The following is a 288,358-nucleotide window of genomic DNA, read 5'->3' on the forward strand; positions in this document are numbered from 1 at the left end:
TTTCATACATCAAAAAAGACTAAATAAAATAGATGTGCCAAAGTATCTTTTGTGTCAAAATGGTTGACTTAAAGAAACTTGTAACCTGGTGTAGTAGAGTGGTTCACCCTCAGGGGACATTTGGCACAGTCTGGAGACATTTTAGATTGTTACAGCTTGGAAGGACTTTGTTTGCTACTGGTGTCTAGTAGGTAGAGACTGGGGATGCTGTTAAACACCCTCCCATGCAGAGGAAAGATCCGTCCCCTGCCCTGTACCACAACAGAGTGTCAATAGGTGAGGAAACACAGAATTAGACTGATAAAGGTGAGAGAACTAGGAGATTGGCTGATGAGAGAGTATAAGTGTGAAAACAGAAGAGAGAACAACATAGATAGATTTTCTGCCAAAGGCTTCTTTTATACTTATTTTAGTTTTCCATACATGATAAACAATTCATCTTGCCTCAATAAGTCTCTCATTGAATTCTTGCCCACCACCTGACTCTGATCTTGACCTAGTGAGTCCACTTCTGGGAATTTATCTTATGGAAATAATCCAAAAGAAAGACATGGTCATAGGCATGTTCTTTGCAGTGTTATTTATAACCTAAAATCTAACCCTACTGAAAGATAAATTGATTTAGAGGTCATAATGTAGCATGCAAGAGAAACTGTAGATTCTGCTATCAGAACTAAAATTCAGGAGAGAGATCGAAGCAGGTAATATAAATTTGGAGAATTAATGTTGCCCTAAGATTCAACATATCTGTATCTCTAAATGAACTTTAATCTGCTCTGATTTCTTACCTATCTGGTTGGCAGAAAACTCAACCTCAGTTATTATTGAGGCTTCCCAAGCCCACGTTCAATGTGGTCATAAAAGAATCTTGAGCATGTTTGAGGCTGGAAAATGGGAGAAACTAGGCTCTTAATTTGAGAGGGTCTGTGTCTTCGGTGTTGCTTCTTTTGCTTTCTCTATTATGTGATGCTGCTCTTGAGCCTTGGTACCCAGAACACAAATGCACTCAGAGATGCTCTCTCAGCCTTCATCCTCTCTACCCATTGTGGGCCTTGGAGGGGTGCCATCTGGAATCAGGGACTGAGTCTAGACACCCCCACTTGCTTGGAGGTGCTTCAACTTCCTTCTGGTCAGTCCTGTTCCATCTGCCTTTTCTCTCAAAAAATCTCTTCTTTGTGAGCAGGAAACACCAAAGCTACTATTCCCCATTTCTCTTGAGGTCAAAGAAGATATTTAGAAGCACAATAAAGCACTTCCCTTGATTTGGAAGTGAAAAAAATGAGAATCACAATTATCAGTTTCTTTCTTGATAACTTGCTTTTTACATTACAGGACACACCTAATAACAAAAGATATGGGAAAGTAGTGGGAAACTATAAGCAAGAAAAATTAGAAAGCACACAGCAAAAAGTTGAAGATACCTTACTTCTAGTGAGTGTTTTAAATAGAAAGAGGAAGCCAATGAAAAGGTAGAAAATTTTAATTAGAGAGATGGGATAATATTCCAGGAAGCTGCAGACATTGGTTATAATCAAATCTGCCAGAAATTCCAGAAAGATGGAGGGTTACAAAATCTGACAATTTACTTGAATTTGATCTCAAAGAGAGCACCAAGACTATGAAATCTTCAAGAGTGCAATTTCAGGAGTGTAATAAAAGTTAGGAGATTGTCCATAGGAATAAGAGGGTAATAGATGCTTAAAAATGAAGGCGGTTTTAGAATCTGGCAGTGAAAAGAAGTTCAGAAACATGACCTGTCCATGAGAGACAACAAAGTATCAAAGTGAATTTGTTGGATAATGAGATCTATACATAAATTTGTAAGCAAAAATAAGGAGTTTCCTCTGGACAAGGAGAGCTTGAAGACAAGGCAGAGATGGGAAAATTGACAGAGGAGAAACTGAACAAAAGGGAAAGCAATTAAGAGCGCAAGTAGAGGGGATAACCTTTGAAAGGAGAAGGGAGAAGTCTTTGAGACTAGAGAGAGGAGGCATAGAAAGATATTTTAAAGTGAAGCAGTTGAAAAATGAGAAAGATTCCCTCTAATAACCCCCACTACATTCGTAAAGTATTAGGAGAGTTTTTGTTGAGATGGCAAGCAGCTTGGGGACCTAATTCAGAGACTGATGATTTGCAGAGATATTTTTTTCCCAAATTAAAAGTTTAATGTAGTTCATTAAATAAAATAACAGTGAAACAAGCTTAGCTTTGTGTTAGTTTTTTGTTTATATGCAAATTCATAGCTACCACCTAACCTCCTTGTAAATGCCAGGACACGCTAATATAAAATCATTCTTTTTAAAAAATGAATTATGATCCCATCCAGAAGTGCAACCCATGTATCAACTTGGACTGACACAATTGTTTTTATTTCTAATAAAGGCCTTCATTTACTTAAAATGTCGCTCCCTAGGTATTTTATTTCTCTTTTAAACATGTAAGACCATTGCTGTAAAAAAAGGAAATTACACTGAATCAAAAGCCATTGAAAGTATTAGTTGGAAACTTGATAGGGTTACATAGAATTTCAAACTTGAAAATGCAGTAAAATTTGACTCCATCATAATAACCACAAGAGGCAGATCAATATGACTGAGTTAAGGTCTGTTCTATAAATCATTGTGTGGTGAATGAATTAGGAAAAAGATAAGCTGTAACCAAAATGGTGCAGAGTGAGACAAGAACACTCCTCCCTGGAATTAGCTTCTAGTAAAGTTCAGCTTGGGTCTGCAGTAATGGAGAATTATATGTTGTGGACTGTGGGGTGTGACACATCTACTGACAAGGCTGACCTACGCATCTTGGATCCTGGGTTTCTAAGGCAAAGTTCTTACTCTTTATGTAAAATAACAACACAAAATGGAAAACAGATTACAAATGTAAGCCGAAGTTGTATATGTGACTATTACATGTGAAGTTTGCTGCATGGCATTATACATTTATAATGTAAGGGCTGTGTGTATGTTAATGATTTTTATTGCCTAAATTGTTCAGTTCAGTGAAACATTTGTTTAGCATTGACTACATATAAAGTTTTGCCTAAAAATTCTAAGGAAATTCAAAGATGGAAGAGACTGGTCCCTGATTTCCAAATGCTTAGAGTGTTCTGGGTGGAATAATACAAGTATCTTTTTTTTTGAAATTAATCATAGACTGAAGGCTCTGTTCAGAATTATTACGAAGGTCCAAATAAAATTTTATTGAAACATGGGAGAAGAAAAATTTATACTCCCATTAACTTTAATAAAATGTAGTGTTAATTTTTTCAATGTTTTTTATCTTTGCATTATTATAGATTAGTATAGTATCTGCCTGATGCAACTGAGGCATTAAATGATATTTGATTAAGTAAAAATTGAGGGAGGAATGCTAAACGCTTTTAGAGAGAAAATAAGATTCATGGATTTAATCACACTATTTATGGATTCCTTTCTACTGGAGATATAGCACTTGATAAGATGGTCATATAGTCACAACTCTTGTCCTCATGTAGCTTCTAGTCTGGCAAAATTTGAATGTTGAAGGCTTTAAATAAAATTTTAGTCACTGCAATACAATGAAAGTTTGAAATTTAATGTTGAATGACCCACCATGACCTTGAGTATTAAATTGAGCAAAGGAAAAAAAAATATTTAAAAAATAAGAGGCAGTTTAGGCATGGCAGAAACAGTTCCAGGAAGCATTGATTAAGATTGAGTCTTGTAATACCATAGTTAAAGAGTCAAGCTTTATGCTAGAAAGGGGACAAAAAGACATCTGAGAGAAAGAATAAAACCCCATTTGTGCTTTGTTCACATGGTTTAAATTTTAAAGTTTTCCGTGGACACTAGCCAATTTTCATTTCCTATTAAAGTAGTCTTTTTTGAGGATTTAGAGATGGAGGAGCAAAAGATGTGACTATAGGAAGCAAAGTAAGTAAGTTTGTCTGAAACGTAGAGTTAAGAGTGAAAGGGTGGAAATGCAGTAACAAGAGAAAATTCACAACAGATAGTCTTGGGTCAGATCACAAAAAGCCGTAAATGCCATGCTAAGGAGTATACACTTGATCTGATCAGATGTAGAGTTTGCAAATATTTTATCCCATTCTGTAGGTTGCCTTTTTCAGTTTTTGTTGTTCTTAGCTTTTTTAACAAGAAAATGTACTGACAAAAATAGGGTTTGGGGAATATTAGTGTGCAATTCTTGACCGGATAGACTGGAAGGAACTTTGAGAGAAGTAAGTCAGGATCATTTTGTACCATTCCAGAACCACGACAGTGCCAGGTTCCACGGGAATATTGGCTATCTGGTTTGTTTACAACTCTGTACTCTGTGGTATGCAATAAATAGTTGTTGACTTAATGAAAGGTCATGTTTCCCTTATTGGGAAAGTCTGTAGTTATCAACTTCAAGTTCAAAATAGGACTTTTCGATTAGGAGTTTTGGAATTTATGTACTAACAGTATTTTCCATTTAGAATGCCTTGGGAAATTTGAAGTCTACTTATAATCCCTGATGTCAGTGAGAAGAAAAAAACACTAATTTACAATTCATTTTTCAGCCATTATTCTACCCCATGCGTGGGACTAATAAACATTAGGTTATAGGTGGCAAGCATGTTGATAAGGGAAAGAATAGCAGATGAATTGTGGCTCAACACTGTTATTAGTCTCAATAAATAAAGTATTTTGAGATAATTCGGAATTCTGAGTTGCTATAAAACAGTAGAAAAAAATTGGATGTTCTTAAATTTTTTTTGTAGAAAAAGTAATTTTTTTAACTTTATTAAGGAATAATTGACAAATGTAATTGTATGTATTTAAATTGTATACTGTGATGATTTGATATACACATACATTGTGTAATGATTACCAGGATTAAGATAATTAACACATCCATCACCTCACATAGTTAACTATTTTTTGTTTGTGGGTGGTGAGAATGCTTAAGATCCACTTGCAGTAACTTTCAAGTATACAATACCATATTATTAACTATAGTCACCATGCTGTATGTTAGATCCCCAGAACTTATTCTTCTTGTAACTGAAAATATGTGCCCTTTCACTTATATCAACCTCATTTCCTTATCCCCCCAGCCCCTGGCATCCACCTTTCTATCCTCTGTTTCTATGAAATCTGCATTTTTTATAAAGATTCCACATGTAAGTGATACCATACGGTATTTGTCTTTGTCTGACTGATTTTGCTTAGCATAATACCCTCCAGGTTCATCCATATTGTTGCAAGTGGCAGGATTTCCTTCTTTTATATGGCTGAATAATATTCTGTTGTGATATATATACTTTTTTCCTTATCCATTCATCTGTCAAAGGACATTTAGGTTGTTTCCATATATTGGATATTGTGAATAATGCTGCAGTAAACATGGGTGTGCAGATTTCTATTCAAGATACTGATTTCAATTTCTTTGGATATATACCCAGGAATAGGATTGCTGGATCATATGAGAGTTAAATTTTTAATTTTTTGAGGAACTGCCACACTGTTTTCAATAGTGGCTGCACCAATATACATTCCTACCAACAGTGTATGAGATTCCTTTTTCTCCACATTCTCACCGATACTTGTTATCTCTTGTCTTCTTGATAGTCATTTTAACAGGTGTGAGGTGATATCTCATCATGGTTTTGTTTTGCGTTTCCTTGATATGCTAATCATGATTAGTGATATTGAGCACCTTTTTGTATACTTATTGGTCATTTGTGTGTCTTCTTTGGAAAAATGTCTATTCAGGTCCTTTGCCCATTTTTTAATTAGTTTATTTACTCTTTTGCTATTGAGTTGCATGAGTTCTTGATATTTTGGATATCAACCCCTTTTCAGATGAATAGTTTGCAAATATTTTATCCCATTCTGTAAGTTGCCTTTTCACTTTTTGTTGTTCCTTAGCTGTGCAGAGGCTCTTTAGTTTAATGTAGTCCCACTTATTTATTGTAGGTTTCATTACCTATATTTTTTGTCTTATTAATAATTTCTTAATCAGTAATTTCTCTAAGAAATTTTCACCAACATCAATGTTAAGAATATTTTTCCTATGTTTTCTTCCAGGAGGCTTACAATTTTAGGTCTTACATGTAAGTCTTTAATCCATCTCGAGTCAATCTTTGTGAGTAGTATAAGATAGGGGTCCAGTTTCATTCTTTTGCATGTGGCTATCCAGTTTTCTCAAAAGCATTTATTGAAGAGACTGTCTTTTCTCCATTGTGTGTTCTTGGCTCCTTTGTCAAAAATTAGTTGACTGTATATGAGTGGGTTTATGTTTGGTCTTTGTATTCTGTCCCACTAACCTATGTGTCTGTTTTTATACCAGTACTGTACTGTTTTGATTACTATAGCTTTGTGATATACTTTGAAATCAGAAAGTGTGATGCCTCCAGCTTTGTTCTTTCTCAGGATTTCTTTGGGTATACAGGATCTTTTGTGGTTCCATACAAATTTTAGGATAGTTTCTTCTATTTCTCTGAAAAAATGACATTGGAAGTTGGATAGTGATTGCATTGAATTTGTAGGTTGCTTTGGGTAGTATGGACATTTCATAGTCCAATTAAGTTCCAAGTTAAGAACGTAGGCTATCTTTCCATTTATTTGTGTCTTCTTCAATCTCTTTCATCAGTGTCTTATAGTTTTTAGTGTACATGTCTTTCACTTCCTTGGTTAAATTTATTTCTAACTATTTTATTGTTTTGATGCAATTGTAAGTGGCATTGCTTTCTTAATTTCTTGTTCAGATAGTTTGTTGTTAATGTATAGAAATGTAACTGATTTCTTTATTTTTTCCTTTTAATTTTTCCCAATCTCCCAATTTATCATACCACCCCCCCACCACCACTTCCCCCCCTTGGTGTCCATACGTTTGTTCCCTACATCTGTGTCTCTATTTCTGCCCTGCAAACTGGTTCATCTGTACCATTTTTCTAGGTTCCACATATATGCATTAATATACAATATTTGTTTTTCTCTTTCTGACTTACTTCACTCTGTATGACAGTCTCTAGATCCATCCACATCTCTACAAATGACCCAATTTCATTCCTTTTTATGGCTGAGTAATATTCCATTGTATATATGTACCACATCTTCTTTATCCAGTCATCTGTCGATGGGCATTTAGGTTGCTTCCATGACCTGGCTGTTGTAAATAGTGCTGCAATGAACATTGGGGTGCATGTGTCATTTTGAATTATGGTTTTCTCTGGGTATATGCCCAGTAGTGGGATTGAAGAGTCATATGGTAATTCTATTTTTAGTTTTTTAAGGAACCTCCATACTGTTCTCCATAGTGGCTGTATCAATTTACATTCCCACCAACAGTGCAAGAGGGTTCCCTTTTCTCCACACCCTCTCCAGCATTTTGTTGTTTGTAGATTTTCTGATGATGCCCATTCTAACTGGTGTGAGGTGATACTTCATTGTAGTTTTGATTTGCATTTCTCTAATAATTAGTGATGTTGAGCAGCTTTTCATGTGCTTGTTGGCCATCTGTATGTCTTCTTTGGAGAAATGTCTATTTAAGTCTTCTGCCCATTTTTTGAATGGGTTGTTTGTTTTTTAAATATCGAGCTGCATGAGCTGTTTATATATCTTGGAGATTAATCCTTTGTCCATTGATTCGTTTGCAAATATTTTCTTCCATTCTGAGGGTTGTCTTTTTGTCTTGTTTGTAGTTTCCTTGCCTTGCAAAAGCTTTTAAGTTTCATTAGGTCCCATTTGCTTATTTTTGTTTTTATTTCCATTACTCTAGGAGGTGGATCAAAAAAGATCTTGCTGTGACTTATGTCAAAGAGTGTTCTTCCTATGTTTTCCTCTAAGAGTTTTATAGTGTCCAGTCTTACATTTAGGTCTCTAATCCATTTTGAGTTTATTTTTGTGTATGGTGTTAGGGAGTGTTGTAATTTCATTCTTTTACATGTAGCTGTCCAGTTTTCCCAGCACCACTTACTGAAGAGACTGTCTTTTCTCCATTGTATATCCTTGCCTCCTTTGTCATAGATTAGTTGACCATAGGTGCATGGGTTTATCTCTGGGCTTTCTATCCTGTTCCATTGATTTATATTTCTGTTTTTGTGCCAGTACCATATTGTCTTGATTACTGTAGCTTTGTAGTATAGTCTGAGGTCATGGAGTCTGATTCCTCCAGTTCCGTTTTTTTCCCTCAAGACTGCTTTGGCTATTCGGGGTCTTTTGTGTCTCTATACAAATTTTAATATTTTTTGTTCTAGTTCTGTAAAAGATGCTATTGGTAATTTGATAGGGATTGCATTGAATCTGTAGATTGCTTTGGGTAATATAATCATTTTCACAATATTGATTCTTCCATGTAACTGATTTCTGTATGTTGATTTTATTTTTAGTCTCAATAAATGGAGTCAAGGTAATTAAATATTCTGTTGCTATTAAAGCAGTAGAAATAACTGTATGTTTTTAAAATCTTTTGATAGAGAAAGTAATCTTTTTAATATACTTCTGTTTCATGTGTTTGAACTTTGTTCCTTCAGTAGAGTAATAACTTCTGGAAGAAGTTATGGTGTCTTCCACATCCCTGTACAAAATCTGTAGTCCCAACTAAGTGTTTCTTATTAATGTATACAATACCAACACACTCCATGTGAAAAATTCAAATACTTTTGCCACCTGATTGCTTTTTTTTTTTTTTAACATCTTTATTGGAGTATAATTGCTTTACAATGGTGTGTTAGTTTCTGCTTTATAGCAAAGTGAATCAGTTATACATATACATATGTTCCCATGTCTCTTCCCTCTTGCATCTCCCTCCCTCCCACCCTCCCTATCCCACCCCTCTAGGTGATCACAAAGCACTGAGCTGATCTCCCTGTCCTATGTGGCTGCTTCCCAGTAGCTATCTATTTTACGTTTGGTAGTGTATATATGTCCATGCCACTCTCTCACTTTGTCACAGTTTACCCTTCCCCCTCCCCATATCCTCAAGTCCATTCTCTAGTAGGTCTGTGTCTTTATTCCCATCTTACCACTAGGTTCTTCATGACCTTTTTTTTTTTCCCCCTTAGATTCCATATATATGTGTTAGCATACTGTATTTGTTTTTCTCTTTCTGACTTACTTCACCCTGTATGACAGACTCTAACTCCATCCACCTCACTACAAACAACTCCATTTCGTTTCTTTTTTTGGCTAAGTAATATTCCATTGTATGTATGTGCTACATCTTCTTTATCTATTCATCTGATGATGGACACTTAGGTTGCTTCCATGTCCTGGCTATTGTAAATAGAGCTGCAATGAACATTTTGGTACATGACTCTTTTTGAATTATGGTGTTCTCAGGGTATATGCCCAGTAGTGGGATTGCTGGGTCATATGGTAGTTCTATTTTTAGTTTTTTAAGGAACCTCCATACTGTTCTCCATAGTGGCTGTTATCAATTTACATTCCCACCAACAGTGCAAGAGTGTTCCCTTTTCTCCACACCCTCTCCAGCATTTATTGTTTCTAGATTTTTTGATGATGGCCATTCTGACCAGTGACCTGATTGCTTTTTTAGGTGGAAAGATGATATTTGTTTCATTATTATGCATATTTGTACAAGTAAAATCCAATTTCAGAAAAACACAGTAAAAATAACTAACATTTATTGAATGCTTACTATGTGCCAGTTGTTTACATAGATAAATACATTTACTGTTCACATCAATATATGAAGTAGGTGCTGCCATATCCCTGTTTCATAGATGAAGGAACTGATACAAAAAGAGGTTAAGTAAATTGTCCAAGAGGACACAGTACTAAAAATGGTGAGGAGGGATTTGAACGCAGACAGTCTGATTTTAGAGTCGTACTCTAAACCAGCAGTTGGCATTTTTTTTTTTTTCTGTAAAGGGCCAGATAGTAAATATTTTAGGCTTTGCAGGCCATATGGTCTCTGTCGCAACTACTCAACTCTGCCGTTTAGTGCAAAGCAGGCATAGATAATATGTAAATGAATAAGCATGGCTGTGTTCCAATAAAACTTTATTTATGGACACTAAAATTTGAATTTCATAAATTTTTATGTGTCACAAAATAGTATATTTCTTTTGATTTTTTTCCAACCATTTAAAAATGTAAAAATCTTTCTTAGCTGTGAGCCATATAAAAATGGGAGGGGGTGACTGGTTTTGTCCCACAAGCTATAGTTTGCTGACCCCTGCTGTCAACCACAGTGCTATTTAGACTCTAGAAAAAGAATGCAGAACTACTTAAAAATCTACCTAGGCTCCATTATTCATGAAGGGATTTGGGACATTTAATTTTTCTGCTAAAGTGAAGAATAGGAGAAACTGCTAAGTGATGAGTTTGGGATAGACCTAAAAATAATTTATTGGATGTAGTAGCTACTAAACCCCAAAACAAGTTCCTGAGGATGACTGTAAGATCTTCTTATGCCTATTACTATTTTCCTCAGGAAAGACTATTTCTCAAGGAGATGGCCCTTTCTTGGGATTTAGTAAAACAAGGATTGCAGACAAGCGGTAATCTTAACCACAAGTTGACAAACCATGTGTGGGCCAAATCTAGCCTGCTGCGTGTTTTTGTCCTGCCTGTGAGCACTACCCCAGCAAGCTAGCACTAAGAGCCGTGGAGACCCAGGGCCAGGTAGGAGGCATGGAAGGATCCTTCCCCAAGCCCCTTTCGCACCCAGCGACTACCTCCCCAGTCACACCTTGCCACTACCCACGTCCTGTGCCAATTGCCACCTACATGTTGGGGACTCTGCTTTGGCAACTGGTATGCACCAAGTGGTAAAATCTCTGTCTGGTGAATGGCCTCACCTCTGAGCAGCTGTCCAAGTTGAGATGGTACACTGGATCTGGATTTCACTAGACAGTGACAGCGACCGTGGCAGCCACCTATCCCACTGCCTGCTAGGTCCTGCCCCCTTAGTCTAGTCCATCATCAACCTGAGATAGTCTTCTTCAGGCAGCAGCTGGTCACAAAGTGTCCTCATTACCTGGAATACCCACCCCGGGCAAGTGGGACAGGGGTATTCTCTCTTGTTATATAGATACCTGCATTATACTCTTGATTTTGCCTCTTGGCCTGCAAAGCCTAATATATTTAATATCTGCTCCCCCAGCCTCCAAATTGCTGACCCCTGACCTAGATCACAACAGGGACTACAGATACAAAGAGAAAGAGGGAAAGTATGGGGAAGTTGAGATTTGGCAACAATTTAGCTCATTTAGTATTTCACTCGATGAAAGGAAAACTGAAGCTTAAGTAAAATATGTAACTAGAAAGCAACGGGACTGACAGTATTTCTCCATGATCGTGTGTGACAAAATGTGATTGTCTTTCAAAATGGCGCCCTCTGGACGCTCTTCATGAAATTTAACAATGTTGCCATTGCTGTAAAACATTTTGGCACTTTTCCATTGGAATTGCTCTCTGAATTTACAAGTTGCAAAAGATTATCTCAGGGAATGTCTTGTCGAATTTTAGAGTTGAAAGGACATTTGAGATTAGCCTCATTGTCTTATAGTAGTTACACACCTTCTTCAACCAAAAAGGTTAGTTCCCAGTTGACCATCCGTCTTGTTAGTAATACTTGCCTCCGTTTGACTCTTTTCTAAATTAATTCATTATTTCAGGATGAAAGACATGTTACTGTCAAGGATAGTGAAAAGAATAAACCATATGTTGTGAAAGTCATTTTAAAAGAGGAGATAAAAATGTTCTGAGTGGAAAAAATGATCATTTCTAGCAATGGTCAGTAATTTGTTTGGCTGTATAAATTCCAGTGACTTTTCTTTAAAAAAAGTCATCTTACTCTATGATTAAGCAAAATGCCTTGAATTCCTTAATATTAGAAAGTTTTTTGAGTTTAATAACTTTCAATTACAAAATAACTAAGTCTATCTTAATTCATCTTTTCTCTGAGTATTCTGCATTGCTCAATAAAATACATGTTTTAAGATAAATACATAAATATAAATATTTGTCTGAATTATAAGTCAGATTGAATTTTAATAAAGATAGACAAAGAGGGAATGTCAGTATGATCACTGTATTATTTTAAGGACATTCCTTTTTTTCCCCCACCACAAGGATGGTAGCTAGATTTTTTTAAAAATTTCACAGAGATGTGCCACAGAGAGCAACCAAATATAACAACTCCCTTTCACAACCATGTGGAAGCAACTTGCTTCCTGCCATTTCTCTCATGATATTCCGAAGTGAAAATGAAATACAGATACTATCAAACTGTGGCTATGACAGATGAAAAAAAAAGATACTTCTGTTTTACTGAAGTGCATTTGTTTTCCTCCTTCATTCTACAGGAAGCATTACAAACCCACAGAGTCCCTGAGAGATGGATTTTACTGGGAGGCAGAATGCTAACTTTGCTCAAAGATGTGTAAATGCCACGTGCCCAGATGGTCCTTTTGCCTATTCATAGGGAGAGGCTCAGAAACACACATGCAACTTTCTGTGGTCAGTCATAACAGATTTGTTCTAAATAAGCCACACTGTTTTGCAAGATGGCAGGGAACTGTCAGGCTGTATTTTAAGCACAAATGTTTCTGCCAGACAGACACAGCGTATACCATGTGCTTCAGGAACACACACACATGTGTCATTGATCTGAGGACAGAATACAGACCTTGTGTTGTCATTTTACAGCTCAGATCAATAAGCCCAGTTGTGTAAGCCCAGTGCAGTGTATCTCCTGCACTGCACTGGCCTTCAGTTGACTCAAGGATTTCATGTCAATCATAAAAATTATAGATAGAGAAAGATAAGTAGACAGGTAGATAGATGGACAGATGATCCTTCTTACCTCTTGCATGGTAATGACCCTTTGCCAAGGCTGATTCTGCACATTGCCCCTGAAGGGGGTCATTGTGTTGGGTGAGGGGTCTAATAGTCTTTCACCTAATTTAATTTACCTCATTCCTTTTTTCCATTGAGTCACTTTCCATTGACATTTTAATAAAAGTAAAACTTAATGAGCAACTATTTACATTTGACATTTTGTGTGTTATCAGGTAGATTATCGTTCTTAGAAATTTACAATCTGAAATAGATATTCCAAGATAGAAAACTAGTTAGTTAACAGAGATTTGTTTGAAAAATAGAAGCAACAATTTGTTGCAAAACCTGCCTTTCAGAGGTTAACGGCAATTTCAGGTAGGGAACAAGAATAATTTATAACTGAGTTGGTGACCACGTGGGGAAAGAGCCCTGGGACTTCTAGTTCCAGGTATTATGGCACTGGTGACTCCCATAGGATTTGTCCTGACAGACGTACTTCAGAGGTGGGCAAGCTGCAGCCACATTAGGAGACGTGACTAGATGTGAGGAGTGAATAAAAGGAGCGTTGGACTAAGGAGGGGAAAAAAGCATGTTGCTCAATGCAGCTAATTAATTAATTAACTACTTAATTACATCCCAACTCACTCCAGACAGAATTAGCAGGAGCTGACAAAGATACATATTCTGAACTTGATGGTGAATAAGGGAGGAAGATAAATGAAGGTAGGGCAGAGGAAAACAAGTCAGATGTAAAAATGGTACTTAAAATATCTGCTCCAAGAATTTTGCCAGAGCTGGCTTGGAAATTTGACGTTATGCTTTCTAGCAGTCAGACAAGAGAAATAAGACCAGTTGCAAGTTCCATAGTGTCCAACAGGTAAAAAGATGCTAGTTTCTTAGGTTAATTCCAGCTATTTCTGATATGAAGTCTCAAAGAAGTTTTTCTCCTGGCCCTCATAAAAAGGACACTGGCGTGTAAGAAGCAGTAGTATCTAACAACATGCTTGTAGTAAAAACTTCTCTTAGATTTTCTAAAAAATAAACTTTCTCAAATTTAATACAGATATAGCCTCAAGTTCAGCAAAAACAATTCTATTCCAAACTTTAGTGGCCCATTATTTAAAGATAAAGTTGAGTGCCTAGAGGTATGGATGAACATGCAAGTTTTAGACAATTCTCATAAATACCTTTTCTGAACTTAGGTGATACCAGCTAGAACATAACACACACATACCTGAATAAAAAACCCCTCACTGTCATGGCCAAGATTGTCACTAGCAAATAACATCATAAGGACAAATGGCCATTTGGAACTTCAGTTTTGAAAATAACTTTAATTTGTTTTGACTGTTTCAAAGAAAATGTGCAGTATGACCAAAGACATCATTTCTGTTATGTCACTGCAATCAACATCGCACGATTGAGAACCAGGAATGGAAATTTGGAAATGTTGGGTACACAGAGCAGAAATTAAAATATGACATCTTAATAAATTATTTTCAAACCAATCAGGAAATCCAACAGTATATTTGCAGCCTGCAATGCTAATATCAAACCAGGCCTAAGGCATTTCCTGGGGGATTAATGACCAGAGGGAATTAATGGCCCTTGGCTTCACCTCAGGCCATCCACTTTCCCAGCCAGTCATTAATCCTAAGAAATGTCCTGAGCCTCAATCATTACAGCTTAATTGAGATGTCATGAAAAGGGTTAAAGAAGTTTTGACTACTTTACTACATGAATACCAGCAGTGAAATGCATTTAGAATCCCTGTTAAAAAGACATGTAATTGCCTCAGATTCTTTATATTATCATAACTCTTCAAAATTGATTGGTTTTAGGTTTATGGAAAAATATGCAAATTAACAGAGGATATGACACACATTTCTCATCGTGGGAATAAAAGTAGTTCACACAGAATTCATTTGATTGAGTTTGATTACTGAACAAAATCTAATTATTTTAGATACATGATCAGACTTTTCTGGAGATGCATATTGTAGGAAAGAAGTATTTGGCATGTGTGATTGTCAGTTTAAATGTGTCTTGTTAAACAATTGGTTACTTGGGGGTCCATCATTGCTAGGGAGCATGGTTATTGGTTATCAGGAACTACTTATTCAAAGTAAACAGAATGAAAGAAAGGACTCCTTTCTTACTTAGGATGAGCATACAGTTAGCCTATGTGAAATAGGGGAAAAGACCAGCAACTTCCGTCTCAGCATTTTGGAACCCTATTTCCTAAGCAAGGTCTCAAATCAACTTACAAGGATGCTTCATTTGCATAAGAATCTGAAGATACCAGACAAAACAAGGACAGGTGGAGAATGATCAAATAGTGAGAGTAGCCAATCAGAATCAAAGAACAATTGGAAAGAATCCCAATAGGGAATCATTTTTTTAATCCAAATATGCTTCCCAATGTAGAAAGGGAAAAAAATTCACTAGCAACAGATCTTAAATACACATCTGCTTGTATTCCCTATAGCTCTGACCCTGGCTGCCTGCCAACCAAAGGGGCCCCTCTTAAATTCTGATCATTAATGACCACATGTTACCGGACAAGCAGTGTCAAGAGCTCAGCAATTTGCAGACTTATATTCTAAGTCTTCTATTTCTAGGTCTTTTCTCAGGACCATGGTGTACCCATTTTTCAAGAAATAGTCATGTTCATTCTGCCATATCCTTGAACACTAATTGTCTGAGGGTGGTGATGGTGGTGGTGGTGATATGTGTACGTGTGTGTGTGAGCGTATGATCAAAGAAGGAATATTGACAGTGGCTTTCAGCGTTGCTCTCAACAAATCATCTTCTGCAGTGGCTCTGAGTCAGTTAGTTGCCCACTCGCTTTTGGAATATCTGTGTTTCAATAACACCATGTGGGAAGGTTTCAGAATTTTAATTGTGTAGTTGGATGTGAGTGGGATTTTTCTTGTTGCCGTAAATTGCTGACTTGAGCCTAAAACTGAGGAAATAGAGATGTTAGGTATCCCCTGCTCCAAGGAGAGCTGACTACGGTAGGGGCCAGCCCAACCCCTCAGGGTTTATTATTAAGAAGCCTATTGGCTAATTTTGATATCTCTGTTCAACACTCCGCACCCCAACTCCACACCCACTAGGCTATTAAAATATAACTAAAAGGCAGGGTAGAGGAAGAGGCGGGGAGTGGTCTGGGTCGTCAGGAGTGCTGTGATCCCCACAACACCAAGCCAGGGAAAGAGAGTCCAGGAGATTCACCACCCTGGGATTGAAAGTTCCTGCAAGGCTGGCATCTCATTCCCTAGTCAGACATCTGCGTGGCCAGTGGACTTGCTGATCTACCCTGAGCCTACCTGAGCAACAGAAAAGGGAACTGGAGAGAAGTGGCAGTGCAGAGAGAGAAGTGAGTGAGCTGTGGTAGGAAGGCAGGAGTGTTTCTTTAAGGGACACTTCAGGGGTGCTATGAAGGAGATCGGCTGAGCTGTCTGGGTAGTGTCCAGGCCACAGGGGAGTTTCCCTGCCACTGTGGGGAGATCTGCTGGCGACTGGCGGCACACACATCCACACACTTGCCTGGAGCCAGCTGGCAGTGGGATTAGTGAAAGCTTTGACTCAGATATGAGCTGAGAATTTTAGACTGGCCTAGACTGGACTTTGAATACGTTGAAAGGCAAGAAACTAACTGGATCTTTCCAGGATACTTAACTAGTGTGCGAGAGAAATTCAACAATATTTCATGCTTATACTTCTGAGTTACCATAGTGCAATAGATTGGTTACTCATGTAATAGATCCCAGCATGCCTCCTGATGGCCTCTCTATGTGTCCTGGACGCCTATCACTCTGTAACTCTTAAGGTCATCAGTTCTTGTATTAACAGAATATGTAGTTAGATTTTGAAATCAGAACATCAGACAGTTTATTAAAAGATTTGTCTGGTATCCTTTGTTTATAAAATTCAATTGGTGATCTTTATTAAATCCTTTGTACATTTACTAGTGTCCAGAAGATCCTGAAGTATAATTAATTTTAGCTATAACAAATGAAATGATCAAAGTCATTAATTATTAATTAATATTATTAGCTATTAATTATTAAAGCCATTAATCTTGCTCTTCAAGTTGCTCAGGCTAAAATATTAGAGTCATTTTTAATGTTTTTTCCTTCTGTCATCTTCATGTTCGATATATCAATAAATCCTTTTATTTTATATTCCAACCACTTTTTTTCTTAACTCTCTTCACTGTTGTCCTCTTGGTCTAAGGCACTGGTGATTCTCCCTTGGATTACTGCAAGAGACACTTAGCTGATTTCCCTACTTTCCACTTTTGCCTTCCTTCAGTTTATTTCCACCCAGCAGCCAGAGCAATCATGAAAAGTAAATCATGACACTTTTCATGTTACAATTCTCCAGCGTCTTTACGTTACACTCAGAGTGAAGACCAGAGTCCTTGCAATGGCCTTCAAGGTTCTACAAGATTTTTGTACTCGTCTCTTCATCTCTCTGATATGATTCCTATCACTCTCCCTCCTTGTGGTGTCCTGACCTCCCACTCAATTTCTGTGTATTCTGAAAGCAATAAGAGCTAATATTTATTTAGATCCTACTATGTGCTGGACACATTCTGAGTACTTTCCCAATATCATAGAGATAGCAAGTGGTGGAGGTAAGATTTCACCTCAGGCAGACTGAGCCCAGAGCTTGGACACGCTGAATTTTTATACCGTACTGCCACCTGGTATGTATGTATGGAGATGGTCTATGTCTAAACAGTCAGTGTTTTCCAGTAACTAAAACAGGATTTAAGAGGTAAGTAGAACCAGCTTCATATCCTGGTTCCTCCTCTTCTTAGCAATGTGACCTTAACAAATTACTTAACTTCCCTGTACTTCAATTTCCTTACCTAAGGAATGAGAATAATAACAATTCCCTCACAGGCAAGGGTTAAGTAAGAATATAAATAAATGTTCTTAGTGCAGTCCCAGACAGAGTATGTACTCAAAGCTTTGTAAATTATTATTATACTTATTTAAATATATATTTCCAAAGAAAATTAATTTTCCCATTCTCAAGGCTCTTACAATGCTTCAAATTGAGACATTTGGGAATCCATATTAAAATGGCTTCTGCTCATATTAAAGATTTGTAGACAGTTGAATGCATCTACCACATTGTTAAACTGAAGGTCAGGAAAGAGGAGTGGTTATTACTTGTAATTCTTCAAAGGATATCCAGGAATACGGACTCCTCCTTTTACTCGTTGCAGACAAGTCTTTCCCTAAAATAATAGTTTACATTAAAGCTGACAAATATACTCTAAAATTTTATCTTGATGCAAATTAAAAGTAGCAATTTATAATCTGGGATAGCAAAGTTTATAACGGAAACAGCAACTGAACCTTAAATAGGGCATTATGTACTCAAAACTGGTTTTTTTAGAGGGGGAAAAAGTGGCTATAGGGGCTACTCAAGAGGCTGGCATAAGTCTGTGCAATCTGAACATCACGATTATAACTAAACATTTGTTATATTAGAGTCAATGGGAACTAGATTATAAATGGTAAACTAGTTCTTTAAATGACCTTTACATGACCAGAATATGTTTTTTTGGTAGAGCCTCTTTAATTGTCATATTACTTCAATACTAGCGTTTCCTTTAATTCATATTTGCTGTACTAGTTAGCCAAAAATCCCACTTTCAGATTCTTCGGTGGTCCTTTGCCCATCTTGATATCTCTGTAAATTTTGAACCCATTGTGAGTGATCTGTAAATACTTGATTAATTGTTGGCTCGCTGACTAATGATATAACATTGTTCACAAATATTAGTGTCTCTGTCTCAAAATGTCTAATAATACACACACACAGACACTACTGTTTTAAGCACTCAGTGTACATTAGCATATGATAACTCATTCAACCCACACGAAATTCTTCAGAAGTAGACAGTAATATTATTTCCATTTTACAGATGAAGATATGAAGGCTGAGGGAAAGTGGGTGTCATGTCTATGTCACACAGCCAGTATATGGCTAAGTTGGGATTTGAATCTGGAGCGTCTGGAACCAGAGACCACATTTCTAACCACTATAGCATGGTGACAAAGCAGCCCAGATACACACGTGTTGTGGCCAAACGTCAGGATTAACATCCATCTTGACAATGTGTCTCCTAAGTATCTATTAGCATCGCTAATGCCTGCTCTCATAACTGTGTGGATCACTGTTCGTGATGCCTTTTAATTCTTTGCTTTGCTTTGACACAGCCCACATGTCTATTTGACCCCCTCCACTGTACTATTTTTTTATATTCCTTCCATCCTCAACATTTCCCCAAAGTCTCTTTAGCATGCAAGCTGCCTTTTCACTTTTTCACATGATTTGATGAAATCTAACTATTATAACTTTTTGTTTCCTTCACTTTTCTTTTTGAAAGCATAGTCACAAGGGATTATATCTTTATACAGTTATCAAGTTATATTTACTAAACACCAGTATTACTTATAGCTATTATTCAAATCTTTAAGGATTTGAAGGGATTATCCAACTCTCTGAAGGGCCTGAGATCCCTTTTGCTTAAAAATGTAGCAATAGGATGTAGTATTTCCATAGCACCATTCTTTGAGAGCTCTGTAACCCATGCCATTGATCCTTAAAATATCCCTGCTTGGTATAACTAGCAGTATTCACTTTTGTTTCTGTAAAATAGAAATAATGAGGCAAAGAAAGTAAAAGTCCCTTTCTTATAGTTAGTTATGTTCTTAAACTCAAACAACTCATTTTATTATGAAGCAATTAGAAAATATCATAATCAGGAATAGGAAATATTGATTAATATTTTTCAAAGTTACATAAAGAATAGTGGTATCACCTTGTAAAATATCTGCTACATACCTATCTTTGGGCAAAAGCATGGAGATGCCTAGAGACAATAGTCATGTAAACAGGGCCAACATGACTACCATGACTACAAGAATCCACCCTTTTATCTTTTAGTGACATAAGCATTTTGACTAACATCCTCAGTTTCTTTAGGGATGATGATGGTTGATTGGCTTTTGGCTGGTTGATAGAAGCTTTTTAGAGATAACTTTATATTGGCACACAGTTAGATGTCGTCTTTACTAGTGCACATTCTTCTAGATCTCTTTACTGGTTTCTACTGCATTTATTCTTAATAAGAGCTAAAATGGGTTAGATCAATAGAACTTCCCTTTGAAACTATTCCATTTAACACAGCTTCTCTTAGATGACAAAACGGCTGGTTGAAAAGTGGAAATACCCCTACTCTCAGCTGTTTTATTAGGTGATTCCAAATAACTGGTTATATTGGTTGATTAATTACTTTCTTCCTGAGATTGAGTGAAAGTATAAATAGAAAGAAGTGTTAGCTCAGTTCAGTTTGGGTTTAGAGTATGTTGATGAGGAGCATACATAGTAGTATAATTTGAAGAAGTTCTCTAAGTTATTTGGTTTAAAGTGCACAAAAAAAATAGTTGGGTTCATTTTGCTTCGTTGGAGCAACAATTTTTGCAGTGTGGTTTAGTTTCTGATTTACAGTTTTATTCTACCCCATTCATTGGAATTGACCAGACTGCTCTTGTTAGCATTTCATCTTCTTAATTTCTCTTTTTATTCACTTCTTACAATTTGGGATTTTTTCATTTGCTTAATTTTTCAGTATATACATGCAAAGTTTTAAGAGCGATATTAAGGTTTTGTCTTTTTTTTTTTTTAATGGCATTACTGTGCAAAGTTGGTATTCTTTTTTTTTCCTGTCTTTCTATTTTACTCAGTTGCAGATGAGCTGAAGAAGCAGATGTTTGGTGTCAGTGATTTTTAAAAAAAACAATTCTCACTTAAAGGATTAAAAAATTTTTTAAATACAAAATGGAACAAGATATTTAACCCTTTCTAACATTTTTCAACTATGGAGTCTATTTATGAAAGTTTTACATATCCAGATTTATTGCTTTGGATACTTTTGTTCCTTCTTATTTAACCAAGGACAGATTTAGTGGAGCAAAATATAAAACTGCTTAATTCTGACAGATAGGCATATTGTTCCTCGTCCTGTTGCTCAAGTAAAGTCTTCCTAAACGATTCTTGACTTCTATAATCCTTTAAATTCACTGAAGATATTTAAGAGCACAAGCACTTTGTGTGTGGTTTATTTTGGTTTATTATTACTTAATAAAAGTAAATAAAAGACAAATAACATAATCCAAACAAAATGTCTGTCTGATTAAGTATTTTTTGTGCCAAAATTCAAAGTTCTTTTCAAATTAGAGCAATAATCTCAACTAAATTATTTGCTAGATTGTTTAAAAGGGAAATAACCAGAAGAAGAAAAACTATATATTCATTTTTATTTTATAAAATATGTATGTATATGTATACATATATACACATATATACATTTAAAGGTACATGTTAAATCTTGCGTTTCTTCAATGACAGGGTGGTACATTATCACAATGGCCTATTCACGAGTCCTCACAATGACAACATCATAGAATTTACATCCTTCCTCCATCCAAGTAGCAAAACATACTGGCTTGAAATATTCTAGTTTAACTTAAACATCATATACCACCTATACATTAATTCAGACTTTTCCCATTACTATCAAATCTCCCAAGGCAATGGCAAAATACGATAACATTCAGTAGAAAGAATTTACAGAGGTCAACAAGCTTGAGTCCTAGATGACATTCTTACCATGTTTCTCTTTAGATGTTAAAATTAATTTTTATGGCAAAGGATTAGTGTTGGATATAATCATCACTAACTTTTTTCTACATGAACACTGGTATAATAAGCATGCTACCTATAGAGCTGTTTTGAATATTTGGAGCTATGAGGCTACCTTCTCTTTCTTTATGTAGCAGGGAGAAGCCTTTCACAATCTTATCTTCCAAACTTCGAGGGAAGTTCAAGGAGAGCTTGCATTGCCTTTTCCTCTTATAAATTATTTTATCTCAAATACAGTGACCACCGGAATGATAGCTCAAGCCAGCCAATATACTACTAAATTAGTTACACCAAAAACAAACAAAATATCCTCCACTTAAATACAAATAAGAATTTATATCTACCTACACCACTTCTAGTAGTGAGCCCACAGAAATTAACCTCTGCAGAAAATTGCTTTTTTTCTCACTCAACATACAGGTTCTTTATTTTCATAGGAAGGAGATATATATAGGTAGAAAAAAATGCAAAATCACAGGTGGCCTAAGACATGGTCATTCTTTGGTATAATGGTTCATTCAACAATAATTCCACTTAAAATTTCAATAAATGTGATTACTGAAATTTTTTGGCAACATAATGATAATATTTCTTTTCTGTTATTTAAGTTTAGGGAAAATCTACATAAAGATATAATTTCTGCTGCTGATTCTAACAAATATTAATCTGTCAAAATTATTGACACCAGAATTTTATAAAGAAGGAATAATAACTCCAATTCTATCTATTTGTTGAGTGCTTATCTGAGCATGACACTGTTCTAAAGGCTTTACAGAAGTTAGACTAAAAACATAGGACTTGCTCCCATTTTAGAGGAACCTCTTGTTTCCCAAGAGCTTAGCGAGGCTTCCTGTCTGAAAGAAATCACCTCACCCAAGTGGAGCACCTTTGATTTTTTTTCTTATATGCAGTTTCTTCTGATTGTAAAAATAGTATATGCCCTCTATGGAAAATTTATAAAATTTTACTCATAATAGTCCCTCTCAGAGGTAACTACTACTACCGTTTTAAGAGATGCTTTTTTTTTTCTTCATTCTTTTTTCATTCCTCTTTATTCTTCCCTCTTCTCCTCCCCACTCTCCCCTACTCCCTCTTTTCCTCTTCCTTCACCTCTCTATATATAATGTTCTCTTATTTTCAGTTAACTTTCTGAAACATTTCCCCAGATCTTGTTTACATGTGTGGGTTGCTTTTTCTACATATTTTTAAATTTTGCATAATAGTCCATCAAGTAATCATTGTACCTTATTCCAGGTACCAGAATCTTCTTTTCAGTAACCATGCACTTTGTAATCCTGGGGTAGCATATCAGTGACAGAGACTATTCTGGGTTAAGAACCTTCAGAGATTTTTGTGATTACATGATGATTGCTGGACCATGGGAACTAGGCTGTAGATGGCTCCTAGATCCTACTCAGCTGACGTGGATGCATAGTTATCCCTCAGAGACAAATAGAAAGACTTTTGGGACGTGGCACCTACTTGTTTTGAAATGGGTTGGAAGTGTCTTTGAACATACGAAGAATTTTGTTGAGTCAAAGAATAAAGTGGTTTCTATTATTATATTGAAGTCAAGTTGATGTAGAAAAGTGTGTACAGATGTTGGGTAGCCAACGTCTGGACCATAGTGATTATTATACTACTATCTTTTAGCGTCAAACCCGCACTTCAATATTCTGCTTTCTGATACTGAGGTTGAACTCATTTATTGTTTGCCAGTTGGTCCCCGTTATATTTTGCCAAAAAGAAGCACTGGAGACTATCTGTAAGTCTGGATGGGTAAAAAAGACTTACTCTTTCCTGTTTGCTTCTGAGTTCAGTTAGGTGATAGCTCTTCAACCTGGTAGTGACAGCTGATTCCTTGAGTAGCGGTTGATTGCAGTTTGCAATTTTTCTAAGCTATTAAAATCAGCCTCATTATACTCCTCTCAGAAAACTCAGCATCAACCAGACCATGCTTTGTCTTTAGAAGACTGAGTCTCAGTCCAGTGGGACTTCTCCTTCAAGCTCTTAAACACCAGTACTAGCTGAGAAGTGGTCTGTCCTCAAAGGTCCAAGTCATCTCCACAGGCTGTCCTCCTAGCACCTGAGCTTTAATGATTCCCTTTGGTCCCCAGCCTAGGTGTAACCACAGAAAGTGTCCCCCTTTTGTCTTTTTAGCTTTCTAAGAACCACTTAACAATTGTCTCATTTTTTTTCTATTAAAATAATTGATGTAGTTTCTGTCTCCTTAAAAAACCCTGACCTATACAATGGTAGTTGAAGATAATAAAATGTATGGCATCACTCAAGCTACCTGAATTAAAGAAGAGATGGGGGCTAAGAGACAAATCGGAGGGGACAGAGGACAATTTGCCTGTGAGGATAATCAGAGAGGTAAGAAGTGAACTAGTATAGTAACAGTTGAGAGAGAGTCAAGGAGTCATCAGTGGAGCCATGTTGCAGAATATCCAGCTAGGTTAAGAATAAAATTATTTTCTGGAACTCTGCATCCTTGATGACTCTCATTACAATGAAGGTGGGGAATTGGTTTCAGGACCCCCATGAACCAAAATCCACAGATGCTTAAGTTCCTGTATAAAATGGTATGGTATTTGCATATAACTTACACACATTCACAGAAAAAGAAAATTACAGGCCAATAGCCTTGGTAATAGATGACGCAGATGCAAAAATCCTCAACAAAATATTAGCAAACCAAATTCAATAATACATTAAAAGGATCATACACCACCATCAAGTGGAATTCATTCCAGGGCTTCAAGGATGGTTTAACATTTGCAAATCAATCAGTATAATACACTGCATTAACAAAATGAAGAATAAAACGTCATATGATCATCTCGATAGATGCAGAAAAAGCACTTGACAAAATTCAACATTTATAGTAAAAACACTCAACGAAGTGGGAATAGAAGAAACATATCCCAACATAATAAAGGCTACGTATGATAACGCACAGCTAACATAATACTCAATGATGAAAAGCTATAAAAACTTTTTCTCTGGGGCTTCCCTGGTGGCACAGTGGTTGAGAATCTGCCTGCCAATGCAGGGGACACGGGTTCGAGCCCTGGTCTGGGAAGATCCCACATGCCGCAGAGCAACTGGGCCCGTGAGCTGCAATTACTGAGCCTGCGCGTCTGGAGCCTGTGTTCTGCAACAAGAGAGCTCGCGATAGTGAGAGGTCCATGCACCATGATGAAGAGTGGCCCCCGCTTGCCACAACTAGAGAAAGCCCTTGCACAGAAACGAAGATCCAACACAGCCATAAATAAATAAATAAATAAATAAAATTAAAACAAAACAAAACAAAACTTTTTCTCTAAGATCAGGAACAAGACAGGGATGCCCACTTTTGCCACTTTTATTCAACATAGTATTGGAGTCCTAAACACAAAAATTAGGCAAGAAAAAGAAATAAAGGTCATTCAAACTAAAAAAGTAGTGAAGTGTCACTCTTTGCAAATGAGATGGTACTATATATAGAAAACACTAAAGACCTCACCAGAAAACTGTTAGAACTAATAAATGAATTTAGTATAGTTGCAGGATACAAAATCAATGTATAGAAATCAGTGACATTTCTACACACTAATAACAAGCTATCAGAGAAACGAAGAAAACAATCCCATTACAACTGCATTAAAAAGAACAAAATACCTAGGAATAAATTTAACCACAGAGGTGAAAGACCTGTACTCTGAAAACTATAGAACACTGAGGAAAGAAATTGAAGACAGCATAAATCAATGAAAATATATACAGTGCTCATAGATTGGAAGAATCAGTATTGTTAAAATGTCCATACTACTCAAAGCAATCTCTACAGATTCAATGCAGTTCCTTCAAAATACCAGTGGCATTTTTCACACAACTGGCCCAGGCCACAGAGCAACTAGAACTCTCAAACATTGCTGGTGGGAGCATAAAATGGTATAAAAACTTAAGAAAATATTTTGGTAATTTCTTATAAAGCTAAATATACGTTTATCACATGACCTAACAATTTGACTCCTAGGTATTTATCCAGAAGAAATTTAAAAAATAACAAAAAGACATGAACAAATATTCGTAACAGCTTTCTTCATAATACTAAAACCTAGGAACAACCCAAATGCCCATTGACTGGTGAGTGGATAAGCAAAATGTTATATATTCATATAGTGGAATATTATTCAGTAATAAAAATGAGCAATACTCTGATAACCACCTGAGCAAAAAAGCCAGACACAAAAAAAGTGTGTATTTATGATTTTGTTTATATCAAGTCCTCGAAGACTCAAAACTAATCTATATCAATAACTGTAAGAGTAGTGGTTGCCCAGGTGAGCGACGTGGAGTGGACTGAGTGCAAAGGGGAGTGAGGGAACTTTTTGGGTGATAGAAATGTTCTATATTGTGATAAGGTTATAAGTTACACAAGTTGTAAGGTATATACGTTTGGCAAAGTTCAACGAATTGCACTTAAATTCAGTATATTTAATTACATATACATTATTCTCAAGTTGGTAAAAAATTGAAGCTATGAAAATCAAGGCCATCTAAATACATTTAATTGTATGAATATTATTTCACAAAAAAGTTGATAAAATCATAGAGGCTATGAAATTCAAGGCCATCTTCAATTATACCTGAAATACCCGAGTCTCTGTCATCAAGGTAAATAAGATAGTCCTGAAATTCATTCAGAGAATGGAGGCACTTTGACTATATCCTTAATCTTTATTCACTGCTGTGAATAGTTCATTAGTGCTCTATTCACCAAATATTTTATGGATTGTCTACTTTATATGGGGCATTATGCTGGGTGTTGAGTTTAGTCCTCAAAGAGTTCAAATCCTAGTTGGGAAGACATAGATAGACAGATAATTTTCAATATAAATTATTACAAGAGTTAAAGAAATGGTATGGCCAAAGTTCTGGTGGAGCCTATAGGACCAAAGCAACTAACTTTACGTGAAGAAGACATACAAAGCTTCTTAAAGCTGAGATCTTGAAGATGAGTGGAAATTTTCTAGGTAAAAAGGAATGAAACAGGTTGGGACCTGTTAAGGGCTAGAGTGTGTGCAAGATATTTGACCATAGAAAGCCAAGATATGTTTCAGAAACAGAAAAGTTCCAGGGGTTGGGGCATGGGATATAAAAGGAGTTGGTGGGAAATGGGAAGAAGGAAGGTGAAACCAGCTTCAAAGGACCTTAGGGATCCCTGTTTTAAGCCAATCAAATATATAAATATACTTCACATTTTTGCTACGTAATAGACACTGTTGTGAATTAATCTTCCGTTTTTTACCTAATTATTATGTATCCCAGCTTCGTTGACTCTATTTCTACATCTTAGCAACATTGTATGAAATCTCTGCAGGAAACGATTTTATTTTTAGATGTAAAGGTAAAATAATATAAGATTGCGAGTTTTTTTTAAGACATTTAGAAAAAAGAAATACATAAAATATTACCACATATCTCTTTCCTCCTTATTCCACTAAAATATAAAGTACGTGGAAAATTATATCCAAACATAACAATACGTGATCTATATTATCATTATCATCATTTTACTATTCTGTACTTTAGTACTCCAGGTATCTCCTTTTGAAGAATCTCTAATGCCCTTACAAACGAGTAAACACTATTTCCTCTAGCTTTTTGTGTACGTAATTGAGATAACATAAAGTAGGGGAAACAGAGTTGAAGCTAGACAGGAAGGCTTTGGAATAATTCAGAAGAGACCACACAAACTCTACAGAATTTATTTGAGCCTCTTCTAACCTTTGGATCATATCCTTCCCAGAGGAGATAAAGAAATCCGTCCGCCAGTGCACACTGAAAATACTGACTACACTCTCCAATAACTGTTGTGTTAGGAATTATTTCCTGTATGCAGAATACACAGCCAGAGCATTCAAGCCAGACAGAGTGAGCAGAGGCCAGACATTTGAACTCTTAAAAGTTTTTTGGAATATTACAAATTCTAAATGACTAATATTTTCTTTTTACAGTTACTGCCTTATTGCAGAAGTGTTGCCTACGCTCTTTTTATGCCTTTATATTCCATATAAAAACCTCACAGTAAAAAAAAAAAAAAACTCCCAATAAACTGCTGTGTGATTTAAAATAGTCTTTTAAATAAAAGCTTTTTAGAAGGCCTTATTAGGAACTGAGTTGTGTATTTGAGGGAAGGTTTCCCCACCTGAAGCCGCAGACATCTGTTTACCTGCTGTGGTCGCTAGGCCGGGCATATTGACTGATTTAGTGTCACAGATAATCCAGTGCTCGGCCAGAAGCCATTTCAGTTTAAGGGCATGTGGTTTGGCATGCAGCGTTGCTTGCAATAATGTAATAAAACAGAAAGAAATCCATACCTGGTTGTGAAAGAAAAGAATCTATGTACTTTGCCAGAGGCAGGTAAAATGAGTCTGTGTGATTTAGCGGTGGGTCACAGCAGAGCCATATAAAATAATCCACCATGACTTGTATTTCTGAAAATGACCAGCATGCTTCAGAGTTCTTAAATTCTTGCAGTACTGGAAGGGATGTGGGGATGGTTACTAGTTTTATTTGTCTTCTGAGGCCATTGGTTTATGATGGTGCTATTACCATTTATGGTTTTTCTGGTCAAGGTTCTTTTGGTTACAATGATCAGAATGCCATGTAAACTCACTCAAATCAAATAAAATCAGAGGCCAGGGAAAGAAGTAGAGGTAGTCTTCTAATAAGACGGAACTGAGACACAGAAGCAGCTCCCAAGCTCTAGGGGTTGCCTGCTTGTTCCTTGCCGCTTCTCCCAGCAAGTTGACTTCATTCTCTTTCAGTACATTGGCTTCCTCTGCTTGCTCGTAACCCCAGATCGCTGCATCTCCCACTTTCTCCTTTACTGTATCACAATCTTAATGCTACAAGTCCATTGCTGACTAACTGAATAAAGGTCAAGGTCTTCACACTAGGTGATAACATAGGTCTCTTGTCAGCGTATGAATTGGTGCTTCAAGAGTAGGGACCCTCGTCACGTGGTCTACTGCTCATTCAGCCTAGACTAGAAAGAAAAGGCAATAGTAGGCATGTCTGATATAACAATGGCTTTTAATTTTGTTAAAGCTGGATATGTCTTCTTTCATTAAAAAATGTTGAGTGCCTACCATATGCCACTATACTAAGTACTATGCTAAATTCTGGAGATGCAGCTGTCAACAAAATGAAAAATCTCTGTTCTCTTTGATCTTCCCTGGTCATATCACCTTATAACTTCCCTTAGGCCCCTTCAAGCAAGTTTATTCAGTGTGTCCTTTATTTGGGCTTTATAGTATTACCTCTGAGTCTTCTTGATATTCTATATCCTAATGATCCTTGGATATAATGCACAGAGCTCTTCCCTTTCCATTATTCCAGAAGCCGTGTAAAGACTACTTCTTCCACAAAGTCTCTTCATTCACGCTCTATCAAAACCACTCCCAGTTTCCCACCAGTCTCTCACTTTACCTTTCCTGTGTCTATCACTTTAATATGTCCTTCCTTTAATGCTTATCCTCTTTGCCTGTCTTGGCTCAGGGCACGGCCATGAGCTAACTAGAAGACTTTTGTTGAAAGAGCTGAGGCCACACCATCCTATATAAGCACACGTTTGGCTTAAATTAATTTTTGTAACCTAGACTTTAGGAAGGTTTAATTATTTACAAGTTTGCTTTTATAATATAGAGGCTGTGAAAAGGCACTTTGTGTCAAGCAAGAAACTGGCTAAATAGACGTGATTCTCTTGGTGATTCACTGAGCTGGTAAAAAATCCAGGTACACTATTGTTTCTTCCTGTAGTAACTTTAGCAAACCAAGTGAATAGCCCACCAGAGAAAAGTTGTCACTTTCACTGATTCATCAACACTTTTCCCAGCAATCACAGTACCTGTGCCATCTGTGTTTAGCACTTTACAAAAAAAAAAAAAAACTCTTTGCGACTGCCATACAAATCAGGGGCACTAACAAGGTCACACAGAAGGGATTTCAGGACTCTGAGATGATGTTCTCCTGCATGGCAGTAAGCAATAACAGCATTCTACACAGGTTCTCCTGCATCCCAGGCTGCTCTGCCCCAGCCTAGAGCTGCTCCCGGTCCATTGGGAAATGTGTATTATGCCTGGGTTAATTTGCTGATTAATCTCTAGTCAGTGGTTTGTGCTTTCCCCAGATGGCCAATTAAAATTTACAACTGGCAGGAACAGTGTCCTGTTGGCAGGCTGCTGAGGGGCTAAAGCTAGAGGCAGTGACAGAAGGCCTGGGCCCAGGTTTTCCTCCTTTTTCGTCTCCCTTTTTCTTTATTTCTCTCTCTTGCTCTTTTTTAAAGCTGCTGGACTTATTCAGAGGAAAGTGTAAGCCGGGCTTACGCGCTAAGTGTGAGATGTGTGGTGTAGCTTACAACTCTGCTGCTATTTACTCTCCAGCACTCTCAGGGCCGCGCCAGAATTCTGGGCATCAACGGTTTACCCACAGCAAATATAGCTGACAAAATCAGCCAGGGGGCACAACTGATTTAACAGCTTCTGAAATGTAATAGCCTTTTTTTTTTTCCCCTGATTTGCAGTCCCCATGGATTGATGGTCTAATATCATTCACTTCCTCACAAATATATAAAACATTTACAGTTGTTTGCGTAAATCAAAGGCAAAGTGCTATGTGTGGAGCTGATAATAAGTAATGCTGTGATATATATAAAAGATAACATACTTTTACAGCAATAACTCCCCAAATTAACTGTTACTTTTTACTTAGCATTCTATACAAGTTACACTGTGTACACAGCTGGATAAAACATACAGCAAGGAACTTAATTAAAAAATGTAATTTGATATAACTCTTTATTTTATAGTGAGATATTTACCATTTGCTTCAAATATGCATGAGTCATCTGGATTGGAAATTCTGCAGGAAATTGTTAACCAAGGACCATTGATCCTTAAATAAGCCAAATGTGATAATGATATATGGTTTTATGACAGTTTGTTATTTTCAATAACTGTTGATAGCAGTTGCCAAAAATTTTTAAAAAAACATATGTGTAGTGGGAAAAATTTTAAGGTGAATATTGCATGATTGATAGTAAAAATAATTTGGGGCACTCAGCTGTAAGTCTTACTTATATTAAATAAATAAGAAGTGAGGAAGCATTATGTAAAATTACCTTTGTGTAAAATATATAGAATTTTGGATTCTGGTTTTTTTTGAACAGGATACATTATAGGACTTACACACTGGGCATTGATGTGTCTCTATTAGACTCTAAGATCAGACCTCGAGTTTACAGGTGGCCCTCTGTGAGTTATTTTTACTATACTATTTACTGAAGCAAATACATAATTGTTAATTTTTTATGAAATAAAATTTGAAAGTGATTAGACATAAAGTCTCTATGGTCAGTGACTCTGTTTGTTAAGCTTTGCCCTCAGCACCAAGAACAAAATCTGGCACATAGTAAACACTCGAGAAAGTTTTGAATATTATACTAATTTCCCCAACAAGTAGGAAAAACTCAATTTACTTCCTGTAAGGCTTTCCATGTCCACCTCCATTCAAATGAAGGATCTTGGAGAATTTTTCAGAAATGGGTTTCTCATGTGTCCTAGCCTTGAATTGGTCTTGTCCAAGAAATCATTTGACCCTTTATGGGAGGCATGATGCACCCTTCATCTTTTTTCTATCCCCCAGTACTAGTGTATCTGCTCAGTAAATATGTACTGAATTGAATTCAATGTGCTTCTTGAATTGCTCCTGTACTTTATAGAAACAACTCAATTTCATTGATAAACCTTCCATATTATGAAGCCAGATCTCAACTATGCAGCATTTCAGTTCACATATGAGGTGAGTGTAAGCCAAAAGAATTATAAATGGGATAGTTACAGACAAGATAGAATGGCAGAAATAATACTTCTTGGTTTTATACTAAGTGTTTTATATAATCACATAGACTACAGATTTTCTTTGGGGTAAATATTTTATCCATAGAACAAAGCACTTTTATGTAATATATGTGTTGCTCTGAGTTATTTGGAAGTGCTTGACTTGTATTCCTTCTCAGCTGATTGGGGAATTTGTGTCTAACTAGTAGCTGATGTACTGACTCACTGTAGAGATAGGACTCAGATGGGAGGCTATGTAGGGCCCCAACTCGGAAATACTGAACAGTGAATCATCATGTCTTGATGAAGGGGCTGCAAATAACTCCACACATATTTAAGCCCACACTTGATTTAAGGTACTGTGTTAGACATTACTGGACATTAGATATAGTTCAAATATCAGGAAGCTTTTAGCCTATGAACCATAATAATAGAAAATTAATGTGTAATATGATCACTACCAAATACAGACTAAAAAGACCTCAGTAGGATACTTACTAGAAGGTGATTGATTTTTGTCTGGAAGGAATGGGAAAGAATTCCTGGGGAAGATGAGCCTTAAGGAATAAGCTAGGATTTTGACAGGGAAGGGAGAGAAGAAGGGGGCTTTCCAGGAAGAAGAAATTGCAAGAGCAAAGGTATAAAGGTGGAAAAATAGTAATTTAGTTCAGGGAGTAGAAATTGATGGAAAGGATGATAAGGATGTATGGGTGTGTGGATGTGGGTACAAAATGAGGCTGAAAAGGTCAATTGATAACTCTGAAGTGAAGAAATTTGAAGCAAGTTTTGGATCAATGCAGAATCTTCCAATTTCTTGGGCAAGGAAGGAATCCTAGTTGTATCTGCATTTAACAATGAATAAGAAGTGGGAGTCTGGCAGTAGGAAGGGAGTCTTTACAGGGACTATTTCAATGATGGAAGCAAGAGGTATGGGAGCCTGAACAGTAGTGGTGGTAGAAATGAAGAAGAGGATGAACGACAGAGCTATTTCTGAAGCAGAATTGGTAAGAGGATGGCAATCAGGATGTTGGAGAGTGTGAAGTCAGAAATGGTCTCAAATTTCTAGGCTGGGAGCCAGAATGGGTGGCAAGGTCCTTACAGACCAAGAGAAGACAATTGACAGATTGTTTATAGAGAAAAAGAGTCCACTGAACTTCAGATTTATTGAGTGTGAAGGATTGACAATGTATCATTTTTATTCTAATTAGATCATTGAAAATACAGGTCTGCAATAGGGAATGAGTTAAAGACTTAGACTGATGGATTTGCTGGTCACCTGAGGAATGTGTTAGTTGAAATCATAGAAATGGAAAAGATGCTGGTCAGCTGACAGACCACACTGATCTATCATGATGATTATTAAAATATTGAATTACTTTCAGCATTGGGGGTAAATATAGCTGTCTCAAGCTTCCCACTATGCTCTCTGCCCTAGCTATCCTGACTTCTTTGTAGAGACCCTGGGGACCACACTGCATAATGGCAATCAGAAAGTTCACATCTAGCCAGCATAAGGTCTCCAGGACCCTGCTACAGTGCGGTGTCTCTACCTGTTCTGATTGGTTGGTGCCCTAGCCGTTACTTTCCAGTGTTAAGTTACTTTATTGTCACCCTTACCCACAGAAGGACTGTCTAGCAAGAAAAGAAGCAAGCTAAGGAGTGTGCTAGATGATATGACAGGTAGGAGGAAGTGCTCACAAGGGACATTAAGGTTCCTCTTCATTGTACCCACCACATGCTTTAAGTTAGTTGCTATGGTGGGGCATACGATGAAATAAATTCAATAGACAGTGTATAATAAGGTCTTAAAAGTATGGCGGTACAGACAATTAAATAATAAGATGGCATATACAAAGATGCTCAATGTAAACTTTTAGTTCCATTTTCTCATGTTTAAAGGGCACATAATTTGGCAATATGCATTTCTGTTAGGCAAAGGAGTTGTGAATTAGAATGTAGGTACACAAACCTACAAAGTTTTACTCTACACAATCCTGCAGAACTGAGTTTATGCAATCTTCTGAACTGAAGGAAATTGAATTTCACTGGAATTACTTTATCTGTTACTTACTACACACGTTTGTCTACATTTTCTCCTTGTAGATTGAACCTACATTTTTAAAAAACTTAAAGAACTGTAATCTAGAAAAATGCAAAACAGGAAGAGTACATTGAGTCCATACCAGACCATAGCTTTGACTATTGGATCATGAGTATATTACCTACAGGCTTCAAATATCCTTGTGACAGTTTTTGTGTAAACCACAAATTCTTGGATCTCAGGTATTTCTCTGATTTTTCTTTTTTTCAGGTAGAGTGGAAGGTAACAGATCATTCTAAGGTAAGATGGTTTGAGTTTTCCAGTTGAAAGGTCGTGTAGCAAAATCAGCGTGCTAGCTGTAATCTTATGGCTTTCTCAGCGTGAGAGAAATTTAAGTATTCATGATACTGTAATTAAACATACTGATACCATGTTTCAGTAATGACCTTAGAAGAGAGTTAGGAAAGTATGTTTTCCCTTCATCACAAGGAAAAATTTCTTATTCTAATTATTTGCTATGGAATTTATATTATATAACTTTAATAAGTATTTTAATTTGATCTATCAATTGGCCCTTCAAATGCCATTTTTTCCTTTCATGATCTACAGTCAGAGAGAACAATTTTGAAGACATGTTTCTAAGTTATTAACCAGTGAATTACATAAACCCTTTAGTAAATAATGGAAATGTAAATATTAGATCTATGCCCCAATAAGAAGTGGGTCAGAGTACTGTTAGTATCATAGGGTGCACTCAGCTCATTACCACTGCTTTCTTTTTTTTTTGTCTGCTTTTTGTTGTTTTTTTGTTTTGTTTCATTCTTTTAATTGTACATGCCTATTAATTGTACACTTAAGTCATGAGATTGGGGTAAGCCTATAGCCACTTTTTGCATAAATTTATGTATGAATATTTAACTGAAGGTCAAATCAGCCCTTGTCTATTTTCAGTGATCCACAACATCTTCTAGTAAGGAAGATGCAATCCTTTTCAAAACTGCCAGGTCAGTAGCAACATATACCTATCCCTCAGTACTTCTGGTAGTTAATACAATTTAGGTTCCTATCTAGGACTGGCACAGACCTAATAAGGCATTTGATGCATTTGATGAGATATTTAGATGGAAATATTTTTACTTTATGTAAATATTGTATAAATGTATGTATATATATGTTTTATATTTTTATTTTACCTTAATGAGAAAATCAAGATGAAACAGTAAACCCTTGGGCCAAACACAGTGGTAAGAAACCCCACAGTTGTGCTTCATTCTCTTAGTCTAAGACATTTGAAAACATAATGTAGAAACACAGATAATGTACTTATTATTAGGGGCATCAATCATTATTCAGAAATTGAAACTGTATGAAATTTAAGGTGGAGAAATGACCACTCATCAGCAGACTCAAGCCATTTGCCTAAACTCTGCATTTTGGAAAATGACACAGAGACAGGTAAGAACCTGTTTGTTGACTGTGGTGCTGAGCTTAAGCTTTGTAAGTGGAAGGGGCAGGTTGAGATAGGATCCTTTTAAATAAAAAAAAAAAACGCATTTTTATTATGATGCATTTTATTTAATACTATGTATGATTTTATTCATTTATTTATTCATTAAAGATATTTATTGAGTGTTTAATACAGGGTAGACACAGCAGTAAAGAAGACAGACACAGCCCTACTGTCATGGAGTTTACATTCTAGTGGGAGGAGACAGACAAACAAATAAATATGTAGTAAGTATGATGGTGATTAGTGCCATGGAGAAAAATAAGGCAGGAAAGTAGGTTAGGGAGTGCTCTAAAGGGGGCAATGCAATTTTAAATAGGAATTAAACAGAAAACCTCATTAAGAAGGTGACTTAGGAGCAAATACAAAAGGAAGGTGGAGAGCAGGCCTTACGGGGAGGTGGAGTATTCTAGCTGAGGTGCCAGTGTACTTACCAGTTCAAGGAAAAGGAGGAAGCCAGCATGCCTGCAGGAAAGTGAGAAAGGAGGAAAGTATAATAGAAACGTGGCTTGAGCAGTCAGAGGCAATTGTATAAGGCCTTGTAGACCATTGTAAGGTGCATTTTTTGTTGCTTTGTTTGTTTGTTTGTGGCTTTTTCGGGTTTTTTTTTTGGATTTTTGAGTTGACACAGAAATGCCATTGGAGGTTGTGAGCAGAGAAGTGACAAGGAGACAAGAGCAAAAGCAGGGTCATTGCTATTAGAAGACTATTTACAGAATCGAAGCTAGAGGCGATGGTGGCTTGATGGTAGTGGTAAAAGGAATAAAAAGTGTTTGGATGTTGATCTACTTCAAAGGTAGAGCTGGCACCACGTACTGACCAACTGCATGTGGTGTATAAGAGAAAGAAAGGTGCCAAAGCTGACTTTAAGGTTTGGATCCTGAGTAAACTATTTGCCTACATGGGGAGAGATTGCAAGAGAAGCCAAATTGGTGAAGTTCAAAAGGATTTGAACATATTTAAGTTTAAGATATTTTGAGATGTTAAGGAGGTGGTTAGATGTATGAAATTGGAATTCAGGAAAGAGAAATGTGGACTAGAGACATATATTTGGAAGTAGTGAGCCCACAACTGCAATTAAAACTAAGAGAGTAGATGGGTTCAGCCTTGAAATGAGAATGGATCAAAACCAGGTCCAAAAATAGGTCCAAGGACTGATCTATGGGGGCTTCCAATGCATAGAAGCTGCGTGGGAGATGAGAAAAAATGAGCAGAAGAAACTGAGAAGTAATGACTAGTGAGATAAGAATAAAACCAAGAGAATGGGGTGTTGAGGGAGGTTAGCAAGGCACGTGTTTTCAGGATAAATGAGTAAAGAAGCATGTCACATACTGTAAATACACCAAGCAAGGACTGAAAATTAACCATTGGACTGAGCACTTATGGATGCGTTTGGAATCATAGACTATAGCAGAAGAATCAGTTTTATCTGATGTCGTATCGGAGCAAAGGCAATTCCAACCGTGTTAAGCCAACTTTCCTTTCCATCCAGGACATAAGGATCAGGGTGACGGCTGTGAACCTGGGGAAAGTTTTCACCCGCACAGTAAAGACAAAAAGAGAGCCCTCCACACAGGGCCATGATATAAAGACAATCTGAAGGTTCACAGTTTTCTGTAAGCAATTTGACATGATACCATCTGAGGGAATGAAAAGGCCCAAAGAGGAATTGTCACATGTGTGGGAGGTACCACAGAAGCACGCTATGGTGTGGAGTATTTCAATCAGAAGAATGAGCTGTACCTTAAGATCTGCCTTTTGAGCCATGCTGTAGGGGAGGTGTGTGGTGGGAAACACATCCAGGGTTCTCTGGGGACAGAGCCCACTCTGCTGGATCTCAAGGCTATCTTCATGGGAAAACAAATTCAGGGGTGGATAGAAATGTTTGTGAGGTCTTATATTCTATTTTCATATTGCTTTACTTAAGCACAAAATAATTTACATGAAGCATAGTTTAGTGACTGGAAGCAAAAATAATTGGTAAGAATTTTAGGTTCTTCCTCAGAGAAAGCAGTGTTATTTTTCGGCGTAGTTTCAAAAACTCATTTTGATCAACAGTGCAAAATTAGTGTTTTTATGTATCAAGTGCATTACATATAACACAATACAAATTTCATAAAATTATTCCCTTGGTAAGTATTTTTATAGGAATCTACTATGTTCTAGACACTTTGCTGGCACAGAGAATATATGCTCTCAGAGGGTTTATAACCAGAGTTTTTATTAAATTTAGTCTCATAAGTCAAGGAACATTATCTGTTTAAACCAGACTGCAGCATGACATTCACAGTGCTCTCCTGTCCCTGGGACGAACTGGAATATAGGGCTGATTCCTAGAGACTGGAGCTGCAAAAGGGTTTTCACTTTTTCTCTCCTGTCTCACATGCAAAGCAGAGGACTGCCCTGATAGCAGAGGGAGAGAGTGTGCGGGTCTGGGGAACAGACTTGTCTAACTTGCCCACTTGACTGCACAAATGGAGGAAGTGGGAGAGTGAGCGTTCGTGGCAGGAAGAAGAGTGACGGCGCTGTAAGGATGCTGGCCTTTAAGGCACATTAGCGCACAAGGAACAAGTGGCCCAGTTAACGTCCTGAGCTCTGAACAATCAGATTAATAATTCTTCCTCCCTGAAGAGCTTGCTAGTAAAGAGATAAGGAAAAGTGGTCAGAGCCCCCCACCTCCCCAAAGACCTTAATTTTCTCACATATATAAAATGAAGCAGTTATTGTGAAATTTTCAGATACTTCTCAGCCTAAAATTCCATGAGTCCACGGCTGTGTTAATAAAGACAGGATTTTGAAAATAATATAAAAGTTAGAGAGGTTTTCCTGAATTTTGTAAGGATTGGCATATATTTGCTTCTTGAGATGTGGTGTTGGTGGGGTCAGTAAGATCAGCATCGTGTGGGAACTTGTTAGAAACACAGAATCTTCAGGCCTTACCCAAGGTGAAGCAGAATTTCATTTTAATAAGATCCACATGTCATATGAATATTAAAGGCCCAATAGAGACCAGTTTTTGAGTAGCAAGCTTTTAGAGATAAAAACCACAAGGTGCCTTGAATTTCAACAATAATGGGTCACACCTAAGGCAATGATAAATGGGCAGCAGCTCTCCTTGACAACTGTTGAGGATTCTCTTTACTACAGATAGCTATGATGTGACTAGTTAAAGAAAACTCTGTCTAATGAAACTTAGGATTGTTATTTCCCATTTGGTTTAAAAAAAAAAGGAAAAATGCCTTCTCAGCACTTCTACATATATGTTGAAATTTAATTTAAACTTATAATATCATTTAGTTACATATCCTTGATTCCCTCAGTTGTGCCACTCTTGAGTTTGCCACAAAGTTTGCTTGCCTGCTTCAAGTCTCTTGAAGCATCATTTTGAAAAAGACTTGCTGAAGTTATCAGAAATCTACACAGTTGCTTAAAGATCATTAAAAACCAATTGCCTAGAAATCAAATAACTGTACCTTGGCTTAGACTAAAACCTGTAAAGGAAATTTAAAAAACATAGTTAGATACGTCTATCCATGTTCTTATAGTCAAAATTGTCTTTTTCCTCATTCAGAAGTATAATTTTATTTTATTTGGCTGAAATTAAGTAAAGCTGATATCAAATTTAAATTATATATTTATTTTTGTACAATTTCAAGATCATTGTTAATCATAGGGGAATATGAAAATGATTAAAATACCATAGTATGTGTGTTATTAAATATATAAAGTATTTTATTCTGGTGATACATTGAATTCGAGGTTCAAAAAAATACCCAGAAGGAAATGGAACATGGTAGTGCAATCCAAGGAGCACTGACATGTAACAGTTATGCTGTTTTAGTTGTAAACACATGCAACTTAACTCCATGTAATCTAACAATAAAGAACATTTTATTGTCTCAAACGACTTAAAAGCCCAGAGGTAGTCTGGCTTTAGGTAAATCTCAGAGCGGTGGCTTAAGCCATTTGATTGGGACTTGATTTCTTCCTTTCCATCCATCTCCTCCTCTCCACTGGACACCATCCTCAGCAAGCTCCCTCCATGTCATCCAGATTGGCTGCCACTATCCTTCAGATCTAGGTACTTTCTTGATTTATTTCAGCAAAGAAAAATAAATGCTTTTGTCCCAGTATTTCCAGCAAAATTCTGAAATTCAGCCTGACTGAACAAACTTAGGGCCCATGGTAACTGCTAAACCAGTGATGACTTGTTCAGGAGAATGGAATACCCTGATTAACTTAGTCCTGGTTGGGTCTCCACACTGGATCTGTGGATGGAGTGAACTTAGAAACACATACATACCTTATTGGAAATAAAGTTTCTTTTTTGTTGTTGTTGTTGGGGTATAGTTGTTTTAAAATGTTGTGTTAGTTTCTACTATACAGCGAAGTGAAGTAGAGTTCCCTGTGCTATACAGCAGGTTCTCATTAATTATCTATTTTATACGTATTAGTGTATATATGTCAATCCCAATCTCCCAATTCATCCCACCACCACCCGCCTTCCCCCCTTGGTGTCCATACGTTTGTTCTCTACACCTGTGTCTCTAGGAAATTAGGTTTCTTGGTGATGCTAAAAGGAGAAATGCATGTTGGGAAAGCAACCACCAAGCTCCCCTAAGGGAGTGAGAGGAAAATAAACAGGTGAAATTTTGTCTGGTGGTGGGTGCATAAAGATATCGTAAGAGAAAAAGTAAAACCATCCTGGAGGCAAGATTTCAGCTGAGAAAGAGAGAGAGATTCTGAAATCTTTGGTGGCTCAGAAAAAAGGGAAGCACCCTGACCTATTTGGAAAAGATTTTGGGTTTTAAAAATAAATTTAATTATATAATTACTCTTTACTTATGTTTTAATCCATTGTTTTAGTCCATTCTCTATATTGTGAGTACTATTATCTTTCTGGAACAAAGAGACAATCAGATTTTTCTCTGATTAGAATATTTTGTGATGACTCATTGCTTATAAGGTAAAGTCTAAACTCTTTAGTAAAGGAGTTCTGCCAACTCTGCCACTAATATTGCAAGCTTCAGCTTCTTTCACTCTCCCCCATACCTCATGTTCTTGCCTTTGTGAACTCTGCACCTTTCTTCTTCTCAGACCTACCACACACTTTTGTAAGTCCCCCCCTCCCTTTACTCACTTACATTTTTCACCTGGAACATTGCTGTCTCTCTTTCACTCCTACTTACACTCATGTTTCTCATCCTATCAGGCTGGAGCCTCTTTTCTCCTTCTGTGCCACCATTCACAGCATTACTTATCACATTCACAGTATTATCACTGGTTGCATCTTATTTTACTGTGAACTCACTGAAGATTGTGAAAATGCTTTATTCAGCTTTGTGCAGTAAGAACTTAAGACATAAATATGTACAATGAATTAAATTTCAAGGTACTCAAATATAACTGGAAACACTACCTTAAAGAAAAGATTTTTTAAACGTCAAGGACCATAATTCAAATTACTTGCTTGGTACAAATCAGTGTAGACACACATACATTTGATTAGATTTTTAGAAGGAAACATGATTGTTTTCACATTTTACTGTTACATTAAATGTTTATTCAAAAGTCTCACATATTGGGAAGCTATTTTGTTGAGGTAAATGTTATAGGAGAAATTATTTCTAAGATTAGTGCATTATTGAATTTGTTGAACATCTAGTTGCTTACTAGTCAGGCAAAAAGAAAAAACAATTGAATAATAGAAGCACCATTTTAGTAAGCAATTTCCAGATAGTTTGGGAAATACTATTGATTTGGATTGAGGATAACATATAATCTCACTTTTGAATTGTCAGTTGCCTATCTGTGGTCTTTGCAAGTAATACAGCATACCAGTAGCAAGAGGCATAATGAGGTCACATACCAGGGAAATAGGATTTGGATAATAACTGGGATATTTGGTCTGCCCCTTGGGCCTCACTGTCCCAATGTATAAACTGAAAGCATTGAAATAAAAGCCAATCAGTTTTGTTTGAACCAACTTACTAAAACTTAGAACTTTGGGTGATTTTTTTCCCTCCAAAACTGTCATCTTACATGATTAAAGATATATTTTAATGATACTGACAGCATTAAGTGTATTTCAGAACATTTCTGTAACTTTCTTTAGAGATTAGAACATAAAATTTGAATATACTTAAAAATATTTTTTCATATATTTTTGGGTTTTGGAACCCATGAAAAATTACTCTTATTACTCTTATTCAAATTTAATAAAGTGTTTACTATGGTTTGGAGACAAAACGAAGGTGAGAATATAATTAGACTTTTTAAAGATGCTATATTTTGGAAAATGTCTCAAAGGGCATAGAATTTCAAGAGTTTGAGTATAATTTAGGCAAGCAGATAGCCTCCAAAAATTTTTGCTGCTAAGGGCAAGAAATACATGTATTATTTCTGGTTTGTAAAAAAAAGAAAAGAAATTATCTCAGTTCCTGAGATTTAGGCAGTATGAATTATGATTAAAAACAAAGGCTTTGAAGTCAGATTTGAGTTCAAATCTGAGACCTGTAAAAAAGGAAATTATAATAGTCATAGGGTTATTGTGAGGATTAAACAATGTGTATTCATTATATAACATGATGCCTAGATCATAGTTTGCCTTCAATAAATGTTTCCTATTAATTATTATTTGTATATTACTTGTAATTATCACATAAACAGATAATATAATGCTAAGTTGCTACAGTCTGTTATAGATCATAATTTACTAATTTGTCTTTAAATGTTTATAAGTGGGTTTTTGAACCAGTATAGACTGAAAGGTGAAAAATTGAAGCTGTGCAGAACTCAATGGTATGGTTGTGCCCCGGAAAGTTATAGCACTGCAACCTGATAAACTTATCCTTCATTAAAAGGGACATGCTTTGAGAACTGCAGAAAGAGCTAGCAGAGTCTAGCTAGTGTGAGGAAAATAAAAACTCAGTCAATAAGATAATATATTTAATAGTATATTGCTTCACAGGTCTCTAAAAACTTTCACATATTATGTCACATGATCCTCATAAAAACATTGTATAGTAATCAGAATAGGTTTAAAATCTACCTTTGAACGTGTGGGAAACTGATACTCACAGAGGGTGTGACCTATTTAATGTCACATGGATAGAATGAGGTGGAGCTTGGGTAATGACCTAGTCTTTGTCCCTTCAGTGGGTCCTCTGTCCACAAGCATTTCTTTTACTGAGAAGAGAAACTCAAGTATTTTATTTATTTTTTACGGAAGAAATTTTAAAATTACAGGTTACCAAACTCAGTAAAAAAAAAATCTCTAAACTATTTTGGAACATAAATCTTCTCTAAAATTAATTCCCCAGTTTAGTGTCTTGAGTTGGTTACAGTTGAGTTGGCTACAATCCAATCTTGAAATGTTATTCTTCTGAGCAGAGGCTGGGATAATCAGGCAATGAAGGTGAGCAACAGCACAGTCTACTTATGGTACTTTGTGGTGCTTGGAGATAAGAGTCACTACAACTCCCAGAGTATCATAGGCTTTGACTTCTGTAAATGCGAAGGGACCCTGCATAAGGCATTTCTAAGAGATTAACTTGATTTTCTAAGTGAGAAATGAAACCTCAGATGCAATAAAATTATGGAAGTGTTGGTGTTTGTTCTTAATCAAAATCAATGATTTAATCCCCATATAGGTTTAAGAATCAATGTTTTATTTTATTTTTAATATAAAAATCAATCTTTGGGGACAACCACAAGCTTGATATGAATATTTTTATCTCCTGAAATACTGTCAAGACTATATCTTTATAATCTTTAAAAGAAGATGTGAATTCTAGGAGAATGGCAAACTGACACTAAAATCAAAAGGCATCCAGGATGCTCAAAACATGCAAATGGAAAATGGTTATAAAGTAGAACTGGACTAGATAATCACATGATACTTTGTAAGGGTTTGCAAGGGTGACACAATTTTCCAAGGTCTATATTCATCCAGTTAAAGAAAAAGAGAATTATGCATGCTATATAGAGAGAGTAGCTAAAGATAGAAGTATAAAGTAGACATAAAGCATATATGATATTGCAAAGAATGGGTTACTGCAGTAAAACATTATAAAAGAAAAAGAAGTTAAGATGAAAATAAATAAGTGTGATAAAAGGGTTAAGCACTGAGATTCTGGAATTTGGCTGTCTAAGGTTTGAATCTTGGCTCTACCTCTTATATCTTGAGCAAATTACTCAATCTCTCTGACCTTCATTTTCTTCATCTAAAAATGAGGCAGTAATTATACTCTCTCATGGGGTTTATGAGGAACCAAAGGATAATGCATATAAAGTGTTTTGCACGGTTCCTGGTATATAGCAAATGCTCAATGAAAATTATCTATTATCATTTAAGCACAATCACATAGAATTGCAAAGATTTTGAACATCAGACCCAGAAGAGAGTGATATTCCCTAAATAGATGGTTTACCATTACTGTTGAGAACCCAGCTGGTACACTTATGCAGTGCCCTGTCTTTTAAGTTAAAAAACAAACAAACAAATCCCAAACTAGCAACAACAAAACTATAGTTTACGGATTGAGCAGAATCACCTTTTAGAGAATCCTGATAATTCATTAAAACCTAATAATGTAATTTTAATTTAGAAGTGCTTTTCCTGTGGCACTTACAAGGGAAAATTTGATTCAGAAAGTGGAGATTCAGATTTTACTCAAAGACTGTTACTTTTAAAATATGCTATTTAATTAAATTCAACATTTATTGAATATTAATTAAAGATCTACAAAATGCCTATAATCTATTTAACAGACATTATTAAATTCATGATGCTGTAAATTAAATTCATGCAAAACACTATACAAAAATAGCATTCACTAGAAATAGCATAGATATAGTGTCTATTAAATGTTAAGCATTATCCTACTCACTCTTGTTCCTCTAGAACAGATATGAAAAGTTAGAGTTTAGCTACCTCAAGAAATAAGACCAGTCAGTCCAGAAAATAAACAACACATGTCTGTTACCATCCTCGGCCTGGCACATAGCTTGGCAACAAATACTTTGCTGAAAATCAGTAAAAAGAAAAAGTGTTCCTAATTGCACCCACAGAGCAAGCGGCCAGATGACTGCTTTTCCTTGAGTCAGCTGCTCGTACTCAGATAACGCGAGCCACAGGATTGATTTCCTGCAGTCAAATGAAAAGAAAACTCTTTAACTGTCCCCCAGGCTAGTCATTGTGACACAGCAGCTCTTGCTCAGCTTAAAGAGGGCAGGTGAGCCTGAGCATTTTCTTTTGTTAAAAATGTGTGTGTGTGTGTGTGTGTGTGTGTGTGTGTATATGTATTATTAAAACAAAGGGAAATATAAAGTAGGTCACTCAAGACATTTTTTTCAAAAAAACTCTGAAGTTTAGTTTTCTTTGATATTTGGCCAGCCAGTGATTTTGGTAGTCTTTCTGAGAAGAGAGATCTTCAGAAAACAATAATCAAACTGCAATAGTTCCCTCAGTTAACTTGGAAGTTAACGTAACTATGCCCACGGCCCATTTAACTTAATGGCTCGCCTGTCTTGGAATCGTAGATGGGGCTCGCAATCATCATCTTATGCCAGTGTGTGGACCAGTTATTTATCAATTGTTTGGAAATAAGTCAGCCCCAAACTCTCAGCTCCCCATATGAAAAGACAAAATGTTGGAGAAGAGGACTGTACTCCTGAATTGCAGAATCATAAAGGGAAACCTGATTAGGTCATCTGCTGTGACACACAGAATGATAATTAAGTTGGGGACTTAACATCTTGGAAAGGGTGAGAGGTGCTTTTCAGCATTAAACAAAGCACAACTAAAGCTAAGCATGACTGCAAGATTGCTTTGTTAGTTTCATACTAAAGTCCCAATTTTCTAGGCAATATGCAGGAAAGACTACAGCCCTCTGTGTGATGTGAAAAATATTACCTACCAAGATTCGGAGGGGATGTTATAACCCAGTTTCTTTTTGTCAAAAATATAATAGAAAAGCTATACTTCCAACAATAAAAAAGGAATTACACTTTGGTGAGGGAATAGTAAAGGTTTCCAGCACTTTCACAGGCCAGCCAAATGTCTTCCTCTGCCATGTAAATGCAGTAAAAGGATATCTGCATTAAATGACAGGATTTATAGTCGGCAGAAAAAACGAAACCACGTAAAGATCATTTTTGCATTAAAATTTGGTTTTCTCTACTAGTATGTATTTTAAAAATATAGGTGCCTTTTACTAATGAAGTACATCAAAGCATATTATGTTCTGCATTTTGTGAGAACTAGGCAATTTATAAATGCTATTCACATTTAATTAGTAGTCATTTCTTCTCCGTAAGCATATTTACTCGGATCTCTTGTTCCTACGGCAACCCAGTGAGTATTACAGCTACAAGAAGAGCCTAGACTAACCTAAAAAAGGATGGAGATTAATGAGCAAGCTCAATATTAAGACTATAATGCAAAAGACCAAGCAATAAGGTTGGCTAGGGGAGCATTACAAAGAAGTTTCAAATCAGAATCTCTTATTTCAAGGAGCCTATTTATAGCAGCATAGAGTTATTTATTCAAGGCTGCCTATAGTATACAGGGAGTATGAGAGATGACTCATTTAGTGCTAAGTTCTGCTTAATTGGCTATCTACTCAGGTACGGTGTTACACATATATATACCTACATGTATATAATTATAATCTGCTTAACACACTTATCAATGGACTATATAAACAATATTACAAGCAGTTGTGCTTACGGATGTCTCCCTTAAATACTGCACTTGTTTAAAATTATGGAGTCTTTAAAATTAGCTTTGACATAAGATGTTGTCATTAAGTGTTTAGTGAAAAATGATTCTTAAATCTAAGTGCTTACGTTATTTTAAAGATAATTCTCTGATCCGCTCTTTATTCTAGTTGCAATATTCAACTCTTATGAAAGGGTTGAAAATAAATAACAAAAGCATTGCTAAGGGTACCAGATCAAAAAGAAACAGTTAACAGAAATTTTACATATTCCTCTAAATTCTGCTTAAAAGTGACAGTTCTTAATTTAAAGATTTAGGTGGGGGAGGTAGGAATAAGGAACTGAGGCCTAAATACATTTCTCTACAAAAAGTTATATAACTTTATAATGCCTATGAGAGACAAGTTCAAAATAATTAAAAATTATTTAAACTTAAAAAAAAATTAGATGTAACCAAAAAAAAAAAAAAAAAGAAAGAAAAGAAAAAAACCCAAGCTCCTGGAATCAAACTAATTTTGCATTGCACGTTGTGGATAGGTGGGAAATCATTGCCGCACATTATTTGTCGTAACATTTCTTTATGTCTCAATACAATATGTGTGAGAGAAACTGAATATAAAGAAAGGCAAATTAGAAGTTATATAACCCTCGTTATCAAATGGTGCTTCGTAAAAGCGACAGGATCTCTTCAGAGCTGGGCAGTTCGTTCTTGCTACAACACAGAGGCAATGGCATCGTTACGGAGCCTCTAAATTATCCTGCTCAGTGGCAAAAAGTAAAAATGATTCCTTCTGACCTTTCTACACTGCTTCATTAACTTTAACTCGCAAGCAACAAGTAAAAATGAGAAGCTTTCTGCAGCCCCTTCTCATATAACTGATTAAAAGAAGTAGCAGCTCCGCATCTGTTCAGGAGACTCTGGGTACTGTTCATGTGCTAAATGAGGGTAACTTGAGTGTGTGGCAAGAAATGCTTGCTATACATTCACTAATATTTATTTCCATTCGACCAGGGCATTTCAAATTTGTTTCTTCTTAGATCTGCAGAGATCATTGCAGATGTAAAACAGTTTGTTTGGCTTCTCCTGAATTATTAGTCAATAGCGAAATGATTTTTTGTGGCTCTATAAATAAAAAACAGGAAGCAATATTTTATAAGGATTAATCTGTGCAAATGTTAATGGTCCACCATTTCTGTTGACTCAACTTCAGTTCTATAATATAATATCAAATCCCTTTTAAAATTTTCATAATAGCTTCTACCTGTAATTTTCCTTTGTGAAAATGTGCTTTTACCAGCAACTATTGTCTATGCAGTGAATTAATTATACTCAACAATTAAATCACAAGGCATTTCTCTCCCAGATAATCTATGAATTTGAGTTCAGCATTTCTATAGGTACTTCTGTGCCTCTGTAGGGAGAGTATTTTAATACCAAAGAACACAGCAACTTAAATGCCATTCCTTGGGTTTTATGAAAAAGCAATATAGGAGAGTAAATAGGGCAAATATCAACAACAAAGAACCCCTACTTTGAGTCAAACAATAAATGCAAATAGAAGAGCTAAACCAGGGAAGAGGTAATAGGTGAACACTGTGGTCTGAGTATTCCTTCCTGACAATTCTGTTTGAGGCAAGAATATTCTGCTATCTTAAAAAAAAAAAAAAAAAAAAAAATCATAATAGACCATCAGTGAATCCTCTTCGCTTAGTTTCCGAGGTAGAATTAAAACGCAGGCCCAGAGGCACCAAGACATGAAAACTCATCCTTCTCGCCGCAGATACTCAGCATAGAAGAGCAGCAAACTTCCTAAATAACCACAATTAAATTTCACACACTCTCTTCTCCTTTCCTGGTTTTCAAACGCGGGGTTATTTATCAGAGAAGAAAAATTGGACGCTGCGTCTTTTGAAGGCAGCCAGGCGCTCCTAACCTCATTAGCCTTAACCACCTCTGAAAATAAATGCACTGAATCCTGCAGCTCAAAGGTCCCTCCCCGACCCCCGCGCACCTCCAAACACACCAGCACCTGGGCAGGGTTGAACAGCCTGGTAGAAAATAACCTTCCCGCCTGACCCCCAGCAAATAGCACTAAAGAGGCATTTGCCACCATTTTCCCAGGAAATCAGGTAAAACGACAGCCCGGAGGGTGATGCAAGCCATTTTCCTGAGTTGCTTTGTCTGTATTTAAACTTCATGCTCACGACACCACAAAACACGGGCCGAGAAGCTACCCGAGCCCGGAAGCCTCCGTGCTCAAACGGAAGGCTCAGAAAAGAATGGAGATTTGCAGATCTGATAATGAGCCAGTTAATGACATAAATGATACCTCAAGAACCTCACTAAACCATCCAGGTCCTACAATTTAATCTGTAATAAATACTCCTGCATCATTGCGAGATGGCTGCTCATAATGGCAAATGAAATATGCTGGTATGATAGGTACAATAAATCTGGATTTTCCTATGGTTCCCTCAGGCTAGAACAATATGTAACCACAGTGCGCGCTGTCAGGATGAGCAGATCTCAAAGCCATCATAAAATCTAAATGGGGACTAATTAGGAGGCCCTTCCCTTCCAGAGTTACTATTTCTATTGACATTTTCCATGCATGAGCCCCTCCATAACATCATAAGTCACCAAGATAAGAACTCCCTAGATTATAGGGAAAAAGCTTTAATGGAGAAGTTGAACTCAAAGGCGATGCATAAATTTTCCTTTTGATACTACAGGAAGTCCGTGTTCAGTACTTTCTTTACAAACTTTCAAGCCATGAGCAGGGTACTTTTTAATCCCTCTGCCCGCTTCCCTATGGCCTGGACAGTCCCAGTCTCCCTGCACCAGGAGCTTGAGAGTCAGGTGGTGCCCAGGGAAGATATGAAAAGAGAGTGGGGCTGCGTGTAAAACTGATGGCTGTGGGTCAGGAGAGTGTCAGGAGGTGTACTTGGCAAGTTGACTTCCGGTTCCGGGCCTTTTGGTTTGAAGATTGGGATTTGCCTAAAGGTCCCTGAAGATTAGTCTTTCCCGAGGCTCTTCCAGTCAGGAGTGGAGCAGATTTCTTCAAACAGGCCCTTTCAGTGCAGGGAAGTGAAGCCATTCCTTTGATAAGCCAGGATGCCACAGGTCCTTGGGAAGAGGTGAGGTGGGTAACTGGGGTGGGAGGTCACCTTTGTGCTTGGCGGGGCTTGGGAATGAGATTTCTAGGCACTGTGGGGTGGAAAAGCGGTGGAGAGAAACCAGGGCGATAGTGTCAGGTGGACCTCCTCTTTAGCTGTCTACCACAGGTATGACAAGTTTCTTAACTTTTCTGAGAAGAAAATCCTTAGTTAAAACAGGGAAAACAATAACTAATCTCATAGGGATGTTGTAAGGGTTGAGATATGTGTGTGGATAATTTAAAAAATAGCTGTGAATATTATTACTTATGAAATGCATTATTTCATTTCAAAGGAATAAAATTAGGAAAATACCATGAAAAGGGGATGTGCAATCCAGTATTCCTTTTGCTCAATCTTTGTTTTATGCAAGAGGAAAAGCCCAATGATGCTGGGGGTGAGTTGTCATATGCTCTTATGAAATGTAAGTTCTGTATCAAAGAGTCCTGGTCCTGCTCCTAGTTTAACTACTTGCAAATATTGTCTGACTTTTGCATTTGTTAAAGTATTTTTCATTCCTGAGTGATGAATGAAGAGCAGAGGCACCACAGCTGAACTGTCCCTCAGCAAGGTGGGCCCTACAGGGTTCTATTAGCAGTTTCTTAACAGCCAAAGTCTGGGACTCTGACCTCAAACATTTTCTTTTTTTTTTTTTTTTAATTATTAGCGCCTTTAATTATTATTTATTTATTTATTTATTTTTTGGCTGTGTTGGGTCTTCGTTTCTGTGCCAGGGCTTCCTCTAGTTGCGGCAAGCGGGGACCACTCTTCATCGCGGTGCGCGGGCCTCTCACTATCGCGGCCTCTCTTGTTGCGGAGCACAGGCTCCAGACGCGCAGGCTCAGTAGTTGTGGCTCACGGGCCCAGTTGCTCCGCGGCATGTGGGATCTTCCCAGACCAGGGCTCGAACCCGTGTTCCCTGCATTAGCAGGCAGATTCTCAACCACTGCGCCACCAGGGAAGCCCCTCAAACATTTTCTAATCCAGGGTGGCAGGAACAACCAAGGCCACTTCCCTCTGTGCATAAAAAGTGAGTAACATACAAATCTCCATCATGGGATGTAAAATTGGCTATATTACCTAATTGATTGGGATAAATACTGTTCTCTATCATTCTCTATTCTATGCGATAGATCACACCGTCTCTGATAGACATTTGGTGAATGGTTTTAGCTGCAAAGGCTTCTAGTCTGAGTTTACGATTAAACTGATAGTAAGTAACAGTTTTGTGTGTACATTTATTTATTTTAAATTTATGTATAAACTTCTACTTTGTATTGTTACCTTCCAGTGGGGCTGAGTTTGTATGAAAAATTATTTTCATCATTTGTTATTGCCAATTGGGCTTATATAAACTTTGCTGAACTCATTTTATTTGTTGGTCTTGGCTACCAAAATGCAGTTAGTATCACTTAGTATTGAAAATTGGGAGGGTGTCCTCATAATGTTTTATAGAAAGTGTGTATAATTACCTGTAAACATTATAAGGACAACAATAGAATGAAAATAAAACATTTCAAAGCCTATAGTATTCAAATTTTGTGGGTTTTATGAAGCTAAAACTATAAATTAAAAGAGTTAAGAAATAGGTTTTAATAGAGCCTAACAATAACTTTCTGAATAAGACTGTTTATCATAATTTTAGTAAAACATTCATCTTTTTGTTTCTTCTCACCTCAGTGATACTCAAATAATCCTGGTAAAAGCAGCCTGTACACTGAATTCTATGCTGAAGCCACCACTAAAAAAAAAAAAAAAAAAAAAAAAAGAAAGAAAAAGTTAATAACAAAAAGGGAAAGGTAATCACATTATTGGATTTGTCATACCACTACAGTCTTAGTTTACATAGGAAGAGAAAGCACTGTTTAACACTAATAATTTTCAAACTTCAGGTATGTTTCCTGGGCCCCAGTCAAGTTCTTAGGGTTCAAAGCCAGCTGTGGTGTCAGGAATGTTCTCTTTAAAAGTGAGATTTGTCGAAGGAGAGGGAGGCTGAAGGTTTTTGTGAACTGAGATGTCCTGTTGACTCCCATTCTCTCACATTCCTGTCTTCGTGGGGCTTCCGAAACACTGATCAGCTTAGTTCTCATTGACTCAGAATTTATCTTAAGGTTTAGGTGTTTAACATAACAGTTTATTCACTCAGTGAATATTTATTTTATGCCTATTCTGTATCAACACTATACAGCATTGTACAAAACAGGAAAAAAACCTGTCTTCATGGAGCTTATGTTCTACTTCAGGGAGAAAGACAATAAATATACAGGTAAATTCATCATAAGTTGGATGGTGATAAATGATAGGAATGCAGATTAACAGTGTCAGGGGGATAGGAACTGGGGGTTGCAGAGGAGAGCACTGACATATTACATGGGACAGTTGGGCAATGCCTCACTGAAAAATGACCTTGGAGCAAAGACCCGAAAAAGATGAGGGAGCCAGTCGGGTGGATACTTGGAAGCAGAGCATTCCAAATAGAGGAAACAGCAAGTGCACGTGTCCTGAGGTGGGGACAGGCATGGTGTCTTTAATGAAAAGCCAGAAGGTTAGTATGGCTGGGGAGAAGGGAACAAAGAAGACAGCAGTGGGAGATAAGGTCAAAAAGGTGGCAGCTGGCCAGCTGGTGTAGGGCCTGGTGAGCCTGTGTAAGGATGCTGACTTTTATTTTGAGTGAGATGGGAAGCCTCTGAACAGAAGAGTGACAGGATCTGATTTATGCTTTTAGACTATCACTCTGGCCTTTATATCAAAATTCATCTGGGGTGGAAGGAAAGGGGCGGTGGTCAGGCAGGGTAGAAGCAGGGAGACCGGTAAGGAAGCTGCTGTAGTAATCTAGGGGAGAGGAGTAGGGGGCTGGGACCAGGCTGGTACAGCTTGAGGAAATGGTCAGATTTTGGATATGTTTTGAAGGCACAGTATATAGAGTTTGCCAAAGGATTGGATGTGCATGTGAGTGAAAGGCAGGAATGAGAAAAGGAAAGATTACCCTTTAAAATGTCTATTTTATAACAAATAGTGATCGTATTCTTATACAATATAGGAGACAAAATAATTACTTTGTTATGGTATTGTACATTGTCCTTCAAAGTGTCCACAATCATTCATTCAACAAGCTCAACAGATGCTGAATGAATACCTGCTACATACCAGGTGCAGTGCAGGGGTATAACCCTGAGTGAGACAGGCAAGCTCCCTTATGTCTCTGAGCTCATATTTTAGTGGAAGAGGAGGAGAGGACAATAAAAAAAGTTAAAACAATAAAGAAAATCGTAGTATTTCTTTTGAAATAACTAGCAATATTGCCGTGTTTAATAGAAACATCCACAATCATGATTAATCTTTTAGGTTCACTTTTTCGATAATAATCTGTAAAAAGGATACTGTTTCCAAAATTTTTACCCACAGATGAACATTTTTTTTTACTGACTGTGTGACATTGGACATAATAATAAAGTCAGGATTCCAGACATACAGAAAAATGGAAGAATACCAGAGTTACAAAGTAATATGAAATAGCAATTGTATATGCAAAGAAAATACCCCGAATCTAAGAAAAGACAGAAAACAAAAACCATACCTGCACTGTACCTAGTACAAAAAGACCCATTAAATTTTGTTTTAGTCTTCATTTTTTTAACTTTCTTTTTTAATTTTATTTTTTTTATTGAAGTATAGTTGATTTACAATGCTATGTAGTCTTCATTTTAAGCTAAGGAAAAATAATATACTGCTAATTATAAAAATGGTAACTTTCAGTGAAAGCTGTTTTTTTATTAAAAGTATGTTTTGCCAAATTGGTAAATCGAATGATGAAATTGGTATTGGAGGTTTGGATGATTTGCTTAGCCTAAATTAATTAGATAATTACTTCGAAACTTCTTTGATCTTATTTATTCTCATAATTTTAACTACCATTCATGAGAACATCCAGATCTCTGTATCTAGCCCTGAGAATCCTCTGAGCTTCTGGCTCGTGTACCTAAATGTTGCCTGAACCACATTCACCAGGAACTTCAAAGTCTACGTGTTGGCACATTGCCACTTCTCTATTTTTCCAAACCAGTATGGCTGGTTTTTACCTTTGAATTTCCTCTCATTCAATAGTCTTTAAACCATCCAAACTATCAAGAAACCAGAAACATGCGAGCCATACTCATCACCTCTCCCTTCCCCACCTTCATACACAAACAATACTAAACCCTTTCTAATACTTTTATTCAGCATAGAATGGATTATGCTGTAGTAATGAATGACCCCAAAACCTCAGTGGCTTCACACTACAAAAGTTTATTTCTCATTCTTTAAAAGTCTTCTGTGTAAGCCATTCTTGTGAAAATTCAGCTTTCCACCCATTTTTCCTCTTATGAGAGCTCCATCCGTATGTGTGCTTCCACAAACACCATGGCAGACGACTAAACAGTGGCAGGTCACACAGAGGCTTTTCCACTTTTTGGCCCAGAAGTGATATATGTCTTTCCTATCCATAGCCTATGGACCAGAACTAATTACATGGCACAACACCGCAGCCCCACAGCAAGGAACCCGAAAGCTACAGATTCACATGTGCCCTAAAGGGCAGGTGAGCATATCTACCCAACCTTCTAAACATGTCTAAACCTTCGAAAAATATTATATTTTTTGGCCTGCTTACAACACCTCCCATTATCTACAGGATGCAATTTATTGTCCACAGTTCTTTGCATCATGCTCTTTTTCACCCCTCCACCGCCACCCAGTGACGTGGCTCACACAGTTGGGAATTGTTCTGGCATGCTCTTCCCCCTTCTGCACCTAACTGGCTTGCAACAATCCTCAGGATAGAGTTTGGGCCTCATCTTCTCTAGAAGGCATCGTCAAAGCTCAGATTGGACCATGCATCGTCCTCGGTATCCCAAAGCTCTTGGCACTTATCACATCATTACATCAAATTATTTTGTAATGTACAAAAAATTCTATTTTTGACGTACAGCTGTCAAACTTCAAACCCTGGATGATAAATTCCTCAAAGGCAGATACATGTGCTGTTCACCTTTGTCTCCCCAGCACTCAGTGCAGTGCTTTGCACGCAGTTGACTTTTATAAATATTTGTTGAGTTAAACTGTTATTTGGATCTTACTACCTTATTTGGAATCTGAATATTGTATCTAATATTTGGAGATGCTAAAAACAATAACAGGCACAATAGAATTTGTACGGTTTAGGTTAGAGAGTTGACTTTCCCACTAATTTATGCATAATAGATGACTGTTAGCTAATTTGATTCTTCTTTCTTTGTAGTTAATCGAAATCTAGTCTTGGGAGAGGTACAGCATAAGAATATGAGTTCAGCTCTTCCGTTTGAAAGTATATGGGCTGCGTAGTGTCTTCATTGTAGCGTGCTTTAAAAAAGAATTTCTGAGCTCTTCACTACAGGCAAATTGCTGGTTCAAAAAGTACTTTATGAACTACAGTTGACCCTTGAACAACATGGGTTTGAACTGCACGTGTCCACTTATATGCAGATTATTTTTAATAAATAGATGCACTACTAAACGATCCATGGTTGGTTGAATCTGTCAATGCAGAACCACAGATACAGAGGGCCAACTACAGGACTTAAGCATCTGCAGATTTTGGTACACACGGGGGCTCATAGAAAGAATTCTCTGTGGATTTTGAGAGACGACTGTACTGAATCATACATTTAGTCTAGACATAGAAATCTAGAAACAATATGAAAAAAAAGCAAGTGAACCCATAGTAAAACCTACCTAAGAATATGCCACAGATACATGCTCATGCAAAATAAGTTATTAAAATAAAAAATCAACCAAATAAAGACTCCTGGCCTCTTAGGTTAAAGTCATCTTCTTTGTGTTAATAGAATATTGGTACATATGATTGATCCAAGTATTGTAAAACAAATATATATTTGTTAAGCAATTACATGTATGATAGAGATATTCAAATACATTAATAATTTGTAAAGCAAATATAGATGGATAAATTTATTTTGAGGGGCCCCACTTTTCTTATTGCTATAATGAGGTGGTTGGAATAGATGATATACATGAGTTAATAGTATCTTAGGAATTTATGAATAAGGGTACATAGGCATGGGGGTATACTATATGAAATTGGCCAAGTTGAAGATTTGGAAAAATCAGTAAAAAATTTTCATAGAATTTAAAAATATATATTCTTAAAGGAGTGGAAGAACTAGATTCAAAATGCTAATAGTGATAACTAATTTTTGTGGACATGAAATAAGACTACATACTAGTCATCCGTCTAAGCACTTTAGATGCATTATTTTATTGAACCTGTACAACAACACTGTCAAGTGAATATGTGGTATCTCCATTTTAGAGATGAGGAAACTGAGTCTCAGAGAAGTTAAATAATGTATCCAGGGTCACAGAGTCAGCAAGTGGAAGTGCCTAATTTGAAAGTAGGCAGTCTGCCACCAGAGCCCATGCTAGTAACCAACATGCTATTCTGTCTCCTATTGAGTGTAAGGCTTCTTTTCCTTCTGATTGCCAAAAAATGCTTACTGATTTTTCTCTCAAGTCATTTCATACTGCTGAATTACAAATGTTTAAGAATTTATTTCAATTTCATGATGAAATATCTATTTGATGTACTGTATTTATTTTTAAAAAAAAACATTGGCCACATCAAATGTGAGTAGAAATTAGCATTCAACCCTAAATTACCTTTGCTGTAGGGTCTTTTTTTCCGGGTATGAAGTTTTTGTTCCCCATTTGGGTCAAATTTACGTTATTTCAATTTGCAGGATTTTTTTTTCCTTAGATGACCTGCAGTATCTTATCCTAATGACAGCCATCAGGCCCTCTGAATATGGCCTTCTTATGATTAACCTCTGGGATGCCTAGGGTCATCCTGATAGAAGGTTTAATACTTTAAAATGCAAATCTGGTCATCTGGGATGTCCAAGTGGATAATCATCACTTCTCAAAATTAATGATTCACACTTTTTTTAATAGAAAGTACTACTTTTTTCCTCTCTTCAGATTTGTGGTTGGGATTGATTGTCTTTTGACTACATGTATAAGAACAAACTTTCAAAATCTGCCACTTATAAGAATCAGCCAGAGTGATCACTGAGAAGAAAAATGAGGGTTGGTATATTAGCCAAGAAAAGTTAGGTTATGTTCTGTAAAAAACAACCTCAATTTTTTAGTGGCTTAACACAACAATGGTTTATTTCTCAGTCACACCATATGTCTAACAGAGCTTTGTGTGTATAACACACACACAGTGTATGGGGGACAGTGGTGGGGGGGTGATTCTGCTCAATGACTGAGACAGATACACTCTTCATCTCAATCTATGCTTCAACAAAGACCATGTAAAGGAAAAGTGCGTGGTGAATGGTGCACTGATCTTAAAGCCTCTGCCTGGAAATGATACCCATCGCTTCCTCGTTCAATTCATTTGTAACATGGATAAGTAAGCAAGTAACAGATAAGCCTAAATTGCAAAGAAGCAGTTTAAAGAAAGTACAATAGCACTGTGGTACTGGAAAGAAGGAAGCTGAAAATACTTGGTGAGCAGTTGTCATGACTACTACAGTATAGAAGTCAGTTTGGAAATAGAGGAAGGCTCTAACAAACTTCAAAAAATTTCCAACTGATATAGTTTAAAATGAAGAAAGAGACTTATGCGTGAAACAAAACTTCCCTTCAGGACGAGACAGAGGATTCTTACAGGAACCAACCAAGTTCCCCTAATTTCAAGGGACTAGAGCTGGAGCTGTGGGAATGTCATAAAAGAGACAAAGGCTGCACGAGTTTAGTTGGCAAATGAATTCCAATCCAAGAATATATAGGCAAGACTAAAAGAGAAAGTATGTATGGGTTTATCTCCCTCCCATTCCTCTTCTAGCTTCTTAATTGCATTGCAGTTTTTCTCCAAAGTAGAGAAAATTCCCCTAATTTGGAGTGGCAAGTGAGAACCATGGATAGATGGCCACTATTCTACTTGGCCCCATTTTTACAGCTGTGGGTCAGTAGTAGCAAATAAAGGTACACAGAGGTAAATCATTGCACTTTCATCAAATAGGAAAACACATTGGGTTTTCTGTAATCTGTTTTCTCAACAACATGGCTCATCCCAAAGAGAGGAATTATATCCAGAACTGGAAGGAAAACCACCTATTCAGGACAAAATACTTTTCAAATTTAGCAAATTGTAAATAAAAGGCAGAAAAGAAGTCAGAATAACTTGAAAATTAGATATAGACACTTCTTCATCTAATCATATAATTGGTAACAGACTAACCTTCCCAGTGTAAACAGCTATAAAACTTGGCAAATATATATGAAATAACCATTTTTAGATGTTGGAAACAAAATGCAGGACTGTAATTCATGAGGAAAGGGAAATAAGCAAGATGAATACCATGACTGCTCACATTTTCTGCCTGGGGGCATTTTCTAGCTTGCAATGCAGGGAAGAAGAACTCAATTAGAACACGGCAGTCTCACTGAATTGAGTGGAAAGAGATCATTGTTCAGGGCTATTGAAGCAGCTACAACTGTGGGGCAGAATACCAGAGAGAAAAAAGCTGTGCAGAAAAGGAATCCCAAAAAACTCGTACAGCAGTTGATTGAGTCTTTGGCATAATACTATGATGATCATACACAGGGCCAGACTCCGTAAGATTGGTCAAAGAACAACTGCCAGGCAAAGAACAACTGCCAGGAAGATAACTAACAAAACTGAGCTGAGCAATGTTTAAGTTTCGTAGCCAGAGAGCAGAGATGTTCTTGAACACCTGAGGCATTCAGTAGAGAGCCCAGAATGGCTACTCGTTAGTAACAGGGCTACGCCAGATCTAGAGAAAAAGCTATTCTAGACCTACCCTAACAAATCTTACAAACATTCATTGAAAGAATTAAGCTGATCTAGAAGTAAATTAACTGCTCAACAGTGTACTGTTCATAATATTCATCACTCAATAAAATAGTACTAGACATGGGAAGAAGTAGGAAAATGTGACCCATAAGCCATAAAAACACACTAGAAAAATAGAGATGATGAAGATAGCAGTCAAATACTTAAAAGAGCTAGTATTAATGTGGTCAAAATTTCAAAGAAAACATACAAATATAATGAGGATATAAATAGGGAAATCTCAACAGAAAAATGGAAACTATTGAAACAAAACAATGGGAAATTCTAGAAATGGATAATGCAAAGTTAAACATGAAAATTTCTATTGCTGTGTATTCAGTTTGATCCTGTCTTTATTCTAGAATTTCCATTTTTTTGTTTTTAAAATATCTTGCTTTTCTATCATGATTTGTCTTAATCTTTTTCTTTAAATCTTTTTGCATCTTTCAAAATTTTTTTGCTAATTTCATTAGATTTCTAATTTTTGTCTTGTTCTATTTTCTGATTTTTTTTCTTCCTCTTTATAGATCACATTTTTCTGCTTCTTCCTCTTTTTAGAAATTTCTGGTTGTCAGTGTTAAAATGTTGAGTGTCTGGATTTTGTTGTTTCTCTTTAAATAATGTTGAAGTATTTTTGGCAGGCAGTTAAATCTTGCAGAAAACAAAACAAAAACTAGATATTTTTAAGTTAATTCAGCTTACTGTGATTTGCTAGGTCACCGACTGGCCTGGTCGAGTTTTACCCGAGGCATGTACAGCTTAGTGTTTAGCAATAGAAGCAGTGGAACTCTGAAGAATATTTGGAACTGTTTCTATGAATAACTACCTATGTCTGATACTTGCTCTGTGTAAAGGTCAATGGCCAAAAATTAGTTGTATTTTCATATACTTATAATTACAATTGAAAAGGATATTTTAAAAATACTATTTACAGTAGCATCAAAAACTGCATGATATACTTAGGGATAAATTTAACAAATATATGTAAGACCCATACACTGAAAATAAAACATTGCTAAGAGAAATTAAAGTTTTTAAATAAATATAGACATATATCATGATTGTGGATTGTAATAATGTTAGAAATATTTTTTAAAATTGATCTATAAGTTCAGTGCAATACCAATCAAAATCTAGGAAGATTTTTGGTAGAAATTGACATGCTGATTTTAAAAATCTATACAGACTTTCAAAGAACCTGGAATAGTCAAACAGTGTTGGAAAAGAAGAACTAAGTTTGAGCATTTAAACTGCCTAATTTCAAGACTTATTGTAATCAAGCAATAGTTATCAAGATAAAGAATGAAAGAAAATCAATCATAAGAATAGAGGGTCCTGAAAAGTACCCCGCTCTTCTGTGGTCAATTAATTTTGACCAAGGAATCTGAACAATTTAATGGAGAAAGGCTTGAAAAACTGACCATCTATGTGGAACAAAATGAACCTCCACTCATGTCTCATACCTTATAGAAAAATTAATTCAAAATAAATCATAGACCTAAACATAAGACGTAAAATATACTGCTTCTGGTAGAAGACGTAGGAGAAAATCTTCATGACCACATGGCAAACAGACTACTAAGAATTAGATATAGAAATCCTGAGAAATAGATAAAGTAGATAAAATGAATGTAAACAAAGTTAAAAGTGCCCATTAAAAGACACTATTGAGGAAATGAATAACAGACATCAAACTGGAGGAAAATATTCATAATACTTGTATCTGAAAAAGGACTTCTATCCAAAACATATAGAAGTCCTACAACACAATACTGAAATAGCAGAGAACCCAATAAAATAATGGACCAAAGACTTGAACTGGAAATTTACAAAGGAAGACATAAGAATGGCCAATAGAAACACTTAAAAGTGTTCAACCTTATTAGTCAGGGAAATGAAAATAAACACCATAAAGTGTTACCAGTACAGACTCAGTAGGATGAAAAAAAGTTTTTTAAAGATTGGCACAATGGGAAAAAGACAGTCTTTCCACAAGTAGTGCCAGGTAAACTGGATATTTACATGAAAAGAGTGAAGTTGGGCCTTCACCTTACACCATATATAAATATTCACTAAAAATGGATCAAAGACCCCATGTAAGAGCTAAAACTAAAATACTTAGAAGAAAACTAGGGGAAAATCTTTATGACATTGTATTTGGCAATGATTTCTTAGCTGTGACACCAAAAGCACAGGCAATGGAAGAAAAAAAAAATAAGATAACTTGGACTTCATCAAAATTAAAAACTTTTGTGTATCAAAGAACACTATAAACTAAGTCAAAAAACAACCCACAGAATGGAATTAAATATTTGCCAATCATATATGTGATAAGGGATTAATATCCAGAATATATAAAGAGCTCTTATCACTCAACAACATTAAAACAAAGAACCCAATTCAAAAATGGGCAAAGGACTTGAATAAACATTTATCCGAAGAAGATATATAAATAGCCAATAAGCACATGAAAAGATATGAATCTTTATCCACTGTTTATGGTATAATTTTAAAAATCTTAATACACAGATGCCAAGATAAATGTGATCTAAGCAAAAATTCTGTGAAAGAAACAAAGGAGAAAAAACGATGAACAAAAAACCAGGAAAAATTAGAAAGCAAAAATAAGATATCAGAAATAAATTCAAACATACTAGCTTACACAACAATTTTAAATTGGCTTATTTTTTAGCTAAAAGAAGAGATTATCATCAGATTGGATTTAATTGTCTATAATAAAATTATATATAAAAAACATATATGTTATTATAAATTACAAACTGAAAGAAGGAATATAGAGTTCATAGAAATAGCTAGAAAAGGATACAACACAAAAATATTAACAAATAACATAAGCTACTAATGTTGTAGTTGTATCAGACAAATTAAAATTTAAAGCAGAAAATATTACCAGAGATAAATAACATCACTCTGTAATGATAAACACTTTATTAACTCATTGGAAAGAAATTACTTATACGCATTTAATAATAGTCTCAAACTATATCCAGCAAATAAATGATGAACTCTAAGAAAAAGTGACATAATGCAAGATTTTGATTCTTCTCTGAGTTGTTGATAGATTAGGCAGACAGCAATGAGTGAGGATGGAGAAAATTTGAACAACATAGTAAACAGCCTCAATCTGTATAGAACACGAAGTCTCAGTAATTGGAGCACGCACATGCTTTTCAAGCTCACCCTGAACAGTAGTGGTGACTGACCATCTACTCTGCCATAAAGCAAGTCTCAGTAAATTAAAAAACACTACTATCATGCAAGGTTCATGACCACAGGGCAAGTAAGTTATGAATAATGACAAAACTAACATATAAAAGCTAAATATTTGAAAATTTTAACACCCACTACTAAATAATTTATGGTCAAAAAAGAAACCATAAAGGGAATTAGAAAATACTTAGAACTGAATGATGAAAGACAACCTTTGTATTATCATTTCTCTTGTGCAGTTAAGGAGGATTAAGGGGCCTTATATTGATTTAAATGCTTATATAAGGACAAAAAAAAAAAGGTTGAAAATCAAGGAGTTTAACTGTCTAATTTTAGTAACTAGTTAAAGGAAACTTAAAAAAAAAGAAGTAAAAGAAGGAAATAATAGCAATAATTGGATACACTGGAACAGATAAAATAGAGAGGTTCAGTACAGTCAAAACTAAATTTTTGGAAAAAATTATAAAATTGATAAACACTGATCAAGATTAAAGAAAGAAGTCACATCAAAAACATTAAGGAAGAATGTTGACAAAGTCACAGATGTGGCAGACATTAAAATATAATGATAATATTATCAATTTTATGCAAATAATTTTAAAATTTAGGTGAAATGGGCAAGTTCCCAAAAAGTATAAACAAAACTCATACAATATACAATAAGAGTTCTACAACTGTAAATAATTAAAATCAATAGTCAGTCATCTGTCCCCAAAAGAATAAGAAAAATCCCAGACAGTTTATAACTGAGGTTCTACACATACTCAGGAAACAGGTTTCAGTCTAACAAACATCTTCCAGAGAATAGATAAAGTGGGAGAACCACTCTGAATACTAGCCTTTTATGAGGCTAGTATAACATTGACACAAAAACCAGACAAGAAAAATAAAAATTGTTGACCAATATAATTTATGAACATAGATTAAATTATGTTAACAAAATATTAGTAAAACAAATTCAGCAGTCCATGAAAAACATAATACATTATGGCCAAATGGGTTTTCTCAGGAATGCTTGACTTGTTTAATGTTAGAAAAACTATTAATGTAATTAACCAGATTATATAAGTAAATAAAAGAGAAAAATTATTATCTCAGATGCAGAAACAGTATTTAATAAAATTCAATACTGATTCTTCTTTTTTTCACTTTTTTAAAAAAACTTTTATTGGAGTATATTTGTTTTACAATGTTGTGTTAGTTTCTACTGTGCAGCAAAGTGAATCAGTTATATGTATACATGTATCCACTATTTTTTTTAGATTTTCTTCCCACTTAGGTCACCACAGAGCTTGCTCACTTTTTACTTTTGTCCTGAACACCCAATATGTGGTAGTCTAATCCATAAAAATCTTTAAAAAAAGATTGCTAAAAAGTCACTACATGATTCAAAGACCTTTTATAACTCTTATTTTTATCAGTAGATTAATTTTTTTATATTCCACTAATTATTTAATTTGTACTAAATATTGTTGAGTTTTATTAAAGGTTGAATGGCATCCTAAAAGTCTTCTCAAGTCAGTTAGATTTAAAAATATCCCACTTGTGCTTTCATACCCAGAAAGACGCACCTAGGTATGTATGTGCATTTCTACTTAAAAGACGGCAATCTGACATCCTTCATATATGGATCTGGTAAAATCTTTTTTTTTTTTAATTTTTCAATTTTATTTTATTTATTTTTTTATACAGCAGGTTCTTATGTTATCCATTTTATACATATTAGTGTATATATGTCAATCCCAATCTCCCAATTCATCCAACTACCACCACCCCCCCGCCACTTCCCCCCCCTTGGTGTTCATACGTCTGTGCTCTACATCTGTGTCTCTATTTCTGCCCTGCAAACCGGTTCATCTATACCATTTTTCTAGGTTCCATGTATATGCATTAATATCCAATATTTGTTTTTCTCTTTCTGACTTCACTCTGTATGACAGTCTCTAGATCCATCCACATCTCTACAAATGACCCAATTTCGTTCTTTTTTATGGCTAAGTAATATTCCATCGTATATATGTACTACATCTTCTTTATCCATTCATCTCTCAATGGGCATTTAGGTGGCTTCCATGACCTGGCTATTGTAAATAGTGCTGCAATGAACATTGAGGTGCATGTGTGTTTTTGAATTATGGTTTTCTCTGGGTATATGCCCAGTAGTGGAATTGCTGGGTCATATGGTAATTCTATTTTTAGTTTTTTAAGGAACCTCCATACTGTTCTCCATAGTGGCTGTATCAATTTACATTCCCACCAACAGTGCAAGAGGGTTCCCTTTTCTCCACACCCTCTCCAGCATTTGTTCTTTGTAGATTTTCTGATGCCCATTCTAACTGGTGTGAGGTGATACCTCACTGTAGTTTTGATTTGCATTTCTCTAATAATTAGTGATGTTGAGCAGCTTTTCATGTGCTTCTTGGCCATCTGTATGTCTTCTTCGTAGAAATGTCTATTTAAATCTTCTGCCCATTTTTTGATTGGGTTGTTTGTTTTTTAATATTGAGCTGCATGAGCTGTTTATATATTTTGGAGATTAATCCTTTGTCCGTTCATTTGTTTGCAAATATTTTCTCCCATTCTGAGGGTTGTCTTTTTGTGTTTGTAGTTTCCTTTTCTTTGCAAAAAGCTTTTAAGATTCATTAGGTCCCATTTGTTTATTTTTGTTTTTATTTCCATTACTCTAGGAGGTGGATCAAAAAAGATCTTGCTGTGATTTATGTCAAAGAGTGTTCTTCCTATGTTTTCCTCTAAGAGTTTTATAGTGTCCAGTCTTACATTAAGGTCTCTAATCCATTTTGAGTTTATTTTTGTGTATGGTGTTAGGGAGTGTTCTAATTTCATTCTTTTACATGTAGCTGTCCAGTTCTCCCAGCACCACTTATTGAAGAGGCTGTCTTTTCTCCACTGTAGATCCTCGCCTCCTTTGTCATAGATTAGTTGACCATAGGTGCATGGGTTTATCTCTGGTCTTTCTCTCCTGTTCCATTGATCTATATTTTGTTTTTGTGCCAGTACCATATTGCCTTGATTACTGTAACTTTGTAGTATAGTCTGAAGTCAAGAGTCTGATTCCGCCAGCTCTGTTTTTTTTCCCCTCATGACTGTTTTGGCTATTGGGGGTCTTTTTTGTCTCCATACAAATTTTAAGGTTATTTTGTTCTAGTTCTGTAAAAAATGCCATTGGTAATTTGATAGCAGTTGCATTGAATCTGTAGATTGCTTTGGGTAGTATAGTTATTTTCACAATGTTGATTCTTCCATCCAACAACATGGTATATATCTCTCCATCTGTTTGTATCATCTTTAATTTCTTTCATCAGTCTTATAACTTTCTGCATACAGGTCTTTTGTCTCCTTAGGTAGGTTTATTCCTAGGTATTTTATTCTTTTTGTTGCAGTGGTAAATGGGAGTGTTCCTTAATTTCTCTTTCAGATTTTTTATCATTAATGTATAGGAATGCAAGAGATTTCTGTGCATTAATTTTGTATCCTGCAACTTTACCACATTCATTGATTAGCTCTAGTAGTTTTCTGGTGGCATCTTTAGGATTCTCTATGTACACTGTCATGTCTTCTGCAAACAGTGACAGTTTTACTTCTTATTTTCCAATTTGTATTCCTTTTATTTCTTTTTCTTCTCTGATTGCCATGGCTAGGACTTCCAAAACTATGTTGAATAATAGTGGCTAGAGCGTACATCCTTGTCTTGTTCCTGATCTTAGAGGAAATGCTTTCAGTTTTTCACCATTGAGAATGATGTTTGCTGTGGGTTTGTCATATATGGCTTTTATTATGTTGAGGTAGTTTCCCTCTATGCCCACTTTCTGGAGAGTTTTTACCATAAATAGGTGTCGAATTTTGTCAAAAGCTTTTTCTGCATCTATTGAGATGATCATATGGTTTTTATTCTTCAATTTGTTAATATGGTGTATCACATTGATTGATTTGCATATATTGAAGAATCCTTGCATCCCTGGGATAAATCCCACTTGATCATGGTGTATGATCCTTTTAATTTGTAGTTGGATTCTGTTTCCTAGTATTTTGTTGAGGATTTTTGCATCTATATTCATCAGCGATATTGGTCTGTAATTTTCTTTTTTTGTAGTATCTTCGTGTGGTTTTGGTATCAGGGTGATGGTGGCCTCATAGAATGAGTTTGGGAGTGATCCTTCCTTTGCAATTTTTGGAAGAGTTTGAGAAGAATGGATGTTAGCTCTTCTCTAAATGTTTGATAGAATTCATCTGTGAAGCCATCTGGTTCTGGACTTCTGTTTGTTGGAAGATTTTTAATCACAGTTTCAATTTCATTACTTGTGATTGATCTCTTCATATTTTCTATTTCTTCCTGGTTCAGTCTTGGAAGGTTATACCTTTCTAAGAATTTGTCCATTTCTTCCAGGTTGTCCATTTTATTGGCATAGAGTTGCTTGTAGTAATTTCTTAGGATGCTTTGTATTTCTGCAGTGTCTGTTGTAACTTCTCCTTTTTCATTTCTAATTTTAGTCATTTGAGTCCTCTCCCTCTTTTTCTTGATGAGTCTGGCTAATGGTTTATCAATTTTGTTTATCTTCTCAAAGAACCAGCTTTTAGGTTTATTGATCTTTGTTATTGTTTTCTTTGTTTCTATTTCATTTATTTCTGCTCTGATCTTTATGATTTCTTTCCTCCTGCTAACTTTGGGTTTTCTTTGTTCTTCTTTCTCTGGTTCCTTTAGGTATAAGGTTAGATTATTTATTTGAGAGTTTTCTTGTTTCTTGAGGTAGGCTTTTATTGCTATAAACTTCCCTCTTAGAAATGCTTTTGCTGCATCCCAAAGGTTTTGGATCATCATGTTTTCGTTGTCATTTGTCCCTAGGTATTTTTTGATTTCCTCTTTGATTTCTTCAGTGATTTCTTGGTTATTTAGTAACATATTGTTTAGCCTCCATGTGTTTGTGTTTTTTACGTTTTTTTCCCTGTAATTGATTTCTAAACTCATAGTGTTGTGGTCAGAAAACATGCTTGATATGATTTCAATTTTGTTAAATTTACTGAGGCTTGATTTGTGACCCAAGATGTGATCTATCCTGGAGAATGTTCCATGTGTACTTGAGAAGAAAGTGTAATCTGCTGATTTGGGATGGAATGTCCTATAAATATCAATTAAATCTTTCTGGTCTATTGTGTCATTTAAAGTTGGCGTTTCCTTATTAATTTTCTGTTTGGATAATCTGTCCATTGGTGTAAATGTGGTGTTAAATTCCCCCACTATTATTGTGTTACTGTCGATTTCCTGTTTTATAGCTGTTAGCAGTTGCCTTATGTATTGAGGTGCTCCTATGTTGGGTGCATAAATATTTACAATTGTTATATCTTCTTCTTGGATTCATCTCTTGATCATTATGTAGTGTCCTTCCTTGTATCTTGTAACATTCTTTATTTTAAAGTCTATTTTATCTGATATGAGTATTGCTACTCCAGCTTTCTTTTGATTTCCATTTGCATAGAATATCTTTTTCCATCCCCTCACTTTCAGTCTGTATGTGTCCCTAAGTCTGAAGTGGGTCTCTTGTAGACAGCATATATATGGGTCTTGTTTTTGTATCCATTCAACAAGCCTGTGTCTTTTGGTTGTAGCATTTAATCCATTCACGTTTAAGGTAATTATCCATATGTATGTTCCTATTACCATTTTCTTAATTGTTATGGGCTTGCTTTTGTAGGTCCCTTTCTTCTCTTGTGTTTCCCTCTTAGAGAAGTCCCTTTAGCATTTGTGTAGAGGTGTTTTGGTGGTGCTGAATTCTCTTAGCTCTTGCTTGTCTATAAAGCTTTTGATTTCTCCATCGAACCTGAATGATATCCCTGCCGGGTAGAGTATTATTGGTTGTAGGTTCTTCCCTTTCATCACTTTAAATATATCATGCCACTCCTTTCTGGCTTGTAGAGTTTCTGCCAAGAAATCAGCTATTAACCTTATGGGAGTTCCTGTGTATGTTATTTGTCATTTTTCCCTTGTTGCTTTCAATAATTTTTCTTTGTATTTAATTTTTGTCAGTTTGATTACTATGTGTCTTCATGTGTTTCTCCTTGGGTTTCTCCTGCCTGGGACTCTCTGTGCTTCCTGGACTTGGGTGGATATTTCCTTCCCCATGTTAGAGAAGTTTTCGACTATAATCTCTTCAAATATTTTCTCAGGTCCTTTCTCTCTCTCTTCTCCTTCTGGAACCCCTATAATGCGAATGTTGTTGCGTTTAATGTTGTCCCAGAGGTCTCTTAGGCTGTCTTCATTTCTTTTCATTCTTTTTTCTTTATTCTGTTCCGTGGCAGTGAATTCCTCCATTCTGTCTTCCAGGTCACTTATCCATTCTTCTGCCTCAGTAATTCTGCTGTTGATTCCTTCTAGTGTATTTTCATTTCAGTTATTGTATTGTTCATCTCTGTTTGTTTGTTCTTTAATTCTCCTACGTGTTTGTTTGTTAATTCTTCTAGTTCTTTGTTAAACATTTCTTGCGTCTTCTCGATCTTTGCCTCCATTCTTTTTCCAAAGTCCTGGATCATCTTCAGTATCATTATTCTGAATTATTTTTCTGGAAGGTTGCCTATCTCCACTTCATTTAGTTGATTTTCTGGGGTTTTCTTTTGTTCCTTCATCTGGTACATAGCCCTCTGCCTTTTCATCTTGTCTCTTTCTGTGAATGTGGTTTTTGTTCCACAGGCTTCAGGATTGTAGTTCTTCTTGCTTCTGCTGTCTGCCCTCTGGTGGATGAGGCTATCTAAGAGGCTTGTGCAAGTTTCCTGATGGGAGGGACTGGTGGTGGGTAGAGCTGGGTGTTGGCCTGGTGAGCAGAGCTCAGTAACACTTTAATCTGTCTGTCTGCTGATGGGTGGGGCTGGGTTCCCTCCTTGTTGGTTGTTTGGCCTGAGGTGACCCAACACTGGAGCCTACCCAGGCTCTTTGGTGGGACTAATGGTGGACTCTGGGAGGGCTCATGCCAAGGAGTACTTCTCAGAACTTCTGATGCCAGTGTCCTTGTCCTCACGGTAAGACACCGCCATGCCCCGCCTCTGCAGGAGACCCTCCAACACTAGCAGGTAGGTCTGGTTCAGTGTCCTATGAGATCACTGCTCCTTCCCCTGGGTCCTGATGCACACACTACTTTGTGTGTGCCCTCCAAATGTGGAGTCTCTGTTTCCCCCAATCCTGTCAAAGTCCTGCAATCAAATCCCGCTAGCGTTCAAAGTCTGATTCTCTAGGAATTCCTCCTCCCGTTGCCAGACCCCCAGGTTGGGAAGCCTGACATGGGGCTCAGTACCTTCACTCCAGTGGGTGGACTTCTGTGGTGTAAGTGTTTTCCAGTCTGAGTCACCCACCCAGCAGTTATGGGATTTGATTTTATTGTGATTGCGCCCTTCCTACCATCTCACTGTGGCTTCTCCTTTGTCTTTGGATGTGGGATATCTTTTTTGATGAGTTCTAGTGTCTTCTTGTCGATGATTGTTCAGCAGTTAGTTCTGATTCCAGTGCTCTCACAAGAGGGAGTCAATACTGATTCTTGTTATTAAAATTTTCTTAGAACACTAGGAATATATGGAAATATTATAGTACTTATAAGAAATCTTACAACAAATATAATAATAAAACTTTAATATCAGTTGGAGAAAAAGAATGCATCCTCTCGCTGTTTCTTTTCAGTATTTTCCTGGAGGTCCTAGCCAGTGTAGTAACACGAAAATAAGAAATAAAATTTTAGGGAATTGTAAGTAAAAACTGTTATTGTAGATGGTACAGTTTTTGAAATAGAAAATCAAAAGGAATTTAGAGATAATTAGGATTATTAAGTGCTTAGCAAATTTGATGAATACAAGATGAAAACTCAATTGTAATTTTATACACAAGCAGCAAACTATTAATAAATGTAACATAATTAAAAACATTTATTATGTTCACAAAATAGTAGAATGTCTAGGAACAAATACAAAAGAAGATATGCAAACCATTATGGAGGCCATTATAAAAATTTAGTGAAAGAAATGGCTGGAAAAATCTACCATTTTCATGTATTGAATGGTTCAACATCTTAACGATAGATCAGTTGTCCATAAATTGATCTATAGATGCAATGCATTTCCAGCCAAAATAGCAGCAGGGTTATTTGCGTGTGTGTGTGTGTCTGTGTGTGTGTCTGTGTGTGTGTAGTTTGACAAATGGAATTTAAAGTTTATGTGGAGGAGCAAAGGGCCAGAAAAGCCGGGACATTTCCAAAGAAGAAGAAGACAGTGTGAAAAAACTTGCTAAGGCAATTGAGACAGTGTGGCATTGGTATTTGAATAGACAGAATATCAATAGGACAGAATAGAGGTCCAAAATAATGTCCACATATATATGTCAGGACTGGCACTGAAGATAAATGGGTTAATAAGTGGCATTGTGAACACTGCTTATCTGTGTATAAAAAATTTAAGCTGGATTCCTATCTCATACCATACATAAATGAATACCAGATAAATTAAAATTTTGAATGTGAAACCAAAACTTTAAGACTTTAAAAAGAAAATGTAGTTGAATATATTTGTAATATTGAGTTAGGGAAATACTTCTTAAAGATTCCAAAAGCATAATGCATAAGTGAAAAAAAATCTGCCCCAGTAAGAACTTCTGTTAACCAAAGAAAACAGATAAAATAAAAAGATAAGCTATTTGATATTTTGCAACATATACATCGGATAAAAGACTAATATCTAGAACATACCCAGACACACACACACGCACACACACACATATATATATAACCTTTTTTTATATAAATCAACATAAAAGAGATAAACAATTTGATAAATAAATAAGTGAGCAAGAAATATAGAAAAGAAAACACATTTTCTAATGAACATATGTAAAGACTCTCAATCTTAGTCACCAGAGAAATTAAAACCACACTGGAATATCATTTAGTACATATTAGATGTGTAAAATGTAAAAATCAGACAATAACAAATATTGAAGAGGAAGTAAAGCAACAGGAACTCTTACTGCTGGTGGAAATGTAAATTATTACTATCATTTTGGAAAATTATCGAACATCTATTAAGATTGAAAATGCACATACTTAATGACTCAGCAATTCCATTCTTGGGATATACCTTAGGGAAAACCTGACACATAGGCACATGGAAATATGTTAAAAATTTCATAAGAGCTTTGCTTAAAATAACAGAAAAATCTGGCAATAATCTAATTGTTCATTGACACAAATCCAACAACAGCAATAACTTATTTATTGTAACACTAAGCAGAAATGAAAAAAACTGAACCTCAGGTATATGCATTTACATAGATAAAACCCATGAGCATAATATGATTGGAAATAGCAAGTTACAGAAAAATGTATATATTACGGTAACATTTATATAAACTTTACAAACATGCAAAACTGAACAATATAAGCATCTCTCTCTTATTATCAATGACTTGAGCTGGATTTCTTTTACTTGTACCGAAAGGAACCCTAACTAATGTGTTTGGCATTTGAAGAAAGAGGAAGATGAAGAGAGATGTCTGGAGAGCTCTTATAATCTTAGACAGTGAGCCACAAGGCCGGGAGAAGCTCCAAAGGCTGTTGACATAAATTTGTAAATATTCAGAGGCTGGCAAGAGAGATGTCCCAACAAGGTCAGAGATAGGAATGGGAAGCATGAAAAAGGAAAGATGCTGAATTGAAAGGAGGTATGTCTCTGCAGCCTGACTTGCCCCTTTTCATAATTTCGCTGCTGCAGAAATGCATTTCATCTCTATGTCGTGTGAGGGCAGAGGGTGAGGGTAGCAGTGGGAATAGAAAGGTAGCCTGGGTTTTATGTGGGTCTGGCTTTTTATCTTGATTGTTCTGTTAGTGGAAGCTGAGCTGTAAGAACAGGAAGTAACCTTTCTAGTATATTTGGCAGTGATAAGGTCTTAGATCATCAAGTCCTGCTCTATCTAGTTTGAGAGAAGCACAACTGACAAGGGATACAGAAAATGGAGAGAGTCCAGAGGCAATCAACAAAAATGATGAAGTGGTTGAAAAATAGGACCTCTGAGGAAAGGTTAAAGGAACTGGGCTTTTTAACTTGGAGAAGAGGAAACCCAAGGGTGATATAATTTGGGGAATATGAATGGTTATTGTAAGGATGATGGAGACCAGCTGTTCTTCCTGATCACGAAGGATCAAACTGCAGGTGAGCTGAAACTGCAGCAAGGGGGATTTATGCTAGTTAGAGGGAAGAACTTCACAGCATGTCAGAAAGTTAAGTTCTATCTCCAGTTATTAAAATAACTTAAAACTGCCTGCTTTGTAAGACTTTCTGAACAGGATGGTTTAGGGATCTGAGGAACTCTGCAGGTACCTCTACCATTATTCTGTTTCTATTCTAAATTTCCAGGCTTTAATAAAAGTTTTGCTTCCTACTAATTCCTAATAATTTAAGGTAGTAATTGGAGATGATGTCACATTCTTAGCATATATTTAGCACAACTAAAAGAAAGAAGGGTTTGAATCTTAGGCAGTTCTTTTCTCAATGTCAAAGCAAATATTTGTGTTCATGAGATATTAAATGGTACCTGAAATTAAAGATAACTATGACTTTAATAGAAAATGGTTTGTGTAATATTGAAGAGGAAATGATAAAATTCTGCTTTTGCTTGGAACCAACATAGAATTTTCCTCGGTAAAACACAATGTAAAAATATTGTAAAAGCATTCCCATTTCCTAATTTGAGGTATGTAAGAAAAATCCCACATGGAAACATCTTATTTCAAGCAGGTAGTATCTGACATTTTAGCATTTTCCATGTCAGAAACACAGCATTTATTGCTCTTCTCTGTGGGTTAGAGAAAAGAATCTTAATCACAGCCTTACACAAAGAGTATTCCTGGAATATTATTAAAGGTGGTTTGCATATCCATCTTGGACACCAATGGGATACTCTGGATTGTTTCTGATGTCCCATATAAGAACCTGGAGGTATTGTGAAGCTCTTACATACTTGAGTTGAGACATTGCTTACAGGAAATCTCTTAGGGAAAATGAGAGACCACTATAGTCAAGGAGATACTGATGGTCTTATGTCTGTGCGCTTTGCAGGACTGGCATTTGATCTTCATTGTTCTGTTAGCAGGAGCCAATGTGTAAGAACAAGAAATAATCCTTCTAGTAAATTTGGCAACGGTAGGAACAGCCCTGGATGGAATAGCCAAGCCACTTGGCTAGGAAATCATGCTTCTTGGAGAAGTCCTCCTTTCTCTTCTCAGCATGAGTCAACCCAATGGATAAAGGGTCAGAATCCCCATGATCTCCTCAACATTTTTGAAAAAATGATGTTTATGAAACTGAAGGGGAGAAGCATAGTATCTTCTCACAGTAAAATCTATTAGGGTTTAGGATCCAAGAACTTCAAATAGTGGTTCAGGCTAACAACAGAGACTAAGCAGTTACCTATCCTTAAAATACCAAGTTAAAAAACCAGATTAAAGATAGAGGGAAACCATTGATTAACTGGTTTAATTTGATTAAAATACATTTTAATCAAAACAGGAAATTCTTATAAAATATTGGGCTGGCCAAAAAGTTCATTTGGGTTTTTCCATAAGATGTTACAGAATAACATCTTTCTACCTTGCAGTGTGATCTTGCTTTAACTGACATATTATAGTATTAGAAGGCTTGCTGCTTATATAGTCTTCACCTTATATAGACTCCAAGATGATGCTAGACTATCCCAAGTTCTTCAAGGAACTGTGGATAAAACCATAGCCACTATTTAAACCATAGCCATAGCCAGCCTCCTTGTGTGCATTATTCAATTTAATCTTTACAACACTTAGGATAGGAATTATTACCCATACAGAGGGGAAAAAATATCATGGCTCAGAAGGATGAAGTCCTTTGCTCAAGTCATTTGGCTGATAAAGGGGGGAACCAAGATTTAAATCTTTGTCAGTCTGAAACCAGGCCAGTGCTTTTTTCTTTTTGACCCACTTTCCAAGGAACTAATGTAGAAAGTTCATTTCCAGAATAAAAGCTGCAAGGGGGATTCTGGCCTTACAAAGTACGGGTAGATGTGGGTTCTCCAATGTAACAGCCCCCTAGAGATTCATAGAAGAGTTGGGTGTTCATTTATGCTCTGCTACCACACCCATAAGAGGTATAAGTGTTTCATGGTACACAGAAGAGAATCCAGATACTGATACTGAGTCAAATGCCTTCCTGAAGTTCTCATGGAGTACTTGAGATGCGCCGGAGTTAGAAGCTAGGCAAGATTCCTTTTATAATTGTAGATTCAGAAATAGCCTCATCTTTTTCTCTATTGCTATGGTGCATTTATTCTTTCCCAGGCACATTAGATTTCGCATGGAGGACAAAAGAATTGTGAAAGGGCTTTTCGCTGTCTCCACCCACAAATGACTCAGTTAACTTTTCAGAATTAGTCCCTGGTCCTGCCTAACTGCAAGGCTGCTGGGAAATACCTTGTTTCTTGTGTCCTGGGAAGAAGAATATGAAATGTGATTTGATACACATTTTCTCTGCCACACTATCCAAAATTTTAGGTGATATGATTTCTATTTGACAGGGGCATTCTGGAAGAAAAGAAACATTTTCCAAAACTCAAGGGCTTGTTTTTCTTGGTTAGTGCCAATTAGGTTCGAGTCAATTTATTGTCTGTTTTGCTGAACCACGTGGAGGTGTCACAACAGTGTATTTCAGCCCAGAAATGGGCTTTTGGGGGAAAGGAAAGTTAATAGTTTGAGAAGCATCACATTCTGGGCTCCTCACACAGATGGGTCCTTGTGTTGGCCACTGTCCCAAAGAATCATCCCCTGGAATGTTCCTAGAGACAGATTGACCCTCCCTATAGCTTATTCTAGGGGGAAAATGTTAATAAAAAGATCAGAAAGTGTTTTCTTTGTTTTCCCCTTCCTGTTTGCACCACTTCTTTTCCTTTTAGCACATCACTGACTGCTCAAATGCAGAATACCCCTCGAAGCTTCAGTCGCCCAGGACCTGCCACCCAGGACAATGCTCTCTAACAATAATACCATCAGACTTCCCATCTTCTCCCTTTCCCACATCAAACATTAGAGCTTTTTACCTATTCTGCAAGCTGCTTACTGGAAAGACTAGCAAATTTGATGTGTTAATTTTAGTTGCTGTTAATGGCTCAATGTTTTATCCCCTTGCAGATGCATGTGCATTAAAAAACTGGAATCTTAGGGAAGTAATGCCTCTTATCCAAGGTCTCCAATGGTGTTTGATCAGGAATCATGTCATGGTAGGTTCACAGAAGAACAGTCAGACAGAGTCTTTCCATGATGCCTCTCAAAATTATTCGTTTGTAAAGTTTTGGCTTATTATTTTGTCTGAATATGTTCAGTATCATTCATTTATTTATTCCAATATTTATCTTTTATTCATACAGTATTTATGTTTTACATACCATCTATGGGGCACTGTATTAGTATCTGGGAGTGGAATAAAACTTGACTACTCTTTTCAAGGAAGTTCTGGTTAGAAATGAGAGGCTGAAATATACAGATACTGCCATTAAATGCTTTACATACAATAAAATGTAACCATTGAAAATATATAATAGTTTGATGAATTTTGACAAACTTACACATTTGTGTAACTACACTACAGTCATTATATAGAATATTTCCGTCACCTCAAAAAATGTCGTGTTTACCCCCACCCAGTGCTGATTCCATGCCACCAGCAACTACTGATCTTTCTATGTTTGTAGATTAATATTGCCTGTTAAAGTATTTCATGTAAATTAATCATACAGTGGGTACTCTTTAGCGTCTTACTGTTTTGCTCAGAATAATGTTTTTGAGATTCATTTATGTTGTTGCAGGTCTCAGTAATTTATTCCATTTTATTGCTGAGTAGTGTTTTCACTGTAAGGAATGACACAGTTTGTTTATCAACTTATCTCTTGATGGGAACTTGAGTTGTTTCCAGTTTTAGACTCTAATGAATAAAGCTACTGTGCGTATTTGTTTACCAGACTTTATGTAGATGGATGTTTTAATTTCTCTTAGGTGTAAAACTGCTGCATCATGGTGAATGTATATTTAAAAGAAACTGCCAAAATGACTTCCAAAGTGATTGGACTTACCATTTTATATTCCCACCAGTAATATAAGAGAGTTTCAGTCACTGAATATTTTGCCAACACTTGAAATAGTCAATCCTTTTCATTTTAAGCATTTTAGTCAGTATGTAGTGGTACTTAATTATGATTTTAATTTGCCTTTCCCTAATGACTAGTGATGTTGAACATCTTATCATCTCTTTATTAGTCATTCATATATCTTCTCTGATAAATGACTTTAGATCTTTTGCCATTTTTGTAGGGTTCTTTTCTTACTTAATATTGAGTTGTAGAAGTTCCTATACACTTACACTATTGGTCCCAAATTCTTTGTCATATCATGTAATACAAATAATACAAATAAATTCTCCCAGTGTGTGCCTTGCTTTTTCATTTTATTAATGATGTCTTTCAAAGGTCAGAAGTTTTTAATTTTTATAAGTCAGTTGATAAAATTTTTTTATCGTTCATGTTTTTGGTGTCTATTCTAAGAAACCTTTGCCTGCCCCCAAGTCAGGAAGTTTTATGTTTTCTTCCATAAGTTTTATAGTTTTAGCATTTACATTTAGATCAATTTCAAATTAAATTTTTAGTATGGGATGAGGCAAGGAAAAGTTATTTTTGTAAAATGGATATCTAGTTTCAGCAAAACTTGTTGAAAGAAATAATTCCCCTTTGATTATCTTGACACCATTGTCAAAAGTCAGTTGATTGAAAAGAGACCACAGTGTTCATTGCAGCACTATTTACAATCACCAGGACATGGAAGCAACCTAAGTGTCCATCGACAGATGAATGGATAAAGAAGATGTGGCACATGTATACAGTTGAATATTACTCAGCCATAAAAAGAAATGAAATTGAGTTATTTGTAGTGAGGTGGATGGACCTAGAGTCTGTCATACAGAGTGAAGTAAGTCAGAAAGAGAAAAACAAATACCGTATGCTAACACATATATATGGAATCTAAAAAAAGAAAAAGAAAAATTGGTTCTGAAGAACCTAGGGGCAGGACAGGAATAAAGACGCAGACGTAGAGAATGGACTTGAGGACACGGGGAGGGGGACGGGTAAGCTGTGACGAAGTGAGAGAGTGACATGGACATATATACACTACCAAATGTAAAACAGATAGCTAGTGGGAAGCAGCTGCATAGCACAGGGAGATCAGCTCAGTGCTTTGTGACCACCTAGAGGGGTGGGATAGGGAGGGTGGGAGGGAGACGCAAGAGGGAGGAGATATGGGGATATATGTGTATGTATAGCTGATTCAGTTTGTTATACAGCAGAAACTAACCATTGTAAAGCAATTATACTCCAATAAAGATGTTAAAAAATAAATAAAATAAAATAAAATAAAATAACCTGTTAGCAAATAGCATTGACAAGAACAATGAGCCTGCTTGTAATGAGGCTGTTAATGAAGATGTTGCTATTAACACCCCCTCCCCACCACCGTGCTTCTGATGTCTGAGAATATCTGCCCAAATCAGAAGAGCCAAAGTGCAGCACTGGGCTCTTTCTCACCCTGTTAGCAAGGCTTGCTGTTTCCCCTACAACACTAGGCCAAACTTTTAGAATCATTCTAAGAGTTTGACGATGAGCACATTTCATCATGCAGTGGGATGTCCTGTGTTGGCCTATGTTGCCTTTGGTTTGTTCACACAGATGTGTCCAGTTGCTAGGAGCCATGTGAAGACTGGACAAACATTTGTGGTTGTGCAGCTTCACAGACAGCTCATTTCATCTCAGTCATCTGCTTGAGTATCCTGTAGACAGCAGGAGCCAGCAGCAAACTCAGGTACCACTTATGATCCAATTCTCTTATGTTACACATGAGGAAGCTTAGATATACCCAAGGTCTAGCACCAGGTGGTGGGAGAGCCTGAAGGAGAATCTAGCCCCCCCCAACAACAACAAAAAAAATCAGTTGATTGTATATGTGTGTGTTTATTTCTGGACTTTCCATTTTTCTCCATTGATCTATATTATTATTGTATCTCTATACCACCATTAACACATTGTCTTCCTTACTATAGTTTTATATTGTCTTGAAATTTAGTAGTGTTGCTCCTAATTTTGTTTTTCTTTTCCTAAATATTTTGGCTAGTCTAAGATTTTTACATGTCCATCTAAGTATTAGAAGAAAGTTGTCAGTTTCTAGAAATAAGGCTTTTGGGAATTTGATTTGAATTCCATTAATCTTTAGATTAATCTGGGGGATAATTTTCACTTTAACAATATTGATACTTCTAATTTATGAACATTATATATTTCTTCATTTATTTAGGTCATCTTTAATTTTTCTCAGCAATTTCATGTACATATTTAACTTTATCACCAAATACTCCATATTTATAATAATGCCATCTCTTTCATTCCTGATATAGTTATATTTTGTGTTCTCTCTTTTCTTGATCAGTCTTTATAGAGGATTATCAATCTTATTGACCTTTTTAAAAGACCAGCTTTTAGTTTAGTTCAGTTAAGCTCTGGGTCAGAATCTGAAGCTAGACTTTTAATTATCGACAAAGCATCTTGTATTGGTTCCCCATATCTGCATTTCCCCTGGGGCAAAACAATGAAGGCAGATGTCATTTTTGCACACAATGCACAAGAGAAGACTCTGTTTTGGAGCTTATATAGGGCAGATGACGTCTGTTCCTCCTCCTTCCCAGGAGAGCAAGAAAGAGAGGGAGAGGGAGGGAGAGAGAGAGAGAGAGAGAGAGAGAGGGAGACTTTAACTCTGTAAAGGAATTTTCTCTGAGGGTGGGGGGAGTAAAGGCTCTAAGATTTTATTGTTCTTTGGAATGTAAACAGACGTCTCTAGGGGAGGTATCTCTACATCTTTTAGGAAGTCTCTTTCTTTAAGGGTTGCTATTCAATCATCTTTTAACCCTGGTGTTAGTTCTCTTTGCTCAGAAAGTCCTGAATGTACATACATTTGAAAGCAGTTGTAGAGCATCATTTCCTAACACCTTCCCTCTACTTACTTTGTTTTGATTTATTTTTCTTTTTCTAGCTTAAGGCAGAAGCTTAGATAATTATTTTTAAAACTTTTTCTTTTTTTTAAACATGTGAAACTATAAATATTGCCTTAAGCACTACCCTAGATGTAAATGTTGTTGTCTTTTAATTATTATTCAGTTCAAAGTATTTTTCTAATATCTCTTGAGATTTGACACATGGGTTATTAAAAATTGTGTTGTTTAATTTTCAAATATTCAAGAATTTCCCAAATATCCTATTGTTATTCCTTTCTGGTTTAGTTCAGTTGTGGTTAAGAATATACTCTGTATAATTTCAATAGTTACAAATTTATTGAAACTTGGCTTAGAGCCCAACATATGGTTTTGTATAGTTAAAATTCAATGTACATTTGAAAGTAATGTGTATTCTTTAGTAGTTAGGTGGAATATTCTATAAATGTCATTTAGGTCAAATTGATAGTGTAGTTCAGATCTTCTATATATTTACCAATTTTCTGTGTGCTGGTTCTACGAATTACTGAGAGAGGAGTATTGAAATCTTTAACAATAATTGGGTTTTGTCTATTTCTTCTTGCAGTTTTTTTGGTTTTTTTTTTTTGTTTATTGCTTTTTTTTAGCTTTTCTCTATATATTTTTGAAGCTCTCTTTTTAAGTACATACGGATTTGGGATATTTAAGTCTTCTGTATGTATTGACTCTTTTCATCATTCTGAACTCTCTGTATCCCTGAAAATAGTCTCTTTCATCAAGTTTATTTTGTAGACTTCATAAAAAGAAATCTATATAGAGATTTTAAAAATATTATTCACAGATGTTAGTATAGACATTCCAGTTTTCTTCTGACTAATGTTAGCATAGTATATCTTTTTCTATGCTTTTACTTTTAACATATATGTATCTCTATATTTCAAGTAGCTTTTTTGTAGACAGAATATAATTGGGTCTTGCTATATTATCCAAAAGGACAATCTCTGCCTTTTAATTGGAGTGTTTTAATCACTCATGTTTAATGCAGTTATGATACTCTTGAGTTGAAATCTATCCTTTTGCTATTTATTTTTTCCATTTTTTTGTTCCCTTTGACCTTTTTTCCTTCTCCCATCCAAGTACTAACGAGCCCTGACCCTGCTTAGCTTCCAAGATCAGAAGAGGTCAGGCAAGTTCAGGGTGGTATGGCTATAGATGTTTTTTTCCTTCTTTTTTAAAATTAATTTAGTATTTTTTTTTTTAGGTTTCTTTTTTGTTTTTTTTTAAGTATTCCATTTTATTTCCATTATTTTGGCTTATTGGCTATATCTTTGTGCTTTATATTTTTAATAGATTCTCTAGAATTTTCAATATGCATTTTTAATCTATCACAATCTAGCTCAGTAGTTGATAACTTTTTTTCAGTAAAGGACCAAATAGTAAATATTTTAGCTTCATGGGCCCCATAAGTTCTCTGTCATGTATTCTCTTTTTGTTACCCTTTAAAAGTATAAAAAAGAAATGTTTAACTTGTGGGCCTTACAAAAACAGGATACAGGCCAGATTTGACCTATGGATCATTGTTTACTAACCTTTGCTCTAGCTTTAAATATTACACCACTTCACACATAAGGTAAGGAACTTACAGCAATATAGTGCTATTCACCCCTTTCATCCTTGGTGCTATTTTTTTCATATTTTTCCTCCTGCATATAAGCCCTACTCTTTGTTGTTATAAATTTAAATAGTCAATTGTCTTTTAAAGAAAATTTAAAAGCAAAAAAAGGATCTTTTATATTTATGTCTATATTTATTATTTCAGGTACTTTTTTCCAAGTATACATCTGGTATACTTTCATCTTGAAGAATTTTTTTTTAACATTTGACATTTAATATTTTTAACATTTCTTCTTGTGTTACTCTGCTGGGTTTGAATTCTCCAGGCTTTGCTTGTCTGAAAAAAATGTTTATTAACCTTCAATTTTGAAACAAATATTCACTTAATATAGAATTATTTGTTGACTTTTCTTTCTTTTAGCAGTTTAAATATGTCAGTTTATTGACTTTGTCTTGTATTTTTCATGATGAGAAGTATGTAGTCATTTTTACGTTTATTTTTTTATATATAAAATGTCATTGTTTTATTCTTGCTTTAAAAAAATTTTTTTAAATCATTGGTTGTAAACAATTTAATTATAATGGTTCCTGGTGTGGCTTTCTTTGAATCTGTGCTACTAATTTATCAAATCTGAAATATTTTAGTTGTTATTTCTTCCTGTGTTTTTTTTTTCCTGCCCTTTTAAAATTCTCCTCTCTGTCTTTGACCTCAAGTAGTACACATATATTAAATCACTTATTATTGTCCCACAGGTGACATGGGATCCAAAATATTTTTTCAGTCTTTTTACTCTTCATACTTTGGTTTGAATATATTTTACTATTATGTCAAGTTCATTGATTTTTTTTTCTGATGGGTTTAATATGTTGTTAAGCCTATTCAGTGATTTTTTTTCATTTCAAATGTATTTTTCAGCTCTAGAAATTCCATTTGTTCTTTTGAAACGTCTTCTATTTCTTTATTCATTAAGTTTATGCATTCCTTTAAATCATTGGGCATATTTGTGAAAGCTGATTTAAAGTTTTGTCTCCTTATTCCATCTTCTCTGTTATTTCTGGCTCTGTTTTATTAATTGCCTTTTCTCTTGGTTATTCTTCAAATTTTGTTACTTTTCATGTAGTGATATTTATATTATATATAGTAATATAGTTATATCTCATTGGATGCTAGATATTATGACTCATACATTGCTGATTATTTTGGATTTTATTTTTATTTAAAGTGCACTAAAGTTTTTTGGCATAGAGTCAAGTTACTTGCAAGTCATCATGCTTCCTTCAAGGTCTTTTCTGTTTTGTTTTATTTTAGGCTTTGTTAGGGCAGATCTAAAATAGCGTTTATGCTAGGGTTTGTTTAACCTTTCTTCTAATGTGTGGTCCTTATAAGATCTCTATTGAATGCCTCAGGTGTTCAACAAGATCTGTCTACTACAGCTGGTAAAAAATTGTATGTCTGCCAGCCCCTGTGAGCTTTGGAAATTGTTTGGCTTACAGCTCCCTGATAGTTGATCTTTGCCAGGCCTTATAGAGTTTTACCTGGAGCATATGCAGATTAGTGTTAACCTAGGATTCAGCCTAAGAATCTTGGGAGTCCGTGGATAAATTTCTGGAAGTCTTTATCTGAGTAGTCCCCTCTTCTCCGGTACTTGCCCTGCAAATTCTAGCTTCCTTGTTCTCCTTGGGCTCTAAAGTCTGTCCCTTTAACTCTATGAACCTGAGTGCTCTTCTACCCTGGCAGAAAGCCGAGGTGATCATAGGCTTCATCTCATTTGTTTCTCTATTAGGACCACATTCCTGTGCTTCCTGTCATCCAGTGATTGAAAACAGTTGTTTTATATATTTAGTCTAGTTTTCTAATTATCTTGCTGTTTTTGGTGGAAAGCAGGTCCATACCATTTACTCTTTCATGGGTGGAAGTATAACTCCTTTCCCTGAGTATTGAAGAATCTTATTTATACAGCAGTATGTTTCATGAACAGAAGTGCAAAAATTCAAAGGCAACTCAGCAAAAAATAAAAAATTGGAAGAAATTGAATCAGCAGGAAGCAATCATCCCATTATGATAAATCCAGGCTCAGTGGCTATGCAGGTCAGATGAGGGCATCTCTGGGGAGTGAGCTCTCTGAGTATCTCCCATTAATTGTTTTTAAAGGGGTATTTACATGGACAGTGGTGGTGTCAAGGAAGAGTAACTATTTCTATTTGGGGAGGGATTAGAGAGAGCATTATAGAGGGAGAAAAAGATGTGTGAGCAGAGTTTTGAAGGATAAAAAATACGAAGAGTTAAGTGAGGTAGTTTTCTGAGCAGAAGTACTGTGTGGAAAGACATACAGATATAAAATGGAATGGCTTGAGTCTGTGAGTTTGGGGAGTAGGATATGTAGGTGTAAGCAAGGAGAGACTTGATTTCATGATATAGTGATATGTTTAGACTTTATCCAGTAGTTGGAACAAGGGCTTTAAGGGGAGAACTTATGTGTTTAGATAGGTGGAACACAGAACTTTTTGTTGGCAGTGTGGGACAGTCATTGGTGTTGGCAGGAGTAGGGCAGTTCTTTTGCAGTTTTTCTCAAATTGAAGATAGCAACCATCAGTGAGGTTGTAAAATCAATTTTGCCTCTAAAAATGGCATAGACTAGAAAACATTAATAAGCATTACATGTTAAGAGGAATGATTTTTTTGGAAACTTTTATTTTACCTATATATTCATTTTTAATTACGTGTATATATAATGAGTCATAATGTAAATATATTTCTTCATGGTGATAGGAAAGAAAGCTTGAAAGCCACTGCTTCAGGTTACTGTAAAAATTGTCTAGGTAAAAGATTATGAGCATTTAGCCAAGGCATTAACAAATGGAAAGAGATAGGAATAATAATGAAACTGTAGAACCCTCAGAATTTAGAGTTTAGGAAGATATGTGGCCTGAGGGTAACAGAAGAGTACAGGATGACATCTGTGTCTAACTTACAACACTGGGTGTTTGATGAAACTTTGTCTAAGATGAGGTAAAAGTTTTGGTAGAAGCAACATCATTTGAGACAAAGAAAAACCAGAAAGACACAAAGGATGCTTAGAAAAGGATATAAAACATGTCTAAATTCTTATTCAACATTAAAAAGTCAATGCTATAGCTACTCTCATCTATTCTGCCCTTGGAGATGAGAAATTACAAAAAAATTACAAAAGTATAAAAGCAGAGTAATCCAAGAGCAGATACACCAAGTAGAGCAAGAACCTAAATGAAATCAAACATTTTCTTCTAAATGTATTATTTCATTTTTTTTTTTTATCTTAAAGAGAAAAAGATTTGATGATGAAGTAAAGTCCACTGGAAGATTTTGACAAAATATAGAAACATAGGAAGATAGACAGAAGAACTGTACATTATATGTGATACATGAGAGCTTAAGCCCTTGATGACATTTATCTTCACTTGTGAGAGGAGATTTAATAAAGTAATTTATTAGGTCCCTTCTCACTCATGAAAAGAAATGTCATAAAAGATCTGTTCCTTCATATATTGTCTATATATTGAATATTAATCCCTATATTCCTAGCTCAGTATGGTATGCTAAATTTTAAGTGGTCCTGCTTTAGAGCAAAACAAATGTAGATGCCAAAAAAATTTTAAATTTTGAGGACAGAAGAACTTCAAGACTGGTAGATGCTTTTGCATCCCTCAATTTTAAGTGCTTATTTATTTTCAAAGAGAACCAATCTTAGAAAATAAGCCAAATATCATTCCAGCTGGTTAAATTTTGATACTAAGTATAATGTCTCTTCAGATAATGAGACAACATTTTACATGGACCAAGTCTACTTCCCAACCACATTTCTCTCGGAGAAAAAGTGACAAGAGTGTTGGTGATGGGGTGCAAACAGCAACTTTATTTTATCATTGAATAGAAAATGCCAACTATTTAAAAGATAGGTATTTTTAAAATATATAAAGTTTAGATCAAAGATTCACAAAACGCTAGGAAAATAGAAAATCAAATGTAAGTTAATTCTAGCTGAATTTATTATTTTTGTAATGACACAAGATAGAATTCAAACATTCAAGTTTTGTGCCATTTTAGTTAGATGTTTTAGTTGCTCCTAAAACACTGACTGTTTTTCACCTTTGCCTTTCAGGCTTATCTGCACTTAGAAAGGGAACTGTCTTGTCCAATAAATTTTCAGGTACATCTTCAGTTGCTTGAGACATGAGCAAAATGATGTAATGCAAAGCAAATATGAAATGACTTCAGAAATTGACACAAATTCCTACAATTGACACAAAGTGACAGGTCTTTTCAAAGGAAAACACTCCTGGCATTGGATTGGGTTATCATCCTCAAAGCAGCTTCAGTTCCAGCAGCATAGGTAGATGGAAAGAAATTTTGGGGAAATGGACAAAAGAACATATATATTTTGATAAATGGTCATAGTAATAGATCCATATAGACCACATATTTATTAGTTAAAAACTCTAATTCAGAAACTTCATTTTTATTTAGAAAAGTCCAAAATGCATCTCATGTGGAAATACGGATTCCCAAGGTCTAACTCAGTCTAGCCTGACAAGCAGGAAGCATTGTAAGAATATGATGATCATCCTTGGGGTTGTGGACTTTTGAGCTTCTACAATTCAGAAACACTCATTTTAGGTAGGGGTGACACTGCAATTAGCAGAAACAATACAGTTAGCCTTCTTTTCTTGAATGTGTTCTGGCTTCTCTACCTATATAGCATAAGCAAAGGCTGTGTCTGATAGCTTAGGGAGTCCAATGTACTATCGTATATGTAGCAGGGGCTTAAAGTATTTTAAATTTTATGCTCATCTTTAATTATAAATTTTATTAAGAAAAATCTAAAAATGCAAACGTATATAAAGCAATAATCAGAGACTCCCCTCTTTCATTCATGTTTTTACAGGAGTCACTACTAGCAGTTCAGTTGTTAGAAATGCATTGCCTTTGGCTTTTAAGAATCTAGTTGCAACTCAGGAAAAAAACCAACCATGTCTGTTTTTTCCTTAATTTTCTTAATGTCGGCATAGAATGAATATGTACTTAATATATCTAATCTAAATAAACTGTCTTCTCTTTTCATATGCATTGCCAAGATCTTGAGATAGAAAAGAATGCATGGGTAAAAGGTGCAAAACAGAGTTATGTCAAAAGGGGAATAAAGTTGCTTATTTCTGTTTAACTATATATGATGAGGTTGGTTCTGGGATGATAGAGGTGAACTAGCAGCAACTGTTTTTCTTCTCCCAGCTTCCCATGAAATGGTCACAGATTCCTTTGCTATTAAGAGCAGAATACTCCAGCAGCATTAGAAATTAGGGATTTTCATCAATTCTGCAAAATCTTCTAAGAAATTTCTGCTTAACAATATTAGACTATATGCAGATTTCTACCAACCATTAACAATCCTATATCAGTGATATCAGATCTTCATGGACCAGAGACCAAAGACACTATGTTGACTAGGGACATTTCCTTTCCTGCCATCCCTATCATGGCCACTCTTCTATAGTCATACAGGTATATAATATGTCCCAGTAGTGCAATCTTCCTGGGTATAGATGAGTACAGGTAAGATATTGTATCCTGATGAAGCCTATAGAAGAAAGATGTATGAAAAAGTAGTGAAAGTCGTGTACTCTGAGGGATGTGTACAATGAAATATATTTGACATGAGACTTCAGAAATTTTCTTTAATATGAATAGAAAGGTGCATTTTCCTTATGATACAGAGAAAGATTAAAAGTTTACAATCAATATGAAAACAAAGTATATTTTTATAACATTTATTTTTATTTACAATACATTTTTGTTAGGGAAGAGATAAAAAATAATATTGACAGGATGAGATAAAAAGGAACTAAATTAGATGTTAGCAGAGATAAAATTCAACCTAGAAACATGGAAAGGTTGTAAAGAAACCTAGAATGCAGTAGCACAGTTAGAATCTGCTTTCAAAGCAGTTAAGAGCAAAATCCATATTACAGAAGTAGAAAGTTTATGTTGGGGACAAACATGAAAACATTTTCTAGAAAACACAGGGTCTTCTTATTAAAAATTAAAACTGTGTGAGATGATAACTGTAAAAAATATTTTTAAAAGGTCAAATATACAGATAGTTGGTAACCTTGATTAAGAGGTGAAAATAAGTGAAATAGAATCAATATACATACACAACAATACTAGAGGAGAAACCTTTCCTCAAGTGGAGAAAGACTTGAGTCTGGATATTAACAGGACTCTTCAGGAAAAGTGTCTCCAAGAAGAGGATAATGTTTAGACCATTCCTGGTGAATTTGTTTCATAATCAAACACAATAAACATTTTATAAGCATTTAGACAGAAAAGAGATTACATTAAAAGGCACAAAACCATCTTAATCTTAAATTTCTCTGGAATAGCAATCAACAGATGTCAAGGGAACAATATCAACTGATTCTTGAGAGGGAAAAATAGTGTCACAAAACCTCATGTACACAGACCATAGCAAAAGATCCTCAGTTCTTCCGGAATCTAGAATTTCTACCCTTCATGTGCTATCCAAAATTATATATACAATTTTACTTCCCATGTACTTTACCTAGAAAAAATAGTCAGGAGTGTACTTCTTATGTTCCTTTCCTAAAAAAATTAGTCAGACGTTTATCAACCGACCAGTGGTTAAATCAAATGGGAGATCTTGCGAACGGTAAATTATGGTATAATTTAACTATAGATTACAGAATTATACTTAAACAATCACGGCAAATATGCTTAAAAATCAATACATATGTAAAACAGTTCTTGAAAAAAAGAACTGTGGTATAAAATAATTATTTATTAATCATATTCTGGGTCCAAAATCTTAGATATTAGCAACAAAATAAAAACATTTTTAGAGCAGTGAGAAAGAGAATTTAAATTATGTTTGTTCTTCATTTTGCAAGTGGAGGAATCAATAAACAATTTTATTTTTGATAGTAAACAAATATATATGTATGTATACACATATACATACAGATATACAAACACAAGCATGTTAAAAACTACAAAGATACTCTCCAAATTATTCACATATGTTATCTTCTAAGTCTCCAAAGAAAAGAGGCAAATAAAGCATAATCTATTTACCAATAGATAGAAATCAAGGAAAACAACAAGGGAAAAAAAAAGCAAATTGGCAAATGAGAATATTAAGAATATAGGATATGACACTGTAAATAAGTCAGTTATACATCCTATTTAGAAACAAAGACCGATGGTTAAGGGGAACACGCAAAAGAAAATGACATATGTAGATTGAAAAATAGAGGACAAAGATGTGTCAGGAAAATGAAATAAAATAAAAATGTAAAGGCAATAAAAGAAATAGTACAGCAAATACATATTTTTAGTTAAAAACAATAAATGAGACAAGGAGATTAATCTTATTTTGTCAAAAGGTATTCTGAGAAAAAAGATATAGTGACAAAATTTGTGTGTGCGTGTAATAACACAGCAATATAATACATGTAGAAGGATTAAATTGGGACATATTAAACCAAGGTTTTTTTTCTTTGTGTGCTTTGTAAAACCCATAACCCTTCCTTGGCTGTTCATTTGGTTGTATTTATAAGAGACAGTTATATTAGAAGACAAGGTATCATGTAGAGCAATTGTATTAGAAAAAGGTATCAAATTAGCAGAAACAAGAAGATTTAAGTTAGTAAATTTAGGGAAGAGTGTATGTATATATTGGAAGAAGCTTCGGAAGAGACAAAACAGGGAGAATAAGTCAGTAGAATAGCAGATTTTGTCTTGCTTTTAATCACAGCAGTTTAAATCACATCTGAAGTTTGATCATGTAGAATGTTAGGTCATGTTGCGATTTCATATCTCTAAAAATTTCTCTGAAATGTTCTAGTTTTCCCAAAAGATTGAGAGAAATTGTTTAGATCAGCAGGCTTGAAAAGGTTTTGCAAGTTACATGCCAAGAGACATATAACTATCAAGCCAGAGATGGACATTAACAGAAGAGCCAGTGTTGACAGGAAGAACAAGCCAGGCCCAGTTGGAGGCTGCAGAGAGCGTGGGAAAGCCCAGATGCCCTGCCACTAGAACGGGAATAATATGTGAGTTCCTGGAAGCTCAGATCTCCCAGGAAGGAGAGGAGAAGGAAAAATATGGGTAGTGGAGAAAGAAATAATTTTCCTGAGTACATATTCCAGAGACCCTAAGTCTGACCTGGAGGAGGACACATTCCCTTAAATTGGCAAGTTTTCAGCATCAGGGGAAATGCAGACTTGAGAGAGAAATGAATTTCAGTGAGGGAAGAATAAAGTTACATTTCTTATACTCCTGAGTTGTAGATGTGAAAAAATCACTACACATATAAAACAGACACATTAAAAATCAAATGAAAAACTGGGAGATTTCAAAATAAATAAAGATATGGGAAATTGGAATGCTAATGATGTTGATTAAATTTGTATACTATACAAAATTCTTTTAAAGTGTTCATGAAACACTTAACATATCTTCAGTAAATCTCCCAAACATAAACAGGACTGTCTGCATTATCTGAGCAGTGTTTAACAACGGATAGAATAAGTAATCCCCCATGATGATTATAAAGTGCATAAGTTCAAAATAGTTCTTGGGTCAAGTAGAAAGAGTGTCCACAGGGGTGGGCAGATTTTCCCATCAGATTTCAAAATGCATTACAAAACAACAATAACTAACACAGCATGATGTTGGTTCAAAAATACACAGATTATCTGGAAGAGAATACAGAGTCCAGAAACTGGTTCAAGAATATGTGTGCAACATTTTATATATGATAAAGTGGTGTTTTGGTATAGTGAAGGGAGGGGAATGATTGTTGAATGAATATTCTTGCTGTAATTATTTGGATATTTGGAGAATTTAGATCGCTACCTACCTCTAAATTTCAAATACAGTAACATATTAGGAGACATATAAATGACTATTTTAATAATATGGGGATAGGGAGGCCATTTTAATTATGATATCACAGAAAAAAAGAACAGTTGAAATTAATACTTTTTCTGCTTATATTTAATTATATTTATTTTCTTATTGCATTATCTAAAACTTCTGGGAGCAATGTAGAACATTGAATTGATAATGGAAAATCTTATCTCTCTGACACATAGTAGTTCTTTGAGTCTTAACAACAGGCATGATATTCTCTGCAGTATTAGATAGTCATTATTATTCTAAAGAGAAATTCTTTCACCTAGATTTCAGAACATTTACTTGTTTTAAAATCAGATGTCTTTGTTGACTTTTATAAAATGCTTTTTCATAGTATCTAAGATGATAATAGGATAAATTATATTAGCAGATCTATTTTTATTGATCTATCTTTGCATTTATAGAATAAAAATTTATTTTGTCATGGCTTATGATTCTTTAATACACTTCTGAATTCAATTTACCATTATTTTGCTGGGATGTTTATGTCTATGTCATTATGAGACTTTGATTTGTAGTGTTTAATTGTGTTTGTGGGTGGGTACAGGCTATCTCGATCAGGTTTTGCTATTAGGGTTGAGCTACTTTCATGAAATATGATTTTACTTCTCTTCCTCCCTTCCTATCTCCCAGAAAAGACAGACTTCAGTGATATAAAATATTTAATTCTAAAAACACCTTCTCCACACTTGTCTTTCACATGAGGAAACCGAGAGACACACAAATTAAGTAGCATGACTTGTATGTTGAACTAGCACGACTGGGTGAATATAATCAAATTCGCTTTATTTTTCTTTCCCCGTCTCCATTCAAAATATGCACTATAGGGCAAATTTTCTCCTGCTGCTGCATGAAAATTCTGGGGATGCCATGACTTTGTAGTCATTTTTAGGTAATGATAGGATCTATACTTCCTCTAACTCATAAAACAGTCTCAGTTTGATATTAGAACACCCAGTTCCAAACTTGACTAAGGATGAAATCTTTTCCATTCTCTCAGTTGGGGAGGATTTCAGATAGGCAATGACACCTGGTAAGTGGGTACAGCCAGTATCTTCTCTCATTTTCTGTTCCTCCTCCCTCAGCTTGCAAAGTGGTTTCTGGGTCTTCCGAAGGCAGTATGCAGAGAGGAAGACAATGAAAAAAGGTACAGAAAGTACACTAGTATTATGTAAGATTGCTGCACATTCTCTGAGTGTTGGTACTATTTGAAGATGACTTTCTTGTCTGGGAATTTCTGTAGATTCCTCAGAGGTCCCCTTTGCTAGGCCTTCCAAACAGCAGCCATTTCTCTAGAACCTGGTCTTCCCATGAGCCTCTTCATACTGAGTTCCAGGCGGCACTCCTGGCAGAATTTGAAGTGACTCCAATCAGTTCTTAGTCATTTTTGGCCCAATGAATGAGAAACCCTCACACATTTTTGTGCTTGTTATGGATAGGGGAGTATTTCTACCCCACCCGGCCTCCATTTTCTCTCTCACCTGCCACCTCAGGTCTTTAGATTCCTCATGATGTGTCAGACACCAGGCTACTGTGTGGCAAGCTGCTGAAGTTCCCATTAAGGTCTATGAACGGTCCTATTGAAGCCCTTTTTTCTAGATTAAAAATGAGAGGCAAAAATTCTGGTCCATTTTCAATGGAATCCATAGCTTGACAGCAACTCTCACCTAAGAAATACCATCTGGAAATCCACTGTCAACCCTTTCATATTTTCCAAGTGAGTGAGGAATTTTAAAAGATCTGAAATCTTGATAGTTTTTCATAGGGTCAAGCTCTTTCTCTGAAATTTCATGCTTACCATGTCCTGGCACTTCAGATTTAATTTCACATATAAAGAACTGTCTCAGATGTAGCTCAGGTCATCTGGAATGTTAGGAAAGACCTGCACCTGGGTCCTTTGATTCCCAGATGGGGAGTCCCCACCACTTCATGTTGCCACTTCTTTGTTTAAATCATCATCAGCTATTGTTACATGAATTCAATTTCTTATATCTTACACTTTAGAGCAGGGATTAGAGACAATTGGCATTTCCATATTTACACTTGTATTCAAGTTAAAGTTAAGCTAAAAAAGGTAAACTTTTGGTAAAATCATCCTGAACTCCAATTGTTACTGTTGGAGTAACTTCGCTCCAAAAATTAACTATGATTTGATCTTTAGATATAATATACATATCTTTTAGAAATAAGAGTCTGGAAATAAAAGAACACAGTCAAAATTCTTTACTGCGTGAACTGACAACACTTATACACTAATTAGATAATGGGGTTAATCAATAACTAAGTTAATGTCATGAACTTCTTTTTATGAGCTATGAAAACCCCTACATAAAATAATAAAGATAAGGTAAATCATATTGAAGACGTGATATTTACATGAGCCACATTATACTTGTTAATAGTTATTTTCTGTGAAGACTATGAAAGTTGCCCCCCAAAAAAAGAATATGAAAGACCCTCTTGAAATACAGAACATTCTCTTGGAATGTTTGTGAAAAATACTGGAAGTGAAGCACTATGCTGAATTCATAAACACTGTTATTAATATTAATTAGTTTCTACTGATATATTCTAGTTTAAATATCCTTTTTGACTTCTATTTCAGCTTGATATTTGGAATATTTATTATGCTGTAAATTTGATACATAATTTAATTTGATTTATAGAAAACTTCTCTCAACTAATTTATCTTAAAATTAAATTATAGATATATTAAAAATTATAATATATGAATATCTGAATTTTAAAAATATATAATTTAGTAGACATTTATGCATATTACTGAAGTGACATTCACTTTAACACATGTTTCATAGCACATTTAAAAATATAATTTGATATGAAAATATATGCTCAGTATTGTCAGTTTTATGGAATAAATTTCTTGATAACTTGATATAGTTGTATCAAAGTCCTTTGCTCTGTCATTATTGCCTGATCATTCAAATATATAGTTATTGAGTAGCTATTATACTCATAATATGGCCAGGTACTATGCAGATAAATAAGGTATACCACATTTGTCTTTAAACTTTTACTTTTGTTAGCCAGAGAAAAACTTTCAATGGAAAACAGTGAATTATCATTCCAGGCAATAAATAATTAACAAATAGCTTTTCAGAAGTAGACTTCAGAGAGCTCAGTAGATAGGGGAGAGGAGTAAGACTCTGTGGACTAACTGGAGAATGAGTTCATCTTTCATGATGGCAAAGGATTAGAGATGATTGGAGGACAGATTTCTGAACACACACACACACACACACACACACACACACACCATGAACAAAATTATAAAGGTATGAACGCCCATGTTATATGTAGGGGATAGAGACTATGACATTAACAAAGAGAACAAATACCAGCATGTAAATTGGAAGGATGTTTTGGATCTGGACTGTGTCAATTCTTCAACATCAGGATAAGAGATATTAGCTTTATCCTAAGGATAGGATTGTTGAGTGGGAATGATAAGGTGAAATCAACTCTATAGAACTTTAGGAGGGGGTGAACCATTAGAAACTTGTTAGAAGATTATTGCAGTGGTGTAGTTTTGAGGAGGTCAAAAAAACCTCGAGCATGATAAGGAGTGAGGGTGAAGGAAAGTGGGTGGATTCCGGGTACACTGAGAAAGAAGCACTGATAGAATAAGGTGAATAGGTTCATCAGGGGAACAGGGAGGAGGAAAAAAAAAGAAAATGCGAAGACAGACTGGGAGAAGTTGTGATAGCAGAGCATATTGATTTCTTATCCTAATTAGCAGCTGGCTTTCTCTTGAGAGAAATACTCTGAAATATTACTTTCATTTACATGGATTTAAAATTGAACAAACTTACATTAACGTTTATAATTCAGTTAGGAGAGTTTACCACTAATTTGGAATTTTACAAGCCAGTTATTTGTCGATGGAATCAAAGTTTTAAAATTATCTTGAGGAGAGATTCCTTATTAATATTATCCTTTTAGGTAAACTGGAAGCTAATTATTTTAGAAAGTTATGTATTACACAAACTGTTATTATCTAACAAAAGTTAGATAATAGAATAATAGGTTAGCTTTATCAAGTTTACCAGAACTGTGAATTTCCTTAAAACATTACTTCTTATTTCAACTGCAAATCATAGTTACTTTCTGAAACAGTGAAAAAATTGCATTTACAGTCACTGAAAAATGTTAATACCTCCAAAAGAGTATTAGAATCAAATGACATCATCTCTGATGGACAACATCATCTCTTCCCTTAAGTTCCTTCCCTAAACTCCACACACATTGCTCCCTATCCTCCTGCCCTGTTAACCCCTGGTGATGACCAAAATGTGTTTCAAGTCAGCATTTTAGAACTGAAAGCTTTGGTAATATCTAAATAAGGAACTGAATATCAGAAACAGTTGTAGAAAAATATTTACTACAGTTTACCCACAAACTGGATACTTTTGGGTGACATGCTGCAGTATAGTCTCTAATGTCCCAGAAATCCATAATGTACTGTGAAAGATTCTGGCTGCTTAAATAGACTGTCTGTGGAATGCCATTGAGATCGGGTCCATCCTGAGTTTCAGGAGTGAATCTGGATGCTTTTGTTACCCCATAACACTTTACATAGGGTAGCAATATTTTCATGGACTGGTTTCTGGTTTTTAATTGTTTTCCCTGAAGCCATGAGTGCTTGGATTTGTAAGATCGTGCTGCTAGTATCAGTGAAGCCAGATTACCTATTAAAAACAAACAAAAACAAACCTTGAAAGGCAGTGGCTAGCTATTGTACCATTTAATCCTTTTCACTGCAATTGATATTGAGCAAAGTTCATAGGCACCACTAGTAAAAATAAGACTAAAATTGTTGTCCTTGCTCTCTCTATGGGTTAGGAATTATAGGCATAGATAGAAAAGTGTGTGTTTGTGTGTGTGTGTGTGTGTTTGTGTAGAAGTAATGATGTTAAAATGAGGAGGGGGAGAAATATGATTGCAGGAAAAAAGAAAAAGAGATTAGCCCAGGTGGGAAGGGGTGGAGGCACTTTAGTTTGCATTGCAAATATTTATTCCAAACAACAGTAAAGAAGTAAGAAAGCTAAGCTAAGAGGGTGATCTAACGGTAACGTAAGTTAGGCTATAATTTTGCCTAGAGCCAGTAAGCATTAATAAGAAAGAATGAGGAGGGACCTTCAAGATGGCAGAGGAGTAAGACGTGGAGATCACCTTCCTCCCCACAAATACATCAAAGATACATCTACATGTGGAACAACTCCTACAGAACACCTACTGAACGCTGGCAGAACACCTCAGACTTCCAAAAAGGCAAAAAACTCCTCCACATACCTGGGTAGGGCAAAAGAAAAAAGAAAAAACAGAGACAAAAGAATAGGGACAGGACCTGCATCTCTGGGATGGAGCTGAGCTGTGAAGGAGGAAAAGTTTCCACACACTAGGAAGCCCCTTCACTGGCAGAGAAGGGGTGTGGGCGAGGGGGAAGCTTTGCAGCCAAGGAGGAGAGCGCAGCAACAGGGGTGCAGAGGGCAAAGTGGAGAGATTCCTGCGCAGAGGATCAGTGCCGACCAGCACTCACCAACCTGAGAGACTTGTCTGCTCACCTGCCAGCCGGGACTGGTGGGGGATGGGAGCTGAGGCTTGGGCTTCGGAAGTTAGATGCCACGGGGAGGACTGGGGTTGGCTGGGTGAACACAGCCTGAAGGGGGCTAGTGCACCACAGCTAGCAGGAGGGAGTCCGGGAAAAAGTCTGGACCTGCCTAAGAAACAAGAGACCATTGTTTCGGGGTGCACAAGGAGAGGGGATTCCGAGCACCTCCTAAATGAGCTCCAGAGATGGGTGTGAGCCATGGCTATCAGTGCGGACACCAGAGATGGGCATGCAATGCTAAGGCTGCTGCTGCAGCCACCAAGAAGCCTGTGAGCAAGCACAGGGCACTATCCACACCTCCCCTCCCGGAAGCCCATGCAGCCCGCCACTCCCAGGGTCCCGTGATCCAGGGACAACTTCCCCGGGAGAACACAAGGCGCACCTCAGGCTGTTGCAATGTCATGCCGGCCTCTGCCACCGCCAGCTCGCCCTGCATTCCATACCCCTCCCTCCCCACGGCCTGAGTGAGCCAGAGCCCCCTAATCAGCTGCTCCTTTAACCCCCTCCTGTCTGGGCGAAGAACAGACGCCTTCAGGTGACAAACATGCAGACGCGGGGCCAAACCCAAAGCTGAACCCTGGGAGCCGTGCGAACAAAGAAGAGAAAGGGAAATCTCTCCCAGCAGCCTCAGGAGCAGTGGATTAAATATCCACAATCAACTTGATGTACTCTGCAATTGTGTTATACCTGAATAGACAACCAATCATCCCAAAATTGAGGCGGTGGACTTTGGCAGCAACTGTAGACTTCGGGTTTGCTTTCTGCATCTAATTTGTTTCTGGTTTTATGTTTATCTTAGTTTAGTATTTAGAGCTTATTATCATTGGTAGATTTGTTTATTAATTTGGTTGCTCTCTTCCTTATTTTAAATATATATATATATATTTTTTTCTTCTTCTCTTTTTGTGAGTGTGTATGTGTATGCTTTTTTGTGTGATTTTGTCTGTATAGCTTTGCTTTTACCATTTGCCCTAGGGTTCTATCTGTCCTTTTTGTTTTGTTTTGTTCTGTTTTGTTTTTTTAGTATAGTTTTTAACACTTGTTATCATTGGTGGATTTGTTTTCTGGTTTGGTTGCTCTCTCTTTTTTTTAATCACTTTTTTATTTTTAATAATTTTTTTTACTTTTTTTTTTAATAACTCTATTTTTCTTTCTTTCTTTTCTTTTTTCCTTCTCCCTTTCCTTCTGAGCCAAATGGCTGACAGTGTCTTGGTGCTCTGGTCGGGTGTCAGGCCTGAGCCTCTGAGGTGGGAGAGCCAAGCTCAGGACATTAGTCCACCAGAGACTTCCTGACCCTATGTAATATCAAGCAGCGAAAGCTCTACTAGAGATCTCCTTCTCAACACTAAGACTCAGCTCTACTCAACGACCAGTTCGGGACACCCTGTGCCAAACAGCTAGCAAGACAGGAACACAACCCCACCGATTAGCAGAGAGGCTGCCTAAAATCATAATAAGTTCACAGACACCCAAAACACACCACCAGACGCGGTCCTGCCCACCAGAAAAACAAAATCCAGCCTCATCCACCAGAACACAGGCACCAGTCACCTCCACCAGGAAGCCTACACAACCCAATGAACCAACCTTACCCACTGGGGATAGACACCAAAAACAACAGAAACTACAAACCTGCAGCCTGCAAACAGGAGACCCCAAACACAGTAAGGTGAGCAAAATGATAAGACAGAGAAATACACAGCAGATGAAGGAGCAAAGTAAAAACCCACCAGACCAAACAAATGAAGAGGAAATAGGCAGTCTACTTGAAAAAGAATTCAGAGTAATAATAGTAAAGATGATCCAAAATCTTGGAAATAGAATGGAGAAAATACAAGAAATGTTTAACAAGGACCTAGAAGAACTGAAGAGCAAACAAACACTGATAAACAACACAATAAATGAAATTAAAAATTCTCTAGAAGGAATCAATAGCAGAATAACTGTGACAGAAGAATGGATAAGTGACCTGAAAGATAAAATAGTGGAAGTAACTACCACAGAGCAGAATAAAGAAAAAAGAATTAAAAGAATTGAGGACAGTCTCAGAGAACTCTGGGACAACATTAAACACGCCAACATTCGAATTATAGGGGTCCCAGAAGTAGAAGAGAAAAAGAAAGGGTGTGAGAAAATATTTGAAGAGATTATAGTTGAAACTTCCCTAATATGGGAAAGGAAATAGTCAATTCCAGGAAGCACAGAGAGTCCCATACAGGATAAATCCAAGGAGAAACATGCCAAGACACATATTAATCAAACTATCCAAAATTAAATACAAAGAAAAAATATTAAAAGCAGCAAGGGAAAAGCAACAAATAACATACAAGGGAATCCCCATAAGGTTAACAGCTGACTTTTCACCAGAAACTCTGCAAGCCAGAAGGGAGTGGCAGGACATATTTAAAGTGATGAAAGGGAAAAACCTACAACCAAGATTACCCAGCAAGGATCTCATTCAGATTTGATGGAGAAATTAAAACCTTTTCACACAAACAGAAGCTAAGAGAATTCAGCACCACCAAACCAGCTCTACAACAAATGCTAAAGGAACTTCTCTAGGCAGGAAACACAAGAGAAGGAAAAGGCCTACAATAACAAACCCAAAACAATTAAGAAAATGGTAATAGGAACACATACCGATAGCTACCTTAAATGTAAATGGATTAAATGCTCCAACCAACAGACATAGACTGGCTGAATGGATACAAAAACAAGACCCATATATATGCTGTCTACAAGAGACCCACTTCAGACCTAGGGACACATACAGACTGAAAGTGAGGGGATGGAAAAAGATATTCCATGCAAATGGAAATCAAAAGAAAGCTGGAGTAGCAATTCTCATATCAGACAAAATAGACTTTAAAATAAAGAATGTTACAAGAGACAAGGAAGGACACTACATAATGATCAAGGGATCAATCCAGAAGAAGATATAACAACTGTAAATATTTATTCACCCAACATAGGAGCACCTCAGTACATAAAGCAAATGTTAACAGCCAAAAAGGGGAAATTGACAATAACACAATAATAGTAGGGGACTTTAAAACCCCACTTTCACCAATGGACAGATTATCCAAAATGAAAGTGAATAAGGAAACACAAGCTTTAAATGATACATTAAACAAGATGGACTTAATTGACATTTATAGGACATTCCATCCAAAAACAACAGAATACACTTTCTTCTCAAGTGCTCATGGAACATTCTCCAGGATAGATCATATCTTGGGTCACAAATCAATCCTTGGTAAATTTAAGAAAATTGAAATCATATCAAGTATCTTTTCTAACCAAAATGCTATGAGACCAGATATCAATTACAGGAATAAATCTGTAAATAATACAAACACATGGAGACTAAACAATACACTACTAAATAACCAGGAGATCACTAAAGAAATCAGAGAGGAAATCAAAAAATACATAGAAACAAATGACAATGAAAACTTGATGACCCAAAACCTATGGGATGCAGCAAAGCAGTTCTAAGAGGGAAGTTTATAGCAATACAATCCTACCTCAAGAAACAAGAAAAATCTTAGTAATATTCCATTGTATATATGTACCACATCTTCTTTTTTTTTTTTAATTTTATTTATTTATTTATTTATTTATTTATGGCTGTGTTGGGTCTTCGTCTCTGTGCGAGGGCTTTCTCTAGTTGCGGCAAGTGGGGGCCACTCTTCATTGTGGTGCGCGGGCCTCTCACTATCACGGCCTCTCTTGTTGCGGAGCACAGGCTCCAGACGCACAGGCTCAGTAGTTGTGGCTCACGGGCCCAGCTGCTCCGCGGCATGTGGGATCTTCCCAGACCAGGGCTCGAACCCATGTCCCCTGCATTGGCAGGCAGAGTCTCAACCACTGCGCCACCAGGGAAGCCCCCACATCTTCTTTATACATTTGTCTGTCGATGGGCATTTAGGTTGCTTCCATGACCTGGCTATTGTAAATAGTGCTGCAGTGAACATTGGGGTCCATGTGTCTTTTTGAATTATGGCTTTCTCAGGGTATATGCCCAGTAGTGGGACTGCTGGGTCATATGGTAATTCTATTTTTAGTATTTTAAGGAACCTCCATACTGTTCTCCATAGTGGCTTTATCAATGTACATGCTCATCAACCATGCAAGAGGGTTCCCTTTTACCCACACCCTCTACAGCATTTGTTTTTGTAGATTTTCTGATGACCTCAACAGACGAGTGGATAAAGAAGATGTGGTACATATATACAATGGGATATTACTCAGTCATAAAAAGGAACAAAACTGGGTCATTTGTAGAGACGTGGATGGATCTAGAAACTGTCATACAGAGTGAAGTAAGTCAGAAAGAGAAAAACAGATGTCGTATATTGACACATATATGTGGAACCTAGAAAAATGGTACAGATGAACTGGTATGCAGGGCAGAAATAGAGACACAGATGTAGAGAGCAAACGTATGGACACCAAGGGGGAAAATTGGCTGGGGGATGGTGGTGTGATGAGTTGGGACTTTGGGATTGACATATAAACACTAATATGTATAAATTGGATAACTAATAAGAACCTGCTCTATAAAAAGATAAATAAAATAAAATTCAAAAAAAAAAAAAGAAACAAGAAAAATCTCAAATAAACCACCTAAACTTACACCTAAAGCAATTAGACAAAGAAGAACAAAAAAACCCCAAAGTTAGCACAAGGAAAGAAACCATAAAGATCCGATCAGAAATAAATGAAAAAGAAATAAAGGAAACAATAGCAAAGATCAATAAAACTAAAAGCTTGTTCTTTGAGAAGATAAACAAAATTGATAAACAATTACCCAGACTCATGAAGAGAAAAAGGGAGAAGACTCAAATCAATAGAATTAGAAATGAAAAAGGAGAAATAACAACTGACACTGCAGAAATAAAAAGGATCATGAGAGATTACTACAAGCAGCTATATACCAATAAAATGGACAGTGTGGAAGAAATGGACAAATTCTTAGAAAAGCACAACCTTCCGAGACTGAACCAGGAAGAAATAGAAAATATAAACAGACCAATCACAAGCACTGAAATTGAAAGTGTGACTAAAAATCTTTCAACAAACAAAAGCCCAGGACCAGATGTCTTCACAGGCGAACTCTATCAAACATTTAGAGAAGAGATAACACCTATCCTTCTCAAACTTTCCAAAATATAGCAGAGGGAGGAACACTCCCAAACTCATTCTACGAGGCCATTATCACCCTGATACCAAAACCAAACAAAGATGTCACAAGAAAAGAAAACTACAGGCCAATATCACTGATGAACATAGATGCAAAAGTTCTCAACAAAATACTAGCAAACAGAATCCAACAACACATTAAAAGGACCATACACCATGATCAAGTGGGGTTTATCCCAGGAGCGCAAGGATTCTTCAATAAACGCAAATCAATCAATGTGATACACTATATTAACAAATTGAAAGAGAAAAACCATATGATCATCTCAATAGATGCAGAAAAAGCCTTTGACAAAATTCAACACCCATTTATGATAAAAACCCTCCAGAAAATAGGCATAGAAGGAACCTACCTCAACATAATAAAGGCCATATATGACAAACCCACAGCCAACATCGTTGTCAATGGTGAAAAACTGAAACCACTTCCACTAAGATCAGGAAGAAGACAAGGTTGCCCACTCTCACCAATATTATTCAACATAGTTTTGGAAGTTTTAGCCACAGCCATCAGAGAAGAAAAATAAATAAAAGGAATCCAAATCGGAAAAGAAGTAAAAGTGTCACTGTTTGCAGATGACATGATACTATACATAGAGAATCCTAAAGATGCTATCAGAAAACTACTAGAGCTAATCATTGAATTGGGTAATGTAGCAGGATACAAGATTAATGCATAGAAATCTCTTGCATTCCTATACACTAATGATGAAAAATCTGAAAGTGAAATTAAGGAAACACTCCCATTTACCATTATGACAAAAAAAATAAAATACCTAGGAATAAACCTACCTAAGGAGACAAAAACCTGTATGCAGAAAACTATAAGACACTGATGAAAGTAATTAAAGATGATACAAACAGATGGAGAGATATACCATGTTCTTGGATGGAAGAATCAACATTGTGAAAGTGACTGTACTACTGAAAGCAATTTACAGATTCAATGCAATCCCTATCAAACTACCAATGGCATTTTCCACAGAACTAGAGCAAAATATCTTAAAATTTGTATGGAGACACAAAAGACCCCGAGTAGCCAAAGCAATCTTGAGAAAGAAAAACGGAACAGGAGGAATCAGGCTGCCTGACTTCAGTGTATACTACAAAGTTACAGTGATCAAGACAGTATGGTACTGGCACAAAAACAGAAATAGAGATCAATGGAACAGGATAGAAAACCCAGAGATAAACCCACGCACATATGGTCACCTTATCTTTGGTAAAGGAGGCAAGAATATACAATGGAGAAAAGACAACCTCTTCAATAAGTGATGCTGGGAAAACTGGACTGCTACATGTAAAAGAATGAAATTAGAACAGTCACTAACACCATACACAAAAATAAACTCAAAATGGATTAAAGACCTAAATGTTAGGCCACACTATAAAACTCTTAGGGTAAAACATAGGCAGAACACTCTGTGACCACTGTATGACATAAATCACAGCAAGATCCTTTTTGACCCACCTCCTAGAAAAATGGAAATAAAAACAAAAATAAACAAATGGGACCTAATGAAACTTAAATGCTTTTGCACAGCAAAGGAAACCATAAACAAGATGAAAATACTACCCTCAGAATGGGAGAAAATATTTGCAAATGAAGCAACTGACAAAGGATTAATCTCCAAAATATACAAGCAGCTCAATATCAAAAAAACAAACAACCCAATCCAAAAATGGGCAGAAGACCTAAATAGACATTTCTCCAAAGAAGATATACAGATTGCCATCAAACCCATGAAAGTATGCTCAACGTCACTAATCATTAGAGAAATGCAAATCAAAACTACAATGAGGTATCACTTCACAGCTGTCAGAATGGCCATCATCAAAAAATCTACAAACAATAAATGCTGGAGAGGGTGTGGAGAAAAGGGAACCGTCTTGCACTGTTAGTAGGAATATAAATTGATAGAACCACTATGGAGAACAGTATGGAGGTTCCTTAAAAAACTAAAAATAGAACTACCATATGACCCAGCAATCCCACTAGTGGCACTACATGCCACTACTGGGCATGTACCCTGAGAAAACCGTAATTCAAAAAGAGTCATGTACCACAATGTTCATTGCAGCACTATTTACAATAGCCAGGACATGGAAGCAACCTAAATGTCCATCAACAGAGGAATGGATAAAGAAGATGTGGCACATGTGTACAATGAAATATTACTCAGTCATAAAAGGAAACAAAATTGAGTTATTTGTAGTGAGGTGGATGGACCTAGAGTCTGTCATACAGAGTGAAGTAAGTCAAAAAGAGAAAAACAAATACCATATGCTAACACATATATATGGAATCTAAAAAAAAAAAAAAAAAAAGGTCCTGAAGAACCTAGGGGCAGGAGAAGAATAAAGACGCAGATGTCGAGAATGGACTTGAGGACACGGGGAGGGGGGAGGATAAGCTGGGACGAAGTGAGAGAGTGGCATGGACATATGTACACTACCAAATGTAAAATAGATAGTAGTGGGAAGCCGCCGCATAACACAGGGAGATCAGCTCCGTGCTTTGTGTCCACCTGGAGGAGTGAGATAGGGAGGGTGGGAGGGAGATGCAAGAGGGAGGGTATATGGGGATATAGGTATACATATAGCTAATTCAGTTTGTTATACAGCAGAAACTAACACACCATTATAAAGCAATTATACTCCAATAAATATGTTAAAATATATTAATTCATTCTTTCAAGAAAAGAATGACCTATCACATGTTGGGACAACAGCATATCCCAAGAGATATCCTTTTATAGTAAAATGATAATAACAAGTAAGTAATACAAAATTAGTGTTGGTTTATCATCAAAATTATTTACACATCATCGTCTATGCTCTTACTTCATTCAGAAATATTTTCTTCAGAACAGTGTTTAAAAAGATCTGGACTTAGGAATAAAATTAAGCACTAATGGATACTTCTTACCCTTAATTCTTTAACAGATGAACTCAAAGTTTAGTGGCTTTCCACACTCATTACTTCAATTCTTAATAGGGTAAAAACTATGATAAAAATTTTGTAGTGCCCAGTTGTGCTCAAGGTTTCAATCTTCTTAACACGTGTTTTTTGGCATCATATCCTTTTATGATAAGAAAAATCTTGATCAGAATTGGTGTATCTTCTGTAGTATTGCAGACGTTGTAGTAACCAATATCTTGGTTTGAAAAATTTTCCCTCAAAAACCTTGGTATAACTGGTGAGGAGGCAAATGCAATTTTTTTAATTGGGTAGTGGGATTCCCTCTTGTTTCCATATTCTCTTTCTCACATTGATTGGAGAGTCTCTTAAACTTAGAAGTTTGAAAGCTATCATGTGAAGTTAAACCAAATATTTAGTTAAACGCAACAGGACTATTAGGACATTATTTTAGGCATCTATAAAACTAATCAATTATAGATAGCATCAGAGTAATTCTCTTTTCACTGGTAATGATTTCTTTCTAGAGATTTATAAAACCTTTTAGCCATTAGGACCTGCAGTATAAATGCAGTTTTTTCATTTATATTTTTTGTTTGCATTGTTTCACACATTATCTACAAGTGGCTTGCCTTCTTTTCTAATACTATTATCTATAGTCCTCTGAATATTTTTAGGTCAGGTTTATGAAGCACAAGACAAAGGCATTTCTTCTTCCATCTTGCTCTCTGTCACTGCATTTGCACATTTATGCACTGCATCAATATGCTGGGTGGTTTTTATTTTTCTGTCTAGGCAGGAGGAGGATGTCTTTTCTTTTACCTGTTGCATTCTGTTTCTGATGTGTGATGTTAACCTTGTTAGGTTTTGTTTCTTTGTTTTTATCAGCATTCCCTTCTAGAGTTTCTCTTTGCAGGTACATTTCCGTGTTACAATTCGCCATCAGCCTCCCAATTCTAAAGAAAGGTTATGTTTCCAAGGCTCTCTGAAGCATCACTACCCATAGTGTGGTCCACAGATTAGCAACATGGGCATCACCTGGGAGTTGGTTGGAAAAGTAAAATTTAAGCTGTACCACAGACTTGCTGAACCAGAATCTGTATTTTAATCAGGTCTCTGAAAGAATAGCACATACATAAGTAAGAAATCATTACTCTAAAGGATCTTCCCCAGTTCCATGCCCTCTGAGATCTCATTTCTGTGTTCTCTCTGGTTGTTTAGTTGCATAAAATATTATCCCTACTGATTACTCTAATGCCAAAGCCAGGACTGCATCCACTTGTTAACAGCTGTTTGTGTCTACATGGATGGTCAGATTCAATGACCTTTCTGATCTCTCCTCTCACCACCTTGTATTTGAGTAGTCATCCTGCCAACTTGGTTGTGAGTGTGAAGGAGGGGATTGTGTTTTGGAAACAATAGAGTAGGTGCTTATCTCTGTCATTTTCCATTTTCACCTTTCAAAATCATCATCTACTACCCACCTATGAGATGAAGAACAAATTACATGTGCTTAATAATGCCACTCTTATTTAACTATTGCTGCCCCAGCACCAGGGATTACTAAATTTTACTCTTTCCTTCTCCCGCCACAAATTGGTTATTTTTGTGTTAAGCCAGCTATTTTGACTGAGAGAAACAAGTCCCCGTTGGTAGCATTGGGCACGTTACTGGCAGAATACCCTCAGAAAAGGAGTAATCTATTCTGTGCTATTGTAGGGGATGAAAGCTATCCCTACAACCTTGTTCCTAGTCCAAGTCACAGTGATTTTTATTGTTAATTTGGTTGGAAAGTGGCTTGCTGAAGCTTTAGCATAGTGCTGAACTGAATGCTCTTGTATTTTGTAGTTTTCCATTGTGTTTTGGAATCCTTGGAATGGCTAAGTGACATGAAGTAATTTTAGAAAGAGAAAGATACACTGTACATTTCAGTATAGACCCATCATGACATGGAAATGGGCTCCTGTTCTTCAGTTGTTTCTATTTCTCTCTTGGATATGGTGGAGATCTTTCACACAGTAAAAGTACAACGGAGAAGAGAATCAAGAGGCAGATGCTGTTTTTATGTTCTTTTGTGGAGGAATGCTGCAACTGAAAGTTAAACAATTCAGAAAAGAAAAGAAATAATACAAGTAACAGTTCATTAAGTATTAGAGTAACATATATAATGAGATAGTCTCTTAAGAATTGTGTAACATGTTGCTGACGTACAGGTGGGTTGAGAGAGTTAAAAGCCTCTAAGAAAAACTGGAGGAATTCTCAGCATCCTAGTCAATTAAGGGTTCAGAAAGTGCATAATTACTGAATCTGATTGCAGTGATCATAGGCCAATATAAAGATGTAAATGTGAAGGATAGCTAACACAAGTTATACTCAAAGATGTGTTATCTTTTATTTCCAAAGGTAGTTGTACTATTTCCCTAGACTGACATAAAAATCTCTTGTAAATTCTATATTGAGTAAATAGTGTTTACTCAATTCCCACATCTACATAAAAAACAGTGTTGCTATTGCAAAAAAATTTGATGTTGTTTTTAAGTATTGGGTTATTATAAAATATAATTAAACCAATATTAAATTTAACATGAATTACATTTTAAATTAAACTATATTTTATATTAATGTTTGTTTAGGATATTTGATCTTGAAATTATGTTCTGTTACCTGTTTGCAAAGACACAATTTAAAGCCACTTTAAAATGAAATTCCTTTCTGCAGATGTATAAAGGATGTAAATTCAGGCATGTATAATGGTTAAAATTAAGAATTTATTTAAAATGATGTATTCTTCATATATGACTAACTTTTTCAAGGTTTTGATATCAGTTACCTTGATTCCTATGCTGAAGATATCCCACCTACAATATTCTATGATGATGGTTCTTCTCTGAGGCATTATGAGAGCTGTGGGGACGTTGTTGGTTGTTGCAGTTGTTAAGGAGAACTAATGTCATTTATTGGACAGGAGGTACCACATTAGACATCTTGTACTTCACAGGACAGTCCCTGCACTTAAGAACTGTCCTGAATACTGCATGATCTTTAAATGTCCATCCAGATAGCCATTCAGGAAGTTGAAAACCCTGTTGATAATGATCTGAGTCTCAATTTACATATTAAAACAAAGTCAATCTGCATAGTTTAATATGTGTAACCTTTTTTAAGAATTCAAAACCACATAGATAAGAGTTATCAAAATAATGAACTTTTAATGGTTGTAATTTGGTTTGGAATTTTACCAAGATTTGGCTCACCATCTTGGAAAATCTTGTCAATCATCAGCAACAATCTTTCATGGTATTTAAGTCACTGATGAAATACCCTACATTTTGTAGCTATATGTTTCTGACAATTCTTAAGGAGTAAACATCTAATTACTTCACTATATTACCTAGTACAGTTGTTTCCAAGTGTTTAACACAAGAAAACACATACATAGGCACACACACATACATACATATTCCATCAATTTCTACTTTCCATTCACTTACTCTTTACATTATAATTAAGGCATTGAGTTTATGTTTAAAAGTTATCTATAAGTAAGTTTTATTATCTATAGATTTTAATTCAGAATAATACTGGGGACATTACAATATATTTGTTATAAAAAGGGATATATTGGGTCTGATAGTGTTGAGAACCATTGTCCTAGGAACATTTTATCTCACGTTGATTTATATCTCCCAGTAGGACACTTGTTTTACAGCCAATTGTTCAGCAAAAGTTCACTTTGGTAGAAGGGCAAATGTACATAACACAGAAAATAGGTGGGGTAGTGTGTGTGGAGACACGCACCTTGAGTTGTTCTGGTGCATGCTTACTTGCTGTTTGATTTGGGGTGAGTCAATACATTTCTCTGGGCCTGAATTTTCTTTCTGTTAAAGCACTGGAATTGATAAACTCTAAAATCCCTAAGACACCATGTTATTATTGGTAAAAATATTTTCACTGTGTAGAATCTACACACAGAAACCTGAATATTTCATTTGCAATATTCCTATTTTTTGATTTCTCTTCCCTGGCCTTTTTTAAAGCTGAATTTGAACCTATTAAGTGATATGAAATTAACTTTTCTATAAATATATTTTCCACTAAGTAGCAAACCATTTACATTTTATTTTGAGGAATATATTAGCAGCATGATAAATATTTGTAATCATTGCAGACTCTTCCCTGGCAAAACCAATAGCATGAGTTTTCATTTTTATTACACATATAAACATACAGTGACACACGTATATGATGGTGGGTGCAAAGTTGTGTGTGTATACACGTATATAGATTTACCTCTGATATTTTGAAGGGTATGTGTAGCTGTATATTTTTGATGGTCGATTTCCTTAAAGCCCAGACAAGGTTTTCTGAGTGAAATATATATGGTAATACATGAGAAAATTACTTGTCCCCAGGTCATATAAAGAGCTGGTTAGAAAAGAGCACATTCATCTTTATCTTTGAGGTAGGCCAGCATTCTCTCCTTCAATTCCTGTTTCCTTCCTGCCTCACCCACATGCACCTTGCCACCTTTTTTCTTTAAATTATCAAGAGGAGGCCACAAGATGAGGAGTACTTCACTGTAGGTGGTGATATGAAACTGACAAGCAGTTTATAAACTAGCCCTACCCTATTGCTTGGAGAAGCTTTATAACTGATTGTTTTAATACCAAAGTGACACCAAAGGGGGTCAAGTAAATAAATATGCAAGCCTCACCAGTTCAAAATAATAAAATTCCAATGTGTGCAAGCCTGCTTGTTGAACATATGTTTGAGGTACGGCTAAGCCATCTGGCTCAGTGTCAAGCATTTATACCAACTGCAGTCTTACAGTACCTGACAGCAGAAAAGCTTTATTCCCCTGGTGTTTGGGCACAAATGGAGAAATATTATTGAAATGATTATCTGCATCAAGACTCAGATTTGCTTTGACATTTAGCTGGCTCTGTTTAATCCAAAGGGTTGTCTGAATGAATAAAGAGAAGGGTTCCTCCAGAAGATGCTGCGAGCAGCCAGGGAAAGCCAAATGATTAATGAGACTGAAAGGCAGGGTGGACCTGCCCACCTCCACCCAGACCTCAGTGCCAAGAACTGAATGTGAAATTAGTCTCCAGCTTTCTGTGGCTTGTCAGGAAGATTCTTCCACCCTCACGTAGGCTCTCATTTTGGGCCTCTGGAAACAAAAGGAGCTGATGCCTTACCCAATATGGAAGAAATAGAGAGTCTGGGAGAGAGCTTCATGTTATAATCAGAACATTTCACATTCAAACACTTTTTGCTTTCAACAGCTCTACCAGAGGCATTTAGATAGCATGTTAGGAACAGAGTCTCTTTTAGGAACCAGAAAGCTACTGTTTGTGGAATTGTTTCTGTTTCGGCAGCTGGTTTCTACACGCTATGGTCCTTATATCAAGATAATTTCATTTGGCTTAGAATGCCGTGTTCCACTGGTTATTTTGTGCTGTCATTCATTTTAAAATGCTCTGTTAACTGAGTTTTTTGAAAAACGAGGTACAGTGCTAGTTTCAGTATTCACCTATGCTAATAAATTAGCCGAAAAGAGACACATCAAGAAGAAAATATAATAATAATGATAATAATATAACAAATACCTTTATCAAAGAGTTATATGTTCACATCTGCTTTATCTGATTTTCAGGTAGACTGTACCTTTTGGAGGGAGGGTTTTAGTAATGATTGTTGATTTAGATTTGAAATTACTTTGGTGATTTGGATTTAATAAGAATGTTAGACATGATTTCCTCCTCACTCTTATTTTTAATTAACTTTTTATAGAGATATGAATGAATTCTAATGAACACAATTGGCAGGCTAATTGATTTGTTTCAGAGTACAGTGAGTGATCAGTATGCATGTGATATACTATTCAAGGATGTCAAACAGTTTTTGGGTTAATTTTCTGGCAGAGGTTAGTTGGGGAAACTGCTTAAAATATGTACTGTTTTTGATTTTTAAATAAGTGTCTTTTTTTTTTAATTCAGTGAATTAAAAGATATCTATTGCTTTGAATTTATAGTGTCTTTAAATTATCACATTGCCACTGGGGAGTTGTTTTGTGTATTCTGTGCATATTAACAGAATACTTTTACATGTGTTATGCACATGAGAATATTAAAGACCATTTTAAAAAGATAAAGTATTCTTATTGCAAAAAGAAAGCCAAAAATGCTCCCCTCTGTTTAAAATTTATTTTTAAAAGTTGCCACAAGATCAAGAGTGGTCAAGACAAATCCTAGAAGCACCCATTTAAAGAAAAATAAAGCGCAACTCCAAGAGGTTACTGTTTTGCTAGGGATCTCATTTTAAAGGTTTTGCTTAAATAAATTCCAGTGAAATGACATTCTTTTATAGTGTTAAGAACAATGAGCGGGTGAGAAAATATATTATGACATAGTTAAACACAGGGCTATAATTTCTAAACTGCATAAATTACATGTTTTCCCCTATTATGATACAGACAGCCAAACTGAACATTTTTGAAAGAAAATGACCAACATATGATTAATTGCAAGCTCACAGATTTTGCAGCTTCAAGAAATCAACTGCTAAGAAGTGCTAACTTGCTAAAATATAAACTAATTTTAGTCTCTAGATATTAAAATATAATTCATCTTCTTCCTCCATTGGGAAAGCTAATTAGAAATTGTGACTGGCAGAAGGAGAATGCAGAGAACACCAGGATTAAGTTCACATGCTTAAAACCTGAGCCCGGAAAAAGTGGCCAGATTTCTTATTCTTTACATTTCACATATTTGAGTTTCCTGAAGCCAGCTTATGGTAATGGCTGCTACCCAAATGTGCAAGTGACAGAAGAGAGAGTTTGTGAAAAGAACACGTTTAGTTAACATAGAATGCTACAAATATAATGCAGAAATATAGAGCAATCAATGGTTCATGGATTCCATTTGTACACTTCTCAAAAAACCTGACTGTTCACATATAACACATCTAAGAGCTAGGTTTTGGAAAGGCCATCAGATAAGTGATATTTGTGTTCTGAAACTTTATTTCTAGGAAACCTTCCAAACTATGAGTTAGTCTTGATTTCAAGTTGGTTTTACCTGTGCTCTGATGACTCTTCCATTGGAGGTTAAGGTGAAAATGGTGGGGGAAAAAAAAAAAGGGACTTCCCTGGTGGCCCAGTGGTTAAGAGTCCGCACTCCCAATGCAGGGGGCCCAGGTTTGATCCCTGGTCAGGGAACTAGATCCCACATGCTGCAACTAAGACCCAGTGCAGCCAAATAAGTAAATAAATATATATATTTAAAAAAAGAATTTTTATTTTGCCATATTTTTAAAAGTATAACTACACTATTAAACCATTTTGCAATATGTCTGTGAGATTTTTCGATTAAATAAATGATAGACATAGCAGAAACGCAAGAAGATTCCCTACCAATATTATGATTTAGTATGAATAAGAGAGTGAATTAGAATTGCATAATTTCAAGGAACTGCTCTCTTATAATAATAACCCATTTTCTGTATTTACTACTGAAGGAATAGATCCAGGCAAACATTTCATAATAGAACTAGGGGACTACCAAATGCAGAGCTGATATTCTGTAAGCACTTAAAAATATCAAATTATGATGAAAATTTTCCAGTGGATATTTTTATGTACATTTGGGGGTAGATATACTTACCTGGCATTGAGACTAGTTGCAGTATAGTTTTTAAAGAATAGGATGTGTTCCCCCCAAGGAATTTTAATTAAATTCAGTGTACATAACAAGACAATGAATTTCCAAAGTTTAGTTATAACAAGAACTACACGCATTTCTTTTTCTGCCCGTAATGAATGATGATTTTAACCAGCCAGGATTCCAAACTCTAAGGCAATGTTTATAGTGAATATAGTAGTAATTGTAAGAGGCATTATTACATAGTGATTAAGAATTAGACCACCAGTGTTGTTTTCCTGGCTCTACCACTTCACAGCTGTGAAATGTTGCAAAAATTATTTAGAATATCTACCTTGGTTTTCTCATCTACAAAATAAGGATAGCAACAGTACCCACCTCATAGCATTGTTATAAAGATTAAAAATATTAATACATGTAAAATAATTGCACTAGTGTCTGGCACATAGTAAGTGTTTAACAAATATTAAAGCACGTACTCATCTCAAACATTACAAATTATGCCTATTGTGTAGTATGTGAGCCTACAAAAACAACTTTTCCCTCTTTCCAATAAAGTTCTTTGTCCTAGAGTCTCCATGAGTTAATATGAGACCAAGAAGAGTTGGAAAGGAAAAGTGAAGTGAGTGCAAAGATGTGTTTGAGCACCTGCATTCCTATAGGATTGCACTCACATCTCAGGATAAGAGCTCAGAGAGATGACAAGTTTGGTCATGAAGAGAACAGATTACAGTACTCCCCCTTTTCAATTCACATTTCAGTCATTACTACAGGGTTTCAGTCAGAGGTTTATGATTCAGCACAAAGAACTGTATTATTTTTAAAGCACCTAGCACCTTTTCATCAATTATGTAAAGGATAATTTAGGTGTTCTCTAAGAACAGTTGCCATTTCAAATATCTATTTTGTACCAACCACATTTATTTCAGCTATTGCTATTCATCACCACAATCCAAAATGTTTAGTACTATTATTATTCCTTTTTAAAATATGTATAAACATTTTCAGAGAGAATATTTAATGTACCCTAGGTCATACACTTAATAGTGGACCTAGGATTCAAATGCAGATTTATTTAAATTTAAAGCCAAGTTTATTTGTACTACATTACGTACCAAAATAGATAAGAAAAAAAGACTTGAAATCTGACCATGCTCCTAAAAAAATTAACTTTTCTTTGATTTAGCAACCTGTAAGATGTGTGATAAGTGGAAACTTTTAACTCTGGATTCTCAGCCATTTGCCCACATCAAGAATCTGAGAATACTGGGTAAAAGTAGCTACAGATGTCATCTCATTTTTCTAAGGTCCTATTTTTTTCATATTAGTTTCTCTGATTTCATTACCTCAGCAGCTCATCAATACTCTTAAACCAAGGATCTCTGAATTGTATCAAGTTTTCCTAATTGTCCTTTGTAGCTGCACAGTTCTGTTGCAGACTACTTTAACCCATCCAGGAGCAAATGTTCCTTCTGCAATGTTTTGACCGATGTGAAAAAATGAAAATATTTTACATGTGTGTTATTGGAGTCTCAGAAATAACAGAAAGAAAGGAGAGGCAGAAGCAATAGTTGGAGAGATAATGCTAAGAATTTTCCCAAACTGACAAAGTATATCAGTCTGCAGATTCAGAAAATTCTATAAGCCTAAAGCCTGTCAAATACAAGTGAAAACTCACCTAGAGACATAGAGTAAGATAGTTGAAAACCAAATAGAAAGAGAGAATATTAAGAGCAGCCAGAGAAGAAAAGACATATTCCCTGCAACAAAATGGGCAGCTGACTCATCAACAGAAATGATGAAAACAACAGGCAATGGAATGACATCATAAAGTGCTGAGCAAAAATAACTGCCAACCTAGAAGTGTATATCTAGCAAAAATATGAAATCGCACCAAGAAATGGAGACCAACAAAAAGGGTAAATATGTGGGTAAATATAAATGGATATTGACTGGAAATAACAATTGAAAAAACAATGTATAAACAACAATGTACAAAGATAATAATGTGCGAAACAATAATAGTATGTCTGAGAATTTTAAATATATGTAGAGTTAAAGTACGTGACAATAATAAAATTGAGAAAATTAAATGGAATTAAAGTGTTCTAAAATTTTAGCATTATTGTGAAAGTGTTAAAATCATTAATTTTTGTAAAACTAAAACTAAAAATTTTCCATTATTAATTTATATAAGGCTTCAATAAATCTAAAATATATGTTATAATTTAGGGTAACCACTAAAATAATAGTAAAAATTTAAAGTTACAGAGTAGAAATAGTATAATAAGCAATTTTATTAATACAAAAAAGTAAGAGAAGAAAGAAATAGTAGGATAAAACAAGTTCAATAGAAAGCAAATAGACAGTAAATATAAAACCAGACGTATCCTTATGTACTGTGAATGTAAATGGACTAAATATAGCAATTTAAAAGACTGCAATTGTCAGATGGAATAATATGTAGCAGGAAAAGAAAATCAGAAACAAAGAAGGGAAAATACTAGACAAAAGCAAAAATAAACACAAAAACAACAAAGAGAAATCTGCCTCAATAAGGCAGAGAGCTGTGAGTAGCAGAATTACACCATTGCTTAAGTAGTAACGGGAGTGAGAGGAAAGACTGTCACTGGGAGTGGCAAAACATAATGAGAAAGCGACATTGCTATGAAAGAAGGAGAAAAAATTAATTAAATGAAGAAAGAAATGAATTAAAACAACATCATATCCTGTGGAAAGCCCAGTAAGATTTATTAATGCCTGAATAACTGACTAGTTTTTAAGCTGATTTTTGTTTCCAAAAATTATTATTGATGTTCATAATAATAACCAACATTTATTAAGGAAAGAGTGAATTATGTTCAGTGTACCCTATTTTCAGAGATTAAGAAATGTGTGATGCATTTTGGAAATTTTGTCATCCAAATAGTTAAAGAAGCAATGCTGCCAAAAGTGATGCCTTCACATTAGCTGGAAATTCAGGACACTCTTCCTCACTACTGTAATACTAACTCCTTTCTCTGACATTGGAGAATAGAGCATGAACTTCATGGCATGGGAAACTTAGTTGGGGGCATGAGAAGCATTTAAAATCAGCTGATAAAAGTGTGGGAAAGGTCTTAATGTATATAACAAAATTTATCTAGATTAGTGCTTCTCAGAATTTGAAAGGCATATTAATTACCTGAGCTTTTTGTTAAAATGCAGATTCTTTTTTTAAAATTTTATTTTATTGAAATATAGTTGCTTTACAATGTTGTGTTAGTTTTTGGTGCACAGCAAAGTGATTCAGTTATACGTATAGGTAATAGTTTGTATTTGTTAATCCCAAACTCCCAATTCATTCCTACCTTCCCACCCCCTCACTGGCAACCACAAGTCTGTTCTCTATGTCTGTGAGTCTCTTTCTGATTCATAGATAAATTCATTTGTGTCATATTTTAGATTCTACATATATGCGATATCATATGGCATTTGTCTTTCTCTTTCTGACTCACGTCACTTAGTGTGGTAATCTCTAGGTCCATCCATGTTGCTGCAAATGGCATTATTTCATTCTTTTTCATGGCTGAGTAATATTCCATTGTATGTATGTACCACATCTTCTTTATCCATTCCTCTGTTGATGGACATTTACATTGCTTCTATGTCCTGGCTATTGTAAATAGTGCTGTAATGAACATTGGGGTTCATGTATCTTTTCAAAGTATTGCTTTCTCCAGATATATGCCCAGGAGTGGGATTGCTGGATCATATGGCAGCTCTAATTTTAGGAACCTCCATACTGTTTTCCATGGTGGCCGCACCCATTTACATTCCTACCAACAGGGTAGGAGGGTTCCTTTTTCTGCACACCCTCTCCAGCATTTGTTATTTGTAGACTTTTTAATGATGGCCATTCTGATTAGTGTGAGGTGGTACCTCATTGTAGTTTTGATTGAAAATGCAGATTCTTGTTCAGTAGGTCTGTGGTGGAACCTGAGATTCTGCATTTGTTACAAGTTGTCACGTGATGGGGATGCTCTGGTCCATGGACCATGCTTGAAGTAGCCAGGACCTAAAGAACATAGAACAAAAAGTTTTGAGGATGGTAATCAAAGGTGAATAATAAAAATAGTTCATTTATTTTATGACCATTGCCCCATGGCTCTAAACTCTGTTTAGTCACAAGGTATTCAATAGACACCAAAAGGAAAAAAAAACACCAAAGAGAAAGCCACTCAGGAGATTTTAGGAAACTTATAAAAATGTAACAAACAGTACCTAATTACTTCCACCAAAGTAAAGTTTAAAAGGGTTTGCAATTATTTATTTATTTCCACAAGTAGCAAAAGTGATTGCAGCCTATAAATACGTATCTTCTCATTGGGTCTCAGGACTATGAAATTCAACTTGGGGAAACTAAGCTTCCTTAGAAAAACACATACAGGGGAGCTGCAGTCATTTTTGATTATGACTTCTAAAATATACTTCCCATCAGATTTCATATAAAATTAAAATCCAAGGTTATATAAAACTGCCAATCAAAACACTGGCAAATGAGAAATGCACACAGTAAACATTTGGGAAAATAACATAGCAGTTTTCTCCTTTTATTAAATTTTGACTGAACAAATGGTAAGTGCTTTGGTGTCAGGGAAGCTGCAAGAATGAAAGGCAATGAGGTTGGAAGCAGTGTGTTATAAAGATTAAGATAACTATATTCAATTATCTTACCCACATATTCCCCTCACCCTATAAAACTCCTGTTCTCTGAAAGTACTTAATCAGTAGTCTTGAATCTGAGAATTTCTGGTAATTCTTCATGTTGTGTGTAACTTTTGAGATCTTCAGATTTTATGAAGAAATTAAGAATACCAAAATTTAAATTAGTTTTTCTAAATATTTATTATAGCAACAGAAGTAAAGTACATATACTTAGATATCTTAAAAAGAATGTGATTCTCATTGAAAACCCTATTTATCTGGGGTTTAAGCAGGTATTGTTTAAAACCAACAATCGCCTTTCCATTTAATCCCATGGCTAGAGTAATGACAGAAAAACTACATGGAAAATATTGAAGTAAGAAATATGAGAATTTAGAAGAAAGACACCTGAATTTGCTTCATCAGGAGTGGGGAAATCTGATTAGATGAAAAATAGTAGCAGAGTCTTCAAATAATTTTCTGGAGTCCTTTACATAGAGGCAAAGATGAAATAAGAAATAGTTTAGCACAATGGGGGAAAGAAAGGTTGATCAAAATCCTGAAGGAGTTCTTACAAAATAAAGCTTACATTATAAAAGAAGGAAAAGAGAAAAGTTGTTCTAGTTCAGTAATGAGAGGACCAGATGGAAAAAGTACTTTTTAATTAATAATTTTGAATATGAAATATTTGTAATAAGATGATTTTAAAGTGTATTTTTTCATTGTTTCTGCACACTTTGGTTGACTAAAATGAGAATCAAAATATCACCATTATCATCCTCCACAATTACTTGTTGAATATAACCGACCATTTTCCTAGATCCTGAGAATGAAAAATGTGGAAAGTATGGTCAAGCACTCTAAATAAGTACAATCTAGTGGGACTGAGAGTATATCATCTGATTTATTCATGAATTTTTCTCTTTATTGAATTTATATCAGTTCAGTGAGCATTAATTTGGCACAAAAGACCATTGGGGAGAAAAGGATGACTGAAATAGACCTTTTGGCTTCAAGGAGCTTATATTTCAATAGGGGAAATAAGTCATGTGCATAAATAGGTACAACGTACAAGACATCAGATGATGAGTTACACCTCTACTAGGTGCAGAGTCAAATATAGATACTGACACAGTATAGGCCCCTAAAAATTTGTTGAAAGACTATTGAAACCGTTCTCAAAGAGACAGAGAGGTGATATGTCGTTTGAAGCCAGAGCTAGAATCATTACTTTTGGCTGGTAAGAACAAGGAATGCTTTCTGGAAGAAATGACTTGAGAGTTGAGTAGGAAAAAGTTAATAGGATTTGAACAGAGTCACACAGGGAAGGACCATTTGGAAAGGTGAAGAGCAAGGGCACTGAGGCAGGAAAACAAGAAGGACATGTGGGAAATAAAGAGGGCCATGGTTAGGCTTGAATATAAAAATGAATATAAGGAGATTTCAGTGCAGGTGGCTTGTGAGCTCATACATAGAAAATATGTAAACAAACGTACTCCTCAACACACACCCCTCTAAACACCGAACAGTGATAGATAAAATATTTCAAAAAAGAAATAGTCCGATGCAAGAACAAGGTGAACACCTCTGTGACCAGAAACAGCCAGAAATGTAATCAGTAAGTGAGGACGTGGTGTGTAGAAAGGAGACTCTACGAATTCAACTCTTGTGATCTAATGCGGATGATCCCATATGAGGCAGGAGATTAGAGCAAGTATCACTGCTTGGTAGCTGAGAAAACTGGCAACAGCTTCCCAGGCCTGTGACTGATGCTGCCAGTCAGGACATTCCCTAGGACTAGAGTTCTGAGGCTCATGTTAGACTGAGTTCTGAACTGGAGCCGGTCAATAAGACATCGTAGCACCCAAGGCTGAGCAAGCCTTGTAGTATAGTTTGTCCTTACTTCAGAAAAACAGAAGTTCCTCAGTCATTGGAACAGATTCGGGAGCAATGATATAGTTCCTAGTTAGCATATCCTAGACCTCAGAACAGCAGCCCAGATACCTGCCTTGTTGAATAATTATAATATAATCTACCATAGCTAGTAATCATAAGTTAAATTCTACAGTCTTCATAAAGGATGAAATGTCCTGTTGGTCAAAACAGATAGTACTGAGGATATAGAGAGTGTATATAAATAGAAGGGAGGTTTTTAGGAAGTATTGCTTGGACAGTGGTCTGAAACTGGTAGTGGGTAGGTAGCAAAGCACATGCACACTCTTCTTTATGGTCTCCTAACTAGGGGAGCAGGAAATAGTAGCTTCTTTCAGAGAAGCTTTTAAGAGAATTTATATTGATATATATAAGGAACAGCTATTGCGTATATCCATGTGCATATCAGTGTATGGAAAATGGACCTTGGAGATTTCAAAGCTGAAAAAACTCGGCCATTCAGAAAGTTACCAGCAGTCTTCACCTTTGAATAAGAATTCTCTTTTGTCTGGGGAAGTCAAGTTGGTAGTCTCTTTAAATATGCAGTTGTGGGACAGGTGCATATTCTCAGAGCTGAGAACCTTACATCCTGCCACATGGAAGCTATAGGGAGCTGACTCAGTTAAGTGTTCTGAGATCAAATTTGGGATATCGATTATGAGCAGTCATTTCCCTCCCTCCCTGCCTTCCTCTCTCCCTCCCTTCCTTCCCTCCCTCCCTCCCTCCCTTCCTTCCTTCCCTCCCTCCCTCCCTTCCTTCCTTCCCTCCTCTCTCCTTCTTTCCCTCCTTCTCTTTCTTCCTTTCTTTCTCTGTTTCTCTTTTCCACAATCCCTCCCTCCCTCCCTCTTTCCTTTTGTTTTTCTACCTCTGTCTTTTTAAAATCTTTTATCATGAACCATTTCACACACACACAAACAGAAGAATAACATAATGAAGTTCCACTGCACCTGTCACTCAGCTTTACCATTTTCCTCACGGCCACTATTGTTTAATCTATGCCCTACCCATGCCCTCTGCCCCAAAATTAGTATAGGAGAAATCCCAGAGATAATGTTATTGCATCTTAAGTCGTTCACTAGAATTGCCATTTCTAATAGTTGTGCTTTCCCTCCGTTTTCCTCAAGCTTTTAGTAAAATCATGTCAAAGGTAAGATTGCAGTGGCTGTTGTATTAAGAAAAATTATGAAGCACCTGTCCATGTTCAGAAATAGTAGCTAGGGGGAGTTGTTTCATTTTTAAGATGGAAATGGGATTTTTAAGACAATTACATGGAACAGAAATTTGTGTGTAATAGAGAGAGAATCTCAGCAAGGCAAGCAGTGTGAAGGCATGAGGGGAAAGCCAGAATCTTGGCCCATGAGAGGCAGCCTTCTTGGACAATACTTTTCAAACTATAAGCTCCTGTGCATTCATGGAGAGTGAAATCAGTAGAATAGACTAGGTTAAAATGGACTAGACTAGATTAGAATAGAAAATATCAGTGTACATAATATGTATTAAAGCTAAGTATTGTTTTTGTAAACTTTCACATGGATTTACTGGGTCATGTTATACAGTGTATTTGTGACTGGTAGTTATGGCTACAGATGTTTGAAAAGCAGTGCTCTAGGAACTCTTAGGAGTAGCTCAGGGACACTTTGAGGGGAATTGGAGTTTAAGGCAATCAGGCCTATGGAGACCTGTATAGCTGGCTCCCTGAGTATAAAGACTTTGTCCATTTTGGTTACTAATATATGCCCAGCCTCTTGCAAAGTGTCCAACATATAGTGGATTCTCAAGAAATATTTGCTTGATAAATGAAAAGAACAAATAAATGTACTTCTGGTTAGCAGGTGACCTTCCTTCATGTGGTGATTCAGGCTCCTTCAGCCTGTGACTCCGCTATTCCCCAGAGCCTCGTCATCTGTATCTAGCTGATGGTAGGGAAGGAGACTGAGAAGGCATCCCTGCTGTTAAAGCCAAGGTAGGATCTAGTCTTGTGACCACATCAAAGTGTAAGGGAGCCTGGAAAACATGTACAGTAGAGCTGTGGGCTCAGAAAAAGAAGGGACTAGACTTGGTGGACAATGGCATGGTTATATAAAGTAATACATAATAAGGATCAAACACATAGTACAGTGGACATTTTCTGCTCTGGTGAAATTGGGAGTGGTATTTGAGAGGTTAATTGAAGAAATGAGTTAAAGAGATAGATTTCTTTAAAAGATACAGAAAAAAATTAAACACTGATTTTAACTTAAAATTGTAAATGTAAGTTTGTTTGCCCATCTTCAATGCAGTGTTCAGACTTTTCTCTTAGTATAGATCTTTGATTGGAGATTTGCATTGTCTTCTTTACAAAAGTCACACCCATAAGGATAACAATTTTCAGGGTTTTTGTTTTTTGTTTTTTTAACTGAAGTGAGAACTTGTAAGTCAGCCTGCATCCAAAATCCTTTTCAAGCTATTTTTTTCACTGACGTACAAACCAACATAATATTTTTGTAAACAACTGAGTAATTCTTTCCAATATCTTCAGAATGTTTTAATAGAACTAGCTCTCTATCTTTCTGTGCTCATATTTCATTAGTTTACCATATGAAATTATATCTTTATAACACTATGCACTGAAAATAAACACGTTTGAGAATGAACATAACATTCTTTATGGGCATTAAACTCAACTGTTGGGTTCATCCCAGCTGGTAACCTATTAGCATAAGTGTTCACTATGTTGTGAGCAAAAGTCACTGCTTCTCACAGAAGGAATGGAGAACAATGGATAATCAGGTGAGTTGACTATTATTTTTATTTTGCCCTTAGTCTCCAGGCTAAGGATCATACATGCAATAATTCTTACAGTACCTCAAAAATCCTGGAGAAAGGTATATTAGTATCCCCATTTTACAGAGGAGAAAACAGGTTTGAAACATTGACTATCTGGTTATGGTCACAGAGCTAGAAGCAAGATGAGACACTCCTGATTCCAAAACCTGTGCTCTTAATAGCTCAGATACACATTTTAGTCATAACTGTTAATTTGACTCTGACTACTTGTAAATTGATTCAATTCTCTAAATATATTTAAACTACCTAAATATAATAGGGGGCTCTATAGGTTGAAAAAATCACTTGGTTAGGTCAATTACTTACCTTTGATAGGCTTTGATTATCCCTTTGATAAGCTCTCATTTACAGCATATAAAAATATATATTCCATATATATGTGTTAGCATACGGTATTTTTTTTTCTCTTTCTGACTTACTTCACTCTGTATGACAGACTCCAGGAAAAAAAAAAAAAGGTTCTGAAGATCCTAGGGGCAGGACAGGAATAAAGACGCAGGTGTAGAGAATGGACTTGAGGACACAGGGAGGGGGAAGGGTAAACTGGGACAAAGTGAGAGAGTGGCATGGACATATATACACTACCAAATGTAAAATAGATAGCTAGTGGGAAGCAGCCACATAGCACAGGGAGATCAGCTCAGTGCTTTGTGACCACCTAGAGGGGTCGGATAGGGAGGGTGGGAGGGAGACGCAAGAGGGAGGAGATATGGGGATATATGTATATGTATAGCTGATTCACTTTGTTATAAAGCAGAAGCTAACACACCATTGTAAAGCAATTATACTTTAATAAAGATGTTAAAAATATATATATAGAACATTTGTATGTCAAAAAATTGTTCTGATGACCCTTGAAATTTCAGCACATTATATAACCTTTATACTATGTTCTATAATCTAGGAGATAAGGACTGTCTGTCTTACTTGACAGCTCTACATTCTTATGCTTAGCACAGCATTTGGCTAAAAAAATTGATTGAAGAATAAATGAATCAGTGAAACAATAAATGATTTTTTTCCAGTATGATATAAATATTTCCTGAGAGTGGTAATGGTAAGAGAAAAGTGTGAAACAGCAATAATATTTTTTTAGTATCAATTGATATCCTAATCTTTTGAAATTTGTTAAGAAGGATCCAGCCGTTAAAAGATAAAACCCTCTCAAGTATCATAAAACTTATGTTATAATGGAAGATAATATATTTTAAGGTTTATCTAGTGTTTAATAAGCACAAACAGAATGATTATGTCAGATTATGATTATGTTTTATTAATCACCTAAAATTTATTTCATAAAACTGTCCAGTTACTGTTCAGTGCCACTTTTTACCAGGAGACATAATAATTTAGGATATTAAACATTAGCAAATGCATATGTTATATGAAAATCACACATTCTTCTGAAACATAAAATCATACCTTCTATCTGAAAAACCATTGATTTAAACCACTATAAATTTGGGGTAACACCAGTTAGTGTTCTAGCAGGTAGCAAATGGCACACTCAAAGTAGGATAATTTTAAAAGTTTAATAAAGGGACCATTCAGAAAAGTGCATCTAGGACTTAGGGGAAGCACAAGAGAGAATATAGTGCCCAGTAGAGCTGCTTGTATACTTTATTACTAATAACTAGTAACAGCACTTTAAATACCACCCTGAGGGGTAAAGAGGAAGAACAGTTACAGAGAGGGTTGTGGGGTGAGGGCTGCCTTGAAGGGGACCAGTGGCCTTTAGTTGAGGGATGCAGTTATCCTTGGCAATCCCACACTACTCCACTCTCTTGTGTCCCTTTGATCAACCCACTGCGCTCCTATATGTCCAAGACAAAGGGCAAGAGTGCTCATTGACATTGTCAGCACAGGGCAGCTCTCCCTTCAGAGGACAGAGAGGATCGTGGTTGAGAGTAGACTGGTACTCACACGCAAAAGAGATTCAGCACAGGGTCTGAACAAATTTGTTTCAAATTAAAAAGTCCTCTATTAGCTGGTTTCAAAATATAATTTCTTAGCAAGTGCTTAGATTTTGTATTGTAGTAAAATAAGTGGGAAAATAAATATAGCAAACCTACTTAAGGTCTTTTTTTAAAATGATATTTTAGAAAAGTAGAGTGGAGAATCACTAATATTGATGGGGGAAATAATACTCTCCGTGACTAATCCACAAGGTTGCTGTGGGATTAAATAAACTGTCTGTGAAAATACTATGCAAATGTAAGTTGCCTTTTTTTTACGTGAAGGTAACAACCTTATAATTATGCTCTTCATTTTTCCTTCTTTCATTGACATTTCCATGAATGCACAATACTGTCTTTCTAATGATCCAGTTAAAATGCAATCAAATAATTATGATATGATGTGATAAGTGTGGGAGATTAATTCTGTATTCAGATGGGGGTTGGTAAGGCTTCAGAGAGGAGGTGACATATCAGTTGGACCTTGAAGAGTGAATAGGAATTCAGCAGAAGTGGCCAGGAAGGGGATTTGAGCAGGGGAAGGAACACAAGTAAAGGCAAGGAAATGTGTCACTCCTTGGCCTGTTTGGGGAAGAAGGAGACCAGGGTTTCTGACATGTAGGAGGTAAAGGATGTGTGAAGTGTCAAGAGAAGAAAGTGAAAGACTTGAATCAAATCTTGCAGGGTCTTTTTTTGTCATGCTATGGATATTGGAATTTTTTTTACATATACTGCTGAGTAGTAGTTTAAAATCCAGGATCCATTTTAGAATTCCTTGAGGAGCTTTTAAGAAATACTAATGCCTGGGACCAATTAAATCAGAATCTTTGGCAATGAGAACCAGGCATAGTTTTGTTATTTTTATAAAATGATCCCTTGGTGGTTTTAATATGCAGTCAGTGCTGAGAACCTGTACAGTAGAATAAGTAAGAAGACACATCAATATCTTCAGTCAAGATTTTTTCCTTAAGCAATAGGCCCATATACAGCTGCCTCCTGCATACATCCTCCTGGACATTTCTTGGGTACCAACCTCTTATTCAGAGTTGCATCATCATTTCTCCATATGTGCTGAATCTAAATTTTGCATAATATTCTATATCTTAGTGAGTTCATCAAAATGCATCCAGTCCAGAAATCTCTCAGTTATTCTTGAGTCCTTCCTACCACAATCACCCAATTCTCTTTTTTTGCCTTCTAATTATTCATCCAGGCTGCCTAACTTCTCTTCTATCACACTGTCACTGCCCTAGGCCACACTACTATTTCCTTTCACCTGGATAGTAACTGGCATCCAAGTTGCAAGTTTGTCCCAATTCAGTTGGTTTCTACATAATTGCCCCAGTGACATTTCTGAAATATAGGTCCATAAGTCATTCCAATATTGAATACCCTTTGATATTTTCTCAATTTTCTTAGAACACTTTAAAACATTTTTTTTATTTTTTTATTTTTTTTTATTTTTGGCTGTGTTGGGTCTTCATTTCTGTGCTAGGGCTTTCTCTAGTTGCGGCAAGCGGGGGCCACTCTTCATCGCGGTGCACGGGCCTCTCACTATCACAGCCTCTCTTGTTGCGGAGCACAGGCTCCAGACGCGCAGGCTCAGTAGTTGTGGCTCACGGGCCTAGTTGCTCCGCGGCATGTGGGATCTTCCCAGACCAGGGCTCGAACCCGTGTCCCCTGCATTGGCAGGCAGATTCTCAACCACTGCGCCACCAGGGAAGCCCTAAAACATTTTAACATTAATTTAAATGCCTTTACAATTGTTTCACAATCTGCTACCTGCCTTTTTCCCTTTTTTGCACTCCTCTTGGCTTTCTACACCTGCTACTCTTTACCTGGATAACTCACTTCACCCTTCAGGTCTTCTTAGGTAATCTTGTTGACTCTCTGAGACCACAGGAAACTGTACCTACCATCAAGACACTTATTAGACTGTATTTTAACTACTTATTTAATTTAATATTTTACTCAGAGTACATAAAGTTTTGTAGAAGAAGGACAATGTCTGTTTTGTTCTTCGTTTGTATTCCTGAAGTGTAAATGGTTATTGGCACAGAGCAGGGGTTGAACAAGCATATGTAAATTAAGGAAAAATGTGCCAGTCTTGGGGATGCAAATATATAATGATGAATAATTGTCAGGTTCTGTCCTCCAGAAATTTACAGTCTATTGTGGGAAGCAGACAAGTAAATGGAAAAACACAGTACAAAGTGAAATGTACAATTTTAGGTAAAAGCTAGGGGGGTGCTATGGATTCCATAGGAATAACATCGAATTCAGCTTTTATGGGGGTGGGAGTAAGGGAGATTAGTTAGGAAAGATTTGGGTGAGAATTTGATGCCTAAGCTTATTTCTGAAGGAGTAAGTGATTGGCCAAGAGGAAAAAAATAATAAAAAAGGGAAGAGCAAAATGTGTGGGACACAAAGCCCAGGAAGAAAGAGAAGCAGGAACACCCGGGAGCCACAGTGGGGAAGGGGCCCTGTGGCTGAGTTGGCATAGGGATTCACCATCCATATGGCTGACAGGGTCTTGGCGCTCCAGCCGGGTGACAGGCCTGAGCCTCTGAGGTGGGAGAGCCGACTTCAGGACACTGGATCACCAGAGACCTCCTGGCCCCACGTAATATCAATTGGCGAGAGCTCTCTCAGAGATCTCCATCTCAGCGCTAAGACCCAGTTCCACTCAACGACCAGCAAGCTCCAGTGCTGGACACCCCGTGGCAAACAACTAGCAAGACAGGAACACAACCCCGTCCATTAGCAGAGAGGCTGCCTAAAATCATAATAAGTTCTCAGAAACACCAAAACACACCACTGGGCATGGGCCTGCCCACCAGAAAGACAAGATCCAGCCTCATCCACCAGAACACACAGGCACCAATTCCCTCCACCAGGAAGCCTACACAACCCACTGAACCAACCTTACCCACTGGGAACAGACACCAAAACCAATGGGAACTACAAACGTGCAGCCTGTGAAAAAGAGACCCCAAACACAGTAAGTTAAGCAAAATGAGAAGACAGAGAAACACACAGTAGATGAAGGAGCAACGGGTAAACCCACCAGACCAAACAAATGAAGAGGAAATAGGCAGTCTACCTGACAAAGAATTCAGACTAATGATAGTAAAGATGATCCAAAATCTGGGAAATAGAATGGAGAAAATACAAGAAATGTTTAACAAGGGCCTAGAAGAACTAACGAGCAAACAAACAATGATGAACAACACAATAAATGAAATTAAAAATTCTCTAGAAGGAATCAATAGCAGAATAACTGAGACAGAAGAATAGATAAGTGACCTGGAAGATAAAATAGTGGAAATAACTACCACAGAGCAGAATAAAGAAAACAGAATGAAAAGAATTGAGGACAGTCTCAGAGAACTGTGGGACAACATTAGACATACCAACATTCAAATTATAGGGGTCCCAGAAGAAGAAGAGAAAAAGAAAGGGTCTGAGAAAATATTTCAAGAGATTATAGTTGAAAACTTCCCTAACATGGGAAAGGAAATAATCAAGTCCAGGAAGTGCAGAGTCCCATACAGGGTAAATCCAAGGAGAAACACACCAAGATGCATATTAATCAAACTATCAAAAATTAAATTCAAAGAAAAAATATTAAAAGAGCAAGGGAAAAGCAACAAATAACATACAAGGGAATCCCCATAAGGTTAACAGCTGATCTTTCAGCAGAAACTCTGCAAGCCAGAAGGGAGTGGCAAGGCATACTTAAAGTGATGAAAGGGGAAAAACTACAACCAAGATTACTCTACCCAGCAAGGATCTCATTCAGATTTGATGGAGAAATTAAAACCCCTACACACAAGCAAAAGCTAAGAGAATTCAGCACCACCAGACCAGCTTTACAACAAATGCTAAAGGAACTTCTCGGCAGGAAACACAAGAGAAGGAAAAGACCCACAATAACAAACCCAAAACAATTAAGAAAATGGTAATAGGAACATCCATATCGATAACTACCTTAAATGTAAAAAGATTAAATGCTCCAACCAAAAGATATAAACTGACTGAATGGATACAAAAACAAGACATGTATATATGCTGTCTACAAGAGACCCACTTCAGACCTAGGGACACATACAGACTGAAAGTGAGGGGATAGAAAAAGATATTCCATGCAAATGGAAATCAAAAGAAAGCTGGAGTAGCAATTCACATATCAGACAAAATAGATTTTAAAATAAAGGTTATTACAAGAGACAAAGAAGGACACTACATAATGATCAAGGGATCAATCCAAGAAGAAGATATAACAATTGTAAATATTTATGCACCCAACATAGGAGCACCTCAAAACATAAGGCAAATGCTAACAGCCCTAAAAGGGGAAATCGACAATAACAATATCATAGTAGGGGACTTTAACACCCTACTTTCACCAATGAACAGATCATCCAAAATGAAAATAAATAAGGAAACACAAGCTTTAAATGATAAATTAAACAAGATGGACTTAATTGTTATTTATAGGACATTCCATCCAAAAACAACAGAATACACTTTCTTCTCAAGGGCTCATGGAACATTCTCAAGGATAGATCATATCTTGCGTCACAAATCAAGCCTTTGTAAATTTAAGAAAATTGAAACGTATCAAGTATCTTTTCTGACCAAAACACTATGAGACTAGATATCAATTACAGGAAAAAAATCTATAAAAAATACAAATACATGGAGGCTAAACAGTGCACTACTAAATAACCAAGAGATCACTGAAGAAATCAAAGAGGAAATAAAAAAATCCCTAGAAACAAATGACAATGAAAACACGACGACCCAAAACCTATGGGCTGCAGCAAAAGCAGTTCTAAGAGGGAAGTTTAGAGCAATACAATCCTATCTCAAGAAACAAGACATATCTCAAATAAACAACCTAACCTTACACCTAAAGCAATTAAAGAAAGAAGAACAGAAAAAAACCAAAGTTAGCAGAAGGAAACAAATCATAAAGATCAGATCAGAAATAAATGCAAAAGAAATGAAGGAAACAATAGCATAGATGAATAAAACTAAAAGCTGGTTCTTTGAGAAGATAAACGAAATTGATAAACCATTAGCCAGACTCATCAAGAAAAAAAGGAAGAAGACTCAAATCAACAGAATTAGAAATGAAAAAGGAGAAGTAACAACTGACACTGCAGAAATAAAAAGGATCATGAGAGATTACTACAAGCAGCTATATGCCAATAAAATGGAGAACCTGGAAGAAATGGACAAATTCTTAGAAGAGCACAACCTTCCAGGAAGAAATAGAAAATATAAACAGACCAATCACAAGCACCGAAATTGAGACTGTGATTAAAAATCTTCCAACAAACAAAAGCCCAGGACCAGATGGCTTCACAGGCAAATTCTATCAAACATTTACAGAGGAGCTAACACCTATCCTTCTCAAACTCTTCCAAAATATTGCAGAGGGAGGAACACTCCCCAACTCATTCTACGAGGCCACCATCACCCTGATACCAAAACCAGACAAAGATGTCACAAAGAAAGAAAACTACAGGCCAATATCACTGATGAACATAGATGCAAAAATCCTCAACAAAATACTAGCAAACTGAATCCAACAGCACATTAAAAGGACCATACACCATGATCAAGTGGGGTTTATCCCAGGAATGCAAGGATTCTTCAATATACGCAAATCAATCAATGTGATTCACCATATTAACAAACTGAAGGAGAAAAACCATACGATCATTTCAATAGATGCAGAAAAAGCTTTCGACAAAATTCAACACCGATTTATGATAAAAACCCTCTAGGAAGTAAGCATAGAGGGAACTTACCTCAACATAATACAGGCCATATATGACAAACCCACAGCCATCATCATTCTCATTGGTGAAAAACTGAAACCATTGCCACTAAGATCAGGAACAAGACAAGGTTGTCCACTCTCACCACTATTATTCAAATAGCTTTGGAAGTTTTAGCCACAGCAATCAGAGAAGAAAAAGAAATAAAGGGAATAAAATTAGGACAAGAAGAAGTAAAGCTGTCACTGTTTGCAGAAGACATGATACTATACATAGAGAATCCTAAAGATGCTACCAGAAAACTACTAGAGCTAATCAGTGAATTTGGTAAAGTAGCAGGATACAAATATAATGCCCAGAAATCTCTTACATTCCTATACACTAATGATGAAAAATCTGAAAGAGAAAGTAAGGAAACACTCCCATTTACCACTGCAACAAAAAGAATAAAATACCTAGGAATAAACCTCCCTAAGGAGACAAAAGACCTGTATACAGAAAACTATAAGACACTGATGAAAGAAATTAAAGATAATACAAACAGATGGAGAGATATACCATGTTCCTGGATTGGAAGAATCAACATTGTGAAAATGACTATACTACCCGAGGCAATCTACAGATTCAGTGCAATCCCTATCAAACTACCAATGATATTTTTCACAGAACTAGAACAAAAAATTTCACAATTTGTAGGGAAACACAAAAGACCCCGAATAGCCAAAGCAATCTTGAGAAAGAAAAACGGAGTTGGAGGAATCAGGTTCCCTGACTTCAGACTATACTACAAAGCTACAGTAATCAAGACAGTATGGTACTGGCACAAAAACAGAAATATAGATCAATCGAACAGGATAGAAAGCCCAGAGATAAACCCACACACATATGGTCACCTTATTTTTGATAAAGGAGGCATGAATATACAATGGAGAAAAGACAGCCTCTTCAATAAGTGGTGCTGGGAAAACTGGACTGCTACATGTAAAAGAATGAAATTAGAACAGTCACTAACACCATACACAAAAATAAACTCAAAATGGGTTAAAGATGTAAATGTAAGGCCAGACACTATAAAACTCTTAAAGGAAAACATAGGCAAAACACTCTATGACATAAATCACAGCAAGATCCTTTTTGAACCACCTCCTAGAGAAATGGAAATAAAAACAAAAATAAACAAATGGGGCCTAATGAAACTTAAAAGCCTTTGTACAACAAAGGAAACAATAAACAAGACAAAAAGACAATCCTCAGAATGGGAGAAAATATTTGCAAATGAAGCGACTGACAAAGGATTAACTTCCAAAATATACAAGCAGCTCATGCAGCTCAATATCAAAAAAATAAACAACCCAATCCAAAAATGGGAGGAAAACCTAAATAGACATTTTTCCAAAGAAGACATACAGACAGCCAACAAACCCATGAAAGCATGCTCAACATCACTAACCATTAGAGAAATGCAAATCAAAACTACAATGAGGTATCACCTCACACCAGTCAGAATGGCCATCATCAAAAATCTACAAACAATAAATACTGGAGAGGATGTGGAGAAAAGGGAACCCTCTTGTACTGTTGGTGGGAATGTAAATTGATACAGCCACTGTGGAGAACAGTATGGAGGTTCCTTAAAAAACTAAAAATAGAACTACCATATGACCCAGCAATCCCACTACTGGGCATATACCCTGAGAAAACCATAATTCAAAAAGAGTCAAGTGCCACAGTGTTCATTGCAGCTCTATTTACAATGCCAGGACATGGAAGCAACCTAAGTGTCCATCAACAGACGAATGGATAAAGAAGATGTGGCACATATATACAATGGAATATTACTCAGCCATAAAAAGAAACAAAATTGAGTTATTTGTGATAAGGTGGATGAACCTAGAGTCTGTCATACAGAGTGAAGTAAGTCAGAAAGAGAAAAATAAATACCGTATGCTGACACATACATATGGAATCTAAAAAAAAAAAAAAAAAAAAAAAAAATGGTTCTGAAGAACCTAGGGGCAGGACAGGAATAAAAACTCAAACTTAGAGAATGGACTTGAGGACACGGGGAAGGGGAAGTGTAAGCTGTGACAAAGTGAGAGAGTGGCATGGACATATATACACTACCAAATGTAAAATAGATAGCCAGTGGGAAGCAACCACATAGCACAGGGAGATCAGCTCAGTGTTTTGTGTCCACCTAGAGGGGTGGGCTAAGGAGGGTGGGAGGGAGACGCAAGAGGGAGGAGATATGGGGATATGTGTATACATATAGCTGATTCACTTTGTTATACAGCAGAAACTAACACACCATTGTAAAGCAATTATACTCCAATAAAGATGTTTAAAAAAAAAAGTCAGTAAGTACTACAAGCAGGTCTTGACCTGATCTGGCTTGTTCTTTAGAGTGATCATTTACAGCATCCTGGAGACTATTTGGGAAGGAAAAGCTGTTTTAGCTTTGAACAGCTAGACAATCAGTTAGGAAGCTTGGGTAGTTCAGGAGAAAAATTGTCTCAGTGACACAGAGATGAGAACTAATGAAGAGAAATAAATGAGGAAGCCCCAACAGGATCTGATGATTGATAGGAACAAGGGGGCACAGAAGAAGGAGGAATTAAAGGAATGCAACTTTGTTTTCTGACATGGATAGTGAAACAGAGGGCAGTGCCACCCTCTGAGATGGCAGCAGCTGATGGGGATCTGACTGACTGTGAGTAGAAAACAAGTTCAACTTCAAGCCGTTTGCAGGTAGGAATGTTAGTTTGCACATGGGGCATTGTTATAGGTTGAATTGTGTCCCCCACAAAAGACCCCAGTACCTCAGAATGTGACCTAATGGGGAAATAAAGGTCACTGTAGGTGTAATTAAAGTTTAGTTGAAGTCATAATAGAGTAGCGTGGGCCACTCACCCAATATGACTGGTGTCCTTATAAGAAGACTGAGCTGTGAAGACAGAGACAAGGGGAGAACACCATGTGAAGATAGGATTGGAGCGATGCATCTACAAGCCAAGGAACACCAAGGATTGCAGCAAACCACCAGAAGCTGGGAAGAGGCAAGGAAGTATTCTCCCCTAGAGGCTTCCAAGGGAGCATGGCCCTGCCAACAAATTGATTTCACACTTATAGTCTCCAGAATAAGAGATAATGCATTTTTGCCGGTTTAAGCTGCCTAGTTTGTTGCACTTTGTTATGGCGGCTCTAGGAAACTAATACCGATTTTATAATAATACTACCTAATATTTTCAAGCATTTACTATGTGTTCTAAGTGATTTGTATTCTCTAATTCAATCCTCATTGCAACTTTATGATGTAGGTATGTACTATTATAAAAGAGGGAAGCCAAACAAGCTGAGTAAAATAAGGAAATTACAGGGAGGAAAAAAGGAAGGGGATTGGGTTGCTTTTGTGTCTCCTGGATAGTCTCTCCTTTTGAGACACCTGAGCATTCACCAAAAGCTGCTCCGGAATGTAAGAGGTCAGCAGGTTTCACTTAATGGAAAAATCAAAACAAAGAAAAAAGCGAAGCTACAGTGAGTAATAGCTAAACCCACCACTTGTGTTATGTAAGCGTTTGTTTCTGTGAGGACCTCTGGCTGTCCCACCAGGTGCTGATGACAGAGATTAACAGGGGAGGAAAGAGGGATTCTGCACACAGGTGTCACAGATTATATATTTTTGGATGGAACTTTTGATCTATCTTTATGGTAAGAAAGGCAAGGGGCAGCTGATGCATTCAGATGAAATGCAAATGCAAACGTTTGATTCCTTACAAAAGTTGTCAGCTGTATAATGAAGTGGCCTATTTTCCTGAAGGATAATCAAGTCCCGACAGCACAGGACAGAGGCTTCCCCCATGTCTCTTCATGGTGTTACCTGGGGCAGACATCAGATAGTCCCCACTCCCTGGGGGTGGCTGCCTGAGGACTTGATTTCCTTCCTGCCTAACTGTTAGGGAAACATATTTCCTCAGAAATAAATCCCCACCATACGTATACATGAGTTGAGCCTGTAAAGTTATGAGATGGATTTTCACTGTGGCTTGTGGAATGAGTTTCAAAAGCTGAGGAAACAACAGAGCTGATTTAGGCTGCCAAGATGGATACGTTTTAAGGGATAATTTATGTGATGCTGAGATATGTGATAGAGTGGAGATGATGTAAATGAAGAGATTTTGGAAAGTATAAAGTATATAAATATATTCCTATTCAGGGTGGTTAATAATCGCTGTGTTATTCAGCACACTGACTGAGAATTCAATTATTTTATATAAGCCATGTATTTCAGGTTAAATATTATCCAAGATGGCATTTTAGGAATTGATTTCTATTCCAACTAGAGCAGTCCTCTAGTTTTTATTATGTTTATATAATTGTCAGTGCATACCTGTGCTTAGCTGAGGAAGATGTACATAGTGTTTCATGCACCTTTTATCCAGAGATGTCACAATGTTTTACACCCAAGCATTAAATTTTGTTTATAGATGTAAAAGCCCAGCAAAGTTGATGGAGCCATCTGAAATCACATAGCAAGGCAGAAGCAGGATGAGGTTAGGACATAGCAGCCCTGACCCTCAAATATGTACTCAGATCTCTTGAACATTTTACCTCCTACTAAAATTTTTAAAACATTGTGTTTATACTTAAATAATGGCCTAATGAAGGGACTCAAGGCTCAATTTTTAGCTTATAGATTCTTCAGCATAAATCCAAGTTGAGCCAGGGAACTATCATATGAGCTAATAGATTTAACAAATGGGGACCATGCTACTGTGCTCATTCATATATGGCTGGTAATAAAAATAATCAAAGTTTGCACACTTTTAGTTATCATTTCCTCACTTAATTCTGTAATGCAGGATATCGGTGTACTCATATTTTGGGAATACATATGTTTGTGTCATTCTGGTTTTTTAGCAATGATTTTTAATGTCCAACTGCCTAGATATTTCTTTGGGATATGTGTTCAGAATCCTGAAAGGCAAGTTTCTGGGTACCTGTGAACATGGAATTAAGACAACATTGGGAGTTGATGTCTGGCGAAGGTACCTTTAGGAAAATGTCATCATCTGCTCTGGATGCTAACATGCTACTATTGCTTGTGATGTAAATGTTCTGGACAGAAGAACTCTCAGATCACATCAACAACAGAACACCTCAACTTTGGAGAATAGCAGGAGTACTGGCTTCTAACTTGCCAAGAAATTCTATTTATGGTTATTTATTTATTTAATGGACAGCTGGTATATTTTGTTATCCTGCATAGATATGGTCTGCTGATGGTCAGTGTTTGCTCTACTTTCATAAATGAGTATAAAAAATTACAGCATTCAAAATTAACGTGGCCATTTCTACTTATATCTCGTTATACATTTAGGAATAAAAATAATAAAACAGCAGTGGCATGGCCAAAAGAATAAAAACAATAAAACAGCAAAAACAATAAAATAAAATAGCAATAAAGATAACAAAAACGACCAACAATAGACTGATGTCACTGACAGCTATTTGACAGGGATGGGGGTGGGGTGAGAACGTACCCAGTTGAATGAGAGCAATATTGGATTGTTATTTTTAAATACTAAGAGAAGAGTTTGGGGGATAATTTGGTAAACACTGCAAAAAAACCCTCTGGTTTCTAGAAACAATTATCTCTTTATGTTACAGTACTTTAAACACTTTGCATTGTGTTTGTCATTGAGGAAGAGGAAGTTATTATAAACCATATGTGAGTTTAAAATAACTTCAAGCATAAATACTAATGATACTATGAAACTAAACTGAAAATAAAATTGTCTGTATATGTATACATTTATATACATATATACATTTTCTCTGTTGTATTGCATCGTATTTTTGATAATTTACCTTCTAAATCATACTGAAGAAGAACATATCTTTAGGTTGTGACTTATTCTTAACTCTGGAAAGTCACAAGTTATATTGGTTTTTAAAATGAGATATTTCCTTTTCTTCATAATCATTTCACCTCAAGTAGCTAATATATGAGTATAAATGCCCATGTTTCAGTCCTAAAAATACGATTGCCTCAAATGAACTCCGAGATATGCACACATCTATGCCATGGGTCAAAGATGGAAATGTTGGTATTGACAGGCCTGACATCAAAGTATTTGAAACTTATCACAATTACATTTTTCAAGTGTTCACATCTAACACTTGCATTACAATCAATATTCTCTTAAAAAGTGTAGATAATATTGAAATCTAGTTTGGTGCCCTGCACTTCTCTGAATTTGGGAAGCCCTAATTTGACCACCAAATGGCCAATGTGTAAGGTTACCCTTGTGAGCCATTTCAAATGCTTTTTCATTTCAAGCGCAACAAATACTTAACGTGTCTCACTTGATTAAGTGAAAGACCCAAATCAGACTTTTTCGGGTTTTCAGAAGACTGCCATCAACTTAATAGTGTGACAATCTTTCTGTTTCACTCTCAACCCTGTGCACTGGAGGATCAGAGTTTAGCTGGACATCATGAATATGATGCATGAGTATCCGATGTAATTTGCTTTATAGCAATACTTACTCTACCATGCCAAGTGTGGTTTTAAAAAAAATCAGTTGGTTTACTTATTAAACTAATTTATCCCAAATAGAATTGCACAATAAAGTAGAAAGAAAAAACTTCCTGAAAAAAGATTTGAAATATTAAACAAAAAGCTTTTAATCACAATAAAAATTGTTTATGTTCCTCTAACTTAACAGTTCAAACACGGATCTGAGTGTTATCTGTGCTGCACATAGAGGAAAATTGTGCTACTGCCGAGATCAGCTCCTGAACTGAACATGAAAACTCAGGATCTGACGTTCCTACCGTAGTAGTCAATTCTGAAAGGAAAACAAAGTCAATTGAGAGCAAAAATTAATCAAACAATGATTGGGACAAGTATTAGAAAAGAATTGTGGGGATTTTCCTGACTGAATTTTTCACACGGTTATAATGACAGGGTTCTTGATACAACCTCAATTTCTGGTCTTGCAAAATATGCTACTGAGCACCATGACTTTGTAAAAACCAGCATCTTACAGGAGGTGTAAATCCTTGGTCACCAAACGGGTTGTGGACAGTCTCAGGAGGCAGAGCTATCTAGAGCGGTGCGTTTCTAGAGGTGGCGATGGGGCGATGCTGGTTGCTGATGCATTGCTCACGCTGAGTGTGGGACCTCAAATATTAGCTGAGAAATTGTATCAAATGCTCCACCTTTAAAGGATTTTTTCCCTTTCCAAGAAGACTTTTGAGAATGACATTTTATCTTACTTTTCACAAAAGCCTGGATAGGTTTAGGAAATATCTGTTCTTGCTTATGTTAGCTTTTTGCTTTTCAGAGCAAATTCCCTATGGCAAAGATATTATCCGGATCACTATGAGTGTGTGTGTGTGTGTGTGTGTGTGTGTACTCACACACACATATGCTTTTTAAATTCCTCTTTTCCTCAAGTTTTGACTAATCAGAAGATTTAATTGTTTAATTATATATCTATTTCCCCAAATCTTATAAAATAACAACATCTATTTCATCTTTGGAAACCTCATCTCTCACATCTTAACCTATTTATAAACGTTGTCTGTTTTGACTCGACCTGATGAAGAGGACCATATTCTCACAAAGAACCCATTTCTTAAGTTGGAAGTGCTTTTTTGCATGCTAATAAATATCAGGAGATAGGAAATGAAATCAAAGTAGAGAAGTAGAAAGATGAAGTTTGGCTGGAAAGGTGTTTTGTCCTGTTTATTTTAGCTGTAAGGAATGAAAAGGTGCCACTGACTCATTTAGTGCTCCTTAATGTTTGGGCTGACTTACTGAAGGGTTTTCCCTTGTTCTCACATTACACATGGCCACACACACACACACACACACACACACACACACACACACAATAGATGCTCAGCTACTATTTATATATTATCATCTGCCAGGGTCTCTCAAATATCTGTTTTGCATTGAAGACAAAGAATTCCTGTCTCTGACTGCTCATTGAGGGTTTCCTGACACAAGAACATAATTAACTCTTTACTGGCCTAACTAATTTCTGCATTTTAAAAAGTAGCCAGATATGACAAAAGTGGAGCACTCAATCCGCAGGGTGGCCATTAACTGCACTCCGTTACTGTATGTTCTCAATTCAGACCACAATTACTGTCAGGGAATTGCACTGGAAGCTCCTTCTTGTACGCAAACAGGAATACCATTCATTAAAGAGCACTTTCAATAAAATACAATCTATATTTTTTAATGAATATTTGAGAAAGAAAATACAATCTTGGGTTCAGAAACCTGCAATATGGTTATTATTCTTTTAATAATGTCGACTTTCTCATGTACATATACTGACAGATGTAGGGAAGGAAGCAGAAATGAGATGGCGGGGCTTTAACTCAGAAGAAATGAAAAAGTCGAGCCACAGTAAACTAAGTCAATGTTAAATAAGGATTTCCTAGAATCACCTACAGCAGACACAGCTTTCTATGGCTTTTATTGATGTCCCTGAGATAGTAGATTCTACCTAAATCTTTCAAGCTTAGTTAAATATGGGAACATGGGACCCTTTGGAGACTGAAAAAAACCAAGAGGTCCATCTAAGATGGTCCCTTCCTCCAAGAATCTGCTGCTCCAAGCCTAATTCTTCTTTCTCTTAATGTATTTTTAATTTTAGTAACTGCAATTTTCATATTTTCAGGCTATTGTTTCTGATAAAACACCAACTCACAGTTTCTAGGAAGTGATATTAGTAATGTTTAATGCTCAAGAAAAATGTCTACAATTATTTCCCTCTAATGAACTTTAAATATGATTCTGGACTAAAAAACCAAAGAGAAAAGCAGGTGCCTGTATATGTGTGTGTGTGTGTAGACACACAGTATGTTCACACACACACACATCTTTGTAAAAAAACTGAGTTAGTGGATTTATTAAATGCAAGCACAGTTTGTTCTGGTAACACACTCTACAGTGGTCCAGCCACATTGCCAATTGCTTCAGGGAGCAAAAGCACAAACAAGCTTGTTGATATACTGAGAGTGTTTCTTTGACAAAAAAATTCCAGGAATTTTGCTACTCCAACAAACCTTCCATTGAAAATCTAAATTGTGCTTCCAGAAAACAACTAAATTACGCTTTTTAAAGGAATTAAAAATAGGTGGAAATAATCTATTAAAAGATAATAAGCTGCCAAGGGAAAAAATGCAACATCTTATTAAAGAAAAGGAAGATCACTAATTTAGTCTCCTGAAGAAAACAACTCTTATATAAAGGCCTGAATTCACAGTAGGTTAAGTAATTTAAAATCATAGTAGGCAAAGTCCTCTCCCCACAAAGGAAATTGAATGCCACTTATCAAGATTATTGTCAATATCCTGATGTTAATTTTGAGTCATGTTTTAACTAATAAGATGATGGATAATTCTGAAGGAGATTCATTGGAAATGAACCAGTATTTTTTTTCCCTTTTGCTTTCATTTTAGTCACTTATGAGGACCGTGATTAGATCATACACTGATGGACTATTTGAGAATAAGGACATAGTAAAAATGCCTTTCAGTATTTCCCAAAGCAGGTTGTTTCTCCTCTTGCCTATCACTGGCAAATGGAAAGGAAGAATTTAGAATTTCAGAGACAGCACTTTGCTTGTGTGTGCCAGTCATGCATGGAGTGAAATGTGTTAACCTTTAAACAATTTGGGAGTGGATGCAGTTAATAGGTAGGACAGATAGTTACAAAGTCCTGATTAACTACAGAGCTCAGAGACATGTGGAAACTTGTCTGTGCTGAAAGGAAAGAGACAGCAGCGATTATTTACCGTTCCGGAGACCAGGTCCCAGGGAGCAGAACGAGGCGATTCTGAACAGCAACATTGCCCCCTTTTGGCAAAACAGTGCACAATGTGTTTACCTCACTCGCAGGTGAAAGCATTTCTTCAGGACACAGAAATTTTCCATAGCAAGAAAAATGACAGAAAGTAAAAAAAAAAAAAAAAAAAAAAGAATCAAACACAGAGAAGGAAAGAGCTCACCTATATAACTATAAACTAGACACAATTCGACTACAGAGTAAAGAAGCTTAAGCCATATAGGCTAACAAAGAAGGCTTTAGACACGGTCCTTCTGTTGTCCAGTCTCAGTGACAAATGTTCTCTTTAACCCTTGTGTTTATCCCTGACAGCTTCAAGCCATCTGCAATGCAATCAGAATCATGTAGGACTCAGAATGCTAACAAATAGAACAGGAGCTCGCTCTTTTTGAGCCACCAATGCTTAAATATGCAGGGAATCTGCAGGAGGACTGAAATCACTGAATAGAGAGCCATATCCAGCAGAAAAGACATCCACAACCCAGCAGTTTGTGCTTTACGGTTCTAATGAGGCTTGCGATAAGTCGGGAGAGTGAAGGAAATGGGCTTGATTACATCAAAAAAAAAGGAAACGAAAACTGTCAGGAGACAAAATGTTAAACTAATTACTTTTATTCACATTGTAGGTGCCAGTGCCACTCTTTAAATAATATTAATTTCGGGCTTGTCCTTTATCTCTAATTTCCTCTTTGTTTTTCAAGTTAGAGTCCTTGTCTTGCTGGATGCTGGATCCTTGTTACCAGATTTTTAAAATGGGATACCTCTGTAATTTAGGAATATCCAGTATAAATGCAGGTGTACTGAGCCAGTTTAGAAATTTATTATAATTTTTTTTCTCTGCCTCACAATGAAATTAATCACCATGCCTGCTAGGAATGATACATATAGGAATCACCATTCCTATATGTATCACCTTTGTAGCTTCAAGGCTAAATATATTTAAAGAAAGGTACCTGTGCTATGAACACCCACAGTCCTTTGGAGACTAGGACAGAGCAAGTTCTTCATCTTGCTTTCAACAGTTTGAGATAAAATTTACTTCATGAAAGGAATGTGAGCATCATGTTCCATTCCTTTTCATTTAACTAATTCTCACTAAATAAAATACCAATAAGGAGCAATGAGTTTCTTCAGGAGCAAATCTAATTGTGAAATAAATACAGACCTGAAGTTGGCGAGGTAGCGCACATCTGTGCCTGTAAACTGATTTTTCTTCCTCTTTTCATTCTTGTGATTTGCAATACCTGGATTGTTATGTATATGTTATCTTTAATGTCGAAGCTGGATTTGAAGGGAATTCGAGTTTAATGTTTAGATCACATGCTCCTCATAGGATTCATTTGCAAAAAAAATGTTTGACTCACTCAGTATTGCTCTACATAAAAATTCTGAGAAACTATTTTGAGCTTTTTTGCAATCAATTTGGAAAATCTTAAGTCACTTAATTCTGTTAGTGCTAAAAGTTTACAGATTGCTTTCATAGAAATCATCTTATTTTATCTTTATAAAAACTCTGTGAAGTAAGTAAATATCTCTTATTACTTTTACTTGGCAGGTGAGGAATTGGGAGTCAGAAAATTAATGTGTTCATTTATGGTATGCAAACCCAGGGTTCTAATTTTTAATTTTTGTGCTCTTTTACTTTTCCTTATGTGTGAGATCACATAACTCATTTCCCTACCTTCCTTAAAAGCAAAGGGGGTGGAAAGCTACGGCCCCCAAAGCTTCCAAAAAGCATGTAGAACTTGAAACTGGATAGAAAAACATTTTTAAAATGAAACAGAACTTGAGCCTTCCTGTTCATTCATATGAAGACAAATTTAAACCAGCAACATTATCTTAGTGGAAGCACATTTCATAAGGAACCCCATTCCATGCGGCAAAACCAAAGTTTTGTACTTTCTCAACTCCTCCTACATCATCAGTATGCTTCAAATTGACAAATAAAGCGATCCACTAATGTCCTCCTTCTGTCACAGTCAAATTGACCTTTATCTCTCCCACATCCAGTGACACCTTACCACATTGTGTTTATCAGGATTCATACCTGAGGCAAAGGAAACTGATCTTCCAGTGGCAGTATTTGAGGGGCGCATAGGTGGCAAAAGCAATTGTGTTAGGACTGCCACCAAACACAAACAGCCCTACCAGGTAAGGCTGGCTAGTCAGTCTCGTTCTGTTAGACCATATTTTCACTGAATCCCCCTTTGAACCTAAGGAATTTGCTTACTACTACCTGTAGAAGAATATGTCCTTGTGCAAATTTCTCTTGGCCAAAATATGCAAGTCCTTATTAGGATAAGAGAGAGCCCGTTCCCTATAGCCATTCATGTCTTTCTGCATGAATGTGTTCATTGACCTTTGAGGCCAGCAACATAATTTTATGTGTGTATGGGGGTTGGGGGACGATGTCATTTCTAACAGGATAAAACAAGAAAAAAATCAGTAAGGTTGCTGCTTTTTACATATGGAAAGAGAAAGAAACACATTTTTCCTGTCTCTGAGTGCTAACACAGACACACACCATAGATTTAGAGTAACTTGTGTGGCCGTTTCATTTTCACATAGGAAGTAGAATTCAAGCAAAATTCAAGTGACATTTTCCAACATGATGCTCAAGTTATAAATAATAATGGTTCCCAGTTTTTTTTTTTCTTATATCAAAATGAGCCCAAAATGATTCAAGTAGGTATCGCTACTGTAATTTAATCAATTGGTCAAAAAGGAATGCTTATACTAGTGGCAAAAATCTGAAAAACGTATTTTTCATCTTTTCAAAAAATTTCCTTGTACATCTGGTCCTGGCTGGAAAAGCAAGAGGTATTAATAGATCATTAATGGTTACTGTCCCAGGTTTCCTTCAAGAAACCTTTATTAATATGACAAAATATCTTATTAATACTCTAAATTTTTCCCTAATTCCTTAGCACTTCTTTCATTTCCTGATTTTTAAAATGTCTTCAGACATTTTTTTAGTCAAATGTTTTATATATCTGTTTATTTTTTGTCATAGCCCTTCCTAAAGTGGGCTGTTTTCACATTTTCTGTGTGGCTTCTCACTATTTTTGTTAGTATTAATTTGATCCTCTGGTTTAAGTGACCAGTTTGAACAATTTACACCAGGTGAAGGACCATAAATGAACTTCCAAAAGTGAGCAGATACTTGCTGCAAAATTGTTGAGGTTGGAGAATAATTTATTTGCACGCGAAGCTGCAGACTTTTTGATGCTTGACAGAATGGAGCTACAGTGGTTTTCAAACAATGTACGTAGACAGTCCCCTCACCCAGCATGGGTTATATTCTGAGAGTTCATTTGTAACTCACTTGTGTGGAACTCAGAATGCATTTTCATGCAGCAACAATATCCTAACGGTGATTAGGAGCTCAGGCCAACTTCCCTCCTCCCCCCCCATACACAATGTTGTTGAAACATTGTTTTACATTCAGAGACAACCTATAAAAATTATGGGTGTTTTCATACTAGCAATCAAACAACACAGGAAAATAACAAAACTGAAAAGGAATATTTTGGAAATGCTGGTGCTTGAGGAAAGCAGGTTTAATTAGAAGAGGATGAGGATGTAGGTGGAGATGGGTGGAAATTCTGAAGGACACTCCTGGGCCCACTCAAAGGCCCTAGCAGTGCCGGGTGCTGGCTTGTGATTATGTCTCATTTTACTTCACAATTGGAGACTCTCCCTCCCTCTTTATTACAGGTGTATCATGAATGCTTATGAGCCATAATTGAGGCCATTGTTTCTCTCTGTAGTTACAAATGGAAGAAATTGCTCAGGGTGCAAAGGATGATTCCGAGGTGACCTTGCAGGAGGTAGAAGAGGGAGAATGGGAGTATTGTGTTTGGGAGAGAAAAGCAACATCAAAGGCAGTGACCACAGCAACCACCAAAGTTTTCCTGAGGGGAAATTAACGGGTTATAAATGGCCCCTGGGAGGGAAAGATGAGCAGGCAGCCCAGCCAGGACCCTGAAAGGAAGAGGTGTGTAGTTCGGATACATTCCCACCCTGCACAGGGACTTTCTCTAGAAAAAACTAGGGAAAGGGAAAGTTAGGGTAGCTGGGTGTGTATAGTATGAGGGAGGGATTCTTTCTTTGTCAGTACTTACAAGTTGAGAAATGTCTACTTTTAACCTATTGTTTTTAGAGAGTTAGAATGAATGGAATAGCTCCCTATATTTGTTATGCTGTGTTTTAAAAATTTGTGAGCTCAGTTACATAGATGTGTATGAAACCGAGCTCACAAGTTATCTGAAAATGCATATATATGTAATAGAACTATTTGCTTTGTTGTCACTGCCCTCTGAGTCACTCTTAAACTAGACAGCAATAAATTAAGCATAACTGGATTAAGAAAATTTGTCTTTTTTTTTTCATCCTAACTACTCAGTGCAAATCAAAGAATTTGTTTCTTTGGGTTTTCAAAATGGGCTCTAGTTGCATATTCTTTCAAAATTTGCTTTTCATAAATTTTGAAAAAATAATACATAGTAAAATGTTGAAAGTCAAATTATTTTTTAAGCAGTTTATAAGCTGTGTGTGTGTGTGTTTGTGTCTATGTGTAGGTATACAAAAACAAAACTGATCCTTGGAATGATATATGCACTTGAACAGAATCCTTAGCTGTAGATATACAAAGGCAATAATCCCATTTTATTCATTGATTACTTTTGAAATATTGGAAATAATTTCCTATTAAAAATATTGAACAGTTTTGATGGCTCACTATGTGAAATGTACTGTGAATAACTCTTCCCAAGAATACTGTGAAATGGGTTTTATGTAAACCCTACGTGTCAAATGAGACAACTGAGACTCGAGGTGTTACATAATTTGTCCAAGATCACACCTACAGTAACTGGTGAAGGAATTTAAACACGAATCTGCTTTATTCAAAATCCACTGCTCCTTATGTCAAAGGTGCTTGAAAATAGACTCTAATGTAGAGAATAGTTAGCATGGAAGAAAAGCCAAGTTTCCTTACTTACTCTGGGTATGCTAAATTCAGCACTGCTTGCTTCAATAGTGAGCTCTGAGGGCAGTGATTACAACGTAAAAGGTCCCATTCCCCACAGACTGACGGATCATTCCGTTCCTTTGGTGATGAGATGGCCTCCAGCAGCGCCTCTGGTCAGAAGGAGGACAAGTGAGAGGCCTCAGGGAGAGCTTTACACAGTCATTACCACAACTGAAAAAAACATCAGATTATTCTGCAGAATAATGCAGAAAAGACTGCATTTTTGTGAGATTAGAGATTTTGTTGGTCAATAGAGTTACATAGTATTAAATAGTTACCAAGCTTGTTTTTAATGTTTGGTTTCTTTCATTCTGGGCTTTAAGTCGTATTGATAAACTCTCAGTTTACAATGACCTGCTAGACATATATGTTTTCTCTGGTCCTTCCCAGGACCCTCCTCCCATCTGAATAAATGCATAGAAGTACAGAAAGACACAATCTCCTAATGCATAAGAGATTTTGAGGGGTGAGTCAGAAATAAATAGATTTCAGCAAACTTCTGAAAGGCAGAAAACAGAGAAGCATGGTAAATGGATGAAATGGGAACACTACAGCCCAGAACACACTACAGCAGAGCTACAGAGAAGTTGGAAGCCAGTTTTCTCTCAGCGGAATTAGTGGGAACACCTGGGTGCAGAGTTAGCATCTAATGGAGAGGACTGGTCTGAGATTCAGAGATGAAAACGGGGAGAAATTTTAAAAATGTTTATAAAGGCCAAATGCAGATATGGCTCTATAGGTAGCCAACATTTACCTCCAAGTAGAAAACAGATAGGTCTTCTCTGAAGATATGGCCTAAAATGCCTGTAGAAGACTAAATCTTTGGGACAGTGAAGCTCTTCTCATTCCTGAACTCAAGAGGTTCCAAAAAGAGTCAGGTTTCTACCTGAGATAACCTGTTCTGCCTACTTCACATGGAGCTCCTGACTGGAATTCTCACCCAGACGTGAGACTGATGGAAAACAATGTTATGGACCTTATGACACAGGTAACCCACACTAGGTACCAATTTCTTCCCTCTTAGGTATAAGTCATCACTCTTTTGGTAACACCAAAGAGACAGAGGGAAGTAAGCAAACAGAAAAATGTATACAGGAAGAAAGAGATTATTCAGGCAGCAGCAAGGAGTTTAATATACACTGTGGTCCTCAGCCTGGCTGCTGGTACTTAAGTATTTGTTATCGGTCCTAGAGAGGTAAGAAGCTTGTGTCAGAATCTAAACCAGCGATGGCGTTAAGCATCACACTCTTGAGCTAGCTGCTTTTTTCTCCTTCCTTTTTTTTTTTTTTTTTTTAAACTTTCATTGCAAGACCTTCTCCATGAAGACAGAAGAGCACTCATTTACATTGTGATGCAAGATCCTTAACTTATCACAGACTGGGATTTTTAAATAACACGTGTAATATTCTCAAAGAGATTTGAGAAAATATAGTATCCATGAAACAAGTACAAAACCCAAGATATTATAAAAAGGAGATAATTAGAGAATGAGACAAGGATGTATTGATTAGCAATTATTAAAAAATTGAAATATTTGAAGATAAACTCAAAGATATTCCCAAAGAGAAATAAAAAGGTAAAGAGACCAAAATTATAGAAAATAAATAAAAAAGCCAGCAACCCAGGAAGTTAATTTCACTAATAAGTGTTTGGGAAAAAGAAATAGTGAAAGAAGACAGAGGGAAATTATCTAAGATTAAAAAAAAAGAGCATTTTCCAAAAGTGGTAAAGAATAAGTTTTCTGATTAAAAGTGTACTTGATTATTCAATGGGATGAATTTTTGAAAATCCAGTCCACATGAGAACACACTGAAATTTTAGGAAATAAATAGAAAATCTTAAAATCTTCCAGAGGGAAAAACAGAAGAATCATGAATTATCCAAGTGGATTCTAAAATACTACAATGTTCTCAATGTTCTGAATATACTGAAAAAAATATATACACATATAAACATATAGACATATACATAAATATATTCAATATACAGTTCTATAACCAATTAAACTTTTCATTACATGAGGGTAGTATAAAGACACATTCCTACATGCAAGAATTCAGGAAGTTTACTTCACTTACATCTCTTCCACATGATGTTACTTAAAGATACACTGCAGCAGAGTAAGTGTGTCTTCTAAGAATGAGGAAGAGGTGATCAATCCCAGAGTATGTAGTTTAATTCAATCGGGCAAAGAAGGGAGGTTTGAGAATACTAATTGTGCACAATCCCACTAACAACCAATGAAAACTGGAGCCAGAGGATAGAAGACTCTGAGAAGAGGTTTCGTGGAAAAGGGCAAACTCAATAAATTAGGCGGTTTTTTTAAAAGCCTGAAAAAACTGTGGCTACAAAAAATGACAAATCGTTTTTTTAAAGAAGAAAATAAACTCCAGAAGAAAATACCCTCAAAAACATCATGATCAAAGTATGAAACAACTGAAAATATGATTACTTAAATTCATAATTATAGCCTAGGAAAATAGAATCCATTTTTGTTGTTGTTGTTGCTTTTGTTGACCTTAGGAACATTTTCCGTCAAGTCTTCCAGAGGTCATAACAGTTGAACAAGAGACAAAAAATTATATTTCTAGCACACTAATTGTCTCTGCAGTGAAAAATCTTTACATAACCATAATAATATAAAGTTTTATAGTGTTTTCCAGTTTGTAGAATCAATTCATGGCCAGAGTTTGGAAGACAGCTTTTGCTTATAGAACAGAATTTAAATGTTAACAGTGTTAACAGGTAAAAATGCAAGAGTAATAGACAAAAGGTAGGCTAGGGAAAGGGAGAAGAGATAGAGGAAGAGGAGTTAATGTCTTTACCTGACAAAGTAGGGAAAAAGGTGATGTTGTTGAAAGTGATGCGTCAGACTTCACACCACAGCAGTATAAGCTCATGTTTTGAAATATCCCTTTCTATTCAAACCATATAGCAATTCTTGACAATATGATTGCATGATCTGCTTCCATAAACCCATCCGAAAAAGTCTAGTCTCCCTGGACTTCAGGGGAGGGTGGGCGTGATCTAATCATCAAGTTGCTACAATCATTCCTATCCTGAACTGTGGTAGGCAGAATAATGCACTCCTCCAAATATGCCGATGTTCTAATCCCCAGAATCTATGAATATGTTACCTTACATGACAAAATGTAATTTGCAAATGTGATTAAGTTAAGAATATTGAGATAAGAAGATTATCCTGGATTATCCCATGGTCCCAATGTAATCACAAGAGAGATTCCCTTTAAGAGGGAAGCAGGAGGGTTAGAGTCAGGGAGAGATTTGAAGATGCTACATTGCTGGCGTTTGAAAAAGGATGGAAAGGCCAAAGAATTGAGGTGGCTCTTAGAAGCTGGGAGAGTTAAGGAACAAAACTCTCCATTAGAGTCTCCAAAAGGAACACAGACATGCTGACACCTTGATTTTATCCCAGTAAGACCTATTTTGGATTTCTGACCTCCAGAACTATAACATAATAAATTTGGGTTGTTTTATGGCACTTAGTTTGTGGAATTTGTTACAGCATCAGTAGGAAGCTAATACATAAGCCAATTTACACAGCTTCTTAAGAGAATGGATTTCTACCATTTCTCTGTCCAAGGTTCCTTTCAGGTACTGTGGTCAAAATACAGTAGAGTCCAGATGATATGGATAGGCAACTATATTAAGTTTATCTACTCAATATTTCTTAGTACTGTTTCGATCCTGCCCACACATTAGAAGTATCTGAGGTGCTCTAAAAATATTAAATGCCAGGCCCTACAGTAGAACAATTAAATAAGACTCTCTGGAAAAGAGGCTTGGGCATTAATATTTTGTAAACGGTCACTAGGTGATTTTATTGTGAAGTCAAAGAGTTGAAAATTAGTAGTCTACACTGACTCAAAAAAGTCATTGGGAGACACAAGAGGTGGTGCTGTACACAAAAATCTAAAACATGTAGGACCACTGTAAGACCTTAGTAATAACCCACATTCTTCTCTTGTTCACCTCATGTTCCGTCTCTAGGTGATGTGTTTTTCCACCTATAATTGCTATATGCTTTATAGTCACACAGTTCCTTCCCTATAATATAATTATAAAAAATTGAAATCATTTTGTCAAGACATCCAAGAATGCTGAATGGACAATTCTAAAACCTTAACTCAATTAAGTCCTACTGAGATCTTATCTCTCTTTACTCCCTATGTCAGAAGAATGAACACTATTCTCATAGTTTGCTGGCTTCTCTTCTTTGTCTATTAGATCCTATTAATGCGTACTGCCTTTTCAATTTTGTTAACTCATTTTATTTCCACTAACTCAACTGCATACTACTCCTCTACTATACAACCCATTCTCCTTCTGAAAGTCTCCTCTGACTAATTATGTACAGAAAGACATCAAATGAAAAAGACATAGCCACGTTGAACAGCAGAGTAAACCTCACTATCAATCTAAATCAGAAGAGAAATGTGAAGTAGTAAGTCAGGCAGAGGCTGGGGCCTGCTGCATAGTTGATCTGTTAGTTGAGGAATGAGGTTCAAGTGTGAAGAGACTAGAAGAAAGGTCATGCTTGAAATCAGGGACTAGAATAGGATATCCTACCAAATGTAAAATAGATAGCTAGTAGGAAGCAGCCGCATAGCACAGGGAGATCAGTTTGGTGCTTTGTGACCGCCTAGAGGGGTGGGATAAGGAGGGTGGGTGGGAGACGCAAGAAGGAGGAGATATGAGGATATATGTATATGTATAGCTGACTCACTGTGTTATACAACAGAAACTAACACACCATTGTAAAGCAATTATACTCCAATACATATGTTAAAAAAAAAAAATCCCTAACCTAGAGAGTGAACTGAATAGAGCTGTAGCAGATCACTGACGAAACTAAGCTTTATGTAAATTGTACTGAATCTTTAAGAAAAAAGGAGAAGGAGACTCAATCTTGCCTCTGAGGCCTGGGTCAAGACACCCAGTAGCTCAAGTATCTGGATGTGAAATATTCATAATTATTCTGCAGCATAGGAGTAACGTGCTTCCAACACAGATCATACTTTGGCCAGACAAAAATAAATGAAAATAGATAGATAGGGCAGGAGTGAACAAATTCCCAATCAAGAAAGATCTGTAAATTTTTATTAAAAACTAATGCTAAAAAAGACAGCAAACAAAATTAAAACCAACTATTCAACTACTGGGAAATAAATAAATGCAGACAAAATAAAAATAATAAGCTAACTTGAAAAAGACTTTACAAACATATTTAGAATCTCAAAGACATAAAAGATTATATCTACTAAAATTTAAAAAACTAAGAAATTTTAAAACAAAACCAATTGTTAATTAATTAAAATAATTATTAAAAAGTTAAAAGACCAATCTTGGACATGTAAGAAAGAACCAATTAGAAATGCTGGAAATTAACAAAAATTGGGATTAAAAATCTCAAGAGAAGGAATTAATATCTAGATGGATAGACATGAAGAGAGAATTCATGATCAGAAGACTGCACCAGGGGTTTTATCCAGATTGCAACACAGAGTGATCAAAAGTAAAAAATATTAAAGAGCAATTTAAAAAAACTAACAAACGTAGGAAAAGATTGAGATATTCCAAGGTCCATCCAACAATAAAGCCAGAAGAAGAGAATAGAGCAAATACCTAGGAAGAAATACTGAGGGTAATATGGTGAGTCCTTTCAAGAAATGGAAAAAAATAATGTACACAGGTCCTGAGTAAGACAGAGATAAATATCTAGACATATTGTAATAAAACTGCGGAACATCTGTTATAAAAAGAAAATTTTATCATCTACCAGAAAGGTGACAAATTACCTATAAAAGTATGAAATAAGGGGATTTCCCTGGTGTTCCAGTGGTTAAGAATCTGCCTGCCAATGCAGGGGACGTGGGTTTTTTTTTTTTTTTTTTTCTGAGTTCTGTGTAGTCCATGTTCCAATAACATATGAGGGGACTATTTTTTTTTTTCTTAAAGTTATACAATTTTTATTTATTAATTTATTTATTTTTGGCTGTGTTGGGTCTTCGTTTCTGTGCAAGGGCTTTCTCTAGTTGTGGCAAGCGGGGGCCACTCTTCATCGCGGTGCGCGGGCCTCTCATTACCGCGGCCTCTCTTGTTGCGGAGCACAGGCTCCAGACGCGCAGCCTCAGTAGTTGTGGCTCATGGGCCTAGTTACTCCGCGGCATGTGGGATCTTCCCAGACCAGGGCTCGAACCCGTGTCCCCTGCATTGGCAGGCAGATTCTCAACCACTGCGCCACCAGGGGAGCCCCGGGGACGTGGGTTTGATCCCTGGTCGGGGAACTAAGTAAGATCCCACATGCCGCTGGGCAACTAACCCCGCGCGCCACAACTACTGAGCCCACGTGCCCTAGAGCCCCTGCACCACAACTAGAGAGGAGCCCACGTGCTGCAACGAAAGATCCCACATGACGCAACGAAGATCCCACGTGCCGCAACTAAGACCCGACACAGCCAAAAATAAAAGAAATAAATAAATAAAAGCCTTCTCACTAGCAAAAATGGTGCCAGAAAACAAAGTAATACTATTTTCAAAATGCTGTTATTCCTAGAAATCAATAATTTCTAGAAATCATTACAAGCCACACTATTATTCAAGAGTGAGGACAAAATAAGTGCATTTTCAGATACACAAAAACTAATCACTCATACACCCTCCCAGAAAGAATTACTCTGGGCCGTGTTTCACAAGGAGAATATAATCAGAGGCAAGGAATGATTACAAATAGAATGGTCACTACAGAAACTGGAAAATTTTGTCAATAAAATTTAATCATTTTTTAAATAATTATATTCTTAAAAAGGAAGATGCAGTTAAAATGTAAGAATATAATAGGGAGGAAGTGGGTAGAGGTGCAAATAAGCTTTTTTTTTTAATTTGAGCAAAAAATAAAAATAAGGACTATCTTGGAATTTTTTATAAGACTACACAGGTATTTCTGAAAGTGTATGGAACAAGAAATACATGTTAAAACATTTTAATTAAACTTAGATATTCAACCAATGTAAGATTCGAACAAATCTGAGTACCACGAAAGAGAGATTGGAGGGAGATAGTGTGTGTGAATCAAGTAGATAGTCCAAATAGATACGGATTCATTAGATTCAATGGGGTGCCTCTATGGAATGTGGGATTGCAGTTTGTAAAAGGTGGGATGGAAGGGGTTTTTTTGTATGAACTCTTCCCTACTATTTTGTTACATTTTTTGATAAAAATTAAAAAAGAATCCAAGTTAATGTACGGTGTTTGTGATAAATAGTGATCCATTTGCTAAAACCGAGCAACACTTAACTGTCATTGATGTCAAAGGCATTTGTTTATTATAAAATTTTTCCACTATTAAATTGGGCAGCACTTGCTTTCATGAGATGTAGTTTGATGTTATGAGTAACAGAATTGTTTCTATTTAGTTTAAAAGCTCCCTTTCATGAAAACAGCTGGGTTTTTCTACAACTAAATGTGGTTAAAATAACCCTTCCAGTCTAAGTAAGTCTTCCTATTCAATTTTACAGAAGGAAGCGGAAGACAAAATAAAACCACCCAGATTTAGGACTAAGATATGTGCTTGAAGATGCCAGTATTCTCTAAGGAGGTTTTCAGACAAAGAACTCTGAACTTAAAAGACTCAATGACACCTAACTGAAAAGAAAAGTATCAAGAAAATAAAAAGAAATTTTCTTAAATTTAGATTCTCTTTGGGGATTGGTCATAGAAGCTATTTGAAAATCTCTGCATTTCTTCACAGAAAAACTTTAACGCCATTTTATGTATTTCTTTTTTTCTCATGTTTATTTTAAACACTAAAATAATGTTTCTTTAAAAATTTATACGTTGCAGAAAATTTAAAGGAAAGGAAAAAAAATTACCCATGGTTTCATCATAGGATTTTAATTTCTGTGAGTTTTATTCTTGTGTGTATAGTCTTCCATTCTTTTTCTTCTTTTTAATCTCTGTGCGTGGGAGGTTTGGTTGCTTTTTAAATTTCTCTTTACATAATTGTAATCAAACTGCATATAAAATTCTGCTCTTTTTTTTTTTTAATTATTTATTTATTTGTTTATTTTTGGCTGTGTTGGGTCTTCGTTTCTGTGCGAGGGCTTTCTCCAGTTGCGGCGAACGGGGGCCACTCTTCATCGCGGTGCGCGGACCTCTCACCGTCGCAGCCTCTCTTGTTGCGGAGCACAGGCTCCAGACGCGCAGGCTCAGCAGTTGTGGCTCACGGGCCCAGTTGCTCCGCGGCATGTGGGATCCTCCCAGACCAGGGCTCGAACCCGTGTCCCCTGCATTGGCAGGCAGATTCTCAACCACTGCACCACCAGGGAAGCCCCAATTCTGCTCTTTTAAAGTAAGCATTTCAAGAAGTGGTTCATCCTCTTTAAGTCCTTTGGAGAACTACAGACTTTATTTTTTGATATGTAACAATTACATTTATTTGTTTAATGAATATTTCCTAACATAATGCCAGGTACTGTTTGTCCTGGGTGCTAGAGAGAGAAAAAAATTACCTTCTCTCCTGGAGCTTACACCCTAATTGGGGAAAAACTCACACTGAGGATAATAAATAGTAATTTATATAGCATATTAGAAAGTGGTGTATATACTATGGGAGATGTATATCTGAGTAGAGAGAGGAGGAGTGCTGGGTCAAGGTTCCAGTGCAGGTAGGGAAGGAAGGTCTCACTGGGAGATGACATTTGAGCAAAGATGTGAAATTGGCAAGAATGATGATCCATGGTGATTTCTGCAAGAAGGATGTCCAGGCAGGGCGAGCAGCCGGCACAAAGGCCTTGAGGTGGGAGCATGCCTGGCCCGTACAAGGAAGAACAAGGAAGCTAGAGGGGGTGGTCAAGATGGAGGGGAATAGAAGAGTTTAGTATATAGTTGGTGGCAGAGGGAAGGTCACGTAGGATTCAAATCATTAAGTTCTTTGACTCTTGTTCGAAGAGAAATGGGGAGCCAAATTCACAGAAATTAGTTTCTGTGGAAATTTGGGCAAAACATTTAATATATAAAAAACTAAACTGGAGAAAATACTATATGCTGTATTGTAAAGAGGAAGTTTTCAGGTCCTTTCGGGAAGGACTAAATGACCTTTCAATCTTTTACTTCTAAAATTGGACTCTGTTTAGTAACATTCTATTCAAGAATGCTTTTGGAAGAAAAATGTAGCATGATGGGTTTGTCACTGAGTTATGACACAGCAGGGTATTTAATCTGCCCTTGATTTAATCTTGAGACGCTTGGTGCCAGGGCATTCTGACTATGGTCTCTGCTATGGAATTCTCTGCTCAGGTTGTCTTTTCATTTAAAATTAATTGAAAAAGTATCTATCTGCTGCTGTTTTCAACCACCTGAAAATGCATAAACGTTGAGTAGCCTGCAAAGTGTTTTTGGACTTCTCTTGTCTTCCTGTGTATTTTGTTGATGGGAGAACAGAGCAGTAAGATCAATGGGTTTTTAGTTTTATCATTATAGAGGGAGTCATACAATTTTTACGTTGCTATGCTTTTCATTGCATGAATGATATTTGGGATAAACAAATACATGTAAAAAATCTACATGAATATGTTAAGAGTTGTAAAAAGGATACCCACAATCCATTCTGCCTTTTATCATTGATGTGATATTCACTCACTTAATATTTATTGACTTCTTATTCTGTGTCTGGAGCTGTTTTAGGTACTACAGACACAAAAATGAAGAACAGTATAGTTCCTGCCTTCATAGATTTTAAATTAACAAGTCAATGTAGTGTGTTAAATGCTATGACGGTAGAAGTAAAAGATACTATAAGAGCATATAGAGGGGGCATCGCATCCAAGATTAGATGTGCAGTGTTATTCAGGGCATGTTTCAAATACTTAAAGCACACATGCATGCACACAAAAATTCAAGCTTCGCATTTGCCTTTTTAAACACCTGAAATGGAATGTCCCTGGGGCTATTTTTCCTGGTAAGCAGGGCTTTTTAATTAGAGAACTGAGTCTGGTCCTCATTCTAAAGAGATAATCAGGGGATGTCCTTGATAAAATAAAGTGAACAGATATTTACTATTTCCACAAACTCTGAACTTTTGGATGGTCTATTCTTTCACCTCATTAGAAACTTCCTACTCCTAGCAGAGTTCTAACCTGGGCTATAATTGCAGCAGATACTACCAGATTTTCAGCTAGTTGAAGTCAAACAAATAGCTGACTTCACCATCTTGGTTACTAGCAATTGGTATAGCAATTGTATTACATGTAGATACCCAATGGAAAACAGCCAAGAGCCATTTTGAATGGAAGCCTTAAAGTTCCACAGAAAAAAAATTGACTGCCTCAAGTAAACTGGTTGGACAAACTGGATTTGGGATTGTCAACACAGGTGTCAAAACAGCAGCAGAGGACAAGCCTCTGTTTTCCCTTTCCTTGGATGTACTTTAGAGATAAGACATGAGTCCCACTGTACTATCCAATAGTGATGGAAGAAAGAGGATTCATGGTGATTTTTAGTTGTCTACTTAGCCTGCAGCTGCAACCTGATGTTTTCCAATGTATAGTGTTCCTGTTTTCACAGTCACTTTTTTCCCATGAAAAACTAACAGCTTCCCCTTGTGTTTTGTTGACGAGGAGTTGGGATTTTGTTTGAGCAAACTTGTAAAGTAGAAACATTAACTCCCATGCCCTGGAAGAGAGAGGATGCGTCAAATATCAAGATAAAGACCCAACCCTTGCCATGCTGGAAGGAGTTAGAATAGGTCCATGCTTTGAATAGAAATCCCCCTGTGTGCTGCAAACAAATGTAAAAAGTCTGCAAAAGCTTCCAGCAGGAAGTAACTTCTAAGCCCTGAATTATGGGAGGAGTTAGCCCAGGGAGGAGTGGTGGGAATGAATTTCAGGCAGACAACAGGTTGTGTTACCTGAAGCTAGAGAGAAAATGAAACCTATAAAGAAATGAAGAGGTTCATATTCAGTATGAGTTGAGTGAAGAATATGAGTACAGTATGTACCAATGCACTGAGAAGGGCTGCATGACCATTTGAAGAATCAATGACTGATAAATGTGTAGGTTTGTCCTGGAGAGTCGCAACTTATTTGAATTGTGATTATGAAAAATTTGTGATTTTCAAAAGAACTGGCAAAACCCACTACAGTCATTTTCTTGGAGAAGAGAATGAGATTCAAATTTTAATTTTTGAACAGAACTCCAAGTCCCAGGGCCTTAACTTTAATGGAATATCACTGTAAATAAAAGAATAAATCTGACTCTATAACCGTCCAAATGTATTTTGAAGACATTTTATGTAAGTGAATATACATACCAAAATGTTAAAAATATGATGCTCTAAGAAAAGTCCTCAGATATACATTATTTAAAATAAAAAGTTCTTAACTTTATAGTAAACAAAATCTATTTGTAATACAATTTTTCCTAATATTTAGATGATTTTTCTCATATGTTACATTTTCTGGAATCGGATTAATTTAGCCTTCATGTATTTTGAAATCATATACTAGGTCACCTCAAACTGATCTTTTTTTTTTTTTTTTTTTACTGAGAATATCATCTTAACATTTTCAGTGGAATACACATTCCAGACAGTTGGTATCATTTCTATTTCTCTCTCCGGTTCCCCTTGCTTGCCAGTAATATGTAAGTGTATGATATTCACTTGGAATAAAGAAGACTGCATTTGCCATTAGGCTGGACTGGTGGTGTCTCCATGATAACAACAGGTTTCTGACACATGGCTTTAGTTACCTTATATAGTGTTGTAGGCTGCAAAAAATGTGAGTTCTAGAGACTCAGATCTAAGCCTGAAACTTAGCTCTTCATTTAAGACTAAAAACTCAGGAATATTAATTGCCTCCTCCAAATCTCAGTTTTCTAATATGCAGTGGTAGTAAGGCCATTGCTCCAAGGTTGTTTTAAATATTAAAAATTTAATGAATATATACAAAGTGCCTACAACATGGTTGAGGCTTAATGAATGATAGTTGTGACTGTAATAATAATGATCACAGTATTTACATAAACCAATAATAAGTATTTATGGAGACTGAGAAAAGAAGTTAGAAATCTTAAAGAAATATCTTTTAAAGAGATATGTGATGCTTTCTTATAAATAATTTAAATGAAGAGTGAAATCATCAAGTCAAATATTATATATCATAAAATAAAAATTCAAATGCTTCTTATACATAACTAGTTGCTGGGTATATAAAGGATAGAAGTGTAATTTGAAAGATTTTAACATTTCTGTAAAACCTAAAATATAATTTTATTGCATATTTGTTTCTGGGACTTTCACCTTGTTATGCTATGTATTAAGTTCAGAAGTTTCCTATAACTACACTTTCACTTTCATTGATTAAAGATTATAAAATGACATAATCAATAAGCATAATAAAAATGAGTATACCCTATTCTTGTTATGGTGAAGCTTATTCATTTCTAGTAATATACAATGTTATTATAGTATATACATTATAAAGTAAAACTGCATAATGACTATAATGTTAGCCATCATTGATGATCATTGCTTATATCAGAGGTCAACAAACTATGGCCCATGGTTTGTTGTCATGCAGCTTATTTTTGTAAGTATAGTTTTATTGAAACAAAGACATGTATTCATTTACGTATCGTTTATAGTATCTTTCGTGCTATAACAGCAGAGTTGCAGCAGAGACCACATGAGTCTCAAAGTCTGAAATACTACCTGACCCTTTACAGAAAAAGTTTGCTGATCTCTGGCCTAAATTCATTATTTTATAAAAATGGTCATTTTAGTTATGTCTTTCCTTCTTCAATTATTAGCTGAACTATTGCAATAAAGAGAAAATTCCTCTCATCATCTACTTGGATACCTTGAAGCGCAAATTGCGTAGAAGAAGCAGAATAAGTATTTTATTTGCTAGTTTTAAAAGTAAGTTGGTTTCTTGGCATCCTCCAGAGGCCAGCGATGAGTTGTGGGGTTTTTTAAAAAGTATTATTATCACCTCATTGATTTAAATATTTTAGATGTATTGTATTTCAATTCCTTGCATGTTCCACGCTTACTGATGCTAAATTGTCCCAGTTTGTACTATTAAAAACATCAAGTAGGCTTCCAAGTCATTTTATGATTATCCTAGCAGTCTGTTTCCTTGCTTTTGTATGACAAACTGTTTCAAGCTCATAATTATATATCCTGCCCAAGGTGTGGAATCTGCCATTTCCCCCAAGGATCCTTGTATTCTTTTAGAGAAAAGTGATATTAGAGACCACTATGAGGATCTAGGGATCTTGCTAGATCATTGTTTCTAGGATTTTTTAAAGTAGACTTAGCTAAGGAATGTTTTTTTAATACATCACAATTACTTATAATTCTTCAGGACTACAGAATTTTTACTTAATCTCATCTATCTTATGTCTGTATCCTGTTTCTCCCTTACCAAACCTCCCTGGTTCTCAATGACACCATAATAATAACTTATTTGGTTTTTATCCCACTATACAAAACATACACAAAAATTTAAGAATAACGATACCAATTAACTAAAGATGCTATTTTCCCCCCTCTAGGTTATATCTCACCATATATATATTTAATATACAATTAAATATTACACATTTTAAAATTATTTGGTATATTGCTGTTCTGTATTTTGTCACAAACTCAACTACAGAGTCAAGTTTCATATGTTGAGTCATTATCTTTACTGTCTTCTCTGATCACAGATTATACTCATAACTCTGGACAGTCATCTTAAGGTTTTTATTTTTCACTTCAACTAGAACTATGAAAGAGACTGTTTGTGGTCCTTTGGTCCCCCTTGCCCTTTTCAGAAGAAACATCTTTCATGCATAAGCAATTCACCACTGAGCAGATATTAATACAATGATTGCTTGGAATGTGTATTTTTCTTATACTGGGATAGCCAGCCTTATTGGATAGTTCTGCTCTGTATGAACATAGGTTTTAAGTTAGAAATACAGCGAGAACAAGGGTATATATGGTGATAATCTTGTATGCTTTCTTATCTGAATAATTTGGCATTCTAGAGTCATGTTCTGCTTACTCTGTGCTACTATTTTTTTTTAATATAGAAATATGGGAAATAAACTACTTTAAATATCTTAGAAACAATAAAAAACCCACATGATTTAGAATAGTAACAAGGGAAACGTAATACTTGATGGACCCAATGATCTCAACTACTGCCCCAAATATTTCTCATAGTCAATACAACATTTAGGTAAGATTTTTATGTGAAAATCTTAATTCTTAGAAGTGAAATAAAATATGTCAGTGTCAAGGTAGAATAAGAAAATGTCTATTTAACAGCACTATGCATGCCAATAAATCATGGGGAATCTCTCTCTCCCTTACTCGCTCTCCCTAGTGGGATAAACATGGTTTGTCACATTCAGAGAATATTGTATACCGTAGGAATAATCAGAACATATTGTTAGCTCCAATTTTCCATCATTTATTTTTCAGTGCCAAGCAAAATAAACCTCACCACACAGCTTAGTCATGGGTAGAAAGAGAATTAGCCTTTTAATGGGAGCCGCTGTTTTAAAAAGTGGCTCTTAGAAGTAGAAGATGGAAGGAAACACTGCTCATATTAACGCACAATTGTTCATTGTGCTTACTAATGCTATATAGAAAAGCCTCTTTAAAAAGTTTTCATTACTACATATTTTGCATAATGCCCATATTAAAAATCAATGTACTATTTGCCTCTGAAAAATACTGCAGCTGATCTGGAAGTCCGTTTGAAAGAAAACTGAACTCAATAGACACAGACTGATTCTTCATCTACCTGACATGTCATGCCAACAAATGGGTTTTTTGTGCACTCTGTCAGGGTCTTAATCAGTGTCAAGACAGCCCCCAGCACCAACTCAGCTCTGAAAGCTCTTCTCACACTTAATCCTTCAACTTGTATATGTTGTAGAGACATTCAGATGAGGCATGATAATACACATGATTTACTTGGTTCTGTCAATTCTTGGATTTGTCACACATCAAAATTGCATAAAGCTCAATCTCTCCCCTATTACCACCTGAACTACTTAAAGAGTACGCTGCAAAGATAATAATTCTAATTGCCATGCAGAACTATTTATTGTAACTTGATGTTTGCATTTTTATAAAAAGAGGTTTCGATAAACCCATTAGTAAAACTCTGTAATAATTAGGTCCTCATGAATAGATGTTTGTGTATGGATGGTTTTCTTGCTTTTTGGCTACTAAATATATGAAATTAACACATGGTGTTATGTGAGTTAAGGTTGAATAAGTGTTTGCTTTATTGGAACCATGTAAAATTAAAGCTTTTTGGTGAATACATATATATGAACAAATTAATTTTTATTTAAAACTCAGCATATTGCCTATGTACTTCAGATTAAAATAATATTTTATAAGGGAAAACAGTTGCACAAAACTGAACCGTATACATTTATTAGTTTGAAGTATAGATTGACTTATGTCTCTCTAATACTGACCCAAGAACTTCATAGCTGGATTAAAATTGAGGATATATTTTTCTCTCCTTCTTCAGAGAGAAAGACAACCCTGGTGCAGAATGGACAAAGAAACCTTTCTTTGTTCAATGGAGAAGGGATGACAGAACAACTGAAAGGTTAATTCTATGGTATGAGAAGCTAAAACAATGTCTAAAATACTGCTAGAATTGATAGAAGAGTTCAATTATGTGATAGGATATGAATTAAATGTATATAAATAAAAAATTTTGATATGTTAAAATTAAGACCTTATAATTAAACTGATTATACTCAAATACTTTCTAGCTATTGCATCATGGATAAAGTTGCTTATCCTCTGTGCTTCAGTTTCCTCATCTATAAAATGGAACTAACACTAGTAATTGCTTCCCAGAATTGGGAACTATCCAACTGTGTTAATATGTTCAGGAACTTAGTATGAATGGTGGACATGTGCATAAAATGATGAAGACTATTAGGCTAGATAGACACTGTAAATAAAAGGCAAGTTAAATGCCAGAAATGAAAAGTACATTACCAGACATAATGTAAGTCTTAATCAGAGTATACAGTAAATTGCTAAACGTGATTCACAAACATCTAAACTGATGAAAATCAAAACAAATACAGCGAACATTTAATTATACTGGGATTTTAATATACCCCTTTGCATATTTCAACAAGAGAGAAATTTTACAAGGTTATTTGCTTTCTAAGAAGTGTTCCCTCTTCCAAACTTTTGATTCAAATGCCAGGTATTTAAACTCCTCTTTCCTGTGTATTGTACCCAGAGTTGCTCTGCCAACTTCTGAACATTACTTGCCTTTTGTCTTCTGAAAAGTATATAACCATAGCCAGCTTTGCAGGTCATACCGGATGGGAAGTCAAGCGAACCTTTGTTTGACATCCAGTTTGTCTGGCATCTGACATTAGCATTGCTAACTACCTAATTGCTAAGTGCTACCAATTCAGATATTGTACATCATTCATGGACTCTGGCAACCATTTTATTTTTAAAGGAAAACAAGAAGAAGTATTTTATAGAGTATCAGGTATAATGAAACATACATTTGGCTGTATAAATGAACTGATTTCAGATATATACACACAAATATGCATGTATACATATAGATATATATGTTAGCAAGTAAATGATAGGAAATAAAAGTTGTTAAATATTGAAATAGTTTAATAAAGATATTGGATTCATTTTTAGATGTTTTAAATTTAAATTTGTTGATACTTAAGCTGGATTTGTTCAAATTTGCCTGAAGAAAAGGGTTAGGTTTAGATTTATTCTCAAAGAAAGGCATCTAACACTATAATAGTGAAGAAATGCTATACACAGAGGGAAGTCACAGAGGAAAGGGAAGACTACAATCTAACATTACAGAATAAAAAATAAAAGGGAAAGATTTAAATATATGTAATATACCCAATGAGATTTATTTGTCTAAAATCCTTCTATATATATGGACCTGTGTGTTCACTAAGTAACTCTCAAGGTGTAAGTTTAAGGATAAAAGCATGTACAGTAGAGCTTGCTGAACAGGTTCTGTGGAGACTGGTGGAACATGATTGACAAGCAGTGACAGGCCATAGCTTAGGGGAAGAGACTGGTCTGCATAGACTGAGTGTGAATGTGGAGGCCTGCAAGAGGCTTTACTTGATTGGATCACACATGAGTGAGTATTTCTGAAAGATGAGGACAGTACAATCAGGAAAAGTTCAGTTTGAAGATTGGAATAAAGTCTTTGAAACTAGAAGCTTTCTGTTTTGAATTATAGAGACAAAGTATGAGATCTAAACACAGTGCCCCTTGTTTCATTAAAGAGAAAGCAAGAAAGAGGAAGGGAGGGAGGGAGGGAAGAAACGGAAGAAAGAAAGTGGTAAAAATGGTCAACTCCATGACTTGGGAGTAGACTGGGACATGTGCTCTACCATGTGTAATTTTCCTCAACCTTGGAGCACTCTTGGGGCCATATAAAGTTTAGGTTTAATCTGACCTACAGGTAAAGGGATGAACTAGATACCCTTATACGCTTTCAATATCCTTTCCAACCCTGGGTTAGCTTCTGTTTGTGCTATTCTTAAGGAAAATCATGGCTGGTGGAAGGAGGGTATAGACATTCCAATAACTACATACTTTGAGATCTTGACTTTTCCATTTTTAGTTACATTAGAACGCCTCTAAGGAATAGAATTAATTTTTCTGAAATAGCTACTCGCTCGTACAAATAACTCACGTGGCTTAGGGCACTAGTCAATTGCAACTTCATTGTCAATGTACTTCCCAGTGAATGTGTGTGTTTTCTTTTGAAAACATTGCCCTGTGTTCTCAGAGGCATATTTGGGCAAAGGCAAATGTCATAACCCAAAGGTCTCCAACAAAAGTATACACTGCTTAGAGACGCTGCCATTGAAGAAATATGGCACCGTGGACTGCCAAGAAAATATTCAGCATCCAAGTCTGAGTGAGGATTGTTTTATTTCATAGTGTATGAAACAAGCCTGTCAGAAACCTTTCAGTGCATGCATACATTTCACTATGAAACCAAATTCTCATGCCTTTCTGCTACCACTTCCTTCCGGGGGAAAAAAAACCAGAAGAAATAACTAACTAATAGAATAAGATAGTAACTCTAAATCTTGCACAAAATGAATCTTATTCATTCATTATTCAACAATTATTTATGGAGAAAATAAAAGCTGTATTAGGTTCTATGGAACTGCAAAGAATTTTAAGACCCAGAAATTAGAATATAGGTTAAGATATAAGACACACAGGGAAATTTGGAAAGCAAATGGAACCAGAAATCCCTTTATTATATAGGCTTTATTTTTTACATCATTGCTAAATTTTTACAAAGAAATGGGCAAGATTTTTACAAGTGTTTATTAGCTTATTTAATATTAGCAGATATAAGAAAGACCACCCCCCGAGACTGACCTCTCTGTGGCTCAAAAAAATAAAAGTCTACTTTTCATTGACTTCACAGTTCCATGCAGGTCAGGCAGCTCTGATTGATAGGCTTTGCTAAAATAATAGATATGGATAATAAAATACTGCATCAGCTCTCACTTAAGCATAGTCACTTGGCAAAATTCTAACCATTACTACATCTAATTCTGTGCCCCTTAATATTTCTGTGCACTCTTACTGCATTTCTTTGATCTGTTGACTTTTCCACATGATTATTTCAAACCTCCTTTTCTCTCCTCAAATCTGTACGTACTACCTTTTCACCTATCCTCATCCTCAGCTGATGACCCAGTTCTTATTTGAGCAAGGAAATTTAAGCAATCAGAAGACAATTTCTACCAACTTCCAACACCACAGTTACCCACCAATGGCATCTGTACACTTATAGGCTGTCCTCCTCCCCTTACTATGGGTGAACTGTCCATGTTCCTATCTAAGGCCAGTCCCTTAATTCTGCACTGGATCGTCTCTACTACTTAAAGATACCACCTGAGTGATTCTTCCCTTTCTCTTCTTTTTCATTTATTTTCTACCCTCTACTGGATACTGTTTATCAGAAGTATGATTTTATTCCCTTCATCTTAAAAAAGAAATTCTCCTGACTCCAATTATGTCATCTCTTACCCCATTTCTTTGCTTCCCTTAATACAGAAAGTCCTCAAATCAGTGTGCACACTCACTATCTCCAGTTCTTCTCTTCCTGTTTTTGCTTAAACCCACTCTAATCAAGTCTGGTTTACATCTCAAACCATTATTAATGGTTAATCTAATGGTCAATTCTCTGACCTCGTCTTACTCGGTCGGCAACATTGAACAGTTAGTCACACTTTCATTTTGCCTTTTTTAAAAAAATTGAAGTATATAGTTGATTTACAATATTATATTAATTTCTGCTATACAGCAAAAGTGATTCAGTTCTATATATATATATATATATATATATATATATATATATATATATATATATACATTTTTTTATATTCTTTTCCATCATGGTTTATCTCAGGATATTGAATGTAGTTCCCTGTGTTATACAGAAGGATCTTGTTGTTCATCCTTTCTATATGCAGCCACTCTCATTTCGAAATACTTTTTTTCAAACATTTTCCTGGACAGTAAGATCGTGTTGCTACTCTGCCCAAATCCTATCAGTAGATCCCATTTCCCTCAGAGTGAAAGCCGAATTCTTACAAGGCCAGTATGCTAGACAGCTCATACTAGGTCTTTTTGTTTCACCATAAAATATGCATATCATTATTTTTATTCTCCTAATGCACTTCAACACTGTTCTTCTTGACTTTCCTATTTCTATCAATTTTTTTGTCTCTAAAGTTCTTTCTACTTTGTACTCCATACACACATTTACCCAGTCTTACTGGATTTTGTTCGCAATGTCTTTTTAAGCACAAAAATATCGTTATCGTGTTTTCCCTAAAAAGTATGAGTGAGCCTTGGTAGAATTCTTCCTTACTCCAGCAGTCGTCAGCTTTTAAATTAACTATTTTATCTCCATGTGAATTATCTATATAATTTTTTTCTCTGTATTAGTGCAGACATCATGACCTCTTAAAGCAAGATAGAAATGTCCTTCTCCTTAAGGAAAAACAGCCACACAAATGAATTTGACTTGTAAACAAATGATTCCACTTTTGTTTAATAAGTGCTGAAGAAACATCAGAGGTTACTCAGGAGCATAGGGGAAAGAATGAATCCCTGGGCTGGACCGGGGAGGGAGGAGCCGAGGCGTGCTTCCCTTGGGGAGGGACGTTGAAAGCGATTCCTGAAAGATGAGGAGAAGCGTGTCAGTGATGGCTGAATCCGTAGGCGTGGTTGAGGTCTCCAAAGGATCAAATTTGTGTTAAATGAAGATCTAGAGTTAAGAACTGAATTTCTGTCGCGTGAAGCTGGTCAAAGATTCCTGGGTTTGGAAGATTCCTCTTATTTATTGAAACTGCAATGATATTTAAACAGTTTTTGTGAAAATCCTTGAAAACAACAAGGAGTAGTAAATATATTTTGGCAATTAGGATTATGAAAATATCTAGACTATGATATTATAACTGAATTTAGGTAGAGAGGTTGCAGAACTAATTTAGTCTTATCTGAACATAGCTATGAAATGTCAGAGTTTCAGGAATATCGATTTTATACCGTGTGCTATAAAAAGAGGATAACTCATGACATGATAAGGAGTAGCATCTCCTGTTGAAATCTACTATTTCCTTATGATCAGTTCAACACATATTTTAAAGTACATTATGCAATAAATTAAAAATAATGATTTTGAGACAAATTAAGCCGTAACAGTCTGAAATCAGTTTGCCCACACAGTTAGTATGTTGATTAATGTCCTGTTAGGCCTGAGACACTCATTTTTATCTCATTATTCAACCCAGTGTTTTCCCACAGCTATTGAATAAAAATGTAATTATTGCTCTAAATTATGTTATTATTAACTTTCACATGGCATTTCTTGATAAACAGCAGCACAAAATAAAGGGCCACAAGGAACAAGAAAGAATAAAAACCACATAAGTATGTGGAACCCTTTACTATTCTCAATAGTGGAAAGAAGAGAGGGTAGTGTTTTTCCCTACAGAATTACGATCTAGAGAGTATCATATTAAGGGTTTTAAATATTGATGTCGCAGAGCCTGCATTTGTCAAATAAAATGCAGTTGACAATAATGCCAAATATTGAATTTTATTCTAAAAATCTGTGAATATAGGCAAAGGCATCTGCCCATACTTATGGATTCTTGACAGAGTGATCAACACAAAGGTCATTCACCCCAATATTGCCATATTTTCTTCTAATATCTGAAGTTTCAAAAGGAACATTTTTTGGTGACCTTTACCTGAAACAAACACGACTTCGGAAACAGAGCTCTGGGATCAGATCTGCACCTGTGTACTTAAATGGAATACTTTCTTCTTATATCTTGTCAGAGACATTATACAATGCAGAATCACAAAGCATTTTGGAATTCTCTAAAGATAATGTATCAATCATCTGCTTGAGTTTTATAACTAAGATGGACCTTTTCAGAGTTACGCTTTTGACATTGTTATGCAAAATGGCATTTTCATGCATTAATCCCCACAAGAGCACTGAGTGCTACCCAGTAATGTTATCACATTCAATAAAAGAGACTGCACCAGAGTTTGATGGCTGCAGTTTCTTTAGCTTGATTATTAAAAAGGATAAAGTGTTAAAGCATCTCCATTTATATAGAAATACCTGTATTTTAAGCCATCCTAACAATATGCCAAGAAGCTGATAATCTGATAAATAAGCATCAGTGCTGAAATTCCATAGCAGGTGAGGCTCAAGGCCAGAAGGACAGCAGGGTTCAAACGAGAAAAAGACTCAATCTTTGCTGAGTCAGCGTCCAGAGGCTCAGCAAAGCACCATTGACAACAATGCCAAAGACCTACAATAAGGTCAGCAAAACTGGGGTAGAACTCGAGTCACAGAAGGGTTATTTTATATTATGTTAATTTAACACAAGGCTCAGAGAAGTTATGTAAGTTGGCCAGTTGGCCAAGATCATGCAACTAGTTGGTGGTAGAGTCTCCTCAAAAGACTGTGTGTGTAGAAAGATAGGAACATCAGGCATAGGAAGCAACATCCTGCACTAGAGGCCTGCTACAGCAATCAGAACTTAATGATAAGAAAAAGATTCAGGACTAGGTAGATAACAGAAGAAATAGTATGAGAGATCAAAATAAATATAATTCTATGGTTAGGGTAACCATAAGCCATGCCCTGGGCCTTATGTTCTGGCATAGTTACTAATAGCCATCATTTTATTCTCAAAATTTTCCTGAGTTGGACTGTGAACTGTACAGTTACCCTAGCTGTAGTGGAAATAGCATGGAAGCTGGAGTATGAGTTCTGCCTCAAGCATTAGTTATTCGATCTTGTCTAAGAAAAACAAACTCCATGCTATACAATGATAATAGGAATTGAGGTTGGGCTCCATGATCAGGGACCCCACGGCATCTAAGGTGTCCTTCCCTCCCTCAACTCTACTGAAAGAGTTCTAAAAGGAGTCCTTCATGCAGCAACAGCACTGTTGATCTGTGCCTTAATATCTGGTCTCCTCACAGGTGATCTTTTGTTTCCTAGCCATGCTTCCTCCTAAACCCTTTTGAGCCCAAGGGTCAAGGATGGTCTCTCAGATCCTAACACCAGCTTCCTTTTCCATTCCTGCTTACATATGACCACTGACTCCCTGACCCTTGGCTTGAGACCCAGCTGATCCCCACCTTTGTACCACCCATTTTAAAGTTAGAGCTCTGCCTATATGCTCTGTCAACATATCCTTCTCGACACTGTTTCTTCTTTGTAACATGAAATAAACCGCTGGTATTTTTGTTCATGTGGTGACTTTTGAAAATTAGTTTTGAGGCAACTTAAGCAGATCCCAACAAGGAAGAATAATGTGAAAGAAAGAGAGCAGTCATGAAGGAACCTGGGCTAAGGTCCTGACCCTGTCACCAAGCCAGTGCATGATGTTTCAGAGTTTACAAACCCTCTGTTCGACAAATGAGAGAGCTGAGCTAGACTATAGTTTCTTAAATATGATAAGTGTATATCGCTTTTACTTCTATAGTCACAGTGTATCACTGGGAGGTATTACCTGCTATCCCCCCAAAAATGGGACTGAACCCCACAGGAAACTTAAATGTCACAGGAGAAAAAAATACACAATTAGGGTGAAGCATATTTTCCTAAAGTAGTTCTATCTACACACTCTCATGGGATTTCACAGCAAGGAAATTAAACTTTGCTTCTCCCTGTTAGAATAAACTTACTGGATAATGAGACAGGATGTGTCATATCAATAACATGCTTTATACTTCATCATTAGATCTCACCAAGATTAAGGACATAGAAAACATCCTTGCTCTGAGGTTCTCAATGTATCTTTGGTAACTTTGTTTTATTCCATTTCTGCCCATCTGTGTTATTCGTAACATTCAACTTTCCACAACTAGATAGACTAAAGTATAAATTCTTTAAAAAATTATTTTCAAGATTTAAAGTTTGAAGAAATAAATCAACTTATATTCTTCAGCTAGGGCAAAGTAGTCTTCAGAGCCTCTTGGGTAATTTCCCCACCTCTAAAAAGTTGAAGAGAACTACAGGTATTACCCAATCAAGGAAGAAAGTCTTTCTGAAAGCATATTGTCCTGTTATCTGTCCAATCTTTGAATAAAATTAATTATACTATATGATAGGGAAAAGAAAACTGAAAATTAAGGTTTTAAAAAATGAAGTGGTATATAAAGAAATATTTTATCACTTTAATTTTAGATTACTTAAGAATTTCCCTATGCTCACATAATCAAAATAAACACAGAACTTACATTTCTTTTGATGCCTATTATGTTTGAAATTAGTCCAGCTTTAATGTTACATATCCTTAAAATTAATATACAAGCTGCTGAAACATGTGAACAGTGCTGGGATAGAACTGAATTATCTGAAGTCCATTATTGGAAGAGTAGTCTTTTGGCCTGCTCTTTTTTATTCACCTGGAGTTGTCATGTAGTTAAATACCAATCTCACTTATTACATACAATTTGACTTAATACTTGGGCTTTTTGCATGTACTAAAAAGCCTTATCTCTTGTTTGTGTCAGGACTGTGGACATAAGTGTCAAGAAAAAGAGACTCTTTCCTTTTGAAGTGTGCTTCTGATCATAAGCATCTTGATCAACTTAAGGGTAATTATCTTCACATTGATATTTGAACTCCAGTCCTAAGAGCTTCAGGAAGAGTTAGTTTTCACTTTCATTCTTCAATTGTCCAAGACCTGGAAAGAGATTCCCAAAGACCTGCTCAGTCATGCTGCAAAAAGATAATTCCAGAAGACTTCAGTCCGCTTTAAAAATATCAAGTTCATTCTCAAATGAAAATTTTCATTTGAGGAAATCTAAAGAATAAATTACAGACTTGAAAGTAGTGAAACAACAGAAATGATAATACTCATTTGACTGCTTACGTTTTTGCATTTTATTGCCAGATTGCTTTATGACCACATCTGTTTTATTTAAAGGATTTCCATACATATGGTCAAATTTCTTGCTTTCTCTCCAAATGTACATTTCCAGGTGACCTGAGCAGGAGTTTACAAACATAGCTACACATCAGAATCCATGAAAGACTTTTAAAATAGATTTTAGAGGCCCAGCCCATATTTACAGGTTCAAGCATTTGCAGACCACTCTCTAGAATATCTCTAATGGGATATTCTTATACTTGAATGCATTTTAAAACTGAATCATCTTTTTCACACCTAATTATAATTCTCTTTATATTATCCTATCTTATCAAAGATACCATTGATCCCTGATTCCAATGGTTTGGAAAATTCATTATATTGGTACCCATCTTTTTCTCATCTGTTTCTAACTGATCTCAAAATCGAAATCATTATAACTTATTGAATGTTTTATCTTTCTACAGTCATAAGTAGTCTGCTCCTGTTTCAAACAAACCAAAAACCAAACTAACCAAACAAAATATTACATAAGATCCATAGTGACAGTGAATCCCAAGAGTCTGGTCAGAAATTAGAAGAGACATGGGAAGTTCCATTGAGTAGCTATGGAGATCTAGCTCAAAGCAGCAAGGCTATCTTTAATATCTCAAATAGGTGCCTGGGAGCGAGCAGCCAGACACCTGTCACAGTTTCTTCACACATATGCGCACATGTGTGCACAATCAAAGATGGCACAAAGTTCTCCAGCCCTTGGCCTTAGCTCCGTCTTTGTGTTCCCATACTTAGATGCATCACTGAGGTAGCAACAAGCATTTAAATGTGAACTGTAAATGGTTTTCAATATTATTTAAGGAAAGAGGGAGGAGATCCAGGAGAAAGCCATTCTCCCTATTTCTGGATAAAAATCTTACTATTTGTGGCTAAATAAGTATGGATAAGTTAAAAAACAACAAGCAAACAAGAAATAGGGTTCTTCAACTGATTCTTTGCATAGTAAAAAGTGTCCATTGAATCCATAAATTGGAAGACCAAAACACTTAAAAATTATTTCTTCATGAAACAGTAAGTTTCATACCATGGCTACTTTTAAATCTCCATAAAAACAATAGAAATTAATTTCTTTGAACAAGAATTGCATGGTGAAATAACACATGGAAATGAAGAGGAAACTAGATGAGAAATATTAAACAGAAATACAGAGAGTTAAAGAGATGAGTAAGGAATATTATAAAACAAAACAGGCAGCTGCATTTTTTTTTTTTAATTTATTTAATTTTTGACTGTGTTGGGTCTTTGTTGCTGCGCACGGGCTTTCTCTAGTTGCGGCGAGCAGGGGCTACTCTTTGTTGTGGTGCACGGGCTTCTCATTGCAGTGGCTTCTCTTGTTGCAGAGCACGGGCTCTAGGCGCGTGGGCTTCAGTAGTTGTAGCATGCGGGCTCAGTAGTTGTGGCTCATGGGCTCTAGAGCCCAGGCTCAGTAGTTGTGGCACACAGGCTTAGTTTCTCTGTGGCATATGGGATCGTCCCAGACCAGGGCTCGAACCCATGTCTCCTGCATTGGCAGGCGGATTCTTAACCACTGCGCCACCAGGGAAGTCCCTAACCAAATATATTATAACTTAAAAGGAATTTAAACAAACGGTCAAAGAACTACTCCCAAGAAAGGAACTTGACTGAGAAAGCTTAAATACATTCATCATACATTCAAGAATAGGTTAATTACTAGATTTTTAAACAATTTCCTGCACATGTACTAAAAAAAGAAAGGTTTACCAAGTTATTCTATAAAGTCAGTATAATTCTGAATTTAATACAAGAAATATAACATGCAAAAATGTCAAATGCAGACCATTCTTACTTATAAATATTAGCAAAAATCTAAATATTTACAAAACAAATTCTTCAATATAATATCCATTGGATATGTAAAATTTATTCTCAGGATGATAGGATGGATCAATGTTAAAAAAATCAATACTTCCTCATATTAAGGGGTCAATATGAAAAATACTTATTGTTAACTTCACATATACCACAAATATAGTGGACAAAAATACAATCACTATTGATTAAAAAAAATAACTTTATAAAACAAGAGTAGACGAATGAAGAAAATCACAACCTATCTCTATCTAAAAGGCAGCATCATGCCTTAAAAAAAAATTTGTGGGGAAGAGATTAGCACCACTATTATTTAACATCATCCTAGAATTGTTATCTGATGCAATTAGTCAAGACCACAAAATTAGAGATATAAATATTAAAAATATTGCTATGTTATGATTTTTTACTCATATGATGGTCTATACAGAAAATCAGTTAATTAAGATGGCAAACTGTATAAAGCAAAAGCAAGCAGTAAAACATAATTACATTAAAAATATGTTCTCGGATTTCCCTGGTGTGCAGTGGTTAAGAGTCCACCTGCCAATGCAGGGGACATGGGTTCGAGCCCTGGCCAGGGAAGATCCCACATGCGGTGGAGCAACTAAGCCCGTGTGCCACAACTACTGAGCCTGTGTGCCACAACTACTGAAGCCTGAGCGCCTAGAGCCCGTACTCCGCAACAAGAGAAGCCACCGCAATGAGAAGCCTGTGCACGGCAATGAAGAGCAGCCCCCTCTCGCAGCAACTAGAGAAAGCCCGTACACAGCAACAAAGACCCAACACAGCCAAAAAATTAATTAATTAATTAATTAAAACAAATACATGTTCTCAATCAAAATACTTATGGTGCTGGTAGGGGGGGTGGGTAACGACAAAATCATTTTATAAAGGAACTATTAAAACACACTTTGAAATTTGCCAGAAAATGTATTAGCAAGAAGAGTGATGTTGGGGGACTTGCTCTGCTAGATGTGAAAAGAAATCTGACAAATATGTCAAAATGTATATACAAGAATGATTATCTCAGTCTTACTAGTAATGATTAAAAATGAAAATAATTAAGAATTCATGAAATAAATCTTGGGACTCTATCTATGGGATATTCTATGGCCACTAAAATAGTCCATAGCATTTGAATGGAAAAGATGTCTACTTTTTACTACTAGGTTTACAAAGTAAGTATATTCCAGTCTGATTACTTTTTTGTAAAGATAAAATCAGCATATACGTATTTTTACATGTCTGAAAGAGTAAGTGTGATGAGGATAATGGACATGCTTTATTTTCTTTTTTATAGTTTCAGGTACCCTTATACTAAGATCTTTTTAGTCTTATAACCTTAAAAACAATATTGGTATTGAAATGAGCGTAATGAAAAAGTAATTTATCTGTTCCTCCTTTCTCCAGCTCATTTTAAAATTCTCTTCAACATATTTCAAAAGTTCCTCTCCAGCATTTCTTTTTTTCTCCAGCTCTGTGGAGCTGTAATTGACATATAACACTGTGTAAGTTTAAGGTGTGCAAAGTGTTGATTTGATACACATTATCTTGCAACAGGATTAACATTGTAACGTTAGCTAACACCTCCATCACACCACATAATTACCATTTCTTTATTGTGGTGAGAATATTTAAGATTATCTTTTTTTTTTTTAAAAGCTGCTCCTGGAGCAATATGTCCAAGAAAGAGGAAGAAAAGATTGTCCATGTACAGTTGAAAAATGATTAAACCAAATCAGTCATAAATTTAAAAGAGTTAAAACCCTCTTAATGAGGCATAGTAATACCTGAATTACCACTGGTTCCCTAAAACCAGAACCAAATTGAAATAAAAACAAGACTCATCCCATTAACAATATATATTTCACTCCCAAAGGTTTAATTGGAATATTGTTGCAATGCTGAATTCATCTGAAAAATTAATATTCAGAATGATATGTCAACAAGCAGGCATATTTTGAAAAACCATCTAAAATATCAAAAGAAAAATTTATTAAAATCACAAGTCTAAAAGAATGTTGATTGAAATGTTCAAAGTTCTTAAAGTAGATATTGTTTATATTCTGATTATAAAAGTAATATACTGTTGAAATTTGGAAAATAGAAAAAAGTTTGAAGATGAAAAAGACTTTCATAATCTCACTGTTTTAATTGCTATTAATATAGTAAAAAATAATATAATATCTTTGTATGATGACAAAGGTGGTCAAAAGATATATACTTCCAGTTATAAGATATAAACAAGTACTAGGGATGTCATGTGCAACATGATAAATATAATTAACACTGATCTATGTTATATATGAAAGTTGATAAGAGAGTAAATCTAAGAGTTCTCATCACAAGGAAAAAATATTTTTTCTTCTTTTTCTGTTATTTTGTATCTATAAGAGATGATAAATGTTCACTAAACTTATTGTGGTCATCATTTTATGATGTATGTAAGTCAGATTGCACTGTACACCTTAAACTTATACAGTGCTGGATGTCAATTATATCTCAATAAAAGTAGAAGAAAAAATGTCAATTTTCCGCAAATGAAATTAATTACATTTTAATTGGTTTCTTATCGAATTTATTTAGAACTTTACTAAACCAATGCAGATTAAAACAAGATGCTAGTTTACATCCAGGAAATTTGAAAAATTAAAAGATTTTGTAATATGTAGTCTTGACAAAGGTGTGAGGAAATAAATACCTACTGGTAGGAGTGTAAAAAAATTGTTTTGGTGTTTTTCCTTCAGTCCTTTTTCATTTTGGAAATATTTTTCCCCCAAATTGAAATCATACTCTGCACATTGTTTGCATCTTTTTTTTTTTTTACATAATGTTATATTATAAACATATCCCCAAGTCAGAAAGAGTTCTTCAAACACGTTGTGTTTTTTGTTTCATATTATTCCATTTTATGCATGCATGTTAATACATCTAAACATTTCCATAAAGTTGGACATTTGGGCTGTTTCTACTTTTTCAGTATTAAAAGTAATACTTCAATAAACATTCAAAACATATATACATATTTTTTGTATACATTTCTAATCTTCTCCTTAGGAAAAATTCCTGGAAGTGAAATTTCACAGTAAAATAAGACATTTAATAGATTCTGGATATAACTTCTTTCCAGAAAGTTTGTACTGATATACACTCTCACTAGGTACAAGTATGCCTGACAAAAACACTGGAAATTTAGTTTCTTTTTTAAAAATAGATTTCACTTCATACCAAAAGTATAGCATCCATAAGATTTTCTGTAGGGTTGTTCATTTCACAATAAAGGGAATTTTCATAAGGGAAAGACCAAGGAATTTCTATTTCTTCCCCCCAAACAAGTAATTTCAGTTTCCCTTTGAGGTAGTCCATCCTTACTATTTCTCAGATGTCAGTTTTCCCTTTTTATTCGTTTTCTCTTGCTCTGGAAATCTCTTCCAAAGTGGTTACATGACCTCTGAACTAATTGTCATCTTTTATATATGATTCACTATTTCTTACCATCAGACACTATATCTGTACTATGTATATCTAAACCCTTGTGTTTCTTACCAAAGAAAGCATCTTGACATGATAGAAAGAACATGAATTCTGCCTTGAGAAAAGAGTCCCAGTCCCTCCTTTTGCACAATGAGGCTAAATTTTAGGAAGGTGAGCTTCCATAATTCAAGGATTGTTGTGAAGATCACAAAATGATGAGAAGGTACCTAGAAACTAATATTAATTAGCTACTGAACACTGTCTTTATGTTTATGAGTAAAAGAGCTAGAAATACTAGGTATCATTTAGAACTAAAATAATCCCCACCTATTACATAGGTAAACTGAAAATTAAAATGTGTTGTAATTTGAAGGTGACAACAGCAATAACTCAAAATTCAAAATTCCTTCACTTATGTTTTTTAAAGGAATCTCTAGGAGAACAACACAAATTAAGATACTTTAACAAGCTAGGAATTATTACTGAATCATGTACACTATTCCTGTAAAGGGGGTTGCCTGATTTCCTTTTTTTTTTTGGTGGGAGGATTGCCTGATTTTCTTTTAAGTGATATACCAACTCTTCATTGGAACTGACTTTCTTTAAAAAGAAGCCTGTGCCTATCAAACTGCTTCTGATATGACATAGGCATGTAAAAAGACACGTTTCTATATTCCTCCTAATTCTTCTTGTCGCCTCTAAAAAGTTAGGGGATATAGGGCTTACAATTTTTCTGTGGTGATTGGAAGACTGGAATGAAAGAGCTATTTTCTGAGCCACACACACTGTTAAAATCCAGTAGATTTCATCAACAATGATATTCTTAATGAATTTTAAGGGGAAAGAAAGGGATTGTGAATAATTTTGATACCATCTTGTCTTTCACCAGTTGCTGCTAATCTTTTGAAAGCTTTTCTATTTTTGACCTACATTCATACAGACCCTGCTGTTTGACAAAGACTGTTTTCAAGTCTGATTGACAAGAGCATTGCAGGGACTCCAAGACTTGGAGATATTTCTCCTAGAAATATAAAATTCCCTTTGGATAATTAACCACTGCCACAGGAAACTTGAAGTACCTAGAAATCTGACTTTCCAGGACAACATCACTCTACTGGAAGCATTGAGGAAACAAAGCCCTTCTCCCAGCATGCTCTTCACTGAAAACTGAAGTCAGTAGCCTGTGGGGAAGAATCAATGGATCGGTGGGACACCAGACAGCTAAGACAAACACTGGGAAACAAGATGCAATTACTGTATGTCTAAACTAACCTCGGGCAACAAGATACTGATGTTTGAATGAACGCTGCAAACAATTTTTCTCACAAGGTTCAATTGTAAAATGGTGGACTTATGACCCGAATATTTGGTTGCTTAAGATTCCTGCTTTATGATTCTATTTCTGACTAACTGTCCTCTAATTCCTTTCTCATCTCTCTTATGTGCAAGGTCCACCTTAAGTGTTACCTTTTTTCTCAATGACTGCCTTCTCTGAATTCTCATTTTTGAATACCATTTAAATATGAATGGGATACTTCATCCTACTCAAATATCGTCATAATTATTTGGAGACACCAATAGATTATGTTATCACCAGACAATAGACAAATGAATGTTTAGTAAATCACATACCTAGGATTCTATACCATTGAGGATAAGAATGAAACTTTGAGACTGATACTCCTTATTTCATGACCCACATTACAAATGTTCCCTGGCTTCTCTCCGTAGGTTTCCAAGGAGATGTCTTATGTGGGATGGCTCTGGTTAACAAGATTCTTCCTTTACACCAGAGAAATTCCTCTTTTATCGTTTAAAGATAGGGTTTTAAGTGAGATTTCTTTTGAAATGAATCTTCTGCTCCAAACAAAACAAAACAAAACAAAGCAAAACAAACAAAAACCTCCAGAAGCAATGGACTATACCTCTTTTAGTAGTTTCAACTGATATTTATTTCTATATTCCTATTCAATAGATGGGTAGTGCTATTTTTAAATTTTCAGTTTTAACTATTTTACCATTCAGGGTCCAATCAGGAGACAGAAATCACAACAATCGTTTCACCAAAGAAAATTAAATATAAAGAATCGTTAACCAGGTATAAAGAATTTTTAGCTAGGTAACTGCAAAGGCAAAAAGGAAAACCAAGTTATCAAAGAGGTAGCGACTAAAAGAAGCAGCTACCAGCCCTAGGTCTGTGGGAACAAAGAGAAGGGGTTGGAATTGTTAGAAGTTTGGAAGAGGGACCCCAAAGTGCTGGGACTCCAGTCTCGGAGGAAGAGGTGCCAGCCTACTAGTGGGTCCCTGCGATATGACTGGTTCTGTAAGTCAGGCTAAAACTACAAACTGGATTCAACTGGAGTGATATGCTGTTGCTGAGGTGAAGAATATTATAATATTATTTATTGTCTTCCCGCTATGTAAGAGGAAGGTTTAGTTCTCTTACATTCTCCACCCCTCCGTCCCTCTGTCTACTTCCTGACACTCCTTTCAACTCCCCCCACCCTGTACACAGCACATACACAATATAGTTGCATCATTATCTTAGTTTAATCCAGAATTGCAGTGTTTACATTACTTGATCTATGTAAATATATTCACAGCTGAGCCACCTAATGGACCATGAATTACTTATGAGTGCAAAATTTATATTCCCTGGAGTTAATAATTCCTTGGTGTTTTTTCTGTTTGTTTGCTTACTTGCTTTTCAGTGCTCCCTTCAATAATGCACCCTCTCACTCTCCGTAGACTGACTCATCAGGTGATCTAACTTTTCCTTTGATGCATCCCCATGAGTCCTCCCACTCCATCTGATCAGGTTGTTCTCTCGTCTGCAGCACTGCTGTCCTCCTAGAATCTTCTATCAGCATTGTCACCTCTCAGTGTGGTTCTGTTTTTTATGTGGACTAGTTTTATTCCTTTTGGTTGGTTGATTCCCTTAATTTTAATGGAACACATCCTCCAATATTTCCTTAGAAAAGGAACATGGCAGGTAAATTTTTGAGAACCTGAATATCTAAAATATATTTAGTTTAATTAATCCCTGAAATTCATTTTCAGCTTGGCTAGGTTTGGACTTCAATAAATCATTTTTCCTCAGAATTTTGAAAACATTTTCCATAGTTTTCCAATTTCCAGTGAGGCTGTTGAATAGTACCATTTATATTCTTGTTTTTGTGTGTGTGATCTGTTTATCTCCTCTGGGGGCTTCTGGCATCTTTGGTTGACTACCAGCATTCTGAAATTTCATGATGATGTGAGCTGAGGTGGTTTTTTTCCCCTCTCTCATACTGAGTCTTCAGTGGACCTTTCCATAGGGAAATTCATGGCCTTTAATCCTGGAAAGTTTTATTTTATTATTTCTCTGGTTACTACAGTTACCAGAGGGAAATTCCATAGGGAAATTCGTGGCCTTTAGTCCTGGAAAGTTTTATTTTATTATTTCTCTGGTAACTACAGTTCTCTTCCATTTTATTTGTCCCTATGTCCTGGAACTCCCACTATCCACATATCAAACCTCCTAAAATAATTATGTAATTTTCTCCCATATTTTACATATGTCATTTTAGTCTAGCTTTTGGGAGATCTTTTCCACTTTATCTTTCAATTTTCTATTATTTCCTTTAAAACATTTTCTTTTTTATTTTTAATTTCCAAGTGTTCTTTTGGTATTGTTTTCTGAATGTTACATTTATATGACATCTTTTTTCATGGATTTTGAAAAATCTTTCTAAAGCTCATAATCTTATGCTTTTACATATTTAAAATTTCTCTATCTACATATTTATATATTCTTTTCAGCTCCCTGTTTCCTCTGAGTTGCTTTTTTGTTTGGTTTGGTTGCTGTTTTTCGTCTTAAAAGTTTTCGTCAAGCATCTGGGCACCTTTGGAGGTTGGTTAATATTTAAGAACAAAGCACTTAAAAGCTGATCAGAAGTTCTGAAATTCCCTGGTACGCTTCCCTGGAGAGTGATTTAATGAGACACTGCCATTTTGTTGGGAGTAGGTGAACATATTTTCTCTTGGACTAGTCTCGCATAGAGGAAGACTGGCAGGGTTCTTGGAGGCAAGTTGTTGAGGGAACAGGACCTTTCCCTGGAATCCATGGAGTTCCATATGGCCTCTTCCCCAGTTTCCCAGCTCCTCATCTCCCTGCTGCCATGGTGATCTTGGTGTCTGAGGTTCATGGTACTAGTTCAGTCTTTCTTTATGCAAACCTCTTATTATACAAGAGCAGAAAGGGATCTAGATTACTAACTAATTTTATTCAGCCTTTTAGACAATCCTCATGTTTTCAGCCTCACATTTTCCCATATGTCAATGCCAAGAACCTGCTAAGACTTTCCTGGGTACTGAGGCACCAACAGGATTCCTTAATATCCTGTCAAATTAATTACCACTGATGCACTTGCTTCCAAGCTATTGACATTTTGTTGAAATCTCTTTTATGCTGTTATTGATGCTTCTATTTTCTTTGCCTCTGTGGGTTTTTATTTTGACCCTTGACTTTCATTATAGTGAAGACTTCAGAGTAGCAGGGATAAAAGTAAATGTTCAATCCACCATATGAACAGAATTCTCAGTTTGATTTATTTAATGATCATTGTTTTTATTAACTATTTCTATTTTTAAATTAAGTTTAGAAGTTTATGTTTTTTTACCAAAATTTCAAATGTGCATATCAACATGGAGATTTTTAATAGTGCTGTCCAATGAATTACTAAGTCTTTTCTATATTAACAATTATGACCACATTTGTGTAAGTTTATTTCTGAACTCTATTATGTTCCACTTATCTATAATATGTCTGTTTTTATGCCAATACCGTACTCTTTTGATTACTGCACCTTTGTAAAATGATTTGAAATCAGGAAGTTTGAGGCTTCCAGCTTTGATCTTTTTTCCCAAGATTATTTTTGCTCTTCATGGGCATTTGTGGTTCCATATAAATTTTATTATAGCTTTTCTCTTTCTGTGAAAAATTCCATTTTGGTAGGATTGCACTGAATCCATAGATCACTTTGAGTAATATGAACATTTTGACAATATTAAGTCCTCTGATCCATGAACATAGGATGACTTTCCATTTATTTATGTCTATTTAATTGCATCTCAACAATGTTTTGTAGTTTTCAGTTTAAAAGTCTTTTGCTCCCTTGGTTAAATTTATTCTAAGTATTGTTTTGTTTTTGACACTATTGTAAATGAGATTGTTTTCTTAACTTACTTTTCAGATTGTTTGTTGTTAGTGTATAGAAATGAAACTGATTTTTATGTGTAGATTTTGTATCCTACAAATTTGCTGAATTTTAAAATTAGTTCTAACAGTGGTGTGTGCATGTGTGTGTGTGTGTGATCTTTATGGTTTTCTATATATAAGATCAAGTCATCTGTGAACAAAGATAATTTTACTCTTCCTGTTCTATTTGGATGCCTTTTATTTCTTATTCTTGCCTAATTGCTTTGGCCAGTAGTTCCAGTACAATGTTCAATAAAAGTGGCAAGAGTAGGCATCATGTTGTGTTCTTGATCTTAGAGGAAAGGCTTTCCATCTTTAATTATTGAGTGTGATGGAAGCTGTGGGTTTTTCACTTATGACCTTTATTATGTTGAGGTAATTTCTTTTTATTCCTGTTTTGGGGTTTTTTTAAATCATGAAAGGGTATAATATTTTGTCAGATGATTTTTCTGCATGTATTGAGACAATGATGTGATTTTGACCATTAGTTCTGTTAATGTGGTTTATTACATTATTTGATTTTGTAATATTGAACCATTCTGCCATCCCAGGGATAAATCCTCCTTGGTCACGGTGTACAATCTGTTTAATGTGCTGTTGAATTTGTTTGCTAGTATTTTGTTGAGGATTTTGCATTGGTAATTATCAGGAATATTGGCCTGTAGTTTTCTTTTCTTAAAATGTCTTCTTGGGCTTTGGCATCAAGATAATTCTGGTTTCATAGAATCAGTTTGAAAGTGTTCCCTTCTCTACAGTTTTTTGGAAGAGTTTGAGAAGTATTGGCATTAATTCTTCTTAAATATTTGGTAGAATTCCCCAGTGAAGCCATCTTGTCCTGGATTCTTTGTTGGAGAGATTATTGATTACAGATTCAATCTTATTCATTCTAGGTATGTTTAAATTTTCTATTTATTCATGATTTAATCTTGGTAGGTTGTATATTTCTAGAAATGTATTTCTTTCTTCTAGTTTATCCAATTTATTGCCAAATAATTATTCATAGTAGTCTCTTATGATCCTTTTAACTTCTGTGGCATCAGCTATAATGTCTCCTCTTTCATTTCTGGATATATTTACTTGACTCTTCTCTCTTCTGCTCCTAGTTAATCTAACTGATGATTTCCAACAAAATCAAACTTAATTTTGTTGATTTGTTTCTATTGTTATTCTAGTCTGTATTTCATTTATTTCTGCTCTAATCTTAATTATTTCCTTCAATCTGCTAACTTTGGGCTTAGTTTGTTCTTCTTTTCTAGTTCATCAAGGTGTAAAGTTAGCTTAACTTGAGATCATTTGTCTTTTTTTAATTGAGGTAACATTGGTTTATAACATTATATATAAGTTTCATGTGTACAACATTATAATTTGACTTCTGTATACACTACAGTATGCTCTTGAGCCTCTCTAGTGAATTTTTTTAGCTCAAGTATTATATTCTTCAGCTCCAAAATGTTTGTTTGGTTCTTCTCATATTTTCTGTATCTTTGTTGATATCCTCATTTCGTTTATGCATCATCTTCTGAGCTCATGGAGCATCTATATGATGGTTATTTTGAATTCTTCATTCATATATTTCTATTTCTTTAGGATCAGTTTCTAGAAATTTGTTTTGTTTCTCTGTTTGAGCCATGTTTCCTTGTTTCTTTGTGTGTCTCATAACTTTGTGTTAAAATCCACACATTTGAAAAAATAGCCACAACTCCCAGTCTTTACAAACTTTAAAGAGGCTTTATATGGGGGAAGACCCTCACTAATCAATCTGACTAAAAGTTCTGGGAGGCTATGAAACCGTTTTGAGGGAGATGCAACTTCTCTGGTCTTGTGCATGCAATTTCTCAATCAGAGAGGATCGCTAGTTTCTTTATCAGGAGTATATGATTTCTTCCTTTGATGTTTGCCTCCAGCACTGCATGTCTCTTGCTCTATAACTACAAGTCTTCCTACTCTCCCTTGTTTTCAGTGGCCACCAGACATCCAAAATATATAGGCTCCCTGTCAGAACACTGACTTAGGCAAGACAGGTACTAGTCCCTTGGCTAGGCCTTCAAAAAGTTGGAATGCTAGACACATGCTCATCTAATCTGGAAATGTCGAGTTGTGCCCCTTTTTTTGTGTGTCAAGCTATGCCAGCCACAGCCTCTGCTCTTCCCTGTTCTCAGCATCCCCAGACACCCAAACTACATCAATTCAATCAGCACTTCCAATGAGGTAAGACAGAAACCAATCCCTCAGGCAGCCCTTCAAAAAGCTGAACACTGGATGCACATGCTACCTTTCTCTTTCCCCAAAGAAAGGAGTTTTAAGCTGGAGTATTCTCTCCTAGTGTTGAGTTATGCTAGCTTATGAGAGAGGCTGATGTGAGTAAAGTGAAATTGCTTTCATTACCTGTCACAATGTGCCTGCTCTTGGGTTTATGCTTGACCGAGGTACTACAACTTCTTAAGTGGATTCTGGAATTCCCATAAATGTATTTTGATCTGTATATATCATTGTTAAATTGCTATTTCTGTGGAGGTATGAGAGCTAGAACTTTCTATTCCACCATCTTGCTGATGTCATCCCCCTCAATCCTTTAATAGGCAAGTTTAATCGCTTTGATTGAGATCAGTGATTACTGATATATTTATATTTATTTTTAATAAATAAATATATATATATTTAGATATCTCTACTATTGCTTTTCTTTTTTTTTCTTTTTCTGCCTTCATTTGACTTGACTAATTTTGCTGTGTTATTTTTTATTGGTTTGAAAACTATACCTTGTTTTTCTATTATTTTAATTATTACACAATTTTGGAAAATACATGTATATATAACTATGTTTTTATTAATGATCTAAAGCTATGCATTATTCTATCTGCCCAAACATGACAGAAACCTTACCACATTTGAATCACCCATAGGACATCCCACTCAATGTTTTCAGTATTTAGACTTTTTATTTTTATTTTGACACAAAGTCCTAAATATTTGTTTTAATTTACTAATAATTTTAATCAAATTATGTGCTTATTATTTCTTTTTTTCCACCCCTTCCGTTTGGGATCACTTTGTTTTTTCCTAAGTAGGTAATTGTATTAGTTCTTTCAGTAATTCTCTGAATGAATATAATCATGTTTTATTCCATCTTTATTTTAATAATAATTCAGCTGTATATTGAATTTCAGGTTGACAGTAATTTTTTTCTTACCTCTTTAAAGATATTACTGCACTATCTACTGGCATCTATTTTTACTACTGAGATTTCTATTTTCATTCATTGAATATAATACATATTTTCTAATGTTTTAAAGATTTCTTTCCTTGATCTTTGACAATGCAGCATCACCCATTTGTGACTAGGTATGTACGTATGTATGTATGTATTTTAACAACTTTATTGGAGTATAATTGTTTTACAATGTTGTGCCAGTTTCTGCTGTACAACAAAATGAATCAGCTATATGTATACATATATCCCAATATCCCCTCCCTCTTGCATCTCCCTCGCACCCTCCCTATCCCACCTCTCTAAGTGGTCACAAAGCACTGAGTGGATCTCCCTGTGCAATGCAGCTGCTTCCCACTAGCTACCTATTTTACACTTGGTAGTGTATATAAGTCAATGCTACTCTCTCACTTTGTCCCACCTTACCCTTCCCCCACCCCGTATCCTCAAGTCCATTCTCTATGTCTGCATCTTTATTCATGTCCTGCCCCTAGGTTCTTCAGAATCATTTTTTTTCTTTTTTTTTAAGATTCCATATATATGTGTTAGCGTATGGTATTTGATTTTCTCTTTCTGACTTACTTCACTCTGTATGACAGACTCTAGGTCCATCCACCTCACTACAAATAACTCAATTTCGTTTCTTTTTCTTTTTATGGCTCAGTAATATTCCATTGTATATAAGTGCCACATCTTCTTTATCCATTCATCTCTCAGTGGACACTTAGGTTGCTTCCATATCCTGGCTATTGTAAATAGTGCTGCAATGAACATTGAGGTACTTGACTCTTTTTGAATTATGGTTTTCTCAGGGTATATGCCCAGTAGTGGGATTGCTGGGTCGTATGGTAGTTCTATTTTTAGTTTTTTATGGAACCTCCCTACTGTTCTCCATAGTGGCTGTATCAATTTCCATTCCCACCAACAGTGCAAGAGGGTTCCCTTTTTCTCCATAACCTCTCCAGAATTTATAGTTTGTAGATTTTTTGTTGATGGCCATTCTGACTTCTATGAGGTCATACCTCATTGTAGATTTTATTTGCATTTCTCTAATGATTAGTGATGTTGAGCATCCTTTCATGTGTTTGTTGGCAATCTGTATATCTTCTTTGGAGAAATGTCTATTTAGGTCTTCTGCCCATTTTTGGATTAGCTTGGTTGTTTTCTTGATATAGAGCTGCATGAGCTGCTTGTATATTTTGGAATGTAATCCTTTGTCAGCTGCTTCATTTGCAAATATTTTCTCCCATTCTGAGGGTTAGCTTTTTGTCTTGTTTATGGTTTCCTTTGCTGTGCAAAAGCTTTTAAGTTTCATTAGGACCCATTTATTTATTTTTGTTTTTATTTCCATTTCTCTAGGAGGTGGGTCAAAAAGGATCTTGCTGTGATTTATGTCAAAGTGTGCTCTGCCTATGTTTTCCTCTAAGAGTTTTGTAGAGTCTGGCCTTACATTTAGGTCTTTAATCCATTTTGAGTTTATTTTTGTATACAGTGCTAAGGAGTGTTCTAATGTCATTCTTTTACATGTAGCTGTCCAGTTTTCCCAGCACCACTTATTGAAGAGGCTGCCTTTTCTCCATTGTATATTCTTGCCTCCTTTATCAAAGATAAGGTGACCATATGTGTGTGGGTTTGTCTCTGGGCTTTCCTTCCTGTTCCATTGATCTATATTTCTGTTTTTGTGCCAGTATCATACTGTCCTGATTACTGTACCTTTGTAGTATAGTTTGAAGTCAGGGAACCTGATTCCTCCTGCTCCATTTTTCTATCTCAAGATTGCTTGGCTATTCGAGGTCTTTTGTGTTTTCATACAAATTGTAAATTTTTTATTCTAGTTCTGTGAAAAATGCCATTGGTAGTTTGATAGGGATTGCATTGAATCTGTAGACTGCTTTGGGTAGTATAGTCATTTTCACAATGTTGATTTTTCCAATCCAAGAACATGGTATATCTCTTCATCTGTTTGTATCATGTTTAATTTCTTTCTTTAATTGCTTTAGATGTAAGGTTAGGTTATTTATTTGAGATATTTCTCGTTTCTTAAGGTAGGATTTTATTGCTCTAAACTTCCCTCTTAGAACTGCTTTTGCGGCATCACATAGGTTTCGGGTTGTCGTGTTTTCTTTGTCATTTGTTTCTAGTTTTTTTTTGATTTCCTCTTTTGTTTCTTCAGTGATCTCTTGGTTATTTAGTACTGTATTGTTTAGCCTCCAAGTGTTTGTATTTTTTACAGTTTTTTTGCCTGTAATTGGTATGGTATCTAGTCTCACAGCGTTGTGGTTGGAAAAGATACTTGATACGATTTCAATTTTCTTAAATTTACCAAGGCTTGATTTGTGACCCAAGATATTGTCTGTCCTGGAGAATGTTCCATGAGCCCTTGAGAAGAAAGTGTATTCTGTTGTTTTTGGATGGAATGTCCTATAAATATCAATTAAGTCCATCTTGTTTAATGTGTCATTTAAAGCTTGTGTTTCCTTATTTATTTTCATTTTGGATGATCTGTCCATTGGTGAAAGTGGGGTGTTAAAGTCCCCACTGTTATTGTGTTACTGTCGATTTCCCCTTTTATGGCTCTAGCATTTGCCTTATGCATTGAGGTGCTCCTATGTTGGGTGCATAAATATTTACAATCGTTATATCTTCTTGGATTGATCCCTTGATCATCATGTAGTGTCTTTCTTTGTCTCTTGTAATAGTCTTTATTTTAAAGTCTATTTTGTCTGGTATGTGAATTGCTACTTCAGCTTTCTTTGATTTCCATTTGCATGGAATATCTTTTTCCATCCCCTCACTTTCAGTCTGAATGTGTCGCTAGGTCTGAAATGGGTCTCTAGTAGACAGCATATATACAGGTCTTTTTTTGTAACCATTTAGCCAGTCTATGTCTTTCGATTGGAGCATTTAATCCATTTACATTTAAGGTAGTTATTGATATGTATGTTCCTATTACCATTTTCTTAGTTGTTTTGGGTTTGTTTTTGTAAGTCTTTTCCTTCTCTTGTGTTTCCTGCCTAGAGAAGTTCCTTTAACATTTGTTGGAAAGCTGGTTTGGTGGTGCTGAATTCTCTTAGCTTTTGCTTGTCTGTAAAGGTTTTAATTTCTCTGTCGAATCTGAATGAGATCCTTGCTGGGTAGAGTAATCTTGGCTGTAGGTTTTTCCCTTTCATCACTTTAAGTATGTCCTGCCACTCCCTTCTGGCTTGCAGAGTTTCTGCTGAAAGGTCAGCTATTAACGTTATGGGGATTCCCTTGTATGTTATTTGTTGCTTTTCCCTTGCTGCTTTTAATATTTTTTCTTTGTATTTAATTTTTGATAGTTTGATTAATATGTGTCTTGGTGTGTTTCTCCTTGGATTTATCCTGTATGGGACTCTCTGCACTTCCTGGACTTGATTATTTCCTTTCCTATGTTAGGGAAGTTTTCAACTATAATCTCTTTAAATATTTTCTCAGACCCTTTCTTTTTCTCTTCTTTTTCTGAGACCCCTATAATTCGAATGTTGGTGTGTTTAATGTTGTTCCAGAGGTCTCTGAGACTGTCCTCAATTCTTTTCATTCTTTTTTCTTTATTCTGCTCTGCAGTAGTTATTTCCACTATTTTATCTTCCAGGTCACTTATCCATTCTTCTGCCTCAGTTATTCTGCTACTGATTCCTTCTAGAGAATTTTTAATTTCATTTATTGTGCTGTTCATCATTGTTTGTTTGCTCTTTAGTTCTTCTAGGTCCTTGTTAAACATTTCTTATATTTTCTCCATTCTGTTTCCAAGATTTTGGATCATCTTTACTATCATTACTCTGAATTCTTTTTCAGGTAGTCTGCCTATTTCCTCTTCATTTTTTTGGTCTGGTGGGTTTTTACTTTGCTCCTTCGTTGGCTGCATATTTCTCTGTCTTCTCATTTTGTTTAACTTACTGTGTTTGGTGTCTCCTTTTCGCGGGATGCAGGCTCGTAGTTCCCATTGTTTTTGGTGTCTGCCCCGAGTGGGTGAGGTTGGTTCAGTGGCTTGTGTAGGCTTCCTGGTGGAGGGGACTTGTGCCTGTGTTCTGGTTGGTGGGGCTGGATCTTGTCTTTCTGGTGGGCAGGACTGCACCTGGGGCATCTAACACTGGAGCTTGCTGTCCGTTGGGTGAAGCTGGGTCTTAGCATTGAGACAGAGATCTCTGGGAGAGCTCTTGCCAATTGATATTATGTGGGGCCAGGAGGTCTCTGGTGGACCAATGTCCTGAACTCAGCTCTCCCACCTCAGAGGCTCAGGGCTGGCACCTGGCCGGAGCACCAAGACCCTGTCATCCACACGGCCAGGTGCGTGTGGATTTTCTTGCCTTTTGGGAAGTCTGAGGTCTTCTGCCAGCATTCAATAGGTGTTCTGTAGGAGTTGTTCCACATGTAGATGTATTTTTGATGTATTTGTGGGGAGGAAGGTGATCTCCATGTCTTTTTCCTCTGCCATCTTGAAGGTCCCCCTTAGGTATGTATTTATTTTCATTCATTCTACTTACGAATTGTTAAATTTAAGATTAGTTTCTTTAATTCTGGAAAACTTTTAGCTGTTATTTATTCAAATATTTCTGTCTTAAATTTTTCAGTGTTTTATTCTGGAATATCCAACTTACACTGGAGCTTCTCAGTGTGCTTTTAAAACTGCTTTTTCATATTTTTATCTCCTTCTCTTTCTGTGCTGTGATCCAGATAAGTTTCTGAATATAATATTTCAATGCTCTTAATAAAGTCTGATTTGATAAGTTAAAATTTAATAACATCTATAATAATTCCAAGTTCTATAATTTATTCTTTTTCATGTCCACCCAGTTTTGATTCATGTACACCGTTTTTTATTTTATAATTTTTGATTTATTAAAATGAAAGTTATAACTTACCTCAATGAGAACACTCAACTCAACTTATTTATTTCAGATTATTTTTCAGACTATTACATAAAAGTTAAATTCACCTGGGATCAACTTATATTTTGATAGTAGGCTGTTTTAAAGGGAATATTTTTGGTTTATTTACCTTTCTCTCTCTCTTCACATTTCTCGTACTAGTGGTTTTTGAAGTTTTCTCGTCTGGCCTCTATGCCCCTAATACGGAACCAACACATAAGCCTCCTGTTCTATTGTGAAGTGGGAGATAGTATGTAACACCAGTCTGCTGAATTACTTTGTTCAATTTCTGGTCAAGGGATGCTCTTTGTTATCCTATCTTTCTAGGCTCAGCTTGTTACTGCAAAATCCCAGTGGAATTCAGCAAAGGCTTACTAACTTCAAAAAGTGAGTCCGACTCTTCTTCTTCGTCTTGTGAGGAACACTTTTAGTTTCATTGAACCAAAAGTGCCAAAGTCTGATTGATTTTGCTTACTTCTGTGTCTGAAGACCAAAAGTCCTGTGGCTTTATACATTTGTTCCTTTTCTTCTTTAGAGTTGTATACCCCAGGGCTACTATTTATAATCTCTAATTCTTTAGTTTACTGCTTAATATGATGAGAAGAGTAGAAATGTGCCTTAAAACATGATCTCATTGAACCTTGTGAAGGAACATTCCTACCTATCTTTTTGTGCAAACTTTCTGCAGATCCCACTGATCTACTCAGTTGTGAGTCATCTCACTTCCCTCACTTCACTTCATCTCTAAACACTGGAGCAATAGTGGTAAAAATAGATGCCAGTTTTAAGCTCATGACCTTATTTTCAGAATAATATTTGTTTCCTCTACTGAACACGAGTGTCTAAATTGCAGAGCTAAACACATTTCTGGAACTAGAAAAACTTCAGGATACAAATTAACTTAATCAATATCTAGAATAAGATTCAGTATAACTGTAATAAAACCACTTACATAGGTTTTAGTCTTTAGTAAAATCAGTGTTATAAAAATCAACTACCATTTGTTGAGTATTAACACGTCTTTTATATATAATTTATGTACAATTCATTCAGTGCTTACAACATAGTTTTTATGGACCTTTTTAAACACTGGAAGGAAATATGTCCTTAGTTCAAGCTCTTTGCCAAAGGAAATCCAGGAAGTTAATGACTGGACTGGAGTTAGAACCCAAGTTTGTATGATTTCTTAGTTCATGATCTTAACTATTGGTTTGGCCAAAAAGTTCTTTCAGGTTTTTCTGTAAGATGTTATGGAAAAACCTGAACAAACTTTTGGGCCCAATATATTACTACTACTACATTGGCCTGATGTATCATTTTGAACTCTTTTAGTCTTGACAGAAAACAGTATCTAAACTTTAAAAAGATAGATATTGGTTCATATAACTGGGAAGTCTTGGGGTAAAACTGGCTTTAGGAATGGCTATATATAGGCTCAGACAACATCATTAAGATATGGTTTCTCCCTACTCCTGGGAGCCTCTCCTCCATATGTTGGCCTTATTCTCTAGATCTGTGTAATAGCAGAATGGCTACAGCAGCCATAGCTTCACATCCTCTCAGGCTCAAGACCCAAGAAAAAGATATTCTCTTTCCAGGAGCTCTCAACTTTTCTTTAAAAATTACCCTTATTTTAGCAAGTTGGATCCTGAGCCCACCTGTTTACAAATCACTGAGGCCAGGGGAATTGACTGTGCTGATTGGTCTAAACCTAGGTCATAATGTTTGTTCCATCTCTGTAGATAGGAAATGGAATCCCACCCAAACGGGTGGATTACTTCTCCCAAATCATCAGCATTTACCAGAAATCAAGAAGTGGTTGTTAGAGGACCAAAATAAATGCATGTCCACCTTGACTGTAATTAATTAATCTTGAGAAGATTTTACTATTAAAAAGTATCATCCGTTAGCATCAAATGTCTCCTACTTCTACAAGAGGAAATTAGATTTGTAAAATATACTTTTGAGCTGGGAGAAATGATTGGTATTGAAAATATTCTTGGGATGATGTTGCTCTGGAAGCACAGTGTGAGGCAGTATTACTAGTCTAAATTGATGCTTGCCTTTTATTCACATGAAAGAAGAGACGTGGATGCGAAGCAGTTGAGAAGGAGGTGTGAGGGCTGCTTAACTTGATTGAGAAAGGTTAATTACATGTGAAATGAGGCTGGGATTCCGAGGATGTTTGCTCTAGATTTTGTGTAGTGTTATATTAACACTGGGATTCTCTTTATTCTATTAACAAAATAAACTCATTTTGTTTGGTTTCATTTTACAGTTGCTTTAATCCCACTGAACATTTATACTATTATTTAATTTTACTAAACATTTGTGGGTAGTAAAATACGTATAGAATTAAGCAACTGCAGGATATTAAAGACATCCAGTTCTTACGGAGACTTGATCTGCTAATTAGCCACACCAATTTTATGGATCATTGCATCTCACTTAAAATGTATTATCATACGTTTATAATCTTTCCATAATAAGCTTTTATTGAGTGCATGGGCCAACTTCCGTGTGATGTACAAGAGAAACTCCCCTTCCCCCGCCTAAAAAATATGTTCACAGGCCTGGTACATCACAATAACATTCCACTGAAAATGGTCTTCCTGGCTTACATGGGAACCACAATAGAACATGCAAATACCTGAGGAGCAAAGAGTCAGAGTGCTATCCAACGAGGTTCAACAAAAAGGAGGATGGAGAGGAGGAAAGCCAACAACTAATATACTGATGGACAATATAAATTTATGAAGAAAACATGTGAGGGTCAAATTTTCTTTCATTTCACAGCAACTTTATATAGTCTTTGTATTTCAGCCTGTTACTTAAATGGAATAAATTAATATTTTCTAGTTTCTCAACAGGGATATTCATTTTCAGAACTAATTAGTGACTTTTGAAATAAATTTTAAAAACTTTAGATTAGCTACTCCTTCTTGAAAAGAATGGTCAGGTTGAAATGCTACTGACTAAGTTAAACAGCGATGATCAAGAAATCACCCCCACCCTTCCTTTTGTGTCCTAGCAAATGGCTCACTGTAAAGAACCACCCTTCTTCATATGGCTTAGATAAGACTCATGAATGAGCCCCTTACTTACTTGTGACAAGGCCAGATGTAGAGCCTCCAAATTCTTCATCTCATAAATGATTAGATGAATTGTTTATTCCTACTGACCAATTTGGACAGAAAGCCCACTAACTTGACTTGACCAAACCTAGTCAGGCTGTTCTCTTTTCTTCAGGACTCTGAACTTTGGCCCACACTTGAGCACTGGAACATTGGAAAATCCCCTCCTTAATGGCCCTGCCAGAGAATTAGCTGACCACCGGGAAAGACATTCCCCAATCAGCTATTTATGCTCACCCCCCTCTCTAACACCACGTCCTTTTCTAGCCTTGTTTACTCCTCCCTACAAAAGCAAAGCCATTTGCTGCCTGACTTTTGAGACCCTCACAGATGTAATGATGGGAACATTTTCTCTATTGCAGTTTATAGTCCCACTTCCCTTATCACAATCATTCCTTTCCCTCATTGTAATAGTTCTTCTGAATAATTTCTTTCCTTACCTACTTCTGGAGTTTTTTCATTTGACGCTACAGTTACTTAAATCAACTTAGAGTATTTATCAGGAATCATTTGCAGAGAGAAAAATCTCAGTAACATTTGTTCTCTCTTTATCTTAATAGAAATTTAATAGTATGTTTTTAGCGATGCTAACAGTACAAATAAAATTATTAATAGAAAGACATATTTACTACACTTTGAAACACCAAACAATGCCTCACAACACAAACCAAACACCTTAGCCTCACCACCAGTTACCTTTCTAAATTCTTATCTCTTTTAATGAGCCATCATTCCCTATGCTGCCATGTGGGACATTCCAGGGTCATCTTTGAATCTTCCCTCAACCTGTTATCCATAATCAGTCAGTCACCAGGTCAATTAATTCTATGTCTAATTAATGTTCCTCACATTTCTCCCTCCTTTTTGATTCCGTCGTCATCATCCTAATTCGTACTCTCTGTGATACCTCATGTGAATACTATTACAGTACTTGCATGATCTCTGTTTCAGTGAGACTCCCCCTCCCTCTGGCAAGATGAGTGTGGGTTTGAAGAAAGACGGGACTCTGGCAGAACGTTTGGGGTACAAGTTGAATTTTGAGGTCAGAAGTCAAACCAGGAGTTGTTCTTAGAGCTCCTGAGAGATTTGGGAGCAAGATTATAAATGGAAAGCTCAAGGCTATGTTTTGAGAAAACCCTAATTTGAAAGTGCAATGAAGAGAAAAGAGTTGAATGGCAAATGTAGAGGAAATAAAGGAAAATTAACATCTGAAGATTAAAGTCAAGATCTGGAAGTCAAGAATTATTAGGTGAATTAAAGAAAACCAGGCTGGGATTATTTGTATGTGAGAGGAAAATACGAAGAGGTACAAGATGATTCCTGTGTAATTGTCTCCAGAGTTGGAACTTTAAACTGGTCCTGGTGGCTCAGCAGGGGATAGTGTCAGGATGGGTATTCCTGAGTTGAATAGGCTGGGTCGGTCTGCTGGAAACTAACGCTTTGCTGACTTAGCTAGAGCAGTATATCTTGAAATGTTTTGAGACGTTATTGAGGTGGGAGATTGGCTCCCATGTCTGTTCTATATGACTTTTTTAAAAAACACCCAATATTGTAGTTTTGGTGCTATGATGACCTAGTTCTTTTTTTTTTTTTTTTGACAACTTTATCTCCCCATGATGAGTGATTCAGTTGGGTGATTCAGGAGGGGAGTAGGCAATACTTTTGTGGACTGGCAAAGCTTTCCTCAGGCTGGTTCCCTGCTCATGAAGTGGCTGGCTCTGACAGAATAAAGGCACAACTTCTCAGCCTGGCAGTATTATCTGGAATTAGAAAGGTTCCAGGATCAGAGGCCAGCTTCCATGGCTATATTTTTTCCACAATGTTTGCTTCCCTGGAGTAAGTGTCATTGTGTTGAGAAGACCTACAAGTTTTGAGCTAAACCTCCAATACCATTTAAAGCACCACATTTTTCAGCCCTTATTTCTTTGATCACACTATTCCCTTTTCTTGGATAATGTTCCTCCTCAAGAATATAAAGCCTTACTGGAGTTTGAACTATTTGTGAGCATGAAATATACATTTACATAAAAGTACATTTTATTGGAACCTTCCTAACATAACAGAGTCTAGTACAGTAGTGTTGTGGTGGTAGAGAATACTTGATGTTTCCTCTTCTTTTAGAAATAGATCCATCAAGCTTCAGATGGACACATCATCGCCAAGCACAAATATTACATGTTCTAGCCTCTCTGGTTGCTAGATGTAACCATGCAACTAAGTTTTGGCCAACTGGATATAAGTGAAAATAGCATGTAAAACTTCTGGGTGGTGTTCTCAAAGGGAATGAACATGCCCTCCATTTCTTTTTTTTTTTTTTTTTTTTTTTCCCATTGCCTGGAATGCCAATAAGATAATTTGATGGCAGGATCTGAAGCAGCTATCTTGGCCATAAAATGGAAGCTGTGTGTGCAAGGAGGCAGAACCACCATATCAGTCTTGGACTGCTTAAACGTGTTTTTTTTTTAACTGTTGCAAAACTTTATTTTTTTAATTTTATTGGAGTATAGTTGATTTACCATGTTGTGTTAGTTTCAGGTGTACAGCAAAGTGGTTCAATTATACATGTACATGTATTCACTCTTTTTCAGATTCTTTTCCCATATAGGCCATTACAGAATATTGAGTAGAGTTCCCTGTGCTCTACAGTAGGTCCTTGTTGGTTATCTATTTATATATAGTAGTGTGTGTATGTTTATCCCAAGCTCTTAAGTTATCCCTCACTCCCATGTTTCACCTTTGGTAATCATAAGTTGGTTTTTGAAATCTGTGAGTCTGTTTCTGTTTTGTAAAGTTCATTTGTATCATTTTTTAAATTAGGTTCCACATATGAGTGATATCATATGATATTTGTCTTTCTCTGTCTGACTGACTTCACTTAGTGTGATAATCTCTAGGACTGCTTACGCTTAAACTGCTAGAGGACACAGAAAGGTATTTTATCTCTGAATGAAAGGATGAATAAGAAGTACTGTCATTGGAATTGACCCCCTCTATTCTACCTTGGCTTAAAAGACTTGACATTGTATGGCTGCCCCAAGTAGTTTAGTCAGAGGCCCCAACCTGGAGGCCCTTGGACTTGGTTTGTCACACAGACATATGTTGATTAGCCCATATATTGTTTTAAAATTAAAATAATTACCAACATTTATACCACAGCAGATTGCACATGAATATTCTTATACCTGGATCTCTTAAAATATCACATGATATAGCAACACTCAGCCCACATCCTGTCCTTCACCAAATGGCAGGAGTCAGTTGTGCCTTTGGATGGTACTTGTGCTCTTACACCCACCAGTTCAGACCAGCTTCACTCATTTGTGTGACTGCCTGTGTGGCCATTTGAGTTTGTGACCTTCCATGTAGTATTCTAATAAAAATAGACTTCTATTACTGATGAACACATACTGCTTCACACTCATACATACTATTGAAATGGTCACAGTAAAGCCGTTTTACTGGAATTTTCTTCTCTTATTAGCTCTTCCAGGTCAGAAGCTAATTACCCTTTGCCCTTTGTCCTTTACATCCACTCTGCTGAAAACCACACTTCTAAACTGTTTTATGGCCTGCAATCTAATTGAAGACAGAACTAGGGGCATCCTGCATGAGTTTAATCTCTCAAGCAGTTCTCAGCATGAATAACCCTTCCATAAAGAATCAGCTTCCTCCCATGGGTTCTCTTCAAGTCACTTTCCTGGGAGCCATGTTACTTGCCTCTCTGCACAATAAATAGACCTTATTAATAATTAGAATTCTAGCCCAATCTGTCATAATTGGGAGAAAATCTCATCTTCACAACCTAATAAACACCTCAGAAGATCAGCATCTTCATCTGACTTACAATTTATTTCTTTGTATGAAAAATACTGACACTTGGAGTAAAAATTACCTAATGCATTGCTGAGAATTAGTAATTTAAAACAAATTAAGATGACACTGAAGTTTCTTTAATTGGAAAGAATCACAGAAAAATTTTAAGAGCATTTACCTTTGCATAGAAGGATGGAGGAGGAATGATGACTGGAAGGGACTGCTTACACTTTATAACTTTCCAGAATTTTTACTTTATATCTATTCATATATATTATAGTTGTTTACATAAAATTAAATGTCCCAATACAGAGACATCTGGGTGATGAGATTTTGGATACTTTACATTTTTTTAAAAATTAAAAAGAAATATGCTAATAAGGAAATATAACTAAGATATATTATGAAATAAATACAGTGTTATATTATAATACATATAATACAATTCTATTTATATAACTAAAGCCTTTATCTCCATATGTACATATGCACATGTAATAACATTGAAAATGAGCTACCACTGGGAGAGAGCATGAACAGAACAAAAGGAGACCATCATGTGTACTTTAAATATGTTTATATTGCTTAATTGTTTCTGAATTTCACATATTACTTGTATAATTTTAAAAAGTAGTCAAAACTTAAATGCAAGTCATAACCTTGACCAATAATTCCATTTCTGAGACTATATTAAATATAGTAAAATGTGCATACAAGATGCCTTTGGAAAATAATTTGGTTTTGAAAAAAATTTAGATATCCAATTATAAGACACATGTTAATTATGACAAATCACAAAACTTAATGTTGTTTAGTCATTAAAAATCATTATTACCAAGCGTATGTAGAGTCATGGAAACATTTGTGATGTAATAGCAAGTGAAAAAGAGTTAAATATTCAAGTTGGTAATAAAATAAAACAAGTAGAAAAAAATGCTAGGAGAAGATACACCAAATGTTAATGTTATTGTATTTCACAAAGCATTATTTGAAAATGAAAGATTTTTATAGCTTCTCAGTCATTGGGTCCACTGTGCAGCCTGTAATATGAAGAACATAAATATCATGGAGCCAAAGTATACCAAACTGCTTTTTTTTAATATCCAGGAAATTAAAGTTTTATCAATTGGAACCAACTTCAGATTACCTCTAGATATACCTGTGAAGTTTTTATTTTATTTTATTTATTTATTTAAATTAATTTATTCATTTGTCTATTTATTTTTGGCTGCATTGCTGCGGGCTTTCTCTAGTTGTGGCGAGCGGGGGCTACTCTTCGTTGTGGTGCACAGGCCTCTCATTGTGGTGGCTTCTCTTGTTGCAGAGCATGGGCTCCAGGCGCACGAGCTCAGTAGTTGTGGCTCTCGGGCTCTAGAGCACAGGCCCAGTAGTTGTGGCACACGGGCTTAGTTGCTCCACGGCGTGTGGGATCTTCCTGGACCAGGGCTCGAACCCATGTCTCCTGCACTGGCAGGCGGATTCCTAACCACTGTGCCACCAGGGAAGCCCCACTTGTGAAGATTTTTAAAGGCACTCTAACTTAATATGTAAGGTGAACATTAGAAACAAGTGGAATTTTGAACAGCCACACCATTTTTACACACATATTTCAATGTGAATTTACCTATAAAGAAAGAATAAAGTCTCTCATGTGGACAGAGTGTGGACTCACCTCATCTCTGGGAATTTTATTTGGTAAAGGTGAAATATGCTTTCATCATAGTCACAAATATATTCTCTAGCCAACTCCTGCTAAATGACTTTTATCTTACTGAAATTAGCATCTGAATGGTCCTCTTTGCCTGTTTTTTTTCTCATTCATTTGGTTAAATGTGTTTTTGTTTTAAAGTTTTCTTCTTTCTACTACCTTTGCTGTTTTTCTAGTACAACAGTGAAAAAGGTGTGCCTTTTAGACATTAGCATTTTTCAAGAAAATTCAAGCAAGACTTTTATCTTCCAGGCTTTCTTGCATCATTCCTGCCATGGAAAGAGTCTAAGTTTTCTGATTTGCCTGTTCGTCGTATTAAGTTACTTAGCTGTGTGCCTGAGAAAACTCCTCATAGGCTCAAAAATCTCCTCTGATCACCCATGGCATGGCAAATTTCTTCTCGCATAAGTTCTTGCCTCTCTCCACACAATGTAAGCCCCCTATACTCTTGTTCTATGTTTAATGTTAGAGTAATAATGCAATGGGATTTGAATGACAATCTGGAGAACGTTCAATAAGTGATAAACTCTTTTCACCCTTCATCTTCTCTTATCCTGAAGTCTTTCCCCAGGTAAAGCCCCATAACTTTCTGCTGGTCACTTTTCTGCAGAGTTCAGCAGCCTTAGCTACTGTTAGTATATATTTCTACAAATATTTCTTCTCATTGTCCCTTTTTATTTTTATATTACCATATCTTACTTAATCTTTTGCAATATAATCTAAACTTTAAGTCACAGTCCCAAATAGTGGGATTCTACATCTTTATCAGAAAGCAGGTTTAACCTGTAGATATCTCTCTTTGTGGTCTCATGACCAAACCCTATGAACTACCAGATGAGTGAAAATTGAATAGTTCTTATTTTTGTAGGCACACCTAAGTTTCAGTTTATACCTAGATGACTAAATTGTATTCCGATTTAGAAATATAATTTTAATACAAATGTTTCCCTCAAAAATGACTGATATAATATTACTTTTTCTATGGTCCTTATAGAATTTACTACAGTAATTTCATTGCCACCTTACTTTTCTCAGCTGTCCATTTCCATGCCATTTTCAGGTGCATTAAACCATGTGTACATTAAAATTATAGAGCACCACCACTCTGGGAGCTGGGGGGCACACAGATGATTAAATAAATTAACTAAATACTTTGCTACTTGATTTCTACCACTTGATTAAGCAACAATTATTGTTCAGATCTAAATTAAACATATTCTGCAAAGGCATTCTTCAATGCTATCTTCCTTTACCACCTTAAAAATCTATATCTTCTTGATATCTATAAAATAAATGTTAAAATATAAACAATTCTTTGAAAATCAAATCATATTGCTAACCAAAGAAATATGAAGAAAAAGGAGATTTGACTCCCAATCTAGGGAACAATAGAAACTCGCTGAGATGTTCGGAGTTAATTTAGGTGTGTCAAGGTGTTGATTGCTTCTTCCGTCAGAAAATAATCGTTACCGAAAAGACCTGGCAAATAATTGTGTAGTCTGGGAAAACACTCTACATGTGTCAAGAGTGAAAAAGAAGCTCTTATGAAAAAGGGAAAGAGATACAATTTTAGTGGACACAGCTTAAAGTAAGTTGAAATGGGGAGCTGCTATTTATGCTGAGATCCTTTGTCAGAGTGTTTCATTCTGTCGGCTGGGAAAACTATATTCCATACCAAAACAAATTGTCACAGCTTCAAGTAAGCCAGAAAAGAAAAATCCAGTCCCATACGTTTTTCTTAGCACTACACTAGGAAAATAATATCCCACCTCAACAAATGCGATGTGTGTAGTGAGACGTGAAAGAATAAAAAGATATGTATATATAAGTATATAGTATTCATGCAAGATATTCAGAAAGTTCACTCTTCAAAATGGTTGACGTTAAAGCACTCTTGTATTTTTTAAACGATGGGCAATCTTAATGTTGACAATCTGATGGGGAGAAAAGAGTGTAGAAGTACAGGTGTTCTCCTTAACCTAATACTTGGTTTTCCATTGCTTTCTGAATCTTTCACATTTGCATTTCCTTGCATTTGCAAGGAAAAAAACAAATCACTCTCTTCAGTAGATGCTTTACATATCAGTATAAATTAAAAGTAAGAAACTTGGAACTTCCCTAGCTGTCCAGTGGTTAAGATTTCACCTTCCAATGCAGAGGGTGCAGATTCAATCCCTGGTCGGGGAGGTAAGATCCCACATTCCTCATGGTCAAAAAACCAAAACATAAAACAGAAGCAATATTGTAACAAATTCAATAAAGACTTTAAAAATGGTCCACATGCAAAAAGAAAATCTTAAAGAAAAAAATTTAAAAAGTAAGAGACTTCACCTGGAAGAAAAAAATGAATGGCAGGGGAACAAGACTCCCTCGGCTAGAGGCTATTCGTGTATCTCACAACTGGTTGGTTGTGCCTGTGTCTTTACATCAAGGTCAGATTAGAGAGTTGGGTTTTTTTTGTTTTTTAGGGTTTTTTTTTTGAGAAATAGAATGAAAAAAAAACGTGGAAAGTCAGCTATGGATATCTTTAAGTCTTTAATACATTAAGAGCAATATCAAGGCATAATGTTAATGTTTTGTCTTCCTCAAAACCATGCACTATTTATAAGCATAATAATAATAATAAAACCAATACTAGGTTTATGTTACTGAATTCACTACTTTGTGTAGGAAAGTATTCCATAATGCCCTACTCTTTTCAGATGCAAAGATGGAAAAGAGGCTTTTTTTTCTTTCAGTAAAAAAATCATTAATATATTCAAGGTTTAACTTTCCTTTTACAAGTGTTTCTGAGTGTACCATATGGCACCAGTTAGATTTAAAGGAATTCATTTGCTTTTTAAAAATCTGAGTGAGGTTTCCTTTCATAAGCTCATACATACTGGTTATTTTTTAATAAGCATAAAACTTCTATATAACACCAAATGCATGATTTAACAGGAAGGAATGAAAAATACATGGTAATATAATAATTGGCTCATTTAGTTAAGAGCTGATTTGAAGCTTAATAGCAAAGGATAAGCAGTCATTAGCTTATTAGCTCAAGTTGGACCCAGTACTTATTTTCTAAAGTAAGTGTTGGAATACATATCTTGACAAATTGTAAAATGCCTCTCCCCCTTTCAGTGCCCCCTCCCTACTTCTGTATTTGCAAAGAGGAGTGAGCTTGTTCCTGCCAACTGAGTCAGTTGGGATGGAAACGTTAATGTATTTGAGCAGATGTGCGTCAACATCACTGTGCAAAAAAAGGTTGTCTGTACTCTGCATTGGCACAACATCCCAAAGTAGAAGCCTCTAAGATTCTGTACTTCTATTAGAACTCTCCTATAAAATTACAGTTGAAGACTATAATATAGGAGTTTCAAAGATTTAAATGTACTTGGTGAAATCATTCTTTAACAGGCCCTGCTGACTCTTATGAAGGAAGGAGGCTTCAAACAAAGGTATTTTCAGAACACTGTTTAAGAAATGTGAGTAGGAACTAAATAGGAACTATACTAATTAATAAGCTAGTCTTTCTTAAGCCTTATTATATTTTCGATAAAGGAACTAGTACAGTAACCTACTGTTGATGCATTTAGGTAAATTGTTTCCAAGTTTGAAGGGCCTAGTTTTTTTCTCTACTAGATTTTCAATTCAGTTTATGTTAATTTCTAAAAGGAGTCGTCTTACTTACGCTTTACTCACAGAAAATTTGTCCTTTTTTCTCCTACACATTTTTTTCCAGTAGAATTAATGGAATAAGATTGTATCTAAATGTAGTAAGACCATTAGAAAATGAAGATATTGGAATGTGCAAGGCAAAACAGTGAAGTTCCTCAGAAATAGGCACAGAATTCCCTGGTGAATTACATAATTCTAAAGCTGACATTTAAACGGATAAATGACACATACAGTGTTCATCTGACTTTTACAATTTTATCTACCTGTATATTCAATAAATATTAATTGAGCACATATTATTCACTATACATCATTTGAAATTCTTATGAGTGACATGAAGGATGCAATTCATATTCTCAAGAAACTAACAGTCCATGAAGAAAGGAGACAGGTACAATTATACAAATTACAGTAGAGATAGGTACACAAAGTTATAACACTAAATACCAGGTTATTCAAAAGACATGACTTCAGGGGACTTTTGAAAGATTAGTAAGAGTTATCCTGGTAGAGATGGGAGGAAAGATGGGAGAAACTTGAAAGTGGTGAGAGTACATGTTACAAATTAGGAAAAAGTTGTAGCTGAGGTGGCCTGAATATCAATGTGGTGGATTAATGTGAAAGGAAGTTAGATGGAATTTGCAGATAATTTAAGGCTTTATATATCATCTTTATATGCCTGGTCTTTATTCACCTAACAGGGAAGCACTAGAGGATTTTAAGCATAGGAGTAGCAAAATTAGATGACAGCAGTGTAGAGGGTAGGTGAGCCGGAATATGAGAATTTAGAGGAAGCCACTGCAGTAATTCAGGTAAAAATAAAGGGACCTTGGGGTAACCAATGACAGTATAGATATAGAAAGATTTGTAAGAAGAATAAAGGAGAGACTATGGTGACAAGGTGTCCTGTAGAGAAGTTTTCTAAGTGCCTTCTGTTTTGACTTGGGAGATTGATAAGGTGGTAGCACTAATCTTCCAACTGGGGAATATAGGAAGAAGATCAGGTTTATAAGTTTATACTAAAGAGGAGCTTTACAAGTTGAGTTTAAGATACTTCTAGAACATATAGTAGGTATTTGAGTAGATGTGTCTTCAAGAAAGAAGTTAGAGCTTTGGGAGAATCTTTAGCATATAAATAAATGGTGAGGGTAATTCAAGAAAAGAAGGTATATCCAAACTCACAAGAAGTAGTGAGAAGTGTAGTGAGAAGAAAGAGGGCCAAGGGTGTGCTGCTTGGAACACCAATATTTAAAGGCAAAGTAGACAAGCTAAGAGCATCAGGCCACAAGAGACAGGAAAGCGAAGGATGTGGGAAAGACACATAGAAAAAGTGGCATTGTGGGAGTTGAGATGGGTAGAAATTCAAGACAGAAAGACCAATTAGCTGCATTAAATAGACAGAAGTATAATAAAATAAGGCCCATATCAACTATGTCATTTGGTGACTTTGGGGAGAGAGTTTTCCATGGGAGAGGAGGAACAAAAATCAACCTATAGGAAGTTTCAAGAGGTTGGAAGATCAAAATAGTGTACATTTTAAAAAATAAAGTTGGTTTATTGGACAAAAAACATAATCACAGAATTTTCCTACACTTCCTGAAAATGAGAGAAGATGCCAGACATTCTATAGGAATTCCCAGGAAGAGAAATATTCTTTTGCTCAATTGATTAAAATATTTATTTGAAAATAAGAAGAAGACAATTTATATTAATACTAATAAAATGAAATGACTTGGTGAGGAAAGGAAGAGGAAATCGGATAAAAGGGATGCAGTAAGAGTTAGAGAGGGAATTAAGATGGTTGAGTTTAAGACGGCAGAAGTAAATGTGTTCTCTCTGAGGTAAAGGTATAAGATGTGGCTATGGATACAAGGTGCTAAAATGGAACAGAAAAAATGATATTTCAGGTGGAAAGGTACAGAATTATGACACAAAAGTGACAGCCTCACTAATATTTTTGGAGTTTCCAAAAATGATGGGGAAAGCTCTAAGGTAGAAAACCTTGATTCTGATACCAAAGTCATCAAAGATTGTGGGAAGCCAACAGTAAAGTAAATAAATGACCTTGATAAGAAGTGGTCTTATGTGAAAGCAAAGGTGATAGTGAAAAAATGGGGATTTTGAAAACTGTTGGCCCTATTTCCTTGGCCAAGGATATGCATGGTGTGAAAAAAGAGCAGCTTCTGTTAAAAAGCTGAAATGGGGGCCAGAATTTAGTGTTAGAGCCACATTTTGGTAAGTGCTAGAGAAAGAAAGAAGGTCCTTTGATGTGTATAGGAGTTTGTTAAAAAGAAATGGTGATCTTAGGGGAACAATTAGTGTCAAAACAAGCAAATGGTCATGCTTCTTAAAATGAGTCTATCTGTATCCAATAAAGCTCTTTTGGTCGTTGTTGCTTATTCTCACTTCAAGGCGGCCAGTGTTTCTCCTTCATTCTAATATGTACTGAGCACTTACTAATCACTCCTGAGCGATTCTTAGGTAAATTGAATAGCCTAAAATTTAGTCTCTGCTGTTCTTGATTCAGATTTTTGACTCTCAGAGCTTGGGGGTCCAGGTGGCCTAGTTCATCCCATTATCCATTTAGAAGTCACAAACAGGCTGCTTTCCCAAGGCTTTGAGATACATTATTTTAAAAATGTTATTGCTAGCAGTAATAACCAAGTTTATTCTGAGACTTGATAGAATTCAGTTACACACTGCCATTGCGGTTAGCAAATTAAAAGAAATTCTTATTGAAATCATTATTAACCAATGAGTATAATTGGGTTTAACTTTATGTTGAGCCCCCTTATTCTGTAGATGAAATCCCTGGAAAATTTTTCCTTTATTTGAAGGCAGGCACACCAATAAGTTATTCAACTTTCAAACCATGCCTTGCCATCTGCTTAGTTCAAACGGTTGTGTGGATTCATCCCTTGTTAGGCTTTATTAAGCTGGCACCAATATAACATTTTAACTTCTAAACACAGGAAAAGCAACAAACAGGTGAAGATCAACAAACACTGCAGGAAGATTTTAAATGACTAATCAGATGGAAGAAATGTCTAAAAAGAGCAGGCAGGAAAATGGAATGCCAACTGTTGTAGCCACAAGCTTGAGAAGGTGAGAATAGATGGCTGCCTGCCAAGGAAACCTCAGGCCCTGAAAATCCAATGTGTTATTACAAATAGAAGCACTAGCTCAGGCACGCCCGGGAGTGTGTGCGTGTGTGCACACACACACATACACACATTCTCATAGGAAAGCAACAGCAAATTTTAAACAGGGACCTGTGAAAACCTTCAGGGTTTTGCTGGGGAACTTACACACCCTAGATTTAAGTTGAAGAGAAAGCTTTATAGAGGATGTTCAGTAAGGATGGATTTAAGAATCAGAAAGATTAGGGTAAAAATGCTGATTTCCTCACTAAATGATCAGTTGCCTTGCACAAGTACTTTAAACCTTTTAACATTTCTACTTCTTCAATTTTAAAACAGGAATTAAAATCAGCACCTCCTTACATCCAGGGTTGTTATGGAGAATTCATGCAAGCATGCAGGAAGGGTCTTCAAACCAAACTTTATGCAGAGCAGGCCCTTCTCACATTCTGGCAAATACCCATTAACATGATGGCTTTGTTTTCATGCTGCCAATTTCCAACCATATCGCTGTTGTCCTTTAAAGTGATGACAGTTTCCTGTGGCTTGCCCTGCCTTTCAAACACTGCTCTAGTTTCTCCTTCCTGGCAACCCAAGTCTCCATATAATTTAGATGCCTCTGTTCCCAAATAAGAAAAGTTTTATGCCTTTTCCCCCTTAAAATGTATTTCTTTCTTCTTCTAAATGCCTTCTCCCTTTCTCTTTGCTCACCTTTTTGGCCACTTTCAATTCTTAACTAAAATCCAAGTACTTTCTTTCACCAAACTCCTATGTTGGTCACTTATTTAGCCCTCTTAGTATTTTTATAACATTTTAAAAATGCATCAGAATATATTTTATTGGTCAATAAACCAATTTTTCTTTTTAAACATATACCCTCTACCATTTTATTTTTAATACTCAAGATTTAGGCATTTCCATAACTTTAGCTTTATCAGGACACAAACTCAAGACCTTTTAAATATGCTGCAAATGCTTTCTCTAGTTCATTGGTGCTTTAGTAAAATCTTGTCATTTATTGGAACTCACAAATAGTCTAAACTATATTTTCTTTCTCACAATTCAATAATTCCTATACGCTAAACAGTGGAGAAAATGGGAAATATTTTTGCAAATGACTTTCCAATGATAAATTTTCACAGAAAGGTATGTTTACAATAAATTTGTCAGTTATGCTAATAATAAGTTCTAAAGTAAATACTTAATCATTCAGCAAATATTTTTGTGCCCCTGCTATTTGGCAGGCACTGCTCTGGGCTTTGGAAATAGAACAGTGAACCAGAGTGGTAAGGTCTTATAAGTAAATTAACAAATAAATAATATATTTTAAGAGGGTGGTAAATGCAAAACAACAAGATAGATACTGTAGAATAATTGATGAGGTGGGTGCCGGGTTAGATTGAATAATCAGGGAAGTCAGTGTGGAGATGACACTTGAGCTAAACCCTGTATAAGAGAAGGGTATATTCCAGGAGGAAATATCAGTAAATGCAAGGAAGATGAGGCAAAGTTAAGCGTATATGCTCAAGAAAGGCAGCTGAGAGTATGGTATAAGGAAAATATATCAGGAGATCATGTAGGACTTTGTAAGCTTTTTTAAGCAGTAGGAAGCCATTGAAGGGTTTTAGAAAGAGAATTGATATAATCTGATTCAAATTTTTCAAAGATCTCCCTGGATACCATACGGAGAAAAATTAGAAGAGGACAAAGGTAAAAAATCAGGGAGATCATTTAATAAGGTATTGCAATAGTTCAGGTGATAGATTATAGCAGTTTGGGCTGGGATTATAGCAGTAAAGTTGCTGAAAAAATATCTGATTATTACAAATTCTGGGAGTATAATCTACAGCATTGTTGATGGATTGAATGTTGAGGATGAGGGACATGTCTTCTGAGCAACACAATAAAGGCTAATCATTAACTAAGATGGGCAGATTGGGTGGGGAAGAGGAGTTTAGGAGAAGGGGATAATCAAAAGTTAATTTTGTGATTTTATAGCCAGTTTTTGCTCCTTTCATGTCTAGTAACTTTGTATCTGTTTTCTTTAAAGTTTTTCTGAAATCTGCTTTGTCAATTTTTAAATTTTATCTTAGATAACATGAAGCTTCCCATTTGTAAGCAAAGTTGTTTTATAATCTTTTTCTGAGAAGTCCACAACCTAAAATATTTATAGTTCATTTCTGTTACCTAATATATATATATATATATATATATATATATATATATATATATATATTTATTTATTTATTTATTTTTTGGTGTTTCTTCGTCATGGTGTCTTATTTCCTGTACTCCTGGTTATCTTAAACTGTGGGGAAAAAAAATATACATTGGTAGCTATAAGAGGCTTAGAATGAATGCAGCTACCTCCAGAGGGAATTTGTGATTCATTCTGCCAAGCCCCTGGAGGTAACAGCAATCCAGGATCAACTTAAACTAAGTTAAAGACCAGAAGTTTCCCCCTGATAATCCAGTCAGCTCAGAATCATGTGGGGATTTCATGTGAGGACTTTTCTCTTATTTTATCTTCTCTTCAAGAAGTGAAGTTCTTTGGGATCTCAAACCATTGTTGAGAAATTCTCCTGTTAGACTCTTGAATTTGGGGGATCTAAGTTTTGATTACTGTTCTGCTCATCTTGCAACAACTGTCATACTCATTTACCTCTCCTGATTTCCATTTCATCTCTACACTTGACCTGATAATTCCTTATTGTCTTGTGAGATTTTTGTTGCTTTTTAGATGACTCAAAAATATATCTTCTCTACTTCTTTTAGCTATCTGGGTCGGGGGAGGGGAAAAGATTGGTCCGATTATCTAACCAATCATTATGGGAAATGAAGTAAAATGTTTCATTTTAAGCATGTAAGGGAGTAAATGCCTGTTATAAAACTAACAGATATGTTGAGTGGGAATGTGAATATATGAGTCTAAAGCTCTCAGAACAGTCCAGCGTTGGGGGTATAATTTAGGGAGACATTAACTTATGGAAGTCATTTAAAACCATGGGATCAGATGAGATCACTTAAAATGTGAATGTAAATAGAGAAGAGGGCCAAAGGTCAAGAATCAAAGCCTCTATAATACTGAGGTCAGAATGAGAAAGAGAAGCTAGCAAAGACTAGGAAGAAGTAGCCAATGGAGCATGCGGTAAATCAGGATATCGTGGTGCAACTAAAGTTAAGAGAAGAAAATATTTCAAGGAAGACAGGTAGCCAACTGTGCCAAATGTTCCTGAGAGACTGAGTGAATGAGAACAATGAAGAAACTATTAATTTTGACAATATGGAACTCACAGACAAAAACATTTTCAGGAAGTAGTGTGACTAAAACCTTCAGGGAGTATTTTGAGGAGGTACTATAACAAAAAGAGGTGGAGACATTGAATGCTGACAACTCAATAGTAATTTTCTACGAAAGAGGAGAAAAGGGAGGCAGTAGATACAGGAGAATTTATGACCAAGTTGAGGGGGGGGCGGTTACTTTTAAATAGAAAAAAAAATGACATGATTTATTTCTTATTAAACAGATCTGGTAGAAAGGGAGGAGTTGCTGATGTTGGAGAGAGGAGGAATACCTGCAAGTGTAAAGTCTGAATGGGCAAAAGGGGAGAGAATCAAGAGTGCATGAGATTTGGGACGTTTCTTCCATTGGGGTTAGGAAGGGAAGCAAAGCAAGTGGGTTGAGATCCATGTAGGTCGATACAGTTGGTGGTGGGAATTTATGTTTTTATTGGATTTGTTGGTCTTCAAGGAAGATTAGATATATTTCCCAAACGTTTCTTATCTCTGACAAGAAATTGCCTGTTGGAGAAGAACAAAGAGAAACATGTTCAGAAGAGAGTGACTGTGATTAGAAGAGGGTCTCAAATTTGTATTACTTAAAGAACGAGTACAGGAACTGGGTATACTTAGTCTCTTGAAAAAGCTTTGGGAAGATGCTTCAGATAACCCAAGTATAGTCATGAGGCAACAGCAATGGTCTTTTGTGTGTGTGGCTCCAGAACACACAACTGCGACCAGTGGGTGGAAGTTAGAGGGAGGTTGATTTCAATTCATAATAGAAATGAAGTTTGTAATAACCAGAATATCACAATGGTGAGGTTGTGAAGTTTCCTTCACAGAAAATATTCAGAGAGCTGGCTGACCTTCATGAGGACATTGTAGAGAAAATGCCTACACTGAAATGAGATATTTTGTTAGGCACCTTGAAAATGTACCAAAAGTGAGTTCCATGAATTCTGTGGCTGGTTCATCTTTTCAAATCATTTCTCAGCAATGTTTTTTCTTCCCTATATTTTGCTCTCATCTGAAGCATTGTAGCATCTCCATTGTTCTCAATGAAGATTTTGAAAAAGTTGTGGAGAGATAGGAAATATAGCTTAGATTGCTTTTATGGTCGTATTTTGCAAGCTTTACAGACAAAACATGTTGGATGATAGAATTCTTCTGACCCAGGGTTGTCAGAGAAATTGGAGGACTCACATATCCAATTTCCAGTTTCTCCTTCTCCTTTTAATGCTTTTGAACTTGAGTCTGTGCATAAGATGCTTCAATGGGGTTATTGCTTAATTAATTAGAGACAAGAGAAGGATAAAATTTTAAAGAGAGAATGGTAGATTACAGAGTCGGCTGTTCAGCAATGACATGAACTAATTTGACAATTGAAGGGTCAGTACCTGCAAAAGTAAGGACACTGTTTACAAGCATTAGCATCCAACTAGTAACAATGTGCCTGCCAGGATAATGAACTTAAAACAATAGTAATTAGCAGGCTAAGACAAAGGATTAAAATTAAAAGTGAATGGCACAGTGCTTTTTGCTTGCTTGTAAAACAGCATTAAGCCAACTTAATCCATTTTAATTCATTGTGAAACCTGCAGTGCAAATGAGATGGATTCAAGGGTCAGGTTCAGCTCCTGAGAAAGTGCGATACATTCACCTGTGACAATTCTTTCTGGAATGATAAAGTAAGGGAAGTCTCTTAAGAACTCTGAGTGACTCCATAAGGTCCCCAGAGATCAGGTGTCAAAGTTGTCTATCAGATGCCTGAAAAGAAAAAAGGGAAGCATTACTCAATGCTATTGTGAGACAGTTGTCATTGACTGATCAGGCCTTTGAAGCACGCTTTCACAGTCAATGAAACCACCTGAATAGATGAAAGCCAGACAGCTTCTGACAAACAAGAGTCTATGGAATATTCATTGTGCATCTGGGAGGGAAAGATTAATGTATTAGAAATTAAAATGGGACCAGAATGTATGATCTTGCTCTAACACTTGGCCAGACCTGTGTCACCCACTGCTAGTGCCTGAAGTCGACAGACAATTCTGCCAAGGTAACTGAGAATCATTAAGCATCCTGCTATTGTGCATGGTGAATAATAAAACTTTCCTCCTATTCTTTGCCTGGAGCTGACAATGAATAATTCTGGAGCTATTTGCAATGTTAACAGCACCTATCTTGCCCATCCATGCCTTTACGATAAGGATGGAAATATGCATTTCAACAGTCTGTACAGATACTGATTCACAGGCATTTCAAAGGACACCTGTCACTCAAGTGAAGGACCTGTCAGTCTCCAATGTATGATGGTGCCAAGAAAATGGCCAAAAAGATTATCTGTACTTTATTTCTCCCCTTTTTCAGATTAAAACACTGTTACATTTGCCATAGACTGACAAGTGATTTACACTGGCAACTGTAACGTGTTTAAGACTAGAAAAAAAGCTATTCTCTTAGGCAGGCGTATTCTTCCAACGTTTACAACTGTATCAAATATACTATCACAATTGTGATCTAGACCATACAGAATGTCATTATGCTGGATATTCGAAGCATTTAATCTGTTTGCTGACATAAAGGTGACATTGATAGAGTTGTATTTTTGACGTCAGTACCCAAGTAAATATACTTTTAGGAAATTACAAGTAGACTGGAGTCTTAGAGTGTGACCAGCTTGTATTGGACAGCTTCATTAAAGTTATATATGAGCAACCAAAGATTTTTCTTCATCAGTATGTCATTGAATGTGCTCTTTAGAAAAGAACAGCTTCCATAATCAACAGAAATTTTCATGTCACTTATTCCAAAAGTTAAAATCCAGCTACCAAAGAGAGTCTTAAAGTTTTGTCCCCCTGGACAAAAATATGAGCACTATATAAATTTTCAGAGATCTTCACAGTTTTATTCCCCTGAGCAAACACTGACTCTCATTAGGATCCCATTTTTATTAAACAAATTATTCTGCCTCTTTCAACTGCAGTTAAATTAGTAATTAAATTAAATTGTAAATTAATAAACACCAAAGAGGTCCACCTTCCTCACCCCTGCTGAAGGTCATGAGAGCTCTTCTTCTTACCAGGGTGTCATGGGTCTTTATTTCCTGAGAGTAACAAGCCTATTATGCTCCCTGTTGACCACAAGGCAATTCTTGGAAGATGTTTTAATGGCACTCGTGTACAAAAGAAGGCTTGCATTTGGTACATTGAGGAACTGAGTTGTGGATTTCTCCAGCCTCTGGCTGTTGCATGATCTCTCTCTTCCTTCTTGCAATGTAGTTCTTATAAATGGCAATCTCTTTTTTTTCCCCTTAAAATTAAGTCTTTGGTATTTTCCCCCATGGTAGTTCATAGGATATATTATAAACCAGGGAGCTGTTCTGTCAAGAAATTGTCCCAAATTTCCCTAACACCAAGGGGTGCATTGAAGCAATTTAGAACCAAATTTATTGCTTTTCAGTAGATGATAGGTGATAGATGATAGGTAGATAGATAGCTAGATGATAGATGACTTGATCTTGGAAAACTAAACATGATCTAATTTGAGGCTCTCAAAGTCATACAACTATTGTAAAGTTGCAAAAAGTTCATTAAAATCACTGAGAGTGATATAATACAGTTAAAATTATCATATCAAAACAGTCTCTCATGAAGGACTGCTATAATGAAAGTGGATGAGACAAAGAGATAAAACAAGAATTGTTTTCGGCAGAGAATACAATGATGGCCTGTAGCTAGATTCACAGTACTGTGGCCTATAAACATTTTCATGAGAGTTCTATAAACCACTAATTTTCTCCTTTCCTTACAGTGATTTTTTTTTTTTATAATCAAAGTCTAGGATCCAGTCATTACAAATAACTTTTCCAGAGTTAATTTCTGAAAAACAGGTTTTTGAAACTTCTAAACATTGACCAAGAATTGTTTTAAATGCTTTCTTCAGCATTCTGCCTGCAGTAAATTACAAAACAAAGGTTTTAGGTCTCAGTAAAATACCAAGCTTTTCAGTGGCTTTGTAGATAGAGCACTAAGATGTTAGTCACCTATACATTCTCCAGAGATACTCATTTTAAGTGGTTTCCATTTACACTGCTCTTCTAATTTACCTAAACATCTATGTTTTAATTTAAATTTCTCAGTGTTTAACACAGTGAGAGTTCCTCTTTCCCATCATACTAATATCAATTTACAGAATACTCATTTAATTTTCATAGCACTCTGTTGAGGTTCTATTATTATCCCCATTTTACAGATATGAAAACAGTCCAAGATCATGCAACAAGATTTAAACTCAGCCAGTTTGACACCAGAGTCCATGCTGTAACCTATGAATCCAGACTTATTTGTGAGAGGAACCATTTTTAGCATGAACTTACAATCAGGAAGTAACAGGCAACATGATAGATAAAAGTTATCATACTTTTGACTACTATCTCTTTGAGAAATGAACTTGTCTTACAATATTTAATTGCATAACACATATATTATCTAATTAGTGGGTATCTAAACAATAATAAAGCCAGGACAGTTTAATAATGTTCAATAAAGTGTTTATTAAAATGATATCAACAAAGGAAGAAGAAGCATTTATATTCTCAACCCTGTGTGTTACTACATTACCATTACTTATTGGGCTCTGCATTTTCCTCAGTAAAGGCTATTTCTACTAGCTCCAATGGACAACTGATCTAAAATTCAGTGCTGGCTGATGTTGTATTTACAATGTTTAATCATTACAGCACAACATAGTAATATAATCTACATCCACTGAAACACAGATCAATGAAATATCAATTCAGGTAAGGAGAGAATAGCAACAGTGCAAAGCATTATTTAAGATTTTCTAACTGATTGAAAGCGAAGTCTCTGTGTCTAGACAAAGCTACAGTGAATTTTTTCCCTACCAGTTTGCCTATTTATAAACATATCTTCAACTTCCATTTTATCAATAGACATAAATTTGCAGATTTTATCAATTGACATAAAATTTTATTTGTAAAATTATACTAAGTACTCCAGTAGCCCAGAGACTAACTAGGCTGTTACTTGCATATTATTAGGCATATATATATATATATATATATATATATATATATGTTCCTCATGAGGTGAGATATATATATATGTTCCTCATGAGGTGATAAATGGCCTGGTTTGGGAGTGAGAAAGATGACATGAAAGCGAAAGATACTTCTGAACCGTGTGATCCAGTTTATCCCTGGCAGAAATGTGGCCATAACCACTCTTCTATGGAACCCATTTGTAGGAATTTATCTTTTGACTGCAGAAGACAGAAGAGGTTTGAGTATGATGGGGGATGGGAACATGTTGCATCCATGTCACATGGGCTCTGGAAGTTGACTCTGAATCTCCCTAAAGATAAGGGTTAGCATGAAAAGCTGAAGAGTTTTCTTGAGAGACTTGGTGAGGATCTTGGAACACCCAATGTGCTTTGGGTCTAGGGTAGGGGAGAGCATCATTCTGCATCTCTCACTCTCACCTCTGGCCTTGGCAACATAATTGGCATCCAGCTCATTTGGGCCATGGATGAGACCATGAACCCTGGGAGAGCAGTGAAGCAGTTCCAAGGCGCTTTCTCTTTCAACAGATCTGGCAGCAGGCATTGCTATGGAAGCCAGAGGGTAAGAATATGAGAAAATTTGTCTACAAATACATGTGATACATGCTCTAGATAGTCCCAGAATAACTAGGGAAACTGGATCCCAGGGCATAGCTAACAAGACAACAACATAATGATACAATGTCCACTCCTCTCATTTGTAAACATAGTCTGATTAAGCTTAGGGACACTAGGTTAAATTTTAATGAAAACAATTTCCAGGATGTGGTATTTGGTGATAAGAAGTAGGGATGTGCCAAAAGTATAAAATATACACTGGATTTCAAAGACTCAGTATTAAAAAAGAAAAATATCTCATTTATAATGTTTATATTGATTATATATTTAAATGATAATATTTTGATCTATTGGGTCACATAAAATATATTACTAAAAGTAATCTTGCCTGTTTCTTTTTACTTTTGTGAATGTGGTTACTAACAATTTTAAATTGCATGTGTGGTTTCAATGTGGCTTGTAACATATTTCCATTGGATAGTGCTGTCCTGGACAGTGTTTCCCAAGTTGTGACACAATTGGAATTGGTGACAATCTAGGTGATTTTAGGTGATAAAGAGATTAATTTTAATAGTCATGCATATATTTTAATGTATTAGAAAAAAATAACCAACATATCAAACCAAAAGCTTCACACATAGTATCGCTTTAACATAAAGATAAAGTAGGGAGCATCATGATAATCCTGTTTACATAGACCCAGGAATTACCAATACCTTCCAGTACCAACTGTTCAGAAATACTGGTCATGTAGATGATTCCAATCCTGGTATCTTCAAGTTATATATTTATTCCTGCATTTTTCATTTCATACCTCCAAACTTAGAAAATAAAATCTACTTGTTATATATATGAGAAAATCTTGAGTTACTTTAGATGTGCATCAAGAGTTAGAAGTAATTGGTGAAAGGGTTTGATTTGTCAATCTTTTTAGGCTCAAGCCATTGGATTCTCAATTTTTTTTTTCTTAGTTTTCTGAGGAGAAGAAAATGAATATAAGGTTTTGCATTAAGAAATCATCACTTGACTATATGTAGTGTGGGAAGAAATTCAAGGCTTTCCAAATAAAACTTCTAACCTGAAAAATCTTATACCTGCTTAGAACGAGTATATGACTATATCTTGCACATATATATGTTTATTTAAACAATAAAAATTATTCTTGCAATGCATGCTTCTTCTATCACTAGTCCCTTAAAAGACCACATGAACCACATGGAGCTATAAGGTGTTGGATTCTCTCAATTCAGATCTGTTTAGGAATTCAGATAACAGCTCACTGAAAATGCACTCCTACATTCAACAAATATTTTCCACATACCAAAAATGGTTTTAGGGTCAGTTGATAAGGCAGTGAACACAAAATCCCCAGCCTCCAGGAACTTACTTTAGATTGAGAATAGAGGGAGGAGGATAGAGGGATAAATACCTAAGGTTCTACAGGGCTTTCTCGACCACTGTAAAGACTGTGGCTTATACTATAAGTGGGCTAGGCTTTTGGGCAAAGTGATATGACCTTATATCTTAAAAGAATAATGCAGACCACTGTATGGAAAGTAATTAGTTGGGTTCTTGGAGACAAAATTGCAAGCCAGGAGACCAGTTAGGAGACTGTGACAATAGTCCATAGAGGACCTGATGGGCACTTAGAACAGGGTATTAGTGGTGGGTCTGATGGCAGACGGTTGGATTCTGCATATATTATTTCAAAGGAAAAGCTCATACAAATTTCTGATTGATTGGGTATGAGGTATAGAGGAGAGAGAGAGAGAGAGAGAGAGATTAACATTGACTTCAAGGTTGGAAATATGGTGACTCTTAGGAGGATATGTTTGAAACAATTGTTGAAAGATGGTTACACATATTTTTCAAAACCAGATGGTAAAAGTGAGTGAATAAGAAATGCTGGTTTGCACCAGTCCATGAATAGGACATATTCAAAAGAACAAGTTTGGGATATTGCTTCATATGGTTTCTTGGAATAAGAATATATTGCAAAAGAATCTCATATCAATATGATTAGTAATTAGTTCTGAGTATCTAAACCTATCAGAGGAGTTAGATGAAATATCTTGCTCTTTCTCAGTAGATATAAGTGTGAGATGAAATTTTTATTCCTGATGAGCCTCAAAACAAAAAAAATGCAATTATCTTTCTGATATGAAACCCAATCTTTTTCTTCTATTAGGTATCATCTAATCTAGTGACACTTTATACTATTATAAAATCCACAGTTTCATTATTTTAAATGACAAACTCACCTTTTTTAGGTGAGAAGTAAGCTGATTATTATTAATTTCATTTTATATTTTAATTTTCAAATTAATCGTGTTGTTTTGTATTGTGTTTGTTTTCATGGTTACTTTGATTCATGGTGAGTGACATTGGTCATACCGTTTTTTAGGCATTTAGATAACATGATTGAATTAGTTAAGGAAAAATATTAAGTACTTCAATAGATGGTATGGGATATGGCAAAACTTACCAAGATTTGGGTCAAATGATTGAGGTCTGGAGAAATGTTAACATTTCCTGTGATGCCTGTCAGCGGGTCATTCCTGAGCAAGTAGGAACATCTAGCCTTTTTATGCATGTCTGTCATCTAGCTGATTATTATCAGCTATAAAACATGTATTTTCAGTCCTAATGTGACATTGTTCTAGGGACTATACTTAGTAAGTTGCAAGGACAATGTTCTTATCTTTGAGAAATGCATAATTTTATATAATAAATATCTAATTTATTAAAGGAAAATACCAACAAACATGAATAGACTATCAAATAAGTCACGGACTTTTCTTCTCCTGATTTCCAGAAATCCAAATCTTATACTTCAAAGCAGGGTTCAAAGCTTCAAAATCCACCTCGCTCATAAGTCTTTCCCTCTTAAGGGAAAAACCACTCTATCTTATTGTAATTTGCACATATCCCTTCAATATATATGTTCACACGGTTTATTATAGAACTTAAATACTGCTTTTTTGTGTGTTATTTTCTAATTAGTTATACATTTCTATTAAACTATAAGTTTTTCATGGATTAAATTTTTTTTCTTTCCCCAGATATTGCTGGAATAAAAATAACATCTTATTTTTTCACCTTTTATGGCATCCTCAGTTTCTTTCCTTTTTTTTTTTTTTTGATGTGGACCATTTTTTTTTTTTTTAAGATTTATTGATTGATTGATTGATTGATTGATTGCTATGTTGGGTCTTCGTTTCTGTGCTAGGGCTTTCTCTAGTTGCAGCAAGCGGGGGCCACTCTTCATCGCGGTGCGCGGGCCTCTCACTATCGTGGCCTCTCTTGTTGCGGAACACAGGCTCCAGACGCGGAAGCTCAGTAGTTGTGGCTCACGGGCCTAGTTGCTCCACGGCATGTGGGATGTTCCCAGACCAGGGCTCGAACCCGTGTCCCTTGCATTAGCAGGCAGAGTCTCAACCACTGCGCCACCAGGGAAGCCCAATGTGGACCATTTTTAAGGTCTTTATTGAATTTGTTACAATATCACTTTGTTTTATGTTTTGGTTTTTTGGCCACAAAGCATGTGGGATCTTAACTCCTCGACCAGGGATTGAACCTGCACCCCTTGTATTGGAAGGTGAACTCTTAACCACTGGACCTCCAGGGAAGTCCCAATGGCATCCTCAGTTTCAGTAACTACTCTTCTTATAACCTTGTTTAATTATCATTTACAGCTTCAAAATTTTTCTCTTTGCAGATTTACAAGTCCAACATCAAACCTTCACAGTTTATCGTTTGCCCAGCGTAGTGCATGGTGACACCATTCCCTTTCTGTATCCTCCACGTGCTATGCAGAACAGCAGAGCAGAGAAAAGGAGAGGATAACATCAGAAAACAGTATCCCACTGGCCAAATGGTTAGGCTTATACCAAGCTCCTGGTCATGTCCAGTCCCAGGAAAATGTAGCCCAATGAAATAGTATCATCTTATTAAGACAATGAAAGCTGACTTTAAATAAATAGAAAAAATAAAATAAAGTTCAAAGTTAGGATCACCTCTGATTTTTTTATTTAGGCCAAAAAGCACATTTCTCTAAAGATCAGTCTCAAAACCAGTCAGGGACTTCGAATTTTCTCAAAAGTCATGCTGATGTTCTTGTCTCATTTCCCTTGTTGTACTCTTTCGCACTGAAAATTAGCATTTAATCCTGTTTGTCTTTGATGTTTTCAGCTTTAATGATTTCCAACTCATAAAACATCCTATTCACTAGAGAATCCATCTGAAGTCCCCACCTTTTTCAATGACTGGAGAACAACAAATAGACTGACAACAAAGGCTGCTTAACTACATGCAGAATGCAGAGCAGCATGAAGGCTATCCCTTGTCAAAAGAAATTAGATCTTGCAGAAATTTACCTATTAATTTGGGTGGGGGGCGGAAATGGATAAAGTGGCATGATTTTAGCAAAAGGACTTGGGGGAATCTGCATTTTTAAGCTGCTTATCTGTGCAGGTTGTGGACTTGTCTTCAATATTTTTTGTGGGTATCAGGTTTATTGCACTCCTAAAAATAATTTCTCTGGAAATTTTCCCTTTAAAGCTTTTTTCAATTCTTAAAGGGAAATTTTTCCTTTGAGTCATTTCATTTAAAATATTACAACTTAAAATTAATTTAATGACAAAAATTTTATAAGCACAAATTATCAAGATAAAGTTTATAATCCAATTTAAGAGATTGTGGAATGATTTTCCTTCTCCAAAGAAGCTGAGTGTTTATTTGAAAACTAACTTTTTAAATGAAGGTTAGTAGTAGGTTTCAACCGAAGGTATAGATAGAAAAGATCAGTCTGGGTGAGAGATTTGCTATCTTGGCTTAGAGACTTAGAAAACTGTGTAAAAATCTGTGTAATGAATATATTGATTGTTGTGATCTAAAGGACATAAAGATAGGCAACCACTTCTATGGCCAATTTCCCCCCCAAAAATGGTGAAATAGAGTCAGAAATTGAGAAGCAACACCAACAATGCGTTCATAATCAGTATGTACAAACATATTGAGTGCCCTCTTTCTATGATTCTACGTTATGTACCCGTGTCTACCGTAGCCCATATGTGTACCAAATTGTGAGCTCTAAGCCATAGGCACTGTGACTTGTCCATGGTTATTTACGAGTGTTCAGCGATAAGCCTGGAACACACTGTAAATGTTCAAAAGGTGGGAGTGAATGAACAAGTGAATGAGTAGGTGTACTGATGAATGAAGTAGTGTAATAAATAAACAACAATTTTATGTTGCTCAGTTTCACAGTGTCAGTTTTTCCCTAAATGTTTCTGGCCACAGAAATCATTTCTTATAAATGCAAGCTCCTGGCCCAGACTTAATGAATAACAGTCTTCAGAGATTCCATATTTCAGACAGGAAACATCTATTTTCAATTAACCAGATGATTCTTATTGAGTTTCGGAATACTTCACATTTGTATGTGGCTTCTCTTTGCTAGAATTTTAAAAATCTCAAGTAATTGACTTATTATTTAATTTTCAGGAGATCTGCTTTCCTTTTCAGTTAAAATGACTGTTGGGTAAATTTGGCAGCATAACTCCAATCTTACAGTTGGCTGTTAAGAAAAATAAGGATAGTATCTAACCTGGGCCCAAAGAGATTCTGCTTATCAAGGCAACTTTGGGGGGTTGGATGTTGGTCATATTGCACTAAGGAATTTTTATACTAATAATTTTAGCTCTCTTTTGAAGCAAATAACACAAAAATCTCTAGATAGCAATACAGTATATTCCTGTCAACCTGTGCCATATGAGACTTCTCTCCACCCTTACCCCAGAGTCTAAGACTGATGAATTTTGGGGATGAGGGTTTTGTGCTTACATTACAGAACTATGTCACTTATGTGAACCCTGAATGAGTCTATCACAGGTGAACTAACACACCTATGTGAGATGTTTTAAATGAAACTTTACTGTAGAGCTTCTTAATAAATCAATTAAAAAAAAAAAAAAAAAACATTGCTTCCATGGTCAGTAAGAAAAAGGAAACATGCTTTAGAACATCTGCTCACTAACTCCGTGAAACCAAATCTTGCTCACGTTGCAAGAGGAGATACAAAACCCTACTTTCAAGAGAAAGAAGGTAGCTTATAAGCAAGAGGAAATTCCATATTGAGATGCCATACTGTCTAAAATGTATTAGAACTGGGTTGACATGTTATTGTAGAAACTCACAACATCTAACATAGCATGATGTTGATTATGCAATTGGCAGTGACACTGAGAGGATGTACTACATTCAGAAAGTATACACAAGGCTTTAAGATGTTGTAACATTTACAGTGTTGTCCATAAATGGCTCATAAATTGAGTTATTCTCCAATTGCATAATATGAATAATTGGCAAGAATGTTTCATAACATTTTTTTGTCCAACTAGCAAAATGTTGAAGTCACCAGTCTCTCTTCAAGACCTTGGTAATCATACAGTTGATGTTAATAAAAACTACAAGTGAATCTGGAGCATGGTATCACAGGAATATGGAAAACAACCCATCCACTTAGATCTTATAAAATATCTCCAAAAGCTTTCACAGTGACAAAGAAATAATAAAGTGTGACTCAAAATGATAAGGACATAATTTGGAAAAGGTATTTGATGTGGCCATCTGGAGGAAAAAAAATGCTTACCCCTACATACTTTAATTTTAAATTAAGAATTAATGAAAATAAACTAAGTAGTCTAATGAAGAACTTACAAAAAGAACAGCACAAACATCAGTCAAACAGAAGAAATATATATCCATTTATTTTATTGTTTTAAAAATGTTATTTTGTCTTTAAGAGCTACATCCATGACAAATAAACTTATAAAACAGACAAGGCTCTGAAAGTCTAATTTAAAAAATACAACTCTAAACTGAGGGATAATAAAGAGACTTTAATATGGAGGAGAGTTAGAAATCATAATGAGGATATAACAAAAAGTCACAATAAAATAGCAGGCATACAAAGAAGCAGGAAAATATAATCCACAATGGGAAGAAAAGGAAAAAACAATCAATTGAAACAGACTCATAAATTATATAGATAATAAAATTCATTGACAAGGACATTAAAACAATTTTTATAATTATATTCCATATATCTAAGAAGGTAGAGGAAAGTTTGAGCATGTTAAGTAGACACATAGAATAATGTCATATCACATTTAATAAAATACCTTAAAGCCAGTGATAAAGAAACAATCATAAATAAAGTCAGAAAAGACACAACAGAGACAGAAGCATTTGTCTGACATCAGATTTCTTATTAGAAACACTGCAAGCAAAAAGATTGTGGAGGAACATCTTTAGAGTACTGAAAGAAAAAACTGTCAATCTAGACTTCTATACATAGAATAAATATCTTTTGGATAAAAATTAAGACAAAAAAGATGAAAGTATCATCAGTGAACCTCTACTACAAAAGATGTTAAAGGAAATCCTTTAGATAAGAAGAAAAATTATATGAGATGGAGATATTGATCTACAAAGGATGAAGAGCACAGAAAACAATATATGGATAAATATATGAGATATTCCTATTATTATTTTAACTAAAAAATGACTGTTTAAAAACATAAAAACTGTATGTTCTGGAGTCTGTAACATGCAAGGAATGTATGATAACATTACCACAAAGGCTAGGAATTGAGAAATGGAAGAATACTATAGTAAGTTTCTTACAACTGCAAGTGAAGTGGTATATTATCACTTGAAGGTAGACTTTAATAAATTAAAGATCTATACTATAAACCCCAAAACAACCACTAAAATAACAAGATAGAACTATAGATAATAAAACAAAAAGGAGATATAAGGAATTGCAAAAAATAGTCCAACAGAAGGCAGAAAAAGAAAAATGATAGCATATCATATGTATGTGCTTACCAGATAACTATGCTAGGTGGTTGATTACTTATTTAATCTTCTGTGAGTTAGACTTACAGCCACAAGAACAAAAGGAAAATAAATAGCAAGATGGTAGATTTAACCCAATCATATAAGTAGTGTATATACTTCAATTAAAAGGCAGAGATTGTCATATTGGATGAAAAAGCAAGACCCCACTATATGCTGCCTAGAAGAAATCCACTTCAAAAATAAATACACAAATGAATTAAAAGGATGAAAAAAAGACAGCACAATAACACTAATCAAAAGAAAATTGGAGTGAATATATGAATATCAGATAAAGTAGAATCCAGATCAAAGGATATTGCTAAGGATAAAAAGGAGTATTTAATAGTAATAGTGTGATTAATTCTCAAGGAGAATATAGTAAGTTTATGTTTCTAGACATATTTTGTCCATCATCACAAATAAAACTTGTTTCCCTAACTAAGCTACACAAATCTTAACAGCCTCATAATGGAAACACTTGAAAGAAAATTAAAAAAACAAAATAAAACAGAATTTCCTGTAGCAGACATAATAAGGGCCTAGCCAAAGATGTTCACTCTCTAATCCCTGGAAGCTATGAATATGGTATTTTACATGGCAAATACCACTTTTGAAATGTGATTAAGGATAAGGACCTTGAGATGGGGAAATTATTCTGGATTAAATGGGTGGGTCCCATATAAAAATGTAATTCCTTAAAAAGTGGAGGATCTTTCCCAGCTGAGTCAGAGAAAGATGTGATGGCAGGTGAGTCAGATGTGGCATTGCTGGATTTGAAGATGCAAGAAGAGGATCACAAGCCAAGGGATGTGGGTGGCCTCTGGAAGCTGGAAAAGCCATGAAAACAGATTCTCCTCCAGAGTCTCCAGAAAGGAACACAGCCCTGCTGACACTGATTTTAGCCTAGTGAGACCCATGTTGGACTTCTGACCTAGAGAAATGTAAAATAACAAGTGTATTTTTGATGCCTCTAAGTTTGTGGTAATTTCCTGTGCCAGAAATATAAAATTAATACAATGCCAATTACTAAGAATAATCTGATAAGGAGTATTAGAATATATTGAACAAAACTTTATATTTTAAACCCGTTCAACTGTAATATTTCTCATTGAACAACAGTTTCTAGTTTTGTGGTTATTGTATTTCCAGTATAGTAATGTCTCAAGATTTGCTTCAGTTGTCTCTATCTAAATACATGAAATGCCTTTCAGACAATATGGATAGAATCTAGATGCTTCTTTATCCACACCAATTAGTTTACCTTATTATTTTACTCTACAATCAGAATAAATCTCTGGATGTATGGCACTGGACTGACATGGGTTCTTGCTTCTGTAATGGAAGTCATAGTGCAAATAGACTTGGAGTTGCTTCAACACAGAGATCCACTGTCCATAACTTTTAGAAAATGTTCTCTGTCTTTCTGTTTTCAACTGTCTCTTTTGAGAACTAATTGGACCGCAAAGTTAAGGAGTCAGTAATTTTTTGTACCCGGAAATTGCTTATTTCCACTCATCTTGTTTTTCCAACATGTCTTAGTCCATTCAGGCTGCTGTAATAGAAGACCATTGTAAGACTGTGTATAAGGCTGAGTAGCTTATAAACAACAGAAATTTATTGCTCACAGTCTTGGAAGTAACATCAAGTCTCTGGCAGATTTGGTGTCTGGTGAAAATCTGCTTCCTAGTTCATAGATGGCCAACTTTTCACTGTGTCTTCACATGGCAGGAGGAGCGAGGGAACTTCCTGCTGTCTTTTGTAGAAGCACTAATTCCATTCATAAGGGCTCCACACTCATGACTTAATCACTTCCCAAAGTTTTACCTCCAAATCATCACATTGGGTGTTAGAATTTAATATATGCATTTTGGGGGCATACAAACTTTCAGTCTATGGCACATAATATAACTCAGAATCATATTTGTGAAAACGTCATAATATGATTAGGTAAATTAAATAAGGACTTTTTTTTAGTTGTATTTTTAATTTTTGCTTTTTATGGATGTCAAGTGATGTTATTGTTTATTGTGAGTGTTATATTCCTTTTAGTCTTTTGTAGCCATAGACTGAATTAATTTTAGCAGGAATTTGCTCAAAAGTCTTTTTTAATACAATGAAGGATTGTTTTGCAGACCTGCTCATCTCTGGCCTGTTTTTATGTCCACTTGACATAAAGTGACAAACCACAGTGACAAAAAGGAAAAAACATAAGCTTTTTTTTTTTTCAAATGTATTTTGATATAGGATGGTCCTGGTACTCCATTTAGGGTTGTAACATCACAAACAACCCAAATGATGACTGGTACTTTAGTGACTGTGAGATATGGAATTCTTATGTAATCAGAATTAATCTCTAACTACTTTCCTAGACTTAGTTTAAGAACATAGGCATTTCAAAGAGATTGAGGGATAATTGGCAGAAATTTGAGCATGTGTATAAATATAACATTTAAAATATAATACATTTCAAGACAGTGTAGTTCAATTTATTTTCAAAAAATTCTTTTAATTTAATTCATTTAAGATTATGTGTTTCCTAATAAGTCTTAAAAAGATGTGCATAGGAAAAGCTAAATAACTGATTAAAAATAAAAATAGATTTAAAAAGAGGTATAAATAATCTAAATTTCAGTCCAATGCAGTGAAATGCAATTCAAGTAAAGAAAGGCCTACAGTTCACTGAAAGAATACTATGTAATCATCAGGTATTATTACTAAGTACTTTATTTCTTATTTAATCTTTCACCACATTTCCATGAGTCAGAGTTATAGCTATTTTAAAGATGTGTACACTGATATTGAGATTAAATAGTGTAAAATCTCTCAGCTAGTAACAAACCTTGGATTTAATAACATATATATTTAGGTTTCCAAAATCTATGTTATGTCTTAACTCACTGCCTGTCCAATATATGCAAAACAATATACTAGTTAGTGAAAGATGTTAAAATGAATAGGATTAGGTTTCTGCTATGGAATTTAGAAACCAGAAAGCAAATGCAGTGTAAGGTAAAATAGCATAAAAGCTAATGATTCCAAATTTGCAGTTAAAATTACATGATTCACATCACTCATCACCTTTCTATTAAGCTACATTCTACTCCTTTAGTAAAATTCTTTTTATTCATCATTCTCTTCTTGCTTTGCCAACATATGCTCCCAGATTACTTTACCTTCTTGCTTTTCTCACCTCCCATATCAACTGCTATTGACCTAGGCATGCGGTGGTTGAGGCTCTGCCTTCTCGGCTTCTCATCCCTACTGTCTGGCCCACACCTCCCTGCTTGTTAGCTCTCCTCATCTCTGAAAGGCCAACATGGACACAGTCCATTGCTGCATGGGACTCACCCACCCCAAATACCTTTTTTTTTTTTTTTTTTATACAAAAGCTCTTTACCTTTTCCTTGATCTTTCCATCTACACCTCAGTTTAGGAGAAATCCAGGTTTCTGTGAAAACCCTCTCCAAATGATACCTACTGGCCTGTTCTCCACTAAAAAAAGAAAAAAAACAACCTCAATTATAATCTAAATAGTAAATTCCATCAGTGAAAGATTACAAGGAATCATACGACTCCAGTATGACCTCATCTTAATTACTTACATCTGCAACGAACCTATGTCTAAAAAAGGTCACATTCTGAGGTTCTGGGGATTAGGATTTCAACACATATTTGGGGGAAACACAAGTCAACCCATAACACCAACTTTTGGCTTTGTTGTTTTTCTCTATTATATCTTTGATTTCTAATTCATTAATTTCCAAACTTACTTTTATTATTGTCTCCTGTCTGCTTTCTTTGGGCTTTATTTGCTGATCATTTTCTAACTTATTAAGATGTATATTTAGAGAATTGAGTTTCAACCTCCCTTCTTGTGTAACATATGATCAAAGGTTATTACTGTTATTCTAAACACAACCACAAGTTCTAATATATCATATATTTTTATTATCAAAATCAACATATATTCTAATTCCTATTGAAATTTATTATTTTACTTATGTATTTTTTAAAACTGAGTTTACTTTTTATTGTACTGAATTTAGTTTAATTTTTTTCTTGACTACAAATGCACACATTATCAGTCAGACTTACTCAACACATGAGCTCACTCAGCATCAGGCTTTACTAGTAATTAGCAAAGGATTCAAGATAGAGTCACAAAAACCCCCCACAGCAATAGCTCGGAGACCCCAAATCCATTAACACAGCTTCCTTGGACACCTTTTTCAAACCAGGATGTCATTTAGATTCGGAATAACAAAGACTAACATTTTGTGCTCAATGAACCAGTTGGGGATGTTTAGTTTGGGGATCTCTCAACTTTTATATCTCACCAGTCACGTAGTCAGACAGAGTATGTGACTCATTTCCATTTTTCAGGACAGTAATGGCTCATATATCCAAATATTGCAGGTTTATTTATATACCAGGTATTTTCTGCGGCAAACATTTCTCAGACAAATAATCACACGTAAGAAAATCTCTGAAAAATCCTCATTTAAAATCTAGATAGCAAATTTCACCAGTCACAAATTATAAGGAATTTGGTTAGGGTCAAAATCAGCCTCCAGTTTCCTGACAAGAGAGGAACTAGTTACAGACCCACTCTTAACCCTTTTCTACCCAATTCCACTGTGGTCAGATTACTTACTCTGAATTAAGCCAGTCCTTTGAAAGTTGATAAAAATCTGGCTTTATGGCACAATACATGGTCAGTCATGGCAAATGTTCCCTGTGCTCTTGAAATAAATATATAGTTTCCTATTGTTGGGGGCAGAGTTACACTAATATAATTAGGTTAAGTGACTTAAAGATGTTTGGCTTTTCTGTGTCTTTACTAATTTTTTGTCTGTTTGTTCTATCTGGTATTAGAAGATATGGTAAAAATTTTCCTCTGTGGTTGTGGATTTATCTATTACTTCTATTACCTCTGTCATTTTTGCTCTATCTACTTTGAAGCTTACTAAGAGTGTAAAAATATAGAATTGTTTGACCTTATTGGATGACTGTCCTTTTATCATTTTAAAAGTCCCTGCTGCTTTCTAGTGATGCTTGCTGTCTTTCTACCCTTACTCCTAAACTCTGTGTCCTCATATTTAAGGTACATAAGTTGTAAGCAGTATATAATTAGGCTTTGTTGTTTTTAATCTATCCTGTAAAACTTTCTTTTTAATATTTAGACCAGTTATGTTTGGTATAATTATTGATCTATTTGGGTTTATATTTACTGTTTTACTATTTGTTTTCTATTTGAACCATTAGCCTTTCAGTTCCTCACAAAGAACATTTGCACATGTGGTTCCTTTAGTCTGAAATGCCCTTTCTCCTTTTCTTATATTCACTTAGTTATCTCTCACTAAGACTTTAGTCATTTCCTCACCGGAGATCATCTGGCCCCCTGTCTAGGTATGGTTCCTTTTTGTAGTCATTCTTGTAGCATCTTGTTCTTTCTCTTCAGAGCACATAACTCAGTTATTTTGTGTGACTATTTGGTTATTGTGTGTTTCTTTTTCTAGACCATCACTTGATGATGGTAGGACTAATTTTTTTTTTCGAATCATAAGTAAATACTTGCAGTATTAACAAGTTAACATGTAGAGTCTAAAGCCAATGTTACCTTTCTTCACAAAGGTTAAATCAATACAAATAGAGCCTTGAAGAAATGATCGACACATTTCCTCCAGGTAAAACAATACCATCTCATTAAGGCGCTGCTGTTATATCAAGTCTAAAGTGTCCTACCGTCACTCGTGTCAGACTCCCCTTTCATGCGATGCTTTGCAGCTTCTTTTGATGGTAGGCTCATTCCTATGTAAGAAAAACAGATTTCCTGAAACAATTCTATTTCTTTCACACCCACATAGAAGGAGAATAAGACTGACCAAGTGCTGGTTTATTTCAAATATTTTCCAGATTATTTGATGCAAATTCTTTTTCTACAATATTCCATTGTCATTTTTAAGTGAACTTGGCAAAGCTAAGGGCTCTGACTCATGAATGTACACTTTCTTCCTGGATTAAGTAGGCAGTCACAGGCAAAAATGCCCGATGATTCAAAGTTTCTATGAGTGTGCTCAAGTTTTTTCCCTTTTGGAAATCACTCCGAGTACAAGTGGAAGAAATAATGGTGTGCTATGTGTACCTCCTGTCATTCCCATGCAAACAGTACACTGTTCAGGACTTTTATTCTTTCAGAAACATTCAGCTAATCAAGGTCCTCTGATCCATTCTTTTATTAAAGGAAAAAAATTATTTCTTCCCATGCATTTACTTTAAGAAAGTTTATAACAAATAACTCAAATTAAGCAGAATAACTATTATGGAAATTAGAGAATGTTAGGTGAATAACCCGTTGCAAATTACCTGGAGGCTTGAACTGTCCTTGGGTTGAGTTGCCTTGTATTTTGGACTAAATATATTCTCATGAGTTTTGATGAAAATCCAAGGAACAGCACAGCCTTATCATCAACAGATATATTACTCTGCTTAATAGAGTAAATAGAGAAAAAGAATGGATCTCCCTGGCATTAAGAGCTGAAAATCTGTCGGATAAATATTTTAAAAAACCAAAAAAATTAGTATCTAACTCCTCAAAGAAATCACTTCTGCCTCTGGTTCCTTGGAAATAATGACTACTATCTTTAAACCACATAACCTTCACAGTGATAGATTTGTTTTCACACACTCCCTGCCCCACAGATGTCCAACAATTCAAAATTGGTTGAAATTTGAACTGCATACTGGCTCAGAAGTTGTATTTCTAGCCTAGAAAGGTAGTCACCCACCATTTTAATGATATAATTACTTAGATTTTCATATGGACCTTCACATACAAAATTTAAATCATGAAATGCAGAATATATAGGTGGACCAGAAGTAAAAGAGCCAGGTATTCATTTCACCAAAGCATAACAGAAGATACTGTGAAAAAATTTAATCTATGTATTTATGGAAATGAATCACAGATAAAAACAATTGAATTTCATAAAAGAGGAAAACTACACCATAATTTTGTTTTAGCAATAATAAGGAAATCCTTCTTAAAATGTTTAAAGAAAATCCAGTCATTTTCAGACTTTTTTAGAATTCCCATTTCTATATATTCACACTTCTTGGAGAGCCATGTCCTGAAGAAACTCATTTTATTTAGTACCACTATTTTTTTTGAGAAAGTGTTGCAGATATAGCAAATGCTCTGGCCTTTGAGGGTAAATGTCCAATTGATAACCCAATAAGTACTGGCCCTTCCCTTTTTTCCCCCCAGAATGAAAGAACATCCTGTTTTACTGAGGTCTCCTCCCCTAACACACCTGGGAATTCCTGAAGAATGCTTTCGTATTCCACCAATTCAGCCTCTTTGCCTTTATATTCTCAGCCAGCCATTCTCTTCTAATCCTTATTCTATTCCTTAGAGGTGGCATACTACCACCACAAAACACCTTCTCCGGAGTACAGCTGGAATTCTGGAGCCTTTTGACTACAATCTGAGCATAGAGTCTAATCTAGCAGAAGGCAGATAAAAAGAGACTATGATATTTAAGAAAAATGTTACAGAGGCTTGGGGCATCAGAAAAGAATTAAATGCAGGGGTAAAAGGCTTCAACTGGATACTGGGTATCACAGCTTCTAGAGTCTATAGGGTTTGTCCAGACCAAAACCAGTTGCAGCCTGCTTTTCCTCTGCAGGACTGTTGTTGCCATATTTTCATACACCAGGCTTCTTCGACTTTCCAGCTTTCTCTGGGGCCCAGCAGGAGGAAAATCAATAGTTCACCCTTCACCCATTGTCTCAGCCAACATTTGATTGTACTTCTTAACTATATAATAACAATTTTGCCCCCGGGGTAACAAATTTTGACATCAACACACTGAACACTTTACTCTTCATTATGACAAATCTCTGCATTCCACCATAAACTAGGGTTTTGATTTTCACATAACACAACACATAGGCTCACTGGCCAGAGAGACTGATTTTCCCCTCCAAAGAGAATTTAATTCTTCTCCAAGATATAAACTGGGGAAACCCACTTCTGGCCATGACAGAATAACCGTGAGTAGATTTGCCTTCCATGTTAAAAAACTAGAAGAACAAAGAAAATATACCAAAAAAAATTGTTTTCAGAGATTGGACAGTGCAGTAATATGATTCTGTGATAAGGGAAACAAATAAGATGATCTCTAATGCATAATTGGAATTTGAGGCCGATGACATTTCCTCCACTGCTAATGAGGTTCACATTCTGTAAAGAACATTCAAAACTTTTTTCATAATAAGGACACAATAGAAATGATAAACTGAAGGAGATAATAGTTTCAAGTGTATTGGTCACTTTTATGAAGACAGAAATTACTCTAGAAATTTTAGGCAGAAAGGAATTTGACACAGAGAACTAGTGCCTGTGTCACAGTTGGAAGGACCGTGAAAGGGTTCAGGGAAAGCCACTGCTGGATTTTAGGAAATTAGGAAGTGAAGGAACTGCAGGAACCCACTGTTGATGACCCCAGCTACCCACAGCACCAAGATGGATGATTTTCAATAGGGGGGTCAGAAGCTTTCACATCTGTCTATTGCTCCGCAAGAGCAATGATGGCGCCTACTTCTCTTTCTCTTTTTGAGAATTGAGCAAGGACCTTTCATTGATGGGGTCTAACCAGGCCTCTGATGGTAGTAGGGATTCTTGGAAATGCATTTCAAAGTTTTCTGACCGCTGTAAGTACAGGAAAGTAGAGACAATCTGCCACAATAAGACGTGCAAATTGTAAGACATTTTATTCATACAACAAATATTTTTGAGTACCTACCTACAATACACAAGTCACTACACTAGGCTGTGAGAGGAAACATGGATAAATTGATACCTGTCCTCAAAAAAAATTAGAATTTAGAGGCAAAGATCAGACTTGTAGCAAATATTACAGCTGAGGGAAATATACGGTTAGTGCCAAATCTGTAATGTAAATAACATGATCAGAAAATAGAGAAAGCACTTATGGAGGTCCAAATTTTATGTTGCTCAATTAGTTGTCTAGTGTTGAATATTTTATATTAATAATTTTTAGTAGTATCTGCATTGCAGGAAGCATTTGCCATAAACTAAATACATTCCCATTTAATGAAGTATAATCCATTGTGAGTGACATATTTTCCCTATGAACATTGAGCCATTGCTGGCTGTTGAGTTTATAGATGAGCTGTAACTTGGTGGAGCTTCTCGACTCCAGAGTCCAGACCTCAGCTATGCACGTGGAGAAACCTCTCTCTATCAATTCACTCAGGGATTAATATGTTCCAGGGTCTGACTCACACTAAGCAACACATTAACGAACAAATGTATAAAGCAAAAGGCCAGTGTTTTAATTTACCATGAGAGACCCATCCAACCAGATCACTGAGATTGGTTGTATAAACAGTGCATAGTTTTTGATAGGAAGAGCTAGTGCCCAAGAGTCAGTCCAGGGCAGGGTTATCCAGCCTTTAGACCCAGTTATACACTTGCTGAGGCAGCAGATCTTTTTGTGGACAACATACCCTCCAAATAGACAGAGGTATCCCCCCAAGTCCTTGCTTTATAGCAGTGTATTGGACTAATGACAAATTCTTATTCAGAATGTACTTTCTACTCTTACACATAACACTACACTTGTGTTTGTGATTACCATAGGCATGGAATAATTTCTGGAGTTTTCATCTATTGTTTCTCAGTTTTATTTTTGATTGGCATCTGCCTGGTAAGTTTTTGGAGACACCCCGGACTCATTTACAAAATATCTCCTATTGTGGGTTAACTCTACAGATGGCTTATTGTATTAATTTCTGTTGATTCTTCTTAACTACAATTTCAGACGTTGATATTTCCAACTGGTCTCTAAATGCTAGGCCTGTGTCTCATTCACTATTTGGAGATACAGATACATTGAGTACAGTTAATACAGACAGTGAATATTCATATTGTACTTAAAACCATTTAAATAGCTTCTGAATATTTTGGAATTATTTTTAATACAGGTTATGAAACATTTCAAAACTACTTTTTATTATTTTACAAATGGAATACACACTGCTTTTTAACAGTCATGCAGATGTCAAAAATTGCTCTCATTACTCAGAGAAAAGTGACACCATATTGTAAAACATTATATTTATCTTGGCAAAAGTTTAAAAACAATTTCATTCTGATCCCCAGCCTCTTATTCTGCTTAAACTCCCCTTTCATATGCAGTGTTGTGGATTTCTATTTTAAGTTACTAACAGTTTGTGATTTTTGTCCCTTTCTCTATTTGCAATGATAATTGGCTAATTAGAGAGTTGATCATTCACAAAAAAAAATTCAGCACTGTTGAGAAGCTGGCTTTAGGTATGCAAATGTTCTTATGTATCAAAAGGGATTATTTTTAATATTTTTCCCCCAAAACTCAAGTGTTACTTCTTTTTCTTGTCTTCACTTCTGAAAGGTCATCGATGATATTTTTTTAAACACACCAAAAAAATAAACTGTGATTAATTTGTTTTATGGACTTTGTACTTTTATGTTTGCATACATTTTTTTTAATGTACCACTGTCATTTATTGATGCATAAAATCTTGGCTCAACCAACTATGGCATTAACATTCAGTTTCATCTTTACGTGTGGTCATTAGCACATTGAGTTTTTAAGAATCATAGAATCTCTTTTCGAAATTTTTATGGGAAAGGTATATTTACTCAGGGAATATAGATTTAGAATATACTTTTTGCAAACTTAATAGGGGACTAAACAGAAGCACGTCTTTCTCTTGGCCCCATGGTTCTGGCACTGTATAAAACGTTTTTAATAAAGCAGGAAATACAGAAAATCTGAGGTCTTTGAAACCAATTATTTTGCAAATAATTTCTTCTGTTTCTTTCTTAATTTTCTCCAAGTAACTTTTGTACCTAAGCATCTATTAATCTTAAGGCAATATAAATTTATTTTTTAAACTGGTCTATCATTTGTTAGGTGCCTACTATGTACAATTTACAGATATTATTTCACTTGACCCTTGAGTAAACTCCATTGAATATTAACAGCAATTTTACAGATGAGGAAAAATAGGCATAAAAAATCTGAATAACTTACTAAAGTCCTATGGATAACAAGCAGCCAAGAAGTGAGCCTATTGCTGGCTACCTGATCCATAGTCTGTGTTGTTCTTAATCTCTTTGCTATAATCAAGTACTACTGTGGACCAGTTACTGCAGTGGAAGACGAAAACTAATGTATGTAACAATATTTAGCTTAAGGAGTGAGTCTCATTTTGGAAAGGAGAACACTTCTCAGAGTTCAGCTTTTCTTGGAGCAGACTGTGATGAATGTTGAACTGATTTCAGTGCCTGAAACTATAATATCTCTTAGCTTTCTCTTCTTGTTTGTCTATAGCGATCCCCTTCTAAGAGATTCCTTCTATATGTAGAAGGTCAAGTCACATGACCCAACCGTCTCAGCCACAGCTTTTTTGGATCATGTTGAGTATCTGACCCATAGTATCCTACATAAAGGCTGGTTTATTATCTAGAAGAAGTCTAGCCCAAAGCTTTATTCCATAGGGATGGTGATGATGACTTGGGTTAATCACATAGTCTCTTAGTGGCCTAAGCAGGAATATCTTGATAGAGAGGCAGAACCTAAAAGGTGACTAGAGAGAGAAGCAGAAATAAAGAGTAAGTCAAACACAATTGTGAACCTATAGAAGACATCAACATATTTCTGCTGCTGAGGTGTCTTTGATTATAACCTGGTAACTAGAGCTGCCTAGAGGAATAAGGACTATACAGAAGAGAGAGGGAAAATCCAGGCAGCTAACAGGAAAGGAAGTTCATGAGCTCTTGCCCACCTCCTCCTTTAATTCTCCTGATTAATGTTCCCATCTTGTATATCCGGCATGCTGGGTTCAATCTCCAGCTGTAGTACCTACTAATTTGGTATCTTAAGCAAATCTTCTACTCCTTTGAGACAATTTATCCATCTATAAAATGGACAGGACACTATACTGTGTGATAGTTCCTGGCAAATGGTAGACCCTCTAGAAACATGACTTGAATTTATATGTAAAGAAGCAATTCTGCATTGGGGTTCCTGTTCAACATTAGGCTCTGTTCCCACTTATTTTGCCCTATTTTCTCCTCTCTCATATATTCTCTTACTTCTCCTTGTGATGAGAGTAGAGGGGACCTCAGTCAAATTTCCCTCAGTTCCATCACCTGCCAGGCTTCTATACTTATAGTCTATTGAAGACTATTCACTTTTGAACAGACTCTAAACAGAAGGATGCCAGTGGACGTAATATATCCTATATCTCCTTGTATTAAATTCCTAGTCCCTTTAAACTTATTTCCAAGAACTTTTTTTTTCTTATTACTCTCCCCAGATTTATTTACCACATACACATTGTCCCTTATACCATAGTTCTTGGTGAGACTATCTTATCACCTCATCAAGGCGGCAGTCTCTATAAGGGCAAAAGCAATATGTTACTTATTTTGCATCTCTAGAAGTAAGTAACATAGTGCCTGGCACATAGAAGTTATTCGATAAATATTTGAATTGGAATGCAATGTGCTGAGCCATGGGTCAGGCTGCTTGAACAGAAGCAATCACCAAATCAAAAGGGCAGGAAAATGCTTGAGCTGGATTCGCTGATTTCAGGCCTCCCGTCCTTCCTGGATGTGGGAGAGTCACCTTTATTGTGCACGTGTGGCTGCTTTGCCACAGCCCAGAAGTGCAGGTGCAGATATTAACATCAAGCAGATTTGCACAAGCAAAAACTCTTCAATTTGTCATGAAAAGCTAGGATTCCAAGAAGGGAGGTGATAAGTTGAAAAATTAGGGGGAAATATGTTGTAAGACGAATCTGGCACACCCCTTCCCCGCCTCCATATTAATGAAATGGAAAGGGTGGGGGAAGGAAATGTTATGCTATACGTTGGCAGGAAAATTGTGTGTGTCCTGCGAGCAGATGAACATGGGACTGCGAACAGGAAGCTGATTATTTCAACACATTATATTTCTCACTGGAAATATCATCCTGGAGGAAAAGTCCAACATCTCTACTTTTGGAGCACCTACTGCTCTAACTTTCTACATAATCTTGGGCTTCGAGATAACAAGAAGACATGTAATTACCTTAGAGGAAGGACATTTAAAAATAAGGTGGATAGATATTTATTACGTTCATGTATTCAGTTCAACACTGACCTCCACTTACCACCATCACCATTTCCTGGGAATTACCTATCTTTTTCTTTCTCTCCAAGCAGCTAGTGAGAGTGACTCATTTTTACATAATCTCTGTCCAATGCAAAACACTCCCCCTCCCCTACTGCCACCTCCTCCTCTTCCTAGTCATGTTTGATTGTCTCAGAGGTAGGAACTGAAGATTAATGTGGACTAATCAGAATCTCTTTCTAAAACTGGGATTAAAAAAGAATGAAATAATGCCATTTGCAGCAACATGGATGGACCCAGAGATTATCATATTAAGTGAAATAAGTCAGAGAGAGACAGATACCATATGATATCACTTATATGTGGAATCTAAAATATGACACAGATGAACTTATTTACAAAACAGGAATAGACTCACAGACATAGAAGAAAAACTTATGGTTACCAAAGGGGATAGAGGAGGGCAGAGAGGGGGAGAGATAAATCAGGAGTTTGGGATTAACAGATACACATTACTATATATAAAATAGATAAACAAGGACCTATTGTATAGCACAGGAAACTATACCCAATATCTTGTAATAACCTATAGTGGAAAAGAATCTGAAAAAGAATCTGAATATATATATTATATATATATACATACACACACATATATATTCTGAATCACTTTGCTGTACACTTGAAACTAACACAACATTGTAAATCAACTATACCTCAATAAAATATTGGGATTGAGATGAGAGAAGATTCAGTCTACAGTGTAAAAGTTGCAGGGTTTCTTTCAGCCACATTGTCCACCCTTTGGACCAGAGAAGTAGAGAAACCTAAAGTAGGGTTGACGTAATAATGAGTAAGAATAAAACAGCTATAAAGACAGGAGAAAGATGGAGAAAGGGAACTATTTGAATCCCTGGTTCCAAATTTTTCCTGAGGACCATTTGTTTTTCATTTCTTGACTTGTGAGACATTCCCATATCCTTAAAGATAGCTCCCTTTTCCCCCTTAAAAAGAGCTGAAATTGTCTTCTGTTAAATTCAGTTAAAAGACTCTTAAATATTTCCATTTCAAATCACATTAGTATCAGTCTAAGAATGACCCAAGCAGCCTCCTCTCATCTTTAAAACAGAACTGTTGCATGTTTACCCAAGACTAAAAACATAATCAAAGTTAACATTATATGCAAACCTGTAAAGACTTGAGCTGAGCCATTAAAAAAATAAAAGTCAAAGGTAAGAGTTGCAAAGGTTTTTGAAACAAGAAATAATGTTTAATAAATCACAGAAGCAAAAAATATCATGCAGTAAGTAAAAGCAGTCACCTTCATCAATCAATAAAACAAGTTTTGTGTGTGTGTGTGTGTGTGTGTGTGTTTATTTTGTTAAATTCCACAACAATCGCTTAAAAAAAAAAAAAGATTTGTATTTAAAGGTCTGCTGTGCGGTGGCCTCCCTAGTTCCCACATGGAGGGTGGTATTTTGAAAAAGGTAAGACACAGGTGTGCATCATTTGAAATGGAATTCATTAACAGGTTGTATTATTTTACTCAGCCTCCGTGGAACATCACAATGGACTGATAAGCTGCCACACTTCAGGCAGATGGAGGCACGTCAACAAAAGTTTCCAAATGAAACATCTGTGGGGTTAGGAACATATACAATATGCCCCACGCCAGCAGATTTATCCAGCTGGACAGGGGAAAAGATGATCTTTTCTTAATATAAGTGCGTTTTCAGTGTGATAGAGCACCGAGTCCATTTACTAACCTCACTAAATTACTTGGCAAGGGCTGGACCCTATTTTTCTTTGGGAGAAAAAAAGTACCAGCACAATAAGATAATTTGTAGTTCCGGGTTTCTAATACACAATAATTCTGACCGTTTAAAACAGTTTTTGTAGTGAATATTTTATATTTAGAGAAATAGTTTTTGACATTTTGGGGGGAAAAGAACAATGGGCCGTTTACAGGTCTACACAGCAGATTAATGAATCTAATTGAGTCTGTAGGGAAATGTTTCAGTTTAACTACTGGAACTAATTTATACATTCACTACACCGTAATAAGTCAATTTAAGTTTCTGGAAATAAAACTGGATATCCTGGGTATAGATTTGAACTATAAATTTCTGCAAGAAAGGAGTCTGTGTGTTCATTATACATTGTAAAATTACCATATGGACCTGTCAACACTTCTTAGCACAGCTTTGTAATAATGTCATTTAGTTTAACATTGTAATGTGCCAACTGAATTAATGTGTATGACACAAAGCATGCCTCCCTCCCAACCTCTGCTTCTGAGGAGCTGTGCAACTTTTAAAGATTTTTCTCAAGGCAAGAGCCTCCTGCATTTGCATCGAGAACTTCAGTACAAAGATTGAGTGTAATCGCATTTACTGGGAGCTGCTGAAAAGCAAGCAACAAGCCTCCGATGCCTAAACTTTCCAGAAATATGTGACCTGGAAATATGGGAATAAATCTTTACCTGAGAAACCTTACTTTACAACCAACACTAATTTGTATCCAGAAAGCAATAGCTTCCTTTATTAATTTTTTAACATCTTTATTGGAGTATAATTGTTTTACAATGTTGTGTTAGTTTCAGCTGTATAACAAAGTGAATCAGCTATACGTATACATATATCCCCATATTCCCTCCTTCTTGCCTCTCCCTCCCACCCTCCCTATCCCACCTCTCTAGGTGGTAACAAAGCACCGAGATGATCTCCACAACCCAATCCAGAAATGGGCAGAAGGTCTAAATAGACATTTTGCCTTCATTAATTTTTAAATTGCATCAAACTCTTAAGGAGAGTTGAGAAACTATTCTACAAACTGTAACACTTGGTGTTACTTTATTACTCAAAATGTTCTCCTCAATCTGGATATTTATAACACAAATATAAAAACATCTTCCATCCAGATATCACTAGACCATGACATAATATGATCCTGTGGAAAAACAATCAAGTAAAATGGGAAATGGGAAAAAGAATTGCTAACATTTATCATGTGTGAAATTATACCAATTATACCATGTGTTTAATATGATTTGATTCTCATAATCTGTTTTGTAGATGAGGAAACAGGAACAGAGAAATTGGGCAGTTTCTCCAAGCTCCTGGACATAGAAAAACTGAGATTTAAACACAGTTATATCTAATGCCAGAGCCAGAGTTCTTAACCAACATACTGCACTCTCTATCCAGAATAATAATAATTACTAACTCTTATATAGAACTGGTACTGTTGCAGATAATTAAATCATTGGACTCATTTATCCTCACAGCAATCTATTATTATTATACCAATTTTATGGATGAAGAAACTGAGACATAGAGTGTATGACTATCTCAAAGTCACATTGCTAGTTAAGAGGCAGAGCAAGTGTTTGAGCCATGGCAAACTGACTTTAAGATTTGATTTTCTTCATAACTACCATATAGACATAGTTTCCTCCATGGCATATCTTAGCAAAAGAGTGGGTTTCATCTCTTACATTTGATCCTAAGAGCTTCACAGGTCTTCATCTGTATAAAACTTTGGCCATAACCATTCTTTGGGTTAAGGCAATGCCTTTAAAAAATCCCTTTTCCCTTAGAAAAGCAGTACACTGTCATATAAGCATTTCTGAACACACTAGGACAAATGAGTCGATCTGGTGAGCTAGCTGCCGTTATGCAGAGAGTTAAATTTCAAACAAAGGAACCTGTTTGAAGTCTTTGATAAATGTAAAAGTTTCAGAAGGTCCTTGTGCGCCCTGAAAATGCCATGCCTGATCAGGAGTGAAACTATGGCAGGTCCTGAATAAATGGGCCGCCACTTCGTACCACGAGGAAAAAGGATCCCTAAAAGGGAATACTGTTTGTCTCAGGCTTGGACCTTTAAGCCAGCCTGACATATCCAAACACCAGAAATAGGATGACCAAAAAATTTGACTTATTCACAGAAACCTTCTTGCTTAGTTTCAGACCAAGCTTTCCCTCAGCTTGCTTATTCTCTTTCCACTCTGTTCCTACCACTTAGACTAGACATTTGAACTTCAGTTTTCTCACTTTTGATCCTTGGTTGTCTGGGATGAGCACCCAGAGTGCTTCCACTCTCCATGATCCTAATCATGCTGTAATTGATAACTAATAACTTGGAAGGGAACAGCCTGGGCCCCGTAATGAAAGTTCCGAGGCCCTGAAGTCAGATGTGTATTTCACTGCTTGGAAGTCTTAATGGCATGGTTGATTATGGCTATGATGACAGTTCCAAGAGGAAAAAGCAACCTCCACCTCCACCTCCAATGCCGTTCTCTTTATTTTTATTTGTCCCTTAAACAACTGTCCTGAAAGATCCTTTGTCAAATTTTATGGGATCCCCTACCACTCATTCAGTATTGATGGCTATTTGCTTCCTTACAGGAAGAAGATTGAATAAACATGTTGTGACTATTAAGCAAGTTGCATCAAAAATCTGGGAGTGCTTCCCAGCAGAGAACTTACCTTTACAAAAATCCTGTAGAAAGGTCTCTATTTGTCCAGAAAGTATGCTTAATTGCTGTTTCTTGTTTCCATGAAAGATTATAAAGAAATCCAACCCTCAGTGTCTACAATGAGGTAACAAAGATTGAATGACACCATTTAATCCACCTCCAGTGAAGTAGAGAGAGGTATAATTGTATACTTTCAGACACCATTATTTATGCCCCAGAGGAGGGAAAAGGGGAAATAAAATCCCCTATTTGTGAGCAGTCACTTGGTGAAGCCTACAGTGACGCCGAGTTGAGGCCAAACACCTTTAGCCAAGGGAACTCTGTGGGTCAGACCTATTCCTCAGACATTCACAAGAAAAAAACCCACACCAGCAGTAATCTGAAAACCCGGAAAATAATTCCTGGAGAGTGAAACAGCACAATAGTAATGCTTTCTGATTGGCCTCTGTTTCCACGTTCTGTGTCACTGGCTTTAAAAGGAAGAGAAGTATGGAAAATTCCAAAATAACCATCTTTAACTGAAGCAAATATAATTCCTAGGAGAGCTGAATTTCCCATATGACTCATGCTTAAAAATCGCAAGACTAAGTATGGGTCTAATAAATTATCTGAGTAATTTACTCAGGTTGAGAAATCAGGTCCGAAAGCTCACGTCAGAGCCTGGTTTCCTACATTGATCAGCGGTGGGACATTGGCCTTGATTCCTCTTTCCTTTACTTTCCCAGGTATTGATATAGTCTTGGGCTATGCAATCCATGATGAAGGAAGTGTTGATAATTATCTCACAAATGTAGGCAGTCCAATCTAGATCCTGTGGATTCCAAATTGGGTGTTTGGGCCTTGGAATTAAGTTCCAAGAATATTATAAAATAATCACCTTTATGGGGAAGTCCTGACTTCATTCTATTAACAATTTCGTAAGTATGAGAAAAATTGTAATACTATACCATTTTAATAAATTTGTATTCCCTTTTTTCAGCAGTTTTATAAGAATGCATGCATCTCTTTTGTCTTGTGATAATGATAAATGGAGAGAAATGTAAAGGATCATTCTCCTTCTTTTGATTACACTTGCACTTTTCCATCCAACTTATCCTACTTCCGCCTACCCCCTGCCTTCAGTATACGCCTAGCTTTTTCATTTAGATGAAATGTAATTTGTTCAAATTGTCCTTTCCAAACTTTAAGAAATCCTATCTAGTATATGAGGCAACACATGGCTTTAAAATACTTAGCATTTGTATGACGCTGCTCATCTTCAATGCACTTTAGAAATATTAGCTAATTAATTAATTAGTTCCTGATTACAAGGGGGTAGAAGTTCAAGGAGAAAATTGACAACATTTCTGCACCTTTATAAAGAAAATCTTGCTTATATTAGAGAACATTATTTCTCCTTTTGAGTAATCTGTATTATCATAAAAAGTGTTATACATGCCCTTTGCTGGGACTAGGTATAATATAATAATGATTAAAAATGAAGAATAGTAGTAATAATACTAGTATAAATACAGAAACATTTTGTAAGGTAGATACATATTTGTTAGACTCTGTGCTCCTTAAGAGCAGGAACTGGGTCTTGTTCTCCTTTGTGTTCGACACCTAACAGTCCCTGGCACAGAGCATATGAATACATTAATTTATAGGTAATGAAGTCGAATTTATAAGCTTTATTTCATAGTGATAAGTGAGATGAGAGTCAATGCAAAACAGAATTACTCCATGTAAAAAGAAAAGTAAGCAACTCAACAGTGTGGTTAATTTTCTTATCATGAGATTATATCTACAAGTCATTAAACCTCAGGAAGAAAACAAAAAGAAAAAAAGGAAAAAAAATCAAATATTAGCATAATCTGTGTGTAGAGGATAGATTTAGCTTTTGATGTCATTTTGTACAAAGAGCAATCTAATTCCTTCAAACAAAGGCTCAAATATATTTTCTTAGAATAGTTACCCTGATATTGTAACAGTTGATTTAGTTGAGAGTGTAATCCCTTCTCGTCCATCTGATGCCAAACAGCTAGATATTTCAAACTGACCTTTTAGTTTTACACATGAGTTCCTGATTTGAAATAGCCACAAAACTAGGCTGTCCACACACATAAACAGTGCAATTTTTGAAGGCCAAATTACATATATGGCAATAGAAATAAAATGATTGATATATTTTTTAAATGTAAAGAAAACTTCATAATTTTGTACACTGAATCATCACCTAAGATTAACACTTCCTTTTCTGGACAGAGAAGGTTCTGCTTCTTCTCTATTATTGAGCAAAACCAAGTCAACAACTGATAACTTATTCTGGTATATAATAGTGAAGATATGTGACCAAAATGATTGCAAAAGCAATCTAAAAGTGTGGATTTGTGAGCTTCTTATAACATTAATGTGTACATATACAAATAGAAAAATAGCTGTTAAATCCAGCAGTGCAGCAGTGGTTCTTAAGTTTTTTTTTGATATCTGACCTCTTTGAAACACTGATAAAATTTCTAAAAACTTTCTTCAGAAAAAGTAATATAAAAGTTATACAAACATAGTATTTTGCACTTATTTCAGGAGAGTCACACACCTTAAGAATCCTGTGCCTGGGCTTCATGGAACGAGTGTCCCTTGGAAGATGGTCTTGGCACCATTGACAGAATTTAAGACATCCTGAGGAAAAGGTCTAGGAGAGTAGATTAGTTCATATTTGGGTGTGTTGAAAGTTTCAGGTATCAGTAAACATTGAGTCAAAATGTTCAGCATGTAACTGGAAAATCAGAAGCTAGAGAAAGAGAAGTTAGGGCTAAAAGTAGAAATTTTGATCATACACAGAGGTGATAACTAAAATCATGAGAGTGAGTGAAATCAACAAGGGAGAAAATATAGGATTAGGAAAGAAAATATGGTTGAAAAGATGGTGAGATGTCTACGTGTTAGGAGTGTGGAAAGAACAATTGAGAAGAAAACGCAAAGCGAGAGACCAAAGATGTAGAAGAAAAGCCAGGAAGATCAGCTTCTTACCAAGAGAAATTCAAGCAGCAGGTAGTCAACAGTGTCCAAAGCTTAAGAAAAACAGATATTGAGAACTGAGTAGAGACCATCTAGTTTGGTGAATAGGAGATCGCAATTAAACTAGGAAGTGTCATAACTAGATTTTTATGGATTAAAAAGAGAAGGGGAGAAAGAGAAACAAGGCAGAGAAGCCACCACATTGAGAAATCTTATAGGAGAAAGCATTATAGACAACGCTTGGAGCAGCAAAATAGTGAGCAGTTTCCCGCAACCTTCCCTTTTCCTATCTGATTGTTGTCTCTCACGTATTCTGCTTTTCCTGAGGCATCAGAAGTTGCTGAACTAGGATGACTGGAGGATTTGGCAAAGCCAGTTGCTCTTGTTTTGGACAGAGAGACACGTCTTTTATATTCATTATATCGGGTCTATGAATTGCTTTAAAAAATTAACCAAAAAAGAAAAATCGTTAAAAAGGATCCTTGACTTTCTTTACCTGAAATAGAGGGATTTCCATAGTCATAGGGAAGTTTCACCTGCCTGGAGAATAAGCCTGGATGATGTGGGCTGACTGCTAATGTTTACAAGCTGAGGAAGTGCTGTGAGATTTCCCTGTGGAGACAGTCTTGAATAAAGGACTAGCTAAGTTACTACAACCCTACCTACTGCATCAGTCGAACAGGCTAATCCCCACAAATGAATAGGATTTAACATATGGTTGTGAGATTTTTATCCAATTGCATAAATCTATGTATGAATGTAGGTTCAGATTTGTAGACACTGCATGTAACAGAAAAATACACGAACATTTTTATCTAGCAACTTTTATGTACATTTTAAATCACTGTTTATTATGTATTTGTCTCAATAAAATAGCATGCTGAAATGGAGGAATTTGTTGCAATAAAATATAAAGTCAAGCTATTATGCTACCAGCTCAAGAGCAGAATGCCTTAGATATTTAAATTTGTGCGGAGGGAGATATATGTAAACTCTGGCCAAAGCCACCACATATGAAGTTGGAAAGACAACATCTGTGTATGAGTGAATAGAGAAGTTTAGAATCTTACTTTTAAAAAATAACCTGTTTATAATATATACACATGAGAATTATTAAAATTTTAAGTATTCTTTTTATTTAAATACACAATGCAAAGGTATTGCAGTGGTGAGTGTACATATATTCACATTTAAAACAGAATTTCAAATACTTACACTTTAGATAAAATCCTTTGCCTACCTATTTGATTACTCCATATAACTGAACTTTATTTTCTGTATACTATAAACTAGCTTTCATTTAAACTCCAAGAGTAATGAAATCTTAGATTACACACACGCATACACACACACACACACACACACACACACACACACACACACCCCACGCTGGATCATAGAATCAGAGCATTTAAGAGTAAAGGAATTTTGAGCATGTTTAGTCTAACTCCAGCCTCGAGTTAGCAGACATGAAACTGGGCTCACAAGTGAGTCCTTGGCCTCAGCCCACAGTGTGAAAAATCTGGTGAGTACTTTGACCTTCAGACTCAGAGTCAACCCACTTTCTCCGATATTACTCTCCTTCATCATTTCACAAATATCCTCTGTAAATGTCTCACATTTTGACTTGGTATATTATGCCAATATGCATTCCCTTCTCCTGTACCTAAAGACAGTCAGGATGATTTCCTATATTCCTTCAGACACAGCAAATAAGCTAAATACATAAGGGTCCAATGTCACGATGTTAATCTAGGCCTTTTTTTTTGAGATGATTTTCTTCCCAGATGGAGATGGCTGATTGGTTTCAAAAAATAAATATTTTAAAGATAGGAACAGATTCTTTGTATTATCTCTGTCCTGGTCCCATTTCTTTTGGATCCATAAAAGAGACAACATCACATGACTTTATATACACTGATCTTTGAGGTTTGTATAAGGTTTCTAGTCTGAAATATTACCAATAACACTGTCACGTGCACACAAAACTTCTGGCAGAATATGTATCCAGTGGGTCATTTGAGAAGTTGTGTTGTCCACTCCAGGCATCTTTTTGGAAGCCTGTGCCAGGTGTTGTTGAAGAGCTAGAATGAGGGGGGAAAAACTGTAGCTCATCATTCACACTCAGCCTAAATGAAGGGATCTTAGATAAGACTCACATCATCCTTGACTTTAATCCAGGGTAAATTTTCAAATAAACCATTCTATTTCTTCAAGTTCTTATTTGTCTTTTTCTAAGAAAGGAATAAGAATCTATTGCTGTGGAAGATGCCTGGGATCTCCCCTGAGATGAAACCATGTACTATATTAGGCTAATATAGTAGAGCCCTTTATGGTTCCAAAATACTTTAAAATACATTTAGATTAAGTGTTTGGGAATTATGAAAAGTAAGACTTAAATGGATATTTTTCAAGGTCATGAATCTAACAAATGTTCTCTGTGTTATTTTTGTTCTTAACTGTTATTTTCAGTGTTAAAGCTCCAAGTACTCTGTCATGCTGACAGTTTTTAGCCTGCATGTAGAATATGGTGTCTACAGTTAGGGACTGTTATGGCCCAATGGAAAGGACATATTAAAAAAAGGTAAGAGGGTCATAAGCTCATGTGAGTGCTTTGTCACCAGCAGGCCATTATCATGTGCTAGTGGATCTTTTTCCTAGGTATCCTCTAGGGTATTAAATATTTAACTATTTTCCCCACATACCATAATCTCAAGATCTCTCTATCAAATGACTTATAGGCCTCAATAAGAATATTCTGAGAGTCTGGGTCTTGAAAGTTGTATTTTGTCTTCCTTTTCTACTTGTGAGCCTCTTTGATTGAAACCTCCCTTACTGATGTCATCCAGATCAGTTCAAGTTAAACACTTGACAGGTCCATCCGTGTCCATAGTCACCCACAAACATGGGAAATTGCTACCCATCTGCCTCCCTATGCTTTCACTTTGTTCTCATCCTGGTTATTTGTTCTCGTATAGCCACAAAGGATATTAATACCCTCCTCCCTCCAAGAAATGTGAAGAGAATGGATTCTATGGTAGCTTGTGTTCCCAAGAGAAGGCTGTTATACACGTGGCATATCTCAGTGTGCTGTTATTTACGTGTGTTCCACAAATTCTCTAACATCCTCACATTTCAATGAATATGTTGCTTAACTTCCTGAGTTAGATTTACTATTAATGATTTCAATTTAAGTATGACTCATTAATTATTCTGCATGTTTCCCAAATGGATTTTTCTCTCAAGGACAAAAAATGTTATCAATTCAGGGACGCTTTTTAGATTCAATGACTTTCTGTTCTATTGCCTGCATTAAATGATGTCATTGACTATTAACTAATGTTACCAAGAGATGACCATTTGTGTTAGTCTTTTTTTTACTTTGGAGGAAAACAATTCACTTTACAGTAAAACAGTGCCAGGATGATTTTATAACAGAGAAAATGCAAATAAGAAACTTAAAGAAGTTTCTGAATCTGAAGCAATTCAATTTTTTTTCTTTTTCACATTCCAGGAGCGTTTCTGTATGAAATTCTGATAGTAATTAATGAGTCTAAAAATAACATTATGAATCAAACAATTCTGTAAATATAAGAATTCAGAATAGCTGTCAAAATTCAAAAGAAAATAAATATGTCAGTGAATTTAAAAAAGGGTTACTTAAATCAATTTTAATCATTCTTTAAAAGAAGTAATATTATTTGAAACAGATATCTATAGATTACAGCTGAGTGTACAGATTTGCAACCATGTCATATGAATTCAAAATCTTGTAAGATATATCCATCCACCGTTGTCATGTAGCTTTGGAATAATGCAAAGAACCAATTTACTGTTTATTTGCCATTGCCTCTCAGATTCATTTTCCTCGGTAGGTAAAAACATTCATACTGTAAGAATATGTATGAAATGCCAGATTATAACAGTGCAAAATAATTTTATTTAGGTAAAGATTTTATGTGTATTTTTAAAATCTGCAGTTTTTTCTTTAAAAAAAAAGTTTTTTTTTGTTGTGATTTATCTCTTGATGCTCCAAAAACTTTAAAGGATTTTTAAATCTCTAAATGTATTTTGGAACATACAGTCAATTTAATGTCTATGACTAATACAAAGTTCACTTTGTTCAAATGAAAGTTACTGTAAATATTATGTGAAATGACTTGATTTTTTTTCATGCTTTTATTAGGTAACTGATCTTTAGGTTAAAAAAAGCAAGTTTGTTAAATGAGATAAGCCTCGGTTAATCTTTTAGAAGACGAATTATTGTTATGGTTATTGATTCTTTCCTTGTTTTATGTGGAAACAAATTAGAGGTGCTCAAAATTCTCATTTTTTTTAATCTCAGAAAAATGTGTACATAATTAAATATATTCCTGTGTAAATGCAATAGCACCCTCTGGAGGTCTAGAACACTTTGCATAACTTCCATAAATCACTGTCTTCTTTTGTTAATCCTGCCTATTTTTGTTGACTTTGACATTTCATATTTTATATTCTGATAATCATATTTGCCTCTTAAAATGATTAAATACATTTAATCTATTATTACTCTCTATCATGCATTCATCGTGATTTGTGTGTCATCTCATTTGTAATGCTACAATGTAATAACAAAACATACAATTCTGCTGATCTTGGTGATGTCTCCATAACTTTTCTATTTTTTATCATGTGAAAATATTTTCCAAACAAGAAATGACAACGTTCATTTCTGAAATCTCTTAATATCTGGTTATATGTAGACAACAGGGAACTAATTTTACCTCCTTTGAAAATCCTCATGGAAACAGTTACTTTCATTCTTTGAGTCCCTGATCAACAAACACAGCTGTGGTTTTTCTGTGGTTTTGAAGCAAATTTATCGGAGATGGGAGAATATGGAAAGGAGAAGAGAGGTCAAAAAACATGGGAAAAAATACCATGACTCACTGGAACACATTCAAGGACCAAAGTGACTTCTTTTGTGCCGTAACAATATAAATAAATGATCCCATGATCATTGGCCTCTCTGTAACAGCTCTGTACACAAAGATCTTTTTGAAGTCCAAGAAGATGCAAACAGAGTTGTTCATCCACTATAAAAAAGGGGATGAGCCTATGACTAATATGGGGTGAGAGGAAATATTGTCATGCAATTCTGAATGAAGCCCGGGCTTGCCTCTCCCGGAAGGTTGTTGAAGAGGCCACCTCTCAGCTAGACAGGAGGGACATTGGAATGGGGCTAAAACCTCCATGAACTATGGCACTCAGTTGGGCTGGGCGCTGGGAAGGTTGGTCTTGCTTGGCTCTAGTCAGGGGATTCAGGGGATCCATCCAACACTGTTCCCCTGAAGGGAAAGGAATGATTGCAAGGACATCAGAGTCCTTGCAACTGTTACACTCAAAGATAACAAACAAACACAAAGACAAATAGGATTATAATTCTAGCCCCATGCACTTGAATACACTTGAGCATGGATACAAGAAGATGTATAAAATCATAATTTCTAAAGAAACTAAAACGCATAGGAAAATTTAATACTGAAATGATTATATATCTAGTAGGAAATAGGAAAAAAAAGATTGGAGAAGCTAGACCTGCCTCATTATCTCCTCAGTATTCTGTTTCTTCTCCCTCTCTTGCTCCTGCTCTTTCTTAATGATATCTCATCATCTAGAAGAGTCAGGTCAAAACTCTGCCAGCAACACTGGGAACTTGGACCATATTAATCATTAAAGAAGTTAAAGATGTCTATGCCATGTCATTTGGAATTTGTCACTGACTTTCTTAAGTTTATCCGGGGTAAGTTTCATAAACTCTCTGTGCTTTAATTTACATAAATTGGTGAGGACAGTTAACGGATGAGATGCTTGCAAAGCATTAGATGATGTCTAGTACATAGAAACAAAGGCTGGTTTTCATACAGTTTTAATTATTTAACAAACGTACTCAGCACCTTTACGGCCTAGTCATTGTTCAAAGTAACTATCAGCCAATTTACTCTTCCTAGCAACTCTACAAGGTAGCTAATGTACTATTATCATTACTGTTACCTTAAGAGGTAAATCTGAGACACAGGTTAAGTAATTTCCCAGACTCAGACAGCTAACAATTTCTGGAGCTAGTATTCAATCTCAGGCAATCCAGCTGCAGTGTCTATACTTTTAGCTGCAAGGTGGTTCTGCAATGGTGCCACTGCTGTCAACAGCATCATTATTGGACAAGATCATCCTATAACGTTTTGTTTCCAAATTTGTCGAATAAACCTATATCACAAGATAATAAAGACAACCCAATCTGTGCATGTAAACACAGTGGCATGATTGAAATACCAGTAAAAGAAATGAAATGTATTGGGAAATAATGATTCGTTTCTAAAATTGTCATTAACATTTATTTCTTTACATTCATTCTTCTCTTGGCCATAAATTCCTGAATGATCATCCCCCTAAACTTCAGATAGATTTAAGTAGAATCTGGGGATCAAATGATGAAAGGAAATTAAACAAGGGCTACTGACCCCTCCTGTATCCTTTGCACCCAGCTTTTTGATTCGGCTCATGCCCTGTCAGTGCCATCACAGTGCTGTGGTTTCTCCATCAGAATCATTTCCCAGTGGTTCTCATAGGTAAAGGCTGGAACTGTAGAGAGACCCATACCTTTTTGGAAAGTATTTGGCTTATATCTGGTGGTATTTGAGCTTTTTGAATCATAAAAGACCAGTGGCAAGAGCCCTGAATATACCTGGGAGTTTTGATGTCATGTTTTTGGCTCTCAATGGCTTTGACCTGGCTCCCTTTGTAAAGGACTCATTGCTTAGCCTAAGACTCTGAAAGAGTGTCTGCCCATATTCTTCCTAATTATTGGATCTCAAACTCCAGTGTGCATCAGAATTTCCCCCAGAGATTCTGATTCACTGTGTCTACAAAAGGACCCAGAAAATTTTGAATTTTCAGGTGATTCTAATGCAGCTGGTCCAAGTACTGCACTTAGAGAAACATAATAGGACCAGTAGTTCTAGGGAGTCCGGGGAGAGGGTGGTCTTCTGGGGAGCTATTTCAAATCCATGTCCCTGCGTGCTTCACTAGCCACAAAAAAAAAAAAGAAAATGGAATTTCTGGAAGAGAGAGAGCTGAGCATGTGTTTTAGGAAAAAGCAGCTGAAGTTTCCTGTGATGTCCCTTAATCTTGCTCTGTTCTAGAATTATGGTTTGAAGGCTATGTTGGGTGGAGCCCCAGAAATTGAGGAGGTGCTTCAAAGCCTTTTCTGTGGCCAAATAGGCAGGAACCTCCCTTCAGGCTTCTTACTAAAGCTCTGTTTATGTTACTTTTTTTAAAAAAAGGTTGGGATTCCATGGAGTGTACATTTTTTAGGGGAGAAAGGATCCTGGAAAAAAAAAAAAACAAGAAGAAGAATACTTCAATACCACAACTCTAGAAATAATATCGGGCATTTCACTGAGGCTGTAGAGTTATCTTGATCACTTCTTTTTCAACCAGCTTTGTCTCTAGCTGTATTCCCCCTTCTCTAACAGATAGAAGGTGTGATATTGGGAGTGTCTCAAATTGTAGAAATCTCTAAATTAAAGTGTTATTCACAAGTGATAGTAAGAACCTGTTGATTACGTTTTAAGCCTATTACCTAAAATGCAGAAAGAAATACTTTTCATTATTATCTAAAGATAATTTTATAGAAATAATCATAAAAAATCAATAAAGTGACAGCTGAATCCATAAGTTAGCTATAACCGACTTTTTGCAAGCTTTCCACTTCCACTCAGCATCAAGAAAAAGGCTGATTTATTCTCTCTAAGCTTCAGAATGAGCACATGGGCTGAATTGAATGTTCTATTTACTCCTGGTTACAAACTGACAAGGTTGCCATTGAACCAAGAAAAATGTTTCTGGTGTGATTATTAATATCTGTTAAGAACCCAGGGTCTGGATTGTGACCATAAAATTTATAATATAAAATGTATAGTCTGTCAAACACTGAAAGTCAAAAACTAAAAACAGGAAGCAAACTAAATGTAAAAATATAGGTGAACTGGAGAACAAGGCTTACCAACTTTCTTGACAAATATTATTCTTTTATTTTTAAAGATATTTTGGTTTGAATGGGATCATCTTGAGGTTCAAAATCAACTTATTATGATAATTTGAACAGGAAATGCTTATACTCACACTTTCCGATTTTGCTGGCCATTGAAATGAACAGCCATCAATGAAATGCGCTAAATAAGTTCAAAACTCATTTAGACCACTATTTACCTCCTCTGCTTATCAGCTTCATGCCCCTTTAACAGAGCCTCCAAGCAGCAAATATGAGCCATCTCTCCTCTATTCTATTCTCCCTCCCCAAGCACCAGAAAAACAGGGACAAAGCTCAAAGGTAGGCTCAAGACAGAGAAGAAATACCATAAAACGTACTATGGCTGAGAAAAAAAGTTTAAAAACATTTTTCAGAAATATTATCTTTGCTTAGTCATCCATTTAACAAATATTAATTGAGTTCCTTCCACGGTCTAGGCATTAAGGATGCAAACATAGGTAAGAGGCAGTTGTTTGTCATCTAGGGGAGAGTTTTTCAAATTGAGAGTTGTGGCCCATTATTGGGTTGTGAAATCAATATATTTTAAAGCAAATAGAATCATAGTAGAAAATATCAAAGGGCATCACCCACAGAAAGGAAGGACATTCTTTCACGGAGGCTGTGTTTCAGCCTGTCTGTGTGAGTATGTGTGTGTGTGTGTATGTTCTGGATTACAGTGCAGAAATGTATTTCTAATGGTAGTTGCATTAAAATAGTTTGAAAGCCATTGCCAAAGAGTTTACCAGAAGAGGCAGACAATTAAGTAGATAATTAAAACAAAACAGAGCAAGTGGTCTTTTTACAGGCGTGGAAAGGAACCCTGAAATCTAAAGCAAGAGAGTGGCTACCTCCGCCTGGAGAGTTGGAAATGACTATTGAAGGTGTCTTGATGTTTGAACTGGGTCCAGTATGATAAAACTGAAGGCCGAGAGGCAGACCTCAAAAGGAAATTCCTGGAAGAAGAAACCAACAGTGGGAGGAGTTCTGAAATGGAACACTGTGCTTACAGAGTGGTGAGAATGCATCTGTGGGAGAAGCTCAAGGTTTATGGGGCAAGGGCAGGGGAACGACATGTGATAAAGATGGAAAAATGCATCCGAAACAGGCAGGCCATTGAGGAAGCGAATGACAGATCCAGTTTGTTTAGCTTTGTTTGTCTGCTTGTTTGTCTGTTTTTCAGAAGTTAACACTGTCACCAGGACGGACTGGAAGGGAAAGGTAGACAAGTGAGGAGATTACTGTCATCACTCAGACCAGTGGTGATGGGGCTCCGAACACAATAAGGGTGGAGAGGAAAAGATGCCACATTTACAAAGATACTGACATCAAATCCATATGATGTCGTGACTATTTAGGCATGTGCATTGTGAGATAGATGATTCAATAATGATCCTATTATTATAGAACTGCAAAGATAAAAGCATCAGAATGTAAGAGAGACATCTATTTTTTCCCTTTAGAAATAATTTTATTTTCAATGGCAAGCAATTATCTAATGTTCTGAGCCTCCATTTTTTGGCATCTTTTGTAGGTTTATTGGTCCATTACTTTAGGTTAATTAATGTAAAGAAATCTTTTTAAATTTACAAGCTATTAGTTTATCAAGCGATACTAATTGACGCTCCATTTCTTTTTTAAATCTGCTAAATAGAGATGTATGTAATATAATTTAAAAGCCTTTAATAAGAGGTTTATAACTTTGTACTCTTTTGAACAGACTACGTTTTAAGTCAGAAAGAAAACAAACCATATTGGTCATTATCATTGAAAAGAACAGGAAAACTGTTTCCCTTCCTTACCTTGTTCACACCAAGAACACACAAGCCTCTAAGCGTTATCTTCTCATCCTACCATAATGGGAAAGAACCTTTGTGATCTTTGCATTTGCTAATAGACACAATTCAAACCTTCCATCTGGGCATTACAGAGTTACTTGCACCCCAAAGGAAGGCATCCAATTCATAGACGAATACAAAGAAAAGCAAGCCAACCCAAGCTTTGGGGATTCCTTAGACTGTAAGGCTTGTAGCCGCAATATCTGTTTAGCTGCTTTGAACAGGCTTCTGCCATTTCCCTTCAATATACGAGTATTGAAAACCACTCTCGGCAATAATTTTTTTAGAATCATAAAAGCCCACATTAAAATAAATTCTTAGTTGTTGAAAAAAAATTGATTATGGCTGAATCATGCTCCATATGTTGGGATGTATAATGCCCTGTAAATGTAATAAAGTGGGGATTCCTTGGCGCTTTGTAATAAGAGCCTTATGGTGGATCTCCAGATATTGTGGACTCAAGAAATGTGGTTTGGAGAAATCAAAGATCACGACTGAGAATTTACAGGCTCAGATTCTAGGCTCCAGCTGACAGATATCAGGTCTTCAAACTTCCTTAAAGTTTGCTTGCCCATAAAATGAGGGGTTAAGATTCGATGGATGCTAAAATCCTATTAGCCCTAATATTCTCTGATTTTATGAAAGGTTTATAAAATGAAAGAAAAGGTAAATTGCCATTCTAGTGATGGTTTGGATAAATCTGAATTGGAAATTAAACAGAAAAAAGTCATGAAGAACTTTAGTTTGGGCACCATCTCAGAGTCCCCAGGTGGAAAGGAAAGGCCATGGCTGTTATTGGACTCTCCATCTTGAAAACAATTTATTTGTAAATGCCTCTAAGAATGGTGTATTGTGCCCTTTTCTCTATAAAATGCCTTCTCTTGTTCACGATAAAGTGCAGATTTTATAGTTTCACATGACCAGCTGAAGAATTATTAATAATACTTATTTGTTCAGTATTCTGCACGTAGGTGGGAAATAAAGAGCAAATAAAGACTCACTCTCTCATATTTTCCATATCTAGGATTTCTTAAACTTTTGAAAACCATTAGTCCATGTAAAGGGACATTGTCTTTGAGGAAGTTTATGGCCTTGCCTTCATAAAAGAAATTAAAACTGCTTATCTGGTAATAAAATATGATTGTGGGTATTTACCCAGTTTCCCCCAGGGAGTAAATTCACTCTCATTGAAGTGTTAGACTAAGTTCCTCTATTGAAAAACTTTGAATCTCTGGGGAGTTGATCCTTTTCCTATATTTTCAGTTCTGGAAAAATCTATGCAAACAGAAGTTAACAGATGGATTGAGAAACCATCAGAATAATGTTTGTGTTGAAGAATTCTCACAAGTGCCCTGTGAGAGTGTTCCCATCTGAAAAGGACTGCAGCTGTCTTTCAGCATTAACTGGATGTGTAATAGTAATGGGCCCATCAATTCTTTTATAGGAAATCGCCTCTTAACATCAAGGTAAAATTAAAGAGCTATTTTTCTGGATTCCTCCAATCTGGCTTAATTTATCATGTAACACCATTTTGAGTTTAAAGTGGCCCTTGTATAGCTTATCATCCTCACTTTGCTAGAAAAAGAAGAACATTTTGCTGTTTGGTTAGAGAGGCTGGTTTGAGCGTACCTGCCAAGAGCTGAGTGTGATAAACTGCCTTGAAATGTGTGCTGTTCTCTGGTGGATTTTTGTGTCAAGGTGGTGCTTAGGATGAATGGCTTTCCAGTGGAATGTGAAAGCCTTGCAACGATACATACATATTCAATACATGCTATTACTATTTTTATGTCCAAGAGGAGAAATATCTGTTCAATAGTCAATGCTTCCACCACTGAACTAGATCACCTGGATTATAGTTCATGCTTGGAGCATGCTAACAGTTTTAGTTCCAGGGAGTTTGCTCCTGTTCAATTCTGTCTCTGCCAGCGCTGTTATGTAACCACACGTGGCTAGTGGTTATCACATTAGACAGAGTAAGTCTATACTTTGAATTTCAAAGCATCCCCAGATTTTGGTTAAGGGCCACCCAGATATCCTGAAATCCAAAAGAATTGTGCCTGACTGTCTGCCATGCTTCAGCTGCTCAAAGTACCCTTTTTGTCTTATGAAGTATAACTCAATGTCAGAGGGGTTTATGTAATATTTAGACTTGTATTACATGAAATTAATCTTAACATGAAAAATCTTTTGATTACAGAGTATGCTTTGTCAGTGATTGATTGACTAACTCATTTATTCACATAGTAATGCCACCATTTACTTCTGTGTATATTCTTGAGCTGCAACAGAAAGTTTCTACTTGTGCTGTGCTAGTAGATGGATTACGCAGTTATCAGAATCTTTCCGCCTGTTTTACTGGGCTCTCTGGAAATAACCTCTCATTTTCTTTGTTAATGATGCTCCCTCAGAATCACTTTCTTCATAGAGTAGCAAAGTTTGGGGATGATGAGGTTGTTATTTATAGGGACTTTTACTCTTTTCCCACCTTTGACCTCTGCCTCCAGCTTTTGTATAGAAAGAATAAAATATTTATGTTCATTGTTTCCTCATGAATATTTACATTTGGAAGAGAAGGGACATATGTACCTCCTTTATATAAATATGATGATAGCACCTACATAGGTGATTGACTCAATATTAGAGAAGAGTTACTGATTCATCTTAATCTATGTTGGACTTAAAAAAAAAAAGATTATACGTAGTTGCTAGTGAAAGCCCTTATCCATTGTTTTATTCATTGAAGGATAGGAAAAAATATACCCCTTCAGATTTTTGCACAAAATATTTATTCAGTGGATGAGGAGCAGGCTGATCTTCTTCAAAACCCACACTTTGACCCTGGGTTATACTGTTTTGCATTGTTCTTTGTCTTACATTCCTTGTCTCACCATGTATAAAATGGACTGAGGACAATAACATCATCTTCTAAACTGTTTTATTTTCTTACATTAACAGGATAAGTGATGGTGTGCAAAGATTCATAAAATCCCATATGTTGATTTCTTTGTTGACAAACACATCCATAGTGAAGGAAGCCAAGAACAAGCTCATTGATGAAACAATTAATCAACATTTATTTATTGTCTACTATATAGTCAGTTAATGGTTGGGACCCCAGATCTCAGAAAACTGCATGTAGTTTAGAAAGTCAAGAGGTTGAAGTGAGACTGAAACAATATGAAATTATTTCCTACATCTTTGTAGACAATCTATAAGCATTTTATACTTTAATGCTGTATGACTTCAGAAAAGAGAGGGATCAGTGAAGACAGGAGTCAACAAGGAAAGATTCACTTCAGCTGTGCCTTGATTAGCAAGTAAAATCAGATAAGACCCCAAGTAAGACAGATGACATTACAAGGCGTGAGATAACTCAGTTGGAAAGGAACTGAAAAGAGTCAATAGTGGTAGAATGGAGAGGTTGGCATGGATGAAAGAATATTGAAAGGAAAAGTGGAAAGTAAGCTCTAGCTGCGTGTGTAGCATATATGCAATGGAGGATCTTTGTCCTCTATTCAATAATATCATATTTTAACAAGAATTATTAAGTTCTAAGATTTCTTCTGATCCACAGAGCTGCAGAGAGATACCAGGTGGCAGTGGCAGCCTCTCCTCCTAACTTCTTTTTCGTATATTTTTTTTCTTTTCTCTTTTTTTTTTTTTTTTTTTTCGTGTTCTGAACACCATGAACCCACTTGATATCAGAGGACAGATTCAATTCCATTTGTATGGTCCTCTCCTCACAGAGGTGATCAAGGAACAAGTGGGTGATGAGGAAGCAGAGGCAACAGGATGTCATAAACAAGGAGAGTTTCAGAAGCTGGACTCTGGGTGCTCAGCATTTCTTTAAGCATTCTCTTGATCTCTCAAAAAAATATTTCACTGGAGTGATACAGAAGTGGCAATTGAAATATCCAGAGTACAAACATTATACAAATTATTTCCAATTTATACCTCAAGTTTCTCCTTGTGCCTTTTATGTAACTAGGGTAGTCTTTCATCATTAATATGTTAAATTAAGAAAAGCGAATCTAAAAAGAAACAATACAGATGAACTTATTTACAAGACAGAAACAGACTCACAGACTTAGAGAATGAACTTATGGTTACCGGGGGAAGTGTGGGGGGAAGGGATAATTAGGGAGTTTGGGATCGACATGTACACACTGCTATATTTAAAATGGATTAACCAACAAGGACCTACTGTATAGCACAGGGAACTCTGCTCAATATTATGTGGCAGCCTGGAGGGGAGGGGAGTCTGGGGGAGAATGGATACATGTATATGCACGGCTGAATCGTTTTGTTGTGCACCTGAAACTATCACAACATTGTTAATCGGCTATATTCCAATATAAAATAAAAAGTTAAAAAAAAAAAAAAGTGAGCCACTTTCTAGATACAATTTGCTGTTCTAAGTAATTAAATGCCATTGGAAGACTAGAGATCCTAGGGAGGAACAGTCTAAAAGTTGAGAAGCCTTTTATCTTGCTCTTCACATAAGGGAGTTGCCAATTCGATTCACTGATATTCCAGCTCTTGATATTTTGTTGATCTTGTTTCAGATTTGAAAAAAAATTAAATCTAGATCCCTTACCACAAACATAGTGTTCATATACTAAGATATATGACAAGCGTATGTAGAATATAGAATAAATATATGCCCAGAAGCCAATCCTATGCAAATTTTGCTGTAAATTGTCTATTACTGTCACCACTTGTCAGCATGTCACCACAACAGTAGTATCTTAGACCATCATTCTCTCTAATGAGTAAATTAGAGGATTGTGGAATTAGAAGAATGCATATTTTTAACAGTAACAATCATAATAAAATTATGATGAAAAAAATCACAATAATATGGAGTCCCCGCCTCCTGCTACAAGAAAAATTGCAAAAGGAAATACTGAAAAGATGGCCTAGGTTAAAAGCATCGTTACTATTAGAAATCACTTAATGTTAATCTAAAAACTTTAAGAAGATAAGTGGATTTATCCTTTGCAATGCACTTTATAGATGTCATGTTTCAAAGTATGGTGTAAGCATATAAGGGAGGCATAATCTCATACACAGAGGTAAACCACAGCATCTGGGTTTATCTTCTTTGCTAATCTTTAGATTAATTTTTCTTTTCTCTGTTTATCCCTATTGTATAATCAACCCGGACTAAAATTTACTTCACCTACGTAAGCATTTATCACAGTATCCCATGAGGAAGCTTCAAATTCCAAGAGATATGCACCCATGTAGACAATTCCAGTACATGGCAGCTTAGGTACGTTATGGGTATAAAAGCATGTCATTGTCTTCCCTTGTTATAATGAATAATGTTGTAGAAACCTATGAAGATTCATACTTCCTAACACACCATTTACAAGTTTCCTGTCAGTTTTCAAGTCAGCCTGGGGCTAAGAAATGAAAACAGGATGTATGTCAATTTAGTAAATAATTTTCAGCCCCTACATGTAGTTAAGAGACTTTGATATTAAAATTTTTAAATTGCTGCTGTCTCAATTAGTGACACTACAATTAAGATTTTTTACTATTAACTTAGTTAACTAACCTTTCTGCAAGGGAGGGTCCAGGTCAATGATGTAGATTTAGAAGCATCATTACAAAGGGTAAAAATGAAATTCAAAGAAAATCTTATTCATACATAATGCTGTGTATTGCAAAAACATTTACTGGTGCAGTTTTAATATCAGGGATTATACTATGTTATTAAAATATTAGAAATATATCAGAAAAAAACCCTGAAAAAGACAGGGGATAAAGGAAACAGGTTAATTTGAACAAGATATATTCCCGGCACCAATATTGATATGATTGAGCCCTGACCTTTGGAATATTGCATGCATTATTAATCTACTGAAGACAGTAGGTAATATGACTTTATATGCTTTTTAGGTTATAATTTGCATAACTGGGGATATAGTTTATTTTTTCAGCGCCTTGCATGCTGTGAGTGCTCAATAAATACTAAACATCAATAATATGGTATGTGGCGTATTCCTGAGCCTTCTTTTGCATGGCCATCTGGAAAACTCTTGTGTTGTAAACACTGATTTTATTTTGAGTAAGAATGGAATTACTGCAGAAGTTGTTTAGCATTCTTGGTTCAAATTGTTCCTCCTTTTCACCCTTTCATTTGGTAGAAAATGTGAAATAATCCAAAGAATCTAAAACTTTTCAATGTTAGAAGTGAAAGGTTTGGATAGATTATAATTATATGATGTCAAGTATTTTATTAGATTAGCTTTTCATAACTCTTTTAGAAATCTATATCCTTTTTATTTTTATAAATTCTTTTTAGTTTCATAAATTCTCCTCTTTACCAATTATATATATAGGAAGGTAGTTAGAAGAGGCTTAATTTTTTCTGCTCATCCATTTATCTATTTTTATAATTTTTATAATTGAGATATAATTCACATACCATAAAATTCACCCTTTTAAGGTATGTAATTCGATGGTTTTTAGTAAGTTCACAGTGTTGTGCAACCATTACCACCATCAGTTTTTAAATTCAATTCCCCAAAAACAACCATGATATCCATAGCAGTGATTCTTCATTTTGCTTCAATCTCTCCTATACCTGCCATAGACAACTGCTAATCTACTTTTTGTCTCTATAGATTTGTTTATTCTTAACATTTCATGTAAATGGAATTAAACAAATGTGGCCTTTTGTGACTGGCCTCTTTCACTTAGCATAATGTTTTCAAGGTTCATTCATGCTGTAGCGTGTATCAGTAATTTGTTTCTTTTTATGTCAAATAATATTCCATTGTATGGATGTACCATATTTTATGTATCCACTCATCAGTTGATGGAAATTTGTGATGTTTCCACTTTGGGGCTATTATGAATAATGCTGATACGAATATTTGTGTATAATTTTTTATGTGGACATAGGTTTTCATTTCTCTTGGATGTAGACATAGAGGTGGAATCACTCGGTGGGTCATATGGTAAATCTATGTTTAACCTTTTGAGGGACTGCCGACTATTTTCCAAAGTGTTTGTACCACTTTATATTCTCACTAGTAGTGGATAAGTTTCCAGTTCTCCACTTCCTTGCCAATAGTTGTTATTATCTGTCTTATTGATTATAGTTATCCCAGTGAAGTGGTATCTCACCATGATTTTGATTTGTATTTCCTTTATGGCTAATAACTATTTATTTTTAATCTGCTAAATAACCTATATAGCCTAAAAGTTGTTAGAAAGGGTGATCCGTATAAGGACCACTGAGGTCAATTGAGAGATAAAGGATAAAGGCAAATTCTTCCCCCCAGACCACTTGAATTAGATTCAAATTTATTAAAACCAGTCAGAGTGGCCCAGGAAATCCACAAAGTTCAGGAGAAATCAATAAAGTCCTGAGATAAACCCACATAAAAACATAAAGATAATGGCGGACTGGCCTTTATATTGCAGTTTTTGCTACAGTGTAAGACATTCTCAGTAATAAGTGTTTGGGCATTTATCAGTTAGGATCCTGGCAGGAAACAAATGTCATATTCAAAGGAGGTAATTAAAAAGAGTTTAAGAAAGGGACTATGTACAGAAATGTGGGCAGGGTTAGGGGAACCAGCAAGGAATGGTGCAGCACCCAGAAACTAGCAATAGTGCTAAACCATTACCACCCTTAGGCCTGAAGGATGGGGCAGAATGTTTCCAGTGCAAGGAGTATATCTGTATCTTTAAAATGTGAACAGATTTGACTGGTCCTTAATGACAAAGTGCTCTGAGAGTTTTCCTACTGTATCAGGTGAAGGGTGGTCCATACCAGAGAAAAGAAATAATGGAATTCAGGCGGTCTGGGTTGCTGGGCTCTTAAGTAGTATTTGGGATCACTGTGGTGAAGCTGCCATTTACACTCTAAACTGTAAATCATGTATCTTACATTAACTATCTCTCCTTAAAAAAAAAACCCAGAAAACAAACAAACAAAAAACATAGCCTGGATATTTGCTTATGGCAATGGCAATGATGCTTGAGTATCATGATAGTCATATCTCTCACAGTTGAATTATTAGATATATTTTCATGTTAAAAACGAGGTTCAAAGCATAAAGTCTACTGTTTCAATGCATTTTCAACCAGAATCAGAGTATCACTACAAAGATGTTCTAGAAAACTGATGAGGTAGAACAAAGAGGAGTTCTTGGGAAAGAGTTAAACAGCTTGGTGGCCTACAGGACAAGGAAGGGGCTGTTCCAGACATATGAGGCTATGCAAGAGTGACTTCAGAAACAAACTGAAGGTATGTTCAGATTTTAAAACAAAATAGAACAAAACTAGAGAACATTTTATTTCAGATATCTTTATACCATAAATACTTATTCTCAGTAGGAAGCTCCTCTTCAAGTCAGTTGATTTGAGAATCTGAATTCTTCACAGCAGAGTTAATACCAGCCATATTACCCACGTTGGAGACTTGATGTGCATTAAAAAGTGTTGCTCTTTGGATATCTCACATCTCTGTGGGTAGTTTGTTTCCTAATCTTCACCCATTCTTTCCACCTTAAGCACAGAAGATCAAATGACAGAGAGCATTTTGTAATTAGTTCCCTCACTAATCTAATATCTAATTGACTGGCATAGTACAGTGTTTCACTTCTTCAAAGGATAAATATCCCAGGAAATCAAATCATTCTAACATGGCCCCAGCTATCAACACATTTCCTAATTGTTGGCAAATGTGTACGTATTTTTACAACGTCTCACATGGTTTCATTTAGAAAAACTGTACTGTGTGGGGGTTTTTTTGCATATGTATAGGTGATCTTGTTAATCAACACTTTACATAAGCATGTGTACTGTTCCTCATTTTTATGCAAATCGTTTCTGCAACCAGACAGGTGTATTGTCTGCTTTCTATGCATCATCAAGAAATCCAATAACTTGGCTGCGTACCTACATCTGGTTAGGGTTTGACCCAATATGTACTTGAATGTGGATTTCAAATACAGGCAGGTGTTGAGCCTATCAGAACTACCAGCAATAGGAATCTCATTCACCCCTGCAAAGGCAACCAGTGATTTAAAAAAAAAAAGATTATAATTTGAACTTTGATGCTGAGGTCTTTTTTGGGGGGGAGGGCTTGTTTATTTAATTACTGAAGCACCACTGAGTACCAGGTTCTCTAGAATTCTGTTATGTAGCGAAATATAGCTGTACACAATTTTTGAAAACTGACACAGAAAATGAAAAACTTCAATTAAGTTTCAAAATCACAGAAAAACACGCGGTTTATGTTTGGTGGTGTATTTTTTAGTGTTTGCCTACGGAAGTGGCCTCCTCAGTGGAGCACAGAAGTCAGGGAAGAGCTGGACAGTGGGCACGAGACAAATCATCCATAACAAACGGTACCGCTGTCCTCTGACTCTCCTTTGCCAGCACCCCTTCCCCACCCCCAGCGCACTGGAAAGAGGACACGGATGCCAGTACGTATAGGCAGCTATTAATCAAAGAGCCCCTTTTGGATCCTCACATGTTGAGAAGATTAAAGCCTATTTTTAGTTTTCAGGGAACAGAACTGCTAACACATAAGGTCACAACTGGTTGCTCTAAAGCAGTGAAGATTTACATTCCCACAAGAGAGAGGAAGTAAAAAACGAGAAAAGCCAAGATGGCTTTGAAAACTGTCTGTCGTCTCACGGCCATGCAAACAGCTTAAAAACCCTGGGAGAAAAGAGAAAAAAGATGTGACCACCGTATCAGTGACCAATTTACAACCTTGTATATATGTGCCCTTAATTCCTAAGGCATATTCTTTTGGCAGAATAGACATTTGGTAGAAAGAAAAACCATTTAGTCCCTAAAGCAGAGAAAAGAAATAAGGGGAGGAGGGAGTTGTAGAGGGAGTGTTGACAAGGCAGGGGCTTAAAAATGACTGAAAAAAATATAATGACCTCATACTGAGCACTAGAGAGAAAGAATGAGAGAAGAGGACAAAACAGAGGGGAGAAACAGGCAGATTTAGCATCTATTTTATAAGAAGGGGGAAAAGGGAGAGAGAGAGAGGAAGAGAAGGAGGGGTGGAGGGAACGAGGGAGGGAGGGAGGAGACATGTAATTTGCCATTGTAGAGCATCCCTTCTAGTAGACTAGACAGGCAGTTGCTTCTGGAACTGACTCAGGGGCCAGCTCCTTCCCACTACGGCTGCAGACACATAGCTGACACCTCTCTGAGGCCAAAGGAACATGTCAGGCCACCATGAACCTAAGTTAGTGAAGAGCTGCCTTACTCAGATAAAGCCTTCTAGATAATGAACAAAGTTCAACTAAACTCTCAGGGTAAAAACTACCTCTCAAATAATGATCATGAATTAGAATATGGCAGACCTGGACTAAAACAAGGAACAGAATTGAGTGAGTCTGACTGCTATTCAATTTGCTTCGCTGAATGCCTTAAAGTGAGAGCTGCCGGAATACACCAACTTCAAATCCAGGAAATCTGCTTGCAAGAGACAGGCTAATCTGATCCACTGGTGTAAAGATTTTAAACCTGAGTGAAATAAGGGAAGAAGTTTAATCCACTGGCCAGGGGTGACTAATTCTACCCAGAAATACCCTGACAATGGGAATGAGACCAAGATCCCACAGGTCAATACAGCATTTGACTCACTCTGTTCTACTTTTTGTCAACAGTGGTTCTGCCCATTGTTACAAAGCCTATTTCTTCACTAGGCATTTTGTAAACTGTTCTAAAATTTTAAATGTTCTCTTAAACATTGGTGGCCTGAAAATATTAATGAGTATTTCAAAATTGTCTAAGTTGAACCTAGAGGGGCTTCTGACTTGAGTAGAGCTGATTCTACAGGTAGCATACAAAATCCTTTTGAATTATTGTATTTATTGTTCTATGCAGCATCATGGTTTGATGTGTTCATGGCATTCAACAAACATTTATGGAATGACTGTTTCAATTGTTTTCCCAGATGTTGGGATGAAGGAAATGTGAGGATGAATAAAAAGTGTATCTGTCCATGAAGAGCTTGGAACAAGGCAGAATGAAAAAGTAGTAGCTCCTACTTTAATGGTTAATAGAGTTTGAATTAAAAGAAAAAAAAAACCTCTCAGCATTATTTCCCTGACTTATCCTAAGGGTGAACTAAATGTTTAAGTGTATTATAAAAGATCACGTTCTCTTTACTATTTTTTCTTTTACCTGAGAATTCCCGTCAGCGTTGAAACTAGAAACATAGTTTGTGGTTTCTCAAAATTTCACTGACTTCAGCATGTTAAAAAGAATACCCAAAAGGCAGGTATGTTTTTCTTCTGTGCTACTTCTCAACTCTTTCTTCCCCTCCTCCTGCACAGAAAAAAAAAAAATCTTATAACTATAAACTGGTCTCCTGCTTGGATTAATTTTCTTCACCAAAACAGTGACCATTGTCAAATGCCTTCTTACGTCTCCATGGAAACTGTTTCCTTGGCCATAGACAAAGGTCTGCCTATAATACAATGCCAGGAGAGTGTCTGAGGTTGTAGACCCCTTGTTTAAAATCACAGTGCAAGGGTGTAATGTAGATTTTATATTATTTCTGCCTGTCTGTTTCAGCTGGTAGGCCTTCATTCCAAAATAATATTTTTTCAAATGAAGTAGCAGAAAACAGCTTTACATTTTTGTTATCCCTTCCAGCACAAAATAAAAAATGCCTGTGCTGCCACTACCTGATTCAATCAAGTGGAGTACATTCGATACCCACGGGCTACAAGTGCTGGAAAAGCTGACTTGTATTTTAATTAATAATGTGCTACACTTTCTCAACAGCTAGGCCTTTGGCAATCTGATTTGCTTTGTTCATTATTTGCTGTAAACAATTTTCAAACAACATGTAGGCAACTCTATTTCTGAATATCTCCTGCTAATTCATAACATTAACAAAAATATGGAGGAGAATTTTTTCTTCCTTGCCAACAAAAATCCTGATTAAACTTTAATCATAGCCAGTAGAGGTTTTGGGTTGGGAATATTGGGGTTTACAAGTCCAAAAGATATTAAATACAAAAAAACACAATAAATTATATATAATAAGTATATACTGCCAGTTAACTAAAACACATATAACCAGGATAAGGCATAAGTGTCCTTGAAAATTTGGTGACACAGTATGAATAAAATTCCATGGTCATTATTCGGTCCATTGCCATGGACCGAACTGTGTCCCCCAACAATTTGTATGTTGAAGTCCTAACCCCCCAATCGACAGTATTTGGAGATAGCATCTTTACAGAGGTATGAAAGTTAAATGAGATCATCAGGGTAGTGTCCTGATCTTGTAGGATTAGTATTCTTGTAAGAAGAGACATCAAACAGCCCACTCTCTCTGCCACATGAGAACACGGTGACTGGCTGGCTGCAAGCCAGCAAGAGATCATACCAAAACCGGGATTATCGAGCACCTTAATCTTAGACTTCTCAGCCTTTAGAACTGTGAGAAATAAATTTTTGTTGTTTAGGCCACCCAGTCTGTGGTATTTTGTCATGGCAGCCCAAGCTGACAAATATATTTGGAGAAGAGGAAATTGAAAGTATTGAATCGCTCTCTTTACGTTAAATAGAATATACACTCCTTCCCCAGATGGAGGTAAATGGTTAAACTTCACATCCACAGGACAGGAACTTCTTAGAATAGTATTAAAGTTTAGGAAAGAGGACTTGGTTTAGATATGAAGAATAACTTTAGAATTAGGGACATACATGGATGGAAGAACAATATCTTTCCTTTGCATGGCACTTTATGGATTACAAACCACTTTCCTACAGATTGGCTTTACATCATCCCTATAAAGTCTAAAAGAATTAGCATCTCCAGTTTTGAAATGAGGAGACTGATCAAGATTATACAAGTTATAAGTGGCAGCACAAGGAACAGGTAATAAGGCATATACATGGTGGAACAAAGGTTAAACTTCTGATCTTGAATGTAGCACATAATGAGAGGCATAAAAAGACCAGTTTTGAAGCCCATTTTTGAAGTATGAATGATTTAAGAGAATAATTTAAGTATTTAACTTTCTCCTCTTTCAAGTTAAACTAATGCTATCTTTCAAAAGATAGTATTCCCATCATATTAATGGAATCTACTAATTAAAACTTTCATAAGACAATAGTGACAATAACTACAGCTGAGATGAACCTGGGTTGATATCATCACATACAAAACTATTGATACATTTATTAATTTACTGATCATTCATGTAACAGATGTGTAATGAGCACCTATATTTTTTCAGATGTTGTGTTTAGTACTGAGTATACAATAGTGAAGAAAATAATCATGATCCCTGCTTTTAAGGAGCTGACATCTATTTTTTTCTTTTTTTTCTTTTTGGTGTTAAAAACTTTGAGCATATTTATTTATTTATTTGTTTTTATAATTAATTTTTATTGGAGTATAGTTGCTTTACAATATTGTGTTAGCTCCTACTGTACAACAAAGTGAATCAGCTATACATATACATGTATCCCCTCTTTTTTGGATTTCCTCCCCATTTAGGTCACCACAGAGCTCTGAGTAGAGTTCCCTGAGCTATCCAGTAGGTTCTCATTAATTATCTATTTTATACATAGTATCAATAGTGTATATATGTCAATCCCAATCTCCCAGTTCATCCCACCCCCCCTTCCCCCTTGGTATCCACACGTTTGTTCTCTACGTCTGTGTCTCTATTTCTGCTTTGCAAATAAGATCATCTATACTATTTTTCTAGATTTCACATATATGCATTAATATACGATATTTGTTTTTCTCTTTCTGACTTACTTCACTCTGTATGACAGTCTCTAGATGCATCCACATCTCTACAAATGACCCAATTTTGTTCCTTTTTATGGCTGAGTAATATTCCATTGTATATATATATATATATACTACATCTTCTTTATCCATTCGTCTGTCGATGGGCATTTAGGTTGCTTCCATGATCTGGCTATTGTAAATAGTACTGCAATGAACACTGGGGTGCATGTGTCTTTTTGAATTATGGTTTTCTCTGGGTATATGCCCAGTAGTGAGATTGCTGGGTCATATCGTAATTCTATTTTTAGTTCTTTAAGGAACCTTCATATTGTTCTCCATAGTGGCTGTATCAATTTACATTCCCACCAACAGTGCAAGAGGGTTCCCTTTTCTCCACACCCTCTCCAGCATTTATTGTTTGTAGATTTTTTAATGATGGCCATTCTGGTCGGTGTGAGGTGATACCTTATTGTAGTTTTGATTTGCATTTCTCTAATAATTAGTGACGTTGAACATCTTTTCATGTGTTTGTTGGCCATCTGTATGTCTTCTTTGGAGAAATGTCTATTTAGATCTTCTGCCCATTTTTTGATTGGGTTGTTTGTTTTTTTGATATTGAGCTGCATGAGCTGTTTGTGTATTTTGGAGATTAATCCTTTGTAAGGAGCTGACATCTATTAATGCTAATTCCATTAAGCCAAAATGTATCTAGGACTTACTAGGCAGCAACCCCTAGATAGACAAAAATTTAAATATACAAAAATAAGGTTTAATGATTATTTGTAATAAAAATATTGTGCGTTAAGAATTTTAATACAATATGATAGGTACAATCACATAGAAGTATGTGCTAGATGCAATGGTGGCATAAAGTCAGAGATTATCAACACTTCCTGAGGAGGGGAAACTCAAAGAAAACATCTCATTTGAATGAAAGGAGGAATACTAGGTACAAATGGTGAGAAAGGGGATTTCTTTCAGGTGTAATAGCTCGTATAAATATATACAAGTCAAAATTAAGTGTAGGTCCAGAGCAAAATCAGTCAGTTTCACATACTTTCATTTTTTATGTAGATGGGTAAGGTATAATTATGGATATATTATGAAGGTTAAAGAGCAATGAGGCTGGAGACAGAAGTGGAACCAAATCATAAAGAGTTTTAAATGTCACACAAATAAATTTATTTTATAGAAAGTTGGAAACCATTGAGGAGTTGTAAACAGAATAGTGAAATAATCATATTTGTGTTTTAGAGAGACATCTAACAAGAATGTGGAAGATGAGGTAGAGAAATCTGAGACTGGAAACCAGGAGATAATTGAAATAAGCTGAAGTGAATAAGGACCTGGACCAAGGCAGTGGCAGTGAAAATGAAACTCCTTTATTGCTATAGTCGGTCAAAAAGATCATCCAGCTCAGTCTCTTCTTTTATGAACAAGACCTTCAAAGTCAGTGAGAACAAGTGACTTACCCAGTGGCACATAGAAACAAGGCTTGATCTTGGATCCCCTCATTTCCATTCCAGCCCACCTGTACATGGAAAGGCCTCAATTTCATCTTTATCCTATTGCACATAATGGTAGAACTGTATTATGTGGAAAGATTATCTAGAAAGATGATCTTTCTCTTGGTCTGTTCATAGACTCCCACTCAAGCCTGATGACTTGTTGATCATGTAATCAAGTAAAACACAACTTAGGTGGAGAATTAAAGGGTGTCCATGCAGCTGAAAGCTGCTTCTTATTTCCCAGGGCTTTCAGTCTTAAAATAACTCTTCAGCTACTAAATGCAGGCTTATAAAGCTGCCCTGTAACTAGCCAGTCAAATAATGTCACACCAGTCCAGCCCCATCCAGAAGAACAGGGCCTGCAAAGGAATTTTTGCTAAGGACATCAATACCATGAAGAGTCCCTGTTCTCATGAGAGAAGCATATGGTGTAACTTGGACCTCTTTGGGGCCAAGGAGTGTACTTCTTGGCAAATCACATCAGCCTTAGAAAACAACCTACTTTGAATAGTATTAAGTTACTGCATGGGGTTACAATCTGTCCCACTATGTCTAATGTTCCCAACAAATTTCTTGGCAATTTAACCTTAGACCCATCAGCTAAATTTTTATTTTATCCTCACAGTTTATAATAGTATTTCAATTCCCCCATATTGGTATCACTAGGTTAAAAGCATTACTTTGTATTGAGTTGAGTTGTTAACACTGGATTTACTCAATTGTTCACTCTATCTGCTGAGTTTAAAGGTACTCCTTCACTTCAACTTACTGTGAGAATTGAATAGGATTTCCAAATTCCCAATAGACACTAATCTTTGGGATTTGGGAATGAAAAACTGGAATTTTTAAAAATTCTCAGTAATTCTCAAAAACACTTTCTTTATGTAATAGTAATGAGTGACCATAGTAATAAACATAACTCATTTGCTGTGACAGGGTTAAAGTTTCAGAACTTTTCTGTTAAAGACAGATATAGTATTAAATGAACGTGTCATTTTGATTTAAAACATGTCTGACAATGAGCTAACTGATTTCCTCTGTTTCTTAAGATACTTTTAATGTTTTTCAATATTCTTTAGTTGATATTATAAATATAAATTATTTAATAAATAAAAATTATTAAGTTTAGTATTATTTACAAAGAACTGTAACCTATAGAGTATATTCAAGCACTGGAAAATGCCAGTGAATATTATTGGGTGGTATTTGAACAAAGTAACATTCTGATCTCCCAGCAAGGTTAAAGGCACTACACAGAATCAAATGTCGAAATTACCAATTTAAGGACTTATTTTGCTTTCAAAACTTGTTTATTCTTGAAGCATCACTCACAGGATTTATATAAAGTATACTACGTGTATAAACGTGTTAATATTTATTTTATTTACAAGAATGATGACCACTAGCTAAAGACAGGACCACAAACACACATTTATAACCTGGCAACTATTCTATAACTAAACAAGCTGACTCATTAGGATCTTGACCACGTCTCTTTCCCCTTATCCTTCCCTGGTTCTAAGAAGCATCAGCTTTATTCCCAGACTCCACATATCAGCATTTCTTACTCTTGCCTTTGCCTTGAAGTTGTCCCAGTAATGTTTCTAGGTGGATTGTTTAGCTTTAATTCCTATGGAAATAATACTTTTTCGCATTTTCTTGATTTCTGAACTGATTTTTTTTCTCAGGATTTAGGATATAAAAACATTAATTATCCCAAGAAATACCAAGAAGAAATTCCTGCGTGGAAACACTAGACCTAATCATTCCCTTGCAATCTGAAGTTACAGTAGACACCAGCCACTAGAGCAGCCATTCCAGGATTTTGAGAATGTGGAAAGTGAGTTAATGTCCACAGAACATCTACGTGGTCAAAAGTCTATAATTTATACTCACATTAAAAAGTTCTTAATTTCAATTAAAAAATAATTTTATTTCAATAGTACCTTAGCCAAATGACTAGAGAAGCAATTACTTTTTTTTTTTATAAATTTATTTATTTATTCATTTATTCAATGTTTGGCTGCACTGGATCTTCGCTGCTGCACGCGGGCTCTCTCTCTAGTTGCTGAGAGTGGGGGCTACTCCCCACCGCGGCGCACAGGCCTCTCACTGCGGTGCCCTCTCCTGCTGCAGAACACGGGCTCCAGGCGCGTGGGCCTCAGCAGCCGTGGCACACGGGCTTCAGTAGTTGTGGCTCACAGGCTCTAGAGCACAAGCTCAGTAGTGTGGCGCACGGGCTTAGCTGCTCTGCGGCACGTGGGATCTTCCCGGACCAGGGCTCGAACCCGTGTCCCCTGCATTGGCAGGCGGACTCCCAACCACTGCGCCACCAGGGAAGCCCGAGAAGCAATTACTTTTTAAAATTTCATTCATTTTGTACTATTTATTTTGGAATCAAGGAATCAACTTGTATCATGATACTTATTTGTCCTGAGGTCTGGAAAGATAAGATGAATTTAGCAGGTTATTCACTAAATGGATCTTATTATAACAAATACAAATTGTATTTCTCAGCCTCTCGGAAATTTCATAACCTTCTGTAATAGGTGAAGTACACATATAAATAGTAATTATTAAGGGATAATTATTAAATTATGCCATTGCTCTAAAGAGAATAGCTTAATCTTTTTTAATTTATAAAACCAGAATAGGCTCTGTACTCTCAGTGATGGTCATTGTTTATATAATCCTTGCATCCTTTTTGTGGATTTCACCTGGATGCTATACACAAAAAATAGAGACCAAGGACCCAGTATAAGCCCCTGACATAGCATTGTGACATCGGGTTCACTGGAGAAAAGGGGACATCTCTGTCAGGATCTCTGCTCTCTGATTAATGAGGAGGCATTCATTACAACTCAGGAACGGACAGCACCTCCACAAACTAGGAAATTAATTTATTAGTCTATGGGCAGAGGTTAAGGAACATGAGAACGAGAAAGAAAAGGGAAAATAAAGGACAAGAAAACAGCTGAAGCAGTACAGAGATGTGAAGTCACATATGTCACAGGCTTAAGAATAGTAATAATGACTCCTGGAAATCAGCACGTATTTTAAATAAGTATAAAATTCTTTAAGTGATTAAATTAAATGAAAAGATCTAAATATTAATGATTCAGCTAACTGTGTTATTTTAAATGTCCCCACGTCACTGTCATTTATCGATATATAAAACTGATTATATTAAGTTTTGTTGAAAGATCAAAAGAAAATGAAGTCGGCTACTAAAAAATAGAATTTTTTAGAACATGTTTACCACCTACTGCCTAACTAGCTGGTGTCTCAGTAGCCAAGCCAACGGGAATATATTAGATGGGATTGCTTGCTTATAAGCATGACCATTCCGTGGGTCTGGATAGAAACCAAGGCTGTCTGGAAGCCAGAGACCCAGCATAAGGTTTACGGTGGAGCTGACTTCTGCTTCCATCACCTCTCTCCACGGTCGCAGCGATCCTCCGAGAGGGCTGGGACCTTTGCCATATCTTCTTCCAAAAGTGTATGTATCACTTCGGACAGTGCAAAATGCAGTTATTCAAAATCTTTTACTCTGAAAGAAATAAATGCCTTTCTTCTAGGGATTGTTGTATAAAGCGTCACATCCACCATGGAGTTTATTATCACTGGAACTAATAGTGATGTGATGTCATTTTAACATATCATACCTGTGCCAGATGCTGGCTAGCTCTTCATCAAACCTATTATTTCTTCTTCTTCCTCAGAACACAGCGAAACTGTATTTTCTTCCCTTCCTTGTAGTTGGGTGTGGCCACTAAACTCAGCTCCAGTGAATAACTTTTGAGTGGAAGTGACTGACCCACAAAAGCCTCCCACACAAAGTTTTTCACTCTCTTTCTCTTTCTGCCAGCCCGGGGGGAGGGGAGCCTTGGCTGTGTCTGGGTGCCATGCTCGAAGAAGGCAAGACCACAAGACGAAGAGTCTGGCTCCTTGAATCACCACTTAGAGGAGAGGCAGCCACCAATTCAGAGCACCTGTTTTGGATTTTATGAGACAAAAATATAAATTTCTGTTGTATTTGTGCCATTACATATTTGTCACCGTTATTGTTAAAGTAGCTAATGTCACTTACCTATTAAAATAGTCATCGCGATGGAAAGCCGTGTTTTATCACACATTGTTCACAAACCTTCTACCATCTGTAAGGCCAATGTGAATTTTCACTACAACAGAAACATGTCACTCATGCACCATTAAACATATCACTTTTAATAATTAATTTAGAAAAATGTAATTAATTATTGCTCACCACTGTATTTCCAGGATCCCCGCTGCCTTATTTTCCTCATTCAGTTATAAGTCTCAGGTCTTATTTTTTAAACTTTCAGTGTGTTAAGAATAGTAGATACTAGTTGATAGCAGTAGAAGGAAGCTGATTGAAATCATGAGTGTTGTTTATTATTCTGAGATTTATTATTTTACTTCATATTCAACTTTTATACTTCCATGGAAGTGAAAAGAGCACAAAGACATGAGAAGTTAGTTCAGTCCAAAATAAGCCTATGAACACTTATTCCCTCCAAAACAAAAGCGAAACAAATTTGATTTAAAGGCAAAAGTATATAAATAGTTGGAAGGTTTTTAAAGTGTCATCAAGCCATTTTGAATTATAGCTAATATATGAGGAAAACAACAAAGACTGTTTTTGTGATATTGAGAGTTTTGTAAAATTGACCATTTTAAAATGATCATCACAATTGTGCTGCGAGAAGTAGCACAGTATAATTGACTAATCTCTACTATTTATTCTGTCATATCCTTTCCTTCATTAAGCGTTTTGTTTAGAAAGAGAGAAAAGCTATGGAAACTGCTTTTCCCTTCCCAAAAGAGTATCTGTAAGTCACATATGTTACAATACATTTGCATTCTTAAACAAATAGAACTCAGACAGACAAATTAAAAATGATTATTTATGCCCTAAGAAGCCACGTTACCCTCAAGTGCCATCCAAAGGTCAACCATTGCCTCAAACTCTGCTGCATCTACCGTGACCTGGAAGTACCATTGATAATGACCCCTCGGCTGTAGGACTTGAAGACTTAATCATTTGACATACAAGCTGCCCGCGGCATTCAGAGCTGGCATTTTCCTTTGTGAGATGTACACAAACAATATGCATTTTAAACAATTCAAAGCCCCAGTTCCTGAAATAGACCTGGCACGGCTCTCCTCCTCAGGAGCTGCTTCTCACCAGCTCAGCTCTCCCTCCGAGGCACAAGCCGGGGAGCATGGAGCTGGCGGAGGCAGCTGGAACGAGGCGCTGCACGTACTATTGGCATTTCCCCCACTTTTCAAGGCACGCTTGTCATCTGTATCATAGCAAACTTAATTACAGGGCGATGTAACTCCAGCCTCTTGGGGGAGGAATTTTTACGCATTGTTCAGAGAAAGAAAACTCTTTGCTGGGGAAACTTTACCCCCTCTTTTTCTAAGTGACACCTGAATTGAAGGCATTTGCATAAAATATCTTGATTGCCCTGTTCCTGTAAGTTGTGCCACTATATCTTTATGAAAAGAAACAGATTATCAATAGAGTGATCTCGACTATCATTGAGATTCACCCAAGGCCTCTGGAGAGAGCTCGTGCTATTGTAACTAAGGCAGAGGAAAAGCCGTGCGTCTAGAATCTGTTTTCTAATGCCAGAGAGGAAAACGGAGGGTGGTAGAAACGACAGTCCTTTGCAGGAAAGAATCCTGAAGGCTAATAAAAATGACTCCCAGCTTGTCAGTTGGAAATTTTTTTTTTTTTATTGGAGTGTAGTTGCTTCACAATGTTGTATTAGTTTCTGCCGTACAGCAAAGTGAATCAGTTATACGTATACATATATCCACTCTTTTTTAGATTTCCTTCCCATTTAGGTCACCACAGAGCATTGAGTAGAGTTCCCTGTGCTATACAGTAGGTCCTTGTTAGTTATCTGTTTTATATATAGTAGTGTGTATATGTCAATCCCAATCTCCCAGTTCATCCCACCCCCCCGCCCCCCCTTGGTAACCATAAGTTTGTTTTCTAGTCTGTGACTCTATTTCTGCTTTGCAAATAAGTTCATCTGAACCATTTTTCTAGATTCCACATACAGGTGATATTATATGATATTAGTCTTTCTTTTTCTGACTTACTTCACTTTGTGTGACAATCTCTATATTACTAAGCCATAAAAAGGAAATTGTTGTTTTAAAGAAGAACTACGTCTCTTTAATGTGAAAGAAAAACGAAAATGATCAGGGGATTCCTCTGTTTAAAATGTCAGTTTCATCTTTTTGTAACCAGAACTACCCAAATACCTACCTATCATTTTTTAGGTAACCAGTGGGAAACGTCACTCCTTTAGCAGATGTCTTTTGCTGAATTGCGCATGGCCTGTGCATCCAGAAAGTGAGGAGAGCTTCCATTCTGCACAGCATGCAGACATCCCAAAACTCAGGCCTACCTACTGAGCCAAATGAAATGTCATGAATCAGCTATAAGGTCATTTGGCAGGAAATCACCATCAGTAGGCATTGATTCAACCATTTATTCATTCAAGAAACCTTTGCTGAGCTAAGTGCTGTATTTGGTAGGAAGATGGCTCTAGGGAAAAAGAGCCAGATGTGTATACAGATTGCTAGAGCAGGCAGTGTTGCAAGTGCTGAGAAGATTTACCCTGGAGTTATTGGTCACAGGTATTTGATTCTTTTTTGCTATTTAATATTCCTCATAATTTATTTCATTCAATGAAGGATTTAATCTTAATAAAAAGGGGGGGGGCAAAGAAAATAAACCAAAACACAAAAAAAGCTTAACATCATGAAATGTGACGTCCCTCTCCAATTTTTTCCATTGCCCGACACCAAGAAAATGAAACCTTTCTCTTGCCATGTGTTGTGTTTTAATAAACTGTACATTAGCTTCGTTCAACCACTCCAGCCCCTGGCTATCCAGTTTTCTGTACATTAGTTTTAAATACACATAGCTTGCAATAACACCATAGCCGAAGCTGTGCCTCAAGTTAAGAAATGGTTAGGATTGCTTTACATTTGCAGTCCCATTGAAAACATTTATTCAATCAAAGGGAAAAAATAAATGTAGTCCCTCAGCTCTGTCAAGTATAAACTGTTATTGATCCCCTAAATGAAATTTGTTCATGCTGATCGATCAAACACATTATCTTTTTTTTCCAGTCTATTACCAGCAATTGGAAACTCTCAAGCGTCAATAGTTGTTTGACCATATACAGCTGTAAATTTAGACAGTTGCTTTCAAGCCTGAATTATTTTTCCCCATCCATCTCTCCCAAAAAGTGACGTTGACATTGAGATGATTTCTCTCTGAGCTGATTGTTAAAAAAAATAATTGAATAACATGGTGACGATAATTGGTGTCTCTCCTGCTAAGCTCCATGGTAGTAGGAAAGAGTCAAGCTGTAAAACATGGCTCTAGCAACAGCAAACCCACCAGCCTCCTCTCCTTCTCCTGGTCTCCTTACACTGGGGGCCATTCCAGCTTCTTCATACATTGTTAGCCACATTTGACACAGAATCATTTATTATTCAACTTTCCTCCTTACAAGTTCTGTTAGTGTTGGGTGGCACCTGACTTATTACCCCACTCAAGTTGTATGCACCTTACATAACAAATTAATCCACTAGGAGCACAGCCTCTCTATAGGGCAGCCAATGTTCATATCAGAGATGTACTTCAGGGGAGCTTATATTTCCACAAAGTTTTAAAAAGCAAGACTGAGCCAATAAAGGCAATGGATTCCACTCATTCATTCATTCACTCATTCATTTATTCATCCAGCAGGTTTGCAGGCCATTTATTCATTCATTCTGGTCTCATAGTTCTGCCTTATATTTCTACTTAGATACCACTATAAAATGGCCTATTGTATCACATATTTATTGCACTGCAAGTCGAATTTATTTCCTGTATACACAGTGAAGTACAGTACAATAAGTTGATTATATGGATGTTGAACTTGCCCCAATACCAACACAACGTGTTAGGTTCTATAGTCATAACAACATGAATCTGACAAATCCCAGAACAGATCTAAATTGTCTAACTAAAAATGTAAATCATTATAGTTAACCAGAGGAACATAAGCATTTGTTTGAAATAAGACAATTTCACTCCCATTTCAGTATACAGGGAGAATTCTAGTGTTCTTATATTGTTTCTCAAAAATGATATATTTATATTTTATGATAATAGACCATTGTTTACACAAATTCTGTCAGTGAATGGATACATGTATTGGGTAGATTCAAGTATTATAGTCTTTTTCCCCCTATTTCACCATTTGGCCACTTATCAGAGCAAACCTTCGCTTCTAGATTAGACTATAAAATCAATTTCCCACTGCTAGTTTCAGTTGTCAGCTCTCTAGAACTCAAGTTATATCTTCAAAAGGAACTTAATTTACGTTGACTGTATTTTTTAAAAAGTAACTTTTATCTCTCTTTTTTTGACACTTTAATTATTTTTTATTGAGGTATAATTGACATTTAATATTATATTAGCTTCAGTTATACAACATGATTATATATTTATATTTTGCAATATATACTGCAAAATGGTCACCACAATAAATCTAGATAACGTTTGTCACCATACATACTTGCAAAATTTCTTTTTTTATTCAGATGAGAACTTTTAAGATCTATTCTCTTAGCAACTTTCAGGAAAGATGGATGCAAAGATATAGAGATCTATAGTGACAAATGCATGTGTAAGTGAGGCACAGAGATGTGCAAAGTAAGGGATACCTGGGAGTGAAAAGCTTCTACACAATTAGAGTAATACTATTATGAAAACAATGGAGAAGAAGTGACTTGGGGTAAGAGACCTACAACTCTTTGCATTTAACATGATTGCCAGAGTCATGGGTGTGGAGGTGGGCAAAATGTCTAAAGGGGTCAAAAGGTATAAACTTCCAGTTATAAAATAAGTAGGTCATGAAATGTAATATACAGCAAGGTGACTATGGCTAATAACACTGTACTGTCCATCTGAAACTTTTACCTCTTAATTGCTATCATTAGGGACCTACGTTCTAGAGCTGTCAATATCATATATGTTTGTCTTCTATCTTGCTGATAGGTAATAATTTTCCAAGCAAGCTTAGAGAGCAGTGACTCTTTATTAAAACTTATAAAAGAGGGAATCACAGGATTTTAAAAATTACTCTGGAAATTATTACTGACAAGACTGTCTTGAATTCCTAAGCAGAAAAGACACTCTGAGAAGTTAACATGCCTTGTCAACACAACAAGCTAGTGACTTTTCTGCCTCGTTTGTATAAAAAAGTACTTTTTAACAGGTGTCATTCTACTATTGTCTAAAGTTCCACTTCTCTTATGAAAGCAATAAAGGTCATGGTCTGTTGAAGGAGAAAATAAATATAAAATGCATCAGCATACAAAACCAGATTTCAATGATGTTTACTGATCATAAATCTTAAAACTCCAGATATAAATATGATAAACAGTAGGCAACAGATAATAGAGTCAAAACGGGAAAGATATAAAACTCTAAGAAAAGGCATTATTGAATAGTAAAGCCCAGAAAAGGGAATATCTGAACTAAGAAGTTCGGAAACGAGAAATAACTTCAAGTGTTAGAGAATCATATTCTTTTTGTAGACAAAATATAATTGCTGGAGAGAGATCTTCAGGATAAAAAGCAGTGTCAAAAAAAAAAAAAAAAAAAAAAAAGCCGTGTCGTTGGCCTGTTTACCATCTGTCAAAATCCCCAAATCATTGTTTCTTCTACTTCCTAGTGAATTCACAGAAAAATAAACTTCACGTTAACTCTATTAAATCAATTACCAGTCAAGAAGTATTTTTGGAATTAATTCCCATAAAGTAATGGATAATATAAAACTTCATGATTCCTGCTAATTAGGACAGAAGCAATTGATGTCACATGTAGTTTAATTTTAGAAATGGCACTATACACAATACAGTGGGAATAGGGCACTTTAAAATTAATATTGACAAATAGTACTGTGGGTTTCCATAATGTTGAAAAAATACACACTCCAGAAAGTCAAACATAATTCTCATTTTCTCCTCATAGAAGAATCAATACAATTGAAAGAAAGTCCAAATTAGCTGGAGTTCATTTTCATCCTGTACTATTGGATGTGAAAAAAACTTGATTCCTCAATTCATTCAATCTTCTTCTTCCTATATACTTAATGTGACCATTTGATTCTGGTTTATGGTTATATGGATGGGAATCCTTAAAAACAACAACCAAGAAAACCCCAGTATTCATAAGGCCAATATTGTGAGCATACTTAGAACTCATTCTACTATAAAGAAGTGCTGGATATTCGTTACTCACAAAAACCTTAATTTGAGCAATAAACTATTTTAATTTGAACCATAACTGTACAGAGTTTAACTAGTAATAGGTTGACATCTAATTGTGTATAGAAAGCTGCTGTTCATCCCTGATTTGTTATCTCTAAATGGTTTTGGCAGGGATGCAAAAGAATATGGGTACACGTTGTATGAATGTCTAAGCCACACTGCCTTCGCATGACAGCTCAGAGTGCAGAACTGGATCCCCACAGACACAGAAAGCCTCTCTTATTTTTGTTGAAGCAATATACTGTTTCCTTTAAAATTAAGGAAAAAAACTGTACAGATAAATACTAGAATTATTTTGTTTCTAAGCCAATACTAGAGTTACTCACCTTGGATTCATCATATTTTAAAAATTTTCCAACGATAATAAGAACTAATGCTTATTGAGGCAGTGTTTTACGTGTTTAAACGTATTAATTCTTTCCATCTTCACGTTAATCTTCTATGGCATAATAACTCATCTTTTTTTGTTGTTGTTGTTGTTTAGTTTTTATTTCATAACCATAAACTTAACTTTGCAATTCAGCTAAACTTGGAGGGGAATAAGGAAAATATGGAACCCAAAAAAGTGCAATGATTATAGTATATTTTGAGCAGATGGGGATGAAGGGGTGCTCTCCTGAGCTACAGAAGGAATGGTCTGGTGGTTAAGATAAAACACAAGTCAAATTTATTATTAGATTTGTCCACAGTCAGCAATGGTGATCTTCCTGCTGGTCTTGCCATTCCTGGACCCAAAGCGCTCCATGGCTTCCACAATATTCATGCCCTCTTCCACCTTGCCAAAGACCACATGCTGGCCCTCCAACCACTCAGTCTTGGCAGTGCAGATGAAAAACTGGGAACCGTTTGTGTTGGGGCCAGCATTTGCCATGGACAAGATGCCAGGACCCGTGTGCTTCAGGAGGAAATTCTCATCATCAAATTTCTCCCCATAGACGGACTTGCCACCAGTGCCATTATGGCGTGTGAAATCACCACCCTGGCACATAAATCCCGGAATTATTCTGTGAAAGCAGGAACCTTTATAACCAAAGCCTTTCTCCCCATTGCTCAGAGCACGAAAGTTTTCTGCTGTCTTTGGAACTTTGTCTGCAAACAGCTCGAAGGAGACGCGGCCCAAGGGCTCGCCGTCGACGGCGATGTCAAAGAACACGGTAGGGTTGACCATGGTTGGGCAGCGCGGGAGGTTCTGGGGTGGCGGCGTCTGCAAAGCCCATAATAACTCATCTTGAGTCATACAGCTCGTTAGTGGGAAAACCAAGATTTGAATCCAGAAAGGTTTGCTTCAGAGGCCATTTTTTCTACACTATTTTGCCTTTCAAATAAAACAACATGACCGTTTATGCCTCTATAGGAACAAACCCAGTACTTGGGCTAATGTCTTTGCTGCCGTGTAGTAGACACTGTGGTGTCTGGAGGTTAATCTTGAGGATTTGATGCAATAATAATGATATTAAGCTATCTTCCTACAAACTGTAGAATTCTTCACAACGAACAATCACAGCCAAATTGCCCATTTTTTTCGAGTGCACATTAAACATTAACCAAGATGGGCCATATTCATAGACCATAATACAAATCTCAATAAATTTGAAAATATTCAGGTCCCACAAAGTAAGTTTTCTGACCACAGCAAAATTAAGTTAGAAATTAACAACAGAAAGATTTCTGGGAAAGTCCTAAGTATTTGGAAAATAAATAATACTCTTTTAAATATTGCATGGGTTAAAGAAAAATTAAAAGAGAAATTAGAAAGTACTGTGAACTAATGAACATAAACATATCAAAATTTGTACGATGCTGCTTAGCAGTAACCTACAGTAGAGGAACATTTTTAGAACCAATCCCCTATATTATAAAAAAAAGTGAGGTCTCAAATAGTAACCTCAGAATCAACTTTAAGGTATTCGAACAAGAAGAGCACGCTAAACCCAAAGCAAGCAAATGAAAATCGCAGAACCTGGGATGATGCTGGAACACCCCTCCTAGACAACAAGGGCTGAGAAGAAGGACCACACTGTAAATGGAAGAGGAGCACTTTTACTTTGACTGCATCACCCTTCCTGCAGGCCCGCATGGCACTGCACTGAGAGGGTCCTCTTAGGCCTACAGTTTCTCCAGGAGATAAAAAAGATCCCAAGGTGGACCTCCAGCTTGGCCAGAGTTGTGGGATGCTTCCTGGGAGGCTCACTCCAATCTCATCTCATGGAGATCATTGGAGTGATATATGGAGCTTGACTACTTGGTATCAGATAGAGATGGAGAAGAGGAGTGAGGGCTTACAGCAACCAGCACTCAGATCTTGGTGGGTAATGTGCCTGCTCACAGCAGCACCTGAGCAGAGATCCCAGCCAGCAGTTCTGCTCATCTGCAGAGCCAGTGGCCCCATCTGGCCAGGGAACTAGGTTGGTTTGGATCCCCAGCCAATTGGCCATACTGGACATGGAGCCCATTCTGCAGCCCCATCCAGAAGGAAAGCAAATTCCCAGTCCTGCCTAACTGCTTAGCGTAACCTCAAGTCCCACCCCTCTGGGAAGCCTGGCCACAGATACCCAGAAGCTGCATCCTACATCCCACTTTGGCAGGGAGCTAAGCCAGCAGCCCTGCCCAAATGTTCAGCATAACCTTTAGTGGCGTAACAGGGGAGCCCAAAGAGTGACACTGAGAAGCCTCAGAGCCCACCCTATTGTACTGCCCAGCCATGGTGCCCAGCCCTCAACCCTACCGAGCAGCAGAGCCGAGCATATGGCCCTACTCAATTGCTGAACACAGCCTGCAGCCCCACCCAACCAAGGAGCCAAGACAGTGACCCCACCCAACCATGGAGAACAGTCTCCAGCTCTGTCCAACTACGGGGTAGAACCATAGGTTGCACCTAACCAGAGGCCCTGGCTAGCAACACTGCCTGCAAGTGGACCACTGTCAGCTGCATACCCATCCTGAAGCCCAGCTTGTGGCCCCACCCAATCTGGGTCAAATCAAGGAGGTGAAAGATCTGGTCACTGGAAACTATAAGACATTGATGAAAGAAACTGAAGAAGGCACAAATAAATGGAAAACTATCCTGTGTTCATGGATCAGAAAATTAATATTGTTAAAATATCCACACTACCTAAAGTCCTCTATAGATTCAATGCAATCTCTGTCAAAATTCCAAGGGCATTTCTTTTACAGAAGTAGAAAAATAAATCTTAACATTCATATGTAACTACTAAAGACCCCAACTAGCCAAACCAATTCTGAGAAAGAACAAATTTGGAAGCATAGCAATTCCTAATTTAAACTATGCCACAAAATTATAGTAATCAAAATAGTATGGCATTATCATAACAACAGACACATAGGCTAATGGAAAAAAATTGAGATCCCAGAAATAAACTAATATTTGACATCAGAACCAGGAATACTGAATGGGAAAAGTCTTTTCAATAAATGGTGTTTGGAAAACAAAATATCCACATGAAAAAGAATGAAGCCAGACCCTTATCTCACACCACTCACAACAATTAATTCAAAATGGATAAAGACTTAAAAGACCAGAAGCCATAAAACTCCTAGAAGAAAACATAGGGGGAAAGTTCCTTGACATTAGTCTTGGAAATGATTTTTGGCTATGACACAGTAAGAACAAGCAACAAAATAAAAAATAAGCAAGTGGAACTACATCAAACCAAAAAGCTTCTGCACAGCTGAATAAATATCAACAAAATAAAAAGGCAACCTACATATTGAGAAAATATATTTGCAAGCCCCTCATATACCTGAGGAGTTCATACCAAAAATATATAAGGAAATTGTACAACTTAATAGCAAAAAGCAAATAATGCTATCAAAAATGGGCAAAACGTCTAATAGACATTTCATCAAAGAAGATATACAAATTGCCAACAGGTACACAAAAAGATGCTCAACATCACTAATCATCAGGGAAATGCAAATTAAAACCACAATGAGATATCACCTCATACTGGTTAGAGTGGCTATTATCAAAAGTCATGAGATATGTGCTGGGGAGGATGTGGAGAAGAGGCAACTCTATGTACTGTAAATTAGTATGCAGCCATGACCGAAAACAGTATGGAGTTTCCTCAAAAATTTAAAAATAGAACTACTGTATGATCCAGTAATTCCACTTCTGGGTATATGTTCAAAGGAAATGGAATCACTATCTTGAAGTGATACCTGCACTCCCATTTTCATTGCAACATTATTACCAATAGCTGAGCTATGGAAGCAACATATGTGTCCATCAATGGATAAATGGGTAAAGAAAATATGGTATATATACACACACACACACACACACACACACACACACACAATGGAATATTATTCAGCCATAAAAAAGAGGGAAATCCTGCCATTTGTGCCAACATAGATGAATTTTGAGGACATTATGCTAAGTGAAATAAGACAGAAAGACAAATACTGTACTATATCACTGATAAGTGGAATCTAAAAACAAACAAACAAAGAAAAATAAAATACCCTGAACTGATAGAAACAGAGTAGATTGTTGGTTTTCAAGGGCAGGAGGTAGGGGAAAAGGATGAAGGTAGTCAAAGGATACAAACTTTCAGTTTTAAGATGAATAACTTTTGGGCATCCAATGTACAGTATGGTGACTGTAGTTAACAATACTCTATTGTATACTTGAAAATTGCTAAGAGTAGTTAAGAGTTCTCACCACACACACAGAAAATGGTAACTATGTGAGGTGATGTATGCGTTAACTAATTGTGGCAATCATTTTTGAATATATATGTGTGTGTATATATATTAATATATATATCAAATCATCATGTTGTACAACTTTAACTTACACAATCTTTATTTCAATTACATCTCAATAAAGCTGGAAGGAAAAAAATGAAAAAAAATAGATATCTGGACTAGCCATATATCAGTTAAAGAAAATGCATTGTAGTTTATGACTTCCCACAAAGAAAATTCTAGGTACAGATGCCTTCCCTAATGTATTCTAACAAACAATTAAGGGAAAATGGTACTACACAAAATTTTCCAGACAATTGGAGTGAAGGGTCTCCTTCTTGATTCAATCTATGAGAAAAGCTCTACATTTACACCAAAACCAGACAAAGATATTACAAGTAAAGAAGTAATTCTCAAAATTCAACGGTAAGAAAACAAGCAATGCAATTAAGTAAATGGACAAAAGATCTGAATAAACACTTCCCCAGAGAGGATTTATGGATGAGATATTATCACAAGAAAAGGTATTCAATATCACTTGCTATAGAGGAAATGAAAATTAAAATAGAAGTGAGGTATTACTACACACCTATTAGAATGGCTGAAATATAAATACTGATAATCCTAAGTGCCAATAAGCAACTGGATCTCACATACATTGTTGAATGCAAAATTGTACAGCCACTCTGGAAAAAGAGTTTGCAGGTTCTTTAAGTGTATTTTAAACATGCATTTACCGTTAAGATCAAGAAATCCTATTCCTAGGTATTTTGCCTAGAAAAATAAAAAGCTATGTTCTCACAAAACCCTGTACATAAATGTATTCATAATCACCAGAAACTGGAAACAACTCAAATGTCCTTCAACAAATAATGGATAAACAAACTGTGGTATATCCGTACAATGCAATACTACCCAGCAATCAAAAGGAACAAACTATTGATACAACAACTTGGACAAATCTCAAAGGCATTACACTGGATGAGAGAAGCCAGTTTCAAAATGTTATCTAATATATAACACAATTTATATGACAGATTTGAAAAGACAAAACTATAGTAATGGATAGCACAGCAAAGGTTGGGATGGGGTAGAATAAGACCACAAAGGGGCAGGTAGAGGAAGTTTTTCTGGGGTGGTGGAACTGTTTTGTATCCTAATTGTTGACGTGGTTATATGAAATTATACCTGTGGTAACATTCATAGAACTGTGCACCAAAAAGTCATTTTTATTGCATGTTAACTTTCTTAATAGAATAATATATTTAAAAATAGAAAATATACTTTGATATTAAGAAAACAAACAACTTAATTAAAAATGAGTAAAAAACTTGAACAGATATATGGGTGGCAAATAAGCACATGAAAAGATGCTCAACATCACTAGTCATTGGGGAAATGTCAATTAAAATTGTAGTTCTACTCACTTGTTAGAATGGCTAAAGTTAAAACATCTGACCATACCAAGTGTTTGGCGATATGGAGAAACCAGAATTCTCAGTGCTGCTAGTGTGAACCTAAAATGGTATAACCACTTTGAAAAATCGTTTAGCAGTTTCTCTAAAATTTAAAAATATACCTACCATGTGTTTCAGCCATTCCACTCTTAGTTATTTATCCAAAAGGAATTGAAAGCACATATTCATACAAAGGCTTATACACAAACGTCATAGCAACTTCATTTGTAATAGCTAAAATTTAGAAACAATCCAAATGTCCATCAACAGATAAACTAATTGTGATATATCCTACACAATTTGGAATACTACTCAACAAAAGGAGAGAACTAAATCACACAAGAAGATGGATGAATTTCAAAATAATTATGCTGAGTGAAGGAATTGTTACAATAAAGAATACATTCTGTGTGATTCCATTTCTATAAAATTCTAGAAAATGCCAACCAATCTATTGAGACAGAAAGCAGAGCAGTGGCTTACTAGAGGATGGGGAGGTGGTAATGGGGAGAGGTGAGGCAGAAAGACAAGGAGGGGCAGGAGAGAAGGATTTAAAGAGGGCACAAAAAATGTTTGGACATGATGAAGATGTTTATATCTTGATTTGAGTGATGGCTTCATGGGTGTATACATACTTCAGAACTTATCAAATTGTATACTTTTAAAATGTGAAGTTCATTGTACATCAATTTACCTCAGTAAAGCTCTTTAGAAATAAAAAAAATAAATTAAAAAAAAAATGAAGCATGAGAAAGAAAGGCAGAATTTTGAGAAAGACATTCATAATTATTTTTACCTGTTCAAAAAAGTGCATAAAGGTGAGTGAAGGTGACCACTTGCCCCTCACAAACACAAGCCCCATTTCATCTGGACCTCTTTTTCATTCCTCACTCCCACTCATGTCAAATTCTTCACTTCTTAAGATGACACCAAAATAGCCATGAGGAAAAGTAAAAAAAAGGTAGCAAGTTTGGTCAGGGTTTGTCTTCTTCCTCCTGATCTCCTTGGATGCCCCAGGTTGCAGGGGAAGACAGAGCTCATTGCTCTTTTCTCCAAATGTCCCAGACAGAAGCGGGTTGAGTTGGTTTGGGGAGCATGTTTATACAGATAACTCATCAGGACCATTGTCAGGATTGTCAGCAACACAGAAAAGCTGTTTCTGAACCTCCAGCAAAGGTTCCATCCAAGTTCCATCCAAGTGAGAGCTGAAAACACATCTCAGTTTTTCTAAGAAAATCCCATAGACCCAACAGATTCAGTGTCATCCGAATATTCCACATGCAGTTTTACTTCTTTACCCATGTCTATTTAAGCAATTTTTGAAAGCTGTAATTATATAAACAGAGAGCCTCCCACACTCTGACAAGTGGAAAAATACGCATTAACTCCAGACAAAATGTGGGTGGTGGTATCTTTTTTTTTTTTTCTGTCAGAAACTATGAAACACTACTGCAAACAGCAATAAATGACTGAAAGTCTTTTATATTAGAAAATGCCATGTAGTTTCCTAGGATATTATTTTACTTTTTTTATCTCTGCTGGATACACAGCAAAGTTCTTAAATCTAATTCTTCCTTCCCTATAAAATGATGTCAATCCACCCCATTTCCCAAATACTTCTGTTTGTAAGATTTAGCTAATAAGGGAAATGCTTGTGTTTCTATTATGAGGTGCATTGAATGGGTTCCTTCTGATATTGTGATTTCTCACAATTTGAAATGCAAGGTATGGGGAACGGGCAATGGAAAAGAAAGACAAGACATAGGCTTGTCTTCTGGCATACAAACTAGGCACATCTAAGGGAGAATTTCATGTCAATATCAATGTGAAAAACAAGGTCACAAACCAAAATCAGATGTTGGAATTAGCGCTGTTAACTGCTTACCTTGGACTAATTTTACCTTTTAAATCATTCGTTTTGGGGCTTCCCTGGTGGCGCAGTGGTTGAGAATCTGCCTGCCAATGCAGGGGACACGGGTTCGAGCCCTGGTCTGGGAAGATCCCACATGCCGCGGAGCAACTACGCCCATGAACCACAACTACTGAGCCTGCGCGTCTGGAGCCTGTGCTCCGCAACAAGAGAGGCCGCGATAGTGAGAGGCCCGCGCACCGCGATGAAGAGTGGCCCCCGCTTGCCACAACTAGAGAAAGCCCTTGCACAGAAACGAAGACCCAACACAGCCAAAAATAAATAAATAAATAAATCATTCCTTTAGTGGCTCAGTATAATATTAGTGTTTGTTGAATGTTTGTCATGTAAAAACAGGCATAAAGAACTTAAATTCACCCCAGAAAAATTAGGAGGAAGGAGTAAAGCAGAGATTAGAATTCGGTTAGCCTGGCTTCAGAGCCCTACTTTCAACCACCATGCCATGCTGTATCTCAAAATTGCAATTCATATTTATTCAAAGCTTACCCTGGGCCCAGGCATTACTCTAAGCCCTGTACATTTATTATCTCAGTTAAGTCCCACAATAGGCCTATCATGTAAGCATCTCTATTTTTCCAGTTTTCCAGATGATGGGATTGAGGCACAGAAAAATCAAGTAGCTTGCCCATGATTCATGGCAGCTGGCAGAGGAGGAATTTAAACAATGACAATCTGACTTCAGAGCCCATGCTCCTCACCACACATCGAGGACAATGAATTAATGCATACTCTGGGCAAATCACCATGTCTAGCACAGGAGTTTTACAGATAAAGCCCTTGTCAGGAAGCAGCTTAGAGTCTGGTTAAGGAGTCAAGCAAGTAAGCCATGCTCTTATCTATTCTTCTTCCTCACTTCAGTTTTTATGCTTTCTTCTGTCAAGATTTCACTCTATGCACAGAAAAATAATGGAAGGCATAACTGATCCACCTCTCACTTCAAAATGTTGGTACTACTAGAGAAAGGAGGTGGGAGAATATAACATTTTTATGTTCATCTTTAAAGAGCTTGGATCTAAAAACGTTGAGACATACCAGAGATTGACAGTTGCCAATTCACCCAGTCTCTGTCAAATCTGGGTCCATATGTCTAAGTCTTCCATGGACTATTGGGTGACAAGAACCTCCATTCTATAGAATATAATTTAGCTAGAAGGAGGGTGCAAGTAATTTCAAGCCAGGGAAGTGTTTCTAAGGAATCCAAAGACACATGGACAAAACTAGATCCATTCTGCTGGAGTGGATCATTCCTGAGAGGAAAATGTAGAACATCTGATCAGCAAGAAATAAACCTTTGAGTTACTGAGATTTTGGAGATTTTTTATTATTATTTGGAGATATTTTGTTACAGCAACTAACATTTAAAACAGAAATTAAAACAAATTCCTATCAGGAACAGTGTTCTGCTGTAACAACAATTATGAAATTGTATGGCACTGGCTTAGAAGTCAAAATGGTTACAACAGGCTGGGCAGCTGGAAACTCACATTATACCATGTAAAATGTTTGATAAAACTGTGACCATTTGGAAGGCAGAATATGTGCCCCCTGAGACTATATAGCTTTTAAGGGAAGTTGTTGGAAAATGTCAGAATGTTATGGGCTACTATGTGCAGCTGTTAGCAAGGTATTATAAGAAAGAGATGTCTTCAGGCAGGAATCGGCTCATTTTGAGGTACAAATTAAAGAAAAAAGAGAGTCAAGAGCTTTATTTAGTTGAAAATGATGTTTATTTCGGGATCCTCAAATAGTAAGACAGGTAAGTTTGAACAAGCTTTGAGCATCAAAGGTCCAGTTAGACTTCTTAGTTGAATAAAGCGTTTCAGTCTTGCAGCAAAGATTAACCATACAATCTCCATATCCAAGTCATGAAGTTAAGGTAGAGAGGCATAAGGATCAGGAAACAGAGAAATAAAGTAATAAATAAAGAAAGAAACTTTGGTTGTAATTACTGGAATGTAGAACTGAATGAAACAGTACAGGTAAAAAATTGAATAAATGTATATGGGACTAGTATTGCCCCCCTAAAAGAAAAACACAAACAACAATAACAGGAACAATAAAAATCAACTGTTTGAACTTTAAACAAGCTCAAACTTGAAGAATTATGAAATGGGCATACTATCTAACACCCAACGAGAGTATACTGTCTAACATGCTCTCCACACGTGGCCAAAGCTCCCAAAGACTGAGGGCATCTGAGACCAAAGGGAACAAGAAACTAGGGGACAGAAGTTTCCAGGAGGCATAGTCAGGGACTATGGAAGAATTTCCCTACTGTCGGGGCAAAGGAACGTCACAGCTCCGTTGGACTTTATGATTGAAATAATGAGACCCCCCAAATGCTGAGTTTCTCATTGTTGCCTTTCTAAACGGGAGCTTGCATTGCAGTTACCGTCTCTCTGCCCCACTGTTGTGTGCTAGATGGCAGACGCAGAGGCAGGAGGCAGCAGAGATATCTTGTCTTCAGATCAGAAGCCAGTAGAACATTTGGACCTGAGAGAGAGCAAGCACTGCATCTCCCCTAGAGGTTCTAGATTTTAAACTGGGTTTGTTTATTGGATCGAATTTGGGGTTGTGTCCCTGGGGAAGAGATAAGTGTATTCTAAGAGTGAGACTGGAATTGGAGGGGCTGGTCAGCTCTTCACCAAATGCATTTACTCTTCTTCCTATGCACATAGCTAGTCTAGAATCCCCATGGCCTTTCTGTTGACATGGCCATGTGGCTGGTTCTCACCAATGGAATTTGTGTGGAATAACACTTGTCACTTTTGGGATAAGGGGAAAAGAAGTCAGTGTGTCTTATTCACCCTCATTTCCCCCATCAATAAGCTAAATGCAAATAAGCAAGAAGCCCTGGAGAAGGGCAAAGTTGCAAGATGAAGGAGTCCTCTGTTCCAGAAAGCTCATTTGGAAGGCCAGCTACCAACTAGGAATGTTCACGTGGGACTGTTTATGTGCAAGAAAGAAATTTTCATTAAGTCACTGATATTTTTTCAAATTTGTTTGTTACAGCAGAAAACATTATCCTAAGTAATACAAATGCACAAAGCCTTCAGGATTCTAATTTGATCTACACCACTTTATCATATAGCTTAGTCTGTGCTAAGCTCTGTTCTAAGTATTTTACAAAGTATTTTACATATATCACCGTATATTACATACATACACACACGCATATAGTCCATTAAGTTCTGTATCAAATATAGGCTGTACCTCAGAATTTAATACTTAATTGTACCTCAGGAGACACAAAAATTCGTCCTTTAACTATCTAAAAGTTGCAAAAGAAAGTCAGTTTGACTAAAGAAAACACAGGTCGATCCTTAGAGGACTTTAGTTACCCCTGTAAGATCTGCTTGAGGAGCACCTCACTTCTGGCTCTGTCATAACATTTCCTTACTCATCTCTTTATTGGCCATTCATTTGGAGACACTGTCTAGACAGGAACTTGAGTCCAGTTACACAATAGACTTCATTGGATTCCATTTTACCTACGTTATAACAAGTATGTCCTTATATACCGTGGAATCATCATTAAACAAGTATTTATTATGCACTTACTGTTGCTCAGCTCTGTGCTAGAGAATAAAGATAAATGACACATGACCTCTGTTCTTGAGGAGGACAGAGTATAGTGAACACACAGGCATGTTAAAAACTATTACAGGGCTTTCCTGGTGGCGCAGTGGTTGAGAATCTGCCTGCCAATGCAGGGGACACGGATTCGAGCCGTGGTCTGGGAAGATCGCACATGCCGCGGAGCAACTAGGCCCGTGAGCCACAACTACTGAGCCTGCGCGTCTGGAGCTTGTGCTCCACAACAAGAGAGGCCGCGACAGTGAGAGGCCCGCGCACCGCGATGAAGAGTGGCCCCCGCTCGCCGCAACTAGAGAAAGCCCTCGCACAGAAACGAAGACCTACACAGCCAAAAATAAAGAAATAAAAAACAAAACAAAACAAAACAAAAACAACTATTACAACAAAACCTGATGAATGCTGTCATAGTAGCATGCACGGAGTATGATGTGAGCATTGGAGTCAGAGTCATAATTCTTGAAAAGAGCGTTTTGTAGGCAAAAAAAGATTTTGAATCAGAGGTGTGAAAAATGTGCACACAAACACACACAGATTATATGAAAAAAAATGCTAGTGACCCCTTCAGCCAATTATTCACAACTATTCACCATAGTAGTGGTCCAATTTTGTCACTAAATAGCTCCAGCCATCTTAAAACAATGCATCAAAAGCCGTGTCCAAGTACCATAGCATTTACTATTATTTGGAAATCCTTGTATGATTTCTGCCATTTATTTTCATATTTAATGCCAACTTGATTACCACTATTACTAGTGCTCTTGCCTTCAAAGTTTCTCCCCACCAACACTTTTTTTAAAATTAATTCTTCCACAATCCTCTCAGCTGAAACCTGGGATTCATGTCTGATTCCTCTTTCTTCATCATCCCCACTTTCAAACAAAGCTTTGCCCCTTATTTAGGCTTTTTATTCTTCCTGCCTGCACTCCTGAGATCATCTGCCTTGTAGCCTCTCTGTTTTTCCTTCATCTGATTCATTCTGATAATCTCCAACAGATGAATACTCCAATAGCCCCATTTTAACTATGTCACACTCTCCTTCCAAATCTTTCCATGGTCCCACATTACTTAAATCCTAGCTTTGTTACTTACTCACCAGTTTATTATTTTAGTTGAGATTTGATTGCCCAATCTGTAAAATAGGGATAATTATTATATTTAACTCATACATTTATCATTAAGTTCAAATCTTTGAAACATGTATTTAGAACAGTTTCCAGTGCATAGTAAGCATTCAATAGATTTGAGCTGTTGCTATTACTTACGGTAACTCAACATGTAAGGCAGTCTGAAATCTGACAGAAATTTAACTTTCTACTTTTATCGCACATGAAACACCTGTTCACAACAAAGAGCCATCTTCTCACGGTTTTAGGAACATATCTTGCAAATCTCTTCCTTTGAACCTGTCATTTTTTTATGTTCTGCCCCAAATATCTCTTGCTTTCCGTTTATTCGAATCCTATTTATTCTTCATGAACCAATTTGAATCTTATCCTCACAAAGCTTCTCTTGCCTTTGCTGATGGTAGATCACTCCCGACTCTGAACAGATACAATGATATTCATTTGGAGATTATTGTGTATTATGGGGTATGAAAAACTGAGAATTTAGATCAGACTGGAAAAGAGGATGTTTTGATCCCCACCCTGACACAGTTTACCCAGGATACTACCCCAAAGCATAAAATGAGCCATAAATGTTTCGGGATTGACTGCTTATAATGTAACTAAGGCTATTCCTATAAAGTTTAGATTAAGAAACCATAAGGCCAAACAGAAAAGAATGAGGAGCCATGTTAGAATTCTCCCTGGGTTGCATGGGAAAAATAGCATCTAGAAAGAAATATTGCTATGATTACCGTATCTCCAAATGATAATACAGGGAAAAAGCTAAATATTCTAAAATTAATATCTTTTTGTCTTCTAAGAGTGGGCCCTTTTTTTGTATTTTGTAACTAGAGATGCTTCTTATTTCTGTGCATCGAATCAAAATTGAGACACACTAATCTAGTCAACTAAAAATGTTAAAGTTTATGTAGAACCTCAATTCAAAATCATTCAATATTTATAATAATTTCATGGTTTGGCGGATCTTCCTGAGACCTCTGTGACCCACTGTGCTGGACGCCCACTGCCCAACTCCAGGGGACACAATTCACAGACTTCATGTGGATGACCCTTCAATCTACCACCCTGAAGTTTGTACAGTACAGCAACCTCTGTCTATCCAGGTGGGTTGGAAAGTAACCTGTGCATATTATTTTTTTCAGAGTATAATAATGCATCCCCAAAGAGGAGGAAAGCAGTCTAGCCAGTGTGAGTTGTAAATAAGAGCACAAGCTATGAAGTTAGCCAAATCACTGCATTGCTCTTCACAAGACAGGGAGCCATGGGCAAGTTACATCACCTTTCTGAGCCTTTGTTTCCTCACAGTAAAATGGGGATAATAAGAGTACTTTATGAGGTTTTCAGAAGGAGGAAATGAAATGAAGTCTAGCAAAGTGCTCAGCTCATAGGAGTTCATTATTTACTTTTTCCATTACAGAATTATGATTGCATTAGGGAAAGAGGTTTTTCTTCTACATTATGAATGCTAGAGAGTAATACCTCTACCTGACTTCTAACCGTCATTCTGGAAAATCATGCTGGCCGTCTTCATCTAGTGCAGTAGCTTTCAGACATTTTCTTTAGCAGCAGCATGAGCAGAACCTTTTGGTTTTCAATTAAAATCTTAAACAGGTCCCAATAAAAAAAAGGCAGCCATTCTGGGGAAGACTTTGAATTAGAAGACTGGTCCCATCTAGCCAGGTGTTTCCTGAACTTGGGAAAGTTACTTGACCCTTTGAGTCACTTCT

At 36.0% G+C, this 288,358-nt stretch overlaps 1 protein-coding gene and 1 long non-coding RNA gene across 2 annotated transcripts; both read right to left on the minus strand.

Moving 5' to 3' along the window:
- Nucleotides 1–113,907: 113,907 nt before the first annotated feature.
- LOC132368495 (uncharacterized) lies at nucleotides 113,908–235,365 on the minus strand. The gene is made up of 3 exons (XR_009504103.1): nucleotides 235,271–235,365; nucleotides 223,342–223,407; nucleotides 113,908–114,082 (listed from the first exon to the last, which is right to left on the minus strand). It is a non-coding gene; the product is annotated as an uncharacterized LOC132368495 (long non-coding RNA).
- A 39,020-nt stretch (nucleotides 235,366–274,385) lies between these two features.
- Nucleotides 274,386–275,023, minus strand: LOC132368496 (peptidyl-prolyl cis-trans isomerase A-like). Its single transcript, XM_059927144.1, has one exon. It carries the CDS (start codon nucleotides 274,973–274,975, stop codon nucleotides 274,481–274,483), a length of 495 nt encoding a protein of 164 aa, XP_059783127.1. The 5' UTR covers nucleotides 274,976–275,023; the 3' UTR covers nucleotides 274,386–274,480.
- Nucleotides 275,024–288,358: the final 13,335 nt, after the last annotated feature.

This window comes from Balaenoptera ricei, chromosome 7, assembly GCF_028023285.1.
Source record: "Balaenoptera ricei isolate mBalRic1 chromosome 7, mBalRic1.hap2, whole genome shotgun sequence".
NCBI lineage: Eukaryota > Metazoa > Chordata > Mammalia > Artiodactyla > Balaenopteridae > Balaenoptera > Balaenoptera ricei.

Excerpts from the sequence above, each read along its gene's own strand:
- LOC132368496 (XM_059927144.1), bottom strand. The coding sequence starts at position 274,975 with ATGGTCAACCCTACCGTGTTCTTTGACATCGCCGTCGACGGCGAGCCC.